This window comes from Leptonotus elevatus, chromosome 3 (genome assembly GCF_054856555.1).
Source record: "Leptonotus elevatus isolate MCC_2025b chromosome 3, RoL_Lele_1.0, whole genome shotgun sequence".
Lineage (NCBI taxonomy): Eukaryota > Metazoa > Chordata > Actinopteri > Syngnathiformes > Syngnathidae > Leptonotus > Leptonotus elevatus.
In genome coordinates this window covers 23,752,652-23,971,092 of record NC_141241.1, presented here as the reverse complement: position 1 = coordinate 23,971,092, position 218,441 = coordinate 23,752,652, and the positions used below count along the sequence as shown (strand labels likewise).

General features: G+C 39.1%; 6 protein-coding genes and 2 long non-coding RNA genes across 13 annotated transcripts; 3 read left to right on the top strand and 5 right to left on the bottom strand.

Annotated features, from left to right (window-relative positions):
• Positions 1-14,392: 14,392 nt before the first annotated feature.
• On the top strand, positions 14,393-23,156 carry sord (sorbitol dehydrogenase). The gene is made up of 9 exons (XM_086071452.1): positions 14,393-14,541; positions 14,639-14,672; positions 15,855-16,019; positions 19,027-19,186; positions 19,305-19,423; positions 21,459-21,524; positions 21,591-21,769; positions 21,929-22,050; positions 22,629-23,156. The coding sequence occupies exons 1-9, from the start codon at positions 14,488-14,490 to the stop codon at positions 22,792-22,794; spliced, it is 1,065 nt and encodes a 354-aa protein (XP_085927578.1). The 5' UTR covers positions 14,393-14,487; the 3' UTR covers positions 22,795-23,156.
• Positions 23,157-24,072: 916 nt separating this feature from the next.
• apba2b (amyloid beta (A4) precursor protein-binding, family A, member 2b) lies at positions 24,073-68,038 on the bottom strand. 3 transcript variants are annotated; one of them, XM_086071339.1, is made up of 14 exons: positions 67,871-68,038; positions 45,809-46,287; positions 42,956-44,001; positions 40,375-40,455; positions 38,357-38,396; positions 37,751-37,896; positions 34,949-34,984; positions 33,827-33,913; positions 32,792-32,977; positions 28,883-29,062; positions 26,728-26,940; positions 26,512-26,631; positions 26,184-26,324; positions 24,073-26,100 (listed from the first exon to the last, which is right to left on the bottom strand). In XM_086071339.1, exons 2-14 carry the CDS (start codon positions 46,266-46,268, stop codon positions 26,029-26,031), a joined length of 2,808 nt encoding a protein of 935 aa, XP_085927465.1. In that variant the 5' UTR covers positions 46,269-46,287; positions 67,871-68,038; the 3' UTR covers positions 24,073-26,028. The 3 variants fall into 3 exon arrangements, with proteins under 3 accessions (XP_085927465.1, XP_085927466.1, XP_085927468.1); XM_086071340.1 differs by lacking the exon at positions 67,871-68,038 and adding an exon at positions 47,465-47,578; XM_086071342.1 differs by lacking the exon at positions 34,949-34,984.
• Positions 68,039-68,281: 243 nt separating this feature from the next.
• Positions 68,282-71,588, bottom strand: LOC147177493 (uncharacterized). Its single transcript, XR_015094387.1, has 3 exons — positions 71,338-71,588; positions 70,921-70,985; positions 68,282-70,845 (listed from the first exon to the last, which is right to left on the bottom strand). It is a non-coding gene; the product is annotated as an uncharacterized LOC147177493 (long non-coding RNA).
• syt7b (synaptotagmin VIIb) lies at positions 70,749-188,041 on the top strand. Of its 2 annotated transcripts, XM_086071595.1 has the most exons (13): positions 70,749-71,135; positions 117,660-117,763; positions 130,186-130,265; positions 131,162-131,296; positions 134,555-134,755; positions 141,878-142,225; positions 148,572-148,694; positions 166,935-167,070; positions 177,546-177,813; positions 179,356-179,525; positions 179,781-179,895; positions 179,991-180,190; positions 184,918-188,041. In XM_086071595.1, the coding sequence occupies exons 1-13, from the start codon at positions 71,102-71,104 to the stop codon at positions 185,020-185,022; spliced, it is 2,019 nt and encodes a 672-aa protein (XP_085927721.1). In that variant the 5' UTR covers positions 70,749-71,101; the 3' UTR covers positions 185,023-188,041. The 2 variants fall into 2 exon arrangements, with proteins under 2 accessions (XP_085927721.1, XP_085927722.1); XM_086071596.1 differs by lacking the exon at positions 134,555-134,755 and having other exon boundaries at positions 70,752-71,135.
• A 3,577-nt stretch (positions 188,042-191,618) lies between these two features.
• sdhaf2 (succinate dehydrogenase complex assembly factor 2) lies at positions 191,619-195,777 on the bottom strand. Of its 2 annotated transcripts, none has more exons than XM_086071734.1 (4): positions 195,700-195,777; positions 194,227-194,450; positions 193,748-193,857; positions 191,619-192,046 (listed from the first exon to the last, which is right to left on the bottom strand). In XM_086071734.1, the coding sequence occupies exons 1-4, from the start codon at positions 195,775-195,777 to the stop codon at positions 191,919-191,921; spliced, it is 540 nt and encodes a 179-aa protein (XP_085927860.1). In that variant the 3' UTR covers positions 191,619-191,918. The 2 variants fall into 2 exon arrangements, with proteins under 2 accessions (XP_085927860.1, XP_085927859.1); XM_086071733.1 differs by lacking the exon at positions 195,700-195,777 and adding an exon at positions 194,905-194,989.
• On the top strand, positions 195,265-202,264 carry LOC147177490 (cleavage and polyadenylation specificity factor subunit 7-like). Of its 2 annotated transcripts, none has more exons than XM_086071732.1 (8): positions 195,265-195,717; positions 195,981-196,190; positions 197,927-198,030; positions 198,138-198,283; positions 198,369-198,687; positions 198,845-198,933; positions 199,160-199,304; positions 201,010-202,264. In XM_086071732.1, the coding sequence occupies exons 1-8, from the start codon at positions 195,643-195,645 to the stop codon at positions 201,200-201,202; spliced, it is 1,281 nt and encodes a 426-aa protein (XP_085927858.1). In that variant the 5' UTR covers positions 195,265-195,642; the 3' UTR covers positions 201,203-202,264. The 2 variants fall into 2 exon arrangements, with proteins under 2 accessions (XP_085927858.1, XP_085927857.1); XM_086071731.1 differs by having other exon boundaries at positions 201,007-202,264.
• A 736-nt stretch (positions 202,265-203,000) lies between these two features.
• On the bottom strand, positions 203,001-205,407 carry polr2l (RNA polymerase II, I and III subunit L). Its single transcript, XM_086071735.1, has 3 exons — positions 205,293-205,407; positions 203,382-203,487; positions 203,001-203,248 (listed from the first exon to the last, which is right to left on the bottom strand). The coding sequence occupies exons 2-3, from the start codon at positions 203,474-203,476 to the stop codon at positions 203,140-203,142; spliced, it is 204 nt and encodes a 67-aa protein (XP_085927861.1). The 5' UTR covers positions 203,477-203,487; positions 205,293-205,407; the 3' UTR covers positions 203,001-203,139.
• A 628-nt stretch (positions 205,408-206,035) lies between these two features.
• Positions 206,036-208,671, bottom strand: LOC147177488 (uncharacterized). The gene is made up of 2 exons (XR_015094305.1): positions 208,505-208,671; positions 206,036-207,840 (listed from the first exon to the last, which is right to left on the bottom strand). It is a non-coding gene; the product is annotated as an uncharacterized LOC147177488 (long non-coding RNA).
• Between the last annotated feature and the right edge of the window lie 9,770 nt (positions 208,672-218,441).

Here is a 218,441-nt window from a genome sequence, read left to right as displayed (position 1 = left end):
CCAACCCAAGAAACATCTAAATTCCAACAAATCCCCCCCCAAAAAAAAAAAATCAGGGAGACCTCAAGAGACCGAAGGAGAGACTGAGGAAAGGAAGGAAGGACAGACGAAGCCGAGTGAGATCCACAGACACCAGCCTCCACCGATTCAATGACCTGAGGAGGAAGCAGATTGTGTCTGAGTTTCGGTAGATGCTGGTGTGGTGGATCTGGCATGCATGAAAATCTCCACCAAAGAGGGGAGCCGTCGACCCCTGCCAGGACAGAGCAAGCGCAACACCTCAGGGCCCCCCAGGCCGCGGCAGCGCCAAAGGACGACCCCCGGGCCCCGCCAGGGCCACCGGCCGGAGAGCAAACCCAGGAGCAGGAGCGCCCCCCACCCCAACACGGCCCGCGCCCCCGACCCAACGCAGCAGGACGGGGCACTGCAGGCCCGCCAGGCACCCCACCGGCCCCCAAACCCCGCACCCCCCACCCACCCCCGCCATCCACCCCAACCCAGCCCCAGCCGCCCCCAGGTCCCCAATCCCCCAGACACCCCCCACCCCCAGCACCCCCCACCCCAACACCCCCCTCAACCCCCCCCCCCCCCAACAAAGCCGCCACCCCCCCGACCAAACGGCAGCCCCCCAACCCCCAGCCCCCGGGGACCACCCGCACCCAGGCACCGGCGGCGAAGAGGGGCCGGACAGCGGAGCGGAGAGGGCAGCCGCGCCCACCCCACCCCCCGCCGCGTGGAGGGACGGAACACCGGGGGCAGAACGGGAGATGGGGGCACCGGAGGACGGCCGACACCCCCAAACCCCAGGCCCAGCGGGGGAAGGCCCCGGTCGTCACCCTGGCGTTCTTTGTGAAAGTTAACCCCTGTTACTGAGTTCAGTTTACTCCTGGTGTCAAGTGTCGTAGGTTTGTTCTGTATAGGTTTGATTCAATTGGAGTATTTCTCATTTTGCCCTAAGGGTGTCGGTCGGAACACAGCATGTGGAAGCGTGAATGGTGAATGTGTGTGTGTGGTTGAATTTATGTGTGGTTCAATGTGTGTTTCTGCAACAAAACAGAAAAACAATACAGCATATCAGTGTGAATACTTGACTCCTAATAAACACAAATACAGTATTGCATTACTTATAGCAAACATTGATTGGCTAAATAACTGGGCTGCAACATTACTAATTCACATGAACAAACACAATGTTAGCTGTGCACATAAATGGCTATAAACGCACACAAAAGTTGTACAACATACTAAACATGAACTAATTACTCAAAAGTATGACGCACGTAATGAAATTACATCACTAAACATTAATGTGGCCGACTACAGCCGTGGACGTCGCGTAATGGCGCCGCGCATTGAGAGCATAATGTCCCAAACTGACGGCAGACATTACGTGCAAAGTGGGACAAAACATGCAAATAAGCACACAAAACTATAGTGCACTTCTCTACTAATGCCTAACACACAGAAGAGAACACATTTATGTAGTTAAATGGTGTTTAAGACACTTAATTAGTTACATAGCGAACTTCAACGAGCTGTCAATCAAATCTGCGTCGGAGCTTAATAAGGCACACAAGACACACGGTAGAGCGACAAATAAACACGATACAAAGTAAACTAAAACACTACTTAGTGTACTCACTTTTGGTCAAAGACGCACACGTTCACCACAGCTCGCAACACATTCTGCCATGGCTGCACAATAACCGCTGCGTAACAAGTAATGGAACCAGAATGCAATGCGCGCATCACAGAGTTAAATATAATGACGTCACTCTATTCTTAACATGGAATATGGAAAATAGACAAATATAATAATGATGACTATTAATATTTGGAACCTTTCTAACAGATTAGTAGCCCACTAATTTACCCTTTAGAAACATTCGTAAGATGATCTCTCCGCATAGATTTTGGTCTATATCACCAAGTGACAGCCGAACCACAGTTGGGATTTTGCCGACTAAAACAGCACATTTGAGTAAGCTTGACGTGTTAAAAAGTGATTAGGAATGACAACTGTGTCAAGCTGTCAGCATCAAAGTGTGCAGAGTCATTTACATCTATTAAAATGCCTTTGAAAGTAATCCAATGGTTCTCACTGTTAGCTGTTAGCACTATTAGATACCGCTACATGCTAGCAACATGCATGTACAATACAATGTCAGCATAATGAAGCCTTTTTTTTAACGCCCTTAATTGGCGATTGAACGTGATTTAAGACCAATTTATGTTGTTCATGTTGGTCGCAATAGTTTTGCAACTATCGCACCAAACACAATATTACACCGCGACACGCTGCTGGGAACAACTTCAAAATAAAAGCATTACAAGCCAAAGCATTCATCTGCATTATTATTTGGTATGTAAGGTTTATTTTGAAGTAGGCCTTCTCAACCCGTTGTCAAATATTCCCCACAATGTAAACTGTTTACTTCACTGTAAAATCAGGAGATTAGCGGAAGAAATGACTGATCGAGAATCATGCAGGAGATAGAGTTTCGGGAGACTCTTGCATGAAACGGAATCTGGCCAGTATGCTTTCTGTGTGCTGCATGCTTTCAGAAGTTTAAAAAAAAGAAAAGAAAAAGAAAAATCTCAGTGATTTTCTCAAGAAGAAATAACTCTTGGAAAGAAGAGGCATGGACGACAAGTTTTGCGTTGGTGACTGTGTCCTCATACTGCTTCTTGCCCGAATGTATCTGGTGTAGGCACCAGTTACAGTATCCATAACCCCAATGAGGATAAGTGGGATTGATTGTAGCCATAATGTCCTTTCTATTAAAACGCATCTTTCTTTCTTTTCTTTTTTTTTTTCTTTTTTTTTTCTTTCTTTCTTTCTAAGAGCTCAGTATTGTTCATTCGGAAATGTCATCATCATTGCTCTTTTTTTTTTTTTTTTTTGTGTGTGTGTGTGTGTGGGTGAGTATGTGTATGTGCGTGCGTGCGTGCGTGCGTGCGTGCGTGTATTTGTTAGCTCATACCGTTCACCTAAACCGAACACCAGGAGACCCGAGGGGACCAAAGAAAACCAAGGAAGGTGAAATCCAGCACCGACCAGACACCCCCCACCAGAACTCCTCCCCAGCCCAAGAAACATCCAGACCCCAACAAATCCAAAAAACATAAAATCAGGGAGGCCTCAAGAGACCAAAGGAGAGACCGAGAAAAGGAAGGAAGGACAGACGAAGCCACGTGAGATCCGCAGACACCAGCCACCGATTCAATAACCTGAGGAGGAAACAGATTGTGTCTGAGTTTCGGTAGATGCTGGTGTGGTGGATCTGGCATGCATGAAAATCTCCACCAAAGAGGGGAGCCGTCGACCCCCGCCGGAACAGAGCAAGCGCAACACCTCAGGGCCCCCCAGGCCGCGGCAGCGCCAAAGGACGACCCCCGGGCCCCGCCAGGGCCACCGGTCGGAGAGCAAACCCAGGAGCAGGAGCGCCCCCCGCCCCAACACGGCCCGCGCCCCCGACCCAACGCAGCAGGACGGGGCACTGCAGGCCCGCCAGGCACCCCCCACGACCCCCCGCCCCATCCACCCCCGCCACCCACCCCAACCCAGCCCCAGCCGCCCCCAGGTCCCCAATCCCCCAGACACCCCCCACCCCCAGAACCCCCCCACCCCGCAACCCCCACCACCGCCCCCCCCAACAAAGCCGCCCCCCCCCGACCCCACCCCGACCAACCGGCAGCCCCCCAACCCCCGACCCCCAGCCCCCGGGGACCACCCGCACCCAGGCACCGGCGCCGAAGAGGGGCCGGACAGTGGAGCGGAGAGGGCAGCCGCGCCCACCCTACCCCCCGCCGTGTGGAGGGACGGAACACCGGGGGCAGAAGGGGGAGATGGGGGCACCGGAGGGCGGCCGACACCCCCGAACCCCAGGCCCAGCGGGGGAAGGCCCCGGTCGTCACCCCAGCGTTCTTTGTGAAAGTTAACCCCTGTTACTGAGTCCGCCAGCTCGCCGACTGGCGAACTCTACCCCTAAACCGTGAATGTGACCCCACCCAGTGTATATACAAGTGTGTGTGTGTGGTGCATTAAAATTAGGAGCAGGTGAACCGGAGCCGATGGAAATGATATTCCCACGCTCCGATCCACCCGCCTCCCAAGCATGTTACTGAGTGTATGTGGTGCATTAAAAAAAATAGATAGGGCGGGGGGCGGGGGCGGGGACACGGACAGGGGACCGCAGCACTGCTCTATAAAACGCATCTTTCAACATTGTCTCCACTTCCATATCCTTAATATGGAACGGGGGTCAGCTGCAATTTCGACTTATTATCACTGATGCAAACATTTCGGCAACTACTTAAACAATTTGAAGTAGATTGTATTTGTCTTAATATTTCTTAACACCAAAAGGGAAAATTAATCGCATACCTATTGGTAGATGTATATTGTTGGTCTCAACAGTTCAGTAATATGACAAAAAAAACAACCTTACACGACATGACTTAAGCAAGCAAGAAATTCTTGAAAAAAATCATGATAGCACTGAAGATGGTCTACGAATACTGTCCATCTTCTTCTGAATGCACCATCAATTCATAAAATTATGCTATTTAGGATTTGACATTCGAACTGCGATTAAGCAGTCAATGGAAAAAAAATCGAGTTATTTTGCAGTTTATATTTCATAGCAATGACAGCAAGTTACAGAAAACAGTCGTCTTTGTGTATGTGTGTGTGTTATTAAGAAAGGCAAAGGCTTATGTTTAGATAGCGGCATCCTGCAGTGGTCAAACAAGGGGAAACAGATCTGCACATCACGCAGTATCATTGACTACAAGAGAGATTCCAGATGTCCAATAATATTCTGAAAGTCATTCAAGTCCCTCTACTGTTTACATCCTTTTCATGGAAATGGAAAAGCTGACACGCAGGTCTTTTTATGGCTCAGGCTTGTTTTATAAGATTAATAAGCTGAAGAAGTAAACAAAAAGTAATCATAAAAAGTAAGCAATACTGAGCGTACAGCTGGCATTTGGCATTGTCTTTCGAAGATGAAGCTATTTTGATCATAGAAGTTCCTCAGCATCGCTTGTGTGGCGGTATAGCCAAAGCAAGGTGGAGTAAATGAAGCCATTGTGCAAGGTATGTCACCAAAAACAGGCATCCGGTACTAGGTCGCTGCCCATTTGGAACGGGGTGAGCATGCACTGTACGTCAGAGAGTATTGCAAAAATATTACTATTAGCAAAATTTTGATCTGTATTATGATAGTGTAAAGAGAATGAAAGGCATGAGGTACATTGGTGACATATACACACAAATCCCAAAGTGAGTGAGTAAAAAAAAAAAATAGATACGAAATTTGACAAAAAAAGAGTAAATAGGGTACAGCTCTCGTGTAAAATAATGTGAAGTGAGTAATGAGGTTACCCTCTTTAAATCAATGGGGGAAGATGCAGTGACGTGACTTTTAACTTGCTGTATGTGTGTTGCCATGTTCAACATCCCAAATTATTCATGCCTCTTCTGCCTCTCACGATTCACAAATCAAGGTCAATTGAGTTACTTTCTGTGATGTGCGCGAATAACGGAAATTAGCTTCACTCCTGATGCTACATTCTACATTAAGTCTTTATCTTTTTTTTAGTGGGTTGACTCAAATATAGATATTAATCAAGAGAAATAAAGACATTTTTAATCATCACGAATAATTGTGTGGATCAAAAAATAAATTAAAAATCTGTTTCTGTTTGGAAGGTGTTCCTTCTGTGTATAGCCAAACTTTTACTTGTTTATTTCGAGTCTTTGGGCATAACCAATCTCTATTGGAGACCACTTTGGTTGGGAAATATACTGTAAATTCCCGTGTTACAATGCGTGACAAGCTTTTATAGAGCAAAAAAGGTTCGATAATGGTGAGTGCATGGACTTGTTTAGTGCTGTTGAACTGTCACCCAAGATTGCATTGAACATTAGAAATGACCATTCCCCGTCTTTCTCTGACATGGGAGTGCGAGCGAAGGATCACCACGTCCCACTACCCACCCCCCGCTGACGAAGGTTGAATAGGCGGTTACATTTAGTAGAATTTATTGTATATTTAACCGTCCCGGTTTTTCATTTCGAAAATCTGGTCACCCTAATCGAAGCACTAATCACAATAACAATCCCACATTCTAAGTACACCTTCACAACAGAAAAACAAAAGGTACTTCCAATATATTCTTATCATTTCTTTAAATAAATAAATAATTAAATAAATATGTTGTGTTGTTTTCACACATTGGAGCTGCTATTCAATTTTGTTGCAACCATTGATACGATAACAATAAAGCTATTCTGATACTAAAATATTATGCTTTAAAAATATGAGTTGAGAATATTCTCGATACTTGCCTACAGTATTTTGGCAAAAAGACTGACATAATATCCAGCCAATCTTTTAAGAACCAATCGAAAAGCTTCCTGGTATGGAAATGTTGGCCTTCTGAAAAGTATGTATATATTGAGGCACTTTTTGCGGTTGGAGCACCTTTTGGATGAATAAATGTATCAAAGCAGTCTGGCATCGAGGTGATCAGCCTTGATTGCTGCTTTCAGCTTGTCTGCGTTTTGGGGTCTTGTGTCTCTCAGCTACCTCCTTCATAACATCAGCATCTCCAATAAGCAGAAAGAAGCTTGAATTACTGTAAAATATCCTGGTGAAAAGTTGAGTGGATGTTGAACTTCAGGAAAGACAGTGGACAAACACTTTTATCTAAATACCTTAATGGGTTTTGCTTCACAATCTTCTCAATGACGCTTGTGCTTCTAGTTTCTAGCTTCTAGTTTTTATACCTCAAGTTTTATCTTTCGCTCAACTTTTTATGAATGTGCTTTGGTAGAGAACTCAAAGAGCAGCCACTTTCTTGGTAGGCTATTTGTCTACAGAATTAGGCTTGGAAAAAAGTGTAAAGGCTCATTGCAGGTGATTTAAGTACGACACCAGTAGTTTACAATATTGAACTATTTCATGATATACAGCAGTGGTCCTCAACCCTGGTCCTCGGGGACCGGTATCCAGCCTGTTTTCCATGTCTCCTACAGCCAACACAGGTGGGAATCGTTATCAGGCTTTTCCAGACCTGGCTAATTAGCTGATGATATGAATCACCTGTGTTGGCTGCGGGAGACATGGAAAACAGGCTGGATACCGGTCCCCGAGGACCAGGGTTGAGGACCACTGATATACAGTATATACTTGTATACTTCCTTGCCAGTATCTGCTTAAACCCCTCAACTGGCACCACTATTGCCTTCATCCTCCACATTTTCTTTAGTTCTTCCTTCAGTCCTTGATATTTCTGCAGCTTTTTATGATCCTTTTTTCGGATGTTGCTATCACTCAGGATTGCTACATGTATCCCGGCCGCTGTCCTCTGATGTTTATCTACCACTATGTCAGGCTGGTTGGCAATGACCAGTTTTGTCAGTCTGGATCTGGAAGTCCCACTGGATCTTGGCCTAGTTGTTGTTCTCAGCCACCTTTCTGCCATCTTGATTCTGTGACCTCCAGTCCATATTTGGTACAGATCGTTCTGTTATTGTTTAAGGTTGTCAACCCCTGCACTATACAAATGAATGCTAGAATGTTTCTATCATTAAAAACTAGCTACTAGGGGTGGGAATCTTTGAATGTCTCACGATTCGATTCCGATTATTGGGTCTGCAATTCGATTCAGAATCGATTTCCGATTAAGAATGATTTTTGATTCAAAATGATTTGATTGACAATGATTTTTGCTTCAATCTATAGATGTGCAAGGAATTGTAATGATCTACTCCAGTCTGACTCGCTAATGCTAATTAGCACGCTACTTGCGGCGTTTTGCGACACTGCAAAAAAAACTACTTTTATTGGAATAACTTGATCGTGACTTTTTCCTTCTACTCTCTAATGTGGCTACAACTTAACAGTGTATCAGACCGCGTGGAACCACACTGCCCCTAAGTGGCCAAACCGGGTACAACATGAACAGCGCTCCAAATAAAGGCACGCACAGACAAAGGCAAGACAGTATAAAATAATTTTAATAAAATCTATTTTGGGACATTTAAAATCGGTTCTGAATCGTAGTAAAAATGAGAATCGCGATTCTTATGAGAATCGATTTTTTGGCACACCCCTACTAGCTATCAATCTCCACACTCCAACAGTCACATGACTGAATTCACTGGTGTTTATCTGGACATGAATTGATTTTGAACTTTGTGCATCTGCGTGAGAGCACGGACACATCATATTTTCGATTTACCAGTGGTCACTCTGGGCTGTCAATCCCTGTTCCGAGTTCCCAACACAAGTGACATGAAGAGACAGTGCATCAAAGATGAGGTGAACAATAAAACCTCTTCCTGCGGCGGCCCTTAATCCTTCAACACCTGCGATTTCAAGCCCATTGCTTTGATGTGGCAGGTTCCGCTGCAGGGGAAAAGGCTTGATATAGCTGAATGAAAGTTCACATGGCAGATGTTAAACCACCAAGCTTTGCTAATCAATCTCAGTGAATGATTACTAACTTGCTCTATTTCTGGAATTATTAGCATTCTTTAAGTTTACATGAAGGGCTCTTTTCTAAAACTCCATAAATGCCAAATGTATTGACAAACCATTTTATTGTGTTTGTACTCTTTTATTGTTTGTTGAACATGTTCAAGCATGTGGGGATAACACATCTGCCTCACAGTTCTGAGGTTGGAATTTTAAGACGCAGCTGATGGGAGTGTTGTTTTCACGTAAATGTCTATTATTAATTATTAATCATAAAATAAAAGGGTAGTTTGAACACATTTCTTATTTGACAATCAAATTTGTAATTTCAAAAATGGAGGTAAAAATACCCCATCTCTCACCATGAACCTTTTATCTGGACTGAAATGCTCTACTCATCCACAATGCCTCAAGGGAGGCAATCAGCTAAGGACTGATTACATATAAACATGAAGCGGTATTGTAACTGTATTACGTTGAATTGCAAAAAAACAAAATAAATGGCAGTTCAACCCTATCAAAGGTCAATATTTCCTTGTTTATTTCCCTACAGTGATGCTACAGTAATGTAGGTTATGTCACCGTGGGACGGTGATAAAGGACACCATAGGATGGCTGGGCCAGCACAACCATCACTGCCCATTTTCCCTTCCAGTGGGAAGCAAGCTTAGTGGACAAAATGGGCAGCAAACAATAGAGACAATGGCAGGTCCAATAATTTGTCCCCTTTAGGAGCTATATGAATTACTGCTGGATGTCCAAGTATCCAGATGCAGTCTGCAGCATAGTGTCATAGGAAAGAAGTGGATGTGCAAAATGAATGAAGGGGTAGTGAATAAATGATAACGATGGAATTAGAGCTTAAGTTAATTATTATTTTAGTGATTAAGTCAGAAAAAAACCCAATACCAACAATCCAAAGCTCCCCCAATCTTAACATATGAGAGCATTCAAACAATAACTAACAATATAATATAATCCTAAATGAGGAATGATTCTCAATTAAGTGTTCTCTATCAATCATAGTATTCATTAAACACTCAATTATTTCTGTACTGCACATGAAAATATGCCATATACCTTCAGCATGAAACATTCTGTTCTTTTGAGGCAAGAAAATCTGTTAAAATGGGAAGCCAAAAGGGAGTTTGTCCTTCTACGTTTAATAAGCTCAACCAACCCCATTTCTGTCTGAGAGCACTCACTCTCTCAACAGACATGATGGGGTGGGGGTGGGTGTGGGTTTACAGGGAGTGGCTTCACTGTTGTCATGGCAACAGAGTTAGGGCTGCTTTGAAGTCCTTGGACCATTCAGTGCACATAACCTGTGCACTGCAGAGGAACTCTGCGAAAGTGCCCATTGGGTGGTGATAGAAAAATGAGCCCATCACTTGGATCGGAACCCTCCTGGCAACACTCCTGCACGGCAATAACCGTTTTAATAGGCTGTCACTATTATAAAACACAAGGCTAAATGATATTACTGGAATGGATATCGGGGTAGGCAATGTGTGCTTTGGTGTGATTGCAACAAGCGCGTGACATTCACACAGCCCCAGCGCTACCTCGCTAGCTGTTTTGGAGTGAGGTGGCCTGATACATGTGATTTGAAAACATAAAAGCTTACGTTAAATTTTCATAAATGTTATCACTCATGGCAGCTATATCTTCCAGCAGAATATGCAACTTCATCAAATAAAAGCTGAACCTTTGACTGTTTTGATATGAGAGCAAATGAAGAGTGGCTTAATGTAGGGCTCTTAAGTGGTAAGTATAAGAGGAACACTATTCCATGAGTGATGCTTAGTCGTTGCCTGATTTTATTTACCCTTTACAGTATTTGAAAAGATTGCTACGAGCCATAAACAAGGACGGTAGTTGAGCTGTACCTTATAAAATGTTTCCACCTAGCGGTAGAATCTAGTACAACAGACTTTTTGCCTGGATTTTATACAGACCTCAAAGACTTCTCTAGTTTTTACCCCTTTGTTAATCTGTGCCATGAGTCAATGTGTTCTACTGCATGTTCAATCCTAATAATATGATAAAAATACATACGCCATAAAAATGGAAAGCTATAACAGAAGGGTTGTACAAATATTGAATTTACAGTTTTTAAAATTAACATGTAACAAGTTATTGTCACTCCATACGAATTAGTTAAATAAGCAAATATTTACATAAACCTTAAACCACAGAACATGGAAAACATGCTTCTGACTGCTATGCTAATATATATATATTTTTTAATTATTATTATTATTATTATTATTTTTACAAATAATAGCACGTTAGTTGGATAAAACAAAACATAGTAACTTGGTTCGTCGTTTTTGTTCAGTCTTAGTGTAAAAAAAATACAATAAAATAATAATAATAATAATAATAATAATAATAATAATAATAATAATAATAATACTAATATGGAGGTATAGTTTATACTGTATTATCCATGCAAAAAGCATAGTTAGAATATAAAGTGTAGTCAGTAGCAACTGTAATTTTGAAGGACAACGAGAGTTGTAATGTCCAGACAAGAAAATGGAGCACGTAAAGGACTCATACGGCAGGTGTTTCTGGAGGTGCAAACAGTAAATGTAACTATCAACAGACACCTCATTTAAGTCAAGTAGCTGTAGCTATGTTTGCAAATAAGAAGGCCTGGTTTTCAAATAGTGTTTCACCGTCACTCCGGGATTTTTGGCGTAAGTAAAATGTTAAGAGTGGATTGTTACAAAGAAACCATTAGTCATTTTTAGCTAGCGCAAGTTAGCTTAACATTGTGGTGAGTGGTGACCATGTAAAGCCGTCCATAAAACGAAACATGTGTACCGGTAGTCTACTTATAAACATTGTAATCGAGAATACAACATACATGATGTAACAATTAATCCAAGTTAATTTTTTTGACGAAGTAACTACAATTTACTTGTGTAGTCCTTGTAGCTAATGGTTATCCTCCCAATTTAAACAGAAACAGTTTAAACATTTGAATTAAAAAAAAATAATAATAATTATATATATATATATATATATGCATATATACATGTATATTACATATACATATATATATATATATATATATATATATATATATATATATATATATATATATATATATAAAACAATCTCAGTTTAAGGGATATCTATATATGTCAACATTTACATTAGCATGTACAAGTTGGTGTCATTGTGTTACTTTGTAGTAGCAGAGGATGGAATAGTTACAGGTTGGAGATCAGCCGATTATCTTTTCAGTGATGATGCTGAACACCCTGACACACTCAGGTTAGTGACATAATTCTTTCAGCATTCCACCACAGTCGGTCCTATACTCATGGTGCTGTTTTATTTTTTTTAGGGTTTTTCAAAGCATGGAGTACATCTGGGACATGGTGACCATTTTTCATAGCTTGTTCCTGAGTGCATGTGAAAAGCGACGGAGTATCATGTCAGTGAGCATCGGTCACTATGTCCTGCCTCCAGTCCCAGTGCAGAATGGTGAGGATTTTACCGGAACAGATGTTTATTTGTGTCCCTTGAAGTCACTAGATAAAGAAATAATAAGCAACCAAAACCACATCACAACCACTGCAAACAACAACACAAGTTGTTTTTTTGTTTGTCTGTTTTTTACAAAAATAACTTTATGAATGTGGTCACCTCTATTAAAATCCCCTGCTAACCTTTGTTGAATGAATTCTACCCCTTAAATTAAATCATTAATTAGTACAAAATATCCTGGAACTCTCCTTTTCCTATTGGTCACTAAATTGCCTTATGTTTTGGCACTAATCTTTTTTTTTTATATATATACAGAAAAGTGCAACATCAACAGTTTGCCTTTTTACTAGGAAATGAAGGATGCAGACAAGCAGCTCTAACAGTTTTAATAGCCTGAACTATTACACTGATCTAAAAATTATAATCTGAATGTTTACTTTCTCTCCTGTCCTGAACCACTAGTAGATATAAATTAAGTACAATCAATACACACTAGTGATTGTGTTCTTTGTGTCTTAAGCGGTGAGAAAAGTGATTGGAAGGCTTATTTGGGAGCATGACCAGCAACCGACACAGGTGTGATTGATGGCTCATGGTGATGTTGTCGCACCTTGCTAATCTGTTGAAAATGACTGTAAATTGACTGGTTTCTGCTTCTTTGTTATTCCTAAAGAGTTTTGCTGACCATGCCGCCAACATTTCCAAGGAAGCAGACTGCAGCAGTGATGGGTTTGTTAGGATTTAACTGCAAATGTTATAATAAGAGCAACACAATGCAGTAATCGATTCTAACAGGACTGACCCACTTAATGCAAGCACATCAGAGACTGAATAGTGCACATGTGATTGAAAGGTTGATCCAATCAGTGACACTGTTACAGGTGACACATTTACAAATCTTTATTTTACCTTATGAGGTCAGTATTAGACTGATTTGTTGATTTGCTTTGTTTACTTAAGGGGATGTCAGTACGTACAGCCTGAAAAACTGCTCCTGAGACTGTCTTACCGCCATCCAAATTGCTTCCCGTGTCCAAGTGTAACAGTCATAGAGACAACAGTGACCATTTGTATGTAATTTACTGGAAATTAAATGCTCTTTGCTTACTTTAAAGTGTCAGCATGTGATTGTTTGTGCTTATGGAGATGACCTTTATTTATTTATTTGATATACATGTCACATGGATTCTACCTATGTTTGTGTTTTTCTTTAATGTTATTGATTTATTGGGAGAATTGAGAGACATGCAAAAGCTGTACTTTCTTGTGGTCAGTCCACCACTGGGGAGTGGGTCCTGGACTTCCTGACCAACAGACCACAGCACCACCTCGACTGCACAGAGAAAGGTTCTTCAAAGGACAGAGCAGATTGTGGGGAATGGCCTTCCCAAAACACAGCCTCAGCAGCAAATGGAGAGAAAAAAGCTATTCAAGGGCACAACCCACCTCGTACACACCTTCTTCCATGTTCTCCACTCAGGCAGGAGCCTCCGGAGAATCAGGATGAGGACCACCAGGCTGTGGAACAGCTTCTTTCCAGCCCTACACAAACACTTTATGCTTTTTTCAAATACAAAGAGCTGTCGGAAACTATTATGGACCCAAATGCTTGACAAACAAGACTTAAATATAAACAGCTTTGGTTGTACACAAATGGTTGAGGTTGTGGAAATCAAGAGGGGGCTGGAGCGTTCTTAAAACCAGACTAGGGTGACACGGGTAAAAGAGGACTGTCTGAGACAAACAGGTGGGCTGGAGGATGCTTTGGTCCTGAATAATTGGCCAAGAGGGAGCCTATGGAGGTGTGGAGGTCCGCAGTCCAAAGTCAAAGTCCCAATCCAGGTCCAAAGACAGTCATCTGGTGTTTTAGGTTACCCTTGGTCCCGTTATCCACTTTAACTTTGAGACAATCAACTCTTCAATATCGCACAGGCGTTCAAACGCAAATAATTAAGAACTATTCGATACATTATAGTTTTGTAGAGCTGCCATAAATAAGAGCATTCAAGACATTCCTTTGGAATTTATCATGTGTGTTAAGTAAAAAGAAAAAAGTATGTTAAGTTCAAAGCAAAGTTTCATCTCTTCGTACGCAGTCTCCTTTCTAGAACATCTTTGGCATGGTCTGCCATGTTAAACAGATGGAGTCGAGATTACTACATTTTGAAGGGGCAACGACTGCACTTACAGTATAGTAACAACATCGACGGGGGAAAATGGTAACAAATGCATAATATGTTATATCCATCTTAATTTAAAGATAAGTATCAATAGCAAGGCGTAGGAAAATATTCCTGTGAAAGCAGGCATTATTTTATGAGTAAAGTTGGCCATCCCTTCATAGTGGACTGCCCCGCTCATGTTTAGCCAATCGCGTTTTTGTTGCGGTACCAACCCCCAGAAAGGAGGCGCTGATGTACTTTGACACTCAGCATGATAGTAAACTCCACATTGCACTTGTCGGACTTTGGTTCGCGTCTTTTCGGCTTCTGTCATGGATGGGGACAATCTGTCCGTGGTGCTGCACTCCCAGGGAGACCTCAGACTGGTACAGTCTCACAATAGAAATACAGTACAGTATTTTATTTGGCAAGACGTTGCAAGGTGTACACAAAACAATAACGGTTTGTGTTTGCGTGTTCCAGGAGAAGCGCCCTATTCCGGAGCCAGGTCCTAAGGGTACGGAAATGTATTCTTTAAAATTACACTTTTTGTAGTTAACCATTTAAACATCTTAAAGCGTTTCATGGCTTTGACATTAATTTATCAATGGTGATATTGCTGTGTTCTTAGTTTCATAGTTTGTAACACAGTCCTCAAATGGAGTCACCAATTTTTTATTCCACATACAGCGTTCTTTTAGGAGAGGATTTCTTTATTTTTGTTCCAAATGTTGTACTGTAGGCCTACAAGCGAAGCAGCTTAGTTATTGATCATGGCATGCACCACCCACCACAGAGTGTGATTTACACAATTTAAGTGATTATAGCACTAAACAAATAAACCACTATACGGTACAGTATTATGCATTAACTGTAGAAGTGTCGTGATGGTTTATTATTTGTTGTTAAAACAAAAACTACAAAACCATTTACATATATATATATATATATATACACACAACATATATAAGGATAATTGGAAATGTAAAAAAAATTGAGTATAATAAAAACATCAAGCCAAGAGTTTAGTATTGTATTGTCACTACATGGAGGTATCTGAGCTAAGATACAAAAATATGTGGAAATTTGTGTTGGTATGATAATACAATTCCTTGAATCCTCTAAAATTGGTTTACAAAACACATACGAAGTTGAACATTTAGGCCTTAAACCATGTAACAATGTTAAAACAAATTTGACAATAAATCACTCTCATCCGTACATTGAAGGTTTGTTTTGTTTTTAATGTTACTCTCTGTTGTCGTCAGCCCTAACAAGTAGATGCCTATTTCATCAATGCCTAAGTCCTGACTGGCGGTATGAATATCAGGAAAAAAACAAAATGACAAACATTAAATCTCAGGATTTAACACACACATCTCCATTTTTATGTTACTTAGTGGAAAAATAAGTTTAGCACAGAAAAATGTAAAAATAGGCAAATGCCGTTACGCTTATTAAAAAAAAAATTATATATATATATATAACAATGCTTGAGTCAATCCACTTTTAATGGAATTGTACATTAATATAAACCAGATTAGTTTCTTTTGTCACCAAAATGCCACTGAGTTATTGGCTGGTATTCTGTCACACAAGAAGAGAGTTTAAAGATTTCCCCGCTTTGGGGGCCATTCAGTTGTACATGTTCACTAACATGTGCCCTCCCTAAAGTGGTTGTGTCATCGTTTGCCTTCAGAGGTTTTGCTCCAGATGCACTCAGTTGGCATCTGCGGCTCCGACGTGCACTACTGGCAGCACGGCCGCATCGGGGACTTTGTGTTGACGAAGCCAATGGTGTTGGGGCATGAAGCAGCGGGACGGGTGCTCAAGGTCGGCTCTGCAGTCAAACACCTTCAAGTTGGTGAGTCAGTGGAAATGGCAATAAGCACGATTCCTCACTGTAAAGTATGGACTTGGATTTTAGAAATTTCCCGAGCTTGAAAAGCATGAAAAATGGATGTTGTTTTATGAAAATTAGTTTTTCTTGAGATTTCAAACACTTCTTTGCTGTCGTTGCAAAATCATATCAACACAACAGCTAAACTATGTTACATGGATAAATGAATATCCTTAAAAACACGGCGCTGCGCTGGCTGGTGAAAGCGTCTGTGTTGCATCATTATGCCAAACTAACTTTGAAAGCCAGGAGCCATACAATACATATACTACAATGAGCTAACTAAACCCGTTAATATAGATGGAAATTAATCTGCAAAGCGCACCTCATGATGAATGAAGCTTGTGGCCGACGAAGGTGTGCTCTCAGTTGGAATTTAGATGTTTCTGGGGTTGGTGAAAGATTCTGGTTGGTAGGTGATGTCTGGTCGGTGCTGGATTTCACTTTGCTTTCTTTTCTTTGATCCTTCCTCGGGTCTCCTTGCAACTTCACGACTCTAGCGGGATTCTGAAGTATTCGGTTTAGGTGAACGGTATGGGATTGTTAATGGGTTTTCGGTGAAATAATGAGCACATACTCACGCACATACACAAAAAAAAAAAGAAAGAAAAAAAAGAGAGAGAGCAATGATGATGACATGTCGAATCAGTAAGATTACAGAATGAACAATACTGAGCGCTCTCTCAAAAAAAGAAAAGAAAAGAAAGTGTGCTCTCAGAGTGATTACATTTTTGATGGATATATTCGACAAAACGTCTTACTTAGAGTTATGGAAGAATGTAACATTAATGTAACATTAAGCAAACATGAAACTGATTGCAACTTGTTTGTTAAATACTTGGCTTATAGTTATAAGCCTGAAGTTTCAGAACTTAATGCTAAGCCTTTAAACGTTTCAGTACTTTTTGCACAAGTTGCTGTTCTCTAACGAGGAGCTTAACGGCAAAAATCACAATGCTCCAGCTCATCAGAGATGGGAAATCCAGGTCCAGAAAGTAGAAACCCTGCCACAGTTTGGCTTTAGCTACAGCTGCTTGTACTCAGCCGGCAGGTAAACGAGGTCATTACCTGTGGCTAAAGCCAAACTCTGGCAGGGTTTTTACTTTCTCGACCTGGTTTTCCCATCTCTGCAGCTCATGGAGGTGGCATCATCATCGTTGTCAAGCGGTAAATAATACTCAAGGGCACGTGACAAGTTATTGAGACGTTGACATTTCTGGTTGTGGTGTACCCATCATTGTTGTTTACTTTTCTTTCAATTAATTGTTTGAGATGAGGAAATCACCAGTGCATCCTTCTACTTAAATGTCCTACTTTCATGATATAATATCACTGTAGCGTAAACTTTTGACATTTTTCATAAATTTCACCTGAAAGCCATATATCCCTAACTTTTTGTGAGTAGTGTACGATTCGATTCGATTCCGATTTTTGGGTCTGCAATTCGATTCAGACTCATTTATTGATTCAGAACATTATTTGATTGACAATGATTTCTGCCTTATATTATAGATATGCAAAGAATTGTCATGATCTACTCCAGTCTGACTCGCTAATGCTAATTAGCGCGCTACTCATGGCACACATTATCACTCAAAAGAACGTCTATTCATACAAAACGCTTCAGGAATGTATACAGAGAAGCATCTTAACATCCTACACTGCAAAAAAAAAAAAACTTTTATTGGAATAACTTGATCATGACTTTTTGCTTCTATGTGGCTACAACTTAACAGTGTATCAGAACGAGCGGAACCACACTGCCCCCAAGCGGCCAAATCGTGTACAACATGAACAGTGCTCCCAATAAAGGCACACAAAAACAAGGGCAAGACAGTATAAAATCATTGAAATAAAATCGATTTTGGGTCATTTAAAATCGATTCTGGATCATACTAAATGAGAATCGCAATTCTTATGTGAATCGATTTTTTTGGCACACCCCTAATATACAGTACTCAAGTGAAAGTTAAAACTATGTTGCATCAAAACTACTCTGGCAAGTACCATTTATCCCAAAAGTTACTTGAGTAAATGTAGCTTGTTACTATCTTCCTCTGAAAAAAAAGACACTGGGGGGAATTGGCTCGCCTTTTGTATTTGACCAAATGTGGGCTTCCAAAATCTGTGGAAAACCATCAGAAAATAAGCCTAAAATTACTAATAAATCGGTTTATGGCGATTTTTCCCCCTGAAAATATCATTTATATAAACTTTAAAAAGATCCTTTTAGGATAGCTAGTAAATAACAAAATTAAACAAAAGAAAATAAAGAGAAATGCTATGCATTGAACTTATCTTGGTTTGGGCTTAAATCATAATTAATTGTGGGAATGCTAGAAGCAATTCCCACATTACTGACAGTATTGGCACAATTTAACGTTAATATCAACTTTTCCCCATTCATTTTCAATGGGACTGACATTGAACTTTTTCTAAGTACCACTTTCCACGCCCACTCCCATGATACTGCTCAGTGGAGCACTTGGTAAAATGCCTTGTCCAGTAACTAGGAGGTCGCGGGTTCAAATCCCACCTCCAACTGTACATTGCAAATGTATCCATGGCAATTATGCTAAGTGATCATATGCTAACCAACTGACTATCATAGTTCATCTTTTCCATCTAAATGAATGATGGGTACTGCATGCCTAGGTGGCGCCTTTGAGTGTTTTTTGTTATTTAATTTTGGCATTTTTCCATTTGTTATCATTAGTTCCACTTTTTCATGTAAAAGAATGGAGGGCACTTTCAGATAACTTGCTTCAAAAATTCCCGCCTCCCGGGTTCAAGTCTTCTTTTTATTGATTTATCTTTCAACTACAATTAATACTTTGTAGCATTCCCACACAATTTCAGCAGAAATTGCACTTAGTCTAGTTTGCATGTAATATATTGTCCTTATTGCACCATTGTTATGACACCCATATTTACACAAACAATGTGCCTTTTTCTTTTGTTTAACTTTTAGGAGACCGAGTTGCAATTGAGCCCGGTGTTCCCCGAGAGATGGACGAGTTTTTCAAAAATGGGCGCTACAATTTATCTCCGACTATCTTCTTCTGCGCCACGCCACCCGATGATGGCAACTTGTGCAGATACTACACGCACAATTCCAACTTCTGCTACAAGTGACGCCTTCGGCTTTGCACCACCAATTACCTAACAGTGTCCTGTTGTCTGACTGCAAGAGTCTTACTCGATCTTTGCATGCATCCTCTTCACTTTGAAATGTGTTGCTCTCTGCAGGTTGCCTGATAATGTGACATTTGAGGAGGGGGCTCTGATCGAACCTATGTCGGTGGGCATCCACGCCTGCCGCAGGGCCGGCGTGACCCTCGGTAGCACCGTGCTCGTCTGCGGAGCAGGTATGTTAATTGAATACATAAACAAATAGAAACAATGGTATTTGGGAGCAAGAAATTATGATACAAAGGTGTGACTGGATCATGCCTGTACAAGAAAGTCACTGTTTTGTCAGTGTCTCAACAAAGAAGGGAAAAAAATGGCTGAACATGAACATCTGTAGCAGCAGACTAATATTTAACGAGAGAAAACAAGCTAATGGTAGACTAAAAGATGATTCTGTGTGATTGGTTCTAGTTTTGATACATTTTTCCATCCATCCATTTTGAAAAGCGGTGATCACGGGTAAGCACACTTTCTCCTCAGAAATCGTGGAAAGTGGCTTCAATCCTTTCTGCCTCAAACTGTCTCCATGTTCACATTTTTATTAACTATTTGTGGTGTCAAAATTTGTGCCTTAAATTAAGTTCCTTTAACGCCACTCATTTTTTAAATGCGCAATTAATGACCGCCCCTTACTTGGAAAGCCTGTAATGGGGGAATTCCAGTCACAACGCAGCAGACACGTCCACGTCAAAATTGAGCAGTAATAAATTTAATAATAATGCATATATTTGTGGGGACTGGCGTCAATTTGCATTTTACAATTTTAAAAATCTGCAGAATTTCACAAGTTACTTCATATTAAAGATTAGCTCTTAATATGAAATGAAAAAATGCACTGAGCTGTCACCAATGTCTTACAAATGCAATTATGCCATCTAGTGGCAGAAAAATAACCAACACAAATCAGTATCATACTCGTTTTTTTATTTTACTCAAATTTATGAATTATTATGAAATTACTGTATGAATGACTAAAAGATGCAGCCATATTTCTATTAGTTTAACATTTTTTTCCACTTTATGTTAACAAGAGTTTGACAACTTAGAAAAAAATATTGTACATTTTATAATTTACATTTAGAGCAAATATAAAATTTCCCATTAATCGTGAGTTAACTGTTGAAGTCATGCAATTCATTACGATTAAAAAATGTAATCGCCTGACACCTCGTAACGATGTTTTAAATATAATTTTAAAGCGTTTGAAGAAATTTGGCAAATGTGTAATGGGGATGCAACGAGGAAATATTTGCAAGAGATACTGTCTCCTCGGAGCAATTTATTCGGGATGGGCGAGTACTGATACCAGCCGAGTTTCAAGGTATTGGTACTCGCGATGGTGGCCGATACCAGTATCGGCTGCCCTCTTGTGGCTGTTTTACAATAAGGAAGTAGAAATTAGAGGAATAGAAAATTGCCATTAATTTCATTCAATTTTTAAGGAAAAATGTTATATTGGGATATACAGTTTTTTCTTTAAAATGATCTGTCATTGTTTGTTAAAGGACATGTTATGCGTCAAAAGGACAAGTGATATCAGTTGCTACTTAGTATCGATATCGGTGTCTTTTGGTACTCGTACCGGTATCGGTCTGAAAAAAGGGTATCGTGCATACTAATGAATGGCAGTGTTTTACTCTACAATAATTGTATTTACATTAGCATTTGCTTGGTAAAATTAGTGCTGCTGATATTTTCATTATCGGTGCGTTTTGATAAATCATTATTTATTTCAGTAGTTTAAAAAATAAACAAAAAAATATATTATTTTAGTAAAAAAAAAAAAAAAGATCTTTGTAAATTTTTCTTTAGCTGTAAATTATATCCTAAAAAAATTTGAAAAATATATTAAAATAGTTCACTTTTTGAATTGAATTTCCACAATATTAAAATCAACTGAGATGCACTTGTACTATCGTTTTCATTAACACTAGTCTCCTGTGGCACTCTTTTGTGGCACCATCAGAAAAAAAAGAGCACAGTGAAGTCTCATGAGATTTGCCAACAACTCATGTGATCACTATAACACTACTGAGCGTTTCACCTCCACACTGTTTAATTTTTGAGCCGCTTTTGAATTCAAGTCTAAATGTGACCACTTATGATGCGTTAGCCCTTCACTCTCATTTCATGATTTTCGAACATCTAGTAAGGCGAAAAGATGTATTATCGATTATGGTGGCGTTTAATGAGGTTGTCGCTACCTCACAGGGCCAATTGGGTTGGTCTGTCTGCTTGTGGCCAAAGCGATGGGAGCTTCGCAAGTTGTCATCACAGGTAACTTCAAAACCCAACGTATACTTTCTGGAATGCTCTCGAATCACCTTCTCTTGTCACATTCAGATGTGCTCCCTGAGCGTTTGGCCATGGCCAAAGAGTTGGGTGCAGACTTCCAGCTGGCTGTCAAGCGAGGGGAGGAACCTCAGCAGTTGGCCAAGAAGGTGGAGGACATACTGGGAGCTCAGCCTCACGTCACTATTGAATGTAGTGGCGTTGAGAGCAGCATCCAAACTGCCATCTATGTACGTACACTGATTGATTATTTTTGTAATGAATCATCCTATCAATTATTACATTGATTACCCGGGGAATTCCTTGCAAATGTTGCCTTTCATCGTAATGAACTTTTAGATATTTGCATATACAAGAAGAAAGCATTTGATCAAGCTATGCTCTACCAGGCGACCCGTTCCGGAGGTGTCGTGGTACTGGTGGGACTCGGATCAGAAATGGCCACCATTCCTCTGATCAACGCGTCCGTCAGAGAGGTTGACATCAGAGGCGTCTTCCGCTACTGCAACACGTATGGAAAACATTCTCCTGTAAACTGATGTTGGGTGTGTTAACTAGGGGTGTGAATTGCCTAGTATCTTTCGATTTGTATCACAATTCATATGTCACGATTCGATTCAATACCGATTAATCCCGATACAAATCTATAAATTGATTATTGCGATTTTTTTTTTTACTCAAATTTAGAAAATACAAATCAGTAAATTTGTACATGTACACTGTAAGATTTGTATGAAAATGTATTTATTTATCTGAAAATTCAGGCTTACTGACAATAACAAACAGGTTGCAGTCGGTTTCATGTTTGAACAGCACTGAAATCAAATATTAAGGCTTAATGTTCCATTAATATAACATTCTTCCATGCTTAATGTGTAAATCCTAACCCTAAGTAAGACGTTTTGTTGCATATTCCCATAAAAAATGTATGTTTAAAAATCGATTCGGCCGCATATTGAATCGATTCGAGAATTGCGTGCTGTAATATCCCGATATATTGCCGAATCGATTTTTTTCCAACACCCCAAGTGTTAACCCTCTTGTGCGTTGTTCCCGTTGAAATGAATGTATGTGTTAACTGTTTTGCAGTTGGCCCATGGCCATCGCCATGTTGGCGTCAGGAAAAGTGAACGTAAAGCCTCTGGTGACTCACCGCTTTCCCCTGGAGCAGGCGGTCCAAGCGTTTGAGACCACACGTCAGGGTCTGGGGATAAAGGTCATGTTAAAGTGTGACCAGAACGACCAGAATCCCTAAACTGCATGAAGCACATCAAATTGTAAAAGATAAAGGGCCAAGACTGGAGATAATTCAAATTGATTTTAAACCAGATTTTAGACTGCTTACGATTTTAAAGCTATATATTGTTACTCGCTTGTATGGTACGACTTCACGTGCAATTCTTAGTTACTACCAGAAGGGGGAGCTAGAGCATCAAATTCGAAACTGTATGGAGGGTGTTGTTCAGTCCCCGCTTGAAAAACAACCATGTAACTTGCTGTGGTGCAAAATAGAGCGATTGACACTGGAAAAGGTGGCGGAACACTGATTAAACAATATCGACTGTTTGGGAACATGATCGCAGTCATCAAATTAAAGTTCATTGGTTTGAACATTGAAAATAATGTCTCTGTATTTATTGTAAACGGTATGTTTAAAGCAAACTGCACGCAAAAAAATATTCGCAGGCCATACATAAAACAATTAATTTAAAAACACGTTGCACTGATCTACATGTACTTAAAACATAAGCATGAAAACACTTGTAGTGGCTAAGTACATTTTTTAAGTTAAAGCCAGAGAGGATGTATACAAAGTAGAGTTTGACGCATTTGGTGGAATAAGTCCCTTGATGGTGCATTTGCCGTTTAGTATTTTATTTACTATTATTGATCGTCCAAGTATAACCAAATACTATAAAATACAGGACATTACAACCCCTAAACTTAAAAAATAGGCTGTGAGTGGAAACAACGGTGACATCTATTGGCCATCTTGGTGACTTACATTCCATTCATGTACGTACACGAAATGTCTCCTATAACTTGTGAGCCATAAATATAAAGCAATCTAATAAATAACAACTAACTAAGGCTGCCTTCTTGTGCCTAGCAAGCAAAATGCATTTAATAGTGCACATTTCAGTTTATAGCACACTGTGACCTCGTAGTCGTACGTTAGTACCCTGGCCTGTCGTTAAAAATCAAAATATATGTACTACTATTAAAGACACCTTGAGTGTTCGGTCAAACTAACCCGAGTGGTAGATTGGTTTATTTTTTACCCAAATTGGGATTTTTTGTTTTTGTTTTTAAACGTAACTGTTTTTAGTGTAGAGCACAAACTGTATAGACAAACAAAAGCAAATTAATTCCCATTCAAACCCAGGAGAAACAACTCCTCACTCAATTTCGATTCAATGTGGGAGAATTTGGAGAAAGTCAGAGCACCCTCACAACCAGAGTTTGCGAAGATGCAAAGTCCAAACCGAAGTATAGAATGAGCCACACTTGTTTATTTGACCCACAAAAGCAGCCGGGTTTAGCTCTGATTTTATTATCTTGCCACAATGACATGATATTACATTACAAGGCATGCACACCAATAATGTTCACTCCTGTGGTTAAAGTGGAATACAGTGTGCTGTGCATTGCTAAAAGCGTTACTCTGTTGTAAGGCTTTCACTGTCACAGTGTCATTCATAGTTTGGTCATTTCATCCCAGGATCCAAAGCAAACATTCAAGTGGGGACGACGTTTGCGGTGACTTTCACTGTTTTCTCTTCAGATGATAAGCACAATAGCAGACACGTTTGTTTTTATGTACAGACATTCTAATACTTGCTATGGCAATGGGACAGCTCACACAACACATTACATTCACAGTCCACTCATTGTTTGCATGAGTTTCAGTCAGGAACACCAAAGATCAACATACACAACAGGAAGCAGACAGAAGAATATTTTCCCCTATACAACTAAGTAACTGATATCAAAAGCAGAATTGATGCATCTTACTAGTTTTGTTATTGTTCTTTAAATGTATGTGTTTTTACATGAGATATACTGTAGAAAAGTCTTCGGCCTTTTGTGTGTATTGCCATCAAGTTAAACCAAAGTACAGTTTATGGCATTTCTCCCTTAAGTCCGTGATGCATACCACTTTCATTCACACGTATTTTATATTAACTTAGAATATTTACATCCATTCTTTACAACACAAACACCTCTGCTTTAAATGGCAACCATTAGCGTTTCCTGCAACTAATGTTCTTGCCATACTTGTCTGTGTCTCACTTAACAGCACATTTGAGTCAACTATTTACACCAGAGTTCCTTACATCACCTGTTGTCACGTTTTTAAGAGTATTAATATGGGCAATAAATAAACAGTTGCAATGAATCTATACACACTCTAAAATCAGTTGGGTCAAAAATAACCCAAATTGGGTCAAGGGTGGACTAATCCAACTTTTGTAGTTATTTAACCCAAAAAGTTGGGTCAAATTAAATCAATAACCCACAAAACAACCCAAAACGTGTTTGTTTTTTTGTGGGTTATTCATTTGACCCAAAGTTCTCATGTATTTAGCCCTAAAAGCTGGGTCAAAATGAATTAATAACCCGCAAATCAAACCAATTTTTGGGTTGGTTTGTGAGTTATTCATTTGACCCAACGTTTTGGGTTAGTTGAATAACCCAATTGAATTGGGTCAAAAAGGAACAAACCAACCCAACTTTTTGAGGTATTTAGCGCTAAATGTTGAGTCAAATTTAATTAATAATCCACAAAACAACCCAAACATTTGGTTATTTTGTGGGTTATTTATTTGACCCAACATTCTCATATATTTATCCCCAAATGCTGGATCAAATTGAATTACTAACCCACAAATCAAACACATTTTTGGGTTGGTTTGTGAGTTATTCATTTGACCCAACTTTTTGGGTTAGTTGAATAACCCAATTGAACTGTGTCAAAGAGGAACCAACCCAACTTTTTGAGGTATTTCGCGCTAAATGTTGGGTCAAATTAAATTAATAACCCACAAACACAACAAGTTTTTGTTTTGATTTGCGGGTTATTCATTTGACCTTGGGTTGGTTTTTGGGTTATATGACGCAATGTTTTGGGTTAATTAAACAACCTAAAATGTTGAGTCTGTCTCTTTTTGACCCAATTTGGATGCATTTTTGACCCAATTGTTCTTAGACTGCAGGCTGTATAGTCGAATATATTGCAATCTGTGCATGAATATAAAACCAAATGTGAGGCCTTCACTCAGTACCAGCAAGTCGTTCCATCTCATTGAAGGGACACAAAAGCACAGACAAAACAAAGAAACAGAAATAAAAACATTGACACAGTTTGTTCAGCTCTTCAGATGGGAACCGAATAAACAAAATGACTGCTGCGAGTGTCAATGAAGAGATGTGGAAATGAATCCATCTGTGAATTTATACAAGATTTCATGGCAGTCTGTTCATGACTTTATAAGTACATAGGCGTCTCCTGGCCTGTGAGGAGTCGGAACATGGCTGCAGGCATAGTCTTCATGTGAATCTAAAAGACAAACAAGAAAACAAAAATCAGCCATGTATCATGTGTGTGTGTGTGCGCACGTGCACGTTGTGTGTGCGTGTCACCTCGCCAACCGAGTTCGAGAGGGCCTGGACGATCTTCTCATGTGCTGTGGCCACAACGCTTTGCCCATTGATCTCGATGATCCTGTGGCCCACTCGGACCCCCCCTCGCTCTGCGATACCTCCCCGCATTAGACTGCAAATCTAAAGTCGAAGCAACACAAAAGGGGGGGATCCTTAGAGAAAGTGTTTCCAAGCTATGAAAGTTTTAATTTACATTGAAGTGATCTTTCCGAAGATGATGGGCTTTCTTGAGTAAACATTTATTCGCAGGCGCAATATTGTCTGAAAAATATGAGACAGGTAAAAGAAAGGTGTTGCTGACACCTACGATGCCATTCTGCACACTGAATCCCAGCTGGTACTTGAGGTCGGGTCTCTTGATGAGGACAGTGGTAACAGGAGGGCAGCTGACTATGTTCATTTTCACTTGAACCTGATTCTTTAAGCCCTTGAACACGCACAAACAAACAAACATACAATTCAATGTTTGGAACAACAAAGAAACTCTCGGTCTCATTTGTGATTGAGCGTTGTTTCCGTGTACCTTGATGATTCCCTGACAAGTGGCGAGCGGCAGCCCCACGAGGCTGGTGTTGTTGATGGACATGATCTGGTCTCCGATGCTGAGCTTGCCCGAGCGTGCTGCAGGTCCGCCGTTCATCATGTTGGCTAAGATGACAGTGGGCAGGATGGAGCCCCAGCCGGACTCCACAATCACCACGCCGAGGATCTCGCCTTTGCTCTTCTCCAGCTGCAGCTGCGGATGAGAGCAGAGGAGAGGTCAGTCGTTGTCATCCGTGGAGGAAGACAAAGTCCTGATGGGACATTAGCGACAGTTCATATGCTCATAGTTGTCTTTAGTCTAGTCCAGGGACTTTAGACTTAGTTTTTGAAGTATTTTTAGACTTTTCTGCATTTCTGCCAGGTATCTGACATTTTTGGCAATTCTATAAACACATTATGGTCATTTTCTGACTCTCTTCCTTTTTTGGGGACATTTTATGGCTATCTTTTGACATTTGTTTCTACCTTTTTACTATCAATTTTCTGACTTTTTGACAATTTTGTGGACATTTTATGGTCATTTCTGGGTTTTCTTCTTTTGCTTTTTGGACATTTTATTGTTACTTTTTAAAGTTTTCTGACTTTTTTTGGGCAATTTTGTGTACATTAAATGGTAATTTTAGGGATTTCTTCTTTTGTTTTAGGACATTAGACATTTTATGGTAATTTTCTGCTTTTCTTTTGTTTTTGAACATTTTATGGTTACTTTTTGAACATTTTCTTTTCTGCCTTTTTAAAAATACATTATGGCAATTGTGTGTACATTATATGGTATTTTTTTGTTTTTCCTCTTTTTGGACATTTTTATGATCACCTTTTGGACATGTTTAGGTATTTTAAAAACGTTTTCATCTATCTATCATCTCTTTTTCTGACAACTTAAACGTTTGGATTCTGACATTTATGAATATTCAATTATTAAATAAAATAATCTAAATAATTAATTATTTTAAAGATGATTTTGTCTAAAAATTATAAAATATTATTTATTTTTATTTTTTACTAATTTCTACTTTTTTTTTAGAGATTCATGGGGAGCCACAGGAGAAGGACTAAAGAGCCACATGTGGCTCCAGAGCCACAGTTCCTTATTCAAACAAAAATCACTGACACTAATGTAGGCTGTAATAAAATTTTGAGAACCTTCAGACCACAAAAGTTAAAGTCAAAACCCACGACTCTATTATGAAAACAAACAAGTAACATTCCAATGATAAATATTTCATATTATATTAATCAGAGCTGTCAACACTAACACATTAAACGTGAGATTCACGCATTTCTGTGCAATGTCACGCTCACATGCTAATTTCTTATGCAAAGAAAATGTGCCACTGGAAAAAAAAACAAACAGGTTTTGTCATTGTTACAAAGGGGATGTTGTTTTGGCGCTCTGATTGGACGTTGTAACTGCCAGTTAGATAGTCAATAAAGCTCCGGATTTCATAATCTGAATGTCATGTAATCAGTACAGCAATTCATTTAAAAAGATTAGAATAAATATTGTAAAATACAAGCGTGTCCTTTATATCTGCAACTTATAGCCTAAAATAAAACATATGAAGACAACATGAATTGCTCGGGCTGCCTGCCTAAATCATCTCAGTATTAATACAAAATTCAAGGAAATGTAACAATGACAGACAGATGATAGTAACAACGCCTTACCCTATACACGTACAGTACAGTATGTTACTTAAGATTGCCATATCGCAAATTACGTAGTCACCCAAGCTAAATGGTCACAATGGCTTTCTGCAGTTGTTTACAGCAGAAGATGCATTTAAATAAAGCAAGTTGTCCAGGAGGCTTAATTGCTGGCTCATATTGCCTGCAGCTTCAAACAAACATGCACATGCTATGTGTATCAGCTGTGTGGAAAGTCTCTCTGCTCATAGAGCAGAAAATGTATCAATGCTTGTAATCATCAAGGGCCAAGGAGCAAATACGGTCGTAAAAAAAAAAAAAGAGGCATAAATTGACACACTTTGAGCTCATTTTACAGAATCATCCGCAATATTAGAGTCTTTTAGTGTGTCTGTTTCAAAAAGTCATCATCAATTAATTAGTTAGGATGAGTACAGTAGCAAATGACAAGATTATTATTATTAGTAATATTTTAAAATCTTACTCACCTCTTTGCAGTTTTCAGAGTTGGAAAAGTGTATGAGGTCATCGTTGTACATCTCCTGTGTGTTGATGATGTCACTGTACTCCTTTTGACTCAGGTCCTCTGGGTTAATTCCATTGGCTCTCAGGAACTCCTGATAAGCCACACTGAAAGCCTGACCGATGGACTGGGCGATGAGCTGGGCCTGTGTATCAAAACATCGGAAACAAGGTCACCCAGTGGAATTAGTGGTGAGGTGTTATTCCGAGCAGAAAGAAGATCCCAAACAACATCATCTTGTACTATACAACATATGAAGAAATGAAAACTTGACATCAACCATGTCAATATGCTGTACTGTACTATAAACCTATTTTTCCTATACGGCAAACGTGAACGCGGAGACAAAGTAGCACACTGCAAGTGGAGCACAAAATGTGTGGGATGCTGCATAAGGGGATTGTATTCTTCCAATATGACTCTCTGCTGACCTTTAATTCCCATCACCAAGATGAGACAGCCTTCCAATGACTGGCACAGATTCCGAGGTGCTGACTGCACTGTGGAACATTGCTTCAATTGCCATGTCCTGATCCATCTGCTGAAGCAAGACGGGCTGCGGTTCCGAGTTTTAAGACGAATTTGCATAACTTCAACTATTTATTGCCTTCGTCGTAAAGAGAATGAACAAAACTACATTCAAAATAGTAAAGATAATATCGATCATAGCAATATTGCGCACAACGTGACTAACACACATTAGCCATGGATTGATTGGTCGGGTCTGATGATGTAATAGAAAGGCAATTGCGTCATCAATCAATTGCGATGACAGAGAAATGGATAAGCAGAATCATCAGGCAAGCATTCCTGGGACCCAGGTTTTCGATTTTCATTCCTATGTACGTACAAATGATCACATACAAGCAAACTTTGTTCAAAGATGTCCGTCTCATTCAATCTAATGTGGCGCAACTGTCAAGAAATGACCAATTTGGGACTTTTAGGTTGTGCTCTATTCAAAGACAGAAAGTTGCATCATCCACACTTACAAAAAGCCATTAAAACTTTGCAAAAGCAAATGACTTGCAAATGGGGAAACTCCAAGTCACATGGACAATCAATTGTAGGGTCTTTATTCAACCAAAAGGGGCTCCTGAAAACGCCAAATGGATCAAACAGATTGAACAACTCGACATGCTAAAATGAGACATTTATGGGTATAGGCAGGTTTTGATCAGGATTTTGATCCAGACCAAAACTACACTAGGAAAAATGTGCTTGATTTCTAAACAACCAGAAAGAAAATGTGTAAACCAACACATTTGACATCGTTTGATTTTCACGATTACAAGAATTACGAGTTAGACAATGACATTGATCCAGAGACTCACTTTTATCAAAACATGAAATTGAACTGTGAATATTATTCAGAAGAAAATCTTACTTTTGAAAGGAATGGTTTTTCATTGATTCATTTTAATAGTAGGAGTCTAAACGAAAAGATTACCTTCAACATATTTAGCAAAAGTCCAGTGTGATTGCAATCTCAGAGACTTGGCTGAGCGATGATAAAGAATTTCACGATGGATTCGATGGCTATGAAATGCTTGTGCAAAACAGGAACAACAAAAGGGGAGGAGGTGTTGCCCTGTTTGTGATGTCTGACCTTAAATGCGGGATTATTGGTAGTATGACAGCTGTTTTAAATAATTTAATGGATTGTGTAACTATTGAAATTATTATTGAAAGATAATAAGTTGTATTTATTAACACCTGGGTCCTGCTGAATTATATGAAAAGCAAAATAAGGAGACTTTTGTCTGTGGGGATTTTAACATTGATTTGCTGAATTCTAACAATCATGTGAAGACTGGAGAATTTGTCAATACAATGTTTAGTTTGAGTTTCTATCCATTAATTTTAAAGCCTAGCAGAATAACTAAAGATAGTGCAACATTAATTGATAATATTTTTGTAAATGTAATTAAAGGGAAGATAGAAAGTGGATTATTAGTGACTGATGTAAGTGACCATTTACGAGCAAATTGGAAAAAGGTTCATGAAGAGAGAGAAACCATGGGCTGGAAAAGAAAAGAAAAATAGGCTATATAAGGAATTTATGAAAGATCGAACTAAGGAAAAAGAAGATAAGTATAAGAAATATAAAAACAAGTGTTGTGAGATGTCAAAAGAAGGATTATTATGATTGTTTTTTGCAAATATATAAAATAAACATAAAGGAAACCTGGAGTGTTCTGAATGGGCTGATTAAAAATCGTGACATTCCAACATATATTGTGAAACATGACAATTCTGTTACTGATGATACAGAGAAGATTGTGAATGAATTTAATGATTTTCTTTGTCATTGTGAGCCCAAATTTGGCAAGAGGGATTGGTTGTACTTCTTTTTGCAATTCTATGTTTCTTGAAGGGTTTGAGTGATGTGCTTAAAGTTGTGAGAAAGTCTAACTCTAACAATCTTGATATGTCACTTATAAAAGAAGTAACTTTTTGTGTAATCGAACCATTAACTTATGTCTGCAATAAATCCTTTTCGACTGTTTTTTCCCCTGATAAAATGAAAATAGAAAAAGTGATACGAGTGTATAAAAATGGCAAAAAGCATATTGTGTCAAATTATAGACCTGTTTCCTTGTTACCCTAGTTTTTTTAAAATACTTGAAAAACTATATACTATATACATATATATACATATATATATATATATATATATATATATATATATATATATATTGGTAATGTATTTTTTTTTATTAAAATGTTTTGTTTTGGAACAAACTAAGTGATTTTTTTTTTTATGGGATTGATGGGATAAATAAATAATTAATAAAAGTGGGACGGGTCAGTAAAACCATGGTATATAACTTAAAAACAGTTAGAGTCAGTTATACACAGATTTTTGCTATTTGCAGGCCATCCCTAAATTGCGGGGCTCAACTGTAAATATATTGATCCAAAAAAATAATTCTAATGCAAACGAAACGTGGCAACACTTTGCTTGTATGTATCTACCCATTTTGCATATATATTGTTACTAGAATACATTGCGTGGTGCAGTTAATGAAATTAAAAGGACGCTAATCCATGTCATATGTGTTTGTGTTATCAGTAGCTGAATGTGTGTCGTATTCAGCACGTTTGTTTACTTGATGTTGGTCGATGTTTTTACTTTATTTTTTAATGTTCTTCAACAAACCATAACTTTAGGTTGTGTGTAAAATAATGACATGCAGGTCAATTCCGTGTACAAGTTGCATTGCTCATCCGAGGATTGCTTTTAAAATAGCAAATTTATCTATTTTGATATCTGATTAATTGGGCTGACATTACTCATTTTTTTACGTTACAAGATCATCTCACGCCGTACATTTGACACCCCTGATCTACACCTACAGCATTTTATTTCCAAACAGTTAATAACCCTGAGAACAGAGAAGAAATATATATATATATATATGTATATATACAGTACACAAGTTCATAGATAACTCGATTTAAAATCAAAAGTCAACAATAGTTTGTTCAACTATTGTTCAAGTTACTGTAATAATGTATCAATAAAAGGCTGGCAATATATGACTGTCATTATTTATAGCATGTGACAATTTGAAATTTTGGCGTAGATTTGAGAAGTTGACATGTTTAATTTGCTTTTACAAGCCACATAAATTGAAGAGGCGGGCCATGAATTTGACACCTGTGATCTATGTGGAAAAAAAAATCAAATCAGAATTTAATATAAATTCATGTATAGGCAACATTTTTGATGTTTGAAAAAAACCTTATATGTCCTTGACCTTGATACAGATCTCTAATGTGGGTGAGTACCGGTATGTGGAGCCATCTTGGCAATGACAAATGTTATTTTCCTGATTTAACAAGAAAGGGAAATAAATGAATCACTTACATCCTCCGATTCAAAAACATGGCATATCATCTTGTACTGCTTCTTGGCCTCGGGCGCCCCAGGTGTGGTTTCAATGCAATCTTGGGAAGCTGTGCGTGACATCCGACGTCTTGCCATGAGTACCACAATGTTTCCAATATCAGCAATGTAGGAGATGGTGCGCAATGCGTTGTCCATCATTGTTTCCTATACACACAGAATAAAAAAGGATCAAATTACACCATGGTGAAAACATAACAATTTGACATAACACACACAGCAAATGTCAACAATATGTAACATAAACTAATTCAGGTTTGGTTGGAGTTCATTTGAATAAAAACTGATGCACGTGCAATACTCATCCTGCTCACTCAATCTAATAAGGTTTTCATAAATACATTCATGATGAAGATGAGTAACTTTTCTGTATTTTTTAAACCACCCACTTATCACACTATGTATCATTGAATTGTGTATTTGCAGGAAAGATAATCTCCTTTTGGTGGTTTGTGCTGCTTTAATAGATAGCCTCATTCGTACTGTTTTTACTTCCCATTTTGGGATTGTTCTCATTATGTATAAGTGTCAGAAAGCCCATTTAAGCTGCTATGTGACATTTAGATTTGAAATAGTTATGTGCTAAAGTGCTTGGACAAATGGGGAATACATTGAAGTGGATGGGTAGATACTGCATTGCCGCACGCTAATACACACAAACACACAGGGCCTGACAGCAGACGAATGAATAATCCACGTTCCTTTTTTTCTGCTTAAAAAAATGCGATTGAGTGCAAAAAGGAAAAAAATATTCATGTACTAAGCTCAAGCTACAACCAAATAGCTGGCACTGTACATGTTGAGTCATCCTGCACGCACAGATGTTTGTGAAGCATTTTGGGTATTATGAAGTCTGCTCTAATCCTCTGTCACGTTATAAAATCTGCAGTGGGATTTGAGGAGGAGCCACAACGCTACCACTTTACTCTCTTCTTTATTGAGTGTACCCAACGTTCCTTCTGGAGGCGAAATAAAGCACTGGATAAACGGACAAACCTGTGAGTCTGCATTGAGGACCTTGATCCTCTGAGTGGAGATGAATAGATCCACTTCAGTGAGGGTTTGAGCATCTCCATCTTGGTTCTGGAGAAAATGAAATATGCAGAAGTTACGTCACTCGCGTCGGTCATTCACAACTGCCTGTGAACAACATTTTCAATTAGAGGTGACAAATCCAGGTCCAGGAAGTAAAAACCCTGCCACAGTTTGGCTTTAGTCCTTGATGCTAGCTAGCTAGCTCCCTAGCAAATAAACAAGCACCATGGGAGCTAGCTAGCTAGTACCTGGGGTTAAGGCAAACTGTGGCAGGGTTTTAACCTTCCGCCTAAATTAAATAATACAGCACTGTTAAGATCAGAGGTGGCAAATCCAGGTCCAGAAAGTAAAAACCCTGCCACAGTTTGGCTTTAGCCCCAGGTGATAGCTAGCTCGCTAGCAGATAAACCACCGCTGATCTTAACAATGCTGTATTATTTAATTTAGGTGGAAGCTTCACACCGAACCAAAGTATGCATGTTAAGGAAAACTGTGGACACTTTAAAAGCAGAAAATGAAATGGTAGTCTAGCTCTACAAGCCGCCCATGTGTGATTTGGGTCCACAACAGACCTTCCCAGGAGTCCGTTATGATAGCTTCCAGCATCCTCTTACCTTAGTAGTAGCAATATGCATCATGGGCGGAATTTACCCAAAGCATTTAATGAGGTTAAAGTGCTCCAAAGTGTTGAAAAATAATAATAAAATACAACATGCATTCAATGTGTGCTATAATTTCAGGTTTATGAAAATATTTTACCCTGATGTTGTTTTGGTGTGATTTTGTACTGGCTCAAATAAAACTACTATAACTATCAAATATTTTTGATTGTAAATACAAATCAAATAAAAATTGGTTAGTGATTGTTTTTATTTTATTTTGAAGCATGCAGACTGTACTAAGGGGGGGAAATGGGCAACTATCAATGAAATCAGAAATGACAACAGAAGACATACAGGGCATTGATGAAAAGACACTACAGTCCAAAAAAACGCCCAAATTAAAAGGAAAACCAAATATTGAAACGGCGAGTGAGGATGGAAGTGGCCAAGATGTTTTCTTTTTGCTGCGTTTATTACACACCGCTTTTTTCTTGATTTTGGCAGCCTTCTGTACCCTCTGGCAGGCGGGTGGCCAGGCAGGAGTTTGGACGAGACAAGGTCAGCGGATATGGGAGCACAAAAACAGGGGAGGGAAGAAAATAAAGGAGGTAAATAAAGGGTAGGACAACAAAGTCCCAAACCAAAAACAGCTGTGCTATAGCATTTCTCAGAAAAGTTGTGTGCGTGTGCATGTGTGTGTGGGGAGGTAGCATAAGCACAGCCATTTTGGTTATCAGATATGAATTTTAAAAAAAAAAGCCAAGTGTAATAATTGCCTTTTTTTTTTTTTACCCATAAACACAGCATTTAAACAAACATGCAAACAAAATAAATTGTAACTCTTAATACATAAGGCAAAATTAAAAAAGAAAAGAAAAATCTGTTAAAGATTGTTTAATTATTGCTTGCTAGCGTCACTTCCTCCAATGAAATAAACTATACAAAAAATAAACATCAAACGCACAGAGACAGGGGAGCACATAAAGCCTGGAAAGAGGATTTCAACGAGATGCTTCAACTTGTTCTCTGGGCAGATTAAAAAAATAAAATAAACACCTGCAAGGTTGGGTAACCTTCTTTGGAATGAAACGGGTTAGATCACCATGGAGGAAGTTCTAGTTTTATTACTGTTGCTGAGTTTGTCCTTGGTTTAAATCCAATCCTCGTCCGACTACATTTCACAGGAAGGGCCTGAATTCAATTCTTGTTACAATTAGACCCCTTTTTTTGTTATTCTTTTCACCATCTACCAATAACCAGAATTCTTTGCAAAAGTGGCCTTTTGCCCAGGATTCCACTATTGCACATGTATGAACACTGTTACCAACAAGAAGAAAGCAATCTTGTTTGTTTGTTAGTTTTTTAGTAAAGTTCCCCCCTCCATGATTTGCTCTTTCCACAGCTTCTCTGCTTTGGGGAAGCTTAGCAGGGAGGAGACAGACAGCGGGAAGGAGTGAGTGAGGATAAAGCCACATAAATATTACATCAAACGGTGAGTACCATGCAGAACAAAGCTGCATAAATAACCTACAAAGGCTTTGGTACAATTGACACTTGATTTCTTTAAGCTCAGTGTGGCACACATACACACAGTTGAGTGTATTATGTGAATCAGCGTAATGAAAAGTATGCTTGTTGAATATATAAACACAAACCCCAATCCCAATTAAGTTGGGGCGTTGTGTAAAATGTAAATACATTCACAATACCACTATTTGCAAATACTTTTCAACCTATATTAAATTGAGTACACTAAAAAGCCAATATTTCATGTTCAAACTGATACATTTTACTTTCTTTCTTTTTCTTTTGTCTTTCTTTATTCTTTTTAGCATTCCCTCATTTTGAATTTGAGTCCTGCAACACACTCCAGAAAGCTCAGACAGGGCCATGATTACCACGGTGTTGCATCACTTTTTCCTTTATCAACACGCAACAAGTGTTAAGGAACTGAGGACACTAATTGCTCAACAGTCCGGGGTCTCCGTTATCATGCTTCACTGCACTTCATATTGATCACACATTTTTATTGAGAGACAGGTCTGGACTGCAGGCAGGCAGGCCAGTCTAGTATTCAGAATCTTTATACTACAAAGCCAAGCTGTTGCAAAACATGCAGAATGTGGCTTGGCAATATCTTGCTGAAATAAGCAGCAGTGTATGTTGCTCCAAAATTTGTATGTACCTTTCAGATGTGAAAGTTACCCATGCAATGGGCACTAACGTAGTAGTATAGGGCTGTAAGAGACCCAGTGTGCACAACAAAGACATGGTTGACATCTAAAACTGCAGTTGACCCCTGCATATTAGTAGTTGGGCACATGCAGATTTTTACATTTGCAGGTTGGATTTTTTTCCCATTTAAAATGTTTTTTCTTCTACAGGTGTCAGACGATTAAAATGTATAATCGTAATTAATATATGACTTCAATAGTTAACTCACAATTAATCACAAATGTTATATCTGTTCTAAATGTACAATAAAATGTACAATAAAATATTTTTTCTAAGTTTCATACATATAACAAAAGTGGTGAAAAAATGTTAATACAAATATGACTGCATGTTTTCGTAATTGATGCAGTAATTTGTAATAAAAGTGACTTTGCCCTGCAATTGGCTGGCAACCAGTTCAGGGTGTACCCCGCCTACTACCTGAAGCCAGCTGGGATAGGCTCCAGCAACCCCTGCGACCCTTGTGAGGACAAGCGGTTAAGAAAATGGATGGATGGATGCAGTAATTTCATAATAATTTATAAAATTGAGTTAAATTTAAAATGATGTACTGTAATGTAAAAAAACAAGTGTGATATTGATTAGATGACCTGACTTGTGTTGTGGTCATTTTTCTGCCACTTGATGGCATAATTGTATTTGTAAGACGACGAAAGCTCAGTGCATTTTTCTTTTCATATTAAGAGCTATCTCATCTTTAACATGACGTGACTTATATATGCATTATTATTAAATGTATTAGACTACTGCAACATTTTGACTTGGACGTGTCTGCTGCATTGAAACTGGAATTCCCCCAGTACACACTTTCCAAGTAAGGGACGGTCATTAATTGTGCGTTAAAAAAAAAATAGTGCCGTTAAAGGAACTTTAAATTAACTCTAAATTAATGCACTAATCTTGACACCCCTATTTTTTTCACCGCCGTGAATTGACTTATCTTTTTGTGTATAGTTCAACAAAAAAAAGCCATTTTTACTGGCACAAAGAAAATAGTGCAATTACTACAGAATGTTATTTTTTATGTTGTATTCTGTTCTTTCAGTACCTTAACCCTGCTGACTGCCTCCTGGGCTTGCATCATGCGGATGTTCTTTGAAGGGTTCCTCTCAGACAGCAGCTGAGTAGATCCCAGGTAGTTAGCAGCAAAGATGATTCCGTCAATCAGATCTTCTGGCTCACAGGGTCCTGGGACTACACCAGGAAGAAAGGAGGAGTATTACTAAGAAGCCATCAGGTGGGACTGACACGGTTTGATGTGGGTGTGGTGAAACGTAGCCAAGCACTAACGGCGATAGAACAATAACAGATTGTGTGAGCAATGAGATGGCCGCTGGCTGGGAGCTGATGGAGGCGTGATGTGTGAGGAAGCTTGGGCTGAGATTAATCTGTCTGTGATATGTAGATGCGGACAAGCCAGCCACTCTGGGACATGTTGCACCGTCACAATCCGAGGAAACAGACAGGCAGCTAAGCCCCTCACTCATCATTTGGCCGAACATCTGTCAGCAGGCAGGGAAAGAGCACAGAAGGAGCACAAGCAGGCCTGACGTGGGATAGATTGTAGGTGGAGCTCAGTGCCTCCCCTTGCGATTGCTTTATTTTAACGTCAACACACAGAAAGTGTACACACAAATGAACTACTAGTGCTTACCATCAACAAAGCTGGGGAACGATGTCACTTTTTTGGTAGTCTAGAAAAGAAAAACAATACAGTGTTATGGTGCCATACAATGTATTGTTGAGATATACTGAGCGAAAACTGCTTTATTGAATGTCACATTTTGCAGTACAAAATGGACAGATGATACAGTAAAGTAAATAGTGGTCATGCTGCACTATTCGTTTGCCAGATTTGTGGGGGAGGGGGAAATCGCTCATTTGATGATAAAAAGTGAAATTTGGTGTAAACATAGAACAAGCCCTGTAGAAAAAATTCAGCTAGGGCCGTTGCAGATTTGACTGTTGGCCCATGTGGCATTTTCCAAAATGGCCGCCAGAAATGTCATATTTCTTAATATCTGAATGTTTGCCAGGTGCATTGTGCGATGCCACTGCACTGACTTGGACAGTAAGACCCTTTTCACACCCTTGTAAATATTAACAATAACATAATTTTCCACTGACCAAACAAAATGTTTATTACAGGGCTGTCAAAATTAAAGTTTTAAATCTGTAGATTAATTTAAATTCATTAAAGCGTTAAAAAAAAATGTAACTCAGTGTAGCCAAACTTGGAGGAGTCACTGGCAGAAAGAGGAATAAACATGGACGACTGTAGGTAGTTTTACTTTCTGATTTACTTGCTTGAGGCTTGATGGAGAACTCGTGCTTTGCAGAGCCAAATTCAAATATCATATTAGTTGTACGCCTTTGGCGTAACATCCCAGAGCAAAATTCCCCGCTCAAGTTACCTCGACGGGGTCTCGCAAACCAATGCTGCTGGAGCGTGGTGCTCTTGAGCAGAACTAAACCTGTCAGCGATAAGGTCTGAAAATTGTTTGTTTGAGTCCATTTTGATCGTTTTGTTCAACAGTTGTATTTTACAGGAGAAGATTGTATTCAAGGATTAAAGAAAGCTAATAGAACAGTCTTTGAGTCTAAATGTGCTTTCTATTTGATGATTTTACATTATTTCCTAGATTTTACTTCAGTAAATATCTTTTTTTTCTTCTTTTTTCTGAGTAATAATAATAATACAAATATTTTTCAGTAAATATCTGTTACAAGCTTTGAAGGAAAAAGTCGAAGCACAAAGGAAGAAAAATTTGATTAATCGTGATTAATTACGGAAAATTGTGTGATTAATTAGTTAAAATATTTAATGGTTTGCCAGCACTGGTTTATTAATAGAAAGTTGGTGTGTATTCTGTTATTTTTCAGGAGTCTATTAATCAAGAATGACCAATAATACAGCAACTGAGCTCATGTAACCTGCTATTATTCCAATGTGTCCTGGTGATATGGATAGGCCTCACATTGGCTTTACTGTAATATTTATGTTTTGATACACAAAGCTAAACTATAGATGGACTGCAAACCAAAGAATACAACCTTATGTTGGCCATTTTGAAAAATGGCTGCCATTTGGGTCAGGGGTCGAATCTGCGATGACCCTATTTCTAGAACTATTCTTCTGTGTCTGTTGTGTGCCAAATTTCATGCTTTTATCATCTCCCGAGCAACTCTTTGAAAAATTGGACCCATCTACCTTACTATATGCAGAAGAGCACTGCAGAAGTGGGTGTAGAAAAAGTACAAATAAATAATCCCGCACACATTTCTGTGGAAGCGAGATAAACATACATACGATAAAGAAGGCAGAAGAAATGCAATTTGGCTTTGAGCTGCGGTATGATTACGATTCAGTTTATTCCTACAGGATATAACCTGCTCACTGATAACGACCAAGGACAAAAGCAGTGTGTGTGTGTGGCGCATGTTCAGGAAACAACCGCCATCTTTTCACTGTAAATACAAAATCAGGCACTTATGAGAAAGCCACCAAAAGCACAGGACGTGTTAGGTGTCATTCCAAAAATGATTCCTTTATAAAGTGACACATACACCTGTTGTTTCATCAAAAGAGCATTATTTGTCGTTTTAAGTGGACTTGACAATTTGACATGCTCAAAAGGATCAGCGAACACAGCAACAGGGTACACATCTTACGTCTGGCATGTTGTTGTTCTCCAAGGGAACGTTGAGGTCAGAGCGCTGCTGTTTTCTTGGCTGCTCTGCACCATTGTTCACCTGGCAGGTCAACACAGACAAACAGGTTTGAAAAAGAGTATAGAACAACAGGACACAATAACAGGAGCTAGCAAGATAGAGATTACAACACATTTGCATAGAATTTCAAGAGATATCAAACTATGAGGTCTGACAAAGAAGTGACTCATGATTATGCTGCCTTTCATTTGCCCTACACTCAGGTTTGTATTTTGTCTCAGCTCCCAGAAAATACATGGCTATAAGCAGATCAGCTAGCACACAATTACACACGGAGAGGATTATCTTTACTCCCCGGGATACATCTATCTCGCTATGCACAACTGCTTATTAACATTCTACCATTACTGGCACAAATGAGCCTCTTGCCAGTAAACCTGCTCCCCACCGGGAAGCCAGAGATGAAAAGTGGAAATGTGACATTCAACGGCGCAGGAAATGTTGTCGAGCAAATGGAGCTGAAAGTAATTTGTACATATATGACATGAGTGCCCTTCTTTGCAAAATGAGAGCTAAAGAGTATTCAGCATGTTCTGTAACTCAGTTGGGCAAACAGCTGTTAATGAGATTTGTATTATTCACTGGGATGGGATGCTAAAATCATGTTGCGCTACAAAACTATACACACACCAAAACCTTGTACAGTAGTTACACACTTCCACTTGTGATATTTTCAGCATTTACATAATGAAGGCAACCATTTAATGAAATGTTTGCTTTATTCCTCATGAAATAACGTATACAATTTTGGTAAGTGAAAACATTTTCCTATACATTAGAAATATGATGATAGTCTTCACATGAGTAAAATTGGAATTATTTATAAATTTTTGTGAAGAATCAACACCAAGTGGGACACAATCATGAAGTGGAATGACATTTTTATGATATATATATATATATATATATATATATATATAGGTATAGTAGAATATGGGAAAATATTGAAGTGGCTGGGGAGAGGGAAGTCTGGGCTTCCCTGCTAACGCTGTTGCCCCCGCAACCTGACGGTAGATGATGGAAGTATGGATGCATTTATTTATATTATTATTATTATTATTATTATTTATATTTAAATTATATCATTCACAAGAACAAAAACATAGCATTTGTTCGAATGCCACGGAGGTTTGACTTGCGCATGCTATTTCATGCATTTGGCCTATATTGTACCAATACATTTAAAAATTTAATAAGTAAACAATAAACATTGCTTATTCATAATTTGCATCTGATGAGAGTGCGGGAACATATCACCCCCATCCTACACTCACTACACTGGCTTCCCATCTCAGCCAGAATTTAATATAAGGTTTTTGTCTCCTCACTGTATTCACGGGAAAGAATACATTACTCCCCCTCGTATCTGTCAGAGCTCCTTGCCCCAATTATCCCAACACGATCCCTTCGTTCCTACCGTCTCCTCCCACCCAGCACCAAGACCCGCACAATGGGCGACCGGGCCTTCTGCTCTACTGCTCCACGCCTGTGGAATGTCCTTCCGGACAACCTCAGGGCTCCCCAGACTACTGATCGTTTTAAAAATGGACTTAAAACCTTTCTTTATAAAAATACATTTTAATCTATAAACTTGTTTTATCTGTCTCTGTGACTTTTACTTAGGTTTTCTTATTTTAACATTTTTATTACCATAGCACTTTGAGATCTCTGGTAGATGTAAAGTGCGTTACAAATCAAATTTATTAATATTAGCATTTATGTTATGTCACCCCCCCCCCCCATCCATAATGCTGCACAGTATGCAAATGTGGAAGTCAATACCCCTTACTCTGCAGGCATAGGGGTGTAAATGCGAGAACCTCTCAAGTAATTGAGGTCGCAAAAATCGTGACCCGCTGTTGGACTACAAATGAGCACCACACAGTGAACATGCAAGTACATGTACACATGGTAGAGCCATCTGACTTAGGGTGAGGGAGCATCTGTGCAGTTTGTGTGTGTGTGTCGTGGATGAATGTGCTTTATATACGTATTTATTCTGTATTGTCAGAGCAGGGCACAAGGACAGGGACAAATCAAAGAACACGGGGGAGGGGGAGGAATACACCCCACAATTTCTGTGGAGAAATGAGAAACATTTTCCCTGTAAGTCACAGACTCGCTCCTGGCCACAATCTCGGCTGTTATATTCCAAGGCAAGAGTCTCTGCCAGACAGCCATCAAAAAGATGGATTATGGATATCATTTCTGCACAACTACTGAGCATATATGCCTCGCTGTATTGCTTTTGTTGATAACTTCCAACATTTTGTACGCCCGCCTCAATATTTGAAGTACTGTTAAATCAAGAGGCTACAAAAAAAAAGAAGAGCTCTGGGGAATGCCTTTAAAAGGATTTTCGTGCATTAAAAATAACAATTGGCAGCAATGTGCAAGAGTGATTGGTGAACAAGCAGGCTCATTGTCCTAGCTTCTCCTCCAAAGTCTGTTTTTCTATTTGCGGCTGATAATGCCACAGGTTTGTTGTTGCTACCTTGAAGTAAAAAGTCTCACAGCTCACCTGCTCCTGTTGCCATCTCTGCCGATCTTCTGGGGAATGCGGTTGGCTCTTGAGGCCCCTCTGGAGGTCTGGGTTGTTATGATGCACAGAAGACAGGTTGAGGGACTTGGGTCTGCTGTCATGGCGGTGGTGAGCTAGTGGGTAGCTGGCTGTGTTGGGCTTGGCGTGCAGGTAGTCACCTGTGGGCGGGTCTTGCGCCAGTTCTTCCGGACTTTGATCGGTGGTGCCACTACTGAGGCTCCCCATGCTCATACTCATCTTGATCTCGGCAACTATTTGGTCAATGTCCTCCTCCGCTTCCTCACCCGTCTCCCCCTCTACCACTAACACCTTCCGGCCTCGGAAGGGAGAGACGTGCACAGAGTTGCCATTGTCCTCCGGGGCAAAGTAGTCTCTAGTATAGGCCCTTTCATGTCTCTCATGTTCATCCCCTTCCTCATCTCCGTCATCATTTGGGCAGTAGTCCTCGCTTTCTGCATCATCCTCATCCTCCTCATCAGGCCGACAGGTGTGTTGGGCATCCTGCATGACAGCTTGCTGGTGGTGATTGTGATGGTCCAAGATTGGTTCTGGTCGTCCATTGTATATTTGTTCATCTGGATCCTGCTCCACCACCTCACAGCGTACCTCCCCCTCGCCCTCAGGCCACTCCTCCACTCTCTGCCTCTCACTACCGGCCCACTGCTCTTGCCTGTCTGGACCCTCCTCCGTCCACTCCTCGCCACCTTCTTCATCTCCTTCCCTCCATGCCTCTCTCATGCCTTCCTCCTCTTCTCTCCACTCCTCCTTGGCTGCACTTGCTTCTTCTTCTTCTTCTTCTTCTTCATCTTCTGCCCACTCCTCCTCCCTCACCTCTGCCTCTCCCTCTTCAGTCCACTCTTCAACTGCTTCCTCGGCGTGGCCTTCACCTGGCTGCATGGTGCAGGCCCGCTCGTGACCGTGTTTGCAGTCTCCCTGGCTGCTGCAGTCCATACCTTCCATGTAGCTCTCATCCTCGGGGCAGTAGCGGATGTAGTAAGTAACACCTTCATCCTCCTCTGCCAGACCTGGAAGGGTTAATGATCATAAATATTTGTGCTTATAGAGCTTACAAATGGAGCAATCATAAGAATGTCTAAAGACCAAATATGCACGTTTCTCTGAAGAAAACAAAACATCTTTGGCAGAGCGTACCTAAAAAGCAGCTCAAATCATGAGAATTGAGTAAGACAGTGTTTCCCTGCTGGATCACAAATTTGAAACAATGTTTATAGGCAAGTCTGAATTTAGAGGAGCGTGCCTTCAGTGTAGCATCATCACATTGGGCATTGGTAATTTCTGTTAGCCCATGTTAGGCGCATTACATTAAATGTTAGCATTTAAGCTAGCAGACTTTTCCAGGACGAAATCATATGGAGAGAGAGAAAGAGAGAGCAGGTCCAAAAGAATATTGATTTTTTTTTTTTTTTTTTAAGTACAGTAAAAATGTGTTTAAACTATGTGGGAGGGGTAAGACTAGTACTGGGCGATATGGCCCAAAATACGCATCAACGTATCAATTGCATACCTTCATGCTAACGGTATGTATCTTGATATAAATTAATGGTAAACATATTTTTAATTAAGATAAATTTAATAAATGAATAATTACTGAAAAGTTCAATGATATACTTCATTAGAGAATCTTAACTGATAAATTACTGATAAAACAAAATTAGGATAACATTTATTGTGCAAATTTCAAGTCAGAATTAAATGTTAGCTACTTTATTACGGTCTTTATTATTTTCGGTTGCAAGTGCGCTTTATCACACAAGCACGTATTTGGGTGTTTTTCGACGGCATTTTGATAGCTTAGCAATTAGCATGGCTCGCCGTCTTTATCCCAGTCTTCGTGATAATGTTACAGCTTTTTCGCTGCCATGTAGGTGATGATTACTAGTGACATATGCTAAGTAGACACCGGATGCAAATTGAACTTTTGCCTTTGCATCATGATTAGCGATCCAGCCGCAGCTCATAAGTAGCGTAGGCTTACAAAATACTATGCAACACGCATTCCCCAGTATTAACAGTGTAAAAGAGCGAGTTGATGCAGGCGTATGGAGGGGATACAAATACGTAATCAACATGCATTACCGCAATTGGACTGTAGACTCCAAATCTCAACCTTAGGGCAAAACCATACCTTAAATTGAATATACTGTCTATATTTTGCACCCCTAGGTAAGACTTTACTATATCAGAAATGCTCACCTATTGCGGGAGGGTCTGAAATGTACCCCCAGAGATAAACAGGTTCACTGTAATAATAATCATAACTTGGATTTATGTTGCGCTCTTCATGGGAACAAAAGATGCTTGTGGTACATATTCTTCACCCCCAAGCAAGAGAGTAATGACAATCTTTAAAGCACATCTACTAGCGACTGAACAAAAGGCAACAGACAAAATGCATTATCGGAAAAGATGACATAAAAAAACAGTGATACAGTTCAGAATTTGACCAACATTTTGCAAAATAAACTTCTGAGGTAGCAGAGTTGGATGATAGCTAGAGATCAATCAGCAAATATTAAGAAATTGTGGTTGTATGTTGCAATACTTGCTACAAAGAATGACATGCATCAAAGCAGGTTATTAGGACTAGTGGAATGAGAGAAGAAAACATGTCACAAACAATATCAACTTTTTTTTTTTAATTGTGAAAAGTTATCTTATTTGGAAGCTAGAGACATCCGAATTATGCAAAACCTCTTACAACTATTTAAACAGCGTAATCTGATGACAGAAATGCAAAAGAAAACAAGACCCACTTGATGAGGTTGACTTTTTTTTTTTGTGCTCCTTTTATTCACTGATGACATCACTCACCGTCATCATAGTCTTCCTCATCCTCTGAAGTGTTGTTAATGTAGTCAGAGCATGAGTCATCATCCAGGCTGTCAGCTCCATCGTGAAGATCTGCCTGGTTGTGGTTATCTTGCTCCTGTTCAGGCGTCGAGGGTGTTGCATGTCTCTGCTCCTCTAATTCTACATCCGTTTGATTGTTATACCGCTTCAGTTCAACATCTGCGTCCACATCCACTTCTGGACAGCTGGGAACCTCATCCTCACACTTGAGAGAGGAATAATGTGCCTTACAGGTTCGGGGAAGGGGCTTGGGCACATGTGATTCCTTGGGGTAGCGGGTCGGCCGCTGCCGAGGGTGGATGACTTTCAAATCACACGGTTCTGGATGATGAGCTGTGGGACAGGAGGTGGCTACTGGAGGAGCCACACTGTGGGGCCCGGGCCTCTTTATTTGAGCCATGTTTGGTGGTTTACAGGCCATGCATTGTTACGGGTAACTCCTAAAAGCAACACAAAGACACACAGATGCAAAGATATGAGCATGTTCCACTTCAAAAGTCACAATACAGCATGTACAGGTTGATATTATTAACTCATTCACTCCCAGTCATTTTCCCTGAAGCAACCCCCTTCGCTCCCGGCTGTTTTACTGGATTTTGACTGATTTTGCAAGGCCCACAGAATATTGTGTTCTATTGCTCTAAAAACGTGGAACCTACCAAAAGAGAGATTAGAGTCTCTTCTTTCATCAGGAAAAAAAAGTATATTTGTATCTGTTTCCGTTTTGCAGCAATTAGCATTAGACTATATTTGTGACATCATTATTCACAAACCTGTTGGAAACACTGGGGAATAGAGAGCTTTTTGCAAGAGGGCCCTGGTTGATCTCTTATACTCTGCTGCCACCCGATGGCCGTTTTTTTATAATAACTACCATTGCTTTAAGCAACCTTGTCTGGTCAAAACTGTTCTGTATGTTGTAGCATAAAAAAAACATTAAAAAAAACATAAATAAGTTTTTGGAGACCATGGCAATAGTTAAAATAGAAAGTTTTTATGCGTTCTTGGGAGCAAATGGGTTAAGTAAATAACAATACATAATCAGCCAGGTAACTCTAGATGATTCAAAAGAGGCAGCAACAAACCAAACATTACAATTTGGCTGATTTTGTGAAGGAGATTGAAGAAGCTTTATGTGGATGTTGGGGGAATAAAATAATAATCACATTGTAACTAAGTCCAATAGTCCATGCATGCAAAGCAGCATGACACTGCACTTGCAAATGCTATTAAAGTCACCAATTATTACTCAGCTTTCAGGCACACCCTTCAGTGCCCTGTCATCTCTTGTCAGTGTCCATTTGACAGCTTTCCACACTTTACAATCACAATCAGAAGTGATTATAGGAACTAGCTATGAAACAGCAAGCTCACACTGAAACACAAGTAGCTACTCAAAAAAAACACAGCAACAATCCTCAAGTTAATCAATATTGCATGTAAGCATCAGTGACATGGCTGCTGTGTAGTTCATCAACAGTAATTCATTATTATTAATTATAGATAAACATAAATGTTCACATCAAATATCAGATTGAACAAATATTTTACTAAAATATTGTAAAAGCCTATATAGATGGTTAAACCAAGAAAACAAAAACCGAATGAACCTCTTACCTGAGGTCGTGAAATGGGATGTGGTGTGCAATAGCACTGGTGTTAACAACGGCTCACTGTTCACTCCCTTCGCTCTCTCCTTGCTCTTCCCTTCCCCCACCAGCCGCTACACAGCATGCACCTCGCTGACTCCACCCGCCCCGCTTCTCGACATTATATTCTAACATCCGCTTGTTGAAGCGCAGCCCCTCCTGAGCAGGGAGCAAGGATCAGTAACTATGGGTAACTGCATCTCAGGGGCGGGGAAAGCTCCCCTTTGACCTCTTCTTTGTTGGATTCCAATATTGAGAAGCGCTTGAATATTGGTAAAATTTTGCCCTACTTAACCATGATTTGATCTTCATATATATATATATTTTTTATACATGTTCTTATTCAATACTCACAAATGATAATTTCCAGCAGATTTAGGTCAATTAAGACACATTTAGACATTTTTTTTAAAGGGGAAGTCAAAACCCCCACCCCCACCCTCACCCCCCAAATTCTTGACAATATTATGTTCTAGTCTAAACACGGTATTTTAGTTAATATTGCATTCGACCAATATGAGTTAAGCAGCAAAATCCAGCAGTTTTTATCAATATCAGAATTTGGCCATTTTGCCACTTGCTGTCGAGTGAAAATTAGTTGCTCAGGTCTCAGGTAACAACCAATCACAGCTCAGCTTCAGAAAACAGGTGAGCTGTGATTGGCCGTAGCCAGAGCCCTGAGCAACATTGATGTCATCTTCAGTCGACAGCAAGCGGAAAACTGGCCGCCCCCTGATATAGATAAAAATGACTGGATTTTGCTGCATCACTCATATTCCACAAATGTAATATTAATCAGAATGTCATATTTAGACAAGTGAGGTCACATTTAGCAAATTACTGTCAAGAAATGTTTTACGTTGACTTCCCCTTTAAGCACCAGGACATCCCCATCTTTTATTGCGAACCGTGAATAAATATAAATATAAATATCTAGTTCCAATACATATTGTACCTGTATTTGACTGTCACCCACATAGGCCTACATGTGCTGAAATTTTGACAGTGGTGAAACTCTTTCTAAGTTCGTAAAAATGCTACAAACGGGTGTCCATACACTGCCTGGCACTTAGCCTGCCTACAGAATCCCAATAGTCTGCTTTGAGCAGCAGCTGGGGAACAATCGAGCCAAGCTATCATCTCCACCGAACCCATTTCTGTCTGCCACAAAATGCTTTCGCTCGAGTGAGATGGAGCTTTAAATCATCATCGGACACTCCATTTGTTTGGCAGATGCATGTGTGTTGTTTGTTTCAGCAAGGTTGAGGAGGGGAGAAAGAGTGAGAAACAGTCCGAAAGCAGCAGATGGCTTAAGCATAGCGAGGGTCCTGGGAATACTAATGTCTCTGCTTGAATTCTAGGTATGACCTCCAATCAGCCTTGTGAATGAGACCAGGATTTATTGGGAAAGAGAAAATCACCAATTTCTGACTTTGGTAATGGGGCCTCCATGGTTACCATTAGCATACCAATGGAAAGTCTTTCTAACATAGAAACTGACCTGTCTTAAAAATTCAGATAAAGGTTTGTCAAAATGTGTCTTTTCTTTTACTTGAGTACAGACATTCACCAAAGCTTTTAATAGAATGTTTTGCTTGGGGGTGGGTGTTTGGACAGCAGAGGTCCATGTTTGTGGTTGTTTACAAACTCTGCGGTGTGGACAGCTCAACTCAAAATGAAAACAAGATAAGGCTAAAGCTGTGTTAAATTAGCCCATTTCATGAGTAAAATTGCAAACCTGAAAGAATTGACCTTTTCAAAACACTGCTTTATTATAAATGCAAACATGTGAAGCTGTAAATGTTCTAAAATGGAGGACGCATGCGTGGTTGTCTATATGGCACAGTGATTTATGAATGACGGAACCAAATGAAATGGTTGTTGCATGTGGGCCACTCATGATAGCTGTTCCAGCATACTGTATACACTTTAAATGTTTTACTCTTAAAAAACTAGCAAACTTTACACTTGGAAGAGAGTAAAATATTATATATATTAAAAAAAACAAGACTCAAGGGTTAGAACAATCATACAACCTTCAGCATGGAAAACAGCCACTCTACCACGCCTACAGTTTGTTGCCATATTGCTGGTGTGTTCAAAAGAAGACAAAAATTGGTCTCTGAGGTACTAGGATTCCACCTGACACCAGCGACATACTGACATACAGTAAGAGCGGCATGGCTCAGAGGGTAGATTGGCAGTCTCCCAACCTGAAGGTTCTGTGATTTTTTTTCCTTTTTTTTTTTAAATTTTTTATTCCAAGTGTAAAGTTTCCTTTCTTTACACTGGGACCGAATATAGTCTCTTTTTTTTTTGAATAAAATTTACTCTACGAAATTTACTGTGTACTTTCTGTGACGAGCGGAGACACATTCTTTCAATAACTCATATCCTCAATTTATACATGCTGAGTGTGGGGTTTACAAATAAACTTTTTGGTAGGAAAGAGAGGAGAAGTATTTGGTGTGATATGTGCACATTAAGCAAGTTTTTTAGATCAGTATAAATGGGGATTGTTCTGATGTTGTCTGTATGTTGTATCTTCAAAAAAAATGCTAACCCTATAAAAATGTTTTTTTTTTGCATTAGCTCTATTAGTCCTACAGTACTATACAATTTCCAAACATTTGTTTCAATTTACTGTAAACTCAATGTATACAACATGAAATGTGGACTCGTCAGACCGCAGCACACTTTCCCTCTTTGTGTCAGTCCATCTTAGATGAGCACCGTTTCTGGGGGTTGTTAATATACAGTATGGCTTTCACTTTGCATGTAAAGTGTTAACTTGTTTTTGTAGATGTTGTGACAAACTGTTAAGTGACAGTGGTTTTCTGAAGTATTTCTGAGCCCACATGTCTATATCCTTGACACAATGATGTTGTTGTTTTTTTAACGCAAAGCCACCTGATAGATAGAAGGTCATGTACATTCAATTATGTTTTTTTTTTTTTTTGCCTTGCTGGTTCTGTGCTGAGATTTCTCAAGGTTCTCTGAATCTTTTGATGGTAGTAAGGGTCATAGATGATGAAATTACAAAATACATTGCAATTGTACATTGAGAAACATTCTTCAACTGCTGGACTATTTGCTATTTGGACTGTTAACTTATGGTCACAACATCTATAGTATAATAGGTATCAGTATTCTGACAGTCTTTGTTGCCTTTACACTGAAAATTGGATCACTAACAGAAACAGACTATGTTGGAAAATGAGTGTCTTCTCAACAGTCTCATTGAGATTCAGCATTTGTTCTCCTTAAAGCCTCCCACTCACTTTCAAGACTAGTGTTGCGGGAGGCAGGAAAAGGAGGAAAGCAGAGTTTGTTAGCAGCGGGAATGGCACAGGACCAAAGAAAACCCATTCCACGCTCCCCTCTCATTCTGCTTGCCAATGTCCATCTTGCCACCTCAAGCACAACTACACCCTTGACCGTTTCCACAGCAACTCCTGTTTTTTGTTTTTTGTTTTAGCACAGTGTCTTAGAGAATGATCTAGGCCAATTATCAAAAAGACTCTTCCAGAGAATGACAATTTAGCATTCAAATAGAGTCACTGTGCTGATGTAAACTATTTTTGCAAGTTTGGACACTTGTAACGGCAACTGAGAAGAGTAAACTCCCATCCTATAGATGAACAACATTATAGACACACCATATTCAATCTAAAGTGACAATAACAGCCTAAGCAGTTATAGTTATAACTGAATCCCTGGCAAGGAAATCCAACATTGACAAAACTGAAATCCAAATATGGCGACAATCAGAAGAAAGTCTCTGGCTTTGCCATACATCCTTGTTATACTGTAGTTATTTTTTTTGTCAGTGATTAGCTAAAGATTTTATAGTAATGATGATATTTCATTCATCCTGCTTGAGTTCTCTTTTGACCTCGTGGTTATAAATACACAAAATTTGATCTGGCCAGCTGAAGATTTGAAACCCACAAGGCTAGACCGAATTGTGAATTGCTACTAAAATCGAAGGGAAGCTCACGGTTTGAATTACTCACTGAATGACGCAATGTTCCACCAAATCTTACAGGTCTTTTTCAGACCTCTCTAAATTCCATCCTTTCTCTGGCCTGCAATCCTCATTAAGTGCCATCTTTTAATCAAGTCCAGTTATTTGTCCACAGCCTTTGCTCTCCTTGCCTCACTCAAGTATTTTGAATCCAGCAGCAGCTCAAAACTATTGAGCCTGGTGTCCTCTGATTAATGTCCAGTTAATGAACATTTGGTCATTGCTTCATAATTCTATTTTGACAGGACAATAAATACACTGTAAGAAAAAGTCTATTCCCCAAAAGTATATCAAGAACCAGGTTGTACCTCTCAGTCTTTCAAGTTGACAGAATCTTATGAAATCTGCTAATAATATTCATTGAAATTGGAGATGGCAATTGTACCTACAGTCCATGCAAAAGGCAAACATCTCTATGTGTATTTGAGAGCTAAAGGGAGCAGGTCTTGTAACCCTGGCATAATAATATGGATTAGTGATAGGCACCTGAAGTTTTACCATGAAGGAAAAAAAAAAGATAAATAATCTGTGTCAATTCAAACAAGTCAAAATTCCTATGGATCAATGGACTACAATCGTGAGTAGAGAAAATTCAAACCACAGCTTTCAGGCTCCCTCTGGCTTCTCTTTTTGCCTCTCGTGAACAGAACAACGTAAAACATTTCATATCGACAACAATGCGACTCGACAATCAAACCTGTGAACGTCTCCTCATTCTCAGATGCAGAGCATGAATACAAGTCGTGTTTTCGTTTGTGTCCCTATCACCACTGGCCAGCTGACATGTAAAGGACTAATTGTGCAGACAGTGACTGCTCAGACACCGAGAGGAGCAGCACCACACAAATGACGGACACAAAGAGGCTTGGTGTTGTTTATCAGTCCTGTCAAACCCATTCATTGTATATGCGGTGAGGTGCGAGGCCGACGTAACGTTGCAGCGCTGCAAGAGAACTTGAAAATGGTTCAACTTGAGAACATACTTAACGTGGCACATTCTCTGGAGGGACTGGATCAAGCTCTGCTTCAGTACATAACAGCAATTGTTGACATTTATGGTTCTCTGAATGAACTGTAGCTCCCCATTGCCGGCAGCACTCATGCAGCTCCAGACCATGACATTCTCACCACCATGCTTGACTTTAGGAAAACACACTTGTCTTTGTTCTTCTCACCTGGTTGCCGCTACGCACACTTGGCACCATCTGAACCAAATACATTTATTTTGGTCTCATCAAACCACAGGTCTCAAATTTGTAGGTGCTGATATTCACCCCAACCGCTTCACACTCGGCTGCAAACCACTAACAAGGCGCATTCGGGGTCCATTGAAAATGTCGGGAACTTGCTAATACACCACATCATTTAGTACATCAATCATTTTCTTTAATTATAATGTTTTTTGAAGCTTGTGAGAAGTCAAGATCGAAATTTCGATTAATTGCCCATCCCTACTAAATATAAGCATCAATTACGAATTTTGACCTCTTGACCGTGTGCGCTAATAGGCTATCTACCAATGTCTCTCGCTGTTGCATCCCCATGTACTGCAAGTGTGCAGTGTGTGTCCATGTGTGCATCTGTCACTTCAATCCATGTGAAGCAGTGGCAGGTTAAGCGGGAGATGCAACACCTCCCAGCATCCTTCATGCTTTACTGAACCCAAGGGAAACACACAAGTCAGAAGGGGAAGACGGAAATTAGCAGTCCTCCATGTTTTAGGTTTTTTATTTTTCTATCCCCCACTAACTGCTGTGAAAGTATTTGAACATCAAAACACAACATCTATTCATGTGTTGTTGTGTCATGTTGTGTAAACAGACCAGGATTTTCCATCAAAATGCATTTGCTTTTGAGAGACTGAAATGACAACAGGAAGTCCCACAATAACTACAAAGGTATGTTGATGAAATTAGGGCATTTTTTCCAGATGTTCGCTTGGAGACAACAAGAACACGATAATCACAGCAGCAAGTGCAGTTTGACAGAGGAGGCAGGTCTGTAATGTAATGTATGATTCAAAGCTATTTTCAGAGATCTTTGGGGAAGTGTCCCTCACAATATTCTGTAGAACTCCGCAAATCAGAAGGATTATCAGTGCCTACAGGCTTGATATAGGAATAGGATATTTATTTTTTCATCTTGGTGTTGAGCTAAAGGAGGTATATCAAGTATGAATGGGAATACTTTCAAAATATCAATATTAATCCATCCATCCATTTTCTTAACCGCTTGTCCTCACAAGGGTCGTGGGGGGCGCTGGAGCCGATCCCAACTGGCTTTGAGCAGTAGGCGGCGTACACCCTGAACTGGTTGCTAGCCAATCGCAGGGCACACAGAGGCGGACAACCATCCACACTCACAATCACACCTATGGACAATTTGGAGTGTTTAATTAACCTGCCTTGCATGTCTTTGGAATGTGGGAGGAAACCGGAGTACCCGTAGAAAACCCACGCAAGCACGGGGAGAACATGCAAACTCCACCCAGGAAGGCCGAAGCCCGGACTCGTTCTCACGTCCTCTGCACTGGAAGGCGGACGTGCTAACCAGTCAGCCACCGTGCCGCCCTATCAACATAAAATCACTATCAATAATCAGTTAAACCATAAATCTGTAAATACATTTATATTAACTATTAAAGAAAAAAATCATACCTTTATTTATTTTGTCAAAAGTCAATTCTGAGGATAAATAAATCAACGACAAAGATGTCAGCCAACCGATACAAAGCCTTAGTCAACATGCTGTGCTGAGTACTAATTTCACAATCCCTACGGATGAGTCTGGAGGTCATAAGGGATAGAAAGGACATGGGAAGAGGATGTGAACGACGACCTCACAAGGTCTGTCTCACCAAAGCAACCTTCGCCAACAACCGAGCCAATCTGTGATGACAGAAATCAGGATTATTGGATCGGTCATTTGAATCCCCTTACATCACATCACTGTCACTCTGCTCTAAATCCATGCCATGGACATTTGCATCATTTATATCATGTAGTATTAAGGCTAGCTAACCATTGACATGCACGTACCCGTATAAATAGAGATGTTTGGCTGCTAATTTATGTAAAACCCTGCAAAGAGTATGAATTAAGACTGTGATAACCTGCTGTCAGTTGTATTAAGAGGAAACAGTTTTACCTTTGAGCTAATGTCATTGACATAAACAAACTTAAAAGTGAGAACAAATTAACTATGATAACTAATGATAACTAATAGCTAGAAAGGACAGGACACAAATCTATACAGTAGTATGAAACAGTCATAGCTATCCCACATATATGTGAGCTATTGCATGTAGTGCAAGCTGAAACTATTCTTTCCTGAGAGCGGGTAGTATTTTGAGGGAGAGAAAAATCTATGCTTCTCTGGCTCGCTACCATATCATTGCCATGGGCAAAATCAACAACAACCGTCATATATACGCTGGGAAATGGTGGAAACGTGGTGGTGGTCGATGATGGATGGTCTTCAAGTGACTAAAGTTATGAAGGTTGTATTGCACTGTCTGGATGATAGAAAACTCTATTAATTTCTCCCTCGCAAGAAGGAAGAATGCTGTTGCAAATTAATAAAATATGAGCAAAGGAAGTGTTGAGATGCTCCCAAGGCTTCTGAACGCTCCTCTGTGGTTTTACTTCTTGTCAATCAGGACCCGTTGACTCAAGCACTTTACAATATATTCTATTGTTTCTATTTACCCACATTTGTTCTCTAAAAATTAATTATGTGGATTTACATTGAAATGTGTATTACTATTGGCCTAATAATTAACAGTAGTGTGATAAATAGGATGCTAATGATTACTTAAGTACAGCATCTGAAACCATAACAATAGGGAGGTAAATATGATTACTCTACATAAACAGCAATTTGACACTTTTACTGTATTACTATATCATAACCCTGTATTCGGTAAGACGGAAGTAGCCTTAAAAAAAAAAGACATAGTTGCAAAAAGGGCAAACAACGCATGCGGAAAAACAACAACAACAACAACCTTTCAAAATACTTTGGATGTAAATGGACCGGATGTTCGGGAAATTCCCGATGGCTATCGCGCACCTGCTATCCACTGTAGTAACCACCGTCCCCGGAACTTCGGAGGCGTTAAGTTAAGTTTTAAGTTATTCACAGGAATGAGTAAGGATCAATAATCTACAAAGTAATTATTCAGAAGCTTTGAAATGTCACAACAGTGTGTACATTTTAATGCCGGACATTTGAATTAACAGGTCCATATATATTTGTTTATCCAACAGTGATCATTTAGACAAATTTTATGTTGTATTACATTAGATAATGGTTAGCATGGGAATTAACAGTTGTATACATTCTAAAAAAAGTTGGGTCAAAAGTGACCCAATTATGGATAAAAAATGGACCGATCCACTTTGTGGGTCAATTTGACCCAACTTTCTAAGTTGTTTTATACAAAATGACCCAAGTTAAGGATCTGACCAATATTTATGAGTTGTTTCACACTAAAAGACCCATTTCTTGACTCAAAGTTGGGTCAAATTCACCCAAGTAGAAGATCGGTCCATTTTTGACCCAACTATTTTTAGAGTGTATATCTTTGACGATGTCACAAATATGCAACTTTCTGCAAATACGTCCTTGTCATGGGTCACAAAAATGTAGTGTTATAATTTATAAAGTCACAGCTTACAATGGAGTAAAAAAAAAAAAAAAGTTTCTCGAGCTGTTTGCAGCTGACTGAGTGTGAGTGGGGGAGACGTGTGCTGCCACTTTGCCAACCTGAGTATATGTGAGGGGAGAGGTCAGGTACTCAGTGTGCAGCACAGACAGACACACAGTAGCAGCATGACAGAATCCCTTGCCACAATAAAACGTAAGTAAATTGATTACACATTGACTCATCTATTGGTCATACACAATAATCAATACGTTAATTTATCAATTTGGCCTCTATTCAGCATATGTAAGAATTTTACACAATTATATGGGAACAATTTGATGTAAGGAATCTAGATAAACTAAAAGGTCTTAAATAAATGTGAGTTTTACCTTTCCAGAATTTTAGGGATGAACTTGTCCCCAAGAGCATACGGGAAGAGGACTTATACAGACAAGATAGTGAATGTTTGACAAAATCCACTTTGCAATGCTTGATGATGATGACACATCTCATCCTCATGTGTCCAGTACCATTCTAAAAGTTGCTGTCGACTCTTGGCGGTTTTCTAAGAAAGATACTGCAGCAGCAACGTAGCTAGTGTCACGTATAGGTCGTTTTTAAACAAAAGCTAGCGGGTGCGCTGAAGAGAGGTGTGGTTGTTTGCGTGATGACAATGCTAGTGGATTCGTTCATCTATTCATTTTCAATATTGTTCATCCTGTTCAGGGTCACCAGGCCGCTGGGGCTTATCTAGCTATCAGGCATGCACCAACTTCTCACTGCATGGAACTTACACACTGCTCTACATGCTATGGTGAGAACCACTGACACCTACTTTCCACCAAGACACAATTAAGAACCTTCATTTGCCCATAATTGTCTATACCGCTTATCCTGACTAGAGAGCATGCAAACCTGACAGAGGAAGGCCGGACCCCAGAACCACAAACCTCAGGATTGTGTAGCAGATGTTCGAACCATCCGGCCACTGAGCCACCTAAGAGTCTTTCATGAATGCAAAATATTAAGAAATCATTTTGTGAGAACAATTTGGAGTATGCAAACAAAACCAACATAGACACCCAGGAAACAGTTCAACTGAACACAGAAAACTTCCAATTTTAAAACTAGACATAATCTCACCTTGCGTGAGATTGCAATGCTAACCAGTACAACTTTGTGCTGCCAAAATACTTTACAATGACACTAATATGACAGATATTTACATTGTTTTTTGAGGAATGGTACATTGAATACTAATCCCAACAGTCACAGATGATCAAAGTATTTTTAAAACAGGAGAATTCTGTACAGATGAGAAATGAGCAGAGAGATCCAATTTTCTTTCAAGATGCATATCAAAGGAAAAACAGGAAAATAAATTGAAACTTGAAGATGAGCAATGTCTGGCAATTGTAAATTGTCATGATCTGACATCAATCTCCTGCCATGCATAAAACAAGGCAGTTGTTATCCATAATGCTGTAGAAACAAAAGCAATAAACAAAGAAAGTTGTATTCTTATTAAAAAGCTCACATGAACATAATTATTCTGAAGCAGAATAAAATGTAATTTACCAAACGCGGTTACAACAATTTTCAGAGACTAATTTTATTAGTGCATGTTATTCGTTTCTGTATAGATGTGTGTTATTTATTATCAGTTAAGTCAAGAAGCACTTTAACAATGTTTTCATGTGCTACAAATTCTACATGGCTTAAAAAAAGATTAATTTCACTTCTTTTATTTTCTCCACATAGGCCTACTGGATGTTAGCCTTGACATTTGAGCTTGTCATGAAGACACCCACTCCATTCTCATTATCCGGTCCATTCTGTTGACATTTTCAGTTATTTATGAGAAGGTTATGAGTCTGTAGAAGCAACAAGACTGCGCACTCAACAGTCAACGCTGTGTTTATGTTGCCTTGCAGACCAGTTTTGTGCTTGCGTCATGAGGTTCACTTGGTATTGTTTTAAAAATATGCGTTAACGAGTGAGTAGTGTGCTTCATCACCAGCTCTGTAATGTGCCTTGACCTTGAGATAACAATTAAGATTGACTTGACTATACCAATCTATCTATCCATCTATCCATCCATCAAAAATATCTATGTATATATCCATCCATTTTAGTGGGTGTCTGTATTCCGCAATAGTGGGGACCTCTGCATACAAATATTGTAGCTTTATTTATTTTTATTTTCTCACTATTAATGCTGCCCTATGCCCAAAAATATGTTTACAATAGCCTTTGTATTTGACCATTTATGACTCAAATATCTTCTAATTAGCAGATTAACACCTTAGATGTTCACAATGAGTAATCCTTAAAGCCTCTGGCCAACAGTTTACAGACTGGATTCGGGCTCAAATTTCCCGCACTTGTCTGCGGATATGACGTCATGTGTGCATTGTGTATGTGAAGAAGCGAGTGTAGAGTTTAATTGTAAGGCTACACATGGCAGTAGCGGTTCAAAAATGCAATTTCCTGCAGCTTTAACACATTTGGTATTGGAGTAGGATGGCGCGTTGGGTGACTGGTTAGCACGTCCGCCTCCCAGTGCTAAGGGCGTAAGATCGAGTCCAGGCTTTGGCCTTTCTGGGTGGAGTTTGCATGTTCTCCCCGTGCCTGTGTGGGTTTTCTCCAGGTATTCCGGTCTCCTTCCAAAGACATGCATGGCAGGTTAATTCGGCGCTCTGAATTGTTCCTAGAAGTGATTTTGAGTGTGGATGGTTGTTTGTCTGTGTGCCCTGCAATTCGCTGGCAACCAGTTAAGGGTGTACCCTACCTACTGTCCGAAGTCAGCTGATATAGGCTCCAGCACCTACCCGACCCTTGTGAGGCATAAGCGATCACGAAAATGGATGGTATTGGAGTAATCCAAAAGTAATCAAGTTACATTACTTTAATATTATGGCGCTTGGATTATGTTACTACATACCTTAATTTTTTAACAGGTAACTAGTAAATGTATTGGAATACATTTTAAAAGTAACTCTTCCGACCTTACTATACAGTGTTGTTTGGTGAACTCAGTTAGTCAAGATATTAATCCGGTAGTAGTTAGTGTTGAACTTTTCCAGACTGAGTCAGTGAATTGATATACAGTTTTTCTCCATAGATTTGGCACATTTCTTGAAACTGAGATGACATTTTCAAAACTGCAAGCTCATTTGGCCAAACAGACTTACATTTGTGCACATCCTACCAGTGCATTAGCAAAAGCACATATCTGTCCCAAAACTGCTCACACATGGTTCACTCCAAGTTCCTTTCCCAAACAAAGAGTCGGTACTGTCACAACTGCAAATATCCTTCTCTATTGCTTTGGCTCATCGGCATTCACTTAGTTCTTTTGGTAAAAATAATTTGGATGATTTTACACAACTCTTTGGATCATCTGCAAAAGCGCATATCTCTCCCAAAACAGTTCACCTATGTGTCAAAATCAAATTTCTATGTCATACAAGCAGTCAGAGCGCCCACAATGCATTGTCCCTTTGGCATTCTGTGAGCACTGCAAGTCAAAATCATTAGATGTTTGTCACAACAGCAGAGGTGCCGCTAAGAAAATACAATTATATATAAATCAGAGGGGAAAAAATTATTTTACAAGAGCAGTTTTCAAAGTTTGCGGTGTGACATGCTCCACTCACAGTCAAGGAAATTGCAACACTTTTTATTGACACAAAGTTATTTGCACATTAGAGCGCAACAAAAGAAAGTTTAAGCCGAATTATGTATATTTATGAAAAATTAAAAACGAATAACTAAAACTATATCAAGCGCACAGCATAAATGAAGAACCAACTGTAACACTTTCACTACACAGTAAATTCTGTTCTGTTTAGAGTGGGACCAAATAGACTCGATCAGTTTTATTTACACTTAGAAGAGGGTAAAATAAAGAAGTGAAAAAATAAAAGTCATTCAAGGGTTGAGAAACTAACTCACGACCTTCAGCTTGGGAGACAGCCAATTGACTCCGTGAGCAACAGCGCTCCTGCTGTGTGTTACTGTATTAAGTATATCGCTCGTGTCAGCTGGAATCTTCATAACTCCGAGACCAAAAACATCTTGGAGCTAAGCAAACAGTAGAAGTGGCGTAGCTCAGGTGTAACTGCGGCCGTCTCCCAACCTGAAGGTTCCTCAAACCTTCAGTGACTTTTATTCCCCAATCCTTTATTTTAGTCTCTTCCAAGTGTGAATATTACTCTAAACTGAGTCTATTTGGTCCCACTCAAAATAGAGTCAAATTTACTCTACAAAAAAAAACGGTCTGAATGTCTCAACCATCCTCTAAACTGATCCTCTGTGATATGCTTGACTAATTTTGCCAATTGAACAGATGATTTTGCATATTATGACTTACACACTGAAATCCTGCTGACATGTTTTGGAGAGGACAGCCATTAGATTGAAAAAAAAAACTAATTCAGTTCGATCAGCAAGATCTATCCATTTGGAAAAAGTGCTAAATGTGGGCACACTGTGCTAACTGTAGGCTAAATGTACACAACCATTTGCACAGATCCACTGAGGCAATTGAGACATTACAAAGTACGAAGACATTGGCAATTCGATGAAGGCAATGAGAAATGCCATTCAGTTGAGACCAATTGTTAGGTAGTTTAGGGATTTGTCCATGGTATTTTGAAAATGTCATTTCAGTTTCAAGAAATGTGCCAAACCAATGCAGAAAAACTACGGTATCCATTATTTATACAACTAAAAACTTTAAAATGTAATGAATTGATGGTGTTTAACCACCTTAAAATATTGTAAAAACCCATCATGAAATTTTACCAGTTAATATACAAACTAAATTTATTTAAAAAAAAAGGGAAAGTGAGTACAAATTAAGAGGAACAGACGTTTTTTCCAAACCTTAATACAGAGCAAAACAAACAATGTAGAAGATTGTAAAACAAAATCTTCTCAGTCTATTTTTATTTATTTTTTTAAAGCATGAAAGCACAATTACTGCAAAAATATATATAGCACAAGGACACACAGTTGAATAAAAAAAAAAAATGGTAACACTAAAAGTGTCTTGACCGCTCGTTGTCATTAAATTTGTGTTTGTTTTTTTGTTGATCAGGGGCAGACAAAACAAGTCTTACCTCTTTATGTCCCCTTTCATTTATTTGAATATTGCTTTATATTGTTTTTTTTTTCATCTAAAAATGAATGAAATAAATTGATTGATTGACCTGCTATCTTTACTCCCCCATTCCTAGTTTTTACGCACCATCTTCATATCACTCTACTTTGCTTGAGTCTACAGAATAACGATTTGCACAAACAGACACTGAAGACGATAAGAAGCCACATGCCTGCTGATCTTTTTACTGATAGTCAGACACATATACTGTCATTCACCAAATGTAGGCACAGCAGTGAGCAGTGGAACATATCACCAGGAAGTCAAATAAATTCCTTATTAAGAAAACAAAAAAGCTCAGAAGCGAAGAGAAAGGCCCCAGGAATAAAAACGTTCCAATGAGACTGGACAGAAGCTGGGAAATTGATGACTGGTGGAGAAGAAGCGGTAGGGTAAGCACAGAGATAATTGGATGACTCACAGGGGTCGGGCCGGGCTGAGACCCAAAGAATAGAAAAGATAAAAAAAATTGCTTGTGTTTTGCAGTTTCCAGTAGCATTAGAATTCTGGGTACCAGGTGCAGCCTCCCCTAACTCCGCCTCTAAGCATCACGGTAATGAAATCTGCACTCACTGTTGCCCCATAAGGGTTAGCTTAGCGTAGCCTTCTTTTCGTTATTTCTTACTATCCGCACAAGTAGAAAGTGCCAAAAACCGTATAATTGACTACTAATGATCAAGCCATGTTTAAAAGGCTTGAGGAAGGCCTTTAAGGGGACAAACAAAACAAAAAACTCAATGGCGCTGTTTACTTGTTGTTTTTCAGATTGAATATTCCCCCTGAACATGCTATCCAGCGTACGTGCCCACCACGCCACCGCCTTGTGTTGAAATTTTAAATTGCTGTAATCACATTTAGAACAAACATATCTTAAATGAATCATCTTTGGACAAAGCTTGTCTGCCATTGGTTGTCAATCAGCAAACACACCTGGCACGCATGAATGATAAGTATCACTGGAAATACATTTGCTTAATGACGATATTGACGATACAGTAGCCTTCAAATGTGTCACCCAGGAGGACAATTTCTTGATGACGATTCCCCTGAGAAGCAGCGGGTGAGGTTCTCTGTGCATCTAAATGCTAATGTTTCCTTCCTGCTCCTAAAACAAATGCAGACACTAATCGATTGCATTGGCAAACTCAATAACAACAACGGTGATAGCATACCTAAAGAGAAAGGGGTCGTCACAGCATGTTGGTTAGGTTTTTGTGAAAACGTCAAAACGTACAATGGCAGTGTTTTTGCTTTTGAGGAAATGAGCCTCAGAAAATTGAACAAGAAGCAGTAATAACCAGACCGGTACATACGTCAGGCTGCCGAATGATAGGCATTTGTATTATGCAACATGCATAATATACCACAAAAACGATAAGAACCTCCTTGTGAATAAGGAAAATATTAACGCTTTGATTTCCATCTCTTGCTGAATGTTGTCCATGCTATTAATGGATTCCTTTTTCAGCAAGCATTCACTATGGGAACGAGGGATTCCTTTCAGCTTTCTTTCATTTTGGCATTTTTGCCTTTCTTCAAGTATGACCTGATTTAGTTAGCATGGAACTGATTTGACGCATTCATTTACATGAAAATGCTGTGAAAGCAAAGGAAATATACACACACATACTACATTATTAAGGAACGTCACCACATAAAGGGAATTGAAAGAAATCTAACTTTCGCATTGGTTATATTGCAAACTCCTATAATGAACATTTCAGACGATAAACTGCAAAAATAATAAATTGTTCATTAATATTCAAATCCACATCTTTAGAGGTCTTGAACATTTTGTGGTATATTTTGAAATACATTTGTCGCAGGCCTACTCTGCAAAACCCTTAGGCTACCATTAGATTTGATGTTTAGCAACGCAACTAGAAAAGGTTAACGTACCACTGATTGCCACGCCCATCTAAGTGGGGTCAAATTTGCTCTCCCACCCAATGAGGGAGTGGTGAGCAGCAGCAGGGGCTTGCACTCAGGGATCATTTGGCGATCTAAGACCCCAATTCCAAGTTCCAACCCACAACGCTGAGTGTCAAGCAAGGAGTCAAATGGGTCCCATTTTTATAGTCTTTGGTATGACCCAGCCAGGGTTTGAACCCACAACCAACCAAGCTTGGGGCAGACAATCTACCACTAGCTCACTGAGCTGGTCGAATTCAGTGGCGTGCAGACCTCCACCAAGGCTTAGCCTTGAATTCATTTAGTTTTGTGTTTGTGATTGTTTGTCTGACTGTTTGCTAATTAAGAGGGGGACTTCCATCGGCAAGTAATCAATTACCAAATTAATCCACAACTGTTTTAACAATCGAGTAATCGAGTGGAGCCATGTTTTAATTCAAAATTGTCCAAATCCTCTGATTCCAGTATATCAACAGTAATTGTTCACTGATTTCTGTAGTCCTTCATGAAAGCAGACTGATTATCTTCTGTTTAATCAAAATAAAACATCTGTTTTTATTTTGGAAAACAATGTAACATAGTACAACATCAATCACCCACTTTTTATTTTAAAATCGCTATACGAATATGAAGTGCGAAATAAAACCAATCACTGGTTAATAAACAATAATCGGGGGGAAAAATGCTTTTGTAATACACTTTAATGCAAAATTAAAATCCATCTGATTATTGGATTAAATAATCAATAGATTAATCGATTCTAAAAATATTCGATAGTAACAGCACTACTTCCAAGTTATTGGATAACAGACAATAGTGATTTTAGGGCTTGGATGTTTCCAATGACACCCTATTGACTGACTTCTGTCATGCTAATAGCTTTCAAAGCACTGCCGGGGAAAGATAGATGATGTTATAAATAATGAAGTTCAAATATTGACTGGACTTCTACAATGCCAGTTCAAAAATGCAAATCCACAAGTGCACAAATTCAGAGGAACTTCTTCAAATAAACAGCCACTGGCATTTTCATAGCCAGAAATGATAGTATCATAACTTCAAGTCACTTTACTTTCTTTAATAAAGTATGTTATATTGCCCTTATTGCTTCCATCTTATTTAGCATTCTCAGGTGAGCGTACTGCTTTCCCCCTTGTATAGCCATTGCTTCTACATCCATGTTATTTGTTTGAAATGGATATTTAAGGAGTAAGTGAAAACATGAAGAATTGTCAAGAGTACGAAATGTCATTTCCTGACTGATGTACACAATCGGACCTTTTCTCTGTTAGTACTAAACTAGCCATATTCCAGAGTACAGCATCTTTTTCCATATCCTCAGTTTAATTGCACGAGTTGGCCAGCTCTCAACAGGAGCACAATCGCAATATCAATCCATTAAAAAAAAAATCAAATCAAAGATAGCTCGCGTGGCAGAAATACATATTGCAAAGTAATCCACAGCCTTGCTCAATTACTTTTCAAGAGCTAAATGGGCTGACTTGAGTCGTTTGGGATTTCAGCAGTATGTTTCATTTGGAAAGAAGTTCATGTCATTGTAATACTGCTTTCCATCTCGCATGGCTGTGATGAAGGCAAATATCGAATTCGATACTTCTCCCTGTAGGCTACTTGAGTTGCTTCTTTACGGGTACAAATGAACGAGTGATTCTATAGAGAGCTCTGACTAATGAATCGGTGTATTCCTAAAACACGGGGTTTATAGAGTAAACCTTTTAAGAATTAGGGGCTGCAACTATAACTGCAATATCGAAATGTTAAAATTACAATATGATACAATGTTGTCGTCGTCAGGTTACGTTATTGTGTGTTTCTGTAAAGCGCAACGGCTGTTTGAAAATGCTATATAAATAAAGATGACTTGGCTTGACTAAAAGCAGCACATCTGTTTTCCTTTTGTGCAGTTCCAGGACCCTCTAATGGTTCATTTATAAGTGCAGTTTAATTTTAATTAGGCATGTTTTGGCCATCTCCGTTTATGACCCGTTCTAATCGCCAGATGAAGAGCAACGTAGCACGTTTAAGTTCCTCCACAAATTGACTCAATTCACAATGTGTGCGTGCATTAGCAAGGAAGTGCCTCAATGTTAAGTGTTATTAATGATTGTAGGCTATTTATGTACACTATTTGAACTATATATATATATATATAATTATAACCTCAGCTAATTAGCATCGTATAGACGAGATATTTACATGCAATTGCTCATGGTGAACTACAAAGTACGTTTTCTTTGTCGCTGATGTCATTATGTCCCAAAACGCAATGATTAGCTTTTTTTAATAGTACAATACCATGAGTTTTATACACTATCATGAGATTTTTTTAACGTCTCCGACCTCCCCACAATACCGTGATTAGGGGTGGAGCCATTATCAGCCAGGCCGATTATTGGTGCAGATTTTTGCAATATCGGCATTGGCCATTTTACAAATCTGAAGGCCGGTGAAGTTGGTATCTCACTGAGCGTGAATGCTTGCGAACGTAGCAAAATTTAGGGTTTTCATCAGGATTTGTAAGATGTTCACAGTTTTTACTTGTCACAAAGAAATTTTGAACATTTTCCCCGTCTGCGAAGATCTTTTGAAACCTTTCACAAACTCTTGACATGCATTTGTCTTTTTCATTTATTTCCACTTCATTAAAAAAATTATACTGTCGCTTGGAATTCCCTACACTTTTTCTTTTTAAAAATTAAACAAAAAATTTAAATTAAGAAATGATGTCGACATTTTTGAAAACTATATTTACAGTTATTAACTATTTACTTGCTAATGTTTTAAATTTAGCTTAACACATATTGATGACCATGGAAGCTCCCTGCAATTTTTGTTCGAATTTTTAAACAAAACTGTCAATTCTTTAGATGTTTAAAATTAAAAGAAAAGTATTATTTACATTTTTGACGCTAATATTTTATTTTTTGCTGCAAATGAATACCGGCTTGAAATATCGGTTATCAGTCCTTGACTACTAAAAATCTGTATCGGTATCAGCCTTGAAAAAAACATATTGGTCTATCACTAACCGTGATAATTAATTTGATAATTATAATTCCCTTTTCCAGTACGAATCATGATGTAAAGCCCTTTTTCTTCGTCAAATTTAACTTTATAAATTTTGTTTGCAAATAATTTATCACGTGTATTTGCATGGCAGAGTTCAATTCAGTATCCTCCCGCTGCAGTATGAATAAAATCCCCGCAGCCTGCAGGGAAGGTGTTTGTCCTTGAGTGCAGGTGCTATATTGCAAACTATCGTCTAAGCAGCGGAGTGAGACATTCTCAAAGGGATGATTTAGAGGAAGTGGGGCACACTATTAGCAGAAAAGGTGGGAAGATGTGTGAAGGTCCCAAGGTGGAGGATACAACCTGGCAACCCACTCTCAATAGAGCAGCATGTCAACATGTGGGCGTCCCCGACAGTCTTAAATGTTTGTCATAGCTCTGCGGGGGCCCTTTACCTTCTATTGGCACATCCCTGTCTCCATGGACATCACTTTCTTCTTCACACTCCCCTCCAGCTCTCCACTCACTCCACCAATGTGCCACAATTTTAACCCAAATCCCGTGGACCCAACTACTCGTCATATAGGCCGCAGTTCAGATTTCTTTAATCAGCTGCGGGCGAAATGTGTAGCGCTCATTTTTGAAATAGAAATGCATCAGTTTGATGTCACTGAAGATCAGAAGGAAAAGAGCCTTTTGTCAACACAGAAGGAAGTAAACGGTAGTCAAACACAGCTGATGATGGTCTCATACTTTTGAATGAATTCAATCAAATATTGCAATGAAGCTTTGGAAATGAAACGGATGAAAACCACAATGTCTGCAAGCCATGTTTTCTCTGACTCACTGTTATCACACGGATGGGGGTGGAAACGGGCTCCGAAAATGAAGATGAGGACAAACACTGTGGACGTCGCAAGACTCTGTTTTTGCCTCCCACCCAAAAAACAATGAAGATCAAGCAACAAGCCAGGAAGTGGCTGCCATCCCCATGTTGCCATGGGCGCTAAGAAAACACAACTCACCACATATCTATCTATCTATCTATCTATCTATCTATCTATCTATCTATCTATCTATCTATCTATCTATCTATCTATCTATCTATCTATCTATCTATCTATCTATCTATTCAGTTATAAGAAGTGTGTGATAGTGTGAGAGATGAAAGATAGCCTCATGGAGAGAAGTGAACGAGCTCATTAAGGGAAGGAACTCGCGCATCAATCGTTTGATTACGACGTTCAGGAAAAGGTTATCAATGTGAAAATGAATGTGATCCACAGGGCCGTTAGAAAATAATACCCGAAGAGGTGTTCATATTTGGACCAGCATGAAGTGTAGAGTTGGATGTGACTATGAGCGTCAAAAAGCATATTTTTATGATGAAGTTCAGTGGATGCTATAATAGCAGCGAGGCGAGCCGCCCTATTGTTAGCGCGGATGCAGAACACTTGGCAGATCAGCATCCACCGTTCCCCAGGATGCCCTGGAGGAGAAACGCTGATGCCCGATCTGCCGAGCGCTTTTCGACGCTTATCAACCATTCAACTCTCTACTGTCATCGCGTCGTTTTAAAAGTCAGTCTTACCTGGGTAATGTTGATGTGCCGAACGATTCACCTCTTTTCGGGAGCACTGAGAGCTGTTGCTGGCAGGCCGAACATCCCTCCGCTTGTCTCAGCGACAGAAAGCGTACCGACTCTGACAGTAGCGGCGCCCCGGAACCAGCATAGCAACATATGATGAGCCCACTGCGGCTGTCTCGATGGCTGCACGAGCTGGGCTCATTAGCACGCCCCGCCAACAGCAGCTGTGAGAACCTATACGGCTCGGCAAATAAAATTACACACGCCTGAAAGTAAATAAATAAACAAATAAATAAATAAATACAATTTAAATCATTAAAACAATGACGACTTTGATCCGTCGAAATAATGTAACCATGCATACTCCTTGTTTATTTATTTATGTATGTATTTATTTATTGAAATACTAGCATAATTAGATCAGGTCAACTGACTAATAATCATATTGCTTGCCTGAATATGACAAAAACTATCAAATAAAAAGCCTGTAGCGGTTTTGTTTTTAAAAGACCATTTGTGCAAGAGGTTAAACACTTTAGTCAAAATGGATTTCTGTCAGAACAAAACAAACCAAATCAATATAACAGTCTGGTGGTCACCCCAAGTGTCCCCCAAGGTTAGCGTGTCTCAACTTTGAAATTATATTTTAAATATTAAACCGCGATTTGTCTTTAAAAAAAAAACATTTTATACACAAACATAAAAAAAAACGCTGGAACGACAAGAGTTGAGTTTTGAAATTAATAAATTAAGTTGGAAATTACACCATCTTCCGTGTTGTAGCTATTACTAAACTGAGTTGGGGGGGTTGTTGAGATTTTCTGGGGCTTCAACTTTTCATTCATACATCAATACTGCTATCTAGTGGACACATCTAAGCACGACAAACAATGGATGCCTATAGTATCTTACCTAAACTCTCTAGTATTTGTTGCATTAAATTGTATTTTATATTAAATATTTTATCCCTAACAGGTGGAAGTGTTGTAGCAAATCGGCATCACAGTTCTGATTTTAAGGGCTCAAATGCGGGCTGCCGTCATTCTGTGTGATGTTCGCATTTTCTCTCCATGCTTGCGTCGTTGTTCTCCATCTTCGTACATTGTTCGTGGGTGTGAATGCGAGCATGAAAGGTCCGTATGTGTGCTCTGCGATGTACTTTTTTGTGTAAAAAAATCTTATTTCAAATACATTTTTTAAATTCAATCAATCAACAAATATTACATTTTGAAACATTCACATGCAAAATTACACTCTTAAAGACAATCAATTACAGATGTGTTGTTCATAGTTTACAGTATTGCAAACAAACAAATAAACGGGCGAGCACAAGTGTAAAAAAAATATATAAATAAGATAATAACATTAAAATTCACAGTAATACAGATCCTGAGATGTTTGACCAACTCAGGATATTTTACAGCTTCATGAAAAAAAAAGCATTTAACAGATTAAACAATTTATTATTGTTGATATAGTTGAATCAGAATTTCAATTTTAATAGAAAATACATAAATCTAGAAGAAGATATGGAACATTTTTATTTGTAAGTAAAAGACTTGCATCTTTTTATTTTTTGGTGCACTCACAAACATATATGGTCTCCCAAGCGAACTCACGCCAACGGTAAGTGCCGGTAACCAGTGCGCCAACCGGATCCCCTAAAATACTTGCATCTTCAATGGGCGCTGACCCTCAATAATGTCAGCATTTTCTCGTCCTCTGATTGGTTGGAGCAAAGGTTCTCCCGGTCAAATTTGACTAGCAAAACGCGTCTGTAGGCAACAGATAGCCACATGCACACGTTAATACATTTAACTATGGTGAGTGAGTATGATGCATATTGTACCTACATTTTTTTTTTTTGTCATCTTAGATATACATGAAAACTTGCTCCACATGATGTAGGCTACTGTAAGTAGAAAAGTGTTGACAGCATACTTCTTATTGCAGTCCTTTAAAAAAAAGCCTCCAATGTTGTCAAACTATAATTTGGACAGATTAAACAACCAAATCAGAGATATGGAGTAGAAAAAAAGCAGCCCAAAACATAGCCTACCACGTGTCAAAGGTGGAGGCAATGGCCTTGCAGGCTGGTAACGGAACAGGCTAACTTCTAGAATCTAATTCAGATTCATGTTCCCCAATTAGAATTGCAAACATTATAATCACCCCAGTACAATATGACTATGACTTTGACGGATGTTACAAAATGTTGGCTTTCAGGAATGGATATGGGTAATGGGTGACTGTCGCAGACTGTCGAGCTGTCTTAAATTGGACACTAGAGGCCGCCGGTAAACTGCGTTTAGACACACGCCACTCGTGAACGTGAACAGTAAGTTGATGTGCTATAATATCGACACTAGGACAGGGCTATTGGCTGTAATTACTGACTGTAATGAGAGCGCGCATTGCTCACGACATTGACACTTTTGTGATACATTAACATAAGCGGAGCAATTCGAGTCAGAACATGTTGTTTTGTATTACACAATTATTCCATCCGTAATGAAGACCAATTAAAACAGTAGATTATACTAATAAATGATTGACGGATTACGTATAAACTGCCGCCGACAGTAGGGAAATCAACGATTCTGGCGTCTTCTCACGTATAGTCGGTGTTACTTCCTTCTCTTTTTTTCCGTTTAAAAAAACGTGGCTTCAAAAGAAAGCAACATGTTATGGAATCAGCATTCTGGGCGTTGAGCTCACAGCTTGTGCAACAAAAGCATGTATTGCTATAAACAGTCATGCATCTCTATTCGAGGCTATTTATTTGTCGTGTGCGATCAGGTATGAGAATGCGGTGACGATGGGGAAGCAAAGCAGATGAAATGAGCAACACATGCAGGGCGCGCAGATCCCGTCGCCTCAGCCTCGACCTCCTCCTGACTTTCTTCACGTCACCCCGCCCGTCTGCCTGTCGGATCCTCCCTCAAACCCTCAGAATCATCCCCGAGAGCCACTCGGAGCTGGGAAAAGAGAGACGGAGGGGGAAAGTGAGAGAGCCAAAAATACACGCAGACACCCCACATCACCTAGACTACCTGCTCAGGCTCAGCAAGGGGAGGAGGACGCACAAGTGCAGGCGCGTCCATGCGTGCCAACCGAGCTAGACAATAAAAAGACAACAACACATCGAAAACTGGAATGAGAGTTTAGCTTAGACACTCTTTGGGGCCAAGAGCTCATCTTTGCAGCCTAAATGAGTACACTCTAAGAGGAGTCATGCATCTCAACAGAGAAGAAGATAACAGCAGTGGTGAGTAAAATCTATTTCTATATTTCCCATAAAGAATCCTATCGCTCCATTTCATATAGTTAAGCGATCTCGCGCTGGTTAGCGGATGCCCTTGAGTGTGTCACGTTTATGTCAGGCTGATGCTGGGGGTCATTGCAACAAGCTGCCAACTGCCATCTCCTATTGCTCGTCTGCCCCCGCCCCCCAAAATACACTCACAAACCTTGCACCGCAGCGAGATGGGATGTTGCAACACACCCGATGTGTCAAGTCAGCGAGGCACTTGTTGTGCCTGATGTGGCGTCCGGCACAGAGGTGGCCTAAGCACAACATCACAAGGTCATCCACACTCGCTCATATTAATGAGCTGTCTGCATGTTTGTGGGTCTCCCAAGTGCGTGTATCTGATGGTGGTGTTGTGTCAGCGCGCGCGCGCGCGCGCGTGTGGCTAGAAGGATGTGGGTCTATCTTTGTGGTCAGATGAAACAATTACAGTGTGGATTGAGACAAACCCTTCCCATCTGGATATGCTACGACACAGTAAATAGATTGCCATCCATCTCCCGGCGCCATGCATGATGTACTAGTAAGGGAAAGGTCACAGACACCTGCTGCTCATTGTTGTCTTAAGAAAAAGAGGAAGTATATTTGATTTTAAATGGACATATGCACACATTTGCAATCAATATCTTATGGACTTGCAGTAAGGTATATAATGCAGTAAGGTATATAAGGGGTCCCTTGAGTGGTTATGGGTTTGGTGTTAAAGAAGAAACCTGGCATATTTCTAGAATTGTAATTTTTACACTCAATACACCTCACACTCCGAATGAGGGCACTTGCGAAGTAATAGGACTGACTTTTTCATAATGCGCAACAATCACACAGATGAGAGAAACTCAGGAGATACGATTGTCTGATTTTCTTTAATTATTCAGTGTGACCTGACCAATCATCTGAATATGTATTTGTGTGTGTGTGTGTGTGTGTGTGTAAATGATATATTATCAGCATGATATAAGTATAAGCACCACTATTCTCCCATCTGAACAGCTTGCTAATTATGATATTACGATTCTGGCAAGGCATAGCCACATTTTAGTACTTATTTGAAGATGCCAAGGTTTATGGCAGCTAATATCTTGTTTTCTACTTGCTGCAAAGAATTCTGGTTGGTGACAACCGCTCCATGTTGTGAGCCCTGCAGGATGCACTATTGATTGAAAGACTAATAGGGATGACGAAACTACTTTTTTTTTCAGTTCAAGTGCTCAACTCTTGAGTACCGATAGTATTTTTCCTTAAAACTGCATGAAATTAATTCTTCTAATTTATAGCTCCTGATTGTAAAACGACCACAAGCAGTATTGATACCTTGAAATAAGGCCGGATATTGGTACAATACATACCTGATATAGGTACTTGTCCACTGATTAATACAACAATCCTTAAAGCTAGTGAAAGTTAATTGCGTTTGAAATATCACCAGAAATTACAGTTGCATTTTTATCAGAAAATGTATTGTGTGTGCAATAGTGAAAATCAAAACGCACCGCAGTAAATTAATACCGCCACTTTTATCTTGAATAGAAACAAAGAATTTTTCTATTTCTAAAAAAGAAAAAAAGAAGAAAGGATTTTTCTCCAAAGGCATTTTGTTTGTCAAAACAAATCAGAAGCTGAGGTTCTGACTTTAGTTAGTCAAACTGTAAAACCACAGACAGTTGTGACAAATGATGAATGTATTGAAACCATTTTTGAAAATGTTGGCTACTTTACATCCAATCTTGTTCCGCAAGTCAAAAATATGGTTAGTATGGTTTTATCCATCATTTAAAGGTTTCTTACATTACTCAACGAGCATAAATATTCTCATCTCCAATAAATTGGGCTAAAAGTCACTGGGTAATTAATTTCATGCAATTATTTTTATCAACGTGCCCAAGTGGTTTCGAATAAGATGTTATTAGGTCTTCCAGTAGATCATGCACCCGGACGCCTGATTATGCATTTTAATTATATTTACCTAAGGCCATCGTAATGGCTTCTGACATCACATCATGGTGTTTATGAGGCATTTTTATGGTACGGTCTCTCGATGCATGGTTGCCTTTTGCTTTGCTATGGTTTCAGTCAAGCTTGTTTTATTATGTATTTCTTTACAAAGGCCCAGTAATTTTTATTTTGCTGGTGTCGGGCCGAATCTTCATACCGCCAAAATCATCAATTTTCAAGAAAACGTCATGTTTGTCCAACCATCAACATTACATTATCGGAGAGAGCAAGCCATTTTTTAACACTTTAGATTGGTCAATCATTTGTTAAAATAACAATAATAATAATAATAATAATAATAATAATAATAATAATAATAATAATAATAATAATAATAATAATAATATACAAAATTAAAATTAAAATTAAAATTAAAATTAAAATTAAAATTAAAATTAAAATTAAAATTAAAATTAAAATTTAAAATTAAAATTAAAATTAAAATTAAAATTAAAATTAAAATTAAAATTAAAATTAAAATGCCCGACCGCATGTGTGGACTGGCTAGCAGTATAGATTTGTGTGGACTGGCCAGCAGCATAGATTTGTGAAAAAAAACATTAAACTCACAAAGTTGAGACAAAGGCGGTTTCGGTATAATGCTGGTGATTTTGTGTATGTATATTATTTTGTGTTGTGGTTCTTGGCTGTTGACCACATATATCCATGTTGTTGTCATCTCTGTGGAATAGCCAGGACTCAAGAAAACTTCATACAAAATGATTCATAATCTAGCACGGAAAAGTTTATGCTTGGTCATATTAGTCGATAAAACCCCATAGATAGGCTAAACACTACATTAAAGAGTTATGGCTTCAGCTGTTAGCTTCATCCAAGTGAGTTTCATTTGCAGTCTGGAGTGGTGAACGTCTGCTCTGGAGGGAGTCTCAGAGTTTTCTGAAGTCTCAATAATAATAATAATAATCAATGCTATGAAAAATCAATCACTTTATCCCTGAGCCACAAAATTAGCTGGCAAAACTCTTACATTTATAGATGTCAGGTAAAATATGGAAGAAGACATCTTGTTCTGCTGTTCGATGTATATTTTACAGCAAAAGAGCAATATGATAAAACAGCACATCAAAAATGATGGCCAGAGTAGAAAAGTCAGAAAAGAAGACGGCAATAAAAAGACAACGGGACTCTGAGGTGTAAGAACAGTCGCATCCTAATGTAGGATTCAGTCCATTTGTTGTAAATAAAATGAAGAAAATGGTCATTATGGTGCTTCTACATGCCTCTTTTCAGACATTATCTGTATGAAAGATCCGCATTGACTATCACCCCGTTTATTTACAACACACAAACAAAAGTAAAGCAAGAGAGGGAGCATTTCATTTCTTATTCATATTTGTATTACAATAATAACGGGCATAAAAAATACTTCAATATACCCCTTGGGTCTACAGGTCCATTAGTCTGCTCTGTGGATAATGAGTATGCATTCTAGTGAGAACGCAATCAAACAAACACAAGATCAAAATGATCCACTTTGCATGCCGGTGTTCTCGCCTTAGTCCTGAAACTCAAAAAGGGTAAACATAATAAAAAAAAGAAAACAACATACCTTCTTTGGAGCACAGTGACTGTAAATACATTTAAGCCATCAAAGAGAATTTATTTTTTATTTTTTTATTGTGCAATCATTTTTCTTACAAATTATAACCAGAAATGGTTTTAAAAAAATGCTATAATTTTATGAGATGTAGGGTTATAGCCATAAACCACAGTCCTTGACCCACGCCTGCTAACTCAGAAAACATTGTTTGCTGTCACCAGCCATACAGCTTGAGTGTTACTGGGCGAAAAGGCATCCTTTTTAATCAATTAATTAATTTATACTGCTTATCCTGTGCAGGGTTGTGGAGCCCAGCTTGTAAACTAGGCTGATCACCAGCATATGTACTTAGTAGGCCTTAGACTGTTCTTAGACTGTTAAACGAAAAAGTAACTCAAAATGAATGTCTTTCGATGTATTTGGCGTTAAATGAATAGCATGAATAAAAAAAGGTGTAAACCAATCGCACTGTACACATAATTTTTACTGGACGAGGGCTGGGGTACACCCTAGACCACAGGTGTCAAACTCCGGTCCTGGAGGGCCGCAGTCCTACAGGTTTTGGATGTTTCCGTTCTCCAACACAGCTGATATATGATCAGCTCATCAGCAAGCTCTGCATAAACCTGATAACGATCTTGCTGATTGGAATCAGCTTGTGTTGGAAGAAGGAAACCTCCAAAACCTGTAAGACTGCTGCCCTCGAGGACCGGAGTTTGACACCTATGCCCTAGACAGATGGTCAGTCAGTCACAGGACAGATAGATAGATTGACACCAGTTACGCTGTTGGACGAACTCTACAAGCATGTTTTTGTTTGGGGGGAAAAGACTCACTAGTTACCTCCTTCAAAATGGCTTTGTCCCGTTCCGTTCCGTTCCGTCTTCAATTCCGCTTATCCGGGGTCGGGTCGCGGGGGCAGCAGCTTTAGCAGGGAAGCCCAGACTTCCCTCTCCCCAGCCACTTCAGCCAGCTCCTCCGACGGGATCCCAAGGCGTTCCCAAGCCAGCCGTGAGACGTAGTCTCTCCAGCGTGTCCTGGGTCGTCCCCTGGGCCTCCTGCCGGTAGGACATGCCCGGAACACCTCCCCAGGGAGGCGCCCAGGAGGCATCCGAACCAGATGCCCCAGCCACCTCAACTGGTTCCTCTCAACGTGGAGGAGTAGCGGCTCGACGCTGAGTCCCTCCCGAATGACCGAGCTTCTCACCCTATCTCTAAGGGAGAGCCCGGCTACCCTGCGGAGGAAACTCATTTCGGCCGCTTGTATCCAGGATCTCGTTCTTTCGGTCACGACCCACAGCTCGTGACCATAGGTGAGGGCAGGAACGTAGATCGACCGGTAAATCGAGAGCTTTGCCTTTCGGCTCAGCTCCTTCTTCACTACAACGGACCGATACAGTGTCCGCATCACTGCAGACGCTGCACCGATCCGTCTGTCGATCTCCCGCTCTTGTCCCATGTTGCATTATTATTGGTTACCTTTAAAAATGCCCCCCCATCTTTTTGGTGTGATAACAAGTAGGAAAGGACTAATATGGCAACCACTTGGATGGTAGACACATCTGTTCACTGTATATAAACTCCAAACTTGATTGGCCTCACAGTCCATATGTGGACACATGCATCTTTTGATCCAGTGTAAATAGAATGTTATGGAAATGCCTCTTGCATAACTGTTACAGCAGCACGACTGAATCCTTATAATTCAATTTTGCCTTCTCTCACTTGACCCCATTTGGCAGCATGTCTGGTTGTACTTTTTGTTTTGCAATTATTGCTAAGTAGTCGCTGAAAAAACAAAAACAGAGGGCCGGGGAATGCGAAGGTTTTGGATGAGCTTGCATCAAGGAAGTAGCCTACTAAGAGTGTGGGATGAAAGTGTTAGTGCAAATATAGGGAGCTGGTGGACAGAAATAGATAACGGGAGACTGAGGCAGAGGAGAGAGGCAGAGTCTACATTTTCAGAGAACTTTGTTCCAGCTCCTGAAAGTAAGTGCTTTTGAAGAGGAGGCGTAAGGGAGCCGGAGACACACACTATGCTTTTTAATTTGTGAACTCATTGAAGCAACACTGGTCTCCAGACACAGCACATAGACAACGATGAGACAAAAGCAAGAAAGGATAAAACTACAAGTGGGCTACTCTTTATGTCTACTACTGAATGTTTAAAATGGGACAATTTCTTTTGAAGTTTAGACTAATGGCTCTGTAGTCGCAGCAGCGGCACTCGAGTGTAAAAACTGGCACATTTTGATTATTGTGCCATTGCAAGCCTCATTTTGCCTGTTTGGGAATTTGGCACATTGCTCTGCGCAATGGCGTACAGAGAGTATTTGCGTTGATATGCGCCTGTCGCACCCGACAATAAGGTTGGTGCACTGCAAAAAAGCCATACTAGAAATAGGCAAAATGTCTTCAAAATTGGTCAGGTTATCATATTTAGAATTTAACAAAAAGTCTGTAAGCAAAATGTACTTGACTAGAATTCTTAAAACGGGCCTATGCATCTAGTCCCTTAATCAAGTCGTGTTGATGCCCTTTACAGCGCAAAACGCCCGTTTTTAACTATGCCCAGCTGCGTGTGTCCGTGAAAATACCAAAACCTGGTCTAGCCCGCCTCTGCACAGATTTAGACTGTGCCTTGTGCCAGCCTTGCATTGGGCACAAAAATAAAGACCTAAGTGTCTGTTTCATGTTCATGTCAGAAAACCCAGCAGTTATTTTTTCCCCAGTACTGTACAGTATGTAGTCTATATTTAATATAGATTATTGGATGATATTTTATATTCAGTACAGAGTACTTAGCCAATTTTGAAATGAATGTTTCACATTCAAATAGCCTTGTTTGTGTGATTTGCAGCTGGCAATTATTTTGCAGTGGCCTGTAGAACCATTACGATTGAGCCCTTCGAAGCCTGTTTCATGACAAATACTGCAAATGGGCAAATCTGTCGCATAATACGGGAATAACCTGCACCATTTTTTAAAAACTTTTTTTTTTTTTAACAAACTGCTTGTTATATAATCTATAGTTGTGTCAGAAAGGCTCCAGGACTGGTGTCACAAAAGATAAAGATAGATAAAGATTTCAAATCCAAACTACAAACACAAGGTTTTTCCTTCTAAGTAATCCCCCAAGAATCTATCGTACTTTCCCAGCCTTTCTCTCACCCCTTCATGTAGGAAGGATTCCCACGGGATCCTATGCAGCTCTGTCGCCACTGCCATATTGACTTTTGAGTTTGTGAAAGAGTAAAACAAATAAAAATAAAGAGTAGAGCGGTTGCTCCAGCATGGCCAGTGCCGCCGCTACCCCTTTGGGTGCCCTAAGCTTAAAAGTGTGATGGTGCCCCCGAATATTTTTTTTTCTCGCAGGGTAAGGGGGCATTTCTCATGCTACGATAATAGTTTGCATGGCTTAAAGACCCAACCTCAACCTTCTGTTGCGCCATAGACTGGTTCAAAAAAGTTTCCGCAGACCAGCAATCATCCACAATTTACACGGGTTGGGGTGATCAAAAGATGACACGATTGATTGCTGCTTTGGTCTGGTGGCTGCACGGCTACTTCAACTGCTAATGCTAGCTACGTCGGCAGCCTGTGCATGCTATTCACATGTTGCTCCACTAGCTTGTTCTAATCATTCAACAGGATTGTTGTGTTAACTGTTTTTGAGTACTTACCTTGCACAACGTCTTCATTTACTTCACAAGATACCACCAGAAAAACGACGGGGAAGAACAATCTTGTCGAAACTGTTTCATCTTGGTAAGATGGCGCCAAGTCATGGCTTGTTTAGCTGCGCATTCGGTCATTGTTTACTTTTTGTTTCTTTTACTTTCTGTTTACGTCTGCAAACCACAGAAGAGAAGGAACACCTGCTCTGCTCTGGCTGTTGTCACGCACATTTCCATCGCATCTGATCACTCGCTGATGCTCCCAGCTCCATGTCATTGTGATATCACAATTCTTAATCATGTAGCACGGAGCCCTATTTATATTGCCTTTTGGAAAGTAATCGGTAGAGTGTGGGATATTTTGAGGCTGATGTGTATGCTCCGTAAAAATAAATCAATCTAAACTTTATGAAAAATTTAGGTTGCCATGCAGCTGTTCTGATTTTGGTGCGTCTATGACAGAGATTTTTGATCTGGGAAACAAATTATAAAATGATTCCAAGTACACCCTGCAATGTGCTCACGTAGTATTTATTTCTGTTTGATACATTGCATGAGTTTTTTCTATGTATATTTGAAATATCCAACTGTGTGAGTGGTCATTGAACGCACCAAGAGTCAATGACATGCTTGGTTTTCTTTTGCTTTTGCTTTTTTTTGCTTCTCTCCACGCATATCTGGATTGTAGAATGTAAGCACTTTTTTTCTCAAAACCTTGTTTATGTAACTGGCAATCACAATACATGGGTTCTTCACGTCTTTGAATGAAAACAAACGTAGTAATGTCACATCAGATGCATGCGCGACGAGTGATACTCTCCCCCCGCAAGGGTAGGCCTACTCACTGCGCCGTGCCCACAGGGAAATGGGGTCCCACACGGACGATGCTGCCCTACGCACAATGCGTACTCTGCGTACAGAGCCCTGAGCATGGCGAAGTTCTTCTCGGTCAGGAACTGTAACAATGCTCGCCTATTCTCACGTACCAAATGAAGCAAGCGCAGCAGGAGTAAGAGGAAATTTGGATTTTGGTTTTGAAAATGATCTTTTGTGACACTAGTTAGGGGACCTTTCTCACACAAATACAGTACATTTTAAATGGCATGGCCCCAGAATTTATTCATGAGCTTTTAAATCCGTATAGACCAATAAGATTGTTAAGAGCCGCTAATCAAACATTATTGGCAGTTCCAGAGTCCAAATTAAAAACTAAGGGTGATAGAGCTTTTGTTGTTAAGGCCCTGAGACTCTGGAACAGCATTCCTAACCATGTTAGAAATGCGGAGTCTCGAACATCTTTAAGTCTCTTTTAAAGCTTGCGTTACATTGTTTGACTTTTATTGTATTAGTATACCTGTACTTGTATGTTTATTCTTTTATTTTAATATTCTTATGTCTAATTGTTTTAAATGCCTGATGGCTTTAATGCTTTTGTATTTTATTTGTTTGTAAAGCACTTTGTGCTGTGTTGCTTGAGAGGTGCTACATAAATACAATTATTATTGTTAATTATTATTATTATTTACATTACTAGTTAGACACACATCAAAGTTCTTAATCATGAATGTCAAGTGATTTTTTTTTACAATCAGTAATCATCTGGAGTGGGAAGTAAGATTAGAACAAAAAAAAAGAAAAAACGCCAGTCAATTACAGGCTACATTGGCTGTACAGACGTTAGCATGAACATCAGCTGTGTGTAACGCAACACTACCAGTGACTCACAATCTTCAAAATTTAATTATTTATTTATCTGTGGTATAATGAAGGACTATTAGACCACATTAGATTCCAATCAATATTCATTGATGATTAATTCTGTCAAATGTGTAGAAGTTATTGTTTAATTTAATTTCAGCTTGCAGTAATTTAGAAAAAAATATATAATTCATCACTTGGGGCTATTTATTTACTAATTTTTTTGGTGTACATGTCAGCCACAAGATGTTGAGCCACATCCACAAAGACCTCTATCGCACAAAAAAGATTTTGAACATTCAGGGAGGGATCCTCCCATCTCATTCCGATATAGAATCAATTAAGGTATTGTTAATATGCCCATTGTTGAACAAAGAAATCTAGTAAAAAATAATAATAATTGCAAGCTTAATCAGTAGAATTGTTAGGACAGATACTTGTCCAGCTTTGTGATTGGCTAGTGACCAGTCTAGGGTGTACCCTGCCTCTTGCCCAAAATCAGCTGGGATGGACTCCAGTTAACCAGTAACTCTATATATGATAGAAAATGGACGGATAGATGGATGTCTCAGGATGAGCAAATTTGTGCCTTGTTTTTTTGCCCAGATGTAGACTGGAGAGGCTCTATGTAGCATCACATCAAAGGTAAAAGGGCCACTTGGCTTTGCTCCACATTATTGAATATGTTACAAAAATACTTCTTTTTTTTTTTCAAGTGGGCATGTTAAGTGGCTAGATGCTGTTGGGCTGGCGAGATGACAAAAAGTTAGAAGGAAATCCATATACTGTACAAGAAACGGGCAGTGAAGATAGGATGTTATAAGAATAGCTATCAGCAGTCTAGCCAGGAACAGATGGTGAGACAGAGCTACACATAGACACCGTCCTCCTGCCAGTACAGACAAGGCAGACACAAACCACAGACACATTCAAAAGCAGCCCGAGACTTCTAATAGTCGTGATGAGGGATTGCAAGAGATTGCGTTGCTCTCACTGTCACCTTCGTCATTTGCGCCCCCACATTTATTTACTTACTGTTTTCTCTGTTATGCTTCTCTCAAGACCTTATTCTGCCGCCACCTTTTAGCCATATATCATTCTGGAGTGCTATGACAATGGATCTGAAAGATGACAAAAAAAATTGCAGCTCAACAGAGGTGACGTGACAAAGTACAAATACTTAAGTAGACATTTTTGGTATCCATAGTTTACTGGAGTGTTTATTTTTCAGCCTACGTTTTATTTCTGCTCTTTACATTTACACACATATACTGTATCTATTCTTCCTACTCCGAGTCCTTACACTTACAAAAACAAAACTTGTTTTATATTATTTTGGATTGTGTTCCTTCTAAATTGTCCTTGTTAACAAAGAAAAAAAAACAATCCCAATAAATCGTGCAAGGGTAGAGTGATTTTGATTGTGGTTGGAGGAGACGTCTAAAGATCCACTGCACCTGCACGTTTCACAAAACAAATAGCAAATCTAAGACAAATGATCAGTATAGTAAATTACATACAGTATTGCCTAGCCATTAGCTTGCCTTCATTTGATCTAGTTTGGGAAACAGTCCTTTTCCCAGCAAACATTTATTCTTGACAGCTAAATTATTCATTACAGGTGGTAGGGAGGCAATTAAATAAGCCAATGGAAAGAAGCTCTTAGGGACTATTAAATGTAGCACAAATGTTTACATCACAGTGAATTAACTTTAGCCTGATGCACATTAGTATTATTAGCAGTCCTGGGTTACCTGGGGGGGGGGGGGGGGGGCGCTGTCATAGTTAGGGAGATGTCGACCTTACAGCTGCCTCAATATCCTGCTGGCATCCAATGAAGCGCTATATTTCACTCATTGTGCCGGCTGTCATTAAATCTCTGATGTGCTCAAATGGATGGCTATAGGGCAGTGGTGGGAAAACTGGGTCTTCAAGGACCGGCGTCCTGCAGGTTTCGGAGGTTTCCCTGCTGCAACGCAGCTGACTCTAAGCTTATGCAGAGTGTTGAAGAAGGGAAACATCCAAAACCTGCAGGACTCCGGCCCTCGAGGACCGAGTGTGCCCACCCCTGCTATAGGGTCAGCTATACAGATATGCCGTAACATTTATTTTGTTCAAAGTTAGGTTCTGTGTAAACTGGGGTGAGATCGAGGTCTTAGAGGAACTTGCTTTGATTAGTCAGGCAGTTTGAGGTTATTGAAAGTCTATGTAGGTCATACTTTTACTAAAATAACTCTCATTAGTTGACTTTTGGACTACTCTGGCTGCTTTCGACTTTTCTCTGTAGTTTAGCCCAACAAGTTTGTTTCAGTTTCTCATTAAACCGCATCATACATAGTCCAGCTCAGGTCTGTTCTAGCACCCTCTAAAAACGGAATGAATTAAATGATTCAGCATAAAAGTTGGTGAATGACAATAATATATAATTGAATGCAGTAAATAATGTGGCACTGAAAATGATGTGAACCCTTGGAATTACATAGATTTCTGCATAAATCCTTAATAGTTCATCTTCATGGTTGGCCCAACAATAGACAGTCTGCTTAAAAGGATACTGTAAATGACAGACGACTTAAGTCTAATCATCTCCATGCCACTCAGCTTTATCAGCAAATCCCTTTAAAGACAATGTTGCGTAGCATTGAGCTACAGAGCTCAAAATGAACTCTTTCTCTTTTGACAATTTGGAAAGAGAGACTTGAGGGCACAATGGAAAGAAATAAGTCAGAATCTCAAAAATAACATGACAAAACAAAGAATGGGGCCTTATGCAAACAGAATTAAGTCACTTTCTAGAACCAAGGCACATCTGTCTTCCAGTTGAAGCTGAACAGAAGATTGGGTCATGCAACAGGGAAACAACCCAAAAGACAGAAGAAAACGTCCTTTTTGAAGTGGCCAGTCGGAGTTCTGATCTCAACCCTATTGAGATGCTGAGGCATGACCTCTAGGGAGCAATTCACACCAGACATGCCAAGAATATAATTGAACAAAAACACTTTTGTAAGGAGGAACAGTCCAAAATTCCTCCAGTCTGTTGTTTAGGTCTGGTCTGTAACTACATGAAATGTTTGGTAGCGATTATTTCTACCAAAGTTGGCTCAACCAGCCTTTAAATCCAATGCATGTATTTTTTTCAGCATACACTGTGACGTGTACATTTTGTGTGACTTATGATATTAGTTTAAGAAGCCGTGGTTGTCTGTTGTTTTGACTTAGATCACAATTGACCAGTCAAATGACCAATGCATGGAGAAATCCAGGTACTGTAACTATTGTATAAAAGGGTCCACATACGTTTTCTTGCAACTGTATGAATATACACAATATACAGTCGACCCGGCCCTGCGCTTCAGTATGGAGAGAAATTTGTGTCTTTATTTTCATCCATCCATCCATTTTCTTCACCGCTTCTTTTCAATCAAACGGGAAAAAAAAGGATTTGAATTATTATTTTTTTACATAATTGCAAACAAAAACCAATTTGCATACAAAAATAACGGATTTGTAATTAAAAGAAAGATTTGCAAACAAAAATTATGGATTTGTATTTTTTTTTTAAGTTTTGCAAACAAGTTTTTAATTATAAAAAAAAATTCTGAGGGAAAAAAAAGTTTTAAAGTTTTGTTTGCAACTCCTGACTTTTGGTTGCAAATCCATTTTGCGGTTTCAAATCTATTTTGCTGTTACAAATCTTTTTCCAGTCTTTTAGACAGGTCGTCCGCTGAACCAGTGTAAGAAGCCTTTTCATTGGTCAGCTTGGAATATGCTTTGACAACTGTCATTGGTCAGCTTGGAATGGGGAGTGTGACAATTTGTATCCTCACTCCTGGCACGTGTGACCTTGGGAACATGTACAAATAAAGTGTCATTGCACATCCACTACAATAGGTGGCAGTTGCGCTCTAATTTTTATTTCCAGGCAAACTTTAAATCTTATCTATGACACACTAAAAAAACTTGTTGACAAGTCATGTTGTTCTTTGTTGTAAATTGATCTATATTTATATTTTTGTCTTGTTTAATGTTAATTGGGATTAGTGCAGTCAAAGTTAAAGCGTTAACTGATTAATTAATCAGAAAAAAATGATCGCATTAATCATGTATTTACGCAGATTAATCTCACTATTAATTTTGACCGCAGAGGATTCTTTAGCTGACAGCGGATGGTTAAGTTTCAGGGAGCACAGGTTGTGTTTGAGCAATAAATATAACTACATGCATTAAAGTAAAGCATTTAATAAATGTTTGTGTGACATTCAGAATATTTGTTCCTCAAACTACTAGGGTAATTTGTTTTACATTGTAAATTATGCATGTAATGAACTGATTAGAAAAAGAGCAGGATGAGCGTGTGCAGTGAACACATTTTTTTTAAGAGATCATCACACCATTAAAAGTGGAAAAAATGAACACATAACAGGTGCTCTTTAAATTTGGCGGGGGGAAAATGTTGATAAAAAGCCTTTTTAATTAATCGATTAATCGTGTTTAATCAAAATTCTAAATTGTGATTAATATGATTTAAAAAATATATAGTTTGACAGCTCTAATTAAGATACAATGTTATGCAGAGTATAGTACTTACATCTATTTTATACACAAACTAATGTTACTATTTATAGTTACAGTGGAGAATTGGGGTGGGGGCGCAAAATGTTTTCTTCTTCCTTGGGGGGTTGGCATCACTGAAAATAATTGAGAAGCACTACTCTAAGGCTTTTCAATATTAACTTTGTGTTCTATAGATGCCAAACCTGCAGGCTTTGTTGCTGGACAAGGTGGCTCACTTTTTGATGTGAAAGTATTGTACAAAACAAGCAACCAATTTTTATTTAATTTTTTCTGTTTGAAAACGGTCATGTGTAAGAGTCCTCTAGTGTAAAGACAACCATTTAACATATTTTGATGACTGCATCGACAATGTTTGACAGTATCACAGGATTATGTTCTGTCAAGAGCAATATTTCACATATGACATTCAATCCAAAACATTGTCGTATATTCATTGCATAGTTGAACGGTTATTCTCTATCATTTTCAGAAGGGTACTTTTTTTATTTCTTTTATTTTTTGATGACCTCAACGTTTGCATTACAGAATCCATTTCATTTGTGATGACATCCTCCTCATAAAACAATTACTCTTTTCTCCAAATGTTGACAACTTTTTAGCAGTGCAAATGTCTGTATTTATTGACTAAAACAGTGTATATTATGGTTCCCTTTTATTCATCTGTATTCCACTCACTCCTGCAATATAGCTTTTATTGGCTGGTCTTTTTGACCAGCATAGTAGGATAGTACTCTATAGCTTTCTGTGGATTCAGTTGATCTGTGAGTGCTGGCAAGAAGCAGAAAGAATCAACAGAATGGTTACAAAGTGAAATGTGATCCAAAAGTGTCCTTTAAAAAAAAAAAAAGAAAACGATTGAAATGCTCAAAACTCATAACAATATCAAGAAATGACATTGCCGGTATCTATAATAACAAGTCTGCCTCAACCTGCACACTAACAGTGATGATTGCAATGATTGTGTTTTGGTTATCGTGCCATCTACCAGTGTCTTCTCCCTGGGGAAATGAAGTGGAGAAATACGAGGGCACAAGTTTGTTTACGGTTTAGCCTAATGGAGGGTCCCATCACACAAATGAGAACGCTTGCTCATGCACACGTTGTCGTTTGCAATGAGGGGTGACAAAATCTGCATTCATCTATGTAACACATTTGTCAGGCATGCGTACCACACGTGTGACTTGTGTGCATTTCTCATTCACTTTCTTTCCCCCCTTATTTTAATGAATGATTTTATTTTTCATCATTGATCCAAACTACCATAGCTTTTAAACTGCAGAAATTATGATGATGAAAAGAGGCCAAGACTGGTGAGGGCGGGAAGAAAGGGGGATGGGATGGAGTGCAACAGTGGTATGATTTAGGTGACAGGGAAAACCAAGGTGATCCAAAGAGTAAGAAAAGATGGATTGAAGGAATTGGATTTATGGTTTGGCAAGAATGCTCAAATAGCTCTGTAGTCATGTTATGCCGAAACCAAACCAAGCTGTTTGGCCATCTCATATATACCAATGTTAACTGTTTTTACATGTAGCAACCAGTGGGAGTAAAGCTAACCAAAAATGTAACTAAATGATAATAATAATAAAAAAAACGATCTTGAGCTAAACCTGTAATATTCCAATTCATCATTTGTCTTTTCTCTCTGTCTCCCTGTCTGAGTCTTTGGGTCTTAATATATCACAATATTGCAGAGCAAGCTCCTTGTGATATTGTCCTACATTGTGGCAGCCCGGAATCACTAAAACACTGACGATGTGCTTGGATCAGACACTGGAATCAAACACAGTGGCAGAGATGAATAGCAGAAAAAAACATGGAGCCACAGGGGGAGAGAGCAATCATGTGACAGAGATAGTGGCTCACTCGTGTGTGCGTGTGTGTGTGTTTTCTAATGATAAAAGGCAAATGTTAAGAGGTGAAATGGCTTATTTTTACACAGTGGATTAGAATTTAGTTAGAGTCTGGGTGTTCTGGTTTGGATGGACTCAAACTCTTAAGAACATGTACGTGAATGTGTATTAGTAGAAGTCAGTTGACGCTTTCCCTCATTTGTGGCTTGAGGTTATTCTTGCTTTCTTAAAGGAGCAGCTTTTAATGAACAGTGGAAAGCATAGAGAAATCAGGACTATAAACAAAAAAGATTGGCATAAACTCGTCCATCATCTCTGACCTTAATTTTGGGGCTATGGCTAGATTGACAAATCTATTAGAGTGGACGTCAGGCACTGCCTAGGCTATTACATAATTTTTGTTGACTTTTAAAGTTATTTTTGTATGTCCTATAAAGTTAATTAATCTCTTCCAGGCTCAAAGTTTCTCCATCATAAACCTTGTTAACTCTCAAGCCAATTTAACATTCTGAGCTGCCATCAAGTAAATAGAGAAATGTAAGCACTGTAAAACAACAACAAGAAGTTACTGGTATATATAAAAAAATAAATACTGGAATTAATGTATGTGTATATCTTTTTTTTGGTATTGTATTGCAATGTAATTGTTGCACTTTTGGGACATTCAATTGTATTTTTTATTATTTTTTATTATGACATACTTTTGACTGGGCGGAAAGAGCCATGGGCTTAATGCCTCTATTCTGTCTTCCATTACAGTGAGTGTAGAGAAGCATTCACCCGTGTTCCCTCGGATATTGCTTGAAAAAAATGCAGTATGTATTGTGTCGCTCACATATTCACTGGCCTGTTAAATTGCTTCAATGAATAGACAACATGTATGCTATTGATTTGACGTTGACTGCATTTTTTACAGTAATTTCTGATGTATAAATACAACTGTGGACTGTGGAGGTTTTGTGGAATATTTCAAAACTCATAAGCATAGTACTTTAACATTCTTATGTTTTAGATATTGTAGGTCACCATAAATTCATTTTGCTTTCAAATCATTCACCACTTTGTCTACTCACCCTTCTGTCTCTTTCTTTACCTTACATTTCCCATTTCTGCCGGCTCTTTGGTGAGTCACCTTGCATGTCTGAGTAATTATACACTTCCGCAGGCACACTCACGCACAATTCAAATATAAACAACTTCGGTACTCATAAGAGTATTTTGTATTTATTTGTGCGATGGGGGAGAAGTCACATAGGAAAAAAAATCCATCATAGTGAAATTGTCACTTGTGCTACTTCCTCGCATATAAACGATAGTATTAACAATTAACCCAGGGCTGGACTTAACCTCTGGCATCATGGTCAGATGCCAGAGGGCAAGTCCAGCCCTGGGTTAATTGTTAATACTATCGTTTTGGTCCTCCAAAGAAAACAAACCAATTCCGAATAAAATTTATTTTGAATTTATTGACATGTAACCCCCCAATCCTTATGTAACACATCAAGGTTCACAAACATTTTATTACAGAAGTGTGTATCAAACTCGTAGCCCTTTGCATTAATCAGTACCAAAGAAGAAGCTCTCGGCTTCAAAAAGGTTAGTGACCCCTGTAATATAGTGTTATATATGATCAAATTATTTTACTGTGTGTGTGATACAAGACTGGCCAGAATTGGATGAATATTTTTGGCAATAGAGCAGCTCACTGTAACAGAGCCACTTACTCTATAGCTGTTCTCCTTTTTTTTTTCTGGAGAGCTCAGTTCATTCGGTAATTTTACCGATTTGACATGTCATCATCATTGCTCTCTTTTTTTATATATATATATATTTTTTAATTATTATTTTAATTTTTATTTTGTATGTGTGTGTGTGTGTGTATGTGCATGTGCGTGTGTGCGTGCATGTGAGTGTGTATTCATTAGTTCACCTAAAACCTATTAAAAAATCCCATACCGTTCACCTAAACCGAACACTTCCAGCCAGTCGTGAGGCCGTCAGGAGACCCGAGGAAGGACCAAAGCAAAGAAAGGAAAGTGAAATATAGCTGTTCTCCTAATGCTATTTACTCAGTGTGTGCTTTGCATTCTTAAACATCCTTTCACCTACGCAAAAGTGATTGTGACTGTAAATCACAGGACTCAATCTGATGCACGACATGAGCAAATTTTTCAGAATTCAGAATGTGATTGCACATGGATATGGTTTGGTTTGGTTTTTACACCTTAGAAGCATACATGCTTAACAAGCAATACGAAAGCCAACAAAAAGGGTTACTAACGAGGAAGACCTTTTAAAGAAATTGAATAAAATAAATGACAAGGTGCTATGTCAGTTCTCAAGGAGGTTTGCAAACTTCAACGTGTTTATGAAAAGCTCCTGTGTCACTCTGACAGTACCACAGAGTTCCATGACAGCCACTGGTGTAATTCGGTGCTTAGTGGAAAATGGACAAGATGTATTCAGTATTTCCATAATTGCCTGCCAAAACGTTGTGACGCATGTATTTTATCAATTTTCATTCTCTCGAAACATTATCAGATGTGGTGAGTATGATCAGAAAATGGCTAGGTGTGACTGCCATGTCTTGTGCCGACAGGCTCTGCTCTCAGACTAGGTTTTTGTTTTGCAGCTACAGCTTGACCAGCGGGTGGTGCATAAGACACACACACACCTGAAATCAATCTGTAATCAGCTAGCAGCGGCATCTAAGTAACAGCTGCGGTGTAACACACAATTACCTTGCTCTTCGTCACAGCCCAAGTATAGCCTCGACTCCACGACTTCGCTTCTGTGTTCCTGTTCTTGTTTGCCTGCCTCGCTCCTTGTAAGTTTTGATCTTATTGTTTGAACTTTGTACTTGCTACCGTTTCCCTTGTGCAAGCTTTTTGTGTTAATTAACTTTTCCGCGTTTGACGTGCACTTTTTGTTACCTTATCTCTTGCCTGTTGCAAGCTCCCTCAGTTGTACTTATTGTATTGTCTGCGTTTTTTGGGATCCACCAATGCGGAAACGCAACAGACTAGTCCGGCAATGGATCCCGCGGACTCCAGCAAGGTACGCCAAGTCTTAGTCACCCAGGGACAGATGGTGGGATGACATGAACAGTCCCAGGGTGAGTTAAGGGAGGCGGTGGCCCAATTGATAAGACGTTTTGATGCTCAGACAGCCCACGTTGAGTCGAGAGAGGGGACCGGAGCACACCATGCTATAATTTCTGCCTTGGTTGACTCTGACTCGGGTTTGGATGATTGTTTTCTTGATCCTGGCCTAGTAACATCTCTAAAATGCCCTATTATCCATCTTCGAAATCCGCGACGGGTGTTTGACCTTGACGGGCGCCCTCTGGTGGAGGTGACTAGGATGACAGCTCCCCTCGAAGTTGTCCGGTAATCACCAGGAGATGCGACGTTTCCTTATTACGCCTTCTCGTTCTTCCCCTGTCGTATCCCCCTGAATACCACGATTTGAAAAAAGTTTAAGGATAGAGCCGTTACCACCCCATCGCCCATATGATTGTGCCATAAATCTCGTTCCTAACGTGCCTCTACCTAATGTTAAGATGTACCAAGTGTCCCAGCCAGAACAAGAAGCCCTAAGGGTGTATATTGCTAAATCACTTGCTGCTGGCCTGATCCGTCCTTCTTCCTCCCCCGTAGGGGCCGGGTTCTTCTTTATTGATAAAACCCTACGACCGTGTGTGGTTTATCGGGGCCGAAATGAGATTACGAATAAGGTTAAGTATCCCCTACCATTGCTTGACTCTGCATTTGCTCCACTACAAACGGCTACAATATTCACAAAGTTGGATCTTTGTAGTGCCTACTACCTGGTGAGGATTAAGGAGGGGGATGAGTTGAAGACGGTGTTTAAGACACCCTTAGGACACTTTGAATATTTATTTATGCCGTTTGGCCTAACGCTCCCGCGATATTCTAGCGACTGCTTAATGACGTCTTGAGAGATATGTTGGGCCAATTTTGTTTTGTTTATGTGGATGATATCTTGTTTTTTCCCCAAAAAATATGACTGAACACCATCAACATGTCCACATAGTACTGCAGCGTCTACTAGAAAACAGGCTGTACGTAAAGGCTGAAAAGTGTGAGTTTCATGCTCACTCTGTGTCTTTACTGGGTTTTATTGTGGAGGTTGGTCAACTCCGGGCCGTCCCAGCCAAGATTCGAGCGGTAGTTGACTGGCCGACTCCCACTACACGTAAACAACTGCAACGTTTTCTCGGGTTTGCGAACTTCTATCGCTGGTTTATACGAAATTACAGCCAAAAGACCGGGCCACTGACCCAGTTGACATAAAGTAAGATTGCTTATAAGTGGTCTCCTGAAGCCAAAGTGACTTTCAGGGAATTAAAGCGGTTATTTACTTGTGCCCCAGTCTTGCGTCACTTTGACCAATCCCTTCCTGTTTTTGTTGAGGTTGATACATCGGACTCCGGAGTGGGGGCCGTCCTCTCCTTGCGCTCTCCCGACGACCAGAGGTTGCACCCCTGTGCGTACTTCTCCCGGCGCCTCAGTCCGGCTGAAGCTAACTACGACGTGGGAAACCTTGAACTAATGGCAGTAGTCATGGCCCCCCGAGAGTGGAGGCATTGGCGAGGGCGCTCAAGAACCATTCACAGTATACACCGATCACAAGAGCCTAGCCTACATTCGGACCGCTAAGAGGCTGAACTCACGACAAGCCTGCTCGGCCCTGATTCAACTTCGTGTTGACCTATCGTAAGGGGACCTCCAACACCACCTCCCGGATTCATGATACAGCATCTGGGGATGACGTGGACAAGACCATCATCCTTAGCGACCGAGTGGTGGGGGCCCTGCAGTGGGACATTGAGAGACAGGTCCAGGAAGCTCAATACGGGTCCCTGGCGAGTGCCCGGAAGGCCGGCTGTTCGTCCTAGTCGTATCCGTTCTGAGGTCTTGAAGTGGGGGCACTCGTCGCCTGTCACCCAGGTGTGGGACGCACCCACGCCCTCCTGGTCCAAAGGTTCTGGTGGCCCAAGATGCGGAGGGAGGTGACAAGTTTCGTCAACGCCTGTCCAGTGTGTGCCACCAACAAGGCCTCTCATCAACCCCCGGCGGGGGAGTTGCTGCCCTTACCCATTCCTGCTCGCCCCTGGTCCCATATCTCGCTGGATTTTGTCACGGGACTCCCCGCCTCCCATGTTAAAACAATGGTTGCGACTGTCGTCGATCGATTCTCGAAGATAGCCCACTTCATCGCCCGGCCAAAGCTGCCATCTGCCCTCGGAACCGCCAACATGTCATCCACATTCACTGCATCCCGCTGGACATTGTGTCAGACCATGGGCCCCAATTTGTGTTCCGCATATGGAAGAAGTTCTGCTCTGCCATGGGAGCCATGGCAAGCCTCTCCTCAGGCTATCATCCACAGACCAACGGGCAAACTGAGAGAGCAAACCAGGACCTGGAAGCAGCGCTGTGTGCATCACCCAACCTCGTGGTCCACTCCCCTGCCTTGGGTGGAGTACTCCCTGGTCTCCTCTGCCACCGGGCATTCTCCGTTCATGGCTGCCTAGGGTACTAGCCCCCGTTGGTCCCTGCACAAGAAAGGGGGTGTACTGTCATGTCTTGTGCAGGCTCTGCTCTCAGACTGTTTTTGTTTTGCAGCTACAGCTTGACCAGCAGCTGGCGCACAAGACACACACCTGAAACCAATCTGTAATCAGCTAGCAGCGGCATTTAAGTAGCAGCTCGGGTGTGACACACTTGCCGGACTATTACCTTGCTCTTCGTCACAGCGTTAGTATAGCCTCGACTCCACGACCTCGCTTCTGTATACCCGTTCTTGTTTGCCTGCCTCGCTCCTTGTAAGTTTTAATCTTCTTGTTTGAACTTTGTACTTGCTACCGTTTCCCTGGTGCAAGGTCTTTGTGTTAATTAGCTTTTGTGCATTTAACGTGCGCTTTTTGTTACTTTGCCTGTTGCAAGCTCCCTCAGTTGTACTTTTTGTATTGTGTGCTTTGTGGCTTAAATTTTGTACACCTTACTGGTTGTCTGCGGTTTTTTGGGATCCACCACTGCGGAAACGCAACAGTGACTCTGTAAAGGCTCTGTGTCAGAGTGAAGTATGAACGTCAATAACTAGCAGACACTGGAGGTTAACATTAAATGTATCCGCCTATACTTACTGACTCTTAAAAAGTAGGAGTTCACACTAATTTATCAATTTATTAAACATCTTCACTGCACCCATACGCCGTGAAATGGGCTAGTTATAATTCTCAGACTGAGATTCACAGCTGCGCACATATTTGAACACTCAGACTATATTTTCATACCCGGTGCAGTATAAGTATAGCATGAGGTACAATCAAAATCTGCGCAAAGGTGGGTTTGACTGGATTTGTTTATTTTCAGACGCATACAACTTCGCCCAGTTAAAAACATTGTTTTGTGGGTAATTGAAGAAGCTCCTCTCATTCCTTAAAATTGGAATGCCAGAGATGCAGTCCTTGATATGGTGGAAGCAGAAACTGATTAACTGGAGTCCATGCAAGAGGTCAAAGTGCACAAAGTACATTTCTAAGGAACTGCAAGCAAACCTCCACTGAGCGGATGACATCAAGTTGGCCAGGGAGATCACAGATCTGAAGTGAGCACTTGGAAACTGCTTAATGAATTGATTCTTACAATGATATAGAGTTTCGATGCAGGCCATTGTCATATTCATGAATGAAATCTGGTGGGATTCATTCCCCCGTCTGTGGAGGGCTGAATCTGTATGCCTCAAAAATCACATTATACTACCTATGTAGTTTAGTAGACTTTCGGCCACCAAATTGTTAGACGTGCCGGGCACCAGGGACTCATTTTTAGCCCTGAAGTTTCAGGGCTCAGATCAACCCACTTAAGTTCACATTTTAATGAACATACACAATTTTACAGTTTGTGTATCAATATAAAGTAGATGAGCATTCCCTCAAACTATATTCATGTGGCATTTGATCAAAATTTTAATATACAATTGATTGCTCTTACCAGTGCACGGTCTTTGTTTATTTAAACAAGTATGTGAACATAAAATGGGCAAAAAAGGGACAAAAAGAAACCAATAAACAAATGTACGTTAAATGGGATAAGACATTTTACACTTACTCAAGACACATTTACCAAATGAAGTTTAACCAGCAAGATTAAGGCAGCTAACAATGTACCTGTTAGTACTCTTATTTTGAAATGTGTTCTCACCACTTTGAGTGCACGCTACTGAGCTGACTGACGCTAACTTGGAGAGCTTTCCCATCATGCTTTGTTGCTGTTACTACTAACACTTGTGATTGTGTTTTGCCTTGTTTATTTTTGTACAGACAAGGTTTGATACTGTATAGCTATATTGTTTATTGTTTCTATTCGTAGATTAAAGTTTTGCTACTTTTAATATTAAATTATTGTAACTCGGTGACACCATTAGTAACAAAGGCAGGCAGTCAGTTCTCTCTCTCTCTCTCTCTATTTTTATATATATATATAGATATATGATAGTTATATTTTGTTTGACAATGAGACAGTCAACAAAAAAAGAAACGGATACTCATTATTTACGGTCTGATTATCTGTGAGCTGCTGTCTGCGTGATTTTGAAAACTACGTGTGGGCCCCTGCGGCCCGAAATATAGGACGTCACACCAGAAATTGTCACGCCCCTCCAGATGGCCCAGTCCGGGCCTGCCGGGCGCATATCAACAAAAACACCCTCGGTAAGCCAGAATGCCCGACTTAGCACACAGAGTGATCTGTCAAATTCCCACACAGGCAAAACGAGGCTTGTGCCACCACGAAAAATCCAGATGCACCCGCTTTTATGCTCAAGTGTATGACAATAGAGCCCTCAGTCTTCCACGTGTGTTGCCCTTCAGGAGTGTGCTAATATGCGGTATGTAATAACTCAATGTACACTGGTGGAGCCAAGGACAGTATAATATTTTCTGAGAAATAAATGTAAATGTCTGGATCCTTCCCATATTTCAATGGCTTCTTCCTTGGCCCATGAGCCACTCCTGCAACAAGTTCATGAAAACAGTTTAATCTTCTGCAAGCCGGCAAGACAAACAGATGGTTATGAAAATACAACCTCCTTGGCAAAAGGTCCACAGACTCCCTTGTGATCTTGAGCTGTGCCATCAATAATCACAGTCTCTTCGTCCCCATGTGACTTTCTTCTGATGCATGCACTGCACAATGACCTATCTGTGACTAGTTACTGTGACACGGTCGAATCCATTGATCAATATTTCACTGTTGTCGCTCTATTTGTCATTTCATTTTGTTTTTTCCCGCCAACTACATTCTCAATTTGTCATTTGTAAGTCGAGCCTGCTAGTATTGAATCGATTCAGAAAATACAGAACACCAAGGGCCCGAGTTACAAAAGTTTTGCGCAAGTAAAAATGGGTGCATACTTGATTCCTTATGCAAACAGATGCTGATGGTTCAATCACCTGTCTTTGTATTGCTGCTTTGTTTGATTTACTTATTACTCATTGGCCTTTATGACCATCAAGACTAATTCAGTAATAACTGTCATTATCGTATCAAATCGTAATTGGCCTTGCTGACCAGAATTACTTACCAAAAGATTCTGGCATCTCCAGTATGCCCAAGATTGAAAGGGTCTCAACCCCTCATTATTCTTAGAATTTAATGTCAACCAGATGTGCTACAGCAGCTAAACATCTAAAACTTTGTGCTGTTAATGGATTATAAAACACTCACCAAAGTGATCTTTGGAGGATTTAGGCCGATAGCACATTAAGCAGAAGTTTTGGCAGAGAAAACCGACTCAAAAACTTGTTTGAATGTGTACTCTAAGTCGAGCCAAGAAGCAGTATCAAGAATCATCCATTGATTGTTGACTTTTATTTTTCATTTTTTTACTGCTGCGGGACTTTTTTGTGTAAAGAAACTTGTGGCCTTATTTCACTTTTGAGAACAAGGACACATGCGCCACAATTTTTGTTGCACCTTTTTTAAGTGTTTGATTGGCTTGCATTCAAGACACGTTAGACATCTTGGCTGACAATTCTGACCCGAGCTGAATCACAATAAAAAAATATAGCCACTTTAATGCATTCGGTAATGAATAACTCAAAACAATGGCAATAAATAATCAGGGTGTTTTTCTCATTTGGTGCAGATGTCAATGCATTGAACAAGCGACAGAACAAGCTGCTATATATTTTATGACATGTTTATTAAAAATACAATATTCCTGTTGCATAGGTTATTATGTCTTTATTCACTGCAGTACAGCCCCTATATGGGTATTTTCTATTATATAACTTTTATTTACTGAATATATGTGCATATATATATATATATATATATATATATATATATATATATATATATATATATATATATAAAAATAAAAAAACATACAGTATACAATAAAGTTTAGAGTAAGGTGGATTGTTCATCCACACAGCCACACCCACTGATCTAAAAATAGAATCCTGTGGCTTCATTCACTTAATGACGAGGCACATTCGCTTACCGTTGTCATGCCCCTTGGCTGCTGTAAAGTAGAGCTCGGTGAGCAGAATTGGTCTTCTCTTATGAATTAGACATGACATATTAGAGAGAGCATTACATTAATCATGACAAGGAATTCCAGTACGACTCTACCTTTAACAATAACAAATTATTTGTAGCACAGGATGAGTTCACACAAGCCCGGTTTTACCCCCTCCTCTTTACTCGGCTTCATATAACACAATCTGTCCTGCTCTACCTAAAATCGAGCAAACTATTAAAGTTCCCCACCCGTTTATACCACTTCAGGTGGACCTAATCTTACTATGCCCTGGGAAATGGTGCTAAATGTTATATGTAAGAGGAAGTGCATTATATGTAAGACACGACTGTAATCTGCTGCTCATCAACAAGAGGATGTCTTCCACATCCGTTCCGTTCCGTTTTTTTCCGTCTTCAATTCCGCTTATCCGGGGTCGGGTCGCGGGGGCAGCAGCTTTAGCAGGGAAGCCCAGACTTCCCTCTCCCCAGCCACTTCAGCCAGCTCCTCCGATGGGATCCCAAGGCGTTCCCAAGCCAGCCGTGAGACGTAGTCTCTCCAGCGTGTCCTGGGTCGTCCCCTGGGCCTCCTGCCGGTAGGACATGCCCGGAACACCTCCCCAGGGAGGCGCCCAGGAGGCATCCGAACCAGATGCCCCAGCCACCTCAACTGGTTCCTCTCAACGTGGAGGAGTAGCGGCTCGACGCTGAGTCCCTCCCGAATGACCGAGCTTCTCACCCTATCTCTAAGGGAGAGCCCGGCTACCCTGCGGAGGAAACTCATTTCGGCCGCTTGTATCCGGGATCTCGTTCTTTCGGTCACGACCCACAGCTCGTGACCATAGGTGAGGACAGGAACGTAGATCGACCGGTAAATCGAGAGCTTTGCCTTTCGGCTCAGCTCCTTCTTCACCACAACGGACCGATACAGCGTCCGCATCACTGCAGACGCTGCACCGATCCGTCTGTCGATCTCCCGCTCTAACCTACCCTCACTCGTCTTCCACATCCAGCATTTTATAATGATACTTTTTCATCAAATGAGGTCATATGCTGGGCGATGAGAAATGAGGAAGTCGGCCTGGACCTCGTTGCGCCTGATATTTTCTGAGCAACCAATGAGCAGCCAGTTCAGTCGTTCTGCCGTTTGTTGATGTGCCTGCGACTCTCAGCCTGTCGATGTAGTCATACGCTATTTTCAGTGAAGTCCTCCTTATTTAATTATTCATGTGTGACACAGTTACAAACACGGGGAATGCAAATAGTGCATATAAATCACATATCTGGTGCGACTACAATCACGTATTGTTGCGAGGTTTGTATATTTATATATTATTATAATATTTATATTATATTTAATGTAAAGTTGAAGAATGGTCATGACTAAGAGGCTTAGTTTTTCACATACATGGTTGGGGTCAACCATTTTGTAAACAATGGTGTGAAGAAATAGTCCAACAGTTTGAGAACAATATTTTGCAACCTACAGTTGTAATTTGTAAAGAATTAGGGGATTTTTATCATTTACGGCTCATAATTGAAAACATTCTGATAATCTGGAGAAATCTCTTTACGTAAGGATAAATAATGGCCAATAACCAACATTGAATGCTCAATCCCTCAGGTGGTGCTGCATTAGGATATTGTCACATGAACTCATAAACACTTGAAAACAATGCCAAGCCATTTTGTATGTGTTACAACGCCGTGGATATGTAGTAAAAGAGCACTAGGCTGGCCTGCCAGCAGTCCAGACCTGTCACTCAATGAAAATGGGTGACATATTAAGAAGTGCAAATCACCATAACGGAGACATCAAACTGTTGAGCAACTGAAGTTCTTCCTCGAGCAAGAATGGGAAAGAATTCTACATGGAAAGCTTCAACAATTAAGTACCCTTAGTTCCCAAACGGTTATTGAGTGTTGTTAAAAGGAAATGTGATGTAACGCAGTGGTAAACATGGTCTTGAAGATCTGTGATTCCCAATCTTTACCAGGGCACTTAGAGCACACCATCAAACAAAAATGTCCCAGCAAGTATGAATACTGAAGATGATCTTGCCCGAAATGTACTTATTTAAATTGTTTATTTAAACACAAAGGTGATATACTCACAGGAAGTCAAAACCTGCTCTTTGAATGAATGGCAACAAGTTGATCCACAATATGTCACTGGTCACTTGATAAATAAACAAAGATTGATAATTTTAGGCCAAATGAAGTTAAATTGGATATTAGCCTGATGATCTGTCATGGCACCATCACTGGTCTAGAGACTACTGAGAAATTGCGCTTCCTGGCTTGACTGAAGTGAGACAGAAAATGTATGTTCAATATATCGTGAGTGAAATCCACAAACAATTATGCAGATGCTCATTTATAGAAGCATGATTGTCCATTTTAATGCCAGTTATGCAAAAGAAGCAGTTTCTGGGAGAGGGTTGTTGAAGCTGTCATACCACATCAGGGACACAGGATTGTCTTCAAATATTTTTTTTTGTGCAGTGATTTGTTTTCATTAGGGAGCTGGTCTTGCTGAAATTTCTTATAGAGTATTAACTGCAGTGCTGCATATTGCCGCAAAGTGGCGTGTGTTCAGTTTAGGGGCAATTAATCAATATGGATATGTGGGCCACAAACTGGTCTTACTTGATTGATGGGCTGGTTCTGGCCCATGGGCGACCAGTTGAATGACCCTAGGGGACAGAGCCCCATTATATTTATTATAGAGGACTGTAGTGCAAAGTAGCTTCATCAGACTGTGGGGGAGTAATTGACCCTCCCTTTTTGAAGTCTGCCTAGCAAAAAGTGGCAAGGCAAGCATTTGACATGGCCTGGAATAAGAATATTACGAGTAACTATGGTGATGTACAATGCGTTCCTGTGCTTTTATCTCCACAACTACTCTCAGTTTGTGGCTGACTGTAACTTGGAGGTTTATGCCTTACAGATGTTGAAATTGTTTCTTAAGTGAGTAGAGGGAAGCAACTTTGCCTCACCTACTTTGCAAAATGAGTGTTGGTAAACAAGGAAATATTGTGCTTCGTTTTCTATTGGATATCCTGTTTTGTGAAAATATATTGTAGGCCCCTTTTTTTCACATTGTGCCATTTCTATTTATTTATTTAGAAAAAACTTTTATGGCCCACTTTTGTGGGGTTTCATTTTCAATAATATCTAAAAATGGTAATTAATCTTTTTTTTTTTTTTTATTAATTCATATTTACCAGATAAAAAATATGTGGTCCTGAAATAGTATGCCCTACTACCTTCTCACTACCCCTGTCATTTTTAGACATGTGAAAAGATTGCACAATAATAAAAAAAAAAGCTGAAAGATGGCTCAATACAAAAACACGAGCACAGTGTAAGGTGACATTGCTAAGCACTGCTGACACTGTTTACCTGAGAGCCTATCAGCTGTAAATGTTGCACTCAGGTGATTCATTGTGATTTGTGACGGAGTGGTGTGTGGGTGTGAAGCGTGCATGCCATTTATCACAGAGAATAAAACATAACAGGACAGGAAGTTAATTATTCAAATGTATCTTGGGATTTGAAAAGTATACTTCATTTCCAGGAGAAAAACAAGAGCAGACATATTCCTGATGCTTGGTTGGCAAAATTAGGTATTGTCAACCTAATTAATTAGAGGTAACCACCGCAGTGACCGATTTCTCCTAAACTTCAGCGTTTAATTAATTGTGTTCCTGTTAAGGCATCTGGGGGTTGAAGCGGTATGCTTCAGTGCACAAGGTTAACAATTAATTTCAGCTCTGCAAAATTGACAGCGTTTTGTGCAAACTCAGGCTTAACATAGAGCATAAGATGTATGAGAGCAGATGACAAGGAACTGGCGGTTTGTCAGGAGCACTCGTCCCCAAAATATACATAAATACAACTTTTAGAAGGATATCATACAATAGTGAGGCTAATGGAATTTGGTGTTGAACAAGATGCTTGCAGGGTGTCCAACAACAAAATGGATATGAAAACAAAACATGCATGCTCTGTGTACAAAAAGTGCAAGACCGACAACTCAATACAAATATTTGGATTTTATCATCTACCGTGGATGGCTCATCCGCCTGTTGGCCCACACTATCCTTGAATTTTTCGGAATCTCAAACATCCAAACGGCATTTTTTTCAAGCAACAAGATTACAACAACAATATAACATGTAGAAAAACAGATTGAGGTGGGAGGGAAGAAGTTAGGCAGTTGATACTGTTGGACTGAGGGCATCTCTGTTGAAAATTGATTTTAAACTTGAAGTCAGTACATGCCTCAGGATGCTCTTTCCAAGACCAGTTGCATATACCGTTATGAACCAGAGACGCCTACTGGTTTCTAAAAATAATCAAGGTCAGGTAGAGAGAGATAACCCTTCAGATACTGCAAAATTGTGATACAAACGTGGCACAGAATTCAGAGGCTACATGAGATATACATACTCGAAAAAACACTTTCGTTTTTGCTCCCATTTTTTATGAGATGAACTCAAAGATCTAAAACTTTTTCCACATACACAATATCGACATTTCTCTCAAATATTGTTCACAAACCAGTCTAAATCTGTGATAGTGAGCACTTCTCCTTTGCCGAGATAATCCATCCTACCTCACAGGTGTGCCATATCAAGATGCTGATTAGACACCACAATTAGTGCACAGGTGTGCCTCAGACTGCGAACAATAAAAGGCCACTCTGAAATGTTTTGTTTTATTTATTTCTGGGGGTTCAGAAAACCAGTCAGTGGTTTTCTGGGATGGATTATCTTGGCAAAGGAGAAGTGCTTACTATTACAGATTTAGACTGGTTTGTGAACAATATTTGAGAAAAATGGTGATATTGTGTATGTGGAAAAAGTTTTAGATCTTTGAGTTCATCTCATAACATATGTGTTGCATTTATATTTTTTGGAGTATATATCTCATGTAGCCTCTGAATTATAAAATATAATATAGCTCTACACACACGCACAAATACATGGATGTCCAAAATTGTTTAGCAGTTTTGGTGAGATCCTGTATGTCAGTCACAGCCATCATTTTCCTCTTTGGATTTTTTTTTAATTCTTGAAAAACTTTGTTCTCATGCGCAGTTTAATTGTGGCATGATTGATAAATATATGAGGTTTTTATAGTGGATCGTTTCACCATTACGTATTTGAAACAATTCCTGCCTCTGAGCTATCTTACATAGCCTTGACACAACACTACCACCGACAAATTATTTTATTTTCTGTACAGCTCTCACCACCTACTAAATTCATCTGTTCAGACTTATAACCTTGTTTCCTGCAATATTTACAACACACAATAAAATAGAGCAAACCCAGGCCAGCTGTTACATTCACTCGCATTCTACAATTGTCTTTCATTTGCTGTCTAGGCTTTCATCACGTTGTGTATTAGGGAAGTTGCCTGGTATGGTGTTGACTACTTCTATCACAGATCTTTTGTCAGTTTGAACATGTTGAACACAACAAGCAGCTACTTCCTAATGGGCTGAAAACCTGGCTTGTTTTAATAAAGGAAGACAAGCCAACTGAATCAATGTGGAAAGGGACTTGATAGAAGTTGTCCATGCCACATCCATAACACGCCAATCAGATCACCCGAAAGAAGTAGCTATTGCCTTTCTGAGGTCTTCTTTTGTCGGAGAACTATTGTCCACTTCTGAAGTGCTGTTACACTATGTGAACAGTGACATTAACATTTTTGTTTTCAAATCAGCAAATCGGTAAGAAGACAGTTCAGCAAACGTCTTCTAAGGAAACCAGGAGTCCAGTTATAATTCCCTGAGAATTAAATGATCTGGAGAAATGAGGACATTCACAGGCATAGTGGCCCCATAAACCCCAACAATCCTGAGGAATTCTAAAACAAAACACTACCAGTCAGAGGAAAACTAAGGAAATTAAGGAGATCTGTGATCCATTCAGAGCAAAGCTCATTTACATAATGAGAAATCCAGCCGAGCTAGATGCCAGGCGTTTGAATCCTATGCATTTTTAACCCAAATTATCTTGCAAAGCTGATAAAAGGACATCAATGACTATTTAAAAAAAATAAACAACAGCTTGGCATGGGACTTGTGAAAATCATCAACAGCAATTTGCATGTTATAGTAATGGACTGGCTCTAGGAGAGAGAAATAACGTGAGAGAGGCAAAAAGTGAGTAAAAAAACACACCATAAAGATCACCAGAAAAAGTCGCTAGATTTGTCGCTCGTCGCTTTTGACAACAACAAAAAAGTCACCAAGAGGCTTGGGAAAGTCGGCAGATTTATTGAGAAAGTCGACAAGTTGGCAACGCTTCGCATAATGAATAGAGTTTAAAAAGAGTGTCTTGTTTTTAGTTTTTTTCAGAATGTTTAACTTAGCCTTATATGAAAATTGATACTGTTAAGCTATTATTTTAAATGTTGCCTATAAAGTTTGTGAAGGCGATGCCAGTTTGGACTCTGAGACGAATTATTCCGCATACAGTATTTATGATCTCTGTGTGATTTAAAAATAAATGAATAAAAGTTTGACCAGAAAACAGATTATGGTACCACAGTATTTATTTAATAAAAGACATGAAAGCGGCACGGCGGCTGACTGGTTAACACGTCCGCCTCCCAGTGCAGAGGACGTGAGATTGAGTCCGGGCTTCGGCTTTCCTGGGTGGAGTTTGCATGTTCTCCCCTTGCCTGTGTGGGTTTTCTCCGGGTACTCCGGTTTCCTCCCACATTCCAAAGACATGCATGTCAGGTTAATTGAACACTCTAAAAAAAAAATATATATTCTCCCTAGGTGTGATTGTGAGTATGAATGGTTGTTCGTCTCTGTGTGCCCTGTGATTGGCTGGCAACCAGTTCAGGGTGTGCCCCGCCTACTGCCTGAAGCCAGCTGGGATAGGCTCCAGCGCCCCCCGCGACCCTAGTGAGGAATAAGCGGCTAAGAAAATGGATGGATGGATGGACATGAAAGCATCCCAAAAGTTGTGTGTTCTGCCTTTTGCACTACTGCTCACTTATTTTCACTTTATTTTTGTTTGACGACACTCCGCATCACTTGCATAGCTTTCATTGTTCGGTGACAGAGCACCAATGGCACACTTACATCACATAAAGACTCGGTATACTTGTGTGTCACATTCTAAATGTTCTTTTTGTGTTTAGTGTTGCTTATTCTGCAATATTTGAGTGGCTCATACTACCAGAGACAGATCATTTTTTGTGTTTCTACATTCATACGGTTTGTCACTTTTTTACTCGCGACTGCCACCTCTGGCCCAAAGCGTAACTGCAGCATCTGTGTCAGGCTCGTTCATGGTGCGCGTGTGAGTACGTGCGCGATCTTAAAGCCACAGCTACAGTTGACAAAGGAAGACATGACTTCAAATGTGGTAAAAAATAATAATAATAACTTTGCCCCTCCCCTCCCCTGCCCAAGGAGACTGGTGAGTGTGAGGGTCTGCACAGTCTACTATAAAGAGAATATAAAAGCTGATAAGTGCAGTCAAAGTAAAACAGTCAGAGCTCTTCGTGCTCATCTAGGCATTGGTGGAGCATGCACGATGTAGAAAAAGCTTTAATATTACCTTTTTAAACTGCACAATGCACCTTTAAATAAAGATGATTGTGATTTTGATTCTGGTTTAAGATATTTGGGTCTCAGCGTCCTGCTCGGAAAGACAGAGCATGTGATCAGGGTTAGAGATCAATGGACTTCTTAAACCTTTGCAATCAATAATTTGCGAGGGTCAGAAGATAGTGTGCTCTGGTTCCCGTCTCCGACCTTGATGCTGTCTAAATTGCTCCTGATGTAATGTGTGATGAGTGGGAACGCATTAATGGGTGCACACGAGCGTATTATGACAGTGTCACTCTGTTGTCAGAGAGAAACAGACAGGACACAATGTGTGATCTGATGTGTGGAGGCCACTACGCAGCACTTACACAGTACAACTAATTACAAACATATGCTGCGCTGGTTGAGGCACGCCTATTTGGCCGACACGTTTGTCTTCACGGTTAAGGGTTGAAAAGATGAGCAGAAACAGTGATATTGTTTTGTAATTAAATAAAATAACAAAGAAAAAAATGGTTTAAATGGTCAAATTTAAAACCGCTCCAGATTATATATTTTTCATTGTAAGCACACTGTACACACATACCTAAAGGCAAAGTTGATGACTGAGATTAATGTGACATTCGCAGTAGATTATTCCAAAATGAGCGGATGAGATCCTTATACTTGTTCACCATTACTGGAACAGTTTAGTGTTTAACCTTATCAAGAATCGTTTATAAATTGCTGCTGACTCACAGTGTTGTTGATAAAGTATCTGATATTGAAGGACATTGATCCTTACCACTCAAAGCACTATTGTTACAGCAACATCGATTAGTTTTTACATCCTGAAAATATTGTGACCTTTCTAAGGACTTTATTAATGCATGCCTTGGCAAACAACAGTTATCCTTTGTCTTAGTTAAATGGCTGAGTGAGCACATTAACACTTCTCATTCCTCATAATAGAGTTTAGATTTATAAGCACTTCATGATGCCTTATTAAACAACAGAAGTATTAAGATTACAATTCTGCTTCAAACTTGACTTTTCTTATTCATTCTGTTTTTGGTGATGCAGCCTATGTAATTTGTGAAGATTTATATTTTCAAGCTTATAAATTTGTGTGCTCCAACCACAGATTTTGTAGCGTGTTTACTAGGGCTGGGACGATCCACTTTTTTTTTTGGTGGTGGTGGTGGTGGGGGGGGGGGGGTGTCCTTAAATATTACAGTCATTAACCTTAAAATGTGTATTTAAAAAAGGGATTATATGATGGACCATTTTTCACTTATAAACTCATTGTTTGTTTGTTAGTGTTTTTTTTAATCAGGAAAGTGATATTAGCATCCATTTTCAATTTCATCCATCTCACAGAAAAATGGGGATAGATATTTACTTGAAAAAATCCATTACATTTTGATCACATCAGAAATTCTAGTTAAACTCCTTGTAAAATGTACTTAGAATTTCTGAGTGCATCAACCTTTACTAAGCTTTTTTAAGTAAATAGCACTCCCCATTTTTTAAAATTTCATTTTGGGGAAATTCAGGTTGAAAAACAAATGTGAATTGCATGACATGTTGATCATCGACACTTGGAAGTTGAAACGCACCTGTCTTGTTCTGAGCATCGATCGAGAGCAGGGCGCCGCCCCGCCTTTGGGCGGCAGTTCCCTCGCGGTTGGGGCTGTCGCGACCCGCTTCAACCTCCAAGCGCAGAACCAGCGCTGGCCCGGCCCGCGTGCCTGGTGGACAAAGGCCCGTTTTCCCGCGTGCAATCCGCGTCACGGCCGCGGCCACCTTGGAGCCTCTCCAGCGCTCCAACCGTCTCTCCAACTCATCTCCCATGGGAAAGCACGCAGCAACACTTTCCTTGAGTTTATATAGTTCTCACCAGTTAAATTTACACTTCCAAAAGTGTACAAATTTAACTCATTGGTAGAGTGAAACACCCATAGTGTTATTCGACACACAACTTTTTGCACTTTAAAGTGTTATCTACTTTCACATGATCAATGTTATTTTTTAACACTTAAAAGTGTTATTTTCTTTCATTTTTTGGTATTAATTTCTCACAGTCATCACTTTCAACCACGAAGTGTTAGTTTAATTCCTTTTTGTGTTCATTTCTCACAGTTTTAGTGTTACTTTTTGACAAGTTTGTATTTTCCAACCCAAATGGAGACATTGGGAGTCGAACCTAGTACCTAGCACTTGGGGGGGAAACAACACTGACAAGTACGCCACGAATATAGTACATGCTTGTTGCCGCAAAAAAATTTCTTGTACGTCTAGTTCCTGCACGGTAAATGAGAAAAAAAATGAGAAAAGAGTCATTTGAATTATATCCATTTTGTTTGTACAATGTGAACAGAAAACAGTACTGTATACTGTCCTTCGTCTTTGAGAGAATGTCACGTAGGACGGAGAAAAAAAAGAGACAAATCAAATATTTCACACACAGAAGAACTCTGATGGAAGACTGATAGTATTGTTGCAATAACGTCACTCAGCCAAGATTAGAACTTGAATCCTGGCTGACATCTGTGGCTCTGAAATTAAGCACATGCTCATGTTTTTGAGAAAAGGATTATGATAGTAGAGAAAGTCATTTTTTGTCTTTTATCTCAGTCATTCAAAAAGTTCCCACTGTGTAAATGATGCTCCCACTGTTCACAATAATGTAGCATATGGGGAAAGTTGTTGGTGGTAAAATGTTATCTCCCTTTTATGATCTCGCTCTTATTTGAATGTAATGGAAAGAGGATGGCTGCAGCTCCCCAAAGGGACTCCTGCAAATGAATTGTTCGAAGCAGGCATGGGTGTCACACTTAAGGCTTGGGGGCCAGACCTGGTTAACCATATGTGGCATATTTGGCCCACAATAGCAAATCTTGTGTGCTTATTTCATGTTTCTTGTTAAAATGTGTTCAAATTATCTTGACTTTTAATAACATTGAGATAAAATAGATGGAACAATAGATTGGCAAATTTTCCTTTATGTCAGAATTTAGTGTTGTGGATCTCACTCCGCTTCGTCTGTCCTTCCTTCCTTTCCTCAGTCTCTCCTTTGGTCTCTTGAGGTCTCCCTGATTTGTTGGAATTTAGATGTTTCTGGGGTTGGTGAAGGACTCTGGTTGGTGGTCCGGTGGGTGGTGGGTGGTGTCTGGTCGGTGCTGGATTTCACTTTCCTTCCTTTTCTTTGGCCCTTCCTCGGGTCTTCTGACGGCCTCACGACTGGCTGGATTCTGAAGTGTTCGGTTTAGGTGAACGGTATTGGATTTTTTAATAGGTTTTAGGTGAACTAATGAATACACACTCACACGCATGCACGCACACACGCACATGCACATACTCACCCACATACAAAATAAAAATTAATATATTTTTTTAAATAATAATAATAAAATAAAATAAATAAATAAAAAAAGAGAGCAATGATGATGACATGTCAAATTACCGAATGAACAATACTAAGCTCTCCAGAAAAAAAAAAAAGTATTTAGTGTTGTTGTTGACCCAAGCGCAGGAAAGCAAAGGCGATGAGGTAGAGGTGCTAAAAAGTAATTAAATTTAATGAAAAAGAAAAGATAAATAAGTTACTTGAGTAGCCCAAGGAAAAAAAATCCGCAGGCTTCAAAATAACAAACACACAAGGAGCAAAACATGGCAAGGACATGACATGGACCAGGGCTAGGCAACCCTGCATGCATGTTTTAGATGACACCCTCCTCCAGCACAGGTGATTCAAATGATCATCTCATCAGCAAGATCTGGAGAAACCTGATAAAGATCCTCACCTGTGTTGGACGAGGGAGACATAAAAACCATGCACATTAAAAACAGTTGGGTCAAACGTAACCCAACTATCGGTCAAAAATGGACCGATCATCTATTTGGGTCAATTTGACCTAATTTTGAGTCAATAAACGGGCCTTATAGTGTAAAAAAACTCATAAATATGGGTCAGATCCTTTACTTGGTTCAAAATTTTTTAGTAATTATGTATAAAACAACCCAGAAAGTTGGGTCAAATTGAGCCATAAAATGGATCAGTCCATTTTTGATCCATAATTGGGTTACTTTTGACCCAACTGTTTTTAGAATGCAGGACTGTAGCTCTCGAGGACCAGGGTTGCCTGAAAGCAAGAAAGCAGGGAACAAAATACACACAAACTGTTGAGATGAGACACACTTGGACAAGACATATGAGGTTGAGGGAGCTGATTGGATGACACAAGGGATCAGGATAATAAGCACAGGTGGACATGATAAAATTTGATGAGACAGACAATGACAACAGGGTCCTCCACACTAGGTGGCGGCATACTCCGTAGAGATGTGATTCTTCAATTTAAAAGAAGAAGAAGAATGACAACCAGGACACAAGGAACATATAACTGCAATCCAAACAAAACCAAATTAACAAACACAGATCATGACACTTTACTTCGTATTTCAAAACTAGTAAAATTTTGGGTGTATGTAATAATATTATTTCTAGGGTTGGGGAATCCAGGTCCAGAAAGTAAAAACTGCCACAGATTGCCTTTAGCCACAGGTGCTTCTGCTTAACTGGCAGGTAAACGAGCTCATAGAAGTACCTGGTGAGTAGAAGCATCTTTGGCTAAAATCAAACTGTTTCAGGGTTTGTTCTCTCTGGATCTGATTATTTCATAGTCACAGCCCTCTAAGGGAAAACATAGCCGCAATGTGGCCCATGACAAAAATGAGTTTGACACTTCTGTTCTTGGGCTAAATTAGTCCACTCAGTTTATCTGCTTTCAAGGATGATTGACAGCTAGGGTGGAGACCAACGACTTTGACACTAGAATGTCAATTAAGCTTGACACACACATATCGATTTTTAACATCTTAACATCAAATTTTTAAAATGTGAGAGACCTCACACCGAATGGTAAAAAGTTGCCATGCATATGCTTTCTGCTCTTTTAGTGTCTGATTTACAAAAGGTGTGAAAACTGGCTTAAACTTGTTTGCGTCTGCAACATGTACTAAATTTCATTTTGTGTGATATGGGATGAGTAAATGTAAATAGATTCACATGCATTGTAAATAGGTTTTGGGCTTTCACTTGGAGAAGTACTCAAAGCCTTTTAACACTGTTTAACTCATTTGCTCCCAAAAATTTATCAATACGTTCTATTTTAAATGTTTTTAAAGTATTTATACGTCTTTTTTTTAAATGTTTTTTTAATGCTTAAGCATACAGAAGGCTTTGATGCAGCCTCTCAACTGCACAAAACGGTTGAAGCAATGGTAGTTATTACGAAAACGACCAGCAGGTGGCAGCAGAGTAGAAGAGATCAGCCAAGGCCATGTTGCAAAAAGCTCTATTCCCCACTGTTTTAAACAGATTTATATAATTAATAATGATGAAACTAAGCTATATTCTAATGCTAATTGCTGCAAAACGGAAATAGATAGAAATATGCTTTTCTTTCCTGATGAAAGAAGAGACTCTAATCTTTCTTTTGGTTGGTTCCATGTTTTTATTGCAATAGAACACAATATTCTGTGGGCCTTGCAAAATCAGTCTAAATCCAGTAAAACAGACGGGGATTGCTTCAGTGAAAATGACTGCGAGTGAATGAGTTTTATTTTATTTATTTTAGCTACTGATGACAGCAGCATCAGGAGCCAACCGGGTGTTTAGTATCTTGCTCAAGGACACTTCGACATGGTCACAAGGGTTGAGGATCAAACCCAAAACCTCTGGGTTGGGAGGCAACCACTCTACCACTGAGCTACGCCACCCCACGATTGAGATTCATCACATTTGAGAAGAATGAAAGGCAGATGCAAACCAGGTGCGAAGCTGTACAGTGTCGTGCAAGCGACGTGAGAGAAGGTGGGGAGAAATGTTCCGCGCATGTAAACCTTTTTGAAATGCCAACAAAAATGATTGTGACCTATCGTCTAGTCAGCAATGCAATTTGGAGTTTCTGCTTGATCTAAAGACTGCCTTGTAACCAGTCACAATCAGGAGTCATACAAACAAGGACAACACTCCTTTTAACTCTGCATATCCGTGCGTCTGGGTCACTTCAGCACAAGAAGGGCACAAACCTGTGCATCCAATTGTGACATACTTGGGCTGAGTTAATCAACCAATGGCTTTTACGCATTTGCTGGCTTCCCCAAAATTATCGGCACACTCAATTTATCAATACACTGGTTTGTCTCTTCCTTCTTGTAATTCCATCGCTTCAAAGTATAATTTTGTGCTTGTGATGCTCTCCCAAATGTCCCATAGTGACCAAAAACCACATTTAAATAAGGGATATGAGCTGTGAGATGTTTTATATGCAAAACCATCACTGCCAGGCTGAAATCCTCCCCATCTTCTACTCCCTAATAAAGTGGATTTGCGGGTACGAATGGCTCGCCTCGGCTGGCCTTCCCTGGAGAACTTGCTTCTTGCTTGTCTGAAGCACTCTTTGATACTTTAACTCACCATGAAAGAAGGGAAAAAACACAAAGAACATTGAGCTGATGTAGTTTGCTGGAAAGAACAATGACTATTGTCTCTCAAATCTATTTAGTTATGCTGCACTTTTTACACATGTTGCCAACAGGGTAGCAATCTGTTAAGAGTGAGTGAACACACAATTTAACGCAGTTATTTGCATTTATTCACAGTGTGTAGAAAAGGCTACAAGGTTGTTTATTTCCTAAGTCTAATATGTTCAACTTTGTTATGTTTGAGACAATTACTAATTTGCATAATTTGTATCCTCTTTTCATTGGAAAGTGAGTTCACGTGACATGACTTATCCTCGCGCTCGTACGTGTGGCCGTTAAAACAGTCTTTGCCAGCAGCGACTGTGGGAAGTCTGGCAGTAGAGTGTGCACGGTGTTGTGATTTGTCCAGCAGTGTGCGCCGATGACTAGAAATCACATACAGACACACAAACCACACACCTACACACCTACAGTCACACTTTACACCAATAGCCCTCAACGTATATTGTATGAAGATGGAAGAAATCCTGTATCAATGTTGTATAAAGATGGATGAAGAAGTGAATTGAATGAAGACACTTGGAGTAAAGCAAAGAAAGGCGAACTCTTGTTTAGTGTATCATTTGAGTCGGCCTTAAGTGGTGTTTGGTCACCTGAATCAGTGAACCATTAGTATAACTCCCCTACATTAAAGGTCCTTCGAGCCGGATCAGCTGTGTTTACATCAGGATGGATCAATGCTCAGAGCATGAAGATTATGATACGCGCCCCCCGACGACAGATTCGTCCCCATGCCCGCTATGAGGATTATGAAGTGGATTTTCAGGACCGCAGCATTTGGAGGTACAGAGTGGACGAAGAGGACCATCACTTGGAGGATCGGGCCATGATGACCCCCCTCACCTCAGCGTATGATTTTTCCCTACCAAGGCATATTAAGCGGCGGAATGCTAATCCCCAAGAGTCGGACTGGTGCTATGGCAAGGAGCAACACCCCCGAAAGGATTAGCTAGTCTCGCTACTGACACCAGAACGCAAGATGTTCCATGGTCACTCTACTCCACTTTATCCAATGCTGCAGCCCCAACCAGAGGACATAAGATCAGAATTGGAGGACATTCGTCACGAGAGACACCTCCTACAAGAGACACAGCGGCGCTTGGCCTCAGAACTCATAGACATGAGAGCAATGCAGGCCGATATGAACTAGTAGATGCTGTTCAGAATCTTACAAGGCGATCTTCTCCTGTCTGCAAATTAGAGTGCGCACAGTCCCCACCAGTGGCTGCGGCTGATGGCCCCGAAGAGGATGACTGGCCTGTCCCACCTGTGTGGTCGGAACCAGCTCTCCTGCTCGTCTGAGGGAAACACCTCTCTAATGTCGCTAACGTGCAAGATCATCTTCATCATCATCTTCATCAGTCAGCCTCACTTCATAGACGGATGTCCTCTTGCGGCTCTCAGCTATTTTCAACGTACGCGGCGAGCTCGATGGCGCTACAACGATGAATGCTGAATCCAAAGCTTCGGCGGCTACATGCTTACAAACACTCGAAGTGCGGATGCGCGACATCGATACGGCAGATTGATTGACAGGCTCGAGAAACAATCATTAAGATGATCCACCCGGAAGACGCAGCGGCAAAAAATCCTACATATAGAAACTACTTTGTATTTTGTCTTCACGGTTCACACACAAATGGTAATACAGTATTTATTTGTTTAAGTTACTGTACAATATACTTGATGTTAAGTGCAGTTAGGGCACCAATAGTTTTTTTGTTCAAAGTGATATGCACAAAGGTGTCTGCCAAATGATTAAATGTAATAACGTGCAAAACAAATTGCCGAAATAAAAAGAAGTTAGTTTTGAAACATCAACCCACCTGAGACATGTCATGGCAGAAAATTTAACAAGGTATAACAGATGCAGCAGCAGATGCTTTGATGATACTTTCCATAAATTATCAAAACAATATCGGGGAGTAGGACATTGAAATGCTGAAAACATTATGTTACTTGGAAGAGAGTCAAATAAAGAATTGAAAAATTTAATAAATAAAAGTCACTCAAGGGTTGACAGCTGACATGAGTGATACACTAACACACGTTAGTATGTGGCTCAGGGAGTAGATTGGCAAGGTGAAGGTCGGGAGTTCGTTCCTCAACCCCTGAGTGACTTTTTTCTCCTCCAATTCTTTATTTTACTTATTTCCAAGTGTAAATATTACCCTAAAACTGAGTTTATTTGATCCCACTCTAAATAGAGTCAAATTTATTCTACAGAATATACTGTGTACCCATACAGAGGAGGCGTACATTAAAATAGTTATAATGTATGGTATATTTTAGTACAGTTTGAGTATAATTTAAGTATCACAAGGCTGAGCCAAGTATCCTCTTTTCAAAATCAAAATATGGCCACACTATTTTAGATGATCTTGCATAAATCTTAGATTTTCAATGCCTTCAATCACTTTGAACAATTAATATCTATCGGGAAGCAAGCAACCATCCATCTATCCATGTTAGCTAAGAGCTATCATGCTTAACCTCATTAGGGTCATTTATAACTAGTGCTGTCAAAGTTAAAGCGTTAACTGATTAATTAATCACAAAAAATGATCGCATTAATCATGAATTAACGCAGGTTAATCGCACTATTAATTTTGACCATAGATGATCTTTTAGCGTGACAGCGGATGGCTACGTTTAAGCAATAAACCTAATAACATCCATGAAAGCAAAACATTTAATGAATGTTTGCGTATCACATTTAGAATATGTGTTCATGTCAAAATATTTAGGTTATTTTTTTTCAATTTTCAATTATGCAAGTAATTAACCGATTAGAAAAAGAGGAGGATGAGCGTGTGCAGTGGATCAAAAAATGTCATCCTCATAACATTATACACATTAACATATAACCTGGTGCTCTTCAAATTTGTCAGGAAATCATTTTGATTGAAAATGCCTTTTTTTTGTTAAGCGATTAATTGTGATGAATCAAAATTCTAAAATGTGATCAATCTGATTAAAAATTTAATCGTTTGACAGCTCTATTTATAACACAAATAATACATTGTACATTTATTTTCAAGCATAGTTGAGGCTGAAAATGGATCTCGCTATAAAGTTGTTCAAGAGGAGCAGTTCCGTTTGACCTTTTGTGAGTGCAAGACGTTCTGGCTTATCAGTGGGAGTTAACCCACTTGTCCTGAAATGCAGTTGCCACAGCCTACATTTATCTTGCTTTTAGGACCAATGTTGCTTTCAAATTACCCTCTCCATATGTTGCTTTTTAAAAACAAAACCCCCCAAAACTGTTCTATTTCGATGACGTTTTAAACCTTGCCCTAGGAAGGTTTTATCTCTGCTGCTGCTCACACACATATGCTGATATGTGTGTGAGTCATGATGATCTTTCAGAAGTCCGCTCACCCATAGCCTGCCTTGTCACACGGCGTAAACCTCTCGATCTTCCTCATTACAAGCAACAGATCACAGCCTGCACAGAAACACACATCTTACTGTGCTGCTTGCAGACTGTGAAAAACACACCTGCCGCTCAAGTATATTATCTTATGAGACTGTATCACAAAACCGCACACTGTTTGCAGCGCCTCGTGCGTACTGAACCAAAACACATGAACATCTGTGTTTTGCCAAAGGTGTATCTGGTGGCAGAAATCACACGTCTCGCCTGCTGAACTGGCATCATTTACTGAGAAGTTGTCAGAGATGTTGACGGCCATCCCTTGAAGCGCTTGACTTGAAGCAAAGGTGCATGTATCATGGTAATGAGGATTTGTGTGTGACTTGATGTGACTGGAGTAAACTGGTTTATTGCTTTCGGAAGCATGCATATATGGAACCTTCTGGTCACAATTGCTGGAATTGCATTGGAATAATACAATTTAAAAAAATAACATTAACAAAGTATGACTGGATGAACGTTAACACATGACTGTAACAATGAACAAAGGCAGTTTCTTAATATGATGAATGCAGTGTACGTTTTCCTAAGAACGTACACGAGAGCATTCTAAGAACACGCAAGACTATTTGTAAGTTGGAACGACTGTGTACTTGTTACCTTCCCGTCGATTCTGACACATTCCTGTGATAGCAGCATTAAATGAATCTTTACATATTTTCCTACTGCCAAGCCAATCGAACAACGACAACAACGTTCTTGGTTTATTTGTACTTTCGACTGATGACGTTTCACAAGATCACAAAGTCATAAGAACAGATAAAAATGACATTTGAGAAATGGCTAAAGACTGAAAGAAACCAGTGAAGAAACTACAAGGCACACCTGAACAAGAAATGTGTGGCTGGAGGGAGCTGATTGGTCGGCACAAAAACCAGAGCAACGAGCAAGAAAATATATAAAAAGTGTTTATTTTAGTGCTGTAACACCCTCAAAATCTACATTTAATGCAGAAAAAATACCTTGCAATAGAACCCAAACTTCTCAGTGGTGGCTTTATTCATTGGCAGTTCAGAATCTTTTCTAAGTCCCTTTTTCCTTTACACAAAAGTCCTTAATCCTTCCCTCAAATCCCTGAATAACAATATGTTTGTCAAGGAAATATCAAATATGATATAATACAATCGATGCCTTCAACAACAAAAATAAACAAGGCAGACTGAGGTAGGGATATCCCAGATGCTACTCAGTAGATACTATGTTTACAGTTAAAAACAGATGTCCAGTCACTTTACTAATTGACTCGACTTGACTCTATGGTATATTCCTGCTTAATCCTCAACCAATTGTCTAATCAGCAGAATTGACATTTTCTGAGCCACTCTTTGCAAAGAAAGGCACTAAAATGACTTCTACTCAGCACTCCTTGCTAGTGCTAGTGGCGTGAGATGCTCCTCTGCAGGTTGTAACTTGTATGTGATTGAGTGTGTATCTTCCCATAACAGTGGGCTGAGGGAAGTGAGCACAAACAAGCATATGAACGACACAGCAGGTGCAAGGAGAGGAGACAAGCATGGGCAGAAATAAGGAAGGACAGTGTGGAGTAATTTGACAGAGAGGCAAGGATGGAAGATGAGCCTTCTGGGCGCCCACCTTTGCCAGCTCCGCGCTGAGTTCACAGGCAAAGTTACTAGATTAAGTCAAAACATCAATATTGATAAGTGCATTTTTGGCCAAGACAGAATGTGCAGCTATTCTGTTTGTATTTTTAGCCCATCTTTACCGCTGTGCCACTTAGATGGAGAAATATCACAGCCCACCTGCTCTAACTTTTCTCATTTGTTCTCCATGGTGCAGACTGTGGTGCTTGAGCGGTATCTGAGGTGAGCTGTGAATTTTCACAAAATTCCAAACAAATAGCACAAGTATGTCGTTTGTGACGGCAGAGGCAGACAAGAATATGACTTTCAAATGAGCAGTTCATTTGTCTCATAAATCATGGCATTACTACAAATGAAAATATTGCCGAGACATCAGAGGCTGCAAGTGAGAAGATGGGTTGACAAGAATAACAATGAGAGGGGGGGAACAATCTGCAGCACTTCTGCTTGAAAAGAAATATCATTACATTGTATTCAAGACTATTAACAAAATGATCATTGGTGATTTAGAATCAGTAGTGGCTCTGAAACAAACATTGAGTGTGAGATTTGTGATTTGTGAGAGCACCGGAGTTAGAGTATATTGTTTACACTTGAAGCCACAGGAGGGACCCAGTATGATACCGAACGCAACACAGCAGGTGCCTCATCTTCAAGTAATCACATTTAACACTGCACAGCCATCATTATCTATTATGTGCCAGCATTCATATGTATATATTAAGGGTGTCAAAAGAACCAGGTTGGAAGAGGAACGGTTCCATTGTAACCACATGGTCCCAAAAAAGTGTAGTGAAAAAAACGACCACCGGTACAATGAAAAAGGGCTAATAAACGTTTACTAATAAGTGCAGCAGATAATTTTGGATTGGGAAACTTAGAGTGCATTAACGGTAATGGAATACAGTTACACTTTTTTTTTGCAATCTGATTATCTTGTTCTAGTCTAGACTTTCTAGTCTTGCAATGCCTCGGACTCGTAAGGATATGCTCAGTCAGTTCATTTAATCTGTATGTTGTAAACAGGTTGGTAAGGAATCAAGCGTTGAACTCGGAAACGCTTGAAATACATTACATTTTTAAAACTGTAGTCTCTGCTGCCAGACTGAAGGGAATGGATGTTAATTATACTCCAATTCTTGTACTTGAGTGATCTAAATGAGATACCAACCAGAAAATCATCCTAATGTTAAGCGACAGCTGGATAAGGGAAGGATAGCATGTTACTTATTTTGTTTGACATTCAATGTGATCTGTATCAGTTTTACTTTTTTTGTATTTCATAGGTTTACATCTTGAAAACTATTATTAAATGTGCACTGATTCTGCGAGTGCAAGGAAGGGGGGGATCACAAATATATACCTGTTAAGAAGCAGCATATATAGCACAAATAACTGTGTAAAATGCTCTTCATTAATTTTGTGTCTTACAGTTCTGAGGATCAGGATTTGAATCTTGACTCTGCTGTTTTGGGGGAGTTTGCATGGTCTCCCTGTGCTTATGACGTTCCAAAAAAATGAATATTAGGTTGATTGAAGACTCTAAAAAGGTATGAATGTGAGTGTGAATGGTTGTTTGTCTTAATGGGGTCCGGATTTCCATGGCAAAGACAAAGACACTACGGTATGCTATTTATAAGTAAGTGAATCATTGAAATTAAGATGTGTAAGGCACAATTAAGAAACTGGGTGTTTCCTCATTCAAACCCCAGCTGCTTCTTAAGTGCCTGTGTACACCCAGCAGCACGGGCATGTCAATGAATGTCTGAATGAAAGATTGACTCCTATTGCGCGTTTGGGGGATATTGGAGAAGTGTGAGAAAAGAGAGTGGAGTGTGCTTTAATTTAGCTAAAAATGTTTGCTTAAATCGACTGTTTCTATTTGGCTTCAAACATTATTGAGGGTTCATGATGCACAAGCGGGATGAGAAAAAACTATTTGGAGGGGATTAAGGAGTGATTCAGCGATTTGATTAACTCTGCAGGTGGAAAGAATTTGGCACCTGTGAGCTCACTGTTTACAGCGTTGAGTGTCTCTAATTGAAAGAAATACCGAAGAGATGTTCTCATCTATCAAGATGGCAACCAAGTTGCTGAAGGATTTACAACATACAATAGCTGTGACATAAAACGGAAGCAAGTAATTGCATGGCTTGTAGCCTCTTGATATGATCTCTTCCTGACATGTGCTGCTCGTCTATTTATACACAGAGAGGATGAAACAGTTCTGGAGCGTTTTCACACTGGTAACAACTTTCGGATGATGATGATTAAAGAAGAAAATAGGCCACAGCATCAGTTGCAACAATGTATTCCTAAAATATGGAATTCTGTCACACGTCTGTTAGATCCTTAAGGATGTTTTAACTAGAACCTCTACTAATATTCCCCTCTCCCTTCCTCTGTCTCTCTTACTTAGGTTCAGTGTCTCTCAGTGTATTCCTGGTCTCTTTGGCATTCCTAGTATGTGCCCTTTGGCTGGTAGCTCTATGTGGTGTCTGCACATGGTGTCAGCGTAAACTGGTAAGTAACAGAACTTATTTCTGTCAGTCAGTTTATCATTCTCTGAGTGCATACATGCCAGTAATATGCAACATTTTCTGCTTGTGTAAGTATTTTTGAAATGCCAACAAAAATTGTTTCAACATAGTCATGTCATTTTGGAGCTTCTGAAGGATCTAAGGGCTGACTTGGAGACAATTACAAGACGGCGTCATGCCATGTCATTTATGACAAAAGTCCTTTCAACTCTGGGTTTCTATGCATCGGGGGAATTTCAGAGCAGCTGGTCTCTCCCAGAGCCATTTTTCCAGATGTTGGATACATTTTATGTATGCTTTATGCTATTCCCAGGTGTATGTTTGTATATTTTCCCCTTGTTGAACATTTATTATGGTGATGAAAACTGGGGAGAGCCCTTTTTAAACAGCATGATTGAAATCCCTAGCTATAATGTGCACTGAACGTATTGCTTTGTACAAGTCATCCATGGCAACGATAGCTTAACGGCCATTACCATGAGTCATAACTTAAGTTAATGGCTTTGCATCTAACCGTCATGTATTCCAATTCCGTAGAACAGTGGTTGTTGACTGTCTTTTTATTTTTGCACCATCATTGCCATACTCTATATACATAATTCTATGGGTACCCAACTTTCACATTTGAACCAGTTCATTTTTCATTTCCAAGACCTGGGAATTGATACAAGTAGTCAACAATACACATTTTCCGTATTTTCATCTGCTTGTGGTAATAAATGTTAATTTATTTAACATTAAAATCAAAAAAATGTATTATAATAATTTGACATTTATTTTTAAATATATAAACTTTGACAAATAACAACACATCATGAATTTAAAGCTAAGAGGATGGAGTAAAAAAAAATAATTGAAGTATAAATAATACAAACAATAGTCAAAAGAAATGGTCTCTGCAATGAACAACACAAGGAACAAAGTTAAACATTAATGGAAAAAAACGATGATAAATAATTGTGTTAGTGTTTATAAATCGTCGTTCCTTGTGCAGTCGCACGCCGTGCGATGAATTCGAACCGAACATCGGCAAAAAGAAAAATGACTGTTGAATTTCACCCATATGTAATTACAAATATGGTAAAGTATTGTTCTTAAACACTATGTATCGATCTCTATTGTAACGACGGTAAAGCACTTTGCAGGCATGAATTGATTCGGTGAGGAACTTCTTGGTGCTGGCCCAGGGGCAAGCGATGTCCCTGGGATCCCTGCACCAATGGATGAGAGGGAGGTGATGGTGTCCTCCATTTCAACCATGTGCAGTAAATGTGTGACGAAGCATGACTATTGGCTATATAAAGACAAACAGCAATGTCTGCTGTGCGAAGACACACGCCATTAACTGCACTGTGTCAATATGTGTGTTCGTACGTGTGTGTTTGTTTGTTTGTTTACTCTCCAAATGCAGGGGAGAGTACAGGGCAGCTCTGCCTCCCCCTGCCTGTCCTGAATGCATATCCCTGATTTGCGGAGCACTTTAACAGCAACCATAACTAAAGCGAAGCAAAGCAAAAAAAAAGAAATCAAACACAACATATAAAACAATTAAAATAAAATATTTATCAACAGTAAAATAATAAAGTTAAAAATGACTAAAACAAGGGCAGTCTCATGCTGTGTTAAAAGTCAAGGAATAGAAATAGGTTTTAAGACAAGTTTGAAAAGTGTATATTATGCAATATGCTGTATTTCCTAAGAATAAAAAGTGATCATAGTGTATGATGTAAACGAGGGATGCACCGAAATGGCCCCCAAAAAATGCAACTGTATTTCTGTAATATCTGTATTTATTTGTTACTTTAATTGTTATTGTTGTTTGACATAGGATCACATAAATATTAATGTGTTTCGTTTTTCAGCCAAGCGTTTTTCACTTTCGGTTTGACATTTTCATTTCGGTGCATCCCTAATGGAAATTAAGCGTTTGCGAGAAATCATCAAAATGTAAATAAAAACTCTAAAAACTGTGAGCGTGGATGGTCTTTTGTTTATGTTCCTTTTGCTCGAAGTCAGCTGGGATAGTCTGTAGCACTTGCAACTCTAGTTATGATGATGGATGGATAATTAAAGATAATGTGCGCAAATTTTTTTATTTTAGAAGCGATGACTAACTGGTAGCCCTTCGTAATAATCAGTATCTAAGAAGTAGCTAAGAAGTACTACTAGCTCTCAGTTTAAAAAAAAAGAAAGAAAAAAAAGGTAAACGTTAGCGTATGCTATTTTACGCTAACGTTTCTGTTCCAGTATTGATTCAAATTCTAAGGACACAGCTTTTTCTTGTATATATTGGTTGGTGAAGAAGTTTAAATGTACAGCATGATATCAGTAATATATAGAACTGAAAGCAGATAGCTTTAATGAAGAAAGTATTTAAATGTTTTGTGGCTTGCCGTGTTCTAGCCTGTAACATTTGGCTACTGAAAGAAAACTGCACTCCCGTGGGCAGTCACACTTTTGATTTCATGATTCTGTGACCTTGGACAGAACGTGTTTTGCTTCATGTTGTTCATGCAGAGTAGAGCCAAAGAAAGGTTTGCATATTTGTCTCTGACAGCAAACACAATCTGAAACTTTACTGCGCTCTGTAATCAGGGCTTTGTGGGCCACAAGCTTTGTGTGTTGTGGCTGCTTGCCGCATGCCTTCAGCACCATACTAATGATTCATATGCTAATAAGAATCACTCGGAGCAATTGGCTCTACTGCTCATGGAGCAAATATGATTCTACCTATGCAGTTCGATCCACATCACATCATATTTGCTTCGTGTGGTTGTGTAAACTGTAAAAGGACAGATTTTTTATGATATTCTTTTATTTTTGCAATAATTTAGAGGAATGTTTAGTTAACATTGTTTTTGTTAAATTGAATGAACTGTCTTCTTCATCTTCTTCATGATTTGTTTGATATTGGCAACAGATCTAAAAGAACATTACTGCCACTGAGGAATGAAGGCATGAGGTTCAACTCAATAGTACTGTGAAAGCAGTCAACTCATAGCCCTAAATTGGTCTTCACAGTGTGAGCACTTGCTGGCAAATTGTTCACTTTGACTTTCTGTGGAAGGCAATTTACTTGTGGAGTAATAATAGTTAGGGGAGAAAAAGCTTCTAAAATTGCCTGCCAAAATCTTAAATCAAGAAGAGTTTCGCTTACTTGAAACAAGCTGGATGCATCAATGTTGTTCACTTTAAAGGGACTACAGCATTTTATTTTAAGCCCTTCCAGGGTTATTTATAGGCATATAATAATCAAATCTTACCTTTAACACAATCGCGATGTAATTTCTTATGAAATATGAGTTATTTCGGTGGCTATTTTTCTTACACGGAAGTCAAACGCTCGGTTCAGTAAAACCCCGCCTCTCCCCCTGTGGCTGCCGCGCCCCTCTCATGACGTCGCCCAAGCCGGCTGCTTCGTGCAACGCCCACGAAACATACAGATAGGTTTTAAGACGATTTTTAAACTGGACTTTCACGGGCTGCTGGATCTCTGCGTTTGGTCACGCAAGCCATCAATTCTTGAATAAACATTTGGGGAAAAAATAAATCGTGGAAGAGGAGGGGAGCAGAGAGGTTAGAGGAAAGAAGGAGGAGGGAAAAAAAGCATCACAGTAGGTGGCGAACTCGCGCCTTGCTGCTTATGGGACAAGCGCACTATCCACTACACCATCCATTCATCTAAATCCATCAGCGCAATTTTTTTACTTGTATTTTACACCAGTGTCGGCCAATGGATTTTAAGACAATTGTCATTTCATTGCACTTCAGCATTGCAGATGTGAAGAATAATTGATTGCTTTGAATTCATTTGGACAGAATGTTTATTGATCAAGGCTACTTTTGTCATTATCCCAAGGAGGGAGGTCTCAGAGAAAGTGGGCGTGCGTTTAGAGGCGGTGCGGCCGCACGCAATGACGTCAAACCGTGCCGACGGCTCGTTTTCTCAGGTTGGGAGGGGCTGGTGTTTGGAGAGCAGAATAACCTAGAATTTCTCATACAGGGGCAAATGGAGGAAAACACAACTTTGGTTATGCTTTTGGAGAGGAATTAGCATTTTAACATGGCTAAAAGCTCCAAAAAGTTGATTTTTCATGTTGCAGTCCCTTTAAAGAAAAGGTCATCAACAAGTGGAGAAAATGTCAAATATAGTAGTAAATAGTATAAATTACAAACAAATTCATTGTCAACATTTTAGGAAAACATGATTAAAGTCCAATAAAAAAAAAAACACATATACATATATATTTTCCCTTAACTTAAAATGTTTTACTGATTGCTTAGTGCAAAAACAACTCATAAGTACTCATCATACTTAAGGTGTGACCCGAAGAGGGCTGTACACAAACAAGTAAGTCATGCGTGTCACAATCTGACCCATTTGGAGCACTTTTGCAAGCAAAAGCGGGCAAACTGAGAGACCCTAACAAAAAAGATGAACTGCTGTAATAAAATCAAAAAGTGCTGCAGCAAATTATGAGCCTGAAAGGTTGCTCACATATGCATGGCAAAAACGTTGCCCTGTTGCTGCAAAGATTTTTATTTCCACAGTAAATATAAGTAATAATAATAATAATATGAGTCTTAGTCCTAATGTCAACCATTAGTATCATTGTAAACTCTGTAAACTGTGTCTGTCTTTGTTTATCCTTTGTCGGTGTTATCATTTGTCTGTCTCCTTTCATTCAAAAGGAGTCTTGTTCGCATTTGTCCTATTATCACTTTATCTCCATGTCCTTGTCAAAGTGTCACCAATTTTCTTGCATCGTCTACTGCTTCCATGATGCCAATGCAGTTCTGCCTTTGTGTTATTTTCTTTTCAGTACAATTACATGTTGTCTTTTCAGTTTATTTACCCTCCAATGATAAAATACGTAAAAAAGAAAAGAAAAAAAAGGTTAAAGCCTTTAAGTCGAAAGGGGTTGGGTTCCAATCTCGGGTAAAGCTGCCCTCTGTGGTGTTTGCATGCTCTCTCCCAGCATCTCCCTCATGTTGAGCTAATTGAAAATCCCAACTTCTCCTTAGACGTGAAAGTGAGTGTGAATAGTTGCTTATACTGTACATGCCCCACGATTGACTGGCTAAATTTACTTTGCTTCTTGCACAAAGTCAACTTGGATTGGCGCCTGCTCACCCGTGTCCACATCTAAGGTCTCTTCAGATTTTTGTTTTTTCCTGAGGAACCTTCCTTTCCTATCTATCCCTGGAAGTACTTGCAGAATAGGTTGTTGGAATTCTAAAAATGCCTCAATACAACCTTTAAAGGTCCATGTCGCAAGATATAGAGTTTTTGCAGATTTGCGACCCCTCTGGCGTAAAGCCCAGCGTGCCGAGATGTTAGTTAGTGGTAGTTTTATTGTGCATTGCTTATCATAAAGAGACCCTATCGCATTTTCGTGATGATTTCTTACCTTTTTAGCAAGAAGAAAGCAAGCTGTGGGTCCCGTTTCATCCTCTTAGGTTTTTCCACCTACTCCAATATTAACGCTGCTCCAATATTGATCCACGTCCTCCTGCGACGCTTGTGCGAATTCAGTTTTGCCTTTTTTTGTCACACTAGACCAGGGGTGTCAAACTCAGATTAGCTCAGGGGCCGCATGGAGGAAAATATATTACCAAGTGGGCCGGATCGGTAAAATAATGGTATATAACTTAAAAACAATTGCCGTCAATTATATGCAGATTTTTGCTATTTGTGGGCCAGCCCTAAATTACGGAGCTCAACTGTAATCCTATTGTTCCAAAAAATAACAAAAATGCAAAGCATATATATAAATCTATATATATATATATATATTGTTCCCAGAATGCATTGTGGGGCGCAGTTACATTAATCCTTGTCATATGTATTTGTGTTATCTGTAATTGAATTTATGTTTTTGTTGGTCTATGATTAAAAGAATAAATAAAAAATAAAAATAAATAAACTGTAACTTGTAAGTTGTGTGTAAAATAATGACATCCAGGACGATTCCGTGTACAAGTTGCATTGTTCATCTGAGGACTGCTTGTGAAATTACAAATTTGTATGTTTTGATTGTGGCCAGCTGAGTAATTGGTCCGACATTACAATTATTATTTTTTTACTTTACAAAATCGTCTCACGGGCCGGATTAAACCCCATTGCGGGTCTGATCCGGCCCGCGGGTGACGTATGTTTGACACCCCTGCACTAGACAGTGTTATCCTTTCCTGCTTGGTATTCTGACCATGGTCGTGGGACGCAGGGGAGATTTTCCTTCGGTCAGAGTCACCTCCGTGGGCAAATCCCAAAGCCAAATTTTGAAGGTTGAGCAAAAGGGGCCACCGGGAGGCGGAGGTCGCACTGCAGTTTTGGTTTATTATTATTTTGACACAAGGACTCGTAGAAACACTCCCAAACACTTCCGCCTTCCCAGCGCTTCCACGGAGTGAGAGTGAGAGCATGCATGTGCCTGACAGGGAAAAACCTTAAAGTTTGGGTCCCGAACCGCCGATAATTATTTCACTCTACAGGAAAATAGGGGCAATAGCCATTGTGCCTCAGTAGTGCCTCCTGTCCATTATACAATTCTTAAAACATGTGTGGGTGAAAAATAGGCTTATTTTAACACTCCAATTTGCGTCAATATTGCGACATGCATTAAGCCACATTTAGCAAAGGTTCCGCCTGATCAACATTTTTTACGAAAAAAAGGGGACATACCCATAATACTTAATGGCAGAAATACTCTAAACGCTTGAGAGTTTCACCCTAGAGACTTTAAAAATAATAACAACAAATATTTATATTGAAAAACATAGTCACAGACTCACACTCTTTAGCACGTCCGTCTCACATTTCAGAGGTTGCGGGTTGGATTCCGGGCTGCGGCCCTGTGTGGAGTTTGCATGTTCTCCCCGTGCCTGTGTGGGTTTTTTCCGGGTACTTTGGTTTCCTCCCACATTCCAAAAACATGCATGCTAGGTTAATTGAACACTAAATTGTCCCTAGGTATGACTGTGAGTGTGAAGGGCTGGTGTGTCCAAAAATGGTCTTGGAGGTACGAGGATTCCACCTGACACCAGCAATATACTGACACACCGTAAGAGTGGCATGGCTCAGCAGGTAGATCTATAGACGCTAAGGATAATAACATTTGTGACTTGGTTCCTGCCCTAAGTTTTATGTCAAATTATGTCTGCAGTTGAGCTGCTGGCACAGAGAATTTTCTCTGTGTCATATTTCTAAACGCAAGGCTAGCACTGTTATCGCTAACAGTCTGTTGTGTGACAACCATGTTGGCAGTAGGCCCCTTATGAGAATACTTCAGAGGGAAGCATGGCCTCTCAGTCAATCTCACTAGTTCAGCTCATGCTGCATCCTTGATTTTCTTTTGCACTGTCATTCTTGCGGATTTTGCTTTAATCCAGTTCCGCTATCTGATCATATCACTTTTATCTTCAGCATCATTGTTTTGCCCATCCTCTTGTTTGCCATGTCCTCGCACATTCTCTCAACATTGTAGTTTCCTCACCTTTGTCAGCATTTTCTGACAAGTTTATGATTGTTTATTGATAGATGAGCAGCACTGAATTGTACACCCCTGCCTTTTCGAAATATATTCCGCCCTGAATCGAAGATGCCCACTTTCGACTATGTGTGACATTGTTTTTTTTCGTTGCTGGCACAGATGTTCCATTCTCTGATGGAAATGTGTGCATGCATGCTTCAATAGAGATGTGTACGGAGCCTGAAGGCTGTATATTGTGACACATGTTGCTCGACACCAAGCAATTGATGTTCAAGGATGCATTTTAACAAGTTGGATTATTACTTCACATAATATTGTTTTTGTGGAAATACTGAGAGATCTTAATAATATGGGGAAATGTCAAAACCCATGCAGAAAACAATAAGTGACAGTATCTTCAATTATGTATCTATGAATTCATACTAGACTCGGCTTGATCGCGATCGGATGATAGTTTGCATTCATGCAAAATTGGTGATCGTCTGTAATGTCTAATTGACCAGACTGATCAATGACGTCAATGATCGGCTCCGTGAAATCAGACATTACATTTTTTGAATTATTTTTGGGGGCGAGTTTTCCCTATGCATTTCAATTGACATCAATTATACGTGGGTTTTCACTATTTTAGTGGCAGGCCAGTACAATCATTCAAAACACATCCTCCACCATTCACTGCTATAGTTCTTTTATTAATTTTAGTAAACTACTTCTTTTTTTTCTTTTTTTTACTTTGCTGTTAAATGTCTTATGTTGCTTTTTAAATGCCTTTATATGTTGTATTTTGAATTAGGTGAAGCACATTAAGTTACCTTGTGTATGAAATGGGATATAGTTGGCTGGTTTCACTGCAAAAAGGACTGTAGAAAATGTAAGAAAAAATATATAGTAAAATAAGAAAATTATTACTTCAAATAAGCAAAATTATCTGCCAACAGAACAGGAAATTTTTACTTAAATTTACCTGTAAGATTTAAAAAAAAATTAAGAAAAATAATACTAGGCCCATATCAACCACTGTGCTCTTGAAAATAGTATTTTCAGACTAAAAACAAGTAATGTTGACTTTTTCAAGCTGTAATAGATAGAACTATTTTCTTAAAATACATGAGTATTTTTTTTTTTACGCTTGGACAACTTAGCCTGCATGTCATTCAGGGAGGTAACAGGTCATGACCTAGCCAGGAATTGAACCCACAACCTTCAAGTCTGAGGGTAGGCACTCTAAGCTGGTACTGAAAGAAGGAAACATGAGCTTAGTAAACATAACGAAATGAACCATATTGCACTCGTCTGTTTTCATACTTGTATTTTTTTCCATTTATGTTATTACTAGATTATGCAAAATCTTTAAATACGAAAACTCATGAAACCCCAGTTCAGGGCCTTTGATGTTGGTTAGTTGTCATCTTAAAATGTGGGAAATGCTTGTTTTAATCCTCACAGTACTTAAAACTGGCTGTTAACACTCAATGCCAAGACTGCTTGATCAAAAAAGATAATTAGGTAATAAGTATCTTAAAATAAGCACAATTATCTTGCCTGACAATTTCATTTTAAGTAAAAATAACTTGTCAAATCAAAAAAGGCAAATTTAGGTTACATTTAAGAAATTATATCTTACTTAAGATATTAGTTTTTGCAGTGTTGCCTCGCCTCGGTTATGCCAGAACACCCACCATGGCACAGAAGAGTCTGCCAAATTCTCAAACAGGCAAAACGAGGTTTGCACTGGCACAAAAATCAAGATGTACCACTTCTGACGCTCGAGCTGTGTTGACTACAAATACAAACCCTTTGGTCGGTGTAAGATTTAGACTGTCTTGTGCTAGACTTGCACTGGACACAGAAATGCAGTCCAATGGTTCTGATGGTTTCTAGTGAAAATAGGCAATTGTGGTGTGTTTGTATTAAATGTTCTTTATTATTATTGCTCCAGGGCGAACAATGATACATCAATGTGGTTCAGAGAAGTTTATTTCAGCTATTCTGTGAGGGCTTATCTGATCGGTCAAAGACAAGTGAAGTGTGGGTAAGATGTTGGGCCTGGCAGCAAATAATCAACAGCCGTCTGGTTGGCGATGTGTTTCTGGTTGTAAGCACCCTAAAGACATCAACAAATCATTGCAAGAAGGGAGACATATTGAAGAAAACTTTAATATTACATTTGGAAATATACGAGTCAACATTTCTCATTTAAATGCAAAACACTGCAAAATCCAATTAGGTCCACGTGGGTGTTATTTTAGTACAGTGGGATTTCAATGAAGATCCAGTTAAACTTCATGCTCTGAGAGATGAACTCCTGTTGTCTGGGATGTTTTCACACTTATAGGTTAGTGGCTATTGAGAAACATTCATTTTGATTCACTTCACTTTTAAAGTTATGCATATATAAAGTAGTACAGTATAACAATCAGTGTCCGTGTTTGAAAGTATAAGTCACCCAGTTTAGACGTATGCGTCATCACCTAAAGAGCCTTTGTTCAGTTTATACATGCAGTATTTGCAATACATGTGTGATTTTATTCAATTTCATGTCATGCTCTTTATGATCTTTGAACATGCTTAGTTCAAAATGAGAAAAAAATCTTATGTAAGAGCGGAGGGTCTGTGTAACTTAGCGAAGAAGAGCGCTGCATTACCACCCTCAAAGTTGACTATATAGTATGATAAATTGCTGGGTCAATAGCTGTAACCACTGAATCCATAACCATTAAGTGGAGAAAGAGTGGAGCGTAAGTATGCATTATACTGTATTAGTGCAGAGATATAGGCATTGAGAATTTGCACAAACTTTACAAGCTACAACCTCCCCCAGAAATATCTTTAGAATTAAATCGTTTAAACATCCATAAAGGTCTACTTTGTTGTGCGATAAACTTGCCTTTAGGAAACTTCTACAATCATTTTACAATGGCAAGGCCTCACCAGGCACAACACTGCAGACTTAACTGAATCACTCAATCGATTTATCTCTTCTCGCACACTGAACGAAACAAATGCCACATGACCTTTTTGTAGACATGATGGTTGATCATCTGGCTACATTGAAGGGAAAAATTTGGAGCTTGTGGTTTGGGTTTGAAATAAACCTTTTGTGACACCTCGTAGATCTGGACGAATAGCAAAAAAATTTACAAAATTTTTGAAATAACAACTTCGACATCATTGTGGTCGGCTTATTGTCACTTAACTCATTCACTGCTATTGAAGACTATAGACGTAAAAAAAATCTTGTGAAGTATTTCTATTAGTTTAAAAATATATATTTTTCATTAAAAAAAATTATGAAAACCTATAATTTTTTTATTGTACTTTAATAACTTTATTAGTTATAGCTAACACCTTATTTAAAAAAATTTAATTAGGCCCGTCAGGCGATTACATTTTTTAATTGTAATCAATCACATGACTTCACTAGTTAACTAACGATTAATCTGTTCTAAATTTACAAAAAAAAAAATCTAGGTTTTAATACTCTTGTTAGCAAAAGTGGAAAAAAATGTTAAACTAATAGAAATAGTTCAAATGAATTTTTGATGTCTATAGTTGTCAATGGCAGTGAATGAGTTAATGTACAGAACAGCCTGGACGTGTGTACTTACTGCATGTCATACCTCACAATCACTTCTATTTCCAGTTTGATGGGAATCATCACATTTTACCACTTCACCCTCACTTGTACACTTTTGTAGTGGCATCACAAAGAGCAAATGCAAAATGCATTTTTGCAAAATTAATCTTTGGTGTCAATTTACTAATTTTCTGCACGGGTCACCTTGTAGTTCAGGTTTTCTTCAGAGGCCCAGTATGTTTGTGAAAACATTGCCGCTTACATACATACATACATATTTTTAACAACTAATTGAATTTGAAATCTGAAGTCACGGAAAATAGTGGCAAGTGAATATTTTGTATACTGTAAGGGACAATTACATGTACTGTATTTTCCAATTTATCTTGAGATTTGGTGAAAATAAGTTCAAGTGAATTAAAACTACAAATTGAGTTCTTCTGCCAAATTCTAAAGGAGAAACAATGAATTTAATGAAGTTAGCACACTTGATTTGCTTTAATGGACCACATAAATGATACGGTAGGCCGGATCTGACCCTCTGGCCTTGAGTTTGATATCCCTTCGTCACAATCAGAAACTCCGGGTTATTGTGTAAATGATGTGACCTACTGTATACGTAGGGTGTTTGTTCTCATGTTTTATTTTATAGTTTCCTCAGCAAAATTATAGTACACCTTTAGTAGACTGTCATATTTGTTGATTGTTTGGATGCCTTGTATTTTTTTCCCCTAGTAATGTGATTGTGAGCAGTGTTTTATCCGTATGCCTTCTCCCTAATCTGTTTTGATAGTCTCACGCTGTCTCATGATCAGTTACACCTCTTATCATTCCTAGTCCTCCTGCCTGTGGCTTGCCCCTTGCTCCTCTATTCAGCTCCTCACCTCCACTCTTTGCCACATTTCTGTAGTGTTGAGGTCCACATTGTTTGAAGTTGTCATTTTATGTTGGTTTGTGTGTTGTGTGTCACTGCTTTGGGGATTTTTTTTTTTCCGGCAGTATATTCGGAATGTCCCCTGCCTGGACTGCTGCTCATACTTTCTGCAAATGAGTCCACCATTCCCCTTTGTTCTTTCATTGATCATTGTTGATAATTAATGTGAGTCCCAATAGAGCTGGGTAATATTTTACTGAGGAGTAATTACTACTGAATTTAGGACCTGCACTGAAAATATTTTTTAATTTATTGATTCTGTGTATATCACCCCTAGAATGTTTTTGCCTATTAAAACTATTCAATGCAAACAAGTGTCTCTTTGACAATACAGTAAGTGTGTGTAGTACTGTATATCATCAGAAGTATCTGCTATCACGCTCTACCTTGTCTGTGCACAGGGGAAGAGGAATACGCCCGGGGTGGAAGCTGTCAATTCTCCAGAGTCTGTGAGAGGTCGAGGGGAAAATAAAGCCATCAAGTAGGTGACGGGACATTTCTAGAAACACAAATGATTTATGAGGATGTGGTATCACTTGTAACACAGAGTTTCTGAGTAAAATGCTAATATTTTAGCATAACAACTGGTACCGCAAGCATGTATTTTTTTTTCCAAATGTAGAAATATTGTCAATTGATATTGATTGTATTGTAGCAATATTTGACTGTTTACAAATGCAAAAAAAAAAAAATTACTTCGTTCTCAGTTTTAATAACAACTAACTATAATAGCAATACTTTAGTACTAGTAGTAGTAATAATAATAATAATAATAATGTTAAATTTCCTTTATGTGGCACTTTTCATGCTGAGATGCAGCCCCAAGGTGCGTGACAAAAAGCTAATTAAAAGACATAAAACAAAACAAATACATTGAAATACAATATAATACACATTAAAATACATCACATTATAATGGCACCTATAGAGAATCAATCCAATGTTGAATGCTTAATTTAAAAGTTGTATCTTTAACCTCTTCTTAAAAATTCCCAGGTAGTCAACCTTTTGAGCCTACAATTATCTGGGGGGGTCCCACATTACTTTTTAACCAAGTCCTCCAAGTCCTACTCATCCAATCATTGATATCTGTGAGGTAATTGAAAATATTGTTTACAGAAGTGGTGTTATTAGGTGAGACAGATATGTATAATTGTGTACCATCACACTAATATTAATGTTATATTAACTGAGTTTGTGGTCTAAAGAAAGCACATACAAAGTAAAAAGATCAGGACCAAGAATGCTTCCCTGCGGAACACCAAATTCAATATCAAATGTTTGTGATACACAGTTACCTAAAATGGCATCATTAATGCTCTCATGTCCAGTCTTATGTTGTTGTTTAACTGTCTTTAACTCTCTTTCTGACTGCAGTGATCTTGACAGAGACTTTTGGAATAACAATGACAGCAGCAATGTGCAACAGAGGTGGAGCTCCTACCCACCCAAGGAGTTCCTCTTAAACATGTCTCCCTACGCGCCATATGGAGACCCTCGCCTCACGCCCAAGTGAGTCTCACTCACTCTATATAATATTTCTCTATCAGGATGGAGATAGGAGGAAAGAGGGCATGTAAACACCTTTGTGCTGATACTCAAATGGAGCTTACCCCCACACACAATGGGCTATGAATGTAAGGCTATTGATTAAATAGGACATATGAAAAGACCACATTTGGTAGACTAAAAAAACCGGATGGAGCATCTCAACTTGTTTTCATGCTGGTATTTTAGCTCAAGTCTGCCCTCATTCCTGGTAATCCTCATATTTTCCATTCAGGCATGTCCACAGTATGGTGGTGTTAAGTATGCACTGCCGCCCATGCAGCCCCTGATAAAGACGTGCACTGCACTTTGAATTTCAGGACCACCCTAATGTTGCTAGAAACTACAACTGCTATGCAAATTATGCCTGATGATTGTGTTTTTTTCTGGTAATAGTCAAAAGAAACAAGGGTATGTCTCTATATATTGATGTTAAAATTCCGTTGTTTGAGAGTGGTCACCAAGTTTAGAAATGAACTTTTGCATACAAGGTGGTACATTTGATTTTCCTCATTATACCCGCATTACGTCTCACCTGCAGCCCATGAAGCATTACCATGGGGGCATTCACAGAATAAATCGCAATATTTTCAGCAGCTCTGCCAACTGTTTAACTCTGCATTCATTCATTGTTTTTGAAAGTCAATGAGTGCCTGTAATTTACTTCTTAATGAACCTTTCAAAGTGTTATTTTGCATGGGGTGGTATCTGTGCTACTTTTGTCACAGTTGTTGTTTTGTGGTTTCGTAGCATCATGTCCAATCCTTCTCACATCTTCTTCATCTCCTGTCTTTGGTCATTATTTGTCAGAACTCACACTGTCAACCTGCAGAATTATTAGCGCTTCAAAGAAACGTAAACCTTCCCTAAGATATTTCTTTGCCCTATGACACTTCAGCTACAGTATATAAGAGACCCTCCAAAGTAGAACACAATGAAATTTGGAAGGCAAAAAAAAATCAATAGGAAATGATGAAAATAGAAATAATCTGCCATCGTAAAAACGTCATTAACAATATAGTGTTCCCTTACTTTGCGTGGGTGTTACGTTCCATGCCCATCCGCAATATGTGAATTTCCCTCGAAGTGGTCGTTTAAGAAAATAAAATACAAAAGTCCCCCCAACCACTTGAATCTGACTCGGCGGGGGCCATCTTGACTCGTCATACACACCAATTACACAATCAAACATAATTTCTTGAGAATGTTACACCCAACAAAGCCTTTCATTTCAGCAGCCTCACATGCACTCAACTCAATAACCCCCTATCAGTAAGCAAATGTATTTTGTTTTTATGGCAGTGCACTGTGTAAAAATTTAATCAAATTTACTGTGAGGGAAAAGTGGTTCAGATAATGGATGGATGGATGGATTAAAAAAAAATGTTTAATTTAATTTACATGCTGTATAGAGAAAATATACTGTATATGGTTTCATTTAAAAAAAGATTTTACATATTTTTATTATTTTATTTTAAAAAAATCATAAAATGTCCTTTTTAAACAAAACTTTATGTCATTCGATTTACAAACAACCTCTCGGAACCCATTGTGTTCGTAAGTTGAGGACTACCTGTATAGTTGAAGCACTGTTTAATGCAGTAGATTTTAACATTTTTGGAGGTACTGCAGACCACCAGTTTCTTTTGCGCATTCACCGAACTCTTGTTTATTGAGAAATAAAATATGATTTATTTATTTTTCAAATTCAAGACATAGGTGTAGGGTTTACTGGTGAGTAAAATTAACAGAGAGAGTAACCTTATCATCAAAGCTGGTTCTCTTCACCTTGAATTCAGCAAGCGTTGTGTTCTTGTATTCCCCATCTTCATGCAGTTTAAGGAAGTGATCCTTTAGTTTTGCTAGATAGCTCGTTATGCTGGACTAGAAATGCTCAACTTGGCAACCCAAATCATTCAGTTAAGACGCTGATTCCCTTCACGCAACTCAACGCTATATTTACAGACCACTGTTTTTTTTTAAGAAGGAACCCAGCAGCAGCTAATGCAATGAAAACAGCAGAGGCCCCAGAATTGAACCCTGTGGAACACCATACGTTCCGTTGTGCATGTGAATTCATATTGCACATATTCGTTTAACTACTTTCTTTTTTTGCTCGACATAGTATGAGAGGATTAAAATAATAAATAAATTACCAAGCAGCCAAGCAGGGCATATCATCGCGACTGATTTTAATCGACTGACACACCAAACCCCTGGAGTTTGATTGAACCCAGGTTAAAAAACACTGTTTATGTAAAACATAAAAACAGCTGAACTCTTAGCTTGAATGTCAAATGCATGTACAGCATAATCAAGTAGTTTCTCCTAAACATGCCACCACTATGGATCTGAATTAGTCATTCCTTTTCAAAATAGTAAAGTATTGAAAAGTTGAAGAAGCTCTTGGAGTTGCAGCTCGTGTTGAATACATTTTAAAAAGCAATCGTAAAAAAATAACAAAAGATGGCAAAGTCCCGAGGCAACATAATCTACAAACATGGCAGACATACTGCAGTTATAAGCGTTTTTTTGGTGTGTTTTTTTTAATAGTGCAATTCTTGCGCAGTTCTCATGAGAACCTGCTTTATTGATACAGTTATTTTAATATTAGCAGTATTTTAGGATGTTGACGCAGGATGCATTTGGGACAAATCTGCTGGCATTTTACGACACTTAAAGTTACACAGTAGAGGATACCTGCAGTCTTTTTCTTTTACCCTCAGTCTGCACTTGTTGTCTAAATGTTGTCACAAAGGATGCCCTGGTGTGGTCTTGTGCTATGTCGTCACGTCTTCACTCTGTGGAACAGTCGCTGTGCTGATTTCCTGTCTCCTTAAATTTGTGGCTCAACTTTAGGGTGAAAAGGCACTTTTCTGTGTAGGATTTCTATTCTGGAAAATGTTTGTATGTTATATTTTGTGGTGAACATTGTTTTGTCTGAAGCGCTAAAAGTTGTCTTGATGAATTTTCAACATTGAATAGTCATTGCCAGTCGTTATGTGTAACCATAATTGTTACTACTTCAAAGTGCCCATAGAAGAAAATCATGTGTTCTCTGAAGTCATCAGCAGACAAATGTTATTGCCCATTGAACGCTTGCCTTGAATCACCGCAGAGGTAACGAGTACCGCTCTCCAACTTTTTCCTTATGCCGTTCGTCCGTCTTTCGTCTTCGTTCGTATCCTCTCTCGATCCTTCCCTGGTGTTTGTCCGTCACAGTGGTGCTGCGGATAAGAGCGGGCAGGGCGGAGCTGGACCCTCGCCGGGGGCCAGTGACGGCGGGGTCGGTGCTTGTTCTGGGGCTGGGCCAGGGCCCAGTCGCAGTGACAGCATTCGAAGCATGCTGACTGGGGGCAGCAGGGCTGGGCGTTGGCAGACGATCCAGAGCCATATGCACGCAGGAGGCCTGCGCTTTAGCAAGTAAGTCCCGCGTGGTGACGGTGACGGCGTATGCGGAATAAAGGTGGGGGCAGTGGAAACTTAGGATGGCACAACAAATGGATTCAACTTTTGATTCTTATGGACATTTCTATTCCATAATGTGGAATTTTATTAATCCAACCTTGGTTTCTAGGCTGCTTAAGTCTGGGTCTTTTTTTAGTGCAGGGTTATAATAGCTTTGAATTTATTTGTTTTCCTTTTATTTTGACTTTTTAAAATTCAGGTAATTTAAATTAATTTATAGAGGTTTGTTAAAAAAATTCACTTTTTCATTTAAATTTAGTTGTTATTAGTTTTAGTATTAGCTTTAGTTTAAAGTGTATTTGTGTTGTGCAATAAAACAAAGGTCACAATAAGTATTATGTAACAAAATAAACTACAATTACCAAGCGAAGTTTGTACCTCCTTCTTCAATTCAGCCATTTAGTAATACCGAAAGAAATGCATTAAAAATCAACGTCAGCAGCTCATGTATTTAAAAAATTTGACAAAGATGAAAATGAAGGGCATTTTTTTAACATATAATTTTAGTTCCCTTTAGTTAGTTTTATAAATGAAAAAAAACCTGTAATCTATCTTTATTTTATTTGAGAAATTTTTTTTTTTCAATCTTCGTTTCGCTAGTTTGATCACTTTCGTTAACGATAAACTTGGTGCAGTGTGTTTTCAACTGACATGCTCAACTAACATGATGATGTCATATTTCTCAACGTTAATTAATGAGCTGGCTATTTTCTTACATTTTAGTTTGTATATTTAAAGCTGCTCAATGCAGGAAATTGAATTTTGAAACACTAGTGCCACTTGTGGCCAAAAAATGAAACTGCACACTCCCTTCTTCACGTACATAATGTGCGCATGACGTCACATCGGCAGACAGAGGGCGGGAAGTTCTAACCCGAATCCAGTCTGAAAACTATTGTCCAGAGGCTTGCAGGAGTACCCATTGTGAATGGCTAAGGTGTTAATCTGTTAATTAGAAGATGTTACAGTCATATTTTGGGGTACATTTCTACATTGAACAGCTTTAAATGTGAAAATGTTAAGCTCCGAGTCTTAGGTTCTTCTGCAGTCCCGTTTTTAAAATTGTGTTTGTACTTAATATTTTACACATACTTTTTTAGCATATTTTATACATATACAAATGTATAAAAGTTATCATAATTGTCCGTCGTTGTTTTTTTCTCCCCTCGAAATCATCTAGATGCGTTGAAATACCCATCCCTAGTGGGATCAATGGATGTATATACCTGATGAGCTTGAGAATTCAATTTGCATAAAGGAAAGTGTTAGGAGGAAGCCAGCTGTCTTGCGCTGTGTGTCACTGATGCTCCAGTAACTGTTGGTTAAAGCCTCTGTGAGTGTAGAAAGTTAAACATGCTTTATGTCCACCAGATGATGTCAAGCCAGTCAAATTGTTTCTCTGCGGGCTCTAATTTAGTTCAGGCTGTGACAATGTCATGGCTATCAACGAAAACACTGGCTCAGAGGAAATCTTCAAAAATAGCTTGTCTGCTCATCTTTTTTAATTCCAAGTGGGCTGTTGCATAAAACAGCAGGGGAGATATTTTATTAGGTCATTTACCCAAATGAAACCCTTTTATTCAACATGGTGAATCCAGCCTGATTTAATGTAATTTCTCTGTTTATCAGGCAAACGCAATAAATGTGCTTTTTTCTTTTCTTTCTTTTTCTTTTTTTTGTTGCAATTTGGTTTTATAACAGCCAATCTATTTGCTAATAGCAATCATCTCGACTTTCATGTGCATTTAACTACATTCAGCAAACACCAACAAGATTTGTATTGCCAACATTCACAGATGATCACAAATTTTATACTGCATGATTAAATTCTATTTTTTGTAAATTAGACAAAATGTGAAATCATTCACGCAATCTTACGCAGTCTCATAACCCGCAGCTCTTTAGTGCTGACACTTTTGTATTTGCTTTTACTCAGATGGGAGCAGAAACTGCCCAAGCTTGGAGCTTTTGTCTCCCCACATATGCATAATGGTACTTTATAAATCCCAGCGCGGGGAGGGGGGGTCACCATTATTACAACAGTAAATATTCTATGCCCAACATTGTGACCAATAATGGCTACATGTTTATCATTCATTGTGCAGGACCCTAGTATTATGTCTCACATATTCAAACATCATCAAAAGTTGACTTGTTCACAAGAGCACAGATTTCTCCAACAATACGCAAAACCACTATTCACAAATCTGCTCGCAGTCTATTATCTGAAATCCTCACCTATTCTCACTTTCTGAACCGCCTTAAAATGCCAGCCAAACATCTTGCTGCTTTTACGGCGCCATGTTAGCAGACAAAAAGCTAGCTAGCGCTGGCAACCAGCTGATGGCCGGCCGGCTTGACAATCAACACCAGCGTGATGGAAGATTGCATATAGTCTCTTCTTTCATGAGGAAAAATAAGTATATTTCTATCTGTTTCCTTTTTGCAGCAAATAGCATGAAAATATAGCTGAGTTTCATCATTATTCAAAAATCTGTTTAAAACAATGGGGAAAAGAGCCTTTTTCAACATGGCCCTGGTTGATCTCTTATACTCTTCTTTCACCTGTTGGCCGTTTTTGTAATAACTACAATTGCTTCAAGCACTCTCTTCAGTTCAGAGGCTGCATCTGTATGCTCTAGCATAAAAAACGTATAAATACGCCTCTGGGAACATGGTAATATTTAAAATAGAACGTATTTATACGTTTTGGGGAGCAAATGAGTTAAGTACAGTATATGCCAAGCTAAGGATAAGCAGTTTTGCGAATTTAATATTTTGAGAGTATCTCTTTATCCCTAGGCCAAACACTTAATACATTGGCTTGGTGTTTTTGTTGGTTGCCAAGCGGTGACGGAGACACAACAATCGGCAATGTTTGAAGATGAGATGACATAATAGTGTTTTTGAATTATATTCTGTGGTATATTTTAACTATTAATGTGGTCAATTCTAAAGATTTGGCTCAAGATGCTTGCTCCCTAACCCTCACAAGTTGCATTTCATCTTTGTATTACAATATGCCTTTGTCAGCTAGGTTGAAAACTAAAAGCAGGATTCAAAACTGAACTGAAAATTCTAGAGCGGAAACACAGTTCAATGTGCAAGCTACTGGCAATGTCATCAGTGTAGAAGTATTAGGTCATTTGCTCACTGGCCTGATTATCCCAAGTCAAGCAGTAAAGACTTCAGGGAGTCAAGCCAGAGAGCAAATGATCCTAATACAACATATTTCATTCCGTTTAAGCTGTATCGATTTGTGCTCACTCGGATATCTTTCGCTAATGTTCAAGTTGCAAACAGCCCATTACACAAAAACTAAATCTGATAATTAAAGAAATCGATTTTCTTTATTCGTAAAATTATAGTATGTCTTTGTACTCCTCTAGGACATGTTTCTATTTAATGGCTTTCACTTCTCTATTTGCTGCTATATTGTTGTATTTTCCACTCTGTCTGGTTGTCACCCTCTTCAGTTTCCCATAATTACAAAATCATTCAAGGTTTAAAGTCACCCTAATTGACTTTCAAGCAAGAATAGAAGAAGAAAACTGGAAATAACCGGATAGAATAGAAAAAATTGATTCATTGATGCTTTATTTGCAGTACTGCTGGAAGACTAAGTAGAAACCAGTGGCGGCAAATGACTTTCGAACCTGAGCCTTCAGTGACCTAATCCACCTTTTAATAACGCCATCACATCTCTAAAGAATGCACAAAAACATTGTATGTGACATTAAAGAGACAGTAATTTTTTTTATTTTTTTGCCTTTAACCTACAAGACAGATTAATTGCATTTTCTACAACTACTTTTTACAAAGCTTGTAACACAAGTTTTATTGAAAAAAATCTTAGAATTACTGTATAATCATCAAATAGAAAGTACTGTATTTAGATTCAATAGCTGTTTTATTCTTAGCACACTTCCTGTAAAATGTTGAACAAAACAATCAAAGCAGACTCAGCTTCAGTAGCATATTTACTACGGATGTGCCAAAAAGTCGATTCTCATAAGAATCGCGATTCTCATTTAGTATGATTCAGAATCTATTTTAAATGTCCCAAAATCGATTTTATTTAAATTATTTTATACTGTCTTGCCCTTGTTTGCGTGTTTATGTTGTACACGATTCGGCCACTTAGGGGTAGTGTGGTTCAGGTAGTCTGATACACTGTTAAGTTGTAGCCAGAGAGAGTAGAAGGAAAAAGTCACGATCAAGTTATTCCAATAAAAGTTGTTTTTTTGCAGCGTAGGAAGAGCATATGTCGGTGAGTAATGTTAACATGCTTCTCTGTGTACATTCCTGAATCATTGAATAGCTGTTCTTTTGAGTGATAAAAGTGCCGCGAGTAGCACGCTAATTAGCATTAGCGAGTCAGACTGGAGTTGATCATGACGATTCTTACTTTGCATCTATAAAATGAAGCAGAAATCATTGTCAATCAAATCATTTTGAATTAAAAAACATTCTGAATCGAAAAACGATTCTGAATCGAATCGGAGACCCAAAAATATGAATCGACTCGAATTGTGAGAAAAAAATTCCCACCCCTAATATTTACAAAGCAAATTCTGTTGCAGTGAAAGTATCAATCGTGTGTCCAATAAAATAGAACATAAAGCTCTTAGTTTGCTCTATTCCTTCAACAATCCAACAACAATCTCCCTGTGAAATGATGGCATTTAACAATCAGTCACATTCCTTACTTGAGGATCCTATTGAAAAACCTTATGTAAATTCCCAAACAAGCTGATATACTTACAAGCATGGTTTCATACTGTGTTCCGTTCAATAACTTTAAAGTCACTTCGATACACTACTTAACATTATTCTGACCGATTGAAATGACAATATTCCTCTACTCCTGTACTGCGAAAACACACTCACACACCATGCAGTAAAATATAATAGTTTGGATGCCTATATAGAGCAAGCACAAATGTGAGCATAGTATAAGCTGTTGTCTACTATGAGTTGATCCAGCAATGCTTTTCTCCTCTGGGCCTTCGTCTCCTGGCTTTCCAACAGAGTTCAAGCAGAGTTAATTCTGTAAAGCGCTGCAAAACACAAGTTCAAGCAGTAAATCTTGCACAGCATTAGCTGGAGACAGGGCTGTTTACAACTCTTTACGAGTCACAGGCTTATAGACAGCAGACACCAGCGGTTGAGGAGAGATGGGAGCGGAAGCATTATTACATTACTGTGAGCGTAATCAAAATGGTAATTGGTCGGATTTAAAGAATGAGATGGAATGGAAATAGAGTGAGACTTTGGAGAGGGTAAAAGTGAAGAAAAGATGAATTAACAGAGATGGAGCTGAGCATAGCAGACTGAAGGAGGGGAGGAGCGAAAATGTGAGCAGAGCGGCAGGGAAAGAGAAACACAAAGCAGGTCAATTCTCATTCGAGAGAGATTAAAAACTTTAGGATAGCATATGGCCATTGAACACTTCATTTAAGTTGAAGTTTATTTCCATACCACTATAATATTATGCATATATACCATATATATTTAATTAGGCACACCTGCACAATCCTATTTGATCCAATAAAAGACCCAGATCAAATTAAAAATGCTAACTAGAGAGCGAGAGAGAGAGAGAGAGAGAGAGAGAGAGAAAGAAACACTATATATACACTATAGCGGGTACTTTAGCTAAGATTGGCTCCAGCTCACCTGTTTCTGACAATTCTGCTCTTGTCTGCACTGTAGCTAAATCAAGTAAGCAGTATACTAGTTACCTGTAAACGTTTATACTAGTGCTGTGTATGAATGGGTGGTAATTCGTACATTCGTATAAATTCAAAATCTATTCACAATTTGCAGACTCAGATGGTGTGATGTCAACAGAACCAGTGTTAAGCGTGAGTCCACTTTCTATGTACACAAATGTACGTGTTAATCACGGGGCTTTATTTTTTTCTTCCAAGACATTTTGGATTTCTACACGATTGTTTTGAAAAAGCGAGCAAAACACGTCATTTCAAGCATAGATATCTATACATAGATCATTCACTCTGAGTGGCTGCATTGTCTCGCGACGGTTTCTAATATGTTAAAGCCCCTATTATAAGATGATACACGTGGCTTGTATCATAGCCAAATGTCTGATGTTTGTAACAAAACAATCCACATCAAAATTGTGAAATAATTCTTATTGGAGCCAAACACACTCCAAGACTTGATCTAGCTTGCTAATGCCTCCGCAGCTAGCTACCGCAACAAGTAGCATGCAGGCTAACCCATCCAGCATCCAGGATAAGTTCTGTAGTTACTTATTATTTGAATAGGTTTTCAAATAATTGAATGTTGTGCTTTGTAAAATGCTTTGGACACCGTATGGTGTAAATAAATATATATAAGTCTTCTCCATTTACTATTTAGTTCGCTGACGTCGGCATGATTAGTGAATCGAGATTTTAGGAGCAAATTCAGCCCCTAGTTTCTTTATATTGTCACTCTGTCACCACAGTGTTAAAATTCCACATAGATGTGAGCTGAGCTGAGCTGTGACCTATTAACTCATTCACTCCCAGCGATTTTCACTAAAGCAACCCCCTTTGCTCCTGGCTGTTTCACTGGATTTTTACAGATTTTCCAAGGCCCACAAAATATTGTGTTCTATTGCTATAAAAACATGAAACCTACCAAAAGAAAGATTAGAGTCTCTTCTTTCATCAGGGGAAAAATTAAAACAATTATTCACTAACGTGTTCAAAACACTGGTAAAAAGATCTTGTTGCAACATGGCCCTGGCTGATCTCTTATACTCTGCTACCACCTGCTGGCCGTCTTTTGTAATAACTACCATTGGTTTAAGCGACCTCTTCAGGTCAGAAGCTGCATCAAAGCCTCCGGAATAAAAAAAAAAAACATATTAAAAATATGTATAAAAACATGTTTGGGAGTGCAGGGCAAAGTATTAAAAAACGTATTAGTCACATCTGTTCTTTTTCTCACCTCTTTCCATCGCGTTTTTGTTTTTAATCTGTTTTTATTCACATTTTCTCAGTACCATCACACGTCTTTTCAACCTTGTTATATTAATCATACATTTATTGTCCTTCTGCTCAGTTTTGGAGACGCTTCCCTCTCAACTACCTCCACACTGGAGCACATCCCATCCTCGGCTGTGGCGCGCCCCCGGCCCCTAGTCCGACAACAGAGCCTCCAACAGCCCCTCACCCACCAGCCACCTCCAGGTCCTAACGACCCCCCAGTCACCTCGCAGAGCCTGGGCCAACTGCACACGGGCCCGGGTGCTGGGGGCCACCGTGGGGGCCCGCGAGGGGTACGGGGGGGTACGGCTGGAGCCTCCCGGTACAGAGGCGGAGGGGCCGGCCGCTCCCGGTCAAATCCAGGCAGCTGGGATCACATGATGGAACAGATCCGCAACAGAGGGCTGGACGTCAAATCGTTCTTGTAAGTGCTGCTGTAACACCGCCTTGAACTCCAGAACTCTGGAGTCAAGAAATATAATAGCGTTGTTATTCTGCAAGTATTTCAAGGCTACTGGCAGTTCAGTATACAGAGCACAGAAACCCTCCACCCCCACACACTGATAGATTACAAAGAATATGCTCCACAAAGCAGCTTCACATAAATGCCTTCCTCCACTAACCATATAAACATGCACTCGGCTCTATGCTGCTGTACTTCCTTCTCATCTTCTATCAGCAGTGTCTTGAGGCCAGTGACCTCCCTGCCTCTGTGAATCATCGTTCAAATAATGCTGGCCACATATACAGTCTATATGGAGGTGGCACGTCCCTTTTGTCCCTGAAACTCGTGAATCCAAAAATGCATCAGTTTTAGAGCCTGAGGAGGAGACACACACTAGGTTTGGAGAGTACCTCTGTGGTCAGGAGGGTATATATAACCAGATGCGGCAGTATAACCAAGTGATTCCAGGTCTGACATGTAACGGTGATCCTCCTAATTTCTTTTCTAATCAATAGAATTGCTGTCGTGGTAATGATTTCCGCGCCCTCCGGTTGGAGTGCACGTGTCCTTTCTGGTCTTCTGTACAGATCCATTCCCCTTATTGATAGCCGCGTGCTGGTACTGTTTACAACTCCCCAGTGGGCCACTAGCTTTCAAGTGCTAATGTGTTTTCTGCCTGTCAATATTTCACCAACAAAATGCTTCCTGTTAAGCATGGAATCAGAATAGTGTAAATAAGATGGTGGCATGGAAAATGATGGGGAAAATATTTTCATTAATGGCACAACCAATACAAAAATACTGTATATCGTCGCTGTCCTGTGAAAAACATTTATGTCCATTTTTTTAAACTTTTTGGGGATGTCTGCCTTCAGTTTCATGCAAAAACAAAACAAAAAAACTTTAAAATGTAAAAAAAAAATTAGAAAAAAGAATGGACATAGCCTAACAACGACAATATAATAATATCCAATTCAAACTTTCTGGGAATAGTTACGAGAAGGTCCTATTCAGTTCTTAAATGGCTGCCTGCATTCACAAAGTCTATAAATATGCATAACATAATTTAAGAGCAAATATAATGTTCAAGGCCACGAAATCCATGGCAGCTTTATTTATATAGCACATATCATACACAAGTTAACTCAATGTGCTTCACATAATTGTTTAACAGCATCTACAACAGTTGCGAGCGGTCATAATAAGCTATTAACGCGGTGCATGCTAAAGCCCTTCAATAAAATCATTGAAAATATGTATTTGTCAGTGTCCTCTATTATATAATACCTTAGTTCTACTGTTTTGGTCTTAAATTCTTGTGCAATTTGTCCTGTTTTCCTTGGCGGAGAGCGAAAACGTCTTTCGCACAAGCGCAGTGAGATATCAAGCTGTGTCATTTCCGAGAGGTTGTTTCTGTACGTGCGCCTTTTGAATGGCAAAAAAGCTGGCAGTAAAGCAGCTTATCTGACAACGCGCATGCGTTTAATTGGCTTACTTGACTTGTTCTGCGGTAAACAGTCAGTGGTTGAGTTCATCGGCGAGTCACAACAATGAGTGCCGTTTTCCTGGAGAACTTTTGAGGAAAAAAATAATTTCATTTCAAGTAGTCGTCCTACTGAAGTAATCATCACAAAAACGGGGAAGAATTTTGTTCGTCACTTTCAAGCCAGGACGTACGAGAAACATAAATGGCTAGCAAACAGATTAGGTTATCAAACTGTTGATTGTTGGTTGAAACCGCTTGCGATGTCATTTTCTCCTCCCCCGATTTGAGCCCACTTTGTGGGCACGAGCCAATTCCGAATACTGTAAATTCCAACTTATTGTGGGTATGTGATCGTGTCATTTCACTCACCACAGAGCTGGTTACATTACAGTGTGTGTGCATCAACCTGCGTCAGTCCTGAATATTTCTGCTTTACTTTGATACCTACACAGTGGTACAAAAATTATAATTAAATAATAATTAATATTAAAATTTATAATAAAAATAGTCAAAAAAAATTCTATATGTGTCACTCCAGCATGCCCACTCTAAAATGTCACCGCTCGCCACTGATCTACAAAATAGATAACAAAAAAGTTAAATAAAAAGAAAGTGCAAGAACAAGATTTGGTAAAAAAATAATTAAAATACAGTTTGGTCCGGCGCATAGCTTCAAATTACTCAAAATAGAGCGTCTCGCCTGGCCCTCCCCTGTTCCATTAGAAGCAGCGTTGACAGCATGCATGTCAGGCTGTCTTGGACGTTGGTGGATGATAGACTGGCATGCCCTGTGTAATCACTTGACCCGGCCTATTCCCAGAACTAATGCACTTAAAAGAACAGTCATGTTTCATACTGGAACCATCTTCCTTCTACCTACTTGTTTATGGAGGACCAAAAGTGCCAAAATTAAATAAATGAATACACCATTAAATAATGAAAGAAATGTGTCATTAATTAATTAAATGGTTCATTTATTAATTAAATATGGAATCAAATAAATCAATGTGTTATTAAATGTGTCAGTAATTAATTAAATTACCTTTGATTATTTGTATATATATATATATATATATATATATATATATATATATATATAATTAGTTTTCTATTTAATTAATTATTTCATGGTCACTGTGTTGCGGCGTTTCATGAATACATTTTTATCTGTCAAACTCACCCATCAATGTTTGGTGGGCAGGTCCTAACACCAATTTGGTCACCCTGCTCACCAAGTCAAGGCAAATCCATTTCAGAATAATGAATTGATGTAGAGCAAGTCGTAAACACAATTTAATGGGCTGGGTGGCGCTATTGACCTCAATGGGTGCGTTACCATGAGACTCAGATTTACGCTCTCATGAGGTGCTTTTTGAGACGTGTTGAAATGGAAATCCCTTTTTTTCCTGTAGTCATGTGACCCCGCCCAGTAAAAGGAAGAAAAGGAAGTAGGAAGTGCAGGGCCACTCGCTTTTGTGTCGGAATTGCTTCCTGAGGGGACAACAAGTCTTATTGAGCCAAGGCTGCCACGGCTCCATACACGCATTCTATTTATTCTTATGACGTTCATGAGGAGCCGTTAGCGTGACGTGACCGCCTACAAGAACTGCGAGATCTCGCGAAAGTCGAGGCGGGACATTACGAGAACTTACGCCTCAGAAGCAAATCACTCTTCAATGGAAACACTTACAAGTCAAAACTGTACTTTAGCGAAATAGTAGAAATATCGCTTTTAATTTTGATGTTGGTTTTGCACAACAACATGTTACAGTGTGGTCACGGAGCGGCATGGTGTCTGTCGGCGTGTGAAGTGGAGGACCCAAAATGCAGGGAGGCAGGAGAACCACAGCAGGAGTACCACAGCAGGAGTGCGGGCGAAACTGCCGTGCTTTATTTTACAGAAAACACTAACCAGGGTACTGGTTAATGCTAACTAAACAACAAACTGAAACGCTACAAAATCAAAATGACAGACAGAACTCCGGGGGTGACCGTGACAAGCGGCAATGATCTGATCACCACCCGGGAACTAAATACCCCCACACTAATTGGGTAACTAGCCACACCTGGGGCCAGGCACAAGTGGCTGAGGGCCCGGATTGGTCAACCCGCGGAAGGGCTGGAACCCACTCAGGACCAATCGGGGGCCCTCAACCAAAACCAGGTCTTCCCAGACATGACACAACAAGCCTTGATCACTCTATATCCGCAAAAAAATCCATCACCGTAGCCGCCATGTTTCAAACCTCTTCAGGCCGAAGCAGTCAATTAGACAAGATTTGAGTGAATTAGGCTTAAGCCCCGCCCACTAACTTTGACGGGTGAGTTTGACAGATAAAATAAATTCATGAAACACTGTAACACAGGAACATGAAATAATATATAATATATATATATATATATATACATATATATATATATATATATATATATATATATATATATATATATATATATGTATTTATTGATTGATTACATAGTCACTTTTATCTGTTTAATCTAGCTTGATTTTAATATTGGCACATTGGTTTCAGCACAATACTAATATACTGTATTATATTTTGGGGAAAGGTAAGTTCACTATCACTATTTATTGTGGTCACTAGAGTGGAGCAAAAAAGTATTTAGTCAGCCACCGATTGAGCAAGTTCTCCCACTTAAAATGATGACAGCGGTCTGTAAAAATCCTGGAAATCACATTTTAAAGAATTTATTTGTAAATGATGGTGGAAAATAATTATTTGGTCAGTAACATAAGTTCAGCTCAATACTTTGCAATACTGTATAACCTTTGTTGGCAATGACGGAGGTCAAACGTATATTGTAGGCCTTCAGCAGATTTGCACACACAGCAGCTGGTATTTTGGCCTGATCATCCATGCAGTGATATTTGGGGACTTTCAACTCCGTCCACATATTTTCTATGGGGTTGAGGTCTGAAGTATGGCTAGGCCACTCCAGAACTTTGAAATTCTTCTTACAAAGCCAGTCCTTCGTTGGCCAGGCTGTGTTTGGGATCATGCCTAAGCAACGGGAGACATCTTTGTCCTCTATTTTCCGTCACTCCACTCATTTGGAGGAGTTTTGCCTTCAGTGTCCCCTGGTTCTGTCACCTTTGATTGCACACTAACCGTTTTCATTAGATTTCATCTTCTGTTTTAATTTGTAAAGTTCAACATTTTCCGTCATGAATTAAGCAAACCGGTATGTATGTTTAGTATAGTTTAGTTTAGTTTAGTTTAGTTTAGTTTAGTTTAGTTTAGTTTTGCTTTGCTTTGCTTTGCTTTGCTTTGCTTTGCTTTGCTTTGCTTTTATACTTTGGTCCAGGTCACACTACTGGTTTATGTGTGTGAACCAGGGTTATTATAGTTTTGGAATTTTCATTTTAGTTAGTTCTTATTTCGTTTTGAGCTTTGTTTTAAAAAAAATTCAGGGCGGTTCTGTTAGTTTATTAGTTTAAAAAAAAAATGTTATGTTTAGTTTTAGTTTCAGTATTAGTTTTCATTAAAAAAAAATGTGTATTACTTGTGTGCAATATTTAATAAACACCATGGTAAAATGAAAAGAGACGCATTTCTTATCTAGCCTTGCATTTCAGCGGAGGTAAATGTAAAAGTAAGCGAGCCAAACCATTGGAGCCAAAAGTCAAGCAGGCAAAAATTGTTGCCGAGGAGTGACGTCATCTGAAGGTGCTTTTCTATTGGCTGCTGCTAGATGACATCACTTCTATGTGACACATTTTCGTCCTTATTCCGGTTAATATAGCAATAAATATACTTAAAATCACATTTAAAATCAACCCCAAAGGCTCATTTATTAAATTAATTACAAAATACTCAAACGAAGGACATTTTTGCTATAATTACAGTTAGTTTTCTTTCTTTTTCTAAGCATTTTCATTTATTTTTATTTTTTGTTAACGAAAATGGTTTTATTTTTTGTTTTTAGTTATTTGGTTAGTTTTCTTCTTCTTTTTTTTGTTTGGTTAGCTAAAATAACAAATAATAAAAAAAATCAAGCTCATTGTCTTGACAGACTTGTGTTTTGAGAACCATGATTGTATTTGACATACTCGCGCTTATGGGAGACTCCTGTGTTCTAGAACGTGCGTTTTTTTTTGCTTTCTAAAATACTCTTGTAAAATAAACAAGGTGCCAAAATGACAGTTTTCATCTGTTCAAATTCAGAAAGAAACTGGTGTAACAGCTCTTTAAACAGCTGGATTACGCTTCTTTCTGTCGTGACTTTGAACAGGCTAAGCCGTGTAGGAAATGGATGGGTGATATGAAATTTAATTATACTACAAATATAATTTTCCCCTTTAATTATAGAGAATTATAATCATTGGACAATTTACAAATACATATAGTGTATTTATGTAAACTGGTCTTGTAATGTGCTTGTTTAAAGCACAGTGAAAAGCTGCTGACAACAACAGCAACAAAATACTGGCCTTCACAAATAAACAAGCTTATGTGTCATCGAAGTGGTTACAAAAATCTGACAGTGTATAGCACTGTGTGACTTGGGAAAAGGTCAGCTCAATCATTTCAAAGGTGTTAACAATGAGAAAACATTCCTGTATTAGAAAGAGCTAACTTGAATGCCTCCTCCAAACAGGTCAACTTGGTTTTAATCCGTTCTTTTTTAGCTAGTCATATAGCTCTTAAACTCTTAAGCGTCAAAAATCTTACACCACTTAATGTCACAAAACTGCAATAGATCATCACCGAAATGTGTGCAGACATCCCATCGTCAACATTCTGTAAATCTCGTCCTGTACGCTGAATTAATATTTGGATGTGTTTGTATGTTGGTTTGTGTGACGTCTGTGTCCAGTGAGGGGAAGATGGTTGTTCTGTCTTTAGCAATTGGACTGGCCGAGCAAGATGACTTTGCTAACCTCCCTGACCTACAAGAAGCGCCAGCAAGCAAAGAAAATGAAACCACACCAGAAAAGAGGTAAATGGAACCTAATTAGAAAGTCATTCAGTGGGCCTAAAGACTTGCTGAGGTGGCCGTGTGTCATAAATGACTGAATGAGGTCATGCCATAATTGATATTCATTCAGCTCAGGGAAACTACTCTTGTGATGAAAATACCTGAGCTACCTTCCACATATTGGCCTTTTATGTCCTCAAGACAAAGCCCATTATGCATTTATTTGACATAGCTTTCATCTGTTTTTACTCAGTCATTATTTGGCTTGCGTCATTAGTCCCACTTTTCATTTTCTAATTATCGGCCTGGATCAATAACCCTTGGACGAAGTGACTCCACACGCTTCCATCTGTACGAGAGCTTGAGTACAGCGGCAACAAAATAAATACGCGTAGTGGATGATTCGAAATTTGTCCAACAATTAGGGGTAACTCACAACAAGCCACCAAACACAACCGTCCCAAATAAGTATACAGTGTACGGAAATCATGATTACCTCAATTTTACTCACAATTTTTCCTATTATGTGTTAAATCTAGGCCCGTTTAGATGAACACAAAGCTTTTGTTTTTCTTTTGTTTTTCTGTTGTGTGAATGACGACAGGTTGTGCCTGTCACTATTTGCCGCTGGAATAGATGAAAAAAAGATACATCATTAGTAGATAATATAATTTTTCTGACCAATTAACTGAAATTGAATAAACTTGCCACAGAATAGTGGTTGGGAACACAAAATCTCAGATAACAGTCATGACAGACATGAGCCCATTCAAAGAGCACAATTTTTGACCTTACTTTTTAGCAATACTCATTCCGAAGGAAGGGTGAAGAGAAGAAGACTGCGTGCACTTCAAGTTGTGTGAAGTAAGCGAGTTCACAATCAAAGCAGTAATCATCACCAACCAAATGATCAGTTGTTATCAAAGTCAATTTACAACTTCAAGTAAAAATATTTTTGAAGGACACAAAAGTCAGGGTTGTAGCGAGGCCTTCTCAAAGCCCAAATCTCAGTTCTATCAAGTATCTGGAGCTCAAGGGTGAAGCCCATGATGGAAGCCAAAAGCAATTTAGATCATCTTGAATGATTTACCATCAAGAATGAGGTTGTATTGAGGTTGTTGTTTTTGTTTTGTTTTCAAAGGAATACAAGACTTATGAAAAACTAACCCGCTATTCTGTGAAATGGCTCATTTCAACTCTTCCCTGAAAATTTTTAAATTTATGTTGAGTGATTATGATTTTATGGCACTTTTTATGAATGTTTTTGCATTAAGTACAGTATCGGCCATTTTAGACAGTCACGTGATCATCGTAAAAACATGCATATATGACATGGCCGCTAATGACAACAAAGACACTCACGAGGAATTATTGCGTCCCACGGCGGACATCAAAGATGGAATTTTGCCCTGTAGCAAAGAAGCACTTCTTCAAAAGCAGTACAGCCACGGAGAACTCGCCAAAGATTTGTATCCAGCCGGATGAAAGTGGCCGACTCAATCAGCCGGCCGGCTAATAGTGAGTCGGAGTTGGGGACCGTCTACAAGTTGCGTGTTACAGATCCTCAAATTACCAGTCAAATCACCATTGATATTGTTCACTCTGTAAATGTAATTTGTGGACGGTCCTTAACCTGGAATGTAAACATCCGGGTGACTTTTACTCTGCTAGGCCAAGCTACATGTTGTGGGCTAAACACGCTTTAGCCCACATTAGGAGAGGCCACCCCCACCGCTTCACCTTCACACGGAATGACATGAAACCTGACGTGCTGAGGATTTTACTCTAATCAGAATTGGCGCAGTAATGGGATAGAAGATGGCCGTTTCTTGCCCATTACACCAGCAAGTTCACCACGGTATGTTCTTACTGTATTTTGATACTTAATCAGTTTAAAAGAAAATTATGGGAATAAGATGCCAGAGATATAAATAAATGAGTTATATTGCTTTAAGACTAATCGGAGTATATCCTACAGGAGTCTTGCCAAAGTACCATTAGAGATTGTTGCCACTTTGGGATCATAAAGGTTCAAATTAGCTCTTCATTTTGCTCTTCAAATTGTATGCCTATTTCTTGTTTTGATTCGGAAAATCAGTAGGGTAATTTTGCCTCAGGCAAATGTTGCCTTGGTTCTGCAAGCAAACTATAAACACTTATGGACCATGTCATTGAAAAGCTCAGGATGTTATTTGTTTTCTTAAAGATGGTTATCAGTTTGCCCTGAACTGAAAAGTGTTTTTCTTGTTTTTATGTTTCACTATTTACAGTTTGTCATGTAATGGACACATGACTTAATGTAATGTAATTAGTATTTTATTTTATTTGTTTCTACTTTGAGTGGATTTACATTCCATCTATTACAAATTACTCTAGTCTAAACCCTTCAGTAGTGCGCATCGGTATGTTGCTCTAGGTCCATTCCCGATGAAAGGCAAAAATGTCTCAGTGGTATTAGAGACTATAGCTAGGTAGGTCAATGCCTGTTTTAATATCTTTTTTATATCTTCAAATGGACAAGGGTAATTGAGAGCAGTCTCCTTTCTTGTTCCCTCTTTGTTCCCTCCTCATTGTCTTTCCCGTCCATTGTCTAAAGGTCTGTCAAGTAGCAAACTCTAATCACAGGCCGCCATGAAACCTCTAGCTCGAGGGGTTGTGTGGGCCAAGTCGTCGAGTGTCTTTCCGCAAGTAATAACAGCTCTCCATCATCATCACTGCCCTCTTTCTCATCTCTTGCTCTCCGCGCCAGCTTAGCTCCTTGTTACTGTCTGACACAATAGCTTGCTGCTGGCACTTTTAGTGGAGCCCAGTAAACTGAAAACAATGGATCCCCATCAGTCTACTAGATATATTTTTGTTTTGTTTTTTGTTTTTACCAACTCCATTGATATATATTAATTCTGGCCCATTTCTTCTTAGCTCTCTTCAGCCAAACCTTTATGAGCACCCGTTTCTAAGTTATTATGTACACACACACACAAACTCATGCAGTATATTGCAACAAGCCTGCAATAAATCCTCCTTTTGTGGGGAGTATAAAGTTGTGTTTTTATTGGAATGGTTTGAGAGAGGTGTAGATTTATGTTAATGATCAATTTGGAGGCTGTAATTTGAAGTGCTCTTAAACTGCACCAAACGTCGTGAGGTGTTGCGTTTACAGAATAATTTATATTTTGTGAGTAATGTGAATGTAGGATTTGGCCCAATGGTCCACATCTGAGGCAGATGAGTCTATTCACATGTGTTTTTACAAATACCATCTACTGAAATGGAATATGAATGTAACATCTACATCACAGAGAACTGCAAAAGTGATTAATAACCTCCATTTACAGGCGTATACTGTACCAAACACTCATACATGAACCATCTGCTTGTCCACCTGATTTGATCTGATTTGAAATTTTTAATACCCTGAATGGACTGTCGGTCAATGCGCTACCGACAAGCAGCATTGACAATCCATTCATATGCAAGTCCATGCATGCTGTTAAGTCGCACCAAATTCGGCCTTCAGAGGACCCAGTCTTGCGAATTTGGGCACAGGGACTGAACCCCGATTTGCTTGGATGGCATCAGCCGACCACTGGTGTGTGAATGGATGAATGTGATGTGTTTGTAAAGCACTTTGGACACCATATGGTGTAGTTAAAAGTAGTCCATTACCATTTATAAAATTGGCCTCCTTGTTGCACTACTTTTAGAAAGTAGTATTTTTAGACCTATGAAATGAAATTGTTTTAATAAAACTATCAAACCTGTGCACGTATAAAAGAGTTGAATTTACTGTCATAGCGGGAGCTCAGGTCCACTGTATTGGCTGAGCTCTGATTGAAATCAGGACATGATTGTCACTGTGTTTCCCTGATACCAGTTTGTTTTATTAATGAATGTTTTAATAGTGTTTGACAAATAATAGCCTTCACGCTAAAAATCATTAAATCAATAATTAATACATTCAATACAAATTTCACTTTGTGCCACATTTGAAACTGACTGAAAAAATAATCAAATTGCTTACCTACTAAGATAGGCTTGGCTTGACTTCAGTGATCAAATCCGATCTTTTCTCACCCTCCTTTGCTCAATCAATCTTCTTCTAACTTTGCGGAATTTCTTTCTGCAACCAAATGGCTCAATGTGATTAAGGCGTGATTATGTAAACAGCAGCTTATGTAGCTGTCTTCTACTTATTGCAGCTGTGATTACCATTCATTAGGTTGTCAAAGGACACATTTACATTTTGGCAGTGCATCACCAGACAAAACAGGTGTTTTTTTGTTTTCACATGTGGAAAGTCACTTTGGGTTACTGTGTTTGAACGACTCAACCTGAGGCGACTGAAGACCTGTGCAGGACTGGACACAATCAGACACCTGCAGATAACAGTGATGAGAGCTCTGAGGCTGTTTGACTTATTATCAGCACAGAAAGCCGCTGTTGCACGGCGGAGCTGAATCTTAATGAGCTGAGAGATCCACCATGGTGAGAGTGCAACCGGGAAATAAATATGAGTACATTTCAAAGAGTGCACTGGCCTTGGACAATCTCCAAGCTCAACTCGCCATTTGTAAAAGCAGTCAAACGTGCCCATCAAATAGTTAGCGTTTCAAATAAGCATAGAATTGTGTGTTTGCGTGGGTTGATAAATATTATCGCAATACATATTGTGAAACACAGATGAAGGCTCTCACATTCTTACTTTTAGATTTACTACACTATTTTTATACATGCAGTCCTTTTCGTTGAAGTCTTAATATCTGTTCTGTTTTCTATTTTTTGTTCTATAGCCCCCAGTAGTTTTTCTCAGAGGGCGGCCACGATGTCGACTTTAAATGACATCAAAGTTGCTTAGGGCTTGAGAAATGACCGATTAAAGCTGCCCTTTGTAACAATTTGCCCCAAAGACATCTTTAAAATAGTATTTTTTATTTGACCACTTTTAATTAGTAGATTAACACCTTAGCTGTTCATAATGGGAACCCCTGCACGCCTCTGGCTAAAAATATTTTTCAGACAGGATTTGTGTTTGAATGTCCCGCCCTCTGCGGAATGATGTCATGTGCGCATTGTGTATGTGAAGAAGGGAAAAGGCAGTTTCATTCTTCGGTCACATGTGGCAGTAGCGATTTGAAATTTAATTTTCTGCACTCAATAGCTTTAAGGCTTAGCTTGCAAATGTCACATGACCAAACTAAAAAAATTGGTTGTTACATGAGCCCTGAGCACCCCTGAGATCGATAAAAATGGGTGGGTTTTGCTTCTTAACTCACAATATTACAACACAATATTAATCAGAATGCCATGTTTACACACTAAAAACAGTTGGGTTAAAAATAACCCAACTATGGGTCAAAAATGGACCGATCCTCTACTTGGGTCAATTTGACCCAACTTTGAGTCAAAGTTAAGACCCCTCAATGATGCACAGCACAACTTACTTTGGTCATAAAATTGGGTCATTTTGTATAAAACAACCCAGAAAGTTGGGTCAAATTGAGCCATAAAGTGGATTGGTCCATTTTTGGTCCATAATTGGGTTACTTTTGGCCCAACTGTTTTAAGAGTGTAGACTAGTGGGGGTGTATAGAACATATTATTGCTGATTTGGGGCTTGACTTCCCCTATAAAGAGATTGTCAAACAGTTGCTAGAAATGGATCCAAGAAACAGAAAATAAAGGATTGCCGAGGACAGTTCCACCTGAGCAGATAGTAAAATGAAAATAGTGATCACATTGCTCTTTGATGTTAACAGCCAATTGTTGCCGCAAAGACAGGAAAAGATAAAGCTGCATAGGGATACAATCACAAACCATGTTCTCGAATGCCATAAAAAGTGCTGATGTAGAAGTAAGTGGTTGGTGGCCTCCGTGGAAATCATGTTCTCCGGTAGCAGCTGAGTTGCAAGTGTGTATTATCAATCAGGCAGGGAGGTTGTTTCCTCCCTTTCTCAGCGAGCATATCCAACTGTGAGCCAGCGATCACAGTGAGTCAAGCCTGGAAACGACGCTCCAGGCTGGCCACTGGCCTGAGAGGAGAGATGATTGATTGTCAGGAGGGAAAAAAAGTGATGTAGATCAGCAGAAAATGTTCATCGGCATCTTTAAAATAAAACAATGTTACAACTAAATAGGGATCTCCTCCATTGGTTCCTCATTTGTGACTATGAGTAGAAGATTTTAGATGATCAAAAGATACAACAAAGGTGATAGCAAGAAACGCTCTCCCTCCAGCTAAATACATAACAGCAAATGGTTATAAAACATAAACAGCCACTCTATTCAAAGAGCATCAAGGCAGTCAAACACTATAGACGACTCCATTAGTTGTATTAGCTTGCGTGTTGAGGTGGCAGCGACCGGGTGATTTGTTCCCTTTGGTGGCGAGCGCTGAGTGGGCCGATATGGGAGCATACGCCTCATCCATCATGGGACACGGGAGTGTTAGTGCGCTTCATGGTCTCCCACAGCGAGCAGATGATTAACATGACCTATGTATGTTGGGTTATGGAGATGCACTTTGCAACAAGGGACTTCATGGAACCTTCATCCTTCAGGTTCATCAACTTGCCATTCTGCTGATGGCTGAGGTTGAGATTTTTGTTCTTTTACAGAGATGATCAAAAATAGTAATTGCTGTGTCTTCAATTTATTCTTCACATGCAGTATTTTTGACAGATGTGTCATATTCTTTCAGTGGTTCTTTGGGTAATAAATTACGACCAAACTTCTTGGAAATGTAGGAATAGTGCGTGCATGCAGTGACAACTCTGACCTTTCAGTGTGCATGCATGTGGCTTGCAAAAAGAAAAAATTCATTCATTAAAAAAACACTATTGATTTCAATTATGTGCAAAAAAAACACGTTCTATAACATCAACGTACTTTAAAAAATATATATATATAATTATATGTCTAGTAATCGCTAATTATAACATGGCTGGAGCCTCACCTTACAAGAGGCTGACATGTTTCGCTGCCATCTTCCTGCTATGGATCCCTAAAGGGCAATTTCACCAACGCAGTTAGCCATGGTGGTGCTTGCATCTAGTATCGGACCCAATGGGTCGACCGCCGCTTACCTTCCACAGCTGGGGCCTGCAGGTGGTCGTCGCTGAGTCCCGTTATTCGCCGCTTGTCCCCTTCTGCGTTGCTCTCGCAAGCTTTTACTAGCTTTTTTATTTTACTGGCTTCTGCCGCTAGCCACTCTTGTTAGCCACTCCAGCCGATGGCTCAGACTAACTCCCGCTAACCGCTCTTATCAGCTGCTCCGGCTAAATCCGGCTCGCCGGGCTTCACATCGGCTGCCAAGTCGCCGTCGCTCGCCGAGATGCTCGATTGCTCACGCAAAATAAGAATTGGTGGTATAGCCTTGAATGGTAATTTTCTGGGGGGGGAATCTTATGTGGTTATTTTGTTGTTTGCATCAAACCCTTTGTTGATGGATTAGGATAGTAGATGCATTATAAAAAAATATGGAATAATTAGAAATAAAATATGTGAAGAGCATGTATTTTGCATATATGCATGTATTTTATGAATATTTAAAATTGCATTTTTGCCAAACATCTGGTTAGGAATTGCGTGGTCCTATGTGAGTCTCAAGTAGCACTAAGAAAAAATAGTGGCCCCCTCCAGCATTTAAATTGCCCTACCCTGTCTTAAATAATGAGTAATTTACTTCAGTCATGAACATGCTCCCATATATTATTAACAATGAAAACAAAACCTTGTTCTTTTCCTTGTTAATATTGTTATAATATTGTCATATTTAGAGTATCTTTTGATCCGTTCTCTTATTCTGCCTTTTTATTAGTTAGCCTGTGTCCTTCACTCTTTTTTTTTTTATATACATCCGTCTTCTTATTCATATTCTCCCGTTTCCTGGGGATGGTGATGTTTGTGATGGGATGCTCTCACAGCACAACTCTACTGTCAGCGTTGATGACTGTCACTTTTGCCAGAGTGATGAATCGGCCCTATTGCTGCACATCTTCAAAAGAAAATGGTATTCTTACGTGGACAGTTTCCATGCATGAATTTACAGTTTGTTTGCAAAAACGATTGCTTGAGCATTTTGCAACATTGCATCTACTTTAAAGCAGGATTATAATAGTTTTTGATTTTTCATTATAGTTAGCTTTTATTTTGTTTTAGATTTTTTTTTTTATTCTGTTTAAATTTAATTACCAGGTGTACTTGTTATATTCTTTTAGTATTAGTTTTTGTTTTGTTTTGTAATTTAACATATGGAGTATTTGTCAAGTGCAAGATGATAAAAAAAAGGGGGCACTAAGTATTGTGTAATAAAATTAATTACATTACATTTCTGACATTCATTCTTCTGTTCGGACGTACAGCAATACAGAAATACATACTTTTAAAATGACCCCTAAAGCTCATGTTTGGTATTAACAAAAAAATACAAAAACGAGGAAAAAAATTTGTGTAATAATAGTTCCTTTTAGTTAGTTTTATAAATACGATCAGTTAGTTTTCACTTTTTTTAAAGCATTGTCACTTTTATTGTATTTCATTAACCTTTTTTTTTTGTTTAAGTTGTTTTGCTTAAAGTATCAGTAAATACTTTTTGAACCTTCAATTCATATTTTCATAATTCTGCTAATGAAACATTGACTTACAGCTAGATTAATGAAACCTTTGTCATGGCCTGAGGGGGTCTGTATCATTTTTACTGGCACTAAACAACTTTGGGGTGGATGGTGTGAACTCTGCCACACACACAAAACTACAAACGTGCCGACTGCTTTACAGCATACATCCTTTCCTCAGTCGTTCCAGACGGAAGTCGAGTCAAACGTCTATGCGCGATTACTGTTATCATGAAGAAGCTACAAAACACCCCAAAAAAAGACTTTTGTCTGAGGCGACAATAATAATTATAAAAAGCCTACCTGGATGTGGATAAAAGCACAGTACAGGATTTCACTCGCTGGCAAGGCGAAAGATGGGGGGGGGGGGATTTCCAAACAACGCTGCCTTTGAGGGGACTTGGCTCTTTTTAGTCGGTAGCTGTCCATGCTCAAATCAAAAATAATTATGCTAATGTTAGCTATTGGAAAATTGCATGGTAGCAATGAATAGCCGGCTTGAATGTTTGCCCTTCCACACTGACCCGACCAGCCACGCAACGCTCAAAAGTTCCTTTCTTGTTTACGAATGCTTATAAATGCATCACGGGAAGAAAGGGAGTGAAGGGCAGCGTTTGTGTATATACAATAAAGAAGGTAAGATTACAACCACCGTCTGCTTTTAACATACTTGAGAAACGTTACAGTGCTGTATAAAGAAAAAAATTGAAAATCGCCACTGGAAACCATGTCATTCAGTCCAACTGCGGACGCCTTGGACGTCCGGATTTCACGATGATATGCGCTTGGCCTCATGGGAAATGTGGTTCTTTCAAGGGAAATTCAAGGGAAAACAATACCGCTTTGGTCCAACTGAACTTTATATATATATATATATATATATATATATATATATATATATATATAATTATTGTAGCAAAAATATATATAACAAAAAATATACAATTTGGCCACTCTGCACAATTTGTAGCTCGTTACTGAACAGCGGGGTCAGCAAATCAAGAGCTCCTTTTCTGAATTTGGTAAGGTAGAGGTAGGGGCTAACGGTAATGGACAGAAATACGGTCGTAAGACTGAATTTTCTTTCAAGCTGGGAATAAAAGACATTCTGCAAAATCTGCCAAGAAGACTACTAAGACACTTGACTTGATCAAGTCACTTTAACGCAATTATTATTCATTATGCCCCCTGAGGAAGAATTCCCCCCCCCCCCCAACTCTCCGCCGCGATTATAAATAGTATCATTTGTCTATAAAATTGTTGTAAATGTTAATGCACCGCTGCAGATGAGCTAATACACCTTCTGCACTCCCTGACAATGAGTGTCACTGCCACCTACTGTAGTGGACGTGCACTTACAATTTATTTTAGTACATTAACTCTTTTACCGCCAAAAACGCTAAATGACATATACTAAAATCCAAATGAATGCCGCCAAAAACGTTAATTGACGTTTACTTTTTACTTTTTTCTCATTGGGCAGTGGAACATCTGTTCAGCGCTGCCTTGTCATTGGGGTTGTAAATTCCCAAAACACCCACTAACTATGCCAGCAGATGGCAGTATTGTATCTCTTTTCAATTAATCTGATTAAATAGAACATTTTCAAGGATGACTCACATTAAATCAAATTCACATAGTGTCACTAAACAAAAAATATTAGTGTCAAAGTCATCAAAAAATTTATCTTTTCACAAAAAGCTCGTTTTCTTCTTATCTTTTCAATTTTCGCTCAATGTCACTCAAATTACCTATTTTTAAATGGTAATTACTAAAGAACGGAATAAGGTAGAAACATACTTTTTTTTCTTATGAAAAAATGGAACGCGATCTTTCATGTCAGAGCACACGATATTCTGTTTGTCTTGAAAGATGCTCGAAATCGGCTGGCACGATCAGGGGTTGTTTTTTGGATAACCTGTGGCAGTATAAGAGTTTAAAAAACGTAGGTATATGTAGATTCATGAGAATGTACCAAACATTTTCTTGGTGTCTCCTCTGTGTACTTTGTGTTATTTTGATTATGCGTCTCTGCTGAGCATACTTGGCTTTTCCTGCCCTCCTTTAATGGTCAGGTAGCCATGGTTACTCCAACCCTGTGTAAAATGCATGATGGTAGTGAGTACAAACTTAAGTTGGTGAGCACGTTTCAGTAGTCATGGTTACGACAACCTCCAAGGATGAATTATGTAACTAGAGTCCCCCCCCCCCCCCCCCCCAAGATAGTCAGAAGCAAGCAAGGGCCAACACACAACTGTAGATGTGTGTCGTCCTGTTTGAAGCACGACACAGCTTCATTCTTTTAGATGAAATATTAAATAAGGTCTGTAGACAACTCCATCCATTTGATCAAAGCAGTTGGTAATTAAATGTGACGGACCAGTAGTTGTTTATAATTTGAATAGTTTTTCTCTCTCTGTCGGGTGACATCAAAATGAGTATTTTAATAGGTAGCTAGGATTTTTCCACATCAATAAACAGGCTTGTCCTTGGCATGCAATACAAAATTATAATGAACGCCAAAATGTGTTTTACTACTATCTGTGTCAGTTTGGATGACATGACATCTACCACTGGGATTATTAAAGGTTGTCATGACTCAAAATTATTCGCCAGTTAGTGACTTCATTGTTAATTCAAATGTGACTACGGTGCTTCAGTTTCTATAATGAGTCCTCATTATAAACGTATCTGTGTAATGAGGCCCCTGGACCGCTATTTAAACGTTTCCAACAATACTAACAGAAATCCTTCAAAAATATATATCAATGGCCTGATTTTGGATTTTGAAGTTTTAAATGTTGTCACTTTTCTACTGCATATTTCGAGGTCCTGACAAAAGCCATGCACTGTGTGCTCATCCCTAAGTCAGTCTTTTTCACCTCAAGAAGAAATAACCTACACCAAAACAATCAATTGAGATGAGATCATTATTGTTTCAGTATTCTTGCTTGACATTTCGTGAGATTTTTCAATTAAGGTTAGGAAATGCTGGTCGAATACAGTATATACTTTTGGGCAGGATTGCCTTCATGACAGCATGTGCCCATCAGATCGGGATTATGAAAAAACACATGATGCACCTCTCCACTGAAACTACACTAGAAAATCATGTGCGTGTGTGTGTGTTTATGTAAGCTTGATTGTCCGTGTGGTCTCTGGTGTGTGTGCTGGCTGCTGATTTAATGGGGTTTAGTGACTTCTCATTGATCTTTGCACTCCTACAAGTAGGAAATTATTGACTCTTGGGCTGGAGATCCAGTTGACAGGCATATATTATGTCCTCGATGGCCTCCGGTGAATGCTTCTTCCATCCCTTAGGCTAAAGGGAAACAGCTTTGACAAGAAATGGGTGTTTTAAAGTTGGGGGATGCTATATGAAGCACTTTATCTTGTCTACTAATAGGGATGTTTGATACCACTGTATGTCAGACTGATACCAGTGCGAGTAATCACCAATACCGAGACCAAATCCCACTGTTCACCTCCATTTTTGCATATGAATTAATGGATAATTTTTGCATTTGCATTTTGATAATGAAATAATATCAATTCAAAATGTTATAAGTGCCAACTCCCCCACTAGGCAATATAGGCAAATGTTAAGAGTGCCATGTCCTCAGGGGACTGCACAAAAAATTATTCTTCAATATGATTATATTAAAAGTATTTATTACTGTTAACATTGCAAATATGCAGTTAGGACGCTGACTCCCATTACTCAACTCAACTTTATATTATATTGAGAGCACTTTAAAACAACCACCGCTGTTTTCTTAAGATGGAACTCAAACAAAAACAAACATTTACAGTCGATACCATTCTGACATATCAAGGAAGCTGAAACATACGCAACGTAACACGCTAAGCCTAACTTCAAAATAAAGTTGACCAAATACAGTAATACATTGACGGCAATGCAAATAGCCTTAGTAGACTTTTACTTTGAAATTGGCTCACGTCGTGGCATGATGGCTAGCTTGACTTCCCTTTTAGATGTTTCTTTATCGTAGTTGATTGACTCATGTTCAGTCGCTAATTTAGGACTCTAAGAAACCACTAATTAATTACGCCGTCATTGTATGATACGGCAGAAGTCTCAGACGTAAGTGGCTAGCGGCTAGCTGTTAGCATGGCCAACGAGTGTCTGGCTGGTGAGTGAGTTTGACAGCTGGTACCTGCAACCTGGCTTACTTTCATTCTTTTTCAATATTGTGGACCAAGGCTACTTTGTAGTTCACTCTCCATGTTGAAAGGAAGGGAATGTGCCTTAAATTACATGTTTCATTAAAAAAAAAAAAAACAATAACAACAAGATAAATAGAACTTTGTCCATTATTTTATAAAAGACTTTTGCACATTAAAAAGAGAAACATTCAACTCAAAATGTCAAATTTAACTGTTTAGTTTATATGAACACATACCTTAGTATTTTACACATGGACTATGTAAAAATAAGAATGTTTCTGCCTCATATTGCTCTTAAAGTTGTGTTCCTAAATCCTTAACGGCTATATTAGACATTTTGAATTGATTTTTTTTATTGTATTTAATGGAAAAAGCATTTTACAAAATAAATGAAGACAAAGTACTATTTATCTTTTTTTTCCTCTTTTTTTTTCTTGTCGGAAATATGATCCGATCCGACTTTTGTGATCCGTTGCACCACTAGCATGCATAGTAGACAAAACATATAGTTTTTATTTTTTTATTTTACAGTATACACATTCATTAGAATTGTATTTAACATTTTAAGTTGGATTACGTGGTTACTTTCTGATGGAGGAGGGAACCATTTAAAATGTTGCCTAAAGCACACTGGTCCGTTGTGCCGTGATTTAATGGTGTTTAATTTAATGGTTGGGAACTAATATAACTTTAAAAAAGAGCATAATACATAAACTACAATGACAATAATAATCATATTTTTTATTATTATTATTATTATCAATTAATCTCTGAAATTATTAACTTGAAGTAAATCACTTAATTTAAGGAATAGGTTTTTGTCAGGATTGTCCTTTGTTAGTTGCTCAGTTTTTTTTGTTTTTGTTTTTAAAATACATTCCTTCATTATTTTCACATTTGAATTAATCTTTCAAGTGGGCTAGCAATCGACCAGGCCCAGCAGATGAGATCCAGGTGAAAAACAAAAACTTGCTGTGACTGGCAGCTGGAAAGCAATTATTAATACACTAAAAGGTTGAGCATTTTACGGTGGACATGTTGGATGGTTTGGCTATTAGCGGAGGTCTCCCCTGTACTTATCCTTCGGAAGCCAGATTTTTCTATAAACCTTTAGTATTGTTACCCAACATGAAGGCCTATTTTTCATCTGCGATTAATACCCGTAGTATTGAAAAATACCACTCAAACTATTCCCAATATACCCCATGCATGTACAATAAAACACCACTTGCACATACCAAAGGTCTGGAGGCAGTCAATGGACCAGTGTGTCAGCCAGCTGGTATATTTGTGTTGTGTATTGGACACGTGTCTCAAAGAGACAGCAATGCGTTTTGAATTCACTCTGTGCTGCATTGTAGCTGCTCTGACCTGCAGATCACAATGAAGAAACACAGTGTGACAAATCAATTGTTTCTCCTCTACACTAGGTCAGCATCGTCTCCTCTGTGTTTTTCTCTTATTCGCTTGCACGCTCTTTTACTTGTCTCCTTGTGGTACAACCCACGTCCATCTAGTACCATTGCCGCTCCAGCTTTCTCCTATTTGTCTTGACTAATTAAACATGGCAAGTTGCTTCCTTTTTTCCATTGTATGACTTTTCAGCTTAACCAAATATGGCCTTTTTTGTTCCCTTTGCCTTTCATGCTGATTTCTGTCACCGTTAAATTTATTTCTTCTGTTAGGTGTGTAGGCTACTGTGATTTACTGACTGTGATTTTGGCACACTGTAATTAATTATATTAATCTTACAGGTTTTTGAGTTTCCTTTTAGAATTCTGTGAGCATAACCACAACTCTTTCTCAGATGTGTGTTGATATTAGGAGTGCCAGGCGATAATCATAATTAATCGCAAATTTTATAACTGTTCTAAATGTACAATGAAATGTACAATTTAAAAAAAATCAAAGTTTTCATACTCGTTTTAACATTAAAGTGGAAAAAAAGTTAAACTAATAGAAATAAGGCTGCATCTTTTAGTCATTGAGACAGTAATTTCATAATATTCCATAAAATTTAGTTAAAATAAAAAAATGTACTGTACTGTAAAAAACGAGTGTGATATTGATTTGTGTTGAGGTTATATTTCTGCCACTAGATGGCATAATTGCATTTGTAAGACATTTCTTTTTATACTAAGAGCTAATCTTTAACATGAAGCAACTTGTGAAATTCTGCACATTTTTAAAATTGTGAAATACAACTTGACCCCAGTCTCTCTGCATCATTATTAAATTTATTACTGCTTTTAATTTTGACATGGACGTGTCTGCTGCGTTGCGACTGGAATTCCCCCAGTGCAGGCTTTCCAAGTTCGGGGCGGTCATTAATCGCGCGTTAAAAAAATGTGCGGTGTTAAAGGAACTTTAAATTAATTCAAAATTAATGCACTAATTTGGACACCCCTTGTTAATATACATAATATATATATATAATGACGTTTTGCAAATCTGAAAAGTTGTCCAATAAATGTATGCCTGAAAACATTTGACACAGTTAAAAGTGGAGTTTGTATTATTTGTTAATTTTTTCACACCTATATTTTCCCTTTATTGAAACTAAATATCAACTCCAAATATGAATTTTCGGCCTCCTTGAGTACAAAGCAATACAATAACTAATGCCTAATACTCAACTGCTATTTATGAAATACTTGGGTCAGACGAGCTGAATAGAAAGAGCTGTGGGAGAATTTACCAGTCTGTCCATTCACCGTGGTGGCCAGAGGTGGTCACGAAGCGCACACTCTTTTACTTTCCCCCTTGGTCACTCTAATCCAGGAGAGCAGGCTCATGATGACCTTTGTCATCTGTTGTCAGGTTTAGGATGATTAAACTCTCCTGGGTCTCTTTTCTACTCTTCATAGAGCATTTAGACGGAATCTGCCCAGTCTCTCTACTACGGTTGTTCTGGGCTGAATGTGCTGAAAGTTGTTGAGGAGTGGACATCAGCATGCTTATTATAATAAATTCCAAGAGGAAGCCCGCAACTTATTGTCAATCTTAGCAAAGAGAATGTCAGACAAGTATGTTTTGTGCATGTTCAGGTCCTGCGGCTGGCTCACTATCTGTCACCCGGTGGGCCAGGTCACTTTGTCCCTCTCACTCTGTCTCCTGGGCATGGCCGCCCACGTCTAGAAATGGTGCGACTGTGTTACAGCATGTGTCTCGACAAATAAATCAGTCAGCTTGGCGCACGCAGTGGCTGCCACCTTAGGAACTTTTTAGTTTGAGTTCATTTTGATGTGAAAACTAAGTCATGTTTTGTTTTTAGGTTAGTTGAGGTGGCACAATGGTGCCTCGCAAATAGTGGTCCTGGGTTTGAACCTCATCTCTGTCTTTGTTGAGTTTTTCTGTGGATGTTTCTTTGGGTACTCTGGTTTCCTCCCACATTCTGATAACATGCACAATAGCTTAGTTAATTCAACACTCCAAAATGTCCATAGGTATGAATGACTATTTATCAATAGTATGTGCCATGTGTCAAACTAGGAACCAGTCAAGGTTTTTTTTTTTTAAACCTTTATTTACCCAGCACTGCAATTGAGAACAGATTCACATTTGCAATGTTGACCTGGCTGCAGACAGCACAGTCAAACAGAGCAAAATAAAAGCAAAAAGTGTAGCACACCTCTCACCAAAGTCAGCTGGAATATGAGCCAACTAACCTATGACCCTGAACAGGATTAATGGTTGGATGGATATAAAAGAAAATTTATTTAAAACACACAAACAATTCACCAGATTGTCACATTTGGTCAAATTGGACTCCCATTATGAATCATAATGTTTTGATATGATATACTGTACTGTACTGTGAACCATTGAAAAAATAATGAATAAATAACTAAATAAATAAATAAAAACAGGCATGCATAAAAAAAAATCTGCTGTTATGATTTATTGACTTTTTAATTATATCATGTGAAATTCCATTACATTATAACATCTTGCATATCAGGTGTTTGACTCAAAAACTATTTGCAGTATTTGGTTAAATTTTAGGTTCATATAAGGCCATTCAAATGTATTGGTTCTATTGCCTTTCAGTCTCTGCCCAAGCTGAGTCTACTTCAACTTCATTTGTGATAGACCAGAGGTGTCAAACTCACTTTTGTTGTGGGCCACTTTGTAGTTATAGCTTCCCTCAGAAGACAGTTCTGACGGTAAAATCAAATATTTAACTCATTCACTGCCATTGACGGCTATAAACATAAAAAATTAATTTGAACAATTTCTATTAGTTTAGCTTTTTTCCCCACTTTTGTTAACAAGAGTATGAAAACCTAGATTTTTTTTATTGTACATTTAGAACAGATATAAAATGTGTGCTTAATCGTGAGTTAACTAGTGAAGTCATGCGATTAATTATGATTAAAAATGTAATCTCCTGACGCCCCGAATTTTTAATAATCTTTTTTGATTTTTTTAATATTCATTCACTGCCATTGACGGCTATTAACGTCAAAAATTCATTTGAACTGTTTTTAATAATTTATAATTTTTAATCATCTTTTTTTTTGTAAATTTATGGCAGTGAATTAGTTAATTGTGTCATCATTATACACAACAAGACTGGTGATTACTAGTTTTGAAATCAGAAGTTAAGTTAAATAAAAAAAGCTTGTTCAAAGTTACTGTAGATAGGGAAACTTAGATTTCCAAATTTCAACCATATCTATTTGAACAGGGATCATGGAACTGGTCACACATGATTTGATTATGCGGTCCACATAAAATGATGTGACGGGCCAGATCTGGCCACCAGGCCTTTAGTTTGACACCTGTGTGTCAATTTCACTACACGTTGTTCAATTGGAGTCTGAACTGTAATGTAATTGGAGATGAAGAAACGACATGAACATTTCATATCATGATTGTGGTAACCAGAATTTTCACAGTAATTGGCATTATTAGGTTATTGCTGAAAGAAATCTAAAGAATCAATGAAATCTATCAGCAACTCGCCAAGTACACTGTAAGAGCACGACTCAAACAAATCGTTCAAGAGGTGAAAAGAAGGTGCTCAACCAAAACATAAATAAATGGGCGCTGGCTACCAGTTCGATCGGTAATGATCGATCGTGTGTGCTGCGTCACATCATAAAAAGAGGAGCTAACAACACAGCTGCTTACTGTCAAACATGCTAAATACGGCGGTAATGCTAATAACAATTTGAAACTGCAGCACTAGCCATTGGAATTGTATCACATAAGTAAATCACAAACCATTTTTTTCATAGTTGCGATGTACTCAAAATAATCAGAGGCGTTAAGGGACAACAGTATTGGTGAGCTGAAAGTGAATAGGTTACTTAAGTTTGTTAAATTATTAAAATGACTCTCTGAGCGCTATAGTTAAGAAGAAAAGCCCTTGCCAGAAAGCAGCGGCTTGTGTCCCATTAATGTTGCATGCTAAGTGCATGCGGCCAATGTGTGTTTTTCTATCTGTTGCATCCAGGACTCCGGGTAACAAACCAGGCAGCAGTCCCAGAGGTCACACCCCAGATGAGAGTGGACGCCGCCAGGGCTCGGCCCACGATGCCAACTCATCCGTCTCCGATTTAGCCAACTCGGTCACCAGTGAAATGCTCATGGTAACACGCTATACACATTGATTGATACACTGCTCTCTTGGTTCTTTGTCACTGAAGTCATCCATGATGGCCGCTGTCAGCGAGGTCTTTTCAAATCGAAGTGAATGAGATGGCTATGCTTATACTATTAGAGGGCACTTCCAGATCATCTCCTCTAATCCAATATGAAAGTGACATGCAAGCCTTGAGACAAGAAGTGGGTTGACGAGAATATGAAAATATGACAGCCAGTCGAAATATTGTTGTTGCACAACAGCTATCAACCCTTAACAGAGAGACATAACTTAACTCCTTCACACGCAGCCATTTTCCCTGAAGCGACCCCCTTCGCTCCCGGCTGTTTTACTGGATTTTGACTGCTTTTTCAAAGTCCACAGAATATTTTGTTCTATTGCTATAAAAACATGAAACCTACCAAAGTCTCTTATTTCATCAGGAAAACAAAGTTCTATCTGTTTCCATTTTGCAGCAATTAGCATTAGAATATAGCTAGGTTTCATCATTATTCACAGACCTGTTGAAAACACTGGCAAAAAGAGCTTGTTGCAACATGGCCCTGGTTGAGCTCTTATACTCTGCTGCCACCGTTTTTTGTAATAACTACCATTGCTTTAAGCGACATCTTCATGTCAGAAGCTGTATCAAAGCCTTCTGTATGCTCTAGTATAACAAAACAAAAAAAACTTATAAATACTTTTTCAGGAGTGAATGACAGGTTTTTTTTATACGTAAAACGGGGTTTGAATGAGTTAAAAGTGATGTAAATTTAGAGGAGGCATGCAGTATTATGCCCTACACACACACACACATGCACGAACGCACACACACACACACACACAATTTAACAGTTTCCCTATCTTAATAATACACCTGTGACATGTTGTTGTCCCCAAGGACCAAAAATAAGCCTTATTTTTTGCCTTGCTGATATCAGTCCATCCCAACCCTGAAACTGATGGGCCAATGGCAAGTCCAACTTTCATTGCCATGACAACCAGGGCCCAAAGCCTGAACTTGGCAAAGACAGAGTCTCCCTTTCATCATCTTGGCAAAAAGTCTAAGCGTAACAATTGTTTGGAGCTGTTTGCGGGTTCCAGCCGATGTTTGGCCATCTCCTCTTCCACATTGCAGCAAGGGCTGCTTCTCGTCATCTCACCGGCAGCCCAGAGTTGCCGAAAAGCCCATAAACACACATTCCTGCCCATTTCATAACTCAACAATCAAGTATAAGCTCCTTAACAGAAGCTAACTATGTTAGCTAACGTTACATTGGTGCAGCTCTTTGTTAGTCAGAATTTCATGAAAACTCATTCGATAGCGAGAATCACACACTTAGGTTTTTTGATAATTGAACCGCCGAGGTGGTTCCAAAAAAGCTTTGTTATGCTGGACATACGTGTGAGTAGTCAAAGTTGGAGAAAGTTCGGTGCTATTTTTGCCACACCACCTAGCTAACAATAAGCTTTGGCTGGCTACTAGTGTCGCTAAAAGTAATCTAAACATCGCCTTCATGGCAGTGAATAAGTTACACTTCTGACAAGAAAAGAAGGAAAGGAAGGAAAGACTGAGATGCCATGCTAATTGCTAAGCTAACCTGAGGGTGACAAATAAAGATTTGTCTGTATACCACCGATTAAAAAGTAAATTTTTCGTGTCATTTTACGTGAATGTGTTTTTCCCCGAGTCTTAACAAGGCATGGACTGAAATTTAATTCTGACAGTATGATAACCGTGAGCAAAATTATCCCAGTATTAAAACAACAGCTCTAAAATGTCAAATATTTGGATAAATAATATTAGCCTTTTTTTCAATTGAACACAATCTATTGATTTATTTTAAACAAAATATAGTAATATTTGGTACAAAGTATGTTAAAATAAATAAATAAATGTTGACATTCTTCTTCTGGTCTTCTATTTGTCTTAGCTGGTCACAGTGTCCTATCACTGGTCAGCTATTTTTAGAACAGACCCCAGCTACTCATGTTGTTCATAAGGACACGCTGGCATCTACACGTGTACGCTTTTCTTTTTTTTTCTTTCTTTTTTTTAAGAACAATGCAAATTGTGAAGGCCATCCATATGTTGCGTTCCTCCGACCCCCATCACCCTTCTTTCCTTCTCCTTGTACTCCTCTGTGCACGAGCTAGCTTGAGTCATGATACTTTTTGAATAGTTTCAAACAATGTCAACATGCCGAGCTGTAGTGTGCAAATCGGAGTAGAAAGGAGTTCATTCCTCTCTATTCCAAGAGGAAACAGGTCATTCCAGAAACACCGTCGGAGCTGCAAGCTATTAAATACACAGACTGGACCGAGGACATAATCAGGAATGCCCGCTCATTTGCTCATTTCATATCTGGGAAGTTATTGGCCATTTGGTTCAATTTAACCTCTATGTCTTGAAATGTTGAGTAAGCATCAATTAGGCATTTATCTGGCATTTCTGTTGCCTACATTGCGGTCCCACCAAGATTGTCGTCACATTTTGACATCATTCCCAGTTCCCTTATACAACAACAAATCAAAATAGCAGAGAAGTTGGCTGTGTTACTCACGCTGCCATGCAAGTACAGTTAGCCGTGAGGATGTCGTTCTCCCTATGTTGACGATGGCCCAAGCATCATACATTTCTGTCTTGTGTCCTCCTTGTTTTGTCAAAACTTCCGCTCATAAAATACAAAAGCTCTGAAATTGAAATCATGATGTTGTCTGTATATGGCCACACATTACATATTTGTAAGCATCCAAACACATGTAAGCTCACAGTTTGCTTGGAGTGTAAACACTAGATTTCTCCACTAAATAAAGATGGCTAAATGGCCATTGGACATCGGCACACTTTCGGACATCAATCTGGCTTGTGTACACCATTCTTTCTGTCCCAGCAATGTGCACGTAACCTGATGACTGCAAACAGTAAAGGGATCTGTTGTGCGCTAGTTTTAAGTCACACACAAAAAAAGAAAAGAAGAACTCATTACCGGTGACAGCAGTATTAGCGGTTATTAAAAACATTGACTTTTTAAAACCACAGTAAATTGGCAAATTGGTTATGGGCCCATGCTTAGTCATCACCATATTCAAAATCTATAAATAAACCCCACATAATTCACCACACATCTAGATTATTCCCTACATTATCCAAGTGTAATAACTCCCTAGTGCAGTGCAGTATTTCGTAATACTGTATAAATGACATACAAGAGCAATATTAATATAATACACCCATGCAATCCAAGTGTTAGCATCTCACCTTTATTGTATTCCATTTTTATTCCTTGTTAGTTTGGATTTTTATTATTACATTTTACTATACATTTTGACATTTTCATTATTTTTATTTTCACATTTGTCATGATCTGTGTTTGGTTTTGGCTCATTATAGTTGTCATGTGTCCCTGTTGTCATTGTGCTCGTCATCCCGGTCCCTTGTGTCTTCCGATTAGCTCCCTCAGCCACTTGTCTCATGTCCAGGTGTTTGTCACTGTCTTGTTAGTTTGCTACTATTTAGGCCATGTTCACATGGAAGCAAAGCCGGCTTCGTTCCTCAAAAAAATCTTGTACACACAGAAACGTTTCGAAACATACGTGTGTCCAAAAGAAGAAGCTGAGGACATGTAATGGCTGTAAAGTATATGCCAAGTCAGGAGTGGCGCTGTAGCGCAGCCACAGGGAGTAAATGGAAAACATCAGTGAAGAAGACTGTTCTGAATATATTACTGGATAGTTGATAGACCAAGACTTTTGAAGTCGCGAGGCTGCCATATTACTCCTCCCAAGAAATGTTTCTCGGCATACGATCCTATACATTTACAGTATCAAAAATAGAGAACATTTGAGACAGTACTTAATAGAAACAGCAAGATTTATGATGTTTTAAATTTGTTAAACATGAACAAGAGGATTTCCTTAAATGCAGTTATAAATGATATGCTTAATGATGTTTACAGGAGGAAACGGTTTTTTTTTTAATTAAAGAATTATAACTGTAGTTCAACAAAAGATGACTCTGCCAAATCTAATATTGGAGTCTAAGGAACTGAGCAATAAAAGAAAAAGGGGGTCTTCCAAGCACATACCGTACACTTGTTAATTTTTTATTTATTTTTTTGCTTGTTAGAAAATATTGACCACCCCCGCCCTATACTAAGAGCCTACGAGCTGTATATGTCTAATCTGTACGTATACATATAGTTTTATAAAGTAGTCTGCTTGCGAGATGGGAGGAGTAAGATGGCCACCCTAACGCTTCAATGGCTTGCACGGGCGTGTATGGGCAATCGGCTATCCAGTAGGCTAATACATACAGATCAGTGAGACGAACACAGAAGTGACAATGGCGCAACATCACGCAAAATATTTTGCTGTAAAAGCATAAGCAAGCTGAGGACTGGCGGTTTGCGCGGAGTTATGCGAGAATTGGAGCACAAGTCATCAAACTACGACAATGCGTCGTCATCGAGCTGCGACCACTACGTTATCACTCAAGGAGTATCTCGCATATGGTGTCCACATTGGAACGTACGTGCGTTTTGAAATCTTTCCACTCTGGAGCCCGGTTCCAAAAGTGATCGGTTTCAAGCTCTGAAACGGCATCGCTGTGCGGACGAACTGCCAAGAAACTTGCGCGGATACATTGAAACGGGCTTTCTTATGGACTTGGCCTTAGTTCCCTCCTTCGCTGCAGTCTTTGTTGGATCATTTGTTGCTTTCACTCGTCGTCCTGGTTCGTAGTCTTGTCTCTATCTATGTAAGTTTAGCCTGAGTGTTCCTTGAATCTGTGTTGAACTTTGATTTAGTTTTTTGATAATTTCAAAGAGCCTAATTTTGTTTTTACGTTTTGATGATTAACATTTTTTGTGAGCACATCTGCCTTCCCTGACTGCATTTCGGTCCTCAACCCTCTCCCCAACCCCCCACCCCTCAAACCCAACCCCACTCTGTGACAACGTTATTCTTAATTGTGTTTCCCTTTGATTATTATTAATTATAGGCTTTATTTGATCAGGAATTTTCGGCTGATAAGCGCTCAAATTGGGGGGGGGGGGGCAATAACTGATCACTAATTTGATTAGAAGATGGAGCAATATATCTATTTAAAAAACTTTTTATGTCTGCTCTACAGTCCATTGGCGGGGGATAGCGACTGGCCTGGCAAATAGCGAAAAAAAAAAAAAAAATCTTCCCAAAAAATCCTGATCAACATTAAATATAACATGTAATGTTTTATTTCATGGAGCTAATCAATGATGTTATGATCGATAGGGCAAATTAAAACATTACAGCCGATCACCAATTTTGCATAAAGTGCTAAATATTGTCCTATGTCGATCCAGCAGATAAGATCGGTGTTAAGTCTAATTATTATTATCACCATCATATCATATCATCACATGTAAGGCCTAGTGAGGCTCATGAGGCGATTATCTTTGAATGCAATTCCCTACTGAATTCTTATAGAGGCACATGTATTTACAAGAAAATGGCAATTTTCTATTGATTTGTTTCATATGGTCTCGGATACGTGCACGTGGCACTTGCATGAGCAAATCTCGTGTCTCATCTCTTTTCAAAATGTATGTGTTTGCTTAGTTACACTTGTTGGTCAATTTTTATGACCTTCAGCGCTAATGGGATGAAAAGGTCTCTGAAATAGCTCAAGGATGGAAATTCTCACACTTCACTTTGTTTTTAAATCAACTTGCATCACCTATAAATAGTCAAATGTTTTGCGCAGTCTAATCAAAATGTAATAACATCGGTGTTGTGCTTACAACCTTCTATCTACTGCCCCCAAGTGGCCAAATTAAAAGCAGTTTCAATAATTGAGGGCTGGCCGTAGTAGTAGTTTCGTGCCTTGGTTTCTTGGCGTTGCATTAGATTTCTTTGAAAATATGTATGAATAATTAAATAATGCAATGATTATGACATATCGCTTGGTGTTTGTTTGTCAGATGTGAATAAGTGGATATATTAAATGTAATAACTCTCAACACTCTTAAACAACATTGTTTTTTAACGGATGTTTTTTTCTTCTTCTAAATTCCCCATTTTCCCCCCACCTGTGACGTACCGCGGGTAGTTGCGATTAAGCCGGGACCAAGCGTAATCACCCTCAAGTGAGACACTGAGAAGATTAAGACACATATGCCTTATTCAGCCCAGTATGCTAATTAGTTGTGAAAGAAAGACGGTGCTGTGGAAGTTGTTATTTTTTTCGCAATGAAAATATTCAGGCAGTATGTGAATCTAACCGTGCAAAATCTTGGTTGACTGAGGTTGGTGGAGGGTGGCTGGAGATCCTGTCGCTCATGTGGTCTTTATCAGGAAGTGACACTGGCACTGCTTACATTATGTGCGATGCTCACCAAGCCATGGATGGCATTTTGCAGTTTGGCCATGGAGGGATGAAACATGACAGTGAATCCACGTGGTACGTGATTGTCCGTTGGCGGTGCAAGTGCTGGCCACCAGGGCCCAGTATTTCAGAAACTTAAATCCCGATTAAACTGATCCAGATTTCCAAATCCCACTTCCTGATCCATGGATCAGGATTTTCTATCCCAGTATTTTAAAAGTGTGCTGAATTGGATCAGAATCATCGTGATCCTCTTGGATTGAGATTTCCAGATCCATCCCTCCCCCATGATCACAGACAGGAGACAGAAAGTGTGATCTGTAGACCTCATGGATAAGTCAATATACCAAATGCAAAAGGGGCGGCCATTTTGCCACTTGCTGTCCAATGAAAATGACATCACAGTTGCACGATATTAATCTGAATGTCGTGTTTAGACTAGTGGGGCCGCATAGGACATACTATTTTAAAGAAAATTGTTGTGTTGTCTACAGTTGTCTTCCCCTTTCAAAATGAAGAACAGAAAGAAAAACACATGAAGTTGACACATGATTTGCCTTTGTGGGCCACATAAAATGATGTTGTGGGCGGATCTGGCCGATGGGCCTTAAGTTTGACATCTGTGATTTAAAGTAGCCACTCTTCAGGTTTCCATCCAATTGTTTAAAACATTTTAAGCGAATTTACTGAAAATGTGCAAAACAGACATGCGACTTAATGCCCGTTTTCATCTGTTCTTCTTTTAGAGATGGTATCCACCAGTACTTTAAATGAAGAAGAAAAACAGGAAGCGACTGCACCGGCGATGACGTCAAATGAGTTTGCTTTTGTAATTCTTGATAAAACTTAGCGTTTCGTTGCTGTCTTCCATCTAAAATTGCATTAATATTCGCTTCTTTGATTAATTCCAAAAAGATTTCTGTTTCGTCGTCCCCCCAAACATACCTTACTTTATCGTCCACCATTGCTTTGCGACTACAAACGTAAGTGTGATGTAATATCCAGTCAAAACGTGTATCCGGTTATGTCAGCGGTTATTTGCGAAACCTGTTTTTATAGCCAAAATTCAAATTTTCCTTTTTTTGCTACTTTTGGGCCCTTTTTGGAATTTCTAGCATTTCCATTCAGTTTTATTTTTGAATTTCTTGAAAATTTGAATAAAAATGGGGGGATGGAAACCCCACTTACCCACTTATGACTTTGATGCCATCTTGTGGTGCCAAACAACTATGTTGAAGTGAAGCCTTTTCACACTGCACTTAGAAATCAATGTGCCTCTCACTATCAACGAACCCATTTATTGTATATGTGATATGAGGGCGCAAGGACAGAATTTCTTGGCACGACACGACGTACGTACAAGGTGGTGCGGCATACCCTCAAATGGAAAAAAATTATCTTCAATAGCAGTAAAATGAGGGTTGGCTTGCTTGCGTAAACTAGATTTGTTTGTCTAATCATCTATAGTTCTCTCTTATAGCCTGTAAAAATGTCATTGCATCCTGAAAAGTGCTTTAAAAGTGTTGTTCATTATTTTATTATGAACATATTAAAAGAAGACCAGTGTTAATAAGGATAAATGAACTGTCAAATATTTTTTTATAAATGAATTTTAATTGTGCTTGGTTAGGATTATTAGCATTATAGAAATTAACATTATTATTGATTATTAAACTTGAAGTACATTTTTTAAATACTTTTTTGGGTTGTTGGTTTATTGTTGGCTTTCTTCTTGTTAGAAAAATGTAAAATATGATAATACACTTAACACAATAACACAATGCAATTACAAGCTATACAATAATTTTCTGAAAGGAAGCTAAGGGCTGATGCTGGGGGAAAAAAAGAGCATGATAGCCAATGTTAAAATATGGGCGTGCATGCGTGTCCGCGCATTTGGAGGTAATTTTAGAGTGTCAGACTGAATAATGAAAAGCAATCCATTCAACAAAGGAGAATAAGGTTGGGCAGCGCAGGCTGAAATGTGTGTGGAAAGTATGGAATTGGATATGAAATATGTGGGACTGTTCCTCGAGTGATGCTCCCAGCTCTTTTCCCAACAGATTGCACATTTTAACTGGATTTCTGCACCTCCCTCAAGGCTGCGCCACCATCAGTCAGAGGGTCAGTCGAGCAACAGATAATCGGCCTGTCATAGCGCAGCAGCCATGCCCACTTGCCCTTCAGCGCAATGGATACTGGCCATATGATAACATGCTAAGCTAGTGGGTGTTTTGGATCAATATAGATGTTTTAAGGGGCTGGGCCTATACGCTATGCTGATTGGTCATTTGATTCCTATCATGAAACATTGCTACTATCCCTTGTCGCCTTGAATCTGAATTATATCGTGCCATCATTTTCTCCTTTTAATAGCTAAGTAAGTACAGAGTACATATACAACTGCCAGTTGTCTATCCCTGTGTTATTTTTTCTGTGTCCATCTGTTCTCATCTGCCAGGTCCCTTGTGTCTACCAAGTTGCTCCCTCAGCAACTAGTGTCTTCTTGTCCAGGTGTTCCTTGTTGTCTCATCAGTATGCTTGCATTTAGTTCTCCTGTTTCTTTCTGTTGTTGTCAGATCATTGCTTCGGTTGGTTGTCTGTTCTTGTCAGTATTCACGTCCCAAGTCATGTCATATCTACTTCTGTGCCGAGATGGCAAATCCAGGCGTAGAAAGTAAAAACCAGTTTGGCTTTAGTCCCTGATGCTAGCTGGCTAGCTCCCAAGCAGGTAAATGAGCACCATGGGAGCTAGCTAGGGAGCTAGCTAGGGAGCTGCTTGGGCTAAAGCCAAACTGTGGCAAGATTTTTACTTTCTGTTCCTGGATTTGCCACCTCTGCTTCTGTGACTGTTCCAAAACACGGAATATTTGAGTTATTGTACTGGATCTCATTAGATTATGCATGGTAACCAGTCCACGAGACCAAACTACACAGTCACAAACAAATTACAGTCTGTGAATATCGCCCGCACACCAGGCAATTGAGCCTTGCACACATACCAACTCGTTGTAACTTGCACCACCCACCCTCAATTATTATTGTTGATTATTAAATCAGTAAATAGTTCCCCACAAAAAGGGTTCGTTAAGCTGTGTCATTGTTTACAGTAATGCATGATTTTACCTCTTTCTGGTATTGCCCAATTTCTTTTACGCTGACCAAGTTTATTTTATTTATTTTTTTAGAACTAGTGTTAATTTCATTAATAAAAGCTAAACAAAAATATTTTTGTCAACACGCATTTTTCACCGGATGACTAGACGAGACTAAAACCTTCATTACTGGAGCTAAATCAGTATGCATTTTCATCGACTAATAAAGACGAGACGAAAAAGTACTTACCTTAATAAAAACTGGACTTAAAGCTATGGTCACTTTAGTTCATGAACAAAAACAAAATGAAAATGATGTGATTTTGTAAAATCCTGTCTCTTCTAATCTGTCACTTTGACACTGTCATGTGACATGCACTCCCTTTCAAATCTGTAGCTAGCGAGTGCAACATGCACAGACACGGTAAAAGGTAAAAAATAAATAAATAAAAATAAAGTAAATTATAGTTATAACCTAATTAATCCAACAGCTATAATGTTCCAACAATAGTGTTTATCCGACCGCTAACTAATACTAGCTAGCTCGTAGCATGGAGCCATAGTAGCCACTTGTTGATATACTCTAATTGTGTGTGAGGTTGTTTTTCATCAAAAAGATGAGAGAAAATGTTATGTGAAATAGTTTTAGATCTGAAATGTTCAACATTATCTGCTGACAAAAAAATATACAGGGGCACAATAATTGTCCTGACTAAAACTACACTAAAATGTTGACAGATTTTGTTGACAAAAACTAGATGAATAAAATTATCTTATTATATTATATTTTCTTCGACTAAAAGTTGGCTAAATAAAAACAGGATGAGTTTGACTATGACAAAAACTAACAAGCGTGATTGAAACTGGATTAAAACAAACTAAATTTTAACATGTCTGATCAAATTAACTCTATTTGGAACAAGGGGAATTTATCGAATCATTCTGAAAACCGCTGCTAAACATCATGTATTTCAATTCATGAACTCAAACTAGAAAATTCATTGTCGTTATCTCTCCCAGTTGTCTCCAGGCTCAGAAGAGGATGAACACGAGGGTCCAGTGTGCGAGAAGTTGGGTCGCATTCAGTTCAGCGTGGGATACAGCTTCCAGGACTCCACCCTCACCGTCAAAATCCTCAAGGGCCAGGAATTGCCTGCCAAGGACTTTTCCGGCACTTCTGACCCCTTTGTCAAACTCTACCTGCTGCCTGACAAGAAGCACAAATTGGAGACCAAAGTGAAGAGGAAGAACCTCAATCCACATTGGAATGAGACCTTTCTATTTGAAGGTTTGGCAGATAATCTTTTATATATATATATATATATATATATATATATATATATATATATATATATATATATATATATATATATATATATATATATATATATATATATATATATATATTTATTTATTTATTTATTCATTTATATCTATAAATATATATATTTATTTATATATATATATATATTTTTTTATGTATATCTATAAATATATATATTTATTTATATATATATACAAATTTTGACACTGCTCATATATATATATATATATATATATATATATTAGCAGTGTCAAAATTAGTGCGTTAATTGTGAGTTCATTTAAAGTTCCTTTGACACCACTAATTTTTTTATGCGCAATTAATGACCGCCCCTTACTTGGAAAGCCTGTACTGGGGAAATTCCAGTCACAATGCAGCAGACATGTCCACGTCAAAATTTTGTTGTAATAAATTTAAAAATAATGCATATATTTGTGGGAACAAGGGTCAAGTTGTATTTTGCAGTTTTAAAAATGTGAAGGATTTCACAAGTAAATGAAGAAAAATGCAATGAGCTGTCACCAACATCTTACAAATGCATTTATGCCATCTAGTGGCAGATTAATGACCTCAACACAAATCAATATCACACTTGTTTTTTACAGTACATCTTTTTAATTTTAACTAAATTTTATGAATTTTTATGAAATTACTGTATCAATGACTAAAAGATGCAGCCATATTTCTATTAGTTTAACATTTTTTTCCACTTTTATTTTAACAAGAGTATGAAAAAAGTGGGGGAAAAATATTTTATTGTACATTTAGAACAGATATAACATTTGTGATCGTAATCGTAAATTAACTATTGAATTCATGCAATTTATTGTGATTTAAAATTTTATCGTCTGACACCCCTAATGTAAAGATACCTGTAGTTGTTTGTACAGTATATATATTCGTACATTATATTTCAGTCAGGGTTATAATGTGTTTTCGTTTTGTTTAGTTTTTTTCATTATAGATTATCATGTAGACTTTTTTTTTTATGTTCAGCTCATTTTAATCCAGGTTTTTTTTTTCAAGTTTAATTTTCATTAGATTTAGTATTAGTTTTAGTTTGTGTTTATTTTATAATTGAGTATTTGTGGAGTACGGTATTGTGTATTAAAGTCCAATTCTCAAAAGCCTGTTCAACTGTTTTTCTGTATGGTATGATTGAACAGTAATACCAAAATAAATCCTTTTAAAATGCACCCCAAAAATTAATTTATGAAATTAATTCACAAAGACGAAAATGAAGGACATTTTTGCTATAATTATAGTTACGTAAGTCAAATAAGTAAGAGGCAGTTTAAGGTTAGTTATCATTTTCTTAGAAGCACTGATCTTTTTATTTCACTTTGTGAAAGGAAATGTATATTTCAGTTTCCGTTTTAATTATTTCTTTCGTTTTTGTGAACAAACTACTAACCTCGATTGCAGTACATATTCTCGGTGAGGACCTTTTACAACAAATGTTTCTACTCCCTGCTGATCATTTATGTGACATCTACTCTATTTTAGGGTTCCCATTTGAGAAAGTGGTCCAGAGAACTCTATACCTGCAGGTTCTCGATTATGACCGCTTCAGCAGGAACGACCCCATCGGAGAGGTGTCCATCCCCCTCAACAAATTGGATCTGGCCAACATGCAGACTTTCTGGAAGGAGTTGAAACCATGCAGCGACGGCAGCGTGAGTAAAGGGGAGAAAAGAGAAGAGGTGGCAGAAGGGATGGAGTGGGATGGGAGGAGGGGACGGAATGTAATGGGTGATGTCACTGCTGGCTGCTGTGGCGGTCCCGGGGGAGATGAGATGTGGGAGAGGATGGAAGCGAATTGTGACAGCTTGGTGGTTTGAACACAGACTGCTGGAGGAAGAAGAAGAAGGGAGAACAATTGGAACGAGCATTACAAATAAACAGGTGACTGTTGTGTATGATTTGTCCAGGGAAGCCGAGGGGATCTGTTGGTGTCTCTGAGCTACAACCCCACCGCCAACACTATCACTGTGAGCATCGTCAAAGCCCGCAACCTCAAAGCCATGGACATTGGAGGCACTTCTGGTACGCACCTGGTACCGTTAATTGAAATATTCAATGAAATCCATGACACCGTACACGTCCAATGGAATTTTAACAAGTCCTATTGCTGGTGGCAGATCCCTATGTGAAGGTGTGGTTGATGAACAAGGACAAGCGTGTGGAGAAGAAAAAGACGGTGGTAATGAAGCGTTGTCTCAACCCAGTTTTCAACGAGTCCTTTCCCTTCGACGTGCCTGCCCACGTGCTGAGGGAGACCACCATAATTATCACTGTCATGGACAAGGACAGGCTTAGTCGCAATGATGTCATTGGAAAGGTATCTCCTTCCCTCTTCTTCGCTCCTTCCTGCCTCTTCCTCTTCCTGTGTGTATTTTGGACTCCGTGACAGGCCAGCTTCACGTAATCACCCAGCTAGTCTCTACTGACCCCTGCTGGCACATGTCAGTTGAAATCTTCATTCTAACCTCCTGTATATTGTAATATTGCTTCAACTCACTTTGTAAGTGGTGGCACAAGCCTTTAAGGGGCCCGAAGCAGAATTTGTTTTGGGGCCCCCGCTCCCGCGCCGTGGCATGACATCTGCTTGGTTTTTTGCTTGGCAGAGGTGGTACCATCCTGACTATGGGCGAATATCAATACCAGCTATTGGTATCGTTGCCTTATTTGAAGGTATCGGTACTTCCAGCGGGGACCGATACCATTATCGGCTGCCCTCCTGCATCAGGAACAAGAAATTAGAAATGATATGAATTGCCATTAATTTCATGCAATGATAAGGAACATTTATATATTAGGGTATAAAGGTCTTTCTTTAAAATCATGTGTCATTTTTGGGTGGGGAATTTTATTTACTAGTGGTATCTGGTATCAGTATTGGTGACTACTCAAAGAGTATCGGTTGTAAAAAGAAGAGTGGTATCAAACATGCTTATCCCTGTTTTTTTGCAGCCAACATAATACTCCCATGTTCCAATAATAATAATAATAATAATAATAATGATGGTGATGATGATGATGATAATAATATTAGTTCCAATAATAATATGACTATTATCACGTTAAAGCATTCATTCATTAAAACGGTTCTGCCGTAACATTTCACAAGTGGGAAGTATCGGCCACAGTTTTTCCTAGGATTCAAAATATTCTAAATATGATTTTCCGTTGCATGATAGGGTTTTGATTTTTGTGTCACCTGTCACCGGTGACGTGCAGTGAGCTCTAGGTTTGGGTAGGCAGGCAGACGCACACACCAATTACAAATGTGTGTGTCGGCAGGCGAGTGTACAACGTATCATAGGGTGACCATATTTTTACCCCCCCCCCCCCCAAAAAAAGAGGACACTCAGCCTGACCTCGAGATATTTGATAATCAGATACAAGATGCCATACATTCAAACTATATTAACACATGCTTTCTCTGTATGGGGAGAAAATAGAACAAACAAACAAAACATTACTCTCTTTTAAAGTCTTACATTTTTGTTTGTGTAGCACTTAAGTGATTATAAAACAGGTTACTTTCATAAAAAAACGAAATCATTTAACCAGTTACTGCCTCTGCAAAATTGTATTGGAAATTTATTGTTTTTATCATGTCCTTCATATTTATATTTAAGAATAATTGGCGTTCTGTAATTAATCAATATCGTATTGAATTGAGGTGAATCAAAACAAATCGGAAAAAATCGAAATCGAACAGAACTCTTGTGAGGAAATTATAATCGATACCCAGCCCTACTAGATAACGGTAGTTATTATATTACAGCATTTAAAAATTGTCCAGAGGTGTGAATGTTAGGCACCAAGACGTTGATTTTCAACATAGATTAACAGGAGTCGTATATCATATATTGGCCTCATCACGCATCCTCATGTTCTGTGCTACTCATGGGACATTTCCTTGAGACATTAGAAAGATACTTTGGTGTTTCTATAGCACATTTGTATCTCCTAACCTTATAATGTGTCAGTTTTAATGTATTTACCAGCACCAGGCACATAATTAAAAAATATATATTTTGTGTCTTAAAGTATTGTTGAGAAATAATCGTTTTAGTGTTATTTCATCTGCTGTGGATTTGTTGATATCTGATTTGAATGTCAGGCTTAGTGTTACAAGCAGGGCTGAGCTGAAGACTGAGCGTATTTACTGTAAAATCCCGTGTATGACGCACACCCGTGTATAATACGCCCCCCCCTAAAATCACGTATAAAAGCATTTGCTGGTATCCTTTTTTTTATCAGAGTAATTAATATGAATGAATAAAGACACTCTTTTCCCATACCAATGATTAAGTATTCAAGTTTTCCAAAATCTTTTTCTTACACTGAATGCTCTTTTAGTCATTTCAGCAAGCTATTTTTTTTATTTCTTTACTTTGCTTTTCGCTTTAACTCTGTTTGTAATTGCTTTTAAATGTTGTACTTTTAATCACAGTTAGTGAAGCATACTGAGTTACGTTGTATATGAAATCCACCATTAATCAGTTATGCTATTTTCTTTTTTACAACCCCGAGGTAGTGCCTAGGAATGGGAAACCAGGGCTTGATGTCACACTTTTTACACTTTTCTATATTCATATATCAACAAAATGTGTACCAAACGAAAGACCAAATTCTCAGGTATTATATATTTTCATGAGTGTGAGCATGTAACCTGTTGCCTCACCATCAGGTAAGTTGTCTCGCTATATGGGGTAAGACGTCACACTGGATTTTGCAACCAATAAAACAAGGACACCATTTTAATTTTACTTGAAAGTGAACATTGAAGTCAGCCAAAGAAAATGTTTATCATTGAGTTTGAAAATTTGAAAATAGCCATTGAATTTAGAATTCCTTAGAAACTGTTGGAATCGTAGGCCATGATTCTCTGCCTCAAATGCCTGTTATACCTTTTTTTATATATATATATATACATCATGATACTTAAACATACGACGGCGTATTAGGGCCACATATGATTATTTAATTTTTTTTAGGGGGGGGGGGGGGCAAAATTTCGAGATAGAAAAAAACTCATAAATTTGCCTCTTTATAAAGTGGCAGATTTGCGAGAAAAAAAACTCAGAAACTTATGAGAAATACACATAGTGTAGTTATAGTCCAATGTGAGGATTCGTTGGTGGTTAATGGGGTACTGTTTATAAAATGAAAAGGCAGGATGGAGACGGATTCATTTTTTATTTAAACTTTACTCGTCATAAACACTTCCTGATCAGCTGACTAAACACTAACCAATCAGAAGCTGGCATACTTTAGGTAAATGCAAGTGAATGACAGAGAGCAGCAGATTTGACACATTAACTACAAAATAATACTAAAATGTATGAATGTGTAAATAATAATTCTGGAAACATAAATGTACAAGTAATTATGCATTTTAACAAATCTTTGTCGCTGGCAGTACCCAACGCTTCAAAGTGCGAATGCTTAACATGATATGGTTAATCTATGCTAAAGCAATTACTATCTCCTTATTTGAAAACCCGACCGAAAAGTATTTGCACAAACATCCGAGTAGTACGCTACGTGTGTTTCTCGTAAGTTTCTGAGTTTTTTCTCGCAAATTTGCCACTTTATAAACTCAGATTTTTTTGAGTTTTTTTCTCGGATTATTGCCCCCACCCTCTAAAATATATTTATATGCGGCCCTAATACACCGTCATATAAACACGCCCTGACATAGTTCCAACAACAACAAAATTCATAAACACTCAAACAAAACCTGATAAAAAAAAATCCTCACTAGTCAGACTCACCATCCAAATTGCTAGGGGTGCATTTTCATCATTTGCATATGTTGCGTGACAACAAATCCCACAATGACTGATTGTTGACTGAATTTTGCCATAAAGTACTTTTGTTTGCTAGTACTAACTCTTGTTTAACTTTAAAACAGAACAAAGATTGATTTATGACAAGATGCCCGAATCTGTCCTCTAACAAGATCACCTGTGCCGCTGCTAAGATTTTTATCTGGAAGACACTTGTTTTGTTTTGTTTATTTTATGTTGGGTTTTGCAAAATGGGTTATTTAGCGCTCATCTCACCTCACAATATGTGATTCTCTTCTCAGTCAGGACACGACCCCTGACCATATAAAAGAAGAAAAATAGTATTCCACTTTTTAGATGTGCCCTTCAGTGGAAAAGATCAATACAATGTGACAACTTACCCATGTGACATTATGCCCCGGTCTCCCCTACTGGTAAATGTCAAACAATGTGAAAAGTTTTCATTTATTAAGCCCCCTTTATAATTGACCCACCCTCACTCGACCCTTTGATTTGGAATCTTTATTATTATTATTTTTTAACTCATTCACTCCCAGCCATTTTCACTGAAGCAACCCATTTCACTCCCTGCTGTTTTACGGGATTTTTCTTATATCCGGGGGGGGGTATATATTTGTATGTTTCCGTTTTGCAGCAATTAGCATGAGAATATAGCTCAATTTCATCATTATTCACAAATCTGTGAGGAAAGAGCTTTTTGCACCATGGCCCTGGCTGATCTCTTATACTCTTCTGTCACCTGCTGGCCGTTTTTTTGTAATAACTACCATTGCTTGAAACAACCTCTTCAGGTCAAAAGCTGCATCAAAGCCTTCTGTATGCTCTAGCACAGGTGTCAAGATTCGATCCTGGAGTCCTGCATGTTTTCGAGGTTTTTCTACTTCAACACACCTGATTCAATGATCAGGATCATTATCAGGCTCCTGCAGAGCTTGCTGATGAGCTTAAATATGAATCAGCTGTGTTGAACATGGGAAACCTCTAAAACATGCAGGACTCAGGCCCTCGAGGACCGGACTTTGACACCACTGCTCTAGCATAAAAACAAACAAACATAAAAAACGTATAAATGTGTTTTTGGGACCATGACGATATTTAGAATAGAACGTTTTTATACATTTTTGGGAGCAAATGAGTGTTATTCACGGGATTTAACGACACTACATTGCCAGGCTCTTCTCAAAAAGCCATTACTCTGTTAGTGACACAGTACATGAGCTAACGTAGTCTCTTCCCCTGTCAGATTTATCTCTCATGGAAGAGCGGCCCGGCGGAGGTGAAACATTGGAAAGACATGATGGGTCATCCTCGCACGGCCGTGGCCCAGTGGCATGCACTCAAGGCCTGAGGGAGCGTGCAGGCTCTGTTCCCCGTGCCCTGGAGCTGCAGACAAGTGTGTGTCGCCTCTTTGTTCTCAGGCCTCTTTGAAATCCTGTACTCCTAAATTCCCCTCCTTGTCAAACAGTGATAACCCACTTGACCCCCTCTCATTCCTCTGACCTTTAAATGTATTTGATGTCCACCCACTTCCTCCTTGTACTGTCTTTTTATGAGATTTTTTTTTTTTTTTTGGGTTCACGATGCCAATGTGTCTTTCTTGTCAACCACTCCTAGTGTTAAACACGAGAGCTGTACCTCTTGTCACACACGAGTACAAACTGTTAACCAAAAAGGGATGAATCCAAAACTCCTGTATGGTGATGACCATGGAGGTCAGACGCGGCCAACGGCACTGCCCCATCTGATGTTGGCGTGAGGGAGCATCCCTCTCTGCTGTTGCTGTCACTGCCAGTCTACATCCTGATAATGCCCCAAGCATCAGGAAGTTGATGAATGAAATGAGATCCTTTTAAAACGGAATGGATGTAACGTGGACTTTTTTCTTTTTGCTCTGGCAGCTGTGTAATCATCTACCTTGACTGGAACCTCTCGTTGTCTGTGTGTGCTGTGGGTGATGTGCTGTGACCCCCAAATGAAGTTCTGAAAAAGAAAAAAAAAAGAGGAGGATGCAATGACAAAACCTCCAGTACTCGGCCACTAAGCTACTTAAAAAAAACACTGGCCTGGGTTCTTGAGCAGAAAAAAAAAAGAGTAGAAATGATTGATGTGTTATCTTTTGTTTACAAAAAATAAGCAAGAATTGAGATGTTATTCCAGACAGAAAATAAGCAAAAGCCAGCTTCACAATGTGGAAGTTGTGATGATTGTGTGCATCGATAAATGGACGAGGGAGCATTTTCAGCTCGAACATTAATGATTCAAGATTGATCAAATGATGCATTTTAAAGAGACATTCAGTCATCCCTAGTGCCATCTAGTGGTCAACTAATAATTCATTCAATTTAATAACCCACTATTGATTTCCATAATAGGCAAAAATATAGATTTTCTATCACATCAACGTACATTTTCGTAGGTCTAGTAATCACTAATTATATTCCATGGCTGTAGTCTCACCTTACTAGAGTTGCCATGTTTCACCGCCATCTACCTGCTACGGACGCCCAAAGGACAACTTCACGAATGTAGTTAGCCCGGGTGGTATTACATCGAGTATCGGTCCCAATGGGTCGACCGCCGCTTGCAATCCACAGCTGGGGCCAGCAGGTGGTCGTCAGTAACTCCCGTGATTCGGGCCCGTCGCTTGTCACTTTCTGCTTTGCTCTAGCAAACTTGTACTAGCTTTTTTTTTTTTTACTCGCTCCTCCCATTAGCCGCTCTTGTTAGCCACTCCAACGTATGGCTCTGACTAACTCTCGCTAGCCGCTCTTGTTAGCCATTCCAACGTATGGCTCCGGATAACTCCTGCTAGCCGCTCTTGTTAGCCACTCTAGCCTGGCTCTGACTAACTCCCGCTAGCCGCTCCTGTTAGCCACTCCAGCCTATGGCTCCGACTAACTCTTACTAGCCGTTCGTTAGTCACTCCAGCCTGGCTCCGACTAACTCCCGCTAGCCGCTAGCTGCTCTGGCTAATTCCGGCTCGCTCGGTCTAAGTCCCCACCGCTCGCCGAGATACTCGTTTGTTGACGCAAAATAAGAATTGGTGGTAGGCTTGCGAAATGTGGTCTCTCTGAGCCACCGTAGTGTGCGTACTCCTGCGTGCTTCTAATGCTATTCTTTGACCACTAGATGGCGCTACGGACTACACACTGGGTCTTTAAGTCATTCCAAAGAATAATATCAGAGTAAAGATTTTCATTAGGCAGCGCTCTCGGGGTTGATCACCGTTGGCTATTGGGCTAAAACTGCATGATTAGTCAAAACAATACAGCTTTTTGTCAGGCGTTTCAAAATACGTCCGGAAAGGTTCACTTCTGCCTTCTATTCAGCTGCCAAATCTAACTCTTTGCCATCAGCAGATGAAGTTTGGTCCGTTTGGATTTTGCTCCATTCTGGAATTTTGTCTTCCAGTTATTTGTTTCATTGAACCAGAAAAGACCTGCCCTTCAATCATTGTTTTTTTTTCATTGTACTTTGTGAATGAATAAAGGAAAGTCTAGTATTTGTGTGTGCGTGCGTGCGTGCGTGTGTGATCATAGGAAGCCCATGTGTAAGAAAACTGTTTGTTAACTTTAATTACTTTTTCCATGTTTTGTCATGTCTGCACTTGTATGGCAATGCTGGACCAAACCTCTCTCAATAATAAATAACAGGGTTATTTTAATAATATAAGGATGGCAGCTGGTAGCTTAAGCTTACAAAGAAAACACTGACAGATTTTAGATTTGGACCAAAGCAACTAACTGTGCTACTGCTGGCATTGACTCAAAACACCCCCAGCATGCACACATGCTATCTGGCACAACACGTTCCATGTCCAGAACCCACCCTGCTTTGAAAGGTGAGACGGAACATAGTCATCACCTCTCTGCATCACGACAGGTCAGCGGAGCGCGTCACTTTGTCCCAAAATAAACTGCAAACCTAGTTGCTTGTTTGTGCTGATGGCCATGTGCGCTAAACAAGGCATGATTAACAACAGCGATGACATTCCAAATGCATATGGAAAGTCACCTTGATAATGAATGCAGCTATGAATTCTGGTTAGCTATAACTGTCAGGGTTTCACCTAAAAAATGAGGCAAAACATCTTTCGAGATAGACACTATTGTCTAATTTATTACAGAAGGACCGTTTCAATGAAAGAGAGCATATCCAGCAATATCTAATGTACACACTGTATAAATTACAATGCATTGTCCAGTATGGGCAGAATTAATTGTAATTGGGTAAATCTATCTGTCTTTGGCCCATGTTTCAATGTTACACATCTGTAAGGTGCACAATGTGAAATACTGAACTTTTGTTTCTTTTTCTTTTTTATTGTACAGTGTATATAAAATATAAATGTGTACATAGAAAAACATCTCATTGTATTCAAATCCATCCTTTCCTCAACTCATACATCAACTAAATAAGATAAAGGTATACTCTGTAAAGTAAATATCCTAACTAAACATATTTCCCAAGTCTGCTATAGAAGTGAAATTCTCGAGTAGTTTGGCTGAAATGTGCTTTTTAAGATTTGCTCTTAAAGGGGAAATCAATTCAATAATTTTCTTTTTTGGTATATGGTATATTTTCGACCTGAAAGCGTTCGGGGCGAAAGTAAACAACCAAAACGGTGGATAGTGATATTTATTTATTTTTTGGTCTATTCTTTACAAACACATTTAGACCTCCAGCAAACTTGCCTTCTCACAATTTAGCTTCATTTGTGTATTTATCTTATTTCATAAGCATTCCATACAGTATCAGCATACTGTCACATACCTTGTGTTACGTCAAGTTATGTTGAATATTTATAAATGAAGAAAGCTATCTAGTTTTATACTCAAGTAAATTTTGCTTTACCATTCATGGTCCGTTTTCAAAGGGGTCGCCATTGGAGAGTGAGGTCACATTAAAGTTGGTCGGCAAAGTCAGGCTCAGGTTCAGGTTTAAGAGGGCGTTGCCGTACACACTTCCTGGTATGAAGTCGGAGAAGTCTGACTTCCCACTTTCCACGAATGCAGCATTAGGCACTGTGATGTCAAGTGGCAAAATGGCCGCCAGTGGCAAAGTGGCAAAACAGGTGGCTTTTGCTGCTTCATTTATAGTCCACAAATGCAATATTAATAAGAAAATAGTGGGAGACACAGTCTAGAGAACTTTTTTGGCTTGATTTCCCCTCTATACTTGTTACAATGTAGGAACAGGGCAGGCTCTAGGACCCAGTCAGTCTTCACGTGTAACTTCCATTAGGCTTATTACACGACAACAAATTTGTAAACGCAATGTGCCAAGGAAACAAGGCAATCTTAAATCATTTTTATTGTCATTTACAGGGAGGGGAGCTGAGGGGAGGGGATATTTTCTTCATCCTGGAGGGGCCTAACAAAAAATCATTGAGAAGCACTGGTTTAAGTCAATAATGAATTAATAATTTAGGCTTTACTGTAGGTGCCTTGCTTAGGGTTTGCACGTGGCTACTAATTATTTATATATACTAATTATTTTTGTCGCGTTTAGGATAACTAAAAAAAAAATCTCTGTTCCCGTCACACTTTCTTAAACAAGACCCACCTCACTACAAGTCAGTGTATTGTTGTTGAAGGAGATGAAGTCAAACATGAGCTTTTATCCAGAGCATCCATCCACAAAAGTGAAGAGGCACACCAGTGAGCAGTTCTTCCCCTGCATACATGGAAGGGCAAGATGAATGCTGGTGATGCGGGAGGTGGAGGGGTAAGGGAGCAGGAGACTGAGGTCTTACAATTCCTGGTGAGCGGAGGGTGGCGACACAGCTGAGGATCAAACGCCGAGCTGTCACGACACAGGAAGCCGCGGTGGACGATGACAGCAATGCTGGGCCACAGATAGGTACAGTGGGTGTGCGTAGGAAAATGATGAATGTACATTCCAAACACGTCTCAGAGCCGGAGGGATTTGATTTGTACTCCCGGCGTATGTGGGTTCCACAAGTAGCATCTTTTTGTTCCTCCACAACCAAGAAAATTGACCGTAACCATACTGAGATTCAGAACCTCGTGGTATTGGACTGTGGGAGGACCAGACCCAAATATGAACAAAGACAAAAGGTCCTAAACAAGATTCATAATCTTGGTAGTTTTGAGCAGAATTGCCAACCATTGTGTCTAAATGCACACTCAGCTTCAGTGCACTCTACACACATGCATTAGGAAGAGATGTCAAAGTGAAGGACATTGCATGACTCAAGGACTTGTGAATGTCAGCTGGCATCTCTCCGCGAAATAGCAACTTGTGTTGGGCAGATTGATATTGAAATAATCATATCAAACATTATGATGATTCATTTTGGCTGTACTGTATATTGATACCCCAGTGATTGATCAATATAGTCGAGCACAAGTCACAGGATCACATTTAAATATTAAAAGTGTTGTTGTTCTGGAACTATCTAAAAAAAAAAAACTTGTTTTCGATACATTGGATCCAAAACGATTCAAGGACGTTTCGATTTTCAAGTGAAATTATTAGATTTGATACGGGGTCAGTTTGAGAGGGTATGATGCAACTGTCATTTGAATGAACTTACTGATTACTCATTACTGTAAATGTGCCATTTCTTTCTAAGTTATATATCTCCTACAAAACACGATCTTGATTCGGTTTGCTTAAATACACTTGTGTCTTTTAAATTAAAAACACATTTTCTGGTTCAAACTGGATTTTGTTAAACCCCTGATAAGCTTATTTTATTTATTTTGTATATCATTTGCACATCAGCATTTCCCCTCATACAATTTCCAGGTCATGTAATTTCATCCTTCTTGTGATCTTCTGGTGTTTTTATGAATTCTGACCAAAAAATATATATTTTCTTACTGTTCAAAGTACGGAAGTATAGAACTGCCAATGTGGAGCCAACCTTTTTAACTGGGCTACGTTGTTCGAACGTGATCCTAAAACATAGGCTAATTGCTAAAAACATTACATTTTCCCATAATGCCACAGGGTATTTGACTTTCATCAATAAATTTGAATGACTTTGCAGTACGTTTGAATGACATAGCCCAGTCAAAACTGTTTACGTAATTTAAATCACAATGTAAAAATAACCCCCCGGATCAGCGGTAGATAATGGATGGACGGATGCAAAAATAAATAAATAAAATACATATTTTGAAACCTCACAGAAATCAAAGCCTTTGCTAACAAATTTCACCATAATGTATTTAACAGAATAAATCTGTATCAAGACATAGATAATACAAATTGTACTCGGCATGTGCTGTTTATTGTGTACCATTAAAACACCTTGTCTGATTTATGTATACATTATAATTCCACGGGCATGCACAAGCAGGCGTGATCTAATTTAATCATCTATACACATCTGGCCTGAAGTCTTTTCTCCTCTATTCAGCAATTGAGGGTTACAAGAAATGGATGTGAGTATGGAGGCATATTCAAATACCTCGGAACTCACAATTACGAGCTTTAAAGGGAAAGACCATTTCAGTGGTGCTTAGGATGCAATAAAAAGGTAGTCTACTCTCACTGAAGGCAAAATGCCTCCTAATGACCCATATGAGCACGATAGCATGTGTGATAACTTAGAAGATGATCATACAGATAAATCAAATATGGGTGCTTTGAATAATTCAAAATTGCCAGGTTGACTTGTAAAAAGCATGGCAGATGGATATGGTTAATATATGTGCTTAGTATCCATTTATAGTACTGTAGACATTTGCATCACATCCACAGTGCTTGTATTCGATAATACCTTGTCGCCATCTGCTGGATATAAATGAACATTACAAGTAAAAAAACAAAAAGTACTGTATTACTCAAGGTATGCAGGCCAGATCCGGCCCTCCTTCCACCTCATTTCACGTGCAAGGTTTTGTTCTAACACTGGCTGGTATTTGGAACTGTTCATAATTCCCCCCCACCAAAATGAGGACCAAGAGAACGTTTACATTTTCAACATTTATTAAATAACATGCTTGCGGTTGATGCATCATAATTGTACCACAAAAACAAAATCATTTCAATTCTATGCAAAATGAATATTGATATTCATCTAAACTAAATGTACTCCCAGCTAACAAAGTGACACTTTTTCAGAACTTCACTTATAAGCCTCAGATATCAAGGCACATTTAAATACAATAATAAAATGTTATCAATGTATTGAAGCCCACAATACATTGCACACAGCTGATATGATAAAGTACAGTAGACCAGTCGGGAGGGGGGGGTCTGGTCGCCTCTTCAGCCTTCCTTTTCCAGGTATTCCAAGCTGGGGGCATCCAACCTCTGCTCCTGATTGCGATTCTTTGTGAACTCCTTCAGCATATCCATGATCTCTCCTTGGTAAATATCCGGGGTGGGCTGCGCCTCTGTAAGCAAAACAGGAAGTGAGGGAAAGAAACCATCCATATAATAAATAACTTGACAAGATTATCTATAGCAGCACTGTGCCCAAATGTTGCACTGGATCTGGGCTCTGGCTTTCCTGTATACAGTTTGCATCTTATCTTCGTGCTAGTGTCGATTCCCTTTGGGTATTCTGTATTTGGGTATTCCAAAAACATGTTTCTTAGGGTAACTAAAGACTCTAAACTGTCCATATGATTGGCTGTTGACCATATCAGGGTGTGCTCCGCCTCTCGCCCAAAGTTACTTGTGATAGGCTCAAGCTCACCAGTGGCTCTACATTACTCTTCGTTATGCAGATAATAAATTGCACTTCATTCTTTCACTTCCCTTTGTAATACTGTAATGGGACTTTATTTGTCAAGATTTGTATGGAGGCTGAGGACCCAAACGCAGGGAAGCAGGGAGGTGAGGCAGGTATGCTCAAAAAGGCAATTTAATTAAACAAAAAGGCAAATCAGATATTAAGCATCCAAAAACATAAATTCTAAAAAGTCCAAAACAAGATTTGAAGTGGCAAACAAATATGGGGAAATGACTCGACTCAAGACTGAGAACAAAAGCCAATCAGACAGGACATGAGATTGACAATGAACTGACAAAGACGGAAAGAAAGCAGGGAACTAATGCTGCATTTGAGGAAAGTGGGAAGTCAGTGTGTTCCGGCTTCATAACAGGACGCATGCACAGGAATGCTCCTCTGAACTCTTGAGTTGCCAAGTCAGGTAAAAAAGAAAAAAAGAAAAAAGGACCCCGACTTCACCGACCGGTTTAAAACTGACGTCACTCGACAATGGTGAACCGTGAATGGCAAAATATAATTTACACTATTATCACATTAATTTAGTTATTCGGGGAAAAAAAACCTTTACATAACCCAACGTGATTTCAACTTGCTGTGTTAACTAGAACAACAAACAATTTATTGGAACCAGCCATCTTGGTTGTTTTCATTTGTTTTGAACACTTTGAGGTCAGTACTGGGAGATTCCAAGTGGGATATTTCCAACTTCCCACCTTCCTCGAATACAACATAAATACACACACTAACGAGACAATGACAGGCACCTGGACAACACACACATGGCTGAGGGAGATGATTGGATGACACGAGGGACCGGGATGACGAGCGCAGGTGAACATGACAAAACTTGACGAGACATTGACAGAAATAGACAAAACACAGATCATGACAAAGTCATAATCTCAGAAGAAGAAAAAACGGTCTTTACTAATCTTTAAATTATTGTCTCAATATACTGTATGACTTTATTTTTGTAAAACTTTGGCTTAATCTCCTTTTTGTGTGTACAGTAAATCCCTAATATTGCTTCATAACAAGCTGACATGCTAAATTAAATCAGGTTCATGGTGGTGTGGTTGTTATTTTGGTTTGTATTGTTTCACAAACATTGCGCTACGTTCACACTGTTGTCTCGTGAAATGAACATGTTGAGAGTGACAGACATAATTAATAACTTTAGGACAATTTATCACAGAAAAAGACTAATTCTTCCATGGAAAAAATTTAAGAGGTTCAATCTTACTCCTACAGCAAATCCCACAAAAAAAGCTCCACATTTGTGTGTTCAGAGCATTACAAGCTCAGACAATATCACATTTCAGGAAAGAAAGACAGCACTGAAAATATATATTTTTTTCACCTGTTGCCCAGTAGTAGATGTCCCAGTCGTTGCTTGGTTCGTTGATTAGCCTGTCATACTGTTGCAGCTGGGTCTCACTCATCGTATTCAGGTAGCGTTTAGCAAAAAGGCTGCAAGGGGAGAGAAAATCATGAAAACATGTTCGTATGTCACAGTCACCTATACCACTGGTTCTCAGCCCCGGTCCTCGAGTACCCCTATCCAGCCTGTTTTCCATGTCTCCCCACCCAACACAGCTGAGGATCATTATCAGGCTTCAGGCAGAGCTTGCTGATCGCTAGAAACACCTGTGTTGCTCGTGGGAGACATGGAAAACAGGCTGGATAGGGGTACTCGAGTACTGTGGTTGAGAACCACTGACCTAAACAATCTATCGCCTGCATGATGTATCTTTTTACTTTATGTAATCTGGTTTTATCCCAGATTCCAAAAACATGCACATTTGGTTAATTTATTGGATGGATGGATTCTTTTCCAACCTGAGCAATATGCAGTTCTCCAACATGCCCCTTTTGCGGCTCTCGTAGAGCAGGCGCCGTCTCTTGATGTCAATGGACTCTCCGGGCTTTTCCTCCCAAGGGGGCAAGGGGATCTCAATCAGGTCAGTCCTGGCATCATCAGGTGCATCGCCACGGTAACAACGGGTCGGGAGCAGGCCAGTGATTGCAGGTCTGCATGCTGTCTGGCAGATCCCTGTCACCAGCTGATGTAAAAACACAATAAAATAATTACATTTGAGTTTTTTTTACAAGTTGAACGATATGTTGCAAATAAGGTACTAATCCGTTTAGTCTATAAATATAGGTGCTACGTTTTGTGGGAAGTGGAAAAACAATCAATATTCTTGCCAGTTTGTCTCGCAGTTGCCAATGACAAAACACAGCAAAGGAGAGTTGCATAATGTCTCGTGCTTGCCTGTTGTCCAACAACTTGACTGTTGTCCAACTATTCTAGCTCTACATAAGACAGGTGTTAGTGCAATACTGCACATGAGAAATATGTATATGAAAAATAAGTATAATGTACAAAAAACGTACATTTTGGATTATATTTAAAAACAGTACAGTACATCGGTTCAAATTACCGTCACCCGAAAGACAGTAACTGACAGATCATGAAACAGAATTACTTCAAAATATATACGGTATATAACTTACTCTTTTCGTAATAACCGAGGACAGCATTTCATTTGACTTCGCTGGTTACGACTGTACGTTAACCTCAGCAGTCCGGTAGGGAAACTGGAAACGCCCCTTTCGTCAAACACCATGTGATTGGCCCACGCTAGACACGTGACGCATTGTCACTAATATAACAGTTGCGTTTATCGCAGTAAAGTTCTCATTCTCAAATACAAAGTCACTCATAGAAGGAACAAATCAATTGGTATAAGTTCATTTTTTAATCAAATCCATTCCAATGTGTATATTATAACCTATGACTGTATTATTTTCCCCTCACATACGACGAAGGAATAGGAACCAATGTTTCTCATGTTGCTAACCGGTAACATTTAACTGATACACATGACCAGGCAGGTACGTTAGCAACACTAGCGTCAGTGGCCCAATGCGAAACTGTATCAATCTAAATAACCAGTGGGAAGACTTGTGCATTGTTTGCATTAAACTTTATTTTACCAGGCATCGTTCTGTTGTGCTACGCCTATATACTGATGCACATACATTGTTATATATATCCGGTCCCAACGTTTGCTAACGTTAGCTAATGTTCGACGTCAACAAAAGTATAAAACTGGCCCAGCACAATTTTTCGCTTTTCGTTGATGCTCCACCGAGTGTAAATGTGCATATCGAAGCTCCCCAGCAGAAAAAGCAAAAATAGAACCAGCATCACCGTCATCATCATCCTTTGAATGATCTCTGGCCCTCGTGATGGCTGGAGCCGGACCGAGTGAATTCAAAACGGCGACCGTAGACTTGTATGGTGACTCGAATCCAAACGACGAGGTGAGTCTTTGGTCTTGTAGTCTTTACTGCAAGTGCGCTGACTTTGGTGTGCATAAACATTTCTATGAGTCAAAAACATTCTCAAATTTCAATTTCGTTTCCTTTTGGTGTCTTATATCGTCACTTCGTATCCCAGAATGTTTAGGAAAATGCTAAAGCTCGTGTACAATGTATTACTTATTATTATTTTTATTTTATTATTTACAATGCAAGTATTCCTGCAATGTTTGTTCATTTGTTTTGTTATTTTAATCTGACCACAGGATGTGGACAAACTCGATGAGGCCAACGACCTCTACGATGATGCTGTACTTTCTGGCTCAGTTGATCAAGACAAGAAAACCACTTTCAATTCAGATGCTGGCAGGGTAACGCCAACTACAGTGGATGATAAAGTAGCCACGGAGAAAGCAGATGAAAAGGACACAAACCAGTCACGAAGATTCTCATTATATATAGGGAATTTCTCTTGGGTGAGTTGTACATCATGCATATACAGTATATTAAGATTAGTACTGAGTAGATATATTTAAAAGTCCACACATTTTATTTCAGTCTCTTCACTGTTGAACAGATAGTCCTGTTCGAAAGTGGAAACACTCCTACGTAAAGAGGAGGCATTGATTCCTTTATGTTTCAGTTTGAGTACATGCTTGATACATGGCAGTTAAGAGTTTTGTACAGTGAGAGGAAAAAGTATGTGAACCCTTTTGGACTTTTACATTACTGCATGAATTGGTCATAAAATGTAGTCTGATCGTCATCAAAATAGCAAGTATAAACAACCAAACATAGTATGCTAAAAGTAATACTACTGATTTTTTTTCCATATTTGTATTGAAAATAATCATTCACAAAACAGTGAGGGGAAAGTAGTGGACCCTTAGTGAAGGCTTGGATTTAACAACAGGTTGGCACGCCTTCCTCAACCAAACATTTCTTGTAGTTGCAGATCAGACACAATGATCACAACGTGCACAAGGACATTTAAACAATTCCTGTTTACAAAACTTGTGAAGTTAATTGCCTTCAATGAACTTTCTTCTCCTTCTACAGCGAGTGCACGAGTAGTCTTGCATGGAGGAGGGAAGAATGGAGAGAGGTGGAAGGGGGCGGGGGGATTAGGGGAGACGCTTATTGTCCTTAAAATAAATAAATAAGTGTGCATACATGTGTAGGTGCAAGCGTGTCTCCAAGGACAATGAGTAACCAGGGGTATGGTATGTTCTAAAAATAGCTCACCAGTGATGGGACACTATGACATGCTAAGAAGAATCCAAACAAGAAGAATGTCAATATTTGTTTATTTAAACTTAACATGGTACACGTTTCTTAATGTACCAAATATTTAATATTTAGTTTAAAATGAAATAGAATGTGTTGAATGAAAAAAAAGAAGCTGTTTTTATTTACCGGTGCCCAAATATTTTTAAGAAGGGCATTTTAGAGCTCACTCGGTCAATGAAAGGTAGTTTGCAACGGCGGAGTCCAACCCAAGACACGCTTAGGACCGCCCCCTCATTTGAATTTCGACCTGGCAGTATGGACCAAAACTGCCAAAATTAAAAATAAATAAATGACTAAAAGTGAAAATAAAAACAAATATAAAAAATATAATTCATTACAAATTTATTTATTTATGTATACATATGGATTTTGTTGTTTTTATTTCCATTTATATTTATTTTTTGGGATTTAATTTTCGATTATATTTTTTATATACTTTTTTATTTTCACGTTTAGTCATTTATTTATTGAGAATTTTGGCAATTTTGGTCCTATATACTCGAAGAGCTATTCACACCAGACATCTCAGTAATCATGCGGAACTGCAGCAATTTTGTAACTAGGAATGGTCCAAAATTCATCCTGATCGTTTTGCACATCTGATCTGAAGCTACAGCAAATGTTTTGGTTGAGGTTATTGCAGCCAAAGGCGGGTCAACTAGTTACTAAATCCAGGAGTTCACGCATGTATTCTTGTGTTCACACATCAAGAGCTAGCTCAGACTACGTTTACAGTATGTGGTATTTTTGTAATAATCTGCCGTTAAAAAAAGGCAAGATGTTTGTGCATTGAACGGTTATAAAACAAAAGAGACTTTATGCACACCCTTTGGTGACCAAGGTTTGCCAACTAGTTGTTGTAGACCCGTGCTGTAAAGTAGCCAAATGTTTTTCTCTTCCCTTCACATCCTATACCATTTAGTGGACATCTGATAAGGACCTCCTGCACATGGCCCAGAAATTAGGGGTGAGGGATATTAATGAAATCAAGTTTGCGGAGAACAAAGCAAATGGCCAATCAAGAGGGTAAGTGACTTTTTCCTTTATTTGAAAATGTTAAAAAGCTGCTGTATGCTGATACGGGTTAGGGACTTGACTTTGGATTGATGTATATCTTCACCTCTTTATTACAGCTATGCCAAGATGGTGGTGACTTCTGAAACTTCATTAAAAACGTTGTTGGAGAAAATCCCCCGATGTACTCTGGATGGAGAAAGCATAGACTGCCGTTTTGCCACCTATCAAAACTTAAGTGTGTTTGAGGATGTCGCCAATAAACGTAAGAGTGCCACCATTTTCACACAGCCACATTCATCGTGTTGCAAATGTTAGCTTGACTCCCAAAACCAATGTTCTCTTCACAGGATTCCCAATGCGCAGTAATTCTAAGGACACCGATTCGCAGATGTCCTCGTCATTGTCGTCTGATTCCAGTCCTCCCAGTATACCCCCTAACTTGCCATCACATCCGGTTGGAAACATATTTCCCCCACGTTCCAGCCCATTCCCCAGCCAGCCACCCCCTCCCTTCCCACCTGTGCCACCCAACATCCCTCCGCCGCATCTGTTTCCACCTCCACCTTTCAATGCGCCGAGCCATCCGCCTCCAAGTCTGCATATAAATCCAGCTTACTTCGCCCCAGCACAAGACAGACATAGGAGTCATGCTTATGGTCAACAAAAGTGAGGATGCGAGCAATTTCAAACTTTTTTTTCCCAACCATAATTAATTCTAGCTGTGGAATAATGTCTTACTATTTGCATTATTAATTGATCATCTTGATAATATCACCAGCGTCTGCCAATGTATAAATATCGTTGTACTTTGCAAACATCTCAGGGGGGAGAGAGATTATGAAGAACTGTTGAACAGAAATCGAGCTGTGGCGAGCAGCGCCATTACCAAGGCTGTGACGGGTGCAACAACTGGTAAGTGCACCCGATTCCATTGTGATTGGCTGAAAATTTGAGGAAAAAAATAAGTCCAATATGAATCTTGAGGCAACATAGTATAAAATGTATACTTCAGCTGGATGTTGGTGACTCGGTCGTTTCCCAACATTTTTCAAACCTAAATATGTTTGTACGACATATTTTAGCCTGTCTTGAATGAATACAATTTTTTTGCAAACTGCACCAATGTTTGCAATCACAGGAGACCTGAGAGTGGCTATGGAAACCCTGTTGACGGCGATTGCCATCATCAAGCAGTCCAGCGTGTACAGGGACGAGCGTTGCCAAGCTCTCGTCACCTCCCTCAAAGACTGCCTGGTGTCCATCCAGGGAAACTCTGGCTACAGGTTGGTTAGCGTTAGCATGCCTCATACCAAAATTGCATACAGACTTGGGCTGAATTGCACACAAATATGTAGAAAGTGTGAATGTTCTGTGGAAAAAAATTGCAATTGATAACTTTGTGAGTGGCAATTATGAAGTTGACCCATTGCTGAAGTCAAATTTCTGTTCCAATGTCATTTTTTTGAAGGGAACGCCTAATGCAGAACTATCCCATGGGCAGTCACCTATCAAAACATTCTTAAAGGTCAATGCATAATAAATAACATCATTTAATAGCACAGCAGTTACATACGTTTTTAACGTACTTTCATGTATTAGTGCAGCCCCTTTGCACCTGCACAATAGGCTACAACGGAATCTGCTCTCCAATGAGAAAAATGGCCAGCAAGATTTTTGAACCACCGTCATCGTCTCTTAATTTATTGTTCAGATCATGTTTCAATTGTAAGCAAACTTCATGCTTTTTTTTTTCAATACATTGAAAATATATGCACTTTTGTGTTCAACACAAACTAAGGTAACCTATTTTATGGAGGCACGTATCGTATCGCCAGGTTCACAAAGCTATCCATCGGCCGGGAGTCAGCTGTGTTCCATCCCACAAGGGCTCACGACGAGCACAAAAACAAAGCGCCCTTTCGCACAATTTTTTTTTGTGCAAAGTCTCGCAAAATACCCCAAAAAAGGAAGACTGCACTTTGCGCTAAACTTGAGCTGGGCATGAAAATAGGGTCCAAAGGGTTAGACATGAAGTGATAAGAAAGTTGTCATTTATCAATATATGAAGATCATTTAAATTACTTGGCTATTTTAGAACCAACATTTTTTTAAGATGACCTCAATAGAACTATGAACTCGTTCATTTTTGGCGCAATGAACTTGGGTTCCGTTATGAACCTTTAACTGAACTATTTCATTTTAAAAATTTGTGAGCTGAACTTCAGAAAATCAACTTTCCCAGCACTGAAGCTTCGCACGTATGTTTGCAAACAATTTTACATTTATTTAACTCCGTATAAGTTGCGCGTTTCATGAGAGTTCTTCGTCTTCCTTATACAGCATGTGTCCATATCTTTTTATTATACATTTATATGGTCTTCTACACAAACCACGACGAGTGAGCGCCCGTCAACAAATATTCACGAGCAAAATTTTTATTTCTCACCCTTTTCACCAAAACTGTGGAGTTTTCGCCCCAAACACTCCACACTAAAGGGAAGATACGAGTTGATAGGCGCAGTCACAGTTAAAAAAAAAAGTCAGGGCTCTTTATACTCATCTGGAGCATGCATGATGTACAACAGTGGTTCTCTGCTCATTTGCAAATAAAATACTGTAACTTTCAAATTGAATCAAAAATCATTGTCAATCAAATCATTTCGAATCGAAAATTGATTCTGAATCAAATCGCACACCCAAAAATCGGAATAGAATCGTGAGACATTCAAAGATTCCCACACAATGGAAACTGAAGCAAACATGAGAAGGAATACAAATTCATTTGCACACAAAAAACAAATTTAATAAATTTTGTTTTGTCCAAAAGGAACTTGCAGAATTATAGTTTCAAATAATTTAATTTTTTTAAATATTTTTTACGTTTAAACATTTTCTTGTTTTGTAGCCCAAAAATAAATGATCGCCCTAATCGTGATTTCAATTGCCACCAAAATAATCGTGATGAATATTTTCTTGGTAATCAAGCAGCCCTAGGAGTGGCAACCATTCTGGAGAGCGGGACAGAGATCGGGAGCGAGAAAGGGAGCGCCACAGAGAAGGTTCACCGCGTTGGGAAGGTGCCGGGACATCTCGAAGGCACAGAGAACGTTCTTGGAGTCGAGAGAGGAACCGGGAGCGTTCACGGGACAGGCACAGAGATTACAGAGAACGCTATCGCTGACTTGGTAAGATTGTTCCCAGCACATCCTCGTGAGCCAAATGTCACACTTGGACCGCCGTCAAAACCAACATTGACCAACTGGTACGCCCGCCTGTACATTATGATGATTGCATTCAATTTGGATATGTCAAGATGTCACTTGAAATTGCTAATTGCAACATGTAATGAATGATATGCCACCAATGATTAGCTTTGTACAAGTGCTTTCTGGAAGTATTGCACCCCTTCAATTTTCACATTTTTGTCTTTATGCTTATTTGTTTAATTTTCTTACCTGAAGATTTGGACACTGTATTCAATATTTAAAAAAAAAAATAAGAGTTTGAAATGTTTGGCACAAGAAATGAAATGAAATGTCAATTAATTTAGATAATTTGCTTTGACATGAAATTTAACTCTGGTCCATCTACCTCTTGGTAATCTTTGCAAACCTTCATTTGAGTCCACCTTATTAAAAATAATGACCGTCGCCAGCCTCAAATTTCACCAAGTATATTGGACCAAAAAACACTTTGTCAAAGAAACTTCTGAAGCTGTTAAGAGCTTAAGTCTCCTAAGTTCCTATACCTCGTTTGGTTTGGTCTCTGAACCGCTTTGTCAGGTCCAAAGCTTTATATTGTGCCTTTGAGAATCAAAATGTATCAAGATAGGGAAGACCCAGAGTTAAGTTAAATTTAATTAATTTGAAAAATTGGGAGTGTAACATTGAGGAAATGTTTTAAGCATTATGCTGAAACAATTTTGAAGGGGCTTAACCCTTTCTTTCTTTCTTTTTAAGCAAACTGGTTTTTTTTTAATAAAGTATGCTAATTTCCTTTTAGACTCCCGTTGACATGCACGAAGGTTACAGCGTTTTGTTCCAACACAACCTTATAAAAAGACTAAAGATGTATCTCCAGGAGCCTGTATAGTTTCTTCATTCTGCTCTTAAGGAGCTTTTGAATTGTTCGAAGGAAATACTGTGTAGTCATTCAGATTAGAATCCTTGCATGTGCAAGACACATTTAAGTGTATTTAACATGTCATTGTTGTCTTTTGTAATATAAAACAATCCCCCAAACATCTGAATGTGTTATGCTTGTTGTAAGATAGATTTTTTTTTCTTGCCCCGGCGTAAATTAATTCAATTCCAATTGTTTTTAGTAGTGTTGTTCCGATACCCAGCTTTGCAGTATCGGCTAATGCCCAATGTTTTTTTTCCTCAACATGAAAAAGCTGTCCTGCCATTGGTTCAGAGCATTCAAGGGCCAATAGGATATCTTAGCTCGACATGCAGTGAACATGTCACACATCAGTGAATGTCTAGCCATGAGCAAGACACAAGATGCTGCATCCGAAGTCCTATATTAGCGTCAGAATGAATGGAATCGGCATGTTACTTGTAAGTACTCACCGATGCCACTGTTTTAATGCAGTATCAGGGCCTCTGCCGATATCGGAACACTAGTTTTTAGTCACTTCTGTTGTCAAACATGCTGTTCCACAAAAGAATGGAAGAAAAAGCAGCACTGGAAGTTGAGGTCTTCATACCAGACATGCAAATTCATACACAAGCCGACTGTAAGAAAATTAACTCCAGTCCAACAATTCCTGGCGAGAAATTTATCCAGATGCTTAAATCTCAAATGTATTCAACTTGCCTTTAGGTTTCATCAGTCTGAGTGGTATATTTTGCAAAATTTACAACAAACTTAATTTCTTTTAAAAATGGGTTTAAATGTCTATTTATAATTATCGATTGATCTGATGCCCATCCTTTTCTTGTGTGTAAGTCCACTTTGATGAAAAAAAGGCAATGTGACATTCATCAGCTTTATTTAAAAAAGAAAAAAATCTAAAGTATTGTGGTCAAAGCAACATTGTTTTCTTTTTGCATCAAAATAAACCAGAGGAAACCTAATAAAGTGCACTCGCTTATTAAAGGAGGCTGGTTGCCATTACTTTTCCAGGGGGGCATAATTCAATAACTTCTCAATAAGATCCACATGAGACAGGAGCATCCTTCGACAGCAGTATCTCTTCAGGCCCAGGGCATCAAGAGCATCACTGAATAGGTGAGAGAAAAAGGTTCGATTAACATTCCCCTTCCCAAACGGGCTGTAAATGATCCTATCACATAGTTAAGCATAGACAACATTTGACCCATTTGCAAATAAAATACCGTAACTTTCTTACTTACCCTTCAGTGTACTCTGCCTGGAGCAAACCAAGGTACATCTCCCACTTGTTACCCACGATCTTTCCACATGTGAAGCACCGCACCGGGATGATCATTTTCAAGACACCTAGAGACATGCACACCTTTCTCAATTCCAAACTTCAAAGAGGACTTTAGGTGGAAGGTCTACAATGGACACCTCGTTAGGTACATTCAATCTAAGATCTAGTGTAAGATCAGTGCGGCAAGGATTCTGTCTAAAAAATAAGATTTATTGAAAAGTGACATTTTGGTGGTGTTAAGCTGTACTTCAAACTACTGCATCGTTTGGAGAGGTATGATGTCAGTTTTTTTTTTTTTTTTCGTAGGTATTTTGCCATGAGTCGTGACAGGCAACTTGGCACTTAGCGCTATTTTGCGATGAATCACGCGAGAACGACAAGTCACTTAGCATTATTTTGCTGTGAATCACACAAATTATCCGTCAGTCAATGTGTACTAACCCGGGGCATAATCGTTAAGGCAGCCACCCCCAAAGTCCGGGGTCACAAGTTTCAATCCTGCGTTTTGTTGTTTTTTTTAACTACAATTTATGCCTATCTTCAGTGGCAAAACAAAATAAAAAGGCAGTGGATATTTTGCCGTGACCAGCAACTCTCCTGCTAGCTATTTTGCCGTGAACAGTTCTGATTGGGCAATCGCCGGACCAAGTCATGCAGTAGGCGTGGTTCCTGGCTCGCTTCACCCCTTTATGTGTCTTTTCATCAAGTTTTCATTTTGCTTTGCCACCAAAGATAGACTGCTATCTGCATTTCCAGCCTAACCCAAAACATAACTTTCAAACTGTTGTTGAGATTACCATTTTAATCGTAATCCAACCATATAGGCTGTTGTCAATTATTATTTAAAGGTAAAAAAAAAAATGAAAAGCAAGACTCGAACCCGTAACTTTGCACTTACAGGTTGAGCACTTTAACATTATGCCACGAGCAAGTACACAGTGGCGAGTTGCCAGTCATGGCAAAACATCCACTTTGAAATGAACCACGCCTAGTACATGACTCGTACCGCGATTAACCAATCAGAGCCAGCCATAGCAAAATATCCACTGCCTAATTACTTCTCATCTATTCTTGATGTTTTCTTTTTTCATTGGTGGCATTTTATCTCAGCATTTTGAGATATTGTGGCTGACTTGATTTTGTCAGAGTGGTTCTACTGACAATTCCGAGCTAACATCACAAGTCAAACTGGCAGTGAAAGAAAGCTTTCCGCTCATTAAAAAGCATTGGACTTTGGATCATTGTAATTTGATTTTTGAGGAAATTTTAATTTCAAAATGTGATGAAATGTTGTTTAACTACTATAGCAATCTGCCTAGTTTGCTTGTTAGTCACAGGCAAAAGCAGTACGCCGTTTACTTTCACCGTGTAAAGAAAAAGCATTTGCATTACATTGCATTGCAGTACTTTTTCTACATCGGACGATAGCTTTACTTTTGTCCCATAACAAAATTTCAAACTACATTGTATGTTTCACTTGGGGTATCTTAGTTGGTCTTCATACTGTATTTCCAATTGTGAGCTCGCATGAGTGTGCAAACTATGCAATAAACGAAGAATTTGAGAAGGTAATTTTTTTTACGGCAACGTACATTGTAAATTCAGTTAAATCAATACCCCATTCATTCCTTTTAAATTAACATGGTCTTTAAAAAAAAATCGCGACGTCAAAAATACTGTATTTGTAATGTCTACCATAGTCAAATGTTTTAGCGCGAGTTACTGACTAGCTCATGTTCAGCTAACAACAAATGCCCGTGGGTTGGCCACGACGTTAGCACCAAAACGTGGTTAGTTTACTTTTTCTCTATACAGGAGTTTACGATCTACTAACATTCATGCACAACGGTCACAGTCGTATTTAACTCACCTGCAGTGATCTAGTTGCCGTATGCCCAACGAAGTAGGAAAAAAATAGTGACCAAAGAGCTGTACAGTACAACAGCAGATTTCTTTGGTCGTTTCACAGAAAAACTTCCGGAGAGGTCATTAAAAATAAAAGTAAAAACTTCCGGTACCATACTTCAACATAAAAGTTACAACGTCCGTGGCTGTGCCAAGAATAGTAAATACAATGTTGGTTGTTATTATTTTTATTATTATTCGACTCTTGTGTCTTACTTTGACCTTTGTCCTTGTTAATGGCTGACATTTTTACAGTGGTCATTGTTCTTTTAAAACCCGTGGGCAGTATTTTATTTTGAAATGGCTTGGTCAGAACCAACAAAAAGCCCAAAACGGGTCACAATACCGCCTAGGGGTTTTAATTAAATTGCATTCAGAGCAACATTTTTTTTAATATTCCACATACAAACGATACACTTATGCATTTAGTTCAGAATTTATGTATTGTATATAAACATGTTCAGATGTTTATATTTTCATGTAAAATTGATTTTTGTTAAAGTAAAATAACAATCTTTCTTTAATATATACTGTATTTTATATATATATGCATACATTAAAAAATATATATATTTATGCAAAGGGTTCAAGAAAGACATTTTTACGTTTATTATTAATTTAGGGAAGCCAGCAACAACTTTAAATAAAGATGAAATATTATTTCAAAATCTGCATTAACTTTGAACTCTCAGAGAAAAACAGATTGGAGTTGGTTCACTGCCTTTAATAAAGGTTGCATCACAACCACATTCTTTGTGTATACTGGGGGAGAGGGTAGTACCCAAGAGTTTTTTTTATATATCAAAAATATACCATAACCATCATTACAGTCACCATAAATACATACTTTCTATCACCTCTACCATCATTTGTCATTTTATTAAACATCATACTTGACCATCACTATGCTATTACATCATCATTTATGTGAAATAACTTGCTACGGCACAACATAATGTGCTAACTGAGGAATCCTACCGAATTATTGCATTTATACGCTGTGATATTATTAAAAGAAGACATTTTTGGTACACTGATTTGTACAACGTCAGGTGAAGTTGGTTCTAGTTTTGGCATTGTATTGTTGGGATGTGTTAGGGGTGTAGAATACATTGCTGTACACTCACACAACATTTATGATGACTAATATGGTGCAAACACGTTCACTTGCAACCACAGAAAAGTGGTCTGTTCTTAAACAGAGCATTATTGTGTAAATAGACAGTGCTGGGAACACATGCATGGGTGCAACGTGTGCAGACATGAAATAATGACTACTTGACTAATCCACTTCCTTTACATTAGCACTCTAAATGTGCCTATCTCTACTTAGTTATTAATAAGGTATTGAAAACAAAGGTTGTTCTTGATGGAATACACAGGGAGCAAAGCACAGTGTAATGACGCACGATTCAACTGCAGGCATTGAACTTGATACCGGGCCCCTAATGACTGGTTTGCCAGTCAACAATGAAGACGATAAGAAGTAAACATATTGATGCAGAATATTTGCAGATGGTGGGCTATTGATTTGTCGCATCATCTGATTGTAAAATAAAAATCATTCTTATTCCACAATCTACCTCACAAAAGGGTTACCCTAACAAAACAAAACACTAGTCTGCCATATACACACAAATATTCCCCCACATGGTTGTCATAAACCTCAGCATTCCAAATCCCTTACTCTTTTGTCAAATGATCATATAACATTTTTCCATGCATGTCTACTCTTTCCAAGAAAAGATAAAGTGAATGAAATAACTTTCTAATCCAGAAGCACAATTTTCTGGAGCTCTTTGGAAAGTGAACATGGGTCATTGATGTCACTCAACATTTGGGCAAATAATAGAAAGCAGATATAAACGCTACCTTAGAGAGTTTTTTGTCTTCTATGTTAAGCACTATGGTGTAGTTTTAACAGATTTTAAATTCAAAAGTCATGCATACAATATTTGTAATAAAACTTTACACTTGTTTTGAGTTGTTATATTTATATATATATATATATATATATATATATATATATATATATATATATATATATATATATATATATATATATATATATATATATACGTTTGCTAGGCAAAAAAAAAAGAGCAAAACTCCCCATCTTCAAAATCACCCATGATTAATTGTGAACCAATTTTACATTGAGTTTATTCTTTGAGATTATGATTTTAATTTCTCCTTGCCAGTAGGATCGCCCCGATCAAAATGGCTCCAACTGCAATTACAGCACCACCGACGAGGAAAGGTTTCAGGTGCTCCAGAGAGTCTGTGCAGCTGCCCGCAGTCCCATCACCGGCATCACCTTCTGCCCCCCCATCCTGGGGAAGAGGAATCTCTGGCTCTGGGGTTGCGGGGGCAGGTTCAGCTTTACGTGGAGCTGCTGGCTCCTTTTTCTCTGCTTTTGATGGCCCTTTGGGCGCAGGAGCTGACTTGGCCTTGGCTTCCATGGATTCTGGGACGGAAGTGTAGGCTTGTTTGTGCTGCTGCTAGGCTCTGTGCTGTTTCACAAAAAAAAAACATAGCAAACAGACACAGGTAAATAATCCCATTTATTTGGGCTCAGAATTCACATGATATTTACTAAATGAGGAAACACAGAAATATGCACAAGGTTTAAAACTCAATCACTGTATAGCACTAGCAGTCATATGACCTTGACGAACGATCACTTACTTGGATGGGTGCATTAGGAGGTATGAGCTTTATACATTGTTAGTATCTTGGTCAAAGCAGCTATGACATAACGCTTTGGTGAAAATGTGCCACTACTGCCTCCTTTTCAAAACCATAGCTACCAGGATGACTAGCATACTACAATACTACTGTTGCTCTGCAGAGCCTATTCATCATCTACGGCTGAATATGCATTAATTCCAGTCAGATCAGATCTAATCCAGCTGCAATGCAATGCAGATATCTGCGTTTTTTATCTGTCAAACTTCATGAGTCATAGGGCCTACAAATAGAGGACAAGATGGAGGTGAAAAATAAGTGCTACGTGACTGCTAGGGTATCAGTGAAAGTTGCAGAGCCCACTGAACAAACATCAATACATATTTACTAAAAATGCACGAAGCTTGCACTTGTCAATGCAAATACGTTTTACAGCAGTACATGTTAATATATGCTGTTGTCTAATGAGACGAAATGGACATTACGTACCTCTCCTGCTGCTTCCCAGCAATTACTATACCAATTGAACGATGGAAGGACCACGGCAGTCTCTGGGTGTCACAATGCCTTTAATTTACGAAAATGACAGCACGCAGGGAGATGGAGGGCATTGAAGGCAGAAGGGAGGGGAATGGAACCGAGACCGGGATGTACCATGTGGCGCGCAAGATAGGGGGAGTCTTTTCTTTGATCTTACTCTCTCCTTTGGTTGTAAAAATAATAGATATGGTAAAAAAAAATAATAATAATTGCGATTGTTGTAAGTGTTATTACAATTTACATGAATGCTGATTTCCAAATGATAGACATAATAAAAACAACTTCCATGTTAGAAGGCTACGTCGTCACAAAATGTAGTAGTTTTTAAAAATGCTTTATTGAACAACGTGCACTATCAATAACAAACACACAAAAGTCAAATTAAAATAGTGCAAGTTCAAACTAACAACATTAATTATACAACAAATAGGCATCCTGAAATATTATACTTTTGTAAGAATACAAGGCACACTGAGCACATATAGTATGGAAAAACAGAAGAAAAAAATCTTCCATCCCTATTTCTGCAAGATTAGAGGTAAAAGACCAAACTCAGTATTGACTTTTTGCACGTGACGTCACAGCCCTCATGGGAACGCCCCCTACGGGACGCTGGACGGCAAAAGAGCCACTAGCCTGTATTGTAACCATTGAATCTGGTACAGCGTAAAGTCCTTTATCTAATCGATTATCTTATAAAATGGTCATATCTTGCTGTGCGGTTGTACAGACAGACAAAGGAGTAAACCAAATGTTGCTTTTTATCAAATGAATGAAGACAAAAGACGTCGATGATAGCAGCAATCAACAGAAAGGACTGGCAGCCCACAAAGTATTCACGGATTTGTAGCGATAAATGTTGTAATTAGGAAATAAATGTTCATAGATTTTACTAGTAAACGTACACTCTAACAAAGATTGTAACAGGTGTTGAATTATGTGTTTCAAATCACATTAAGGAGCCAGATAGTTAGCGTACACTCCAACTGCACGAACACACAGCTTACTTTTAAAATGCACCTTCTTCAAAACTATGAAGTGCATTTGACTGTTTAATAATGGGGGATTTCGTCTTTGTGCTTTGAGTTTTTCACTCTGGAGCCAGAGTCATATTCATGAAATTATCGCATAGCTTGCCACGACGATAGTCATTTGTTCCATGCTAGTAAACATAGTAACATAACCTCATCACAGCGTTTCAATATAGAACGGACTATGTCAAAATAAGTCAGTTAGCATGATAAACAAGTTTTACCTTTGCATTACGAGGTATATTGTCCCCCGGTGTGAGCGTAGCATCTCGTCCCAGAGACTCAAGCCAGCGACAAGCTTTTGAATCGGGCCCGGTGAAGGGAGAAGAGACGGCATTGACTACATAATGATATAGGTCGTGCGATTTGATTAACTTGGTAAAAACAGCAGGCAACAGAAGGTAAGGGCTGTTTTCAAACTAGCGATCTCCAACTTAAGTAAATATCGCGCTCTATGAGTCTAAATGTGCAACTTCGACTGACAGGCGAACTTCGGTTGAAGTAGTATAGATTCTATGGCTCAATGGGCAATAATAATTTTTAATTTGTAAAAAATCACAGTTACTAAGTCGCTCCAATATTAATCCAATATTACTCCAAATTTTGAAGTGGACTTCCTTTGTCTTTGGGCTGAGTCAGCCAGTTACCACGGTCATCAAGAAGATGGGTGATAGACCAGATATTTGTATCCATCCAATGCTTCAAGAAGAGAGATTTCCCATTGCAAAGCACATATCTATTGTTCCACATGGGGGTGCGATGTGGACTGAAGTTGTGAGTGTGCATTAATTTCCAACACAACAAAACTTGTTTATGGAATGAAGACAATTTGATTGGCAGCCGTTCAATTTTAAAATCATATGCAAGGACTAAATCTATTCCTCCTAATTTTTTAAACAGACCCCTGGGGAGACAAAAACAAATGCTATTACTATTTAACAGAAAGGATTTAAGCCATTTCAATTTTAACACTGCGTTTAAGCATTCAAAATCAATGGCATGTAATCCTCCGTCTTGGAGGTCCTTAACTCATTCACTGCCATTGACGGCTATAGACGTCAAAAATTCATTTGAACTATTTATTAGTTTCACTTTTTTTCCACTTTTGTTCACAGTATGAGTATGAAAACCTTTTTTTTTTTTACTGTACATTTAGAATATATATAAAATGTGTGATTAATCGTGAGTTAGCTAGTGAAGTCGTGATTAATTACAATAAAAAAAATGTTAACCGCCTGATGACCCTAATAAATAAAAGAAGAAAAGATTATTAAAAATTAGGGGTGTCAGACAATATATTTTTTTTAATTGTAATTAATCGCATGACTTCAATAGTTAACTCATGATTAATCAAAAATGGTATATCTGTATTCAATGTACAGTAAAAAAAAATTCTAGGTTTTCATACTCTTGTTAACAAAAGTGGAAAAAAATTGAAAATGTGAAACTAATAGAAATAGTTCAAATGAATTTTTGACGTCTATAGCCGTCAATGGCAGTGAATGAGTTAATAATCTCAGTTTTTCAAATGTAATGGGTGCGATTTCTCCAGATAAAATTGAAGTTCATTTGATTTATGGCTTTTATGAATTGATTAGGTATTGCCAGTGAGTATGCAAGGTAAATACATCGAGCTAAGGACTCCATCTTAGTTAAGTAAATTCTACCAAAGATTGTCAGGTTTCTTTGAAGCCATATATTTAATTTAGATTACATTTTTTTTCAATGTTCATGTTTTCACTAATCTGTGTATTTTTAGTCATATGTATTCCAAGATATTTTGTAGTGGTTTTAACTGGAATGTTAAAAGCATCGGTTAGACTGTAATCATGTATAACCATTAACTCACACTTACTGTAATTAAGATTCAAACCTGATGCTTTCGTGAAGTTCTGGATTAGTTCTAGAGCCATAGGGATTGATTCTTTTATTTATTTTTTTATGTGTCATCAGCCAATTGGCTAATGACTATCTGTTCATCAAAAATATTTAACTTGTCCAAATTGGAATTTTTAACATATATTGCTAAAGTTTCAACTGCGAGAAAGAACAAAAAGAGAGAAATATTACAACCTTGTTTAACTCCTCTGTTGATAGTGAAGCGAGGAGATGTGCTATGAGATAATGCTACAGAGCTGATTGTATTACCATAAAAGCATTTGATAATGTTACAGAGTTTTTACACCAAACAGTTGTCAGACTTCAAACTTTAATTGGTGTTCTGAATAATTGAATGGTTTGTAGAAGTCCAGGAACAGAATAAATCCATCATCCACAATTAGATGATTATAATCCAACAAATCTTGAACTAACCTGATGTTATTTTCTATGGATCTGTTATTCATAAAGCCGGATTGACTTTCACTTATAAAATGATTTAGGACTCCTTTTAATCTGTGAGCATTTTGTAATCATTGTTCAAAAGTGTGACTGGATGATAATTAACTAGAATTATTTTATCTTTACCAGGCTTTGGGATAAGTGTGATAATGCCTTGTTTCATGGTAGCCGGCAACAACACGTTAGAGATTGTTTCCTTAAATACCTCAAAAAGAATTTCCCAGAGTGAAGACCAGAAGTGTTTGTAAAAATTGGAAGTGAAACTATCTGGTCCTGGAGATTTGTCTAGTTTTAGGTGCGAGGCCGCTGTCAATTTGAGGGGTGAAATCCTTTATTTTAATCAGGAAGGCTTTAGCGTCTTCTTCAGAATAAGATGTTTTATATAAATTCTGATAAAAAGTGCTTATTTCTTTGGCTATTAGTGTTGGATCAGTGCATTCTTGCCCATTTATCATTAGACATTTGATGGAGTTATATTCTTGGCGTTTCTTTTCTAATCTACAGAAATATGCAGAATGTTTTTCTTCTTCCTCAGTCCATTTGGCCCTTGACCGAATATATCCTCCATGAGCTCTATGTTCATAAAAGTGATCCAATTGGGATTGTAAACACACAAGCTTAATTTTAATTAATTTTTCAGTTTTTCCGAGTAATTTCCCCGTTTTATAAAATAATTATTTTTTCAGTTTTTCTAGAATTTAAAAAAAAAAACGTTTTCCCCTCAGAGATTAGATAGAAAACAACAATACAGTAGATTATACACATTCATTCCTTTATTAAGAGCCAGTAAAATAACATGACCATCTTATTTAGTTTATTCAAGTTTTATTTTGATATGGCACTGTGAGATAGTCCTGTCTTAGAGTCACATAGATGGTATTGTTATTAGTTTGTCGACTTTACGCAGGCACCTGAGGACTTTGCATTTGTTCAGGAGGAAAGCCCATTCAGATCTGCTGGATGTCGCAATGTTTGTCCAGGATCAGTTGGACAGATATGGCATACTCTGGATACAAGATGATGCATTTGAAATGCATTCAGGCTGGCTATGTGGTGACTCAAGAGACGATCAGAATACTGATGAAAATACTGGATCACTATTTGCTAGTCTGCAACAAATCAATTGGAGTTCAGAAGTAAAAATAAATAAATAAATAAAAATTGCTAACATACAACCCCCCTCCCTTTTCAACAACCTCCCTTATCCTTTCTTCAATTTCCCCCACTCCTTCCCCCCCTTCTCTTACATCTATAATCCCTTCATCCCCTTCATTTTAACCAAAGTATTATGGAATCTAAACATGAATTAAATTGAAGTAACTACTAAGAACAGCAATAGAATGCATATGTAATATAAAACTTGTCATTTTCAGCTCAAATCAAAGAAAAAGTGGACATGGCGCTAGAGAAAACAGATTCAGGTCTTCACGGTATGGCCATCAATTACCGCAAAGGGACCTCTAAAAAAGGCCACTTTACCGGCCACCCTTGCCTGTTGGAGAGAAGCGAACACCTTGCTCTTTGCAGACGGGGGGATTTTTCGTTGCTTTCCAAACCGCATCCCGATGGTGTCTCCTCACGGACTGCATGATGACCTCCCGGCTCCGTCCTTCTTCTTTCTTTCCCACGCGATGAACAGAATCGACGATGTTTCCAATCTTCTCTTTCCACTTACGGATGCTCTTTAGAAGTAGTTGTTCCATTCTCTCTCTGATATCTTCTCCTTCCTGTTCCTTCAGGCCAGCAATTGTCAGGTTCCAACGGCGTTTGTATCTTTCGGTCTGTAAAAGTCTCTCCAATAGCGTAGCATTCTCTTTTTTCATTTCTGCATGTTCGCGTTCAATTAGTTCCAATTTTGATTGACACACGGTGATTCCCGCTGTGTTTTCCTCAACACGTTGCAGAATGCTAGCAAACATGTCAGAGCTCTCGTTTAGTAGCTTCCCCAAATCTTCCACCTTATCGTCCAGCTTGGTTATGGCAGCCATAACGTCACTGAGCAAAGGTTCCGACCCTGTAGCTACTCTCTTAGCCGCAGGAAGTTTAGTTGGAGTGACACTAAATGCGCGTCTGTTAGTAGCTTTGCTAGTATCCATTAACTCTGAAGCATTTTTGTTAGCTGAAGAAGACACAGCCATTGCGTATTTGTGGAACGCTAGCCTGTTAGCTGTATCAGAGTTAACTTCAATCAACGACAGAAAGTCTTTGTCCTTCAGTTTCGGCATTCGATTTTGTTCTGTTTATTTTGTTTTATTCATTTTTTTCTTTCCGACACATTATTACAGGTTACATCGATCACATCATATCATTTGCAACATTGACCTCCAAAAGAAGGGCTTACGGGTAGAAGCCGTGGCTTATTAGTAACCCGTCCCCATTGAGTCTTACTATACGCATCAGTCATATACATTGATTATGATAGTCATTGATTCATATCGTTATCAATCCCAGACTTAAGTCTGCACACTCCTCGCTCAGTTCATCTTGAGTAATGTCTGTGTGTAAGTTGCAGCTAGTACCAAACATTTGGAATTGGTAAATCGGTCCCCGGACGCCACCAACAGGACCGTCCAACCAGGCGAGCAGCCAAGGCGAGCGTATGCTCGTTCATCAGTGGGGTCTTTGCTGACCTTGGATCAGCTTTCGCACATGTTGTGGCTTCCAGAAGAGTAGATCGGTCAGAATCAACTGCACTTGTGCTGGCCGCAGCTCTCGCCTGAGGGTCGCGGCACGGTTTAATGTATACTTGTAACTATCACTTCGTTTTTTCGAAGATTCTGTTCCAAATCATCCACTTTTTGACAATGCGTCGATCTTTTTCTTGTGTCTCTTTCTTCAACTGCTGTATTTTCTGCAGAAGTGGCTCAATGTTCTTTTTCATTTCAAGTATTTGGGTGACCATTTCTTTGAGTTTTGCAAGAGAAGATTTTATCTCCTCAATTTCGTCAGCTCTTTTTCTGCCTCGGCATATTGCAACAATGTAGCTAAAAAAAACAATGTCAACAAAATAGTTAGAAGTCACGAGCAAGTGCAGGAGCAAGTACAGATGCATCCTTCCTTGACAGATGCGTCCTTGATTTATTATGACACTTTTTTTTTGTTGTAAAAACGAGCAACTTACCTGTTTAAAAGATGATCACGGGTTTCTGCAAGCAAAGTACTGGGTTGAGGTCGCATTCTAAAACACATTTGGTAAAAAGTGAGCGGAGCTCAGAAATCTTCGTGTTCGCCATCTTGCCGGAAGTCTAGTACAGTACTAAACTAACAACACATAATGTAATTTCAAGAACAATTGCTAATATACGGAAGCGTATTGCAATCACTTGGGGAAAAAAAACTCCTGTTTTTGTGACAATTTATTTTGGGGGGAGGGGGGCTTCTGTTTTTTTTAGGTATTTTTTTTAATTCAGTTTTTCTTTATATTTATTTTTGTTTCACTGAGTATTTTTTCAGTTTTTTTAATTTAATTTTTATTTTTTCTCTTTTTCTTTTTCTTTTAAAGAGCTCAGTATTGTTCATTCGGTAATGTCATCATCATTGCTCTTTTTTTTTTGTATGTGGGTGAGTATGTGTATGTGCGTGTGTGCGTGTGTGCGTGCGAGTGTGTGTGTATTCGTTAGTTCACCAAAAACCTATTTAAAAAAAATCCCATACCGTTCACCTAAACCGAACTCCGCCGTCAGGAGACCCGAGGAAGGACCAAAGAAAACAAAGGAAAGTGAAATCCAGCACCGACCAGACACCACCCACCGGGCCACCAACCAGAGTTCTTCACCAACCCCAGAAACATCTAAATTCCAACAAATCCAAAAAATCAGGGAGACCTCAAGAGACCAAAGGAGAGATTGAGGAAAGGAAGGAAGGACAGACGAAGCAGAGTGAGATCCACAGACACCAGCCTCCACCGATTCAATGACCTGAGGAAGAAGCAGATTGTGTCTGAGTTTCGATAGATGCTGGTGTGGTGGATCTGGCATGCATAAAAATCTCCACCAAAGAGGGGAGCCGTCGACCCTTACCAGGACAGAGCAAGCGCAACACCTCAGGGCCCCCCAGGCCGCGGCAGTGCCAAAGGACGACCCCCGGGCCCCGCCAGCGCCACCGGCCGGAGAGCAAACCCAGGAGCAGAAGCGCCCGCCACCCCAACACGGCCCGCGCCCCCAACCCAACGCAGCAGGACGGGGCACTGCAGGCCCGCCAGGCACCCCACCGGTCCACAGCCCCCGCTCCCCCCACGACCCCCCGCCCCCCATTCACCCCCGCTATCCACCCCAACCTAACCCCCCGCACCCAGGCATCCGCGCCGAAGAGGGGCCGGACAGCGTAGCGGAGAGGGCACCCGCGCCCACCCCACCCCCCGCCGTGTGGAGGGACGGAACACCGGGGGCAGAAGGGGAGATGGGGGCACCGGAGGACGGCCGGCACCCCCGAACCCCAGGCCCAGCGGGGAAAGGCCCTGGTCGTCACTCCAGCGTTCTTAGTGAAAGCTAACCCCTGTTACTGAGTCCGCCAGCTCGCCGACTGGCGAACTCTACCCCTAAACCTTGAATGTGACCCCACCCAGTCACATACAAGTGTGTGTGTGTGTGTGGTGCATTAAAATTGGGAGCAGGTGAATCGGAGCAGAGGGAAATGATATCCCCACGCTCCGATCCACCTGCCTCCCAGGCATATCAGTGAGTGTATGTGGTGCATTAAAAAAAAAAAATAGTGGGGGGGCGGGCGGCGCGGTTGGGACACGGACAGGGGACCGCAGCACTGCTCTATACTGCGGTCCCCAACCGATGGCATCCCACCCCGACAACCCCCCCACCCCCCCACCCCCCCACCCCCCCCCCCCACACACACACAGTTGTGTGGTGCATTAAAATTGGAGGGGAGTTGTAGGGCGAAGACGGTGTTTCCACCCTACCCCCCCCCACCCCCCCAAAGTGTGTTATGTGCCCTATATGTCTATAAAAGTGTATTGTGCAAACCTAGTGCAGTGAGTTAAGAGGAGCGACCAGCGCCCCCCCCCCCCCCCCCAACCGGGCGGGGGCAGGAGGCGCACCTGCCAAAAACCAAACTCCCACCCACCCAAAAAAACAGTTTTCCCCTCAGAGATTAGATAGCAAACAACAATACAGTAGATTATACACATTCATTCCTTTATTAAGAGCCAGTAAGATAACATGACCATCTAATTTAGTTTAATCAAGTTTTATTTTGATATGGGTTTAAGGCACTGTGAGATAGTCCTGTCTTTGAGTCACATAGATGGTATTGTTATTAGTTTGTCGACTTTATGCAGGCACCTGAGGACTTTGCATTTGTTCAGGAGGAAAGCCCATTCAGATCTGCTAGATGTTGCAATGTTTGTCCAGGATCAGTTGGACAGATATGGCATGCTCTGGATACAAGATGATGCATTTGAAATGCATTCAGGCTGGCTATGTGGTGACTCAAGAGACGATCAGAATACTGATGAAAATACTGGATCACTATTAGCGAGTCTGCAACAAGTCACTTGGAGTTCAGAGGTAATAAAATAAAATAAAAAAATAAAAATTACTCCGTAAAACAGAAGTAGCAGCTCTGTTTTTCTGATTTTTCTCTCTGTTTTTCGGAATAACAGAATAGGAAAAATGAGACAAAGAGATTCATATTTTACCAAATGCCAAAGGAAAATACAATTTAAAAAACATTACTAACATGAACAACAGCGGTCATCCCCCTGCATAATTTGATTTTATACACTCTTTTAAAAGGCACTGCATGAGGATGAGCGGTTTGGAAACTGAGTGAATGAAAACACAACTTAATGCGTTCTAACAGTCTATGGGGACCTCTTGTGTCCAACAAAAAGATTACATATAGTGACTGTCATATTTTATTCTTTGGCTATCGACTCAGCATGATATTCGTGTTTTATTGTTGACTGTTTTTGTGTTATTAATTTATTGTTTCAACGGGTTTAGTTTTTAGTTTTTACTTTATGTACAGCACTCGTGCTGGTAGCAACAAACAGCAGCGCCTTGCTCGCAGGGGACCCTAGCGGGGACAGAAAGAGAGAGAGAGAAGGAGTTTCACCCGTCACCGATTCGTTGCCATGGTGAAATTGTCTCGATGAATTTGAAGTTGTGTCGAATCGCATAACTGCCAGTATATCACAGAGTTGGCTGCAGGCCCAGGCTTTGCAAAAAAAAAGAAAAGAAATCCCGACTTTTGATCACATTTCCACATTGAAAAGCACCTACACACACGCCCATGTTATCACGCGTTTAAAGTTTGAGGTTATTTTTCCTCCAGATGGCGTCCAGGTATCTTGAAACAAGTGGACACTGGAAAGTCAAATCCCGCATCACCGTTATACTCTGTTGAATTAAAAGGCGTGCTTCTTCCCTTTTTTGAAGTCTAACTTTCAGACGCATGCCACTGCCGACAGCGCCAACTGGCCGTGGCTGACATCTCTACTACTGTATAGTCATAATTAGACCGTTTTTTTGTTGTTTTTTAATCACCTCAACATCTTAGAT

Excerpts from the sequence above, each read along its gene's own strand:
- sord (XM_086071452.1), top strand. The coding sequence starts at position 14,488 with ATGGATGGGGACAATCTGTCCGTGGTGCTGCACTCCCAGGGAGACCTC. Across the intron at positions 14,542-14,638 it reads CCCAGGGAGACCTCAGACTG|GAGAAGCGCCCTATTCCGGA; the intron begins GTACAGTCTCAC and ends TGCGTGTTCCAG. Across the intron at positions 14,673-15,854 it reads TCCGGAGCCAGGTCCTAAGG|AGGTTTTGCTCCAGATGCAC; the intron begins GTACGGAAATGT and ends GTTTGCCTTCAG.
- sdhaf2 (XM_086071734.1), bottom strand. The coding sequence starts at position 195,777 with ATGTTTATGCACACCAAAGTCAGCGCACTTGCAGTAAAGACTACAAGA. Across the intron at positions 194,451-195,699 it reads ACCTCGTCGTTTGGATTCGA|CTGGTGACAGGGATCTGCCA; the intron begins GTCACCATACAA and ends TTTTTACATCAG. Across the intron at positions 193,858-194,226 it reads GAGAACTGCATATTGCTCAG|CCTTTTTGCTAAACGCTACC; the intron begins GTTGGAAAAGAA and ends CTCCCCTTGCAG.
- syt7b (XM_086071595.1), top strand. The coding sequence starts at position 71,102 with ATGCATCTCAACAGAGAAGAAGATAACAGCAGTG. Across the intron at positions 130,266-131,161 it reads GGGGAAAATAAAGCCATCAA|TGATCTTGACAGAGACTTTT; the intron begins GTAGGTGACGGG and ends TTCTGACTGCAG. Across the intron at positions 131,297-134,554 it reads GACCCTCGCCTCACGCCCAA|TGGTGCTGCGGATAAGAGCG; the intron begins GTGAGTCTCACT and ends TGTCCGTCACAG.
- polr2l (XM_086071735.1), bottom strand. The coding sequence starts at position 203,476 with ATGATCATCCCGGTGCGGTGCTTCACATGTGGAAAGATCGTGGGTAAC. Across the intron at positions 203,249-203,381 it reads CAGGCAGAGTACACTGAAGG|TGATGCTCTTGATGCCCTGG; the intron begins GTAAGTAAGAAA and ends TCACCTATTCAG.
- LOC147177490 (XM_086071731.1), top strand. The coding sequence starts at position 195,643 with ATGGCTGGAGCCGGACCGAGTGAATTCAAAACGGCGACCGTAGACTTG. Across the intron at positions 196,191-197,926 it reads ATATAGGGAATTTCTCTTGG|TGGACATCTGATAAGGACCT; the intron begins GTGAGTTGTACA and ends TATACCATTTAG. Across the intron at positions 198,031-198,137 it reads GCAAATGGCCAATCAAGAGG|CTATGCCAAGATGGTGGTGA; the intron begins GTAAGTGACTTT and ends TCTTTATTACAG.
- apba2b (XM_086071339.1), bottom strand. The coding sequence starts at position 46,268 with ATGGCCTGTAAACCACCAAACATGGCTCAAATAAAGAGGCCCGGGCCC. Across the intron at positions 40,456-42,955 it reads AGAGATGGCAACAGGAGCAG|GTGAACAATGGTGCAGAGCA; the intron begins GTGAGCTGTGAG and ends TTGACCTGCCAG. Across the intron at positions 37,897-38,356 it reads GTTCCCCAGCTTTGTTGATG|TCCCAGGACCCTGTGAGCCA; the intron begins GTAAGCACTAGT and ends TTCCTGGTGTAG.